Below are 282215 nucleotides of genomic sequence, written 5' to 3'. Positions count from 1 at the left end.
CACGTAGTATCTTCAGGATCTCGATTAGGGTCTCCGTGGGCTGAAATTGAAGCTCCCTGGGAGAGTAAATAAATAATTTACTTCCATAGTAGTCACATTTTGAAGATTTCATTTGCAACAGCAGCATCATACATTTGCTTCCATAGTAAATAAATAATTTACAGCAACCGTTGTTAGAAATTTTATTCAAAAGTTCACAAAAGAAGATCACCTCAATGTAATGTAATTATTTGATTGTTCACTAAATTCAACAAAAAAGGAAAATCATGGTCACTTGTTTTCAGATCGTGTTTTCAATGTTTTCAACTACCAAATGCTACAGGCCAATGCTCAAGGAAGAAGATTAAAATTTCCACACGTATGGAGAAGATTAGGGATTAGGGAAAGAGACAGGATTTGAGGGACTTACTTGATTACTTGATGAGGGGCCGATGCCTGCTCCGGTGGCGGCTCCGAGTGAGAGTCCGACGGATCTCCGGCAGACTTCCGGCAGAGCTCCGGCGAGGGGAGGAGGAGGCGCGAGCGAAGAGACCGGTCGCATCGGTGGGGATGGGGAGAAGAAGGACCCGGCGGTGGGGAAGAAGAAAGACCCGGCGGGGAAGAGGAGGAGCGAGCGAGGAGTCGAGGAGAAGCGCGGTGTTCGGGGATGAGGAGCGAAGTCTTCGCGCTAGCAATCATCGGGTGCCAACAAATCGTGCGGTGGGAAAAAAGTTGCGCGCGGATGGGCGGCTCAGATTAATCCGAATGATTTGGCCTGTAGCATTGGAGAGAGGCAACTCCTCCTTTTTAATATTAGTATAGATTTCAATTAGCAAATCAGCAGCGGAATAACAATAAACACATGCACACAAGACACGATGATTTACGTGGAAAACCTCATTGATGTGAGGAGTAAAAAACCATGGAACCAACGGTCTACTCTAAACTTCCACTATAATCAACAAATAGGTACAAATGGAGTCTTCTCTAGAACATCTAGAGGCACATCACAACATCAGCTATAACATCAAGTTACACACTTGGTATCACAACATCAACCATCAAAACTAACAAGAGGTATATCAATAAACAATTAGAGAAATAGTATATTTTTGTCCTCTTTGGTTCTCAGACGAGATATCCCAAACCATGTATGCAAATTGTATGAGGCAGAAATGATGGTCTATGAGTCCCTTCCAAGCTGTCCAAAAACAGCCCATTTGGACACCGTTTGACCCCTCGAACTGACATTCTACCAAATGTTGTACAAACTGTAACTGCAGTAACTCGACCTGATAAACTACTATTCAAATCCGGTGCTCTTCTCAACCAATCCTCACACAAACTAACTAGATTGAAGTGCTCAAAGTGAGGAACCAATCCAACCACATATGAACCTCCAATCGCTAACTTAATGAAGATTGGGTAAGAGCCACCAAGCTTAACAAACTGCAAATCTTCTTCTCCACTCTCCTCTCATTTCTCTTCTGTTTTTCTAGTTTCTTCTCCTCCTCAATAGCCGCTACTCTCTACTCTTTCAATGGAGGCTCACATTTGTTGGACTTTTGGGTTGCAATGGGCTGAGAGCAAAAGCTCCATGTGGAGAAAAATTTAGCCCAATAGTTCATTCGTTTGAGAGAGGACGCATCAACTAGATTATTTTTTCCCGTATGGACGAAAATCCGACGGAATTTATTTTGTTGGTAATTTTGGTAACCGAAAAATACGGTTTGCTTGCTTTTAGACACTAAATTTCGCTGTAATTTTGGTAACCGAAAAATAAGGTTTGCTTGCTTTTAGACACTACGTGATATCTCATCTCCTCTTGGACACTAAAATCGTACCATTATTCATGTTCTAGTTAGCAGCAAATCAACATGCTTACTCAATCTGGCACTAATTCCGAGATTATGGAAAAAAAGTTTTATCCTCTGCCAGCAATCAGCAATTCAAGAGGTTCATCCTTGCTCAAATACAAGGTTCATCTTGCTCGGTTGCACGGGTAAAGGTTGAGCAGTTGCACGTGTAAAGGATTTTGGCCTGGTTTAGTCCCTAATTTTTTTTTCAAAAACATCACATCGAATCTTTAAACATATTCATGGAGCATTAAATATAGATTAAAAAAACTAATTGTACAGTTAAAGGGGAAATCGCGAGATGAATCTTTTGAGTATAATTAGTCCATAATTAGACATAAATGCTATAGTAACCCGCATATATTAATAACGGATTAATTATAATCAAAAGATTCATCTCGTGGTTTACATAGCTATAATGATCGAATATGCTAGTAAGAAATTCGAAGAGGATGGAGGGGATATCCCAATTAAGCTAACGCTGGATTCTACTCCCATACTGACAGGTGGACCCCCACAGGGGCTAATTTGGTAGGCGTCTACCTACCATTAACGGCGGGAAGTCAAACCTACGCCATCACGTAGCTGACCGCCCCGACCACATGCTCACTGACAGGTGGGCCCGGATCGGTACAGGATTGCGCAAACACACCGGGAAACAGCACACCCCCGTGAGGGACACCGTGGGCCCACCCTGTCCCTCCCCTGTCTCGTGCGCGTCTCTCGGCGGTCAAAGCGCACGTCAGGGCAACCCAGGCACACGACGAGCGAGCTGTACCAATCCTACCCACCCAATGACATGTGGGGCCCCAGTAAAATCGTTCCCACATGTCTGTGACGCCACGGAAAATAAATCGAAGCAACGCGCACCGACCTGACGCGCGCAACATCTCTAACGCCGCTGACAGATGGACCCCACGCCGTCTCGCCGACCCCCCTGGCCCTCTCATCCCGTGGGCCCGCGAACAGCACGGCCCCTCCTGTCATTGGCCGCGGGTACTCGAAGAGTCACGTAGAAACGGGACGAGATGAGCAAATGCAGTGCACCCACGAGAACCCCGCCACGTATCACTGATACGTGGGCCCAGTAACCGGATGGCCCCACCTGTCGGCGGTCAGATCCGCCCGCGATACAAAAGGGCCGCGCCTTCCCATTTCCACGGCCCGAACAGTCTCTCTCTTCTCTCTCTCTCTCTCTCTCTTCTCCCCGAGAGCTCGCGAGGCGAAGCCGCGGCCACCGGCGCTCGCGCAGCGCGCAGATCCGCGCAGCCCGCGCGGCCGTTGGCGAGAGCGGCTGTACGGACGCGGAGAGCCTCCCCGCGCCTCGCGCGCTGAGCCGGAGGCGGGCGCCCTCCACCCCCACGCGCGCGCGGAGCCGCCCCGATTCGGACAAATCCGGTGGAAATTCGGCGGCAATCGGGGGATTTCCGGTCGGTGGTGAGTGGCGGCGTGGTGTGGTGGGGTGGGGTGGGGTGGGGTGTTCGGACTCGTTCGGTGGTGGCCCGAGGAGACGCGGAGGGTGTGGGGGGCATGGCGGCGGAGGTGCTACTAGGGTTAGGTTTCCTCGCGGTGGTGTAGTGGCGACGATGGCGGACCGGGGGAGGATGAAGGGGGTGGAGGGTGGCGAGGGAGGGAGTGGTGCCGGGGAAGGGGCGGAGGAGAGGGACGGGGAGGCACGGGAGGAGCTGGAGCTCGCGCTGTCGCTGGGGCGGCGAGGGTGGCATTTGCCGGCAGCGCGGCGCGAGCCGCCGCCCCCGCCCGCGGCTATGAGGTGGACGATGCCTCCTCATTCATGGGACCACGACGCAGCCGGGAGCTCGCGGGCTGCGACACACGTCCCTCCGCTTAGGTGTCGCGACATTTGGCACGGAGACAATGATGCAGGGGGCGCTATAGAGGGCGCGGAGGAGGGAGACGAGGAGGACGAGGAGGGAGATGAGGATGGAGACAGGGATCTGCAGAGTAAACGGCCCAAAGTGCGCGGCTTCGGCGAGTAAGTTGCTTCGACCGTTACCTTTCCTATTTTGCTGTTTTGCATGCTTGTTTGTTGTGTTCAGAGTTTTAGTGGAGTTTTATTGCTGATCTCATGTAAACTAGTAGTTTGTAGTTAAACCCTATCACGTCGATATTGTAATTTGGAGCAACTCATGGATGCCATAAGTAAGTTTTTTGTTCTGTTCAGTGTTTTAGCAGAGTTTTATTGTTGATCTCATGTAAACTAGTAGTTTGTAGTTAAACCCTGTCATGTTTATATTGTAACTTGGAACAACTCATGGATGCCATAAGTAGTTTGAAGTCGCGTTGGGAGTTTTTTATCAAACACGCTTATTAGAATGAAAATAGGATAAATCCAATTTACTCCCCAGAACTATAAGATTGGATAATTAACCCCCTGAACTATTAAAAATGGTTCACTTTACTGGTTATTTACATTTCTTTTCTTTGTTTCTCTCTATATCAGTCGTATTTTAAGCTTAAATTTTGTAGAGCCATAGATGACACCTTTATCAAAGTTTTAAAATTGTCCCAAAATTTTTCTTGACTATCTGCTTGAAATTTAAAACCTCTATGTTTAAATTAGTCTCAGTGCTTCCAACCTATGTAAACAGTGATTAAAAAATTGAAAAAATGTTGAGAGATAAGTTATAATGCATATATCAATCCCACCAAATTTTATTGCAAAAATGACCTATATAGAGAGAAATGAAAAAGAGAAATGTCGTTACGGAGTAAGGTGAACCATTTTCAATCGTTAGGGGGTGGGGGGGGGGGTGTAAAATGAGCCGAAAATTTGTTTATGGGGTTAGATGCTCAGGTGAAAGTTTGGGGGGAGTTAAATGGACTTTTTTCATGAAAATAATGAGGGAAACAGTATATAATTGCACTTGTAGATGTTTTATTCTGGTTATTGGAAATACTGATACCCCTTGGATTGGTAATTGACTGCTCTGCCTGTGGTTGATGCACTTGTTCCCTATTCCCTTAAATTCATGTTAGTACGTATTTTCTGCTGCAGAGACAGCCTACATAAACTTACTTGCCTAAGTATCCTTCTGGAAGTTTTGTAAGATTAATGTGGACATCTAGTATTCCTTCTTTTCACCATTCTTCCTTTCTGAACTATGACTTGCATCCCATTTACGTCCTTCAGATAATAATACAGTAGATCAATATTGATTGCAGCCATGCTGCCAGAATGATTGGCAATCAATTTTTTGTATTACTGTTTTACAATTGTGAAAGAAGCAAGATGTTTGCCTCCCCCCTCTCTCTTTTGTGAAAGAAGCAAGAAGAGGTGCTACCTCATAAGTAAACCTTGCATAGATTATCTGATATTTTAGTATTCACATTATGTAGATTATTCCAGGTAGTTATATCCTACATGATTTTCATACTGTTGTAGGTTAGGGCTTATCTTTCTCTGTGGTTGGCAATGGGTATTGATAACCTTGTTTTGCTGAACAGTAGTGGTATTTTCTTTTTATGTGGACTTGGTCATGAAGTACTTCTTTTTGCTTACCACTCTTCATGTACATAGTGAGTAAACATATTCTTCCTTTTTGCAGAGAAAGCCCACAACATTCTGGTGTAAATGCTTCCTTCTTTGGCTTGGAATCAACACATTTCCCTGGTTCTGATGAACATGGCCATTTCAAGCTCTCACACTGTCCAGAAAATGAATTAGATTTTGGTTTGTCGCTTTTCCCAAATGATGGTGTTAATGAGAACCCAGGGGATGGCAATGTTGGTGATGTAGAAATCTCAGGTGGAGAAAATTCTGAAGATGTTGAAATAAGAATGGATCTATCTGATGATCTATTGCACCTGGTGTGGCGCTTGTTTCTTTTGCACTTCCTCTATATGCAAAATGCTTGGTTGAAGTATACTAATTTGTTAAATATGCTATTACAGATATTCTCTTTCTTGGGTCAGAGGGATCTATGCAAAGCAGGTGCCTCCTGTAAACAGTGGCGCTCTGCTAGTATGCATGAGGACTTCTGGAAATGCTTGAAGTTTGAGAATACTAGGATATCTCTGCAAAACTGTATGTCATTTGGTTGGCTCTTTTTTATTCTTTTTAAATACTATAATTCATATGTGAAATTATTTAAATGTTGTATGGATTTCAATGGCATTTAGGCGTGAGACAGCCAGATAGGGATTGTTGACAGAGATTTTTCAAACTATTACCCAATTATCGTATTCTTTTATTACTTGCTTCTTTGGTTACAAGGAACACAACTTCTTTACCTAATGCTACAGAGGCTTGGATGGATCTAAGAGCTTTGGGATCACATTATCTAGCTCTCCGAATGGACTTCCATCTATGTTATACTTACATGATGTTAATGATTAGACATACTTTAACTTTGCTGATAAAAGTACAAATATAGAGGTGATGATGGAGTCTGGTATCAACTGCTAGAAATTTGCATTTGGCTGTAGTGAAAACCATCAAACAAATACAATTTTATTTGGATTGAATAAAACATGTTGATTGAAACCCATTATTTGTGATTTATAACTTCTATTTACTAAAATGGAATTGTTCTCTGCTGTTAAGCTACACTAAGCATATGTTCTTTTTCTAGCTTATACACTACAACTGTTTAGTCATATCCATTTCATGTCTGATTGTATCCCTCTGAATTATTACTCGATATTGCTGACATGCTTTATCACCCTGTTGTTGACATTTGCAGTTGTTGACATTTGCCATCGTTACCAAAATGTGACATACCTAAATCTGTCTGGTGTCCCACATGCAGAATTACTGGTGATGGAAGCGATAACATGCTTAAGGTTTTCTTCCGATTCTATTTCATTAACCTTTGATGTGATAATTTTGTCCTCGTATTTATCAAAAATGGCACTTTTCTAGGCATCTCAAGACACTAATAATGGGCAAAGGGCAGCTGGGAGAAGCATTTTTTCAGTTGTTGTCTGAGTGCCCATTACTGACTACTCTGACAGTTAGTGATGCATCCCTCGGGAGTGGCATTCAAGAAGTAACCGTTAATCACGATGGATTACATGAACTTCAAATTTTGAAGTGTCGTGCACTCAGAATATCTGTCAGGTAACAAGCTTGTTGCAAATACTTCATATATATAATATGTTCATGTGTCTTTTGATCTTTTCAATATATGTTGTTTTATCATCCAGATGTTCCCAGCTTCAAATACTCTCATTGAGGCGAACTGGCATGGCTCATGTATCACTCAACTGTCCCCAGTTGGTTGAATTGGATTTTCAGTCCTGCCATAAACTTTCTGATAATGCCATTCGCCAAGCTGCTACAGCTTGTCCGCTGTTAGCATCACTAGATATGTCATCTTGCTCATGTGTTACTGATGAGACACTGCGTGAGATAGCTAATTCATGTCCGAATCTCTCTGTTCTTGATGCATCTAACTGCCCAAACATTTCATTTGAGGTTTGTTTCTCTTTATCCTGTGTTCATTTTGTGTTTGATGGATCTTGTCTGCCACAGTATGTGAATTTGAAGCATGTGTCTGACTTTTATTCTGTTTATTTGCCTCCATAATTAGTCGGTAAGGCTTCCTATGTTGGTAGACCTGAGACTACTAAGTTGTGAGGGGATCACGTCTGCTTCCATGGCTGCAATAGCTTACAGTCGTCTGCTTGAGGTAATTATTTAGTTCTCCTTGTAATGGTTTTCTACCTTTTGTCGTAAGTACTAATGCAGCTTCTTTTGGAACTGTTTCAGGCATTACAACTTGATAACTGCAGTTTGTTGACATCTGTGTCTTTGGATCTGCCACATCTCAAGAACATAAGTCTTGTTCACCTGCGCAAGTGAGTAGGGATTGCTTTTGCTTTGTCTCTTTTAGTTATTGCTGTTTATTTTTATGATTGTTCCCCATTCTGTAATATGGTTGTTGTAAATGCCATGTTAGGTTTGCTGAGTTGACTTTGCGAAGTCCTGTTCTTTCTTACATTAAAGTTTCCAGATGCTCAGTACTTCATCGTGTTAGCATAACATCAAATGCTCTTCAGGTCAGCTCTTATGTTTGTTAAAAGGCTGAATTTTTTTACTCTGTCTATTGCTTTCTGCGCTGACCTCTTAAACAGACATTACTGATCAGAGACTTTGTGGCTGCAGAAATTGGTGTTGCAAAAGCAAGAGAGCCTATCAAGTTTGTCATTGTTATGCAACAACTTGATCGATGTCGATCTTAGTGACTGCGAATCATTAACAAATGCAGTTTGCGAAGTTTTCAGTGATGGAGGTGGTTGCCCATTGCTCAGATCATTGATTCTTGACAACTGTGAGGTATGCCACTTCAAATTTGCATCCTCTTTACTTTGGACAGCCAATACTCAGTCATACACAATAATGATTCTGGCTATCCAGCTTTTCTTGACTCATTATATATATATATATATATATATATATATATATATATATAAACATGGCTGTTGATATACATAAAGCATTAAAGCAATTTGTCAGCCTATGCATGCCTACTGTTTTTGTGTATTCAGATAATAAGAGTTATGGTAGTGAATTGTTGTTCTTATTAAGTTGAGTTATGCTGATTTTCCCTCTTGTACCAGAGTCTGAGCACTGTTGAACTGAATAGTAGTTCCATGGTCAATCTCTCTCTTGCTGGTTGCCGCTCCATGACATTACTAAAACTTTCATGCCCAAATCTGCAAAATGTGAATCTTGATGGCTGTGATCACCTCGAAAGGGCGTCATTTTGTCCAGTAAGTGTACCATTCTTTTTTATCTGTTTAGAAGGTGCAAATATATTTTCTTTGGAACTAGTTTTGAACATTCAGCTTATATGAACAGTTGTTTTTTATTTGATGTTGATTGTGTTGATTCCTTAGAAAGAATAGTGGGGTTTGTGATATTCATTCATCTATCCATATAATAAGAGCATATCTTGTAATTTGCACTTCTGTCACAAATTACAATTATTTACCGATTAATTAATACAGGAATGGTCAAATGGGATATCAAACAAATGTTTGTTGTTCATTACTGTGCTGCTTTGTTAATTTACACCTTTTTAATATATCTTTTCCTTCCTTCCATCACATGTATTCATTGTGCTTGATTGTACATGAATTGTAAGGCTCCCATCGGATGGCCTAATAAGCCAAAGAAAAAGCCAAATTTTGAATTTTCAAACTTAATTTTGATATTGATTTTGAGATATTTTCAACGTAGTTTCTTTTTCAGCATTGGCTTTTAAGTCACTAAGAACACATATATAAAAGTTTTACCTACAAATTCATTTTTATTCCCTAATAAGCCGTTTTGGCTTATTAAAAAAAAGCGAAACGATGGGTGCCTAAAATAATAGCTAGTAGTTTATTTTTGGGCTAGCAATTTGATTTGTTCAGGAACCCTCGTTTGTAACTTTTAGGAACTCTGATTTGTCAGATAACCCTCCTTACAAACATCTATGAACTGTTTTATTGTGGTCGTCCCGTAAGATAGGGTGAGTGATTTTGCAAAATGGATTGTGGATAAAACGAATGAAAGTAATTTTTTTCTGTTTATCTATCAATTCCTTCTGACACTGGCATCTTTTAGGTTGGTCTTGAATCCCTAAACCTTGGAATATGTCCAAAATTAAGTGATCTTCACATTGAGGCCCCAAAGATGTCTCTATTGGAGCTGAAGGGTTGTGGTGTTCTTTCCCAGGCATCAATAAATTGCCCTCGCTTGACATCCTTAGATGCCTCATTCTGCAGGTTGTGTCATCCTTCATATTTTTCTTCTAAACATCACTGACTGGTGCTAACTAGCTATTTTGTGTCTTCAGGAAACTAATGGATGATTCACTGTCTCAAACAGCAGAGGCGTGCCCGCTAATTGAAAATCTTATCCTGTCATCATGTCTATCAATTGACCTCAATGGATTGTCCTCTTTGCATTGCCTTCATAAGCTGGCCTTGCTTGACCTGTCATACACATTTTTGACCAACTTGAAGCCTGTTTTTGACAGTTGCCCACAGTTAAAGGTGTGTGTGGTTAGTTTGTTGTACTATTTAAATCATTTTTTTAGTACATGTCACATAGCAAATGAAAAACCTTGGCCCAGTATGTTTACTATGTGATTTTAACATATCACTGCTGGTCTGCTGCATATTTTAGAATTATTGTGTTCTGTAATACTGTTTGAAAATACTTGCGATGAACTTATACAATGTATTGCATTTATTTATTGGGGTGTCTGTAGCAGTTCATTTTCATGCTATCTTTCAAAAATTCTTTATTTTGAGGTTTATTCTACGAGAACCATTGGAAATACATATTTTAATGAATCATTGAAATGGCTATTTTCTGACCTTATGCACTCCTATTGGCAGATCTTAAAACTTTCGGCTTGCAAGTATCTCAGTGATTCATCATTAGATGCCCTATACAGAGAGGGTGCACTTCCTATGTTGGTTGAGCTAGATCTGTCCTACTCATCCATTGGGCAGACTGCAATCGAGGAGCTTCTTTCATGTTGTACAAATTTGGTTAATGTGAATCTGAATGGATGCACAAACCTGCATCAGTTGGTGTGTGGGTCAGATGACTGCAGTTCTGGTGACATGCCTGTTGATGTTTGTCCACCTGATTCAGCACCAGTGAGGAGTGAAGAGATCAGTGAAAGGTCTGATCGTCTGCTTGAAGTTCTGAATTGTACTGGTTGTCCAAATATTAAGAAAGTCATCATCCCTTCAATGACAACCTATCTACGCCTGTCTAAAATCAATCTTAATCTGTCCACAAATTTAAAGGAAGTGGATTTGACATGCTCCAATCTTTATACTTTGAACCTGAGGTATTATCATTGTGCATTTCTGTACCGCCCAAGGTTTTATGATGTATTATTTACTTACAGCATATACCTGTATCTTTCCCAGCAATTGTAGCTCCCTGGAGGTTCTGAAGCTTGATTGCCCAAGACTGACAAATCTCCAACTTCTGGTAGAGTATTCTTTGGGCATCCTTTATTTGAACTCTTGCTTCTGCTTCTGCTTCCACCCTTACAAGCAGCTTGCTTTTTCACTGTCCTTCAGAGCCATATCTCCTCTGACACTGGCATAATTCAACTTATACAGTTTGATGGCTTGGCTACTTTGCTTATGGGAGCTTGATTTAAATTTTTTCATTGTGGATTGTGCTTCCATGATACACAATTTTATGATGACTAGTGCTTTGCCCGTATGTATCGACATCTAAAAGAATACAGAATAATGATTTTATATGGTTTAGTTTTTTCTATCCAGGCTTATTAGTCGGTTAATTTTGGGAGGGGGCTGTAGGTGGGAGTGGTGGGCCTGGTTTGGTTTTATGGAGGGTTTTTTTTTTTTGCGCTGCACTCGTAGGAGAGGGTGGGAGGACGAAGACTCCGCTTCTAAGGTAGTAGAGATATGAGGCAATGTACTAATTGGTTAGTACCTTGGGATGCTTTTAATGTTCAAGATGACTTGTGCTCAAAGTACATTGGTAGATAGTACAAAACCTTGGTTAAAGTCTGGTTGATTTTCTGTTATTGAACTTATGCTGCTTGGGATGATTGACAAGTGTTTGCTTCAGTGCTTAATATTGATACTTTTTCCCTGATCTCAAATGTTTTTTTAACTAATTCGCTAAAGGCACATAATACTAAGATATTCAGTAGATTTTTCGTCTAACATAGGAGTATATGAACTGTGCGCAGACTTATACAGTGTTGGGAATTTTCTTCATGTCTCACTTGAATTACTAACTTCTACTCCCTCCATTTCATATTATTTATGTCGCTTTGACTTTTTTTCCTAGTTGCACTTCTTTAGGTTTAACCAAGTTTATAGAAAAAAAATAGCAACACTAAATTAGTTTAATGAAATGTAATATTGAATATATTTTGATAATATGTTTGTTTGTGTTGGAAATGTTACCATATTTTTCTATAAATTTGGTCAAACTTAAAAAGGTTTGATTAGGAAAAAAGTCAAAACAAATTATATTATGAAACAGAGGGAATAATATATGCTCCATATTGTGGTCTTTATTTATGTATCAGCTTAGTCATTGTTTTGTATGGTGCTCTATTATAACAGACTGTTGTTTTTTTTCCAATATCAATCCCCTGCAGGCATGCACCATGTTGCAAGATGAGGAACTAGAATCTGCAATATCGCGCTGCAGTGCATTGGAGATTCTCAATGTGCACTCTTGTCCAAAGGTAAGCATTAACATTTCGAGTGTGTCCTAATCCAATCTTGTGTGCCTGTAGTGTTTAAATTTCTTCTAATCGGTTTATTTTTATTACGAACAGATAAATGTGCTGGACTTTAGCAGACTGCGTGTGGTTTGTCCAAGCCTCAAGCGCATCCAAAGCAGCCTTATCACATAATTTGAGGCTGCGATTATTTCGAGGAGAGTTATTGAGGCAATAGTTTGCATCCGTGCGGCCCCTTCCATGGACGCGGGTGATTCTAGCTTAGATTCAGAAACAACAACAAAAAAGAAGCCCTTCATGGCACTCTTGTACATACTAGTGGCGGCAGCATCACCATTATATTTAATGGCAACGTATATTAGGCGCCAGGGGGTGACGCGAGCCGCTTCTCAGTTGATTCTCGTGCGGTAATAAGTAGTACCATCTAGCTGAATCCTGGTGGGTGTTCGAACTTGTAATTGTTTCTTTTTCCTTTTCTTTCCTCCTGTATTCCGCTCCTATGGAGCGATCAGATCTGTATTCCGGTTTACATATGCGTTAATAATCATCTTGGTTGGATCTGAACTAAAAAATGCAATGCTTGATTAAATAGTACATACATGATGTCCAGCTCTGACTGAAACAGATTTGGTCTTCACAGTCAAACTCAAAATGGAAATGATGCTGTTTCCTATCCCTCTGCTTGTGCTTGTGCAGCAGCGGGAATGGCACAAGATGTTGACTTTGATCGGTGCTCTGCTCTGAGCTGTTGCTACGCTGGCTGATGAAGAGAAACTTGTATGATATACAGTATCATCTGTGCACTCCTGTCACGCAAGCGCGCACGAGTGCTTTAACATGATTGTTGCGAGTTGTTCGACGATGCGTGCTCGATGCTAAACCAAACGGGAAGACGACGGCGGCCGTCGCCATCGCTCTACCCTGTAACGATGAACCTGATTTTTGGGGGGCCAGTCTGCTATCGCTGCGACCGTGATGCTTTTGGTGATAGAAACTATGAATCTGACATCGAGCTAATCTACTGTCTCTCCGCTGCGCTACGCTGTTATCAACTGATTACTAGTACACTTTTCGAGTGCGGAAAAAAAAAAATGCTCGCATGCACTTCTGAGCGTTTGTCGTATAAGATATGCTCAAGGAGACTTACATATGATTAACATCACAAAAATCTTATTGAAAGTTTGTATTGAGTATGTATTAGTATCGAATCCAAGAAAAAATATTGGATCCTCCCATACTAATAGTCTAATTATTAAGTAATATAGCGATTAATATGAACTAAAGCAGGCTAGAAATAGACAAACTATCCGGTATCCGATGTATACCAGGTAAGGTACATGTAGGAGTACCCCTGTATCTATATATGATTGTAAGTACGAGAATTTAAATCCTAATCCGTGGAGTGATGTTTCCACCTTTCACACCTTCAGTATTATCCTTGTTTTGATGTACAACTGCTTAGATAGGGAAACATTCAGCCTATTTGGATAAATGGGGACTAATTTAATCCAAAACCCTGTTCAGACGTCATGTGTTTGGAGCCGTGTCAAAAGAGGAAAAAGGGATCACAGATCATTTGATGATCTAAACAAGAACTTCCCTCAGCAAATCGCGCTGGTTGGAGGAAGTAACTGGCTGCCACCGATAGTTTGGACCGTACTTATCATTGACAAGAAAGAAAGAAAGGGGAAAATGACTAATGAACTACCGTGTTTGTGCTTTACAGCTAAAAGGAAATTATGCGCCCCCTGTATATCGTTTCGCCGATGAAGTTTGGCAAAGTTGGCGTCCGATTGGTGGCGTCAGATTTGATGCCTAAGGTTGAATAAGATGACGGTTGATTTATCTTTTAACATTCTATTCGGTCCCTTTCATGGTGCCAGCCTGTTAGTATGTACTACTAGTGATTTCCCGTCTCATGAATACTTTTAGAAGTTAGTACATCACTTTTTTACATATTAAAAAAACTTTGTTACAAAATAATAATACAAGAAATGAAATAACAATTTCATAGTTTCACTTAAATAAAAAAAAAGCAACACAAGTACGACAATATTATGAGATGTTCTTTTTTTTGTTAAGAATAATTTGGCTATACTTATTTTTATATGCACAAAACATCTACTGTAGATTTATGTTGATTGTTCATATTCTAAAACGACAATGGAAGCTCCTTAGTAAGGGGAGAAACAATTGCAATGACAGTACCACGAGAAGGCATAAGGCAACTAGGAGATCCATACTAGAAATAGAACAGCATGATGGAGGAATTATGGCATAACTATGCAATTGTGTTGTGTTGAAGTCGGATTTGCTGTATCGGACATGGCGAGCTTAGCAGTGATAATACCCCACTCCTTTTGTTTTAGCTATGTAGAGGTAGTGCTCGTGTAGGTCATGGTTAGTAGGATGTGGGATGCTTGGGTGTAAGCCTTGCCCCGGTCTTTGCCTAGTGTTCGTGACGTCAACATTTTTAGGTGTTTCCCTCTCCGGAGGCGTTATCGTGGTGCTGCTTATATTTCCTTCACTGAAAACATAACAGTAGTATCTCGAACATACGTTGATATTTTGACATTTTAAGCTCCTTGGAGACATCGCCTGAAAGATACCTCACATTTGGGGGGAGGGGGGTCATCGGTGTGCTTTTATCAACAATGTCGTATGTTCAAGCCACTAATCGTCGTAGGAAGTCGAAGTTGTTCGGTTGTTTTTTTCTGATGAACTTGATAACAATAACTTGTGACAGGTCTTAGTTGTTGTAGGCCATTGGTTTATGGTGTTGTACCGCCTTCTACTATTGTTTTAGTTCTCTATATAGGTTTTTATAGTTTTGCTTTAATTAACCGTGTAGTTGTAAGGTTTTAATGTGTGAGTTTCTTATAAGCTGCGTCAACTCTCTTCTTCTCTAATAAATCGCATGAACTCCCAACCCTCATTGAAGGTTTCTTTAGAAAAGAGAAAAAAACTTATATCCAAATAAAAGTTAATGACATGTAAGATGATCACCAAATGTTTTGACTTCTTGTAGCCCCCCCTTTGTTAATGTAAACAATAGTTAATCCAAATCATGGTCTCCCTAAATATAATAGCAAGACTGCAAGAGAGAGAAAGGAGAGAGAGAGAGAGAGAGAGAGAGAGATGTTGTGGGGTCCAAAGGAGAGAAAAAGGAGGCATTAGCCAGGCTGGCCAAAGGAGGAGTGGAGGTTGAGATTAACCTCTCTCCTCTCCCTAAGACCCCGCCATGCTCATCTAAAATAAACACCTCCCTCCTCTCCATCGCAACCAACAGCTTGGAGCCAAAGAGAAACAATAGCCAAAAAAAAAAAAAAAAGCAGCCAGAGCAAAAGGGCAGGACAGACAGGCAGACCGAATAAAATCTCTCCACGACGATCCTCTCCTCCCCCTCCTGCCTATTTCTCTCTCTCTCATACCTTCCGCTACAGAGGTATTTATAGGGAGAGATCGGCGCCAGCATCCCTGATCATATTCAGTTCTGAGTTTTTCTTTTGGCAGGGAGAGGGACAAAGATGAGTCTTTTCGGCCTCGGAAGCAAGTATGATCGATCAACCTTGTCTCTGGTTCTCTGGATTCTGATTAGCTTAATCTGTTCTTGCGTTGTTCTTGGCCATGTCCTGTTTCTTGTTCTGCATCGGTTTCTGTTCCTACCAATATATATTTTTTTTTTGCATGTCATGTTTTCTTGTTTGTTTTGTTGAGATGGTTTGCATGTTTGTTATGTGGCGATTTGATTAAGATGAGAGTGCTCTTCTTTTTTGTTTTTGAATTCGTGATCACCTTGATTTACAAAAGCAGGGTGGAATAAACAAACGGTTCTGATCGGAAGAACAATCAGGCTTGCATGTTCTGCCCGCTATTATTTGCTAGTTTTTTTTTTTAAAAAAGGTGTTCGTGCTTCGACTGAATTCATTGTGGCAATCAATTCTGGATTGGTCTACGGCCATTGCATTTTACAGACTTTTTCTTCCTTTCTTCAACGGCCTTAGCAAATGCTTAATTTGCCTTCGTATCTGATCTTTTTTTTCAACTTCTAGTTTTTCTGAAATAAATTTCTTATTATTATATTTTGACTGGGAAGCAGGAACCAGAAGACATTCAGGCCAAAGAAGAATGCACCATCTGGCAATAAGGTCGGCGGTTTTTCTGTCAATGATTAGATTGTTATCATTCCATCCTGTCAAAATGTAATTATTTTCATATTTTGCACCAACCATCAGGTGATCACGAACTCTGGAAATCTTTTCAAATGCAACATACCACAACAAACAATTATGCAAAGAAAACTGCTGTGCTCAAGAATTTTATATCAATTAGAATATTTCATACAAACACTATACAGATACACTGTCATATATATGACACAGATTCTTGCAGAGTGAAGATAAAGTTTTCTTAGTGCTGATCTTTTGTGGTGGATGTGATGCAGGGTGTGCAGCTGAAGAAGCACATTGATGCAACCTTAGGAAGTGGTAATTTGAGGGATGCGGTCAGGCTGCCTCCTGGAGAGGATCTCAATGAATGGCTAGCTGTTAACAGTAAGCCTCATACAGCTTATTCCTTGTTAGAAAATGTCAAATTGTTTTTCCTTCTATGCACTAACGAATTAATCAATGCTTTCTTGTTCAAAGCTGTTGATTTCTTCAACCAGGTGAACATCCTTTACGGCACTCTGATGGAGTTCTGCACGCCTACTACATGTCCAACAATGTCAGCTGGACCTAAGTAAGATATTTGCCTCTTTGGGAGATAAATTTGTTTTGTAGAACTTTGTAAATTTACTGATGAGAACAACTTTTTGCCAGGTTTGAGTACAGATGGGCTGATGGAATTCAGATCAAGAAACCCATCGAGGTTTCGGCACCGAAATATGTCGAGTATCTGATGGACTGGATTGAGGTCCAGCTTGACGATGAATCCATTTTTCCTCAGAAACTTGGTACTTAACTGTTCGTAATATTTCACCTGATTCAGAGGCCACATTTGTCTGATTAACTTGTTGTTAGGATTATTACTTCTTTATCTGATAGATTTGTTTGCTTTTAACTACTTATTATGCAGGAACCCCCTTCCCACAAAATTTTCGGGAAGTCGTGAAGACGATATTCAAGCGCCTTTTCCGTGTTTATGCTCATATTTACCACACACATTTTCAGAAGATTGTGAGCCTCAAGGAAGAAGCCCACCTTAACACCTGCTTCAAGCATTTCACATTGTTCACCTGGGTTAGTTGCCTCTTGATCTCCCCCTACTCTTACATCGCATTTAATCAATTAGAAGGCTTATTCTTATTAGTTTGTACAATCTTTGAGTATTTTTTGATTGAAAAACTGTAATCAATTTAGATGGAGAAGATAGATAAAATTTTATGTTGACGGTATTTTGAGCTGCTTGATTTGTTTGGCAGATATGCACTTTCTGATTAGCCATTGTAACTGAATATTTGTTTTCCAAGTAAAAAAATGTGAGATAAATTCAATGCAAAGCTATTTTTTATTTGTATAAATTTAACTATAATGTTCTTTGTGTAGGAGTTCAAATTGATCGATAAGGCTGAGCTTGCTCCACTTATCGACCTAATTGAGTCCATTGTTTCCGTTTGCTGAGATGCCATCGACAAGTGTGAAGACCTTTTTTTTCCTTTTCTTTTAATTTATTTTTCGGGTACAGCAAAGTGTGCAGAAAGAGCGAGTTCATGGCTAAAAGAAATGGCCAAATAAGTCAATTTTTTTCTTCTGATTTTGTGTTCCTTCTCCCTTCTATTCTCTGAATTTAACATATGCTTTGTCTCATGAACACTGGGATAAATTCAATGGGGGAATAGAGGAGATTGTTGTTGTTCTATGCTATTTCTTGCATATAGTTATTAATTAAATTCTTGTTACCATGAAAATTCTACTATTGTAATTTAACATAATCAAACAATTTTGTTAGGGTGAATTTTCATTGAACTTAAAAGTATTTCCACACTAATCAGCACTATCTACACCTCTTGCCCGTCAAATAAATTTCATGAAACTATCACACATTTTCATTGAAAATCATGAAAAGTACGGTTAAATCACATGAAACTTTAAGATATGAAACTTCATGAACTTGAAACTAGAAAACCACAACCACATAACTAATGGTTTATTGTATCCATACCATTACTAATTTATCCATTTTGAAAAACAATATTTGGACCCATATCATTGCAATTTTATAGCTATTGGAGGTTTGCTACTACTTATCCCTTTGGTGTATCCCTTCTTTCTATAAAACTAATGTCCACTAAACATCTAAAGCTCAACATGCAAGCATAATATTTATTAGCATTCATAAAACCTACATGCAAGCATACCACATCAACTCATTAAGCATACAAAGCTAAACATGTAAGCATATAGTAATTATATCTACAATTTATTTCATTCCAAAACTAAACATACACATGCTAAATCATCATTCCCAATATTTCAATTGACTATATTTAATGAAAAAGCACAATCTCATGTTGGCTCTGTTCAAAAAACATTTCAATCCAAATCATTTCATCATTTCTCCAATATCTAATGTATATCTCGCAGCAAAGCGCGAGGCATCATCTAGTTCATAAAAAAATTGGACCTGTTTGCCCTTTTTCCTTTCTCCTCTCTTTCCCACCGGTGGAGTGGTGGGTGGTGGGTGGTGCTGCTCACTATGGCAGGTGCCCCCTACTTACTATGGTCATGCATGTATGGTGAGGTTGGGTCCTGCGGTTCCTTTCTTTTCCTGTCCCCCCTTTGCTCACTCCGGTGGTGGAACATGGCAAGGTTGGGGCTAGAAGTTTTGTCTCATCCTGTATCTCATCTATCTCTTCCTCCTCTCCACTCCGGGCAAGCTAAATCAACAACCTTGCCACTGCTTTTGACCTCCTTTGTCTCCATTCCCCACCTCTCCATTGTCGGATCTACATCACCTTCCCTGACGGGCGCAGTAGCCACGGCCGCGGGGGCTCGCCTACCTACACCCGCTCGGTAGTGGCGGCGTCTCGCACCAATGCCTGGAGTCAAGAAAAGGTCGGTGTTAGGCTAGAGGGAAATGGGGGAGGTGGTCGAACGAGGTTGATATCGAGCTTTTCCCCTTTCCACAGTGCATGCGCTATAGGAGGAGGAGTGGGGGAAGCACGCGATGGCACTGAGGAGAAAGAGGGAGGTGACCGGCGGAGATGCGAAGGTAGAGATGGTGGATGGGTTCATTGGAAATGGACGAGCGAAGGGAGGGGAAGGAGAAGGAAGAAGGGCAAAATGATCCAAAAAATTTTAGAGTTAATTGGATCCATACCATTGCAAATATGTCGATTCAGATAAATGGCACTATAATTCATCTATTTGTATCCATGCCATTCGAATACACTCAAAATTAGAACCATGCCATCGCCGTCATGTTTTCCGCCATCATATAGACCAAAATACCCCTAGATGTGAGACCCATATGTGTTCCATCTTCTTCCTTCATTCTTCCCTCTTCTTACTCTTCCCCATCTCTCCTAAGCCAAATGTGGTAGGCGGCGAGGACCACTCAGCTGCATCCACATTGTGGCTAGCTCAGTATAGCTGAGACCGATCTTCTCCCTGTCCTCCTTGTCAAGCTTCCAACCCACCGCCGGTCTCTTCGAGTTTTTGCCTTGTTGGGTTCCTGCCCTACCACTGCTATCCCATCGTCCTAATTGACCTCCTGACCAATCGTCGTTGCCGTCCCATCCTCGTCAAGCTCCCGTCCCATCGCCACCATCTCGTCCTCTTTGATCTCCTGACTTGCTGCTGCTAGCCTTTTCGAGTTCCCACACCATGCCTCATCGAGATCCCCCCTCCACACCCACCACCGGCCTCGTTGAGTTAGATTCAAGCCACCTCCCAGCGCTGCTGCCCGACTGACCTTGCCTTCAGCTCCTTCTCTGGCGGGCTGCTCATGCCGGACCTCTTCCCCAGCGCCCGCTCTCTCACAACGAGGCCGCCACCACCTCCACCGTCGAGCCCCACACTGCAGACGTAGCTGCTATTGGGAAGAGGGAAGAGAGAGGTGGTGAGAGATGGGGAAGAGATTGGAGAGGGGAGGATGGTGTCTGGGCAATGGTTTTGGCGTCGGCGCCGTTGCTGTGGCTGGCCAGCAAGAGGGTAAAGGAGAGAGAGAGAGGAGAAGAAGAAATTAGGGGAAGAAGATGGAAAATGTGACGGTAGTGGCACGGATCGATTTTTGTGCGAATTCGAATGTCATGGATATGAATAGAGAATATTAGTGACACTTATTGAAAATGACATATTTGTAAGGAAAAAGTATGAATTACCCCCCTCCCCCGCACGAACTATCGTGGTCGACCGAATTACCCCCCTAAACCCAAAAACCAGACATCACTCACCCTAAACTTTTAATACCAGATGAATTACCCACTCGACCCAATCCAGAGTGGTTTTGTCTTACGTGGTATACGCGTCGCAATCCAGTCACCATTTTTCTTTTTTTATGATGGGGCCCACCTGTCATATATACTCTCTCACCTCCTCTTTCCCCTCTTCCCCTCTTCCTCCCTCTTTCTCGGCCCGCACGGCGGCGTGTGGCGGCGGTCGATCAGCATGCACAGTGGCGCGCTGGGGCGGGTGGTGGGCAGCAGTACGCAGCCCACTGCGGCGACACGCGGCGCAGGTCAAGCGACGGCAGGTGGTCAGGAAGGGACACGACAGTCGGGAAGACGGTAATGTCGGAGGGGCCGAGGGCGCGGGAGACGGTACACCAGATGTGGGCAGTGAGCGACTGGAAGGAGGAGAAGGGCTTGGCGCCCGGGAGGAGGGCGTCATTGGCGGCGGCCTTGGCGCGACGACGCGGAGGGCGGGATGGAGAAGACGCTATTTCTTTTGGCGGGGTGTCCTATTTCTTGGCGCTGACGGATCTCGACGCCACTGGGAGGGGACCCCTGCGGCACCATGGCCGCTGCCGCAGTGGGCCGCGCACCGCTGCCCACCACCTGCCCCAGCGCGTCGCCATGCATGCCGAGAGAGGGAGGAGAAGAGGGGAAAGAGGAGGTGAGAGAATATATATGACAGATGGGCCCACCATTTAAAAAAGAAAATGCTGGCTGGATTGCCACGTGTATATCACGTAGGATAAAACCGCTCTGGATGGGTCAGGGGGGTAATTCGTCCAATATTGAAAGTTTAGGGTGAGATGTTTGGTTTTGGGTTTAGAGGGTAATTTGGTCGACCACGATAGTTCGGGGGGATAATTCATACATTTTCCTATTTGTAATGACATGGATTTAATTAACCTTAAAAAATTAACGAATGCACTGAACGAGTAAGTATTGACATATCTCAAAATAGCCCTAAAATTGTAATGATACATAGAGCGTTGAATAGTAATGATATTTTTTAAGACGGACAAACTAATAATGGCATGGATCCACTAACCAAAAATTCGATCGGGTTACAAACTCGGAGCCTGTTCCGACTAGAAGACGGAACGCTTGTTTTTCCCACTTATCTTAACAAAAATGATTTACATTATTGTTCGAAACAATAACATGTAAATCCAAATTTTATTCAAATTTGGGTTTCTTGGAAGGAAAAAGTATACCGAAGGTCCCTCGACTTGTCATCGAGTTACGAAATCATCTCCTAACCGCAAAACCGGATGTCCTATATCTGGTTTTACGGTTGGGGGATGATTTTGTTACTCGATGACAAATTGAGGGACCTTGCCTGTACTTTTTCCTTCTTGGAACTCCAGGTTAGCCTAGGCCCAAATTCAGGGCCCATCAGGCCCACGTGTCTGGCCATTAAAAAGAAGAAACGAAAGAAAGAAAGAAAAATGAAAATAAAAAGAAGAGGAAAGCTCTCTACCCGCACGCCTTAGTCCCCTTCGCCGGCGGCGAGCGCGGCGGCGGCCTGCGTCCACCACCGCCATCGCCATGGAACCAGGAGCTGCGTCGCGCGCTTACCTCCCGGACGATCTCGTCGCCGACATCCTCACCCGTCTCCCCGCCCGCTCCGTCTGCCGGTTCCGCGCCGTGTGCAGGTCATGGCGCGCCCTCGCCACGGAGCGGCAGTTCGTCCTCGCCCACGCCGCCCGCGACCGCGCCGCCGCGGTCCCCATGAATCACCACCACCGCGACGGCATCGTGGTGGTCAACCCAATCTCCATGGCTTACGCCAACTTGGTTGACGAACATGGTTTATGCGCCGCTAATCTAGCGGCTTGTCGAGGTTGTCCGCAGCCCGATGCCCGATGGCGGCGAGTTCATCGCCGGGTACGCCCATCCGGACACCTTCGCCTTCCACCTCATGTATTGCTGCCACAATCAGGGTAAGGTGATCTTCCAGGTCATCAAGGCTGGAGACTCGCAATGGCGTGAGATTGCTGCAGATCGCCTCGCGATATCTGGGATCGATTTTGATAAGCAAGGTATCAGCTCTGTCGCGCTGCACGGGGGATTGCATTGGCAGCTGCGAACAAATTCAGGACAATGGGTGATGCTGGTGTATGATATGGTCACAGAGAAGTTCAGATCAATGGCCGCGCCGCAATGCGCGACTACTTGGGTAAGAGGACTCTCTGTGTTGTCCGGCAGACTGTGCAGCATTGTCATCCCCGAGTCCATGACCGCGGAGATCTGGGTTCTTGAGGACTATCATGAGCACCGGAGTTGGCATTGCATTAGGGAAATTGACATGGCTGCTTCTGCCGAGCGAATAAATTTAGAGAATTTTTGGGATTCAGACTTGAGGATGTTCCTCAAGGTGGACGTGAAGCAGGGTATTGAGCATGAGGTTCAAGAGATCATAATTCACCATGGGAACAAGATCATCTCGCAGCCCTGCTCTGTTTATGAATTGCGGCGCAATGAGGCTGTCTACAATGTTAGGCACAACGTCTGGCACAAGAGTACGATGTGCTTTAATGGAGAGTCCATCATGTACAAGGAGAGCATTGTGCCATACCAGATGAGCTTTGGCATGAAGTCACAGTTTTGTGAAAGGAAACGTGGTACCTCGCAGTTTTCTGAAGGGCAACATGTTTACCATCTTCCTCTTTGAGTAGCTGAGAATGAACTTACCTATTAGCTATATATCTCTTCTTCCTAAGAACATTATCATGTTATTTTACTGATTACATTGATCCATCGAACACTATTTCTTACTGGCCCTCATAATGTTTTCTCATGGGCCTCGTGCCCTCGTAAGGTTTTACCATCAACTCCATGGCGCAAGCGCCTTGTGTCACCTGAAGTTTAAGTAATTCTCTCGTATGTTTGTTTCTTGCTGGATGATGCTAATAGAGGATAAAATAATGTATGTTCAAGCTTTCTGTCTTTTCAAATTCGGGTCACATTGATAAACTTCATAGGCCTGTTCTGCACTATTTTTTTCATGACTATATACATACTCCTTTTGTGTTTAAGAAAGAAATATGATCATATACTCGACTGTTCATCCATCGTCATCGTGAAAGTTTGATCCACCCTCCCTGCAAGCTTACAGATAATTTAGTTCTGTATTCAGTTGGTATTGATTCTTCCTGAACTTGATGTATTTGATCTCTCTTTCATATAACACATTTCTGTTTCTTTTTGGGGATCAAATATTTACCCCAGGTTATTCTGCTTTCTGTAATTTATTGTTCTGTTCAGCAACTAAGATTACAATACTTGATCATTGGGATGTTTGGTTACATATATAGATTAATAGATGTTCTAGTTTTTACTTCATATAAGTTTCAGCATTGTAATGTATGCACCGTTATGATTATTTTCCTTGTGTTGGCATCATACTTGAGATTGATATGATCAAAGAGTACCAGACAGCTGAACATGTTTATCATGTCCTCCTTTTGCATTCTCCTTGCTCGTTCAGACGTTCGCCAGTTGCTGTGGCAGCTTCGTTTGTTGCTTTGTGTGTAACTAAACCTCAGGTTAGGAGGTACCAGGAACAGTGAAGAAAGAGTGTATTATCCAGTAGTGGCTAATTTCTTCGGTGTAATGGAAATTATATAAGCCTAGGATGCATATAGTTAAATGAAAGTAAATGAATTAGCCAATCTTGGAGTGATATTCTTCATTTCGCACCGGTCCTCAAATTTATAGAGACGGATTTATAGCCAATAAATATAATGATTAATACCGGTATTTTATCTTAAAGAATAAGTATGTCCTCCCGATAATAGCTTTGATAGTGGCAACTATCCACCTTGAATAACTCCCCGTGTCGCTCTCATGCGGGTGGCTCGGGGGGGGGGGGGGGGGGGGCACCCTAGCCGCCCGCGCCACCACTCCTTCCGGCCGGTGAGCAGGGAAGGCGGCGGCGAGGCATTTCTTCTTCGTGGCGTCTCCCTCCTCGGCGCGACGTGGATGGGGCGCCATTCCCTCACCAGCACGGTCCGAGGTGGCCACGACAGCGAGGTGTGGGGAGGCGGCGGATCCGGTGCCCCAAAGGCTGGATCCGGCCATCCCTTGCTTGGATCTGGCGCAGCGGCAGGTGGCTGCGGCTCGGCTGGCCCCGCTCGGGCACGGAGGCGGCGGACTGCTGCGGCTCGGCGTGGAGGCTGCAGGCGCCTAGGGCGGCGGTGGCATGGCTGGCCCATGCAAGGAGGCGGCAGGCAGCGCAGCCTGCCAGGGGCGGCAGCGGCGCCCCCGCTCACCTGCTCGGCCCGGTCGCCTGGTGGCAGCCCAAGACGCGGCCAGCGTGGTTCGCCGGTGCGCGAGCAGCCCCTTGCACGCGGTGGGTTGTCTTCCTCGGCGGCCAGGCCTCGGTGGCGGCTCGGCGTCAGTGGCCGGGCAGCCGGGATGCCACCGCGGTGGCCAGGTGAGGCGTGGCAGCCGGACAACGGGGGCACCAGCGAGTGGCGCCGGTCTGGAGCGGCAGCGCCACTGGCGGCTAGATGGCAGTGCAAAGGGAGCTGGCAGTGGTGGGTCGTCTTCCTCGTTGCCGGTCGGCATCCTCGCTCTTCCTTGAGCTCCTCCCCTTCTTTGCGGGGAGTTTCTAGATTGGATTGAGGCAGCACTCATCAGCGGGGGAAGCTTAGGCTGTCGAAGCAATGCCACCCAGTCCCGGGTTCTCCTTCGGCCAAAACTGGCGAGGTGGCCGGCGGGTGGTGGAACGAAGCGGTCCTGGGCCAGCTCTCAGGGACGGTGGTTTGATGGAGTCGGCTGACGGAGGGACGTCAGTGCGGTGTGGTGGAAGCTGCGTGCTACCATCTGTCTGTGTGGTGGTTTTGAGTTGGTGGACGGTGATCTGCTGGTAAGGTTGTAGGGTCCCAGGCAAAAGCCTAGTCCGGTGGTTCATCGGACTGACAGCGGCTACGCCTTCAGGCATCGTAACCTCCTTGGGGCGTTGTCAAGGGTTACCCTCTCCCTTTCTTGACGAGTATGTTTGGGTGAAAACCGCATCTTTTTAGATGGGCGATGGTGACATTCTGGATGTCGTGACCACTGTGGTGACATCGTTTTCCGGAATCTCGTCTATGTGGTGTCGCCGTAGGCCTAGCGGCGTTCGGCTACGCTTAGCGGGGGTCGTTTGGTGCTAGGCTTCACCCTTAGTGGTTTGTGCTTGGGTAGTAGCGCGCGGTGTATGGCAATGCACCCATTGTGTTGTTTTTTCTTGTAACTTTTACTCTTCTTAATAATACATTCGGATGGCCTACTTCAGCCTTCCCGGTGAAAAAATAATAGCTTTGATCAAACTTAACAAGCAGCCATATCTGCCGCTGCTGCCTCTTTGTCGTTGTCGGCCTCCTCCCCTCCAGCTAGATCTAGAGAGGCATTTTTTCTTAAAAAAAGAACTGTTGCGAGACACTCGTGCTGTGTCGATTCGGTTTCAATAGCATCTTTTCTTTTTTTTTTTTTCAAGCAGACATTTTGGTCTCGGCTCTAAAAAAAAAATTTACATCTAAAAAATCGGAGTATTTTTGCAAATGAATATCTTTTAGTCCCATATGTAAAACTCAATTTTTACAGGCGAGGCTAGGTCTATTTAATTCTTCCCGTTGTTTTTATGAGCATGACTTTTCTAGTTCGTCCGGAAAAGTAAAACGGAGGTGTTGAGAAAAACCTTTTTTAAGTGTTCCCAGCCGCTTACCGAGGCCATCCGCTCGTCACCGTTTTAACAGCTAGCCATATGCCACTTTCTTGGCTAGAGACGATGCAGAACAACAAAAAAAAAAGTGATCAAAACATAATCGAAAATGATGGAAACGGTCTAGGGAGTAGGGACACGACTGTTTTTTTTTTTAACGACTGGGACACGACTGTTTTGATCGTAACATGGAATGCAACATGGGCTTCTGATTCTGCTTTGATCGTTTCCATCGTATTTTGGCTGCAACACACACACGTTCAAAACGATATGCTCCCTCCGTTTCAGGTCATAAGACGTTTTAAATTCGATCAAAATCAAAATGCTTTAAATTTTACTAATATTGTAGAAAATAATAATAATATTTTCAACCCAAGACAAATTTATTATGAAAATATATTCAATTATTGATTTAATGAAACTAATTTTATATTACAAATATTACAATATTTGGCTATAAACTTATTCAAACTTGAATTAGTTTGATTTTGATCAAATTTAAAACGTTTTATAACCTAAAATGGAGGGAGTAGATCGTATTGGCTGGAACTGGGGCTTGGGCTTCCTTAGGAAAGGTTGGAAATAAACACACATGGTCAAAACGATCGTTTCCAATATCGTACGTATTGGCTGCTACACTCCTGAACAGACTCGGAGACGGAGCAACGGCTACCGTTGAAACAGACCCGGGAACAACGTACGAAGACCCCTACGAGGAATTTTTGTAATCTAGCTACTAATGGTAAGCAGTAAAAAAAAAAAAATCAAAAACGGCTTAGAGTCGGCCGACGGACAACTAAAACCAAACTAAACTAGGACAAGGGCATATTCCTACTCCTACTCCCCTTCAATTTCCCCCAAATTGAATTCGAATCAAACGACCGCCTCGCTCCCACCAAAAAAAAGACAACATCTCATGCCACCCCAAAAATACACAGCCCTCACCACGCCACGCGTGAGCACCACGACCGATCACGACTCAGCTAACTCTATCTCTCTCTCTCTCTCTCAACCTAACTAATCCTCTCTCTATCCCTCTCCCGATTGACTACAACTCCGACCAACTAGTTATCATTAGCCATGGGCAGAACGGCCGCCGGTGCATGGGGACAGCGGCGGCAGCGGTGGAAGCAACAGCAACGATGGAAGTGGAAGGGGAAGGAGAAGGTGGTGCCGGAGTACGGCAAGAACCGGCACGGCATGCCTATCGGCTTCTACTTCATCCCCAAGGACCTGGAGCTCCTCACCATCCTCATGTGCAAGCTCGTCCGAGGCAAGGTCCCCGGCGCCCTCAACAACGTCTTCAAGCATATCAGGATACTTGAATTCCACCCCGCCCTCCTCCATGGTACGCCCACTTCGCTGCCACCTTCTCTCTACTTTTCTCTTGTTGTTTCCTTCATCATCAATATTTTAAATAGTGAGCTAAGACATTTAGCGGTTGGGTTTCTTAAACAACTATATCTATAGTGGGTTAAATGGAGCTATTATAGTTAAATTGTATATGAAAGCAAATAGTTGGACCCTTCTTAAACATTTATAACCGAAGAATAGCAACAGCTATAGCTGAGGATTTAAAACCATGTTCATCAACATCTTCTTCTTCTCTGGCAATGGCGTGTGCAGAGACGTATATCGAGACTATGGAGGACGGGTACATCTACTTCTTTAGCAAGAGGCAATTCGCAACGAAGGCTAGGAACAAGAGGCAGCCGATGAGGGTGGCAGACGACGGGACGTGGAAGGCATCCGGTGGGAGCAAGACGGTGAGGAGCAAGAAGGTCGGCGGTATCGATGTCGGTCAGAAGTTCACCATGGTGTTCTACGAGCGTAGGTTTGAGGGCGACCGAAATCCCGTCAAGACCAATTGGGGCATACACGAGTTCACCAAGATCATTCCTGGCACCAAAAACCAGGTAGCACTTGTTAATTTATATTTAAATTCAAAACAGTATGCATATATACATTACATTATGATCTATATCTAAACATTGTATTTTGTCTTGTAATTAACATTCCATTATACTCCCTCCATTATATAGGTCGATTTAACTTTTCCATAGTTAAACTTTTTAAAGTTTGACCAAGTTTATAGAAAAATTTAGTAGCATCTAAAACACCAAACCAGTTTCATTAAATCTAACATTGAATATATTTTGATAATATATATTTTTTTATAAATTTCTTTAGTCAAACATTAAACTGAAAAAAGTTAAAACGAGTTATAGCATTAAACCAATAAAATGGAGGCAGTATTCATGTTCAAGCGGATTGATCGAATTCCATTCTTTGAATTTGAATTTTGGATGCAATTTGTGCTAATTTGGCTTGATAACTTAATTATGTGGATTTTGGCCAAGCTTGAGGACCTTGCCGTGTACCGCGTGTACAAGATCAGAAGGAAGGAGGACACAGAGCCGGTGAACGCCGCCGCCGCGGTGTCGAGCACGGACGAGCCCTCCACGCCGGCGGCACTGCCACTGCCTACGCCACCGCCACGGCCATTGCCGGACATGGCCGGATCGTCATCGGCAACGTCGCTACTGCCACTGCAATTGCCAGGCCTGGCTGGGTCGTCGTCGACGATGCCGCTGGCACTGCCACTGCAGCTGCCTGGTCTGCCCAGGTCGTCGTCGGTGATGTCGCTGCCGGGCTTGGCTGGAGAGATGACGTCCATGGGCCATGGCGAAACAGGCGAACATGGCCTCGACGTCACAGGCATCAACACCGTCGTCGGAGCTCCCACAAGACTGGTACGACGAGTACGAGGTCGCGTACGGTGCCGTGGCGCCGCCGGCTCCTAGCACGATCAGCTGGGCGGCGCTGCCGAGCTCGCCGACGGCGTGGTGGCCGCCATCGAACGGCGGGCCGATGCAGCACGACGGCTACCTCGGGATGGCGGATCCTGCGTCGTACACGTTGGAACACCTGTTGCCCACCGCGGCGATCCCGCCAGAGCCGATGGCGCCGCCGAAGAGCTCGCCGGCGCCACCACCAGCCGTCGGCCACCACCGGCTCTCGCCTCCGCATGACGCCGCCGGCAACTACGACCACCTGGAGCTCGCCAACTACGGCGGCGTCCGGGCGCAGCACGAGCATCATCATCATCATCCACAGGAGCTTACGGATGGCACGGACGGCGACGGTGCCATGGCCGACGGCGACACACAGCTAGACGCCGCCGCCGCCGCCGCGGAGTTTGATTCCGAACGAGTAGCCGAAATAGTATCCCAAATAATGGACGGTGAATTCGAGTTTAAATTCGACGACGACACCATTGTTAGCTTCAACGAGGTGGTGGCGGCGCCGATGTTGATCGACGGCGATGGGGACGGCGACGGCGATGGTGCAGATGGAGGTGTTGGAGATGATCCATTCGAGAATTAGGCCCTGCGTTTGGAAACCGCTGGAATTTTCAGTTTTTCTGAATATAGAATTATGCCTTCAAATTTACTCGTTTTTTGTAAGTTAATGTTCATATTTATTATGGCTGCATGTTTTTTAGTTTGTTCAGACCTTGTGTAATTGTACTTTACTATGCAAGCGAGGATGCAATTGTCATAACTAATCGAGATCTACTGTTGATTATTCTGAATTGCTCGAGCATGATTGCATTTTGGACAAAATGAATTGCCTCTCCGCGTCAGTCGAGTTAGAATAAATACTCGATAGATGAATAATCCATTTATGGGCCATAGACAAAGGGGTTCATAGCTATTATTTTACTATTCAGGGAGAATTCATATCTGGAAAATAGCAACATGTTCTCTGCTATGTGTAGGCATGCATAAGGGGGACTAACAAGAAAAAAAAAAACTTGCCCAAGCTCCAAATTAGCCTATAGCGACCATATGAAGTCATGTGTTGCTTTAGAGAGTGTATATAGGATATTAAAAAGGAAAAAATACGAATTACCCCCACCCCACCCGAACTATCGTGGTCGGCCGAATTACCCCATGAACCCAAAAACCAGACATCACTCACCCTGAACTTTCAAGACCGGACGAATTACCCCCCTCAACCCAAACTAGAGCGGTTTTGTACTAGTGGCAGATCTAATCAACATTTTCTTTTTTAAATGGTGGGGGCCCACCTGTCATTCTCTCTCACCTCCTCTTTGTCCTCTCCCCCCTTTTCTCTCTCTCTCTCTCTCTCTCTCTCTCGGGCGTCGTCGGGCACGGGCGCGAGTTGAGCGGTGGTAGGCAGTCGACGTGCAGGGGCGGGTGGTGGGCGATGACGCGGGACGTGGAGGCGGGATCCCTCTTTGTCCTCTTCCCCTCTCTCTCTCACACACACACACTCTCTCTCTCTCTCTCTCTCTCAGGTGTCTTCTTGCGCAGGCGTAGGTCGAGTGACGGCAGGCTGTTGGCACGCGGGGACAGGTGGTGGGCAACGACGGGGAAGTAGAGGCGGGAGCGGAGAACTCCAGGAGGGAGCCAGAGTGGTGGCCCCTGCCTCCATCTCCTCCCATCCTCCTCCCCCTTTGTGACGCTAGCGGCCACCGCGGTGGTCAGCATCCTGGAGGGCACTGCCGGCGGGGTGTGCCAAGTGGGATGCTGAGGGTTAGCGGCTGCATGTGTCAAATTTCTTCGGTGCCGGCGTGTCCGAGCTTCGCGCGCGTCGGGACGGCGGGGAAGGAGAAGGAGGAGCGGGTTGTATCCGGCATGTCTGAGTTCCAACGCTGCTAGGAGGGTCGCACTACGACTCACCATCGACGCGCCGAGCAGGTGGCTGGTCGTCGTCTATGCCGACCGGATGCCGTGGTTCGGGTACTCCGCTGTGGCCGCCCACAACCCTGGCTCCCTCCCGGAGTTCGCCGCTCCCGCCTCCATTTTCCACTCTGGCACCGACCGCCCGCCCTCGCTTGCCACCGCGCGCGCTGAACGCTCGCCGTCGTGCGGCCTGTGCCCACGCCCGAGAGAGAGGGAGAGAGATAGAAAAGGACAAAGAGGAGGCGAGACAGTATGACAAGTGGGCCCCACTATTAAAAAAGAGAAAATGTTGATTGGACCTGCCACGTGTACGCCACGTAGGACAAAATCACTCCGTATTGGATGGAGAGGGGTAATTCGTCCAGTATTGAAAGTTTAGAGTGAGCGATGTCTGGTTTTCGGGTTCACGGGGTAATTCGGTCGACCGCAATAGTTCGCGGGATACTTCGTACTTTTTCCTATTAAAAAATATTCCATTCAAAAAGAAGTGACCTTGAAATATCAAATAAATATGGTCCTGTGAAGTGATTTGCTTTCAACAATTTTAGGCAACAAATTATAGCAACGTAACATAAGTACAACCATTAGCATTCACAAGCTCATATATGAACTTCAAAACTAGCAGCGCTAGAACACTGGCTAAAATCTGAATTTTGTGATTCATGGATCGGTCTGGTGAGGAGAGGAGGGATGAGTCGCCGGTTACTTGATTGGCGCCCTGCTGGCTGCTGGCGCGTGAGAAATTAACTGAGAATGAGATCGAGGCGGATCGGAGGTGCCGACGTTGGGAAGATTGCGATCGAGCGCCAAAGTAATACTCCCTCCGTTCTTATTGATGCCATTGATTTTTTAAGTATATATTTAACTGTTTGTTTTATTCAAAAACTTTTATAAAATATGTAAAACTATATGTGTAAATAAAAGTATATTTAACAATAAATCAAATGATAAAAAAGAATTAATAATTACTAAATAAGATAAACGGTCAAACATGTTTAAAAAAATCAACTACGTCGAATATTTAGAAACAGTAACAAACAGATAAAGAAACAGGAAGCTGCATGCATATGCTCTCGAAAGGAAAGCGTACGAGCGATCGGAGAGCCGGATAGGTAGGGGACGTACGGACTCAAGAAACTCCCAGGAGAAAGTGTGTGGGAATCGGAAGCGGAAGTGGAGGAGATCAACGTGCGCCGGGTGGCGCCAAGGGAGAGTTTTTCTTAATAGTACTATAAAAATGCCCCTGCATTGCAGTGGGTAAACTAAAATTATACCAAATATATATAAAAATATTAGATGATTAGAGGTTTAGTTTATATGATATGAGCTCTTTAGGAAAATCTATTCCTAATGAAAATAAAAAAGTTCAACTTAAGGCACCTCAAGTGAACTTATTTCGTGCGGAGCATACACGTAGCCCATGAGACGGCCAATAGTGTGAGCGGCCTGGGAACAGATTAGGGGACAACTTTAGGGATATAAAGTGAACTTATTCTGTGAGGAAATTACACATGGCCCAATAATGTAGGCGGCCTGGGAACGGCGCCCAGCCCGACATGGGAGAAGCTAGCCGTCCAATTTGATGGACGGTCCTGATTGATTCCGACCTATATAAAAGTTCAATTATTGTCCAAACCCTAACCCTAAAACATTTCCCCTCCCCTGCTATCTCTCTCTATATCAAAATGGCAGCGCCTCTTCCCCTCCGCCGCTCCTCCTCCCCCTACCCAGGGGCGGCTCTCCCCCTCCCCGGCAGCGCCGCTCCATCTCCCCCTCTTCCTCCTGACCGTCCTTCCCCTCCCCCTCTCTCTCGCCTCCCTCGAGCGACGCTCTCTCGCCTCCCTCGCACGACGGATCCGACGACGCAACGGCGGCGCCGGCGGCGACCGCGGGTGGATCTGGCCACGGTGGTGGCAGCCAAGGACAGATCCGGCGGTGGCGGCGGCTCCCTCCAACCCCTCTCGTCTCCCGCGGCGGATCAGACGGTGGTGGTGGTGGCGGCGTCGGCGGCGATCGTATGTGCATCTGGCGGTGGTCCGGCGCAGCAGCGGATTCGGCGGCTGCTGCTCCCCCTCCCTGGTGTGGCAATGCGGCCGGGAGCGGCGGCGGGCTTAGGAGCCGGCGTGACGGAAGGCGGCGATGTCGACGACAGCAACAGCAACGACGACGACGACCATGAGGAGGGCGGCTGCGGGAGGTGGCTAGGGTTAGGGTTTGGATTTTATTTTTGATTTGGGATATTGATTTTATGGGGATTCTTGATTTTGATTTGGGATTGCAATTGAGTGATTTCGATTGGGGGCAAAGGGGTTGGGAGCAATCGGCTGATTTGCTCAGGGATATATTTTAAAGATAGACTCGGACTCAAACGATGACGACGGACGAAGCGGACGATTGGAAGCCTTACGTATTTTCTTACCTATTTTTTAAGTAGGTATAGATTTATCGCCCTTTTTACAGACTTTTTTTTCTCCGCGTCAAATTAAATCGGACTTTTTTAAAAAAATTGCCTTTTTTGTTATTACGGATGACAAAACGTTTTCATTTTTTTTATGGAATCGGACATCCATTTTTTTAATGTTGCGCGGACCTTTTTTTTTCACTAACCCCTTTTTTTATACCGGTTTATACGGACTTATTAGAATCGGACAGAAACCTTTTTGTTGGCACTATTTGTTTCCTTTTTTCTGGGAAGACGGAAACTATTTTTTCGCGCGTGTTTTTCCTTTTTCCGTTACGGACGACGGAACCTTTTCCCACTAACTTTTTTTGAACGACCGGTTTATACGGGCGTTTTTTTAATCGGTCATAAACTTTATTTCGCACTTTTTTTTGTTTTTTTTACGGAAGACGGAAACTTTTTTTCGTGAGTTTTTTTAGGGACGATGGAAATTTCTTTTATATTTTTTAAGTATATAAGTAGAGACAGAGAGGTATTGATTTTGAAGCGCTCTTTTTCTCTTTTTAGTTAGCACATTTTTTAAATTGTTAAATGAAACGGTTTTTTTAAAGATCTATACAGAAGTTGTTTAAAAATTTCAAATAAATCCATTTTTTAAGGTTATAATTATTCATGCTAACTTAATTAATCATGTGCTAATTACGTGCCTTAAAAATCTGACTTCAAGACTGCCAATCGAAGGCAACCTGAGTCGGATGTTTTTTCCTTTCTTTTTACGGATGAGAAGTTAGTCGGACGTTTTTTTTCTTTTTTTAGGAGTCGGTCTTTTTTTTCATTTTTTTATGACATAAGTTTCTTTCTCGCTCTTTTTTCTTTTAGTTTTCACGGACCAGAAACGGGTATTAATTTTTCAGTAGTAGCAGTAGATTAACATACGCGTAAAACATTATACACCAATTAGTATGTTCGCCTGGCTGTCATGTTCAACGCCACAATTGGAAATTGCAGCCGGTCTCTTACATCATATTTACATCGTATTCCTACTCTTACTCCCATAAATTTCCTCCAAATTGAATTCGAATCAAACAGCCGTCTCATGCCCTCCCCTCAAATATGCCGCCCTCACCACACCACGCGCGAGCACCGCCGCGACTGATCACGACTCGGCTAGCTCTCTCTATCTCGCTGACTAATTAATCCTCTCTCCTTCTCCTGATTAACTACAACTCTGACCAACTAATTCCCCCGCCATGGCAGAACAACCACCAGAAGGCAGCGGCGGCGGTGGCAACAACAATGGGAAGTGGAAGGGGAAGGAAAAGGTGGTGCCCGAGTACGGCAAGAACCGGCACGGCATGCCCGTCGGCTGGTACTTCGTCCCCAAGGATCTGGAGCTCTTTGCCATCCTCAGGTGCAAGCTCGTCCGCGGCCAGCTCCCCAGCGCCCTCAACAACGTCTTCGAGCATATCAGGATCCTCGAATTCCACCCCGCCCTCCTGCATGGTATGCCCGCTTCACCGCCGCCCATCTACCTCTCTCTTTCTATCCCCTTCATCAATAACCGTCCTCTTCTTCTTCTTCTTCTCTGGCGACGACGTGTGTAGAGACGTACAGTGGGAACGAAGAGGATGGGTACATCTACTTCTTCAGCAAGAGGCAGTTCACGACGAAAGCAGGGAACAAGAGGCGGCCGACGCGGGTGGCAAAGGGTGGGACGTGGAAGGCGTCTGGCGGGAGCAAGACAGTGAGGAGCAAGAAGGTCGGTGGCATCGACATTGGCCAGAAGCTCACCATGGTGTTCTACGAGCGCAGGTTCGAGGATGACCGGAACCCCATCAAGACCAATTGGGGCATGCATGAGTTCACCAAGATCATTGATGGCACCAAAAACCAGGTAGTCCTTGTTGATTTACTTCAAATTTAAATTTAAATCAATCTGCATTACATTGCAATATACTCCCTCCATATTATAAGTCATTTTAAACTTTTTTTTTAAGTTGAACTCTCCAAGTTTAACCAAATTTATATAAAAAAATTAACATCTACAATATAAAAAAACCAGTTTCATTAAATATAAACATTGGATATATATTTTGATAATATGTTTGTTTTATGTTAAAATTATTGTTATATTTTGGTTAAACTTAAAAAGTTTTACTTAAAAGAAGTCGAAATCGACTTGTATATAATATAAAACAGAGCGAGTATATTTAAACATTATGTTTTGTTCGTCTTGTAATTAACTGATTGATGCTCAAGTGGATTGATAGATTTTTTGTTGTTTGAATTTGAATTTTGGATGCAATTTGTGCTAATTTGGGCTGATCAATTTCTGTGGATTTTGCCAAGCTTGAGGACCTTGCCGTGTACCGCCTGTACAAGATCAAAAGGAAGGAGGACGAAGAACCGTCGAACACTGCCGCCGCGGCGTCGAGCACCGACGAGCCCTCCACGTCGTCGGCATTGCCACCTCCTACGCCACCGCGGCCATTGCCGGACATGGCCGGACCGTCGTCAGCAACGCCGCTACTGCCACTGCAATTGCCGGGCCTGGCCGGGTCGTCGTCTGCGATGTCGCTGCCTGCACTGCAGCTGTCGGGCATGGCCGGGTCGTCGTCGGCGATGCCGCTACCGCCACTATCGTTGCCGGGCCTGGCTGGAGGGATGATGTCCATGGCGGACCAGGCGAACATGGCCTCGACGTCGCAGGCGTCCACACCGTCGTCGGATCTCCTGCAAGACTGGTACGACGAGTTCGAGATCACGTACGGCGCCGTGGCTCCGCCGTCTCCTAGCACGATCAGCTGGGTGGCGCCGCAGAGCTCGCCGACGGGGTGGTGGCCGTCGCCGAACGGCGGGCCGGTGCAGCACGACGGCTACCTCGGGATGGCAGCGGATCCAACGTCGTACATGCTGGAAAACCTGTTGCCCACCGCGGCGATCCCGCCGGAGCCGATGATGCCGCCGACGAGCTCGCCGGCGCCACCACCAGCCGTCGACCACCACCACCGGCTCTCGCCTCCGCATGACGCCGCCGGCAGCAACTACAACCACCCGGAGCTCGCCGACTACAACGGCGGCGTCCAGGCGCAGCACGAGCATCAGTATCACCCACAGGAGCCGCAGGCATCGCTGGTGGATGCCGAGGACGGCTACAGCGCCATGGCCGGTGGCGACGACGCGCAGCTGGGCGGCGCGGAGCTTGACACCGAACGAATCGCCGAAATGGTAAACCATATAATGGATGGCGAATTCGAGTTCAAATTCGAGGACAACACCGTCCTTAAGTACAACGAAGTCTTTCCTGACAATGATGAGGTGGTGGCGGCGCCGATGATGATCGACGGTGGTAGGGATGGCGATGGCGCAGATGGAGGTGATGGAGACGACCCATTCGACAATTAGGGCCCTGTTTGGAAAACCGTTGGAATTTCCAGTTTCCCAGGCTGTAAATTCTTTATCTTCAAATTTTACTCGATTTTGTAAGTTAATGTTTATATTTACTTTGCTCTATGTTTTTAGTTTCGTTTATACTTTGGTAATTTTACTACTTCAAAATAATAGGCGGTACGAGGTTCACATAGAATTTTTTTACTGAGTCGGAAAAGAGAGGGGAAGAGAGAGAACGGGAGGACGACTAATTAACTGCCCAGCTATACATGCAGTCCGAGGTGTGGGCCCGTAGCAATGGTAGCTCTAGCAGCGCTTGTTCCTCCGAGCGTCCTTCCGCGTCGCCTTCGACACCGTCTTCCGTGGCCGCCGTCGTCGCTGTCTTCAGCGGCCGCCGCTATCCTGCCACCCTCGTCCCCGGTAGTGGCGGCCGCCGTCCTCATCCTCGGCAACAGTCGCCGTCGCCGTCTTCAACGGTTGTCCTCGTCCTAGGCGGTCGCCACCGTCACCCGTGGCCATCCCACCACCCTCGCCCCATGGTCGCCGTCCATGTCCGTGGCCATCGCTCTCGTCCGTCCAGCGGTCCTGCCGTTTTCATCCTCTGCGTGGCGGCCTACGTCTGTCTCGCCATCCACCCTCGCGTCCACCGCGGCCGTTGTCCTCGTCCACTACGACTGCTACCGTCGCACGCGGTTGTCGCACCATCCTCGCCCACGGTCACCGTCCCTCGTCCCTCACGTCCGTCCCGCCATCCTCGCTTGCATCCGCCATCGTCGCTCGCGTCCGTCCCGTTGTCCTCATCCTCCTTGGCGGCGGCCCACGTCTGTCCCGCCGTCCTCGTCCACTGCGGTCGTCGTCTTCGTCTGCGTTCGCCGTGGCTGCCGACGCTGTCACCCTTGTCTATCACCACCATTCGCGTCCAATGCGGCCATCACCGATCCCTTGTCCACAGCGGCCGCCGCCTTCGTCTACATCTACCGCGCCCACAGACGCCACCGCCGCTGCCGCCCTCATCCCGCATCCACAGCCGTTGCCCGTGTCCACCGCAGTTGCCACCCTCGCCATTGCCCGTGTCCACCCGTGTCCGCGCAGGAAGAAAAAAGAGAAGAGAAGATGATGGGCCCATAAAAACAATAAAATATTTATGTTACAGGAAATAACGCTTACTACAGGTACGTGTTCACCTATTGCAGATCAACGAGCTTCCTTATTAGTCAATGCATTGTTATGAGTCAATTCATTGTTATGAGGATACTCCATGCCTCTGCACCACAACCGTGCAAGTTATGTGTTGCTCTAGAGAGGGTATATTTAGATTATTCACAAAATTCAATCCAAAAAGAAGCGACCTTGAAATACCAAATAAATATGCTCCAGAAAAGTGCTTTGCTTTCACCAATTTTGGGCCCCAAATTAACCCAATTAGCAAAGCAACAGGAATACAACCATTAGCATTCAGAAGCTCGTAGATGAAATACTCATCAAAGCTAGTAGTGCAATTCTCGCTATAACTTTGGTTATATAACTACTTTGTGATACATCGACTCCAAAGAAATCATAGTTACAAAATTCTAGATTGGTGAGTGTTAATTGCTCAGCACTAATCATGTCAACATCTATGTTGATGAAGTGAATATATATGTGCCCAGCCATTCCAATCCCAGCTCGGTATGCAAAACTATTACCATAGGCGGTTCTCAATTATGGTGGAAACAATATATTTCATTGTTGCCTGCAGAAGTAACAAAATTGTTTCAGATACATACACGAGATGACGAGAATACTATTGATTCCAATGCAAAATAATGGGGTCTAATCTCAGAACACACTAATATGCACAGTACAGTCGACCATGCTTGCTGATTTGGCAAGATTCAGGAGAAAAACACGGAGAATTGCAGTCATATGAAGGGAAGTTCAAATAATACCTGGGAATGATCCTTCAGACCAAGAGATATCATCAATGACCGTGCTGAGCCACTACCACTGCAACAAAGAATATTCCTTTAGTATGTGTCTGTAAGAAAATGGAGTGTGGTACAAGTGCCAAAGGACAGTTTACAAATCAGAGCTGGACAAATTATGTAACTAACTTTAGCAACCGAAGCCGAAGTGTCACAATAATTGCGTGAGACAAAAAAAAATCACTGACCACAATTAAAAGGGTCATTGCTGGAGACATTTGCATCTAAATAATCAAATCCAAGAGCAGCTTAAAAGAAGAGGAGCTTATTGGTGAAAATTACATTCAAAATTGAATGGAATCATAGATAGAAGCAGACACAGTTTCAATTATATTTCTTATCCACGAAATTGGCATGAAGTTTAATTTTTAGTTGCATGAGAAGCAAGTAGATATCACACAAGAAGTTCTTCGAATAATGGTTGGGGTGGGGGATCAAACCTTATGTGTTCAATAAGTTGGCGTGCACAAGCTAGTAGTAATGGCTGCGGTCAAAACAATATGCACATTCATTAGATCTATCCATGGTCTGACCTTACATTGAACAGTATAATAACCTTACCTCATCTCTCTTTCCAAAAAGAACAGATACATTGTAGGTTGGATCAGAAAAAACACTTTCATCTTTCCTATTAATGAGGAAGAAAACATGATCAGAAATACTAAAGTGGCAGGAAAAACAGAACATAGTAACAACTACAATGGTATATCATCAATAAAGTGCTAGCTGTCAACTATCATCTATCGTGTTTAAGAAATAACAGAAGCATTATCCTGTATAAACTGTAACATCATGAGGTCATGAGTTATGACCTGACATGCACTCCAAAATCTATGTTGACAGTTTCCTAGCCTTTTTGCAACTAGCGGATAAACGCACCAACATATGTATGCGGAATTGTGGATGGATCCTCACTGTTCTTTCAGAAACATCAGCTAAAAGCTGAGAGCTAAAGGTTTAAAATTTGGATAGGACTAATAGCATGGAAAGAATTGTCTATCCTGAACTGGCAATGCCCAGAATAAACCATGCTATATGTGAGAATAAACAACATACCTGGCAGCTAGTATGGTTCCCATGCATCCTATTTGTGTCACCATCACCTGTATATTTTATTATTAGGTGAGCATATTTTATATGTGAAAACTTGTCATCCAATCAAATAAATATCACTTGCAAGGTGTAACTAACCATAAAGTTATCCTCATACTTGCTGATAACAATATCTGTCTTATTGCCCTAGAAAACCAAGAAGGAAAATAAGTTAGCTGCACGCAAAGAACTGAAATAACTAACACCAAGCAATGCAAATGTGGTTTTTGCAAGGACTAGACAATTACAATTTGCCAAAGTGATAACAATTGACTAAAGTATGATAGCCAATGCAGATCATGTCGCGTCCAACGACAGAACAAACTTGTTCTTACGGGCAATGGCTAACGATATGCGATGACATGTTGAATTGAGTTCTAATCCAGGAACAGTTTTAACAAACTGTTTTTCTAAAAGGTGTTTTTATCGCAGTCATATGCAATGCACTGATATATGCTTAACAGTTACTGGAGCAAAGGCTCTCACATTGATATCCAAAGAGAGGGACTTGTGCGGCACAGTAAACTGAGCATTCGGCTGCACAGAATTCATCCCCATCTCCATCTGCGAAACAAGCATACTGCGAGTAATCAGAGAGACCACAAAGAAGGTCATCGATACACCAACACATAAGAGAACCCAAATAAACTTCTATTCACTAAGCAGAAGTTACAGAACAGCCACGCAGCTTCTGAATCCCTAAATCACAGCGTTCGCTTCGAGAAATCCCCGCATAATTGGCTAAATGGCTGGTGCGTAAAAGATATTGCCCCAAACCTTTATAAACTGGCAATAAGGAAAAATAGAACGGTGTCAACCGAACTTCAAGACAACACATGGATTACCTCCTTCCGACAAATCACAGAGATTGAAACCATCAATGAACTAGTTCAACTAGGTGGACTCATATCTCAAATTCAATTGCAATTGGGCACTGAGGATGACATAATTTGGACAAGAAATGAAACTGGAACCTGCATATCCAAAAGTGCCTACCTTGCGCAATTCATTGGATCATGCTCTAAACAAGAATTCAGTCATCTTTGGGGCTCTCAAGCACAGCCAAAACAATAATTTTAGGATGGTTGATTCTACACCAAAAAACCCTAACGGCTGAAAACCTGCTAATTAGACATTGGCCTTGCCACTGGATTTGCTCGCATTGCAGCGAAGATTTTGAAGACACCGATCATCTCTTCAGAGACTGCCCCTTCACGAGGCAAGTATGGAACAGAGTTTCGACAATGAGAGGGTCTGATCCAAAGCCGCCGTCACAAAACCTCAAAATTTGGGTGGATGATATCACGGCCAATGGAAGTAAAAAAAAACACAAGCGAGAACAGCTTGATCTCCTCGTGATGACTTGGTGGCACATCTGGCTACAACGAAACACAAGAATTTTTCAGCAGCAACCAAGCACGACAGCACAAGTCGTAAACCTAATTATACAAGACATAGACCTACGCGAATTAGCTCTCAAACCGCCTTGATTTTCTCTCCCATCCTTCTTCCCCCGAAGTTGTAATCTCTTCAACCTGTATTCGTCTAAACCACCCTATTCTTCTTTTATTTACTTCTTCTAATATAATCGGCAGAGCTCCTGCCGCCTTATTCTTCAAAAAAAGAAATCCCCGCGGAAATCCCAAATCAACAAAGGAGTTAGGGGGCAAAGTACCGGGGGGGGGGGGGGGGGGGGGGGGGAAAGAGGAGGGTTATGGCCGTCGGGAGCTGTGAGGTTGGCGGCGCACTCGACCAATCCCCCTCCTGCGCGGCGGCGGCCGAGGAGGGGAAGTTGTCGGCGGTTCACGGCGGCGAAGCCGTCGCTAGAAAGAGGGGGCTGAGCAGGTGGTCGAATCAGGGAGTTCTCCGAGTAAATCAGGAAGAAGAAGAGGTCATACCGGCGCAATCAGACGGCGAGCTCTCCGGGCCTTCGCCGCCGCCGCCGCCGTCGTCGTCTCCGGCGGCGACTCGAGAGAGAGAGCGGGGGTGGAGCGGAGGAGAGGCGGCGGCGCAACTCAACCAATGAGCGGAGGACACGTATCCCCCTCCCGCGCCCGTCCGATCAGTAGCAACCCCCCGCGCCAAGATTCGTGCAGACCACGCGCGTGCAGGTAGCAACGGCTCACGCACGCGCCGCAGCTACCCAGCCACTCCTCGATCGTCTCGTCCCCATTATAAGCAGCAGCAAGCAAGCAAACCAAAGCAAAGCATCGATCTCCCATGGCGGCGGCGGCGGAGGAGGGGGAGGGGGTGCGGCTGCTGGGGGGGAGGATGAGCCCGTTCACGATGCGGGCGCGGATGGCGCTGGCGCTGCGCGGGGTGGAGTACGAGCTGGTGGAGGAGGCGCTCCACCCGCGGAAGAGCGGCCGCCTCCTCGCCGCCAACCCGGCGTACGGGAGGATCCCCGTGCTCCTCCTGCCCGGCGGCCGCGCCGTCTGCGAGTCCGCCGTCATCGCGCAGTACGTCGACGACGCGTGGGGCGGCGCCGGCGCCGGCGCCGCCATACTGCCGGTGGACCCGTACGAGCGTGCGATGCATCGGTTTTGGACCGCCTACATAGATGACAAGGTTGGTGATTGCTGATTGGTGATGTTAATTAATACTAGAACTTCCTTGATACAAATATGTACTCCCTCCGTCCAAAATGTTTGACACCGTTGACTTTTTTAAATATGTTTGACCGTTCATTTTATTAAAAAAATTTAAGTAATTATTAATTCTTTTGTTATCATTTGATTTATTGTTAAATATACTTTTATATATACATATAGTTTTACATATTTCACAAAAGTTTTTAATAAGACGAACGGTCAAACATATTTAAAAAAGTCAATAGCGTTAAATATTTAGGGAAGTAGGTAGTACTACTTTCAAAGAATGTTAGGAAATACTCTCTCCGTCCTTAAATATTTAACGTTGTAAGCTTTTTTTAAACATATTTGACCATTCATCTTATTCAAAAAAATTTAAGTAATTATTAATTTTTTTTCCTATCATTTGATTCTTTGTTAAATATACTACTACTAATGTTTTTAATAACATTTAAAAAAATTAAATAAGACAAACGATTAAACATGTTTAAAAAAGTTAACGGCGTTAAATATTTAGGGACGGAAGGAGTATATTCTTACTATCAAAACTCCCAATTATTTGAATCGATTAGTTAAAAGTTATATAAAATCAACGGAAAATCATAACTTGTCAAAAGTTTATGGTCACAGCTTCATCATTTCCGATGTACACCTATTTATTTATAAGCCATGACGATTTATCAGCGATTAAAAAAACAATTTGTATATTTTCTAAACAAATTAAATACAAGTACCGAAAAATAAATGATGATAAAAAAAATCTTAAAATCAACTTTTAGAATATAAAATTTTGCAGCGGCATATATGCTGAAAATTCAAAGTCCTTTTTCCATCTCATTATGTTGCTCAACACTATCCAAATCGACAAAATTTCCACTGTTAATAGCAATGAGTAAGCACTAAACAGTACTGATTTTTCCCATTATGGCAGTTCTGGCCAGCGTTGGACGCCATCTCACTGGCGCCAACGCCGGAAGCGCGGGCCACCGCGACGGCGAGCACCCGCGCGGCCCTGAAGCTCCTGGAGGAGGCCTTCGCCGCCCGCAGCAACGGCGGGGCCTTCTTCTCCGGCGGCGGCGGCGCCGCCTCGCCGGGCCTCCTCGACGTCGCGCTCGGCTGCTTCCTGCCGGCGCTCTGGGCCTGCGAGAGCCTCAACGGGCTCCGCCTCCTGGACGACGACGCGACGCCGCTCCTCCGCGCGTGGAGCGCGCGGCTCGCCGCCACCCCCGCCGCCATGGCCGTCATGCCGGAGACGGAGGAGGTGGTCGCGTTCACGAGGTTCCTCCAAACCAAGTTTGGCGTCGCAGGATCGAAATAATTAAGACAATATTATGTAATTTAAGTTAATTTTTGTTGCTGTATTTGTATCGTCCCAAAGTTCGATCGCTCCGGGGTTTATGGTTTAGTTTATTCCTTCCTTTGTTTTATTGGTGAACATGCATGCAAGGTTGGGTTTGGCATAAACTCAAACCATGATGGAATTAATAAAAGTCCGCGAGAATTTGATCATTTTACATCCTCGCGAAGGTACCACATTTAGCGCATGATTTTTTTTTTTGAAATTTATCGGTAGGAGGCGTGTCGAGGGGTTTTTAGCCAATAATTTACCACACTTCCATGGGTCTATGGACCAGCAAATCTCTATCATTACTCGCTCAGCTCACTGACCTGTGGGGCTCACCGTAATTACAATTGTTTTTTTAATTGGAGTGCCATGTAAGCACCATATAGGTGCCACATTAGCCAAAGCTGGTTCCAATATTGTCTCTGTGATATTGTTAACACTGGCATTACAATATGAGGGATGCATTGTATCTGATTTTATGGTTGATGGAGGCAAATGAAACTCAACAATAAAATTAAGGAAGTAATGTGAACTCTTTCCTGGTTTACCAGTTTGAGTACCACGGGCCAGTCGCTGCCTGTCCGATCCAGATTGCCTCTTGACCCCTGCCACTGTTTTGTTTTTGCCCATCAAGCTATAAAAGAAAGGCCCATCTCAAAGAAAAGAAAAACAAGTTATTTTAAGGACTACCTATAAATTTGTTGATAATTTTGTAATATAAATATAGTACAATCATAATGTATTTCCGTAATTACATTGTAACTGATACTATAGAATAATTTGTATGTAATTGTCAAAAATCCCACCATAACACGCTATTTTCGTGAAGCGGAGGTCGGGGGACAAAATCCCCTCAGGCATGTTTGCTCTGTGATTTTTTTCTTCCCCGCTCGCACGAATTTTGAAGTAAATCTAACAATTCAAAATTATATGAAAGTTACATACATGTTATATTGTAATTAAATATAAGTTACAATATAATTACACTATAATTATAATGTATTTATATTTGATAAATGTTTAGAAGGTAATTTGTCGATAAATATATAGCAGAACCGGTAAAGAAAAGGACATAGAGGGAACTTGGTCGCGATCCCCCCAACCCACCCCGAGACGCTGAGTCAGTGTGCCGCTAGTGTGCACTGGTTCTATGAGCCGGAGCACCACATGAGCGGCGATCCATCGTGCGAGGAGCTAGAGATGGAGAGGTCGCAAATCCTCGAGTCGATCCACCGCTCATATGAAGTCGCTCTAGGGAGGCTAGCCTTCGTGAGAGGCCCTTCGTGCTTTCGTGCTTCCTTGATGCCACGCCCCTTAATTTGTCTTCGGCCTCCTTGATTCGGTCCCCGTCATCATCACGAAAATCCCCACATGTGCTAACTATCCTAAAGCCTCCCATGCAGTCCCTAACGGAAATAAACAAGGTCAGAAGATGTTTCCTATATGGGCTGGCCATGAAGAGCTCCCTAGGGGAAATGCAAGGTGGAATGGACAAAGGTTTGTTCCCCGCTAAAATTTGGAGGCTTAACGGTTCTAAATTCAAAAAAGTTTGCTATAGCTCTCTAGCAAAGATGGATTTGGTATGAGCGGAAAGCGCCAAACAAACCATGGTTGGAAAACCAGTACCTTGTGATGATATTGATAGGGCACAATTCTCAGCATCCACTAAAGTCACACTTGGAAATGGTCATAAGGTGAGTTTCTAGGAGTCCAGCTATATCTAGGGGTAGACTTTACGAAGCATTGAGCTGAACCTGTACAATATCACTCTCGGAGGGAAGAAGAGAACACTGCAGGAGGCCCTAAGTAATCAGCAATGAGTAGAACGCATATGGCACAACATCACGTCGGTTTTGTTTGAGGAATAATCTACAATATGGTGCATGTTGGTGCGAACCAACCCTCAGCTATGTGAAGGAATAGAAGATATGATAAAGTGGAAATGGACAGCTACCGGAGAATATAGTGCAAAATCGGTATATCAAACCAATTCAAAAGAATGATCGAAGCGACATCATGTAGCTAAATTTGGAGAGCTTGGACCCCTGCCAAATGTAACATTTTCACATGGCTGCTGCTGCAAGATCAACTTTGGACTGTTGACATAATGAAGTGACAGGGTGGACAAACAACTATTTCGATCAGCTATGCATGCATATAGAATTTGGAAACAACTCACCATCTAATCTTGGAATGCCTATGTTGTCCATGCTGTGTGGAATGAAACCTTCACCAAGCTACACCAGCCCTAACTAACCAATATTCATTACCAAAGCAACCTCCCCGATTGGTGGATAGGTAGAACGGACAATACTGATCGCTCCTAAGCACAAGCCTCAAATATGCCCTAATCTTAGTAGCATGGGAACTTTGAAAGGAAAGAAACAAAAGACTATTCTAAGGCGACAAATCATTCGTACCACAAGTATGCAACCGTATTTTAGATGAGATAAAGGTGTGACCCATGGGAGGCGCCAAGGATTTAGTGAGAATATCGTCTTAGAGTAACTTGTACAATAGCGACAAGTATGTTTGTTGTCATGGATGTAAATCATTTTCCTTTTTCATACCGTCTTTTGGCAATTTGTATTTGTTCCTTCTAAGTAGAAGATAAATAGAACGCCAGCCGCCTAAGCTGGTCTTTCGAGAGAAAAATAAAGTGTCTCTGAAGAGTAGTCCATTCGAAGCCTAGATTAAATGGAATTGATGAACCACTAGTAGTTTTTTGATTGTTTAATTAGCAAGCTATTTATACAATGGCATTTGACCTTGTGATATATGATTTCCCTGCATTTTTTGGCAGCAGTTTATTTAGTTTTTCCTAAACTACATCAGTCATCCGAGAACATGTCCCGGCAACTTCTTACCTTGAAAATTTTGCCTTCTTAGAGCTAGTGCATTTTCTGGTAATTTTAGGCTAAACGAATTATTACTATCAGTTTTCGTTATTACAAGAACATGTTTGTTATGATCCCGATTCCCATCAATTGAACTGCCAGTCTGCAATTCTCCATGCTGAATAAAAAAAAAAGAAACGAGATTTGGAGAGAGAGACACCCTCCAAACATTTTTTTAAGAAAAAAATTACGAGCAAGTTGAGAATTGAACACTGGACCATGGAGTTGAAACCACGTACACTCTTTGCCAACTGCACTATCAAGTGCTCTCTCCGTGCTGAATTAAGGAGGTTAATCGCATTTGCTACAACCTGCTGCTCCAATTTCAGTCCTTCAGCGTTGTTCAGAGTTCAGAGTTGAGGCCACGGAAAGAGTTTAAGAGTAGCATCAATCTGGGCCGTTTATTCTCTGATCCAACGGTCACGCTTAGACCCGGATCAGGCCACTGAAACTGACCGAGTTCGCTACCCGCGGATAAGAATCAAGAAGCTCCTCTTCCCCTTCCCCTTCCCCTGCTCCTGTCTCCAGTCTCCACTCCTGCATCACCTCACCACCATGGCTCAGCTCCTCTCCTCCTCCGCTCCTCCCCGCCTCCATCTCGCCGCCACGCCAGGTAAACCTATTTCCCTCTGCATCATCCTCCGGTGATTCTTCCATGGCTCACCTGATGATTTCTTCTAGTGCTGGTTTTTGCTCTTGCTCTTTTTTTTTTTGTTTTCCTCTATCTGTATATCCGTTTTTATGACTGCGAAATTTGATGCCTTCTGATGATGCTACGTACCGTCCTACTAGCTTGCTTCTCCTCCTCTTCAGGCCATGGCGTCTCCCGCTTGTCCGTGACGTCAGCATGCTCTGCCGCTCCCGGTAGCAGATTTCTTCTCGATTTTTCTCTTTCTTTCGTGATTCCGTCCCCATTTCTGGGCATCTTGAGAGCTTAATTCTATTGTTTCGAACGGGCAGGGTCGCTGGTGAGCATGAGGAGGCAGAAGGCGAGGTCCCTGACCGTCCGGTGCGAGCAGGGAGCCAAGGGCGGCGGCGGCGGCGGTGGGCTGGACGTGTGGCTCAGCCGCGGCGCCATGATCGGCTTCGTCGCCGCCATCACCGTCGAGCTGACCACCGGCAAAGGCGTGCTCCAGGTTTAGCTCCTCTGCAAAATTCATTCTAACCTGTGAAAAAAATTCTCTTAAGAATTTCGCCGTTGAATGTTTGGTCTCTCCGATCCTGCGCCGCAGAACGTGGGGCTGACGTCACCGGTGCCGACGGTGGCGCTGGCGCTCACCGGGGTGGTCGGCGTCGCCACCGCGTTCCTCATCTTCCAGTCGGCGTCGAAGGACTGATCGGACGATCGCCGCCGACGACGCAGCTTCTTGCTGCTTACCAATGGGCCAATGGCGTCACTCCATTGGTCTCCGTGTTCTTGGTGCGTTTTGCGTGATGCGTGTGTGTGTGGGGAGATGTGTTTCATAGTGAGGAGTCAAACTGTACCGGTGTTAAAATTATAGAGATCTTTCTTGTTCAGAAATTACTATTATTATAGTACTACCTCTGTTTTCGTTTCCAAATAAATGACGTTGTTTAGTGTAATTTTGAACTAACTTGCGTAAAAAAAACGGAGAGATATCTTTTTTTTTTTTGGCAAACCTTTGCTTCTAGTTTCCTCCCTATTCCTTCTGATTGCTGTTGCTTGTATGTTCTGTTGCGTAAAAAGGAAAAACTAAATCCTTCACGTCTTAAGACCAACACTACATGTTTAATGGGATATTTGATAATGGGGAATATGGGATGTAATATGAGAGACATACAATTTGTCAATTTGGTTTTGTTATTATACTCAGTGGTTTTCAGATGACCCACATGTTAGTGAGAGGGAATTGTACACTTCTAACACAATGGTAAATTGTCAAATATATCCTGTTTAAAATGCAAGAAATTCCAATTTCATATTAATTTTGAAGTGTTTCATGCAAATTTCTATTAGGACTGAACCAAACACCTTTGATGTACAAATAGCAATTTACCAACCGACAAACACATTCCACACAATCAACCTCTCACCTTGTTATGAACTTTGAGAATGATTTCAACTAACAAAACATATGTGGAATAATAACATTTACATGCACATAAATGATGATAACACATTTTGTCTCCTTCAACTCTCAACTCAGATCTCCTGAGCCATAGAATTAAATTGCATGAAACTTGATGAAAATGATGATCTATGAGCACCTTTTGACCCCTCAAACTGAAATTCTACCATAGACAACATATGTTGAAACTATGTAGTTACTCAAGCGGATGAACCCTCACTTAAATCTAGTACTCTAGTCAACCAGGCAATAAACCATTTGACCAAATTGAAGTACTCAAAGTGTAGAAAAAATTCACCAAGTTTTGTGAAATCTAACTACATTTGAACCTCCAATCGCCGATTTTATGAAGATCGGGTAAGAGCAACCGGACCGAACGAACTACACTTGTTTTTCTCCACTCCTTCCCTGAACAAGGCAATCTCCACCATTTATCAAGAAATAAAATCAATCACTCATAAATATTGGACTTTTGGATTGTATTGGGTTACAAATAAAGATCCACGTGAAGATAATTTAGCCTCTCAATTTTTCCCAGAGACAAATAAAGAGTAAAATGCATGAAGGGTCAATAAACTTGTTTAGTTGTGTCATACATGTCATTCTACTTTTAAAATGCACATTTGGATCACTATTGTGAGTTAAGTGAGTCATTTGGATCTAACTACCTACACGAGTACACCTTGTACACATGGCATGTCACATAGGATTGGAAAAATTGCATATCAGAAAACTTCCTATGCATTGTGATTAAATTGACTCATACCAATTCCCTCAAAATTGCATAGTAGTTATCTGGAATGGTTAGTACGGATTGGTACATATCATGAGAGGAAACAGATTGCGCAGAGTGAGAGAAGACGTGATTTGCATCCTTGGCAAAGAGGTAATACACACTAGATACCTCTGTGTCAGTATATGTCCTGCCTCTCCGGCAAGGATGTAAATATGCAGATAATTTATCCGTATCTTAGCCTTGATGATTGCCTCTTGCGAATGTGCCGTGTGCTGATTCCGGGATCTACTTATTGCATATGGTATGAGTCAATTTTTTTTCATTTTTACGAATTGGTATGAGTTGATTTAATCACAATGCATAGGGACGAAACATGATTTTCGTCCCCTGTGGTGCATGACGTCCGATGCCCGTTAAGATTCGTGCCCAAAAGTTACCAAACTGTGTATCCCGTTGTATTCAATTCTTTAGTTTCTTTTCTGAGTGCACCGTATTTTCGATAGGATCATTTCAAGGTGGGTGTCAAGTGTACTCTACACTAGTACATAGTCATAATGTGAAGTACAACTGCTGCTGCCGCGGGAGTATTATTGATCCTGCTCAAAGTGAGCTGCTAGTATCATTCTATCTCTTCATCCCTCCTCCAAATCCATGGTGTCACCCCATTCTTCCTCCAGCGCCCATTATCCTCTAGACGGCTCCGGCGACCGGACTTTAGTCCCATGGCTGAAGTGTGGTGTTCCCTGCATTCTTCCTCGAGGCCTCTCCCAAGATCCGTGAAGGATCCAAGCTCACCGACATATCTCCCGGTAGCCTGAATGGCGAGGATAGGTCTAAAGAGGAAGAACATAACAAGATTAAAGGAAATAAAAAAGGGCACCTGATGGCAATATCGGTAGAATGAGAGGCATCGAGCACCTACGGGTGATGGAAATCGAATCTAGGGCATGCAATATACTGGACAAAAGCTCCATGAAGGTGGATGAACTCTCCATTTCTCCGAATGGAGTGGAGAAATTTTTGCCCCTAATGGAGAGTGAAGGGATGCTTCTGAGCTGGGCATTAGGAGTGGGGTGCTTTTCTATACTCTGCTACATGGCACGGCACGAGCCCGCTGCGTTCGAGGTGGTCCAGGGACTGTACCACACCATACAGTACACACTATAGCATTCCATGTATACCAGAAATACCAATCCCGGTATTCCATTAAAGCAGGACAGATTGGACAATACAACTCGAATCTCCGTGAATGATCCAACGGTGATGCCTGTAGGGGGATGTCCCCTTAGGGGATGATAACACTTTCGCCATAGGGAGTTCTCCGCATATTTTTAGATGCAACCTTTTCAATCCTTAATGACATATATACTATGTGTACAAGATATCTCGCGTGAATAGTTAGTAGTCATATTAATAAGTTAAATGTATATTTTAAGGACGTGACTACACAGCTAATGGTAGCTGATTTAGACAAACCAGCTACCACTTCATCTATGAGAGACACTGTCCACCTATATTTCAAATACAATTTTCTCTTAAACTACTCATCCGATCTACGATCCGATTATACCGTTGTGTTCGTAAGAATTAAATCTTTATAACAAGATCTTGCAAATATAATCATGTAAGATCTTGTTGTAAAGATTTAATTGTAACGAACACAATAGTGTAATCGGATGGTAGATCGGATAAGTAATTTAAAAGAAAACTTTATAAAAAGTAAGAAAAAGACATGCATGTCTAAGAGGAAAAAAAGCATGGGCATGCACATGTGGTAGTACTTCTTTTCATAATTGGATGGTCGTTGGTTAACACTTAACCGAGAGGCTTATCGGTTTAGATTTTATGATATTTTAAAAGTAAAGTGAAAAACAAATTTAATAACCCTCCATGCATTTTAATTTTTTTTCTTAAAAAATGCGCCTGCGAAATTGCAAGGACTCCAATCCTCAACGGTCGGGCAGATCGCCACGCGTTGCGTTGCAGTGCGATTCCTCCCTCCCGCCATTTCCGTTGCTCCTTGCCCCCTTCCCTCCATCTCCACCGCTCCAGCGCTCCTCCCTCCAAATGAGCATCTCCATTCTACCACCCATTCGCGCCACCACCACCACCACGTCGTGGCTCCTCCTCCTCCTCCTCGCCGCCGCCGCGGCCCGCCGCGATGCTCTTCCGCCCCGGCACCGCTGTGTGGGTGGAGCACCCGGACCATGCGTGGGCCGAGGCCGTGGTCGCATCCCCCGCCTCCTCCTCGCCGTCCTCCGTTACTGTCACCCTCGCCGGCGGCGCCAAGGTAGCTAAAACATTGGCCTGGAGCGTGCCCCTGCATGCATGCTTGCTCTGATCGGCGTGAGCGGCGAGCCGCGGCCGTGTGCAGTCTATGTGTTTGATGATATGTCTGGCCGGGGCTGTGTGGTTTCTGGTATTGTTATTGTTGTTGTTGTTGTTGTTGTCAGGCTGTGGTCGATGGGAAGAAAGTCCTGCCGAGGGACACGGAGGCCGACCTCGGGGGCGTCGACGACATGACCAAGCTGGTCTACCTCCACGAGCCTGGGGTGCTCTGCAATCTCGCTCGGCGGTATGGGTTCAATGAAATCTATGTAAGTATTGCCCTTTATACTCTCACTTTGCATGAAAACCATCATCACGTCTTAGTAATCCTCTGTATCAGTAGCATGCGTGCGTGTTTGTGTGTGTGGGACAAGGATATTGTTCCTTTATTTTTTCAATAATGGAAGCTTCATTAAAAACTCAGTCAAATACACCAAGATGATACATTTCAACTGAGCCCACTCCCAGCCTCTGCATAAAATTCACATAGCCACACACAAAGAAAGACTTATGAAGACCCCTCTCACAAAACAGAAATATTAGTGGCTATCAATCCGTAGACTAGATTGCCAACCATGCTCCTGGGTAAAAAACTCCTGTGCCACTTGGTCCAAACGTCACGATACCACCACAATAGTATCCTGAAGACCCGGTTTGTGGAGGATAGCCTAGGTGCGAAGCCACCGGGTGACTAAAGTAATAACCTGCAAAGGAGAAGACTCCATCTTGTTATAAAAAATAACCCCATTTCTGCTTAGCCAAATAGACCAACAAAGAGCTGTTGCGCCCATCAAAACTAGATTTCTCATGTCTTTAGGAACACATGTAAACCAACGCCCAAACATATGAGTCATATTTTGAGGAGGTTGTAAGTTATAGGCCAAATGAATAACAGACCAAACCAAGCGAGTAAGATGACATTGGAAGAGCAAATGTTGAATGGTTTCGTTCTTATGACAGAAGCAACATTTCTTGCTACCTTTCCACTTTCGCTTAACTAGGTTATCCTTGGTTAGAGTTACGCCCCGTCGTAGGTACCATAGAAAAATCTTCACTTTGAGCGGTACCTTAATCTTCCAAATGCGTCTATTGATATTTGGGATACCCGTATGGACAAGAGCTAAATAAAGAGAATTGACTGAAAAGACCCCATTAGGAGTGAGATTCCAGCGAAATTCATCTTGCTCTTGTGTCAAAACCAAATCAGCTATGCGAGGCCATAAATTATGCCAAGCAGCTAATTTTGCTCCGGTTAAATCTCGTCTCCATGAAAAGCTTGGAGGATTGTTTTGAAAGATTTGTGAGATAGTCGAATGTTTGTGCCTAACAATGTTATAGAGACAAGGAAATTGATCTCTTAACGAGGCATTACCCAACCATTTATCCTCCCAAAATCTTATTTGAGAGCCGTCTCTAATACGAAAGGACCCAAACCTAAGAAAATCTTGTTTGACTTTCATAAGACTAGTCCAAAAATGAGAATCTCCCGCTTTCCAAAAGGTTGTGTTCCCAAATATTTATTACGTAGCATCTGTTGCCACATTCCGTCTGTGGTGAGCAATTTGTATAGCCGCTTGCTAAGTAAAACTATGTTCTTTACCTCTAGATCGTGAATTCCAAGCCCACCTTGATCTTTGGGACGACGAATAATGTCCCACTTAGCGAGCCGATATTTTTTCTTATGTCCATCCCCTTGCCAATAGAACCTAGATTGAAAGTAGTCAAGTTTCTTACGTACCCCGCTAGGTATTGCAAGGAAAGACATCATATACATTGGGAGACTGCTGAGTACTGAGTTGATCAGAGTAAGCCGCCCTCCCAACGAGAGAAGTTTTCCTTTCCAACTACTCAATTTCTTTTCAAATCTTTCAACCACTTCTCTCCATTCCGCATTTCTTAACTTCCTGTAATGGATCGGGATGCCAAGATATTGGAAAGGGAAGTTGCCCACCTGCCAACCGAAGAGTTGGTTATATTGATCTCTATATTCAAGTGCTTCACCAAAGCAATACAGTTCGCTTTTATGAAAGTTAATCTTCAAGTCTAACAATTGCTCAAAAGCAAGAAGCACAAACATCATATTTTGAGCTTTTTGTAGGTCATGATTCATAAAAAGCACCGTGTCATCGGCATATTGTAATATGGATAGCCCCCCATTAATCAAACGCGGTACAAGACCATCTACTTGCCCTTGTGCTTTGGCCCTATTTATCAAGGTGGCTAGCATGTCAGCAAGAAAGTTGAAAAGGATTGCAGAGAGAGGATCTCCTTGCCGAAGGCCTTTTTTAGTTTGGAAAAAAGGCCCGACATCATCATTGACTTTAACCGCCACGCTTCCCCCAGATATGAAAGATTCGATCCAAGAAATCCACTTGGGCAAAAAGCCTTTCATCCGTAGAGTTTGTAGCAAAAAGGGCCATTTGACCTTGTCATAGGCCTTTTCAAAGTCAATTTTGAATATCACCCTGTTCAACTTTTTCCTGTGTAACTCATGTAGTGCTTCATGTATGATGACGACTCCATCTAGGATATTTCGCCCACGCATGAAGGCAGTTTGGGTTGGATTCACTAAATGGTCTGCATCGAGCTAATTCGGTTTGTGGCGACCTTAGTGAATAATTTATAACTGACATTCAACAAACATATAGGTCTATACTGTTGGATTCGATTTGCTTCTTCAACTTTCGGAATAAGAGTAATCACACCAAAATTTAGCTCAAAAATTGGAAGACCGCCAGCATGGAATTCATTAAATAAATTCAGCAAATCTTGCTTGATGACTTCCCAAAATTTTTGGTAGAATTCAACTGGGAAACCATCTGTACCAGGAGCTTTATTATGCTCCATTGCAAAGATTGCTTCCGTTATTTCTTTTTCTGAGAAAGGGGCAGTAAGAAAGTCATTTTCAGCTTGTGTAACTTGAGCCATATCATCAGTTATGCTCTCATCAAGCGAAACCGAATTTTCCTCAGGTGGTCAAAAGAGTTTTTTTTGTAAAAATTCATAATGTACGTTTTCAAAGCATCAACCCCCTCAATTTTTCCTTCATCTTGGTCTAGAAAGAAGATCCTCTTCTTCCTATGTTTGCCGTTGGAAATCATGTTAAAATACTTCGTATTAATGTCCCCTAGGAGTACATCCGACACTTTTGAGCATTGGTACCATTTAATTTCCTCTTGGTGAAGTAGGCTTGCAAGATTATCCCACGATTGATCAAGAAGATTTCTTTCTTGATCCGAAAGGAGACGAACCTCTGCAGCGATGTCTAGTGAGTCAATGGTCTGTTGTAAATGGGCTTTTTCCTATTTAAAAATTCCATTGGTATGAGCTAACCAACCTCGGCGTAAAGCGCTCGTCTTATTATTCCATCTTTGGACTGCATTCTGGCCCTTGACTGGCCTATTCCAAACTTCGGTAACACGTTCATGAAAATTGTCTTGCAGAAACCAGCTGAGTTCCAACTTGAACTGCTTAAGGTTTCCAGCGAAGGCCGCTTCCCCTGTGTCAAGCAATAGAGGCGTGTAATCTGACACCCCTCTATCTAGTGCATGGACCGAAACCAGGGGGTATTTAGATTCCCAATCTGTGGAAGTGAGAATCCTATCTAGCTTCTCATACGTCGGCGTAGGAAACGAGTTTGCCCAAGTGAATTGCCTACCCGTTAGAGCGATTTCTCTTAAGTCAAAGCTATCAATCACAACATTGAAAAGAAAAGGCCAACGAGCGTCAAATCGGTCATTGTTTTTTTTCCGCACTACTTCTTAGAATGTTGAAATCCCGCCCTATTAGAGTGGGTAGATGATTTTGTTGGCATGTACGAACTAGCTCCGCCAAGAAACTGGATTTAAATCCATCTTGGGCCGGGCCATACACAGCCATCAAAATCCATTTAAAATTATCCTCCCTATTGTTGAGATGAAATTTAACAAAAAATTCCCCTTCAACAATTAAAGATAGATCCAAGACAGTCGCATTAATTCCAAGAAGTATACCTTTTTATCTTCCCTTAGGCGGGAGACAATGCCAGACAAAATCAGCACCTCCAGAGAGGTGATCTAAATTTGTCTTTGACATTTCACCCTTTCTTGTCTCAAGCAACGCAATAAAGTCTAGCTTTTTTCTTTTAACAATCTCTGCCACATACCTATATTTAGCCAAGTCTGTAAGACCTCTACTATTCCAAAAAATACCCTTCACGAGGAAACCATTTTAGAGTTTTTTGGATTTTTGGGACGAGACTTCCACGATTTCCTTTTTGAAGATGATTTAGATTTTCTAGTGGAAACCAACAAGTCACAAATTTTGTTACATTGGTCCACATCATCCATATCAATCTCCGAAATATCTTTTACTAAGTGAGCGAGTAGGGTGCTGTCTATATCGTCGCCCTCGTCATCACTTGACATAAAAGGGTCCACATCATCCACAATATATCGTCGCCCTCGCAGTCTATATTGTTCCTTTATTGATCTGGCTAATCGTGTTATAATTTATATGTGGGTGCAAACAGCAAAGAATGAGTAGAGACCATCACAGTTCTAATTGTTATGGTGTGCCTTACCTGCTTCTGTGTAGGTTGTGTTGTGGCACACTTGATTCCATGGTTTTTACTCTAGTGAATAACATATTGAAATTGTTTCTTGGATTGCATGGGCATCTTACTCCTGTTGAAACCAGATTGATGCCTGCAATCACATAAGTGGAATTTCTGATGTGGAATCTTGTTTATGTTACTTGTTATATTCTACTTTGGATAATTACAGTGGTGGATTCAAAAAATTTTATGAGCTCGGGCAAACCTAACAAACAAATGAAGAATATACAAGTCTATATAGTACATATATCATTTTAACATGAGCAATTGCTTTATAACTTTGTGTTAAGCACATCTGTTGATGTGGTGTTGCTTCATATGGCCTAGCAGTGAACTAAGCAATGTAATTAGCAAGCTAATTAAGTGTTAATCTATGGATGCATAGCTGCATGTGACAGGCGGAGCCCGGGCCATTGCCCGTGGTAGCCAGGCCCTGGCTCCGCCACTGGATAATTATACTGATGATTCTTTGTTATTTGGTAGACATACACGGGGCGTATTTTAATCGCAGTAAACCCCTTTGCGAAGCTACCTCATCTTTATGATATGCACATGATGGAGCAGTACAAAGGCGTGCAGTTTGGTGAATTGAGTCCACATGTTTTCGCTGTTACAGATGCATCATACAGGTATACATGGAAAGCCTGCATTGGGAATTTATGCTATAGAGTATGGAGTAACACTGTCTCCATTTTGTAGAGCTATGGTTAGTGAGGACCGCAGCCAGTCCATATTAGTCAGTGGAGAAAGTGGTGCTGGAAAAACAGAGACCACAAAGCTTATTATGCGATATCTTACTTTTGTTGGGGGCCGTTCAACAGGTGATATAAGATCTGTGGAGCAACAAGTTCTAGAAGTAAGTATTTCAGATCTGTCATGAAAAGCAATTCTGGAGACAATATAGCAGGGTTTTGGAAAACTAAGCGCTTTTGTGTAGTTAAAACTTTTGAACTCTGGAACATGTCTTAGAATCAGTGATACTGATACACCTTTTAGAATGCAATAAGGTGTCAAAAGTGGGGTGGGGATGAACTAATTTAAATTTCTGAAAAGCAGAGCCAGCCAACCAGGCTATAGGTGGTTTATCAAAACTAGTTTCCATCTGTATTTTTGTTCTAAACCAGTTATTACATTTCCATCTGTTTTTTTGTTATTCTACTGCAGTCAAATCCACTGTTGGAGGCATTTGGTAATGCACGGACGGTGAGGAATGATAACTCCAGGTGAGCTTTATTTAAGAATTTTCCCATTGTTAACAAATTTGTTTGACTGAGGTGTGCACCACAACTAAATATATGTACCCTCTTGTTTGGCTTGGAAAACTGAGATAACATTAGTTCTTAGTTGGGAAAAGTGCAATCAATACAGATGTATTATCCCCCAGTAAAACAGAATGAAGAAATATAAGAGTGCTTATCACTAAACTTCACAGGGAGAAAGCTTTCTGTTGTATCATATCCAAAGGGATGAGGGGAAGGGTTGTAGACTTGCAGATTGGCATTGTGCCACTTGGTTCTGTACTATTTCGTTGTGTATACCCTCATGTTATCCTTATTTATTTATTTGATTTGATCGCAGTCGCTTTGGGAAATTTGTTGAGATTCAATTTGACAAATCAGGTAGAATATCGGGAGCTGCAGTTCGAACTTATCTTCTGGAAAGGTCTCGTGTTGTACAGATATCTGAGTCTGAAAGGAATTACCACTGTTTTTATCAACTTTGTGCATCTGAGCAGGTTTGTTTATACACTTGGAGTTTATTTTGGTGTTTTTTTATATACTGTATTAATGTTGCCCATAATATGAAGCTGCAAATGTTGTTCTACAAATTCCATACCAGTACAATGAAATGCCAGAATTTTCCATAGCAGTTTTGTTCTTTTTTAATTGCCAATGTTTCCTGCACGTTATTAGTGTTGTACGCTGATGATTATACCATCATAGTTCATCTAAACCTCTTAAGGGGAATGAGAAAGGACATTGATGGCAAACTCAAAAGTCAAAACAAATTACGAAATAAAACTATGGTTGATGAATCACTTGAAAATAATGTGGTAATGCTGCCATTTTAATCTCAGTAGTTCCTAAAACCATATTACACTCTGTAAACTTTGGATGCAATACTGTAAATAAAATTCCCTGGATTATCTCCTGATCAGTATATGTTGTAAACCGCATAGTGATAGCATGAGAATGGTTTGTTCTACATAATCATTCTGTGTCCACACTTCAGTGAAGTTTGGTATTACCATCAGTTAGAAAGATTGAGACTATGCTGTTCCTTTCAGAAGTAATAGAATCTTCTATTCAGTTTAACATTCTTCCAGCACAAGCCTTTCTTGTATCAGTCCTCATCTCCACCTGTAATATATCACGCTGGAGAGTTATCTCATAAATGATGGCTTATGATTTGTGAATATTTGTCTCCAGGATGCAGATAAATACAAACTTGCTCACCCTAGGAACTTTAACTACCTAAATCAAAGCCATACATATGAGTTAGAAGGTGTCAATGAAGCAGAGGAATATTTGAAAACACGGAGAGCAATGGATATTGTTGGTATAAGTTTTTCTCACCAGGTTATTATTAATCTTATTCCTACTTGGCCAAGAAAGTTCAATTAGTTCTTTTTTTTTAACAAATACCTTGGACTCACAGCTTGCTTGCATTAACAGGAAGCCATATTCCGAACTGTTGCTGCTATCCTTCATCTAGGAAATATTGAATTTTCTCCTGGGAAAGAGTTTGATTCATCTGCTATCAAGGATGAAAAGTCTAAATTCCATCTCCAAATGGCTGCTGATTTGCTCATGTGAGTGTTTTGATCAGATCTATTCTGTCTTCTGGACCGACCGATGATGCCCATTCTTAGGCCAACTTGTGTAGTATTTGTTCCTTCAGTTCTTAATAGCTTTTGATATACCATTTGATAACCTGCTAAAAGACGTTTCCTGACCATGGCCTCTTTGAATCATAACCTGTATTTTCCTAGAATAGCCAAGATTCCAAGAATCAGTCCAGTTACCCTCACAAAAGATGACCTTTTCTACAAGTAGCAATCTTAATTGGTCTGTTTCAGTAATCGTCGCCATAGTTCAAGAAGATGAAGAAATACCTGAAACTTCTGTTTTCTTCATAGTTATCATTTGTTTTATTGTGTTCATCAAAAATTTCTTGTGCATTTGACCAATTCTGATAAGTAGTTCCTTACCAATATTTGCCCATGGATCTACAAATAGTGTTAAAGCTCCAACTCTGTATGTACAGTATTGCTTCCCTATTCACTGCTTGACTCATCTGTACAGTAATGGATAGTCATGCTTAAAGTTTTAGCAGCTTGATTTTAATAATTTTTCATGAGGATTGCCTACAAATCTATTGAGAATTAGACATTACCAACAAAAGATGCGATGTACAGGAACCATTGTATTAATTGATTTTTTTGTAGGGTTGATGGAAGCCTTTTGCTTTCAACTCTATGCTATCGCACAATTAAAACTCCTGAAGGAAACATCGTCAAGGCAGTTGACAGTTCTGCTGCTGCAATTAGTCGTGATGCTTTGGCAAAGACTGTATATGCTCAATTGTTTGATTGGTATATCCTTCTCTTGTCATATCCTGTTTTAGAATTTTGAATGATGCTTATATCTTTCTTATTGCAGGCTTGTTGACAATATTAATATGTCCATTGGACAAGACATGGAGTCGAGGGCACTAATTGGGGTATTAGATATCTATGGTTTTGAGTGTTTTAAATATAATAGGTCAGCTTTTAATTAATTCTTTGAAGCTAACAAAGTTATGTGTTATACTCATATTTGTGCCAACTAGACTTGAGGCAGATTAAACTGATTTTGAAGTTTTATATTTGTATTCATTTTCCTTTCCTTAAAGATCTGCGGGATTCAAAATAATACCATGTGCAAGCATATATGGCACACTTTTTTATAATATTATCTACCAACACGAGCAGAGCCAAATTGAACTACTAAATAAGCAGTGTACAAAACAAAACTGTAATGTGAGGATAAATTGTTAGAGGAATTCTAATGGAACCTTGATTAATATTATGAAATAGGACACATCTTATTGGTCCATTTTATTGGCTCTTTGTAGATTTAGTATTATTGGTAAAAATTGTATTTGTTGATAATGTTTTTATTTTCTATTTATTGTCTTTGTGGAACCGCTGATGACCTTTCTTCTATGTAGCTTTGAGCAGCTGTGCATCAACTTTGCGAATGAAAAACTTCAACAGCACTTTAATAAGGTATGCTATGACCTCTCTCTCTCTCTCTCTCTCATGTGTGTGTGCGCGCGCACACATGATTTGAACTATTTTGTCTCCCTATTCAGCATGTTTTCAAGATGGAGCAAGAGGAATACAAAACAGAAGAAATCAATTGGAGCTACATTGAATTCGTTGATAATCAAGACATATTGGATCTCATTGAAAAGGTATAAACATTTGACAGACATGTGTGACATGTCTGTCAAATATGTTGCTTTGCAGAAGTGATAATTTGATATGCCATTATCAACTTGATTACATTCTAGAGTTATTTAATGGTTCGATAATACCTATATTGATGACAACACATGCCAGACGTAAAATAACTTGTTTATAATCTTGCAACATCATTGATGTACTGAATGATCTAGTAACTGCAACAGAGCATTGAAGTTGACCTTATGCACACTACACTCATTTCATGTATTTGATTGCACAACAATTTCTCTAATATTTTTTATGACCCATAATTATGACTATATTAACACTTTGTTCTTTATACAATTATACTCTTCATTGAACTAAACTTTGAAAAGAAGGTTGGAAAATATATACGATATTTCAGTTTTACTGTGTATGTAGCTGTGTGGTTGTGGAATGCAGTACCATGCCCTATTTATGTTTCTTTGTTGATGTGATCTTCCCTCAATTTGTTTCTAATGCTGTAACAACAAGAATACCATCGTATCTACAACAAATGACAGCAGTTACTTTTATCCATATAAACTAACCCTAAACATATTCTCAACTAATATTTCATGTGTCTATGAAGTGCATATTTAATTGTACTCTGATTTTGTTCTCTCATCAAATTTGCAGAAAATCTTTGTTGCTTATATCCTGTTTATTTCTGTTTGAATAATTTGGTTGTGCTAATGCTGTTCTACTGTGCAGAAACCAATTGGGATTGTTTCACTTCTGGATGAAGCATGGTGAGATGCCCACTTTAAATATTGTGCACTTATGAGTTCTACATTTTGATTTCTTTGTAGTCTTGTTACACAGCATGCTTGGAAAATCAACACATGAGACCTTTGCAATGAAGCTATTTCAGAATTTTAAAGCTCATCCGCGTCTGGAAAAGCCAAAGCTCTCAAAGACAGATTTTGCCCTCTCGCATTTTGCTGGAAAGGCATGTTCCATGACCAGCATTTCTTGTAAGACATGCTTGGAGTTCCATTGCTTTTGAATGGGTTAGAACATGTGGGATTGACTTCCATATTGTTCCAGGTGATATACCAAACTGAGTTATTTTTGGAGAAGAACCGAGATTATGTAAATTTGGAGCATCAGAATCTTCTTTGTTCTTCCAAATGCTCATTCCTTTCTGGGCTCTTTGCTTTGCAACAAGATGACCCATCAAAATCATCTTATAAGTTTTCTTCTATAGCTTCTCGGTTTAAGGTACATTTTCCACTTTATGGTTTTTCTACTCTAACTTGATTACTTAAATTTGTTGTTATTTTCAATTTGTTCCTTTCTGTCTATTAGTGATCAACATCATAACAGGACAAGTGATGGCCTTATATCTTGTTATCATTCCTTATGGTTCTTTGTCCTTGACTTTATCATATATTTATTTACATCTTTGGCCAAATATAGATAATCCACTTCAAAATTCTTGTATAATTTATTCACATCATAATTTGAAAAGTTTAATTTTCTAACACACTCATGATTATTCTCTAACTTTCATGGTAATAAGGTGATTAATAAAGGGCCAGTATTGAAAAAAAAACACAAAAGAAATCATATTTCAAAACAAATATTCCTTTTCAAATTCTGTAATCCAGGAAATATTTTTTTATGGCAACATTTCTTTGTGTGTGCATTAATGCACATGTGTGCTCAAGTGGAACTGACACTTAGATCATTGAATGTTTTAAATTAATAGATATATATTTATCTGCGAATTTCATTTTATTTTTTTTTCGCCGGGCCGGCAAAGATAACTGGCCAAGTTTTGCATTAAGAAGGAGAGAGTTTTACAGCAGCCCCTAAACCAGAAAAGGCTTAGGTTACAGAAAAAACTTCACAACAATAAAGACAACAAACAAGCACAGCTGCTAAAACCTCAGCAAATTAACCGCCAGCGATTGCGCTCAGCAGCCCAGCAGCCTTCCATGTTTCCCATTCGTCGACAATTGTGGCACGAAGGTGAACCGCTGAAGTAGCTCGTCCATCAAACACACGTGCATTCCTTTCCTTCCAGACTATCCATGTTACCAATTTCATTTTATTTGGTTTACTTATGATGTGGTCAGTTGTCTAATCTTCACAGCAACAACTCCAAGCGCTTATGGAAACACTCAGCTCAACAGAACCTCACTACATTCGTTGTGTAAAACCAAATTCTATGAACTATCCTCAGAAATTCGAGAATGGAAGTGTACTACAGCAACTACGTAGTGGGGTTAGTACCATTAAACTTTACTCACATGTACTACTATGTCATGGTTTACGATTCAATTTAGTTACTTCCTTGGATTTTTTTTTCTAGGGTGTGCTTGAGGCTATTAGAATAAGTCTTGCTGGTTATCCAACAAGGAGGACATATACCGAATTCATTGATCGCTTTGGACTTCTTCTTCCAGAACATATGGATGAAAGGTAATTTACTGGCTTTCTTAAGACTGAAGAGTACTTCTGAACTTCTTGACACTTCCCATCTTATCGCATAGTGTAATTTGCTTTCTTTGCAACGATTACATGAAATTCCCGGAATTGAGGGCACTAGATGTAGCCAAATCATTTCAACATCCCAGTTATAAATGAAGGAGCAAAAACCAGATAGTGATCTTTCATCAGGGAGAAATTGATTGCATTATTCAGTTTACATATCTACTCTGTTTATGTTGCATACCTAAATTTAGGTATTTGGATGAGCATCATGGTTAGGGAAGTTACGTGACTTATATGTGGCATGCTACTAGAATTCAAGATCGTTGTGATATTGTGCTAACTTTATGGCTAGTATGTTAGTGACAGTTAGATGGAAGCTTTTGTTTATGCTAAACGGTATATGCATTTTTTGTGGCTCATAATGTCTGCAACCCTCATTTATTAAGCCTTTTGCCTATATGTACAATATGTTGCACTTTGATCTTGATTGTTACATGAGAGCTGTTGACTTGCACATCCAGTTTCATACATTCATGCTAGATATTCAGAAAATATGAGAAATCAAAATGTTTTTGTTGGGGAATCTATCTGGAGGCAGTTCTTTTTGTGGAATTAGTCTAAACAAGATTTATATGTTGCATATTTAGTCCTTCTAGGCTGAAAAGGTGAGTTGTCAGTTGCCCTTGCATGCTGATGCCTGTACTTAGTTCTGCTGTAATTTTTTTTATAGGAACAATGCTTAGTAACTCCATTTTTATGAGAAAGTCTATGCAATGTCTCTCCAGGTGGCTTAACAAAGCTGACTTCACATCATGCATAGAAAAAGATGTTATTCTAATTAAACTCCCTTAGCTTGTATTCTTGCAAACCTTAGCCACATTCAAGTACTTGATTTTTGTGTCTAGTGTTTAATTAGACAATGGATGTGGTGGGCAAAATATTCTTTGGCCCCTGTGCCTCCTGTCATATGCAATGGCTTGCCGCACTTTTGGCACAAATATTGTGGCATGCAACCACATATATATGCAATGTGCTGTAACCTTTTGCTCTACCTGCACAAGAGGTGTCCCATACTTTAATTATGTCTGGGCTCGTGGGAAGATTTGTTTGTGCTTTATTATAGGTTGATGAACACAATGTTGTTTTTACCTGTTACAGGTTTGATGAGAAATCGCTGACAGAAAAAATACTAAGGCAATTACATCTTGAGAACTTTCAAGTACAGTATCCTAATTTTATTGAGGCTTTTAATATGGAAATTTCATTTGCGGATAAGTTCCTTTTTGCCTTAACTTTGCTTTGGTTGAGTATCCTCTGAGCATTCATATTGAACTAATCAGTCTTCCAGCTACCATTCTGAGGCAGCTATTATTTTTTCATTATTTTATTATTGCTTTGCCTGTTTTAGTTTTGGCTTTTATTGAAGAATTTAAGGATTTAGAGTTATATGTATGTGACTTTAATGCTCAAATCATTAGTTGGAACTGATTATGAAGTTTAAAAACCATCAAGTACATTGCTCTTATAATGTACATCACTGGCAGAACCAGTCATAACAGTCGAAGAGGCGATTGTTTCATGCGCTGCATATAGATAATTTAATATAGTTATCAGTATTGAATTTGTAATCGACCTTTTTGCAAGACTGACTATATTCTTCAGCTTGGCAGAACAAAAGTTTTTCTCAGGGCTGGCCAGATTGCTGTTTTGGACTCCAAACGTACCGAGATTCTGGAAAAGGCTGCTAGGATAGTTCAGGGTCGCTTTCGAACCTTTGTTGCTTGCAAGGAGTTTCATTCTACTAAGAAAGCTTCTGTTTCTCTCCAAGCATATTGCCGAGGTAAAATATGATACACGGTTCGAGAAAAAAAATGATATACGGAATCTTCTGTTTCCCTTGATTTTTTCACTGATGTGTTTTCTTATGTCATAACCTTTTCTTATGTCATAACCACTTACCTTCTTCATGAAAATTTTGTGGAGTTGGTGACTAGTGATTTCCTTTACACTTATATGGTCAGTCGTCCATAAATCAAATTCACATGATGCCTTATGTTTCCCTGAGGCAACTTGAATATTTTGACAAACATTTCTTGGGCTTCCAATGTTGTTTCCTGTGGAGTAAATATTAGGGTTCCATCACATAATAAATTCCTTAATTAGAAGTCTTACAGAACCATATTTAAAACATTTTTCCTCTCCAAAAAAGACCGATTTCCTTTTTTCTTATGTAAATGCCTAATCAACCAATCTTTGAAGTATCCTGACAGATCTTTTTTCAATCATACTAACAGGGTTTGTGCACTATGAAAATCATCTACGATGCTTAAATAATGGCCTTTGACTTCAACTGTTGTTTCGCAGGGTGTTTGGCACGAAATTTGCTTGATGCTAAGAGACAGATAGCAGCAGCTGTTTCAGTAGAAAAGTATGCTCGGAGATGGTTCTGTCGGTGTGAATATTTGCATCTCCGTTCTTCAGCTCTTGTTATCCAGTCCGGTGTTCGCTATATGCTAGCAATCCAGAAATTGCTGCAATTGAAGAATAATAAAGCTGCTACCATTATCCAGGTCAGCATGATCTTTGAGCCTGTTTAACCAGATGAATCAAAGTACACTCACCTACTCAAAACCTATTTCTGTTTCTCTCGCACACTCACCTACTCAAAACCTATCTCTGTTTCTCTCGCACGCACGGAAATATCATTCACAATTAATTGATGTTCAGTGAGTATAAACAACTATGCTCGGTTTCTAAGTTTCTGAAGCCTTCAAAATTTTGTGGACACTGCATGTGCAGTATTTTTCCATATCACTAAAAAAGAATGACAATCACCTCAGGTGCACCACCTCAGGTGCACAAAGCATGTCAATACTGTCATAGTTTAGTATCTTCCGTCTAATCTTAACTTTATATTAACACCTAGGAGAAAATTAGCTTCATCTTCCGTTAGATTACATTTGCTTTGTTTTCTCTCGAACACACAGAGGAACTGTGTATCATTACATTAATACAAGAAAAGGTCGTACAAAACACCATTAGATCACATTTGCTACAACTGTAAATTCATGAAAATCTATTGTAGTTCTTATTATTGTTCATTCTATTTCTGCTTCAACACCTTGTATGTTATCTGCTCTATTTTTTTCTTTGAAACAGGAAGTACGTTGATGATTAAGCCTTGAAATTACTTAGTTTTGAGATAAATGAATTTCAATAGTTCTGCAAATAATAATTTTGGGATTAAAATTCTTCTTTGTTTATTGAACTCTTTATAAACCAAGGTTTTGAACATTTGATGATTGATTTTAACTTTCAGGTTACATAAGTTTCTCATTGCATTGAGAATGTTGCCCTTTCCCCTTTGAAGATCTCCATGATTATGCTATTGTTCTCTCTTCCTCTATTGCTTGTCTATGTATTTGATGTGTACTAACAATCCTGCCCATTTAACACATAGGCCTTGTGGAGAATGAAGAAGCTCTATGATTTCCATCGGCAATACCGACATGCAACAATTCTGATCCAGTGTTGTTGGAGACAGAAGCTTGCTAAAAGGGCATTTCGGAACCTTAAACAAGTATGAATTTTGATTGTTATCTAATCTCACATAAACCTTTGGTTATGTGGTTGGAAGTAGACCCCAACTTCAAATGATATCTGGAAGCTTGTTAAATTTCTTACACATATAAGATGTCCCAATTTTTTTTTGATAATTGGCTCATTAAGTAATGTTACTCATCAACAAAACCTGTTTTGCTAATTAATACCATCACTTATCATACCAAAGCAAACACATCCATAAAATTGTCACATTGGTAAATATGCTTATGGTTATGATTCATTGGTTAGTATGGCGATTTTTTCTTTTGATAATGGGTAAGCTCGCATTTAAATAGTATGAAGGTTTCTGATGGAAAATCATAACTGCATCTTCAGTGAGTGGGTCGCTAGAATATCCACAATTACTATAGTTGCTGTGAGCAAGTTTGTCTAGATAATAGATCTTGGCTGGACCTGACTTCTGATTTTCGATTTCTTTATGAGTTGGCTTCAGTTTGTTCATGCTTTTTGTTGACTCTTTTTTATAAAAAAGGTTCAGAGTATGCACCAGAATATTTATTCACATGTAGCATATACTGTTAAAACTATGTTCTACATTGGTGCTCTTAGTCCATATTGCCTAGTGGAAAATTTTTCAAGGACTGAACTTATTTTCAAGGCTGCATATGAGACTGGAGCTTTGCGTGAAGCAAAAGGGAAACTTGAGAGGAGCTTGGAAGATCTTACTTTGCGATTCACCCTAGAAAGGAGGCAGAGGGTATGCTTCTTTGTGAGACATATTTTTGTTAATTTATTCTCACTTAACACTTGGTGATTCCTGAAAAAATGTGGTAGCCTCTTTCTTAAAAAAAAATTTGGTAGCTTGACAAGAAAAAAAAAACACAATTGGTGATTGCTTATTACAAATTATTATTTTTTGATGATTGACAATTTTATTGTCATGTGTATGTCCAGGTAGCTGCAGAAGAGTCGAAGGCGCTAGAAGTCTCTAAGCTTCTCAAAATCGTGGAATCATTAAAATGTGAGTTGGAGGCAGCCAATGAAGAAAAAATTAATGGTTGCAAGGAAGTTGCATCAATGCAACAACAGTTAGAGTTATCAATCAAGGATCAAGAACTTCTTCACAGCAATCTTGCTCAGATAGAAGAACTAAAGAGGGAAAATACTTTACTAAAGGTGTTTCCACCTCCTAGAACAGTTAAATTTATTTTATGTCCTTGTTTCAAGTTTTGAGCTCTAGTTACATTTTCAGTCCACTACTTCCAATTTTGAAGAATATACAATTTTCCTTTTAGATCCCAACAATTTCAGACCCATGACCTATGAATTTTACTTATCAATATTTCAATACGATGTTATTTAATTATTGTATATATATTTAGTGTTCAACTCATTGTCTCTGCTAGCTGAACAATGATATAACATAAGCATTCCTATTTACAATTCCAGGACTATTATTTTTCCCTTTCATATGTTGACTGAAATGTGATAGTTTTAACGGCGTTAAATCGTACATTTTATGCAGGGGAAGAATGCAGAAATGGAACAAGAGCTCTTGAAAGCCCAAAAATGCAGCCATGATAATATGGACAAGCTTCATGGCGTGGAAAGAAATTATCTGCATCTTCGGGACAACTTGAAAAAGTAAATTTCCCTCTTACAATAGTATATATATCCTAGGCTTCAGTGTTATTCGCAGGAGGTATTTTGCAAAAGTTCTGTTATTTTTTTATAGTCTGATAGTTACATGTTTTTCCTCAACGAGTATACAAAAGGATTTTTTTTCTTATTTTGACCATACTGTCATGCACAACTCTCATTTACTAAATAATTCACTTTTTGTTATGATAGCTTGGAGGATAAGATCTCAAATTTAGAAGATGAGAACCATTTATTGAGGCAGAAGGCCTTAAGCTTATCTCCTAGGCATAGCCGCACCATGGTACATGGACCTTATATTCTATTCAATTGAGGTATACTATATTCTGAGTCAAAAACTACAGTACTAATGAAGGTATTTATTTTTGTTGGTAGAGCCATCCTATTGGGTCTTCCCCATGCAGCCCAAAGTCATTGATTGTAAGATGCTCAAAACCTAACTCTCGTTAAAGATGTAGGGTCATCTCAGTTACTCTTATACAAATCTCCTTTCAGGAATCTTCACCTGTAAAGATCGTGCCTCTCCCGCACAACCCGACAGAGTTAAGAAGATCAAGAATGAACTCAGAAAGACATGAGGTAGACTCTGTTTTTCTCTCTGTTACGTCCCGAGGTCATGATGGGACAACCGCCGCCGGGAGGATAGGTAGTCGGTGTCGACTCCTGGAAAAGGGATGTAGACTTAGGTAGGGGAGAAGAACATTGGAGGGAGAGATTGGACTAATTGATATTTATTGCTTAATTCTAAATGAATACAATCCCATCCCTTATATATTGAAGCATGTTGTCACGACCTGAGGCCATGATGGGATAACCACCGCCGGGAGATAGCCAGGCAGCGTCGGCTCCTGTAGAAGGAATGTAGACTTAGGTTGGGGAGAGGAACATTGGAGAAAGAGATTAGACTAATTGATATTCATTGCTTAATTCTAAATGAACTAGGAAGGTAGCCCACGCATTCGCGTGGGCATGCATCATAGACTGTGTTTGAGAAACTTATAAAGGTGAAATATTAACCGAAACATATAAGTAAACGGATGTGTAGCTTATGAAAAATTATAGCTGTTTCAACATTGATTGTTTCTCATCTATTTTAGTAGCTAAAAAATAAGGATGGATTCTAAATAATTTAAGCGAAAATGTATTATAAGATGTTTTGTTTTATCTTAGAATTTCGTTTGATGTTTTTATATCTTTTAAGACATAAGATGTTTTGTTTTATCTCAGAATTTATTTTGTTGTTTTTATATTTTTTAAAACATGACATGTCTCGACTTAAGGTTTTATTAAAATAGATCTAGTTGATGAAAATAATGAATCCATCAAGTTAAGTTGAATTGTTTTCTAATTTTTAAGACATGGTACATGGTTACTTAAAAGTGCTATATGGATGTTTAATCAATTTTTGTTATGTAGATTGATTTAATATGATATAGTGCATATAGTCAAGTTTTTTGAAATATCGCATTCTTATATTGAGGTTTTTCAATTTCTTATTTTTCATGCTGTTTTATACTTATACTTTTTAATTTAAATAAAGTCATTAGGATGCAATTCTTATTTTATTTCATGAGATTGTACAACTAATTTAGTTATTTGTGTTTATTAACTGCTATGAGGTGATATGTCATATAATCAATATTGCCAGTTTGCGTCCTTCTTTACAACTTGATAGCATAGGTGTTTATCAGATCTTGGATAGTCAATTTCTTAAACAATGACCTTGCCAATAATCTTGGCTCAGCGATTGGTGACTAATAGTTTATAAGTATAATTAATACGTAGATTTGAATGTGAAATACAATTGATCCATAAGGTAAGCCCTATATGGGTCTATATGGGTCAAGTACGCTACATCCATATGTCTATATTCATAGTCCTAGGTGGTGTCAAATCTCTATCTAGATTGCCTATTTTTGGGACGATGGGAGTATTTAGTTACTTGTAAAGGATTGGTGTATATGTTCAAATGAAAACTTTTATTTTAATACATAAAATATGGGTAATATAAATCTTGAATTATATATTTAATTATAAATAAAAGAAATTCAAGTAAACTAAAAGTAGGTCGGATATAACTTAAAAAATTTAATTATTTAGTTTTCTAATTATTAATTATTTTGATAAATGAGTTAAAATTTAGAATACCAAAGAATTGAATAAGAGACAGAGAGGAAGAGAGAGCCGAAGGGGAGAGTACGTATGCATATAATTATAATAATTTTTTATCAGTTATAGTGTTTTAGCTGCTATTACTTTATTAACTAAAAATAAAATAAAAGTTTTAATGATCTATTAAAATCTATCTTTTTTTAACTCATCTATACCTACAATATATTCATAGTTGATATTAAAAATATGAACACTACAAATCATTTTTTTGTAAGTAGCACACTACAAATCTAAAAATCTAATAATGTTATTTTGACTTTTTGTTGTGTTAGAATGGGGGTCTAATTTTTTTAATATTACTCAATGTCATGTTCATTTTACTTTTATTATATCTATTTTTTTATCAAGTTTTGTACGGTGATAAAATATATATCACTATTTTTTATAATTCTATAATTTTTTAAGTGACGCGAAAAAGTCGGATGATGTAGCCTTAATTAATGTGACATATTTCTTCTCAAAGTTGAATTAAAGTGGATATGAGTTTTTAAATGTAAAATAGTCAATGAGCGGATCAAATATTAGTTTTATGATTTAGATGTTATATTTGTTTAATTGTTTAACAATAGCATTTTTGTTTTTTCTAAAAGCGTGAAAATAGGAAAAGAGATAGGTAATAAAGTGGGGGACATAATTGAGAGGGGAAGTAGACGTAAGAAACGTACGTATATACGTACGTCATGCCAACAGGCCCAGGTGGGCCCAGATATGAGAAGACGATTTTTTTTCAAAGATAAATCTAATGGCTACAAATAATGGGTCCACCAAATTTAATGAAAATTAACGGTTAGCTTTATTTTTAAGATTTTCTTTAGTGCCACGTGGCGGCTTAGGAGTGTTTATAGGATGCCACATGGCGGTTTAGGAACGTTTGTAAGAAGTTTAATGGACTTTTAGTATATAATAGATAGATAGATAGAAGATAATAGATAGAAGATAGATAGATACAGTCCCATCCCCTATATAGAGATGGTAGGACTTTGACCCGAAGTAACTAACTTGATACGATCTATCTTATCTCATAATCCTATCTTATCACATAACCTGATGCTACAGTACCTGTGGTACTGTTCACTCGCCAGGAATCAGGTCCATGGGCCTTGGCCTCTCGGCCCAATGCCTATGACACTCTCTCTCCCTAAAGAAAACTGACAGCATGTGTTCTTATCTTCAGAAAATTATATACAACTTCTGTGTAGCTTCAGCGATGGATTATTTTTGTACCAAGTCGGTAATCACGTTGAGTGATTCCTTTCAGGAGTACCATGAACTTCTACAGCGGTGCATCAAGGATGATATGGGATTCAAGAAGGGAAAACCAGTCGCTGCATGTGTCATTTACAAATGTCTTCTCCATTGGGGAGTATTCGAGGCTGAAAGAACAACTATTTTCGACTTCATAATTCAGAACATCAATACAGTTCTGAAGGTTGGCATCCTATTTTATACCCTTAACTGCTTACATTACATGACCATGGTTTACTGGCCTTAACGTTTTGTTCTTCAGACAGAAAATGAGAATGATATTCTGCCTTACTGGCTAGCCAATGCATCTGCCCTTTTATGTCTGTTGCAAAGAAACTTACGGTCAAAAGGATTCATCGCGGCGCCTTCTAGATCTTCTTCAGATCCTCACTTATGTGAAAAGGCAAATGATGTCAGTTCCAACCCTCAAGCTTAATTATCAGCTTTTCAGTTTATACATATTTTCCGTTGTTCATGATAAGATTTTCATTATCTAAAACAAATTTTCGCAACTGCATTATTTCCTGTATTGCGCAAGTATTTTTCCAAAATATATATCTGTCCCTGCTGTTATATATCAGAGCTCATTGAGTGGCTAGCAGGTAGCTGTTTACCCATTAAATTAATTCTGACCAATAGTAACTATGAGGCATTTAATCCTCGTATAAAAGTATATATAAAACTATAAAATTACGGAAATACAATAGCATGTTAAATAAGAAAAATGTAAAGACAAGATAGTTGAAACCAGATGGTTTCCGGAATACATGGAACTGGTATTTCTAAAAAGAAAATTTATTTACCAGATAAATTGCTACCCATATATCTGAAATTATTGTTTATCATGTCTAAACTTTTTTTACAGGCTCTCAGACCACCTTTGAAAGCTTTTGGACAACGGAATAGCATGTCGCATATAGATGCTAAATACCCAGCTATGTTGTTTAAGCAACAACTAACTGCTTCCTTGGAGAAGATATTTGGCTTAATCCGTGACAATCTTAAGAAAGAGATATCACCTCTTTTGAGCCTCTGCATTCAAGTAATAAGCATTTTTTTAGCTAATATTTTCTTTAGCAAAGTCATTGATGGCATATGTACATTCAACCTATTCATATTCAAAACTAAGTTCAACTGTTGTATGACACTGATAAAATAAAGGCACCAAAACTTGCTCGAGGAGGCAGTGGAAGGAGGTCGAGATCGCCTGATGTGACCTTGCAGCAACCAATAAGTGCTCACTGGGATCGGATTATAAAATTTTTGGACTCATTGATGGACAGGCTGCATAAAAACTTTGTGAGTTTTTCATGCACCGTTTGATGTTCTTACTCCAAATACGCAGTACATTTTTTTAAATCAAATTCCATCCTGATTAACTAGCATTTTATCTGTAGAAAAGTCATGCAGATGTACCTCTGAACTCTCTTATCCTTTCTGTAGAAGTGTGCCCTTGCATTTGATGACTAGTTTTAGGTGAATGATAATGGGGTCATATATGTTTTTTATATACTACCCAGACCATTCAGTTTTTCGGAATCATGTTATGTAGTTTGGTATGTTATGCCATTCACTGGTACAACAGCTGGAGGATGCTCTGGTGAAATTCTTTGTTTCTACTTATGGCAAGTACTATGGGCATCAAAGCACAATCTACTAGGTACCACATAAGCTTAAATAGTGAGGTGGAGGAGAGATGAGATGAGAGAGATAAGGAGCCACCTCTTATGCAAGAGGCAACCACTACACAAAATTCAAGACAAAAGGAGAGAGAGGAAGAGTAGATTGGGCAAACAAACATTGGGGCTAGTGTATTAGAATTAGTATAGATGTGATATATTGTACATGTTACCTCTACATTTATTAGTTGATGATATGGTTAAGATTAGATGCAACATTCACCTCTTTTATAAAACATGCCCTTATCAGCTTATTTTACTTCTGTCCATTGTTCCTAGTTTTTAGTAATTTTTGGTGGGGTCCTTGTAGTTGTTTGTCTTTATGACATTAGAGCCCTTAAAAATCTTATATATCAATGTTCCATTGTTCAGGTGCCTTCTTTTTTCATTCGCAAGCTAGTAACTCAAGTTTTCTCCTTCATAAATGTACAATTGTTCAATAGGTCAGTCTGATTAATGCATGCCAACTACTATTTCAGTAAGGCTGCTGGTCAATAAAATATTGATTTAGTTTCCTCCTTTTCATGTCTAAGCTTGCTCCTACGACGGGAGTGTTGCACATTTTCAAATGGAGAATATGTGAAAACTGGGCTCTGTGTACTGGAGAAATGGATTCTGGATGCTACAGAAGAGGTTTGTTGCAGCTGTAGCTCTTGTTTCGTTGCTGATGATGAATATAGCATCTAATCTTTTCTACTTTGTAGCATGCAGGTGCAGCTTGGGATGAGCTAAAGTACATCAGAGAGGCGGTTGAATTTCTGGTAATATCTAGTATATATCATGTTTACGTAGCTAGAGGTTGCCATTAATTATTACCACGCCACCTTACCTTCTGTTAATAATATTTACTGGAAATTGCAGATTATTGCACAGAAAAGCAAAAGGACTCTTGAGCAGATTAAGAAAAATATTTGTCCGGTATAGACAACCTACAATAGCAGAATTTTCTCTACTATACAATTTATACTTCACATAGAATTTATTTTCCTCACACGGCGCACTTATTTTGTTTTACGGATATCTGTCAGGCGTTAAGTGTGAGGCAGATATATCGTCTATGTACGATGTACTGGGATGACAAATATGGTACCCACAGTGTATCAGCCGAGGCATGTTCTCATCTCCTCTTGAGCTGTGAACTGTGATCTATGGCCATGTTCTTTCTTTCGGCTAACTTGTGGATTTCTTTAATTGCAGGTTGTTGCCAAAATGAGGGACATGGTGAGCAGCGATGCACAAAATCCAGTGTCAAATTCATTTCTCTTGGATGACGACTTGAGGTTAGTGCCCCCAAAATGTCCATGAGCTTTGATTGCATACGTTTATCTGACCTGTACATTCATCATCCTTCCTAGCTAACCTCTGCAAATTGCAGCATTCCTTTCACGACAGAGGAGATAGCAGAGGAAGTACCGGACATAGACATGTCAAACATCGAGATGCCCTCATCACTTCGTCATGTACACTCTGCTCAGTTCCTGATGCAGCACCTTCAGACAACGTACCCGCTAAGATGAATTTGCCTAGGCGTGTTATCTGATAGGCGATAAGGATGATCCAATTGCTTACTTAGAGAGGAATTTTAAGTCAGTAATCATCATGTGGTTTGCCTAGATTTTTCTCAGTATGACTCGGTGATCCACTTAAAATGGCGCATTGCTTTGTTGCCATGCCTAGCACAAACCTAAAATTGCAGAATCTAAGGATAAAAATGTGAAGTCTTTAACATGGTGACATTTTTCGTACCAATCCATACTCATGCGCAAGTTCTTAACTTCTCTAGTTACTAACAAATCATTATTGTAAGTGTTCAATTATTGTTTAGTTGCTGCAATCAAGGACTAATTTGTAAACTGAAGACTTTACATGTTTGACTCGTTGACCTGTACGTCTTCATCCCAATTCCAGTTGGAATGGATCGTTTTTGTAGTGTTTTCTTGTCTGTCTCTCAGAAAGCATGATACCAAAACAGTGCAATTGACTTGGTTACCTGCTGTCTATATATTATCGTGCACTTTATCCTTGACATGGACATGGCATTCGTTTGGTAGGTCTGACAAGGATTCAAAGTTTAGACTAGAGAAAGATGACAAAATTACAGATGATGATAGTCACATTAAGCCCAAATTGTGTCAGAGAAACTTCTTTTTTATGAGATGGTTGTCTTAGACAAACTAGGAAGGTCACAAATATCGGCAGCGTAAACGCGTTGATGTGGGTCACACGTTCAAGAGTCGGATAAAAACCAACGGGTTTTCGATTGACTATTGTAGATGGAGAGCCCACAAATAATCATCTCGACTTATTTATATGTTTGTCTGAACAATTGACCTAGTGATTTCATGAGTTTTCACAGCTTGAGATCGATGAGCGAAGATGTGGATGAAACGTTTATCAATATCTCGATATCAAGTTGCATTCACTAACCAGTTTATGAGCTCTCCGCAATGAGTGGATGAAATTCAATTGTGCTTTAGACATGTTATAAGAGCAAGTATAATAGGATAGCCCACTACTAGCTCTAATTTATCTGTAGCCGATCTAATAGCTAATTCATCCAATAGATACTTACTATATTATTAATATATGGTCTCATCTATCATACGCACATTATTCTTCTCTTTTATTTTTTATCTCATTAAAACATATTTATAAATGGCTAATAATCTGCTATTGTACCTGCTCGAAGGTGGTTGTTACTTATCTAACCTGATCCTTGGGATTCTCTTTATGCTACAAATTGAAGTTTTGATAACAGTTTGTTCCGTGACAGAGACAAAGACTGCGTAGGCACTTCACATACAAGTCTAACTTGTTCCACATGCTGACAAAAGAGTAATCAAACAACGCTGAACCAAGTGTTCCCTAGCTATCATTGGTCAGACACAGCGACTAGTAAATGGATCAAATGCAACCTAATAGACACCAGATATTCCATTTTAAATGTTTAGTTGGTTACTACATTCTGGGTTTCTACCTATCATATATTAGTCGTTCAATTATTTAAATTGCTTTTAAGTGAATGATCTACTCCTAACTTTCTTGTACTGTGCTTTGTCCTTGTCTTCCATCTGACAAAGCTTTTCTAGATTACCTTATAACATATATATTCTAGCGAAGAATACAAAAGCCACAGCTGTAGTTAATTAATAAATACATGTTCTTAGGTGTAATAAACCAACCAATCAATCGTCTCATCAAGAACAAAACCACATTTACTAACTAATGAAAACACCACTATAAGATGGCGAATGGATGTTAAGGAGTACTTCAGTGTGATTTGTTACGAGAAGTCTCGTATTCCCTCCGTCCTAAAACATAGCTATTTTTGTTATAGATAGAATAACTCATAAGCTAGACGTGAACTCGTTGAAGAGAAGGAGACAAGCAGAAATAGACGCTTTTTTTGAACCATTTGAGAGGGCGCAGCGTATCCGTTTCAATAACTGGCAGAACGGAATAGAGTTGTTAGATGGGGCTGAATGGAGGAACGGCGATATAGTTATCCCTGGACTCCAAAAACCCGTCCTCAGTTCGGATTGCAGGCTACAACTCGCCTGCATGAAGCAGGAATCACTAGTAATCACCGGTCAGCCACGTCTTAACAAATTTTGCACTATAGCACACAATGTTAGATTTATTAATTGATGGACTTTTTGTATTTTTTGCCTAATATTTAATACGAGTTGTAATAATAAAACATTACATAGATTCCCCGTAAAAAAAATAAAACATTACATAGATAATAAATAAAATCCTACAACCTCCATAACTAATTATTAACTATATGATCTAAATATATTACTACCTCCAACCCATATATGAGATTTTTCTATGTAACTATATGGACCAACTAGAAACCCTTCCGCTCCTCCGGAAAGATATAATCCTTTTTATCAAGAGACGAAGGTAGTACCACCTTTATTTTTATTATATTGACAATCTCTCGTTCTAAAATTAATCTGTAGTACAGTATGTTAATGCCATCTCCTCTGTTTTAGATTGTACGTGAGGTGTTCTGATTTTCTCCTAAGTCAATTTTTTTCATGGTTGACTAATTAAGTATATAGAAAGATATAGCAACATTTACAACATTAAACTAATTTCATTAAATCCACGTTGAATATATATTTTTCTAATATATTTGTTTGGCGTTGAAAATGTTGCTTCGTTTTCTTGTAAACTTTGTTAAACTTAAAAAGTTTGACTTAAAGACAAAACCAAAACACTTTATAATACACTCCGTTAATGCTACCACCTCCATTCAGAATGTACGTAAGGTGTTTTGATATTTCCCAAGTCAAAACTTTTCATGTTTGACTGAGTAAACATAAAAATATAGCAATATCTATAATACCAAATTAATTTCATTAAGTCCACCATTGAATATATTTTTATAATATATTTGTTTGGCATTATAAATGTTGCTTCATTTTCCCGTAAACTTTGTCAAACTTTCGAAAAAAAAGTTTGACTTTTGTCAACACTTTACATTCTGATATGGAAGGAGTAAATTAGTTATATTATGAGATGGGGAGAGTAAAGTAGTTATATTTTGAGACATATGTGAGAGTAAACAAAACACATCTCCACAACCCGCAAACTAAGTCCAGGTATCGATCCTCCGTGAGTCAAAATACCACCTCACCCTAGCTCCCAACCGAGACAATAAACGAAATTAAGACAGTCTAGTTTTTTTTACATCTCTCCTTAACTCCATGAAAAACTAGACATATATTTATACTAGCAGAGTGCCCATGTGTTACAATAATGGCGAACAATTTAGGAAACTTCATTTTATCTAAAAGAGAAAACTCATTCACTCTTTAGAGACGTCATTCGTTATAGATGGATGATACTTGATATACCGGAGAACCTCGTAAAATTAGGAAGTCATGGAGAAGTATATTGGGTGTACAATTTGGGAATCATGGAGAAGTATGTTGTAAAATTACAGAGGGTATAGTCTTTTAAGATTGTATGTATAGATATTGAGAAGGATAAAGTAAAATAGTTATATTTTGAGATAGAGGCCGAGAGTAAATAAATGAAATTGCTGGAAAGCTTCTGCAAGTGTTTGCCCCCCAAAACTTTCAGATTTGCAATCATCGGATTGCCTTGGGATTTGAGCATGAAGAGAAAAAAATTGCTATAGGAAGAAATATTTACACATGTCACGCGTAAGATCCTAGTGCTAATCAGCCAAACCATAGTTAAATATAAGTTTTATATAACTTATATTGTAGTTATAATATAGTTACAATGCAATTACAGTATAGTTATAATGGCTTCAATTATACTATAATTATATCTAGAAGTTTTTCACTAAAAAACTTGTAGCAGTTTTTTAAAATATCTATATACCTAGCTAAAAAATACATAAGGATTCCGGTATTTTTTGTCCATCACTTTTTTAAGGTTATTTTCGCCCTTTTTTTTCCTTTTGACCGTTCCTCCACTTTTTTTCCTTTTTCCACCCACCTTTCTTTTCTCCTTTTCCGTTTTCTTTTCTTTTTTTCATCTGTTTTTTTATTTTTTTAGGGGTGTTTTTTCCTTTTTCTCCATTCCGTCTTGATCTATTGTTTCTTTTTTTTTTATCAAAATCTAAGCGAATCCATAAAGCTCGATATAAACGGTGACTTTTAAGTAGAGATTAGATCCTATAAATTAAAGCAGAATTGAAAGGAAAAAAAACATGGGAAAAATCATGGAGTAGTAGTGAGGAATCTATTTTTGCAATCAATTGAAGGAGGGAACGCATTAGGAGGCAGATCGAACATGACAACCAAAAAACGGAGAGAAAAAAGACCGAAGAAAAAAAAGAAAAAATGGCGAAAAAAAAGAAAATACACTCTTCTGGGGTTTGAAGACGGCAATCAGCTAGCTATACGAGTTGAGCCTATAGTTCCCATTGTGCGCTATGTCAAAGAGAGGTAGGCTAAGCACAGAGATGACGTACTAGGCTGGGATTGAAAAGGAAGGAATAAATGAGTTTTTCTGTTCGAACCTTCAAAATTGGTTGAGGGTTTTTGATACACTTGATCTACTGTTTCCTTTTCATCAAAATTTAAGCAACTCCATAAAACTCGGGATATAAACGGTCACTTCTAAATAGAGATTAGATCCCATAAATTAAAGTGGAATTGGAAAGAAAAATCATGGGGAAAAATGATGGAGTAGTAGTGGGGAATTGATTTTTGCAATAAGGACGGAACACATTAGAGGCAGATCGAACGTGACGGCGAAAAAAAGAAAAAAAAAGAGAGAGAAAAGACCGATGAGAAAAAAAAGGAAGAACGACAAAAAAATAGAAAAGACACTCTTACGGGGATTGAAGATTGAAGACGGCAGTCAGCTAGCTATGTGAGTTGAGCCTATAGCTCCTATTGTGGGCTATGTCAAAGAAAGGTAGGCCAAGCAAAGAGATAAGGCATTGGGTTGGGTTAGAAAAGGATGGAATAAATGAGGTTTTGACCAAAAACCAAGGAGTATAATGAAGAGTATAATGTATAGTTATCCAAAAATATTTTTATCCATTGTTGAAGACAGTTGTGGGCTATGCTAGCTGGGTCTACAGCTTCACCTGTGGGCTAGATCAAAGAGAGGTAGCGGGTTGGGCTAGGACTTGAATGGAACGAATAAATGAGCTTTTGGTCCAAAGCAAATAGTATAATGTATACGATCCAAAAATATTTTTACCTGTTGCAACGCACGGGTATTTTTTTTAAGTATCTAATAAAATAAATAAAACACTATCTCGGCAACGGAAAACTAAGCCCAGGTATCGATCTTCCATGAGTCAAAAGGCCACCTTACCTCCCTAGCTAGGTACTATACTAGTCTACCCTTCTCAACCAAACCAAACTTAACCAAACCTCCCTCGATAGACCATGACAACAACCACTCCTACAAACAAAACCCACCCCACCCACAAATTAAACACACCACCCTCAATATATATCATCATCATCATCCCCCAATTCCCAACACCGCGACGTGCTCCCTATAAATTAACTCCCTACGATCCTCCTCCCAACCATTCCACACCTTGGCAATCATGGGGAAGAAGACGACGACGTCGTCGTCGCCGTCGTGGAGCTCGCTGTTCGGGCTCGGCTGCTTCACCTCCTCCCACAGCGACGGCGGCAGCCACCACTACCACGGCGGCTCGGCGGCGGCCAAGAACCCGGGGACGCCGCTGCCGGCGCGGCCGTCGTCGTGCAACAGCAACGACGGGGTGGCGGCGGCGGTGATGCCGTCGCCGGAGGACCTGTCGCAGTCGCTGGCGGGGAGCGGGGTGGAGGCGTTCACGGTGGAGGAGCTGAGGAGGGCGACGCGGGACTTCTCGGTGAGCAACTTCGTGGGCGAGGGGGGGTTCGGGCCGGTGTACAAGGGGTACGTCGACGAGCGGCTCAAGCCCGGCGTGCGCGCGCAGGCCGTCGCCGTCAAGCTGCTCGACCTCGAGGGCTCCCAGGGCCACAAGGAATGGCTGGTAATTAGTTTAACTCCTCCTCTCTCACTAATTAATCTCATTTCTCATCCAGTTATTAATTACCCGGTGATTAATTGATTATAACGGCGAATTAGTTAGATTGATTGATTACTATACGGCCATTCTCAATCCAATGATGGATGGTATCCATAATATTAAATAAGCTGCCACCTAAAATAAGAAATAATGTGACAAGTGAATAAATGAGAAAAGAGAAGAAAACCAAGACATCATGTGAGATAAGTAGCATTAAATTTAAGTATGGAAAAGTGATGTTTACATTAAAAGAGTAGTGTCTAGTACTAGTTTATTAATGATGTGGAGCTTATGAAAACTATATCTAGTGTCTTAGGTGGGGACTGACCTACTAATCAAAGCCTCACTGAGATTATCTTATCAATGCAATTAATTAAGTCTTCTTGTGAGAAATGAAGTATAAAGTTTCACTGAGAAAGATTATCTCATCAAAGTAATGATCAAGTCTTTTGTTACTATAAATGAAGTAAATTAAGCAAGTCTCACTGAGACTATCTCATCATATATATAGTACTAATTAAGATCACTGAGATTATCAGTACGATTTCAAGTCAAGTAATTAATTAATTAGTAGTCATAGTATTGTAGTTAATTGTCCCTAGAACTAAGATTAGAACTCCCTAATTACTGATCAGTGGGTGTTGTTCTTGAGGACGTGCTTCTATTTGCACTAATTTTAAAGCAAATTTTAGTTGACGGTGAGAGCAAAGAATGACTAAAGAGTGAGATAATGACTGACGCACAACAAAATGAAATTCAATCGATTAGTATGTATATTTTATCTGTGACTGATAGGTAAATATTTTCATATCATTTCCATATTGTGTGCAAAGTCAATACGGAATTCTATGGTTGGAAGGACAATTTTGTGGGAATTGCACCTTTTTCTACAAAATTTCTTAATTTGGAAATTGTCCACTCTACACATGTCGTTTAATTTGCCTTTGAACGCATGACTTTGGTAACGATAGTTTACTAATCAACACGCAGTATTTGAGTTAGCATATATAGCCCCATTACTATAGTTAGTCGTTAATGTTTCACCGAAATTAATAGGGGTAACGTTTGTGATAATTAGTTGGGACTAATTATCAAGCTGTGTTAAGCCCGTGCATACCGTACAGTATGACACTTCAGTTTCTTTCGTAAACCGGATTTCAAGGGCCATGATGTTGACTGTGCTATTAACCCTGACTTCATATTTAAGCATATTTTAATTTAACTTCGGGAAACTGCATTAATTGAAAAGAAAAGGCCAAACTGCAAAAGTCCAAATTAAGCAGTAGTCAATCTCTTTTCATATTATTGAAGGCCAGTTTATCTAGCATGCATTTACTGGCTCCAGTCAAAACAGAAAAAAGAAATACGAGAAAATAATGATATTTTGGATAGCGACACTGTCGAATACACTAGTTTGATTATTGATAACTAGTAAATTTGTTTAGCAAAGTTATAATATCATGAAACTAATTTAATTTGAAGATAAATCTAGCTATATACCATTTCTTAAAATTAAGTTGAACCAAAATATTCAAATATAAGTTGTTGGTCGAAAGTTTAAATGTGTTAACTACGTACGTACGTACGTTATGAAACTTCACACTCATTGGAGGGAATATATATGATTTAGTGCAATGATTTTATTTTGTCTTTAAAGAAGTCGTTTGTATATTTTTAACAAGGCTCCCTTTTAAGAAAACACATAATAGAATTAATTCGTCTTGAACTTTTATAGACGATGATTTCGATCAGTTCAGTACAAATTGAGCACACACACAAACAGTTGCAACGTCCATTTTAGTACTTCATTTGACAACAAACAAGATCGGATCACACATAAGAATCCTGTCAATGCTGTGGTAAACCCTACTCCAAAGCAAATTGAATAATTATTAGTGCATGCCAGCTACTTAGTTAGCTGTGATCCCTTCAGAAAGTCGCCACGTCTTCCTCTCATGATCATTAGTTCATACTTAATCTCCTATTAAAATCCTTTAGTACCCGGAGGCAAGGATAATGTCGATCAGCCACCTAACTAACTATATATACTGCAATATGCTATTTGTTTGGTCAAACAATTAGTATTTTTAAGAGTGGTTACAGGTTTTGGTCAAATTCTGACATAACTTAATTATACTGATGGAATATGGGCATGTGTTGAACTAATTAATGGATTATATTATGTAAAATTTGGGCAGGCTGAAGTCATATTTCTTGGGCAATTGAGACATCATCACCTCGTCAAGCTGATCGGATACTGCTACGAGGATGAGCACAGACTTCTCGTCTACGAGTTCATGGCTAGGGGCAGCTTGGAGAAGCACCTCTTCAAAAGTACGGCAAATTCCATCTTATGCTTCCTTTTTTTCTTTCAACCAAAATCCCAGAAATAAACAAAGAAATTTTAATTCAAGACATGTTTTAGGCATTTAATTGTTTAAACCAAAATTAAGCATTCTATTATTTCATCTTCAGCTTATTATCAACCATGTCACAAGTTTAAATTTTAAAACTTAATTTTAGAATTGATTTACTATTTTTTATCCTATTTTATTTTTCAGTATTGATTTTAAGTCGCTAAGAACATATATAAAAGTTATCCCTCCAAATCATTTGTTATCACTAATAAACGTTACGACTTATAACAAAATGATGGCACACTTATAAATAGCCACATTCAACATCCCTCTCTATTAACTACCCAACCACATCTCTAATGAGAGGGCATGATATTATTCTTTTAAATATTTTTTATTGTTCTGATAAATATGAACTGGTTAATGGAACTACGAAAAATTAGTATGAGAGAGCATACAACACATCACAAAAGAAATTGTAGATTTGTTTTACAGGAATGATGAATCAAACTTTTTCTACTTTAGCATAAAAATATTTGTGTATATACATATTGGATGAACTCCCAAGGCATACCAGATCATAATCAAACCGTAGGTAATTAGCTCTTCATTTGCCAGTACATATAGTTGAAGTAAGCAAATGATTACAAGTCATCCAAATTTTAGATTGTGTTAATTTGGCCATTTCCATTTCCAATTAGAAATTTATATGTACTGGCGAATTTCCGTTGAAGTAATCATTTCTGTTTGAAGTATTGTTAATTTGACCATTCCCGTTTACATTGTGCTTAGAAGTATTCCAACTTAGACCCTCAAAATAACACCCCAACTCCAGCCGTGCATGCAACTTATTAATCAAGAGAAGTCATCCTTTTGCATTATTCCACCACACTGTGGCTCCAATTTTTCCATGGTTCATACTGCTTTTGAGAGGGTTTTACACATGTTAGTGTCAAATCTGTTACATGTTTACATCAACGTTCTCACGAGCATGTACACATGGTAAAATAATATCATGGCCTCGTTTATGTGATGCAAGCATGACACAATTTAATTTCTTAATTTCTTATCGTTTAATTTGGTGTGTGGCCTAAAATTCGTTTTGGTCATCAGCTCAAATTAAAGTGACAACACACATTCCCATTGTTAGTTGATAAAGGGATCGAATTGAAGCGTGGAAAAATAAGCATAAATTTCTAATTGCTTTGATAGTTTATCAAATTGGAGAATCCAAGTAGGCCACAATGATTACAAGTCATGTAATTTGGATAAGGCACTTATATAGGCCACACAAGTCAAAAGTAGCCAATCATGCATGTGACAACAAACAAAATGTTCATCTCATCATAAAAGATAAAAAAAGTGCAGATAGGGAAAGCAAAATGCTGGTGTGGAGTGAAGGCTTTATGGCTGTATAACTCCATCTACCAGAGTTTAAATTTCGATAACGATAATAGTATAAGCGAATTTACTCTTGGTCTTTATCTCTTGACCATGTGTTAAGAGCTGCATTCATATAGGTGCTTTTGTGTGCTTGTGTATTTTCTACATAATAAAAAAAATAGTGCATCATCTGCATTACCATGGAAGCCTATATATATCATTCTAATGTGGTAATCAATGTTGTCAACTTCACAAGATAGAATGGAAGACAATTCATGCTCTCAGTTATTTCTGGTAGCTAGCAATTAATCTTCTTTAATGTTGGTATCAAGACAACAAAAAATATTCAAAGCTTGCATTGAATTAATTTCAGTGGAGATGCACATACTTACTACTTAATTGGCTGCTCCTAACAATTTGCATTGCCGCCTTTTGCTTTCATCATCTGATTTGTCGATGGGTCATAGTTAGTTGTAGATGAAATAATGCATGAACTGATCGATTGTGCAAATTGAAACTGCAGAGTACTCTGCGTCGCTGCCGTGGTCAACACGCTTGAAGATCGCCATTGGAGCGGCCAGAGGTTTGGCCTTCCTCCATGAAGCTGCCAAGCCCGTCATCTATCGCGACTTCAAGACCTCCAACATCCTACTCAACTCGGTATACATATCTATCTATATGAGCTTATTTATACATTGGTTTTTATCCAACATCCTTTTAATATTTCAAAATAGTACTTATATATATTGTTTTTATCTATCTTATTTCATCCATAAAAACAAGTTTATCATGCAAAAATACCAATAAGGATGCATTGTTCTAAAGAAAACCTTATAACTAATTTGTTCTAAACAATATATATCCGTAGCAGAGGATGTGTATTAAGCTAGTAACAATTTGTCTTTATCTGTATATATGAATTATAAATGAGTGGAGCACACATTAAAACGCTGCAATTTATCAAATGGAAAGGAAATATTGGAGAGCTTCTCCCATCCTGGTAGCTGTTGTCATATGACATTTTGTGACTGACATTGTTTAATTATTGGTAGGACTACGAAGCAAAACTTTCGGATTTCGGACTGGCCAAAGATGGGCCTCAAGAAGACGAGACACATGTCTCCACTAGAGTGATGGGCACACAGGGCTATGCCGCACCAGAATACATCATGACTGGTACTAAAATTGTCACACATATAGTCTACCTAGCTAGCTAGTTTTGTAAATGAGTAGTGGCGAAGTTTTACATAATATACCTTTCATGTACCCTAAAGAAATAAAAAATATATACCTTTCATGTTTCAACTAATTGGCTATTAATATTACTTCATGTTATTGCAGGTCATCTAACGACAAAGAGCGATGTGTATAGCTATGGTGTGGTGCTGCTGGAGCTACTAACCGGACGGAAAGCCGTGGATAAGAAGAGACCGCCGCGAGAGCAAAACCTAGTGGAATGGGCTCGGCCATGCCTACATGACTCTCGCCGGCTCAACCGTGTCATCGACAAAAGCTTGAACGGGCAGTACTCGACTCGAGCCGTACAAAAGGCTGCGGCCATAGCGTATCAGTGCTTGAGTGTTAGCCCTAAGTCTCGACCCCGGATGTCAGCGGTTGTGGAGGCCCTGGAACCACTTCTGGCCATGGATGATGGCATTGTAGAGCCATTTGTGTACATGGCACCACCCGAGAGTAAATAAATGAATCAATAATTTGTGTAGAGCATATGTACAAACATGCCATTCTCCAATCCTTGCAATCAATTTAAAATATAGAAAATTCTCCATTTGCATTTAGAAATTTCAGCATATCCCTATATGCCTCTGAGTTTTTCTTAAGAGTAAATTATATTGGTGATACACAAACTTGTTAGGTGGGTTTAATTTAGTACATAAACTTATAAAATACTTGTTTTGGTGCACGAACTTGTCTAATTCCTATTTCACACCTTATGCATGTTTAGCACCTTTAGGCATGATTTTTTTACATATTACACCAACTTATGCCAAGTTCGGCTAATTTTAATGAAACTTTCTGTTGATACTATTGTCTACTTAAATTGCCAAACTTTATACTCAAAAGCTTTCTTAAAAAAACTTTACGCGGGCAAACTTTATGCCCAAAATCAAACTTTTTATTGATAAACTTTACGCACATATAAACTTTACAAATCTAAATAAACATTCGGTGTAAGTATTGTATACATAGAAATTGAAATATAGGGTATAGAAACTCTATACATATAAATTTTTGATATAGAAAATTTATACATAGAAACATTCAAAACTAAAAAAGCAAACTTTTTACTCATTAACTTAATACACAAAATCGGACTAAATTTTCTACTTGAAACATTTCTCTTACCATTAAATAATAAATAGATGAAATACTAATAGAAGTTCGGCTTAGAAAAATCAAAATTAGAAGTCATCTGTCCTACTCACATCTAGCGATCTAGCACTTATGAATTAGTCACATATGCAATTTTGACCAGATACATGTGTGTATCGTACATACAGAGTCGCATTGAAGTAGGAGGATGCGCATGTTAGCGAGGAGCTGTGGACGCAAATGTTCGCACAAGACTTACCGGCCATGCTAGCCTGATTATTTTTGGGCCATGGTGAAGCGGGGATCAAAGGGTAGGCTCTTGATAGCGGGAAAATATACGGTGGAAACTTGAAAACTACTGTTTGGATCGAAAAATAGACATTCGAGATTCGTCCATGTCATCACGAGTAAAAATTTTACTCTCACATCGTGATTAAAATTTTTACTCATGATGAAGTGGACGAATCTCATATGTCTATTTTTCGATCCAACATTAGTTTTTAAGTTTCCACCACATGGTTTCCACCGCATATTTTTCCCTTGATAGCTAGGCCAGCAGCTTGCACACTTCGCTATATATGGCCATGGTAGCTCTCATATCACCCCGCCAATCCACCATTGCATATCGAACTACGGAGGACATCACCAGATAGTAATACCAAAGATCTCAATTAAAAGGAGAAAGCCATCCACTGGGAATGTACAGAATAATTGTCCAGATACAGTGCAATTGATGGTTATAATATTAATGGGGCATCTAACTGCAACTTGGTACTCCCTCCGTTACAAATTGGTGCTTTTTCACACTTAGCTTAGCAGATCCAATTTTCTTACATTATTATTGAAAACGAAAATAAAATGACTCTCGTTAGATTCTCGTGGTGGAACTAACCGAGACCCAGGTTCATACATACATCTGCCGGCCCATTAGCCCACGACAGAAAGTTTGATGCGATGAGACGAGCGTGAGGTCCAATGGCAATCGCATGCCGTAGATAAGAGAAGACATATCAAATGTTAGGACTACAGTAGAAGATATCATCAACAAGGTAGTCGCGTTATTTCATATCTGCCATTCTTTGGTCTATTGCTGTGGCAATGTAAGTGACTTTTTAGGGGTATTGAAAAGACTTTCTCCTCCAAAATTTTCTATTGGAATTTAATGGGAATAGCTCAAACATATTTATTAACAAATATATGCGTGCCCTGATCTAGAGATAAATAATTGTGTGTGTGTGTGAGAGAGAGAAGATTCTCAAGATGTGATCACGGTGGTGGCTAACAGAATATACGGGTCTATGGATGTGATATATCCCAGTGGTGGCCAACTGGCCATTGGAAATATCTTAGTGTGTTTTTACTTTGGAGAGGTGGTCAGGTGGAATGGGTGAGGCCCATCCTTTTTTAGATAGTCACAGGCTCACAGCTATATGTTTGGCATGAGGGTTTTTAAGGGATGATCGAAAGTAGGTGACCCGTATGTTGCCAGCGAGAGAAAAAATGGGTTGAATTGGTTCACCAGTTTTTTAAATATAAACTTATGCTAGATTTTAACTAGGGGTATATTCTCCTTAAAAATGATCATGTTCCACCACCTATCCTGAATCAAACGTTCTCAAAAGTAGGCTCGTCCCATCCTGTGCCACCTCATCCCATAACCAGATACACACTTAAGGAATTGCATGGGCAATACAGGGTGAGCTAGAATTTTTGTAGAGTTATGAGCAGTAGCACCCAATGTTGACACTCATAGACGTACGTTACTATACAATTGATTTTTCTGGACTACAGGCAGACCATAACTGCTCCCACCTACAAAAATCACTCCCCCAGGGTCGGTTCAAAGGGTTCCATGAGAAAATGCATTTTCGCATGCAGCCTCTTAAGAGGCCTGCGAAAATAGACTTATTTTTTCAGGTGAGCCTCTTAAGCGGTCGCATGTAAAAATTAGATTTCCGCAGACTTCTCCAGGCCCGCTTGCGAAAATCACTGCAAACTAAATATAAAAACTAAATCCTCTCCGCTCCTTCAGCTCTCCTCTCTTATGCTATCCTTCCTCTTTCTCTCTCTCACTCTCCCTCTCCATCTCGTGCGCACGGCTGGAGCGTTGGGCAGGAGCGGCTGATGTCGGGCTTGAGCGGCGAGAAGCTCAGCGATTGGGGATCCATCACGAAGGACGGCGGGAGCGGCGGTGGTGGTGTCCTCGGACACCTTGTGGGGCTTGGTGTGGTGAATGCGAGATCCAACCAGAGCGATGAGGCAGCGAATCCGGTGGCGCAGCCCTCGGGAGGGGTGGATCTGCCACTCTCGGCCCCGGGAGGGGTAATGACGATAGCGGGCGATGATGGTGGAGCTTGAGGGTGGTAGATCCGGAGGCGCCGCCATCAGAAGGGGTGGATCCGCTAGCCCCTGGCCCTTATTGACGGCTGCTACAGTGACGATGACGGCAGTGGGCTACGGTGAGGAGGAGGACGACTGGTGATATTTCTTAACTACGTTATTAGAAATATAATTCCCAGCAATGGCGCCAAAATATTCTTGTTATATTATGGTCACAGATATGATCCGCGAGCGCATGGATATACTATTGTAGTTGTAGCATTTCACCCGGATGTATTCCAAGATATTGTATTTATTTAATCCCATGTGAAGATTGATAAGAGAGAACTATGGTAATAATTTATATATTACTTGTATACATCAAAGTCTATGTAGGGGTTAATTCATTTCAAGGGGAGGTGAAACGAAGAAGGAAGAACCAAGTTACTCTCACTAAATAAATTCTAGGCTAAGTAGAGAAAGAATAAGAAACTAAATCATTCCCATACTTCTAGTATACAGTTATCTTTAGTTTACACTCGCTAGTATACAATCATGCAGCCAATACCCCCTAACTATGCCCTCCCGGTGTTTTGAGAGACCACTCCTGATTGCCGAGTTCCTTACGACAATCCGTCATGGCCATCCAACCGGAAATGAATATGAAGGAGTACCCATACCAGGAAAGTGTCTTAGTACTATATACTAATGTGGAGAAAAACCCGTACTGAGCTGTCATCATCAGTGGCCCACCTCTACTGTCCCGTAGTATATAACCCCAAATAATGATATTTAATAATCTAAGCACCACACTTACATTATTAAATACTACTCTATATCCCCTAGAAAGATATAGAGCAATCATTCGCATAAACATTAAACCCACATCAATGCATATCTCTAGTAGCTAGCTACACAATTATATCGACACAAGTATAAAGTAAAGTCGGTATTCAGATAATAAGAATTAAATAAAAAAGGAAACTGAATAAAGAAGAATATTTCATTAATTCTATAAGTCTTACAAAAGATAGAAGGGCTGCTAGAGCCATATCCGAAATCTCCTGAAAACTCGAGGACTAGGAAAACTATTCTAATTCTACTCCACTAGCACTAGAACAATAAACTAAACTTTGGAGAGAGCTTGATCGAGTGTGTGAAGGAAGTGAGGAGGTGAGGTCCTTTTATAGCTGCCAATGACGGTTACAGCGGTTGGAATAGTCAAAAATACCCCACAATCATCATTGGGGAGCAATCTGGAGCGTCCACGCGAATGCTGAGCATCAACGCTGGAGCTTAGGGTTCGGTCGAACCCTTGGCTGGCCCATTTGGCCCACTTTTTGGCAAGTGTATCTCCTGGTGGATCCTCAGCCCAGTAGTATGGTAGTTGGGCCCAATTGATGTTATTTCATTGGATTTGTGAGCCCTTCCAACCATAAGTTTACCTCTCGACGGATTTTGAGTGATCGTTCGGTTGTTTTCCGTCGATTCTCCTTCATTTATGTTGGCAATCCCTGCAAACAAATAAAATCCAAGTACAAGTGGAGATAGATTATTCTAAAAAAAATATGCATTGCAAGCATAGCTAGTTCTCCTTTATTCCGGTTATATTGACGGTCGAAATCGGTCTAAAACGACCGTCAACAATGACGACGACGCCTTGGGGAGTTAAGGTTTCGACCAATTTTTCGTTTTGGAATTTTTGTTTTGCCGAAATTATTTTTCCATGTGATCGGTATAGGTGACCACATGCGAAAAATGAGATTTTCACATGTGGTTGCGTTGGCCGCATAGAAAAATGTGATTTTCACAGACACCTGAATGCGTGCAAGCAGCTCAACCGTCTGTGCAAATCGATTTTGTAGTAGTGATAAAATGCTATTTATGCCGTCCTCCTTTCTCTTTTCTTTTTCTCGGTTTCCCACTTTGTTTCTTTCATGCTTTCAACAGTTGGATCACCAAGGTGAATATTTTATTAGATATCATTGGATGCTAGCTTGGGCTAAGACTAGTTATTCTCTTCATACTAGATCTAAAATATAATATAATATAATATAAGTACTTTTGAAACTGGGTATGGGTATTAAAAAGTGGGTAAAAAAGATTAGAGTGAAGTTGTGATTGGTTGAGAAGAGAAAGTAGGTAAATAATTTAAATGGAGAATGGTTTTGATTGATTGAGATAATGGGGTTGGTGAAGAAATAGGCTAGAGACTAGAGTGGTAGAAATAGCTTCATTAGGAACGAACAGAGTTTCCTTGCAGTGTTTAAGGCTAATACCATCTCTTTCCTCCCTGTCTTTCCTCCTGGGCCAGTTCAAACTACACGTTGTGTAATATAAGCTCTCATTCATGGTTGCAGTTGGTGATTTTTTTTTCACCTTGCATCTATTACATGTTTTTTTTTTGCGGGGATGCATCTATTACATGTTGGTTTAGAACTTGCATATAATGAGACATAAAGATGTAAACAGTAAAAAATTCAAGTTACAATAATGAAAGTAAAAAAAAAATCAACAATCGTCCGATCCACACAAGCCGTGAAAACTTTCCATTTCCATGAAAAGCTCCCTTTCATTTTGACTCCACCATTTCTCTCATGCACTATACTGCGACCTCCTATGCCTCTCGTCACCTCTTCCCACATGTCGCCCCCCCTGCCTTCGCCCATGACCACCTCCTCCCCCACTACCACCATCACCGCTGCCTCTTCCTCCCAATTGCCACCACTGCACCTTCTCCCTAGCACTGTCCATGGCCCTCTCCTCCCCGCGCTCCTTAGCCTTTCTTATCCCAGTAACCTATGTGGCTCGCTAGCAAGTAGAGGGTGCCAAATTAGGCCTCTCCAAGGTCGAGGCCTGGAGGGCGTGTGCTTCTGACGACCCTTGGTTTCAGTAAAACCTCCCATCACCGCCACTGTCGAGGGAAGACCCTCGATAGCGGGGAGTCGTGAGACCCCCCTTTCGTAAGTTTGGCTGGGGGCAGAAGCTCGCCTCTTGGACGCGTTCGCCCCTAAAACTGCCGGCTAGCTTGCGCACAATCGGATTATACAGGTTCGGGCCGCTATGGAGCGTAACACCCTACTCTTGTGTTTGGGATTATGTATGAGTTTTACAAGGGTTCCTCTACTCCGGAGAGCGCTATCTCCTAGAGTTCAGGTTTTCTAAGAGTTGTCCCCTTGTCTCGGTGGGCAAGGTCCTCCTTTTATAGCTCAAGGGGATACCACATGCGCCGCCTCTACCTACTCCCCCCATGGGAGGGGGACCCCACTCCACTTTGACTGGGTCTCGATCCATGCCTTCTCCTGGAAGCTAAGCAGCAACCGGTCCTTGAGTGGGACCCGGCGTCGTCCTGACACGGGGGACAACCCTGTCATTCGCTCATAAATGAGTGAAGACTTGTGGCAGCCCTTCTTCGAGTGATGCTCCGATGTGACGGGTTACACCTACCCCCACTCCGCCGGATACAGAGGCGACGTGGGAGCACGGCCGCCCGTTCAATCGGACGTGACCGGCAACAGGCCGGTCACAGACTGGTCACATCCGATTGATAGGGGTCAGTTAGGCGCGCCGCACGTCTGCCCTCACCGCATTACACGCAGTGAGGGACAGTTGGGGCGCCGTGTATTTATGGTTGTCTAGCCTGGGTCCCCCTCTCGCTCTCTCCCCCCACCACGCGGCAGCTGGGCGAGGGCCTCGGGGCGAAGCAGCGGGAGAGCCCGAGGGGGGATGCCGCACCCCGAGGCCCTCCTCCCGGCGCTTTCACGACCCGCGAGGTGCGTGAGTGGGGCCAGCTTGCAGTGCCACGTGGCTAGACGGGAAGGTGACTCCCCTTTACTTCACATACCCCCGGGCCCATATCTCCGACAGTAGCCCCCGGCACCATATCAGACATTGGCTTCCTAAGATCGGTCTGACATGGTGCCTCACGACTTCTCAAGCTGGGGTTGTGGGCCCGGTGGGGAATCGAAAGGAATATTGCCGAGCGGCCAGGTTGGCGTGCCGACCATAGCAGCGGTTTGACCGCCACCGACCGCGCTAATGATGAGGATGCTTGAGGCGCGATAACCGGGGGGTCGGTCAGACCACGCCTCGATTCCCTCGCCCGCTTCTCCTGCGGCGGTTGTGGTGACGGTTCGCTCAGCTTGCGCTCATAGCCGTTGCGCACTCCACCTCGAGTGTGCCACTGACAGGCGCACTAAAGGCGGGACGCGGATACAACGGGTGACGTGATGAGTGGGCGCGGGAAACGAAGAGACAACTACGGGCGCGAGGATCGTGGGGGCAATTATGAGGGCGTGAAACGAGGAGGTGAGCGTGCATGAGGCGAGGATAAAAGGGGGCGGAGGCAGGGACTTTGCCTCCTTCCTTTCGCCAACCGCCCGCTCGTCCTTTCGCTCCTCGAATCCTAACATTCTCGCCACTTCACAATGTTCCGCGCGCCACGCTCTCCGCCACTGCTCCGCTGGCCACCATGGCTCAAGACGCTGGCGACACAGTGCTCCCTTCTTCCTGCATTACGGCAGACAGGCACCTTAGCCTCCCCCACAAGATCATGCCGGATGGCGCCGTCGTGAGGGCGGGGGAGTCGCGGCCGCGGCCGCGATATCCGTAGCGGTCCGTGCACCTCTTGTCCTTTGCCATGGCCGACTTAATTCCACCGTTCTCCAGATTTTTCCATGAGGTTCTGGATTTCTACGAAATCCATGCCTTGCATCTCGCACCCAATGCCGTGATGACGCTGGCCATCTTTGCGCATCTGTGCGAGATGTTCATCGGGGTGTGGCCGACGATGCGGCTGTTCCAAGCCTTCTTCATCCCGCAGCAGCTACAAGGTGCGGTGGTGGGGGATGCTACTTCCAGCCCCGGCCAGGCACGGCGGGATAGTACATCGAGAGTCATCTCCGCAAGAAATGGGAGGACTGGAAGAAGGACTGGTTCTACACCGCGTTGCCGGACCATCCGCGACTACGGGTTCCCGCTGGTCCTCCTGAAAGATCCGCCGCATGGCTGGCGGTTTCGGAGCTAGGCGAGGAAAACGACGTGGTGTGGGATCGCCTCAGGGGTCTCCGAAGCCTGGGCCTCACGGAGGCAATGATCTTTGGTGATTACTTCCGCCGTCGTATCGCACCTCTCTAGGAACGATCCCGTGGCGCGTGGGAATACACTGGTCCCAACGACCCCATGCGCACGCATGTGGGCGAGCGCTGGGACTGGGGGGAGGAGGACGCGAAGATAGTGATCCGGCGGGTGCTGGGCCTGGACTCCGCCGGGCGACCGCGACCGGGAGAGCATCCTAGCCGTGATGTCAGTTGTTGGCGCCGGTAGGAGCCGGTCCAGTGGAGGCGGCGCCAGCGGTAGCGCCGTCGGCGCGGGTAGCGGCGGCGCGACCGCGGGCGGGAGCCAGACAAGCGGTCCAGGCGGTGGTGGCTCAAGGGCGCCCGACTCGAGCCGTGGACACAGAGACGACTTGGCCGGCGACCTAAAGGGGAAGCGGAAGGTGCCCGAATCCCGGCCGCCCTCTCCCCCGCGTGGAGGGGGCACCGAGCGCGTGGCAGATCGTCCGCCAGCGGGCCACAAGCGCCCTGCCGAGCCCGAGGTCGGACGGAAGAAGAAACGGCTCCGAAAGATAGGGCAAACGGAGCCGTGCCGAGGGAGCTTCATCGAGCCCCCGAAGTGGACTTTCAACTGCCCTCTCCGTTGGTACGATTGCTGGCACCCACTTCTGTGCTCTTACCCAGCTCGGCCTCTTGTTCCCTCCTTTTCTTTTTCTTTGTTAACACGATCCGGGTTCTCTTGTAGCGAGATTCCTTCTCAGGGGGTCTCAGGGTCGGAGCCTTCGCGGGGGACGAAATCCGAACGATCGGAGCGGTCCGGGCCCGGCCAATCCAAGGCCGCGGGGTCTTCGCAGCCTCGCGGTGGGACCCACAGGCCACATACCGGGCCTAGTCCCGAGCGACCCTCAGCCGGGACTTGACCTGCTGCGGGCGACGGTAGCGGCGACGTTCTTTCCCGGGGCGGCTGCGAGACCAGGGTCCATGCGGAGCGCCACCCGGGATCGGGGGTGAGGCAGGTCGCAGCTCGGGAGCCGAGGTCGGAGGTGATCTTGAGCCCGAGGTCGAAGTCGAGGCTGGGGGCAGTCCCGAGTCCGAGGTCGAGGTTGAGACTAGGGGCGGTCCCGAGCTCGAGGTCGAGGTCGAGGATGGGGGCGGTCCCGATCCCGAGGCCGAGGCCGAATCTACTCGAGAACCTGAAGTGGGGGGCGAGAGGGACAGCCGCTCCCCCTTGCACCTGGGGCGCCCTCGGGGTTGGTCTCATAGAAGGGGGGCCGAGACCAGCCCCCAATCTCACGGGGGATCCAGCAGTACCCCGTCGTCCCGGGGGCGGACCGCGGCTTTTTCTTCCCCGACTCCGGCGAGTATGGAGCCACTTCTGCAGGTGCTCGCCGCCGCCGACTCCACTGTCCGAGAGGGGCTCAACGCCCAAGTTCAAGCCCTAGCGGAAGAGCGAACGGCTCTGGACGCAGAGTGGGCACAGCTCGCTGCGGACCACGCGCGAGTTGACGAGGGGTGCCGCGTTGTGGACGACAAGGTGAGGGTAAGGCGCAAAATGTGCCAGACCCAACTAGCCGAAATCCAAGCGCACGAGGAGGCGCTGGACTCCATCATGCGGGAGACGGAGGAGGAGCGGCAGGCGACGCTGATCGCCTCGAGCGTCCTGGATGAAGCGCTGGGCGACATCCGCCTTCAGTACGAGGCCCATGCCGAGGACTTGGCAAAGAGGATCAGGGACACCCGCGGCATCCTCGACGCAGCCGCTGCCCATGAGCGGCGGGCATCGGAGGCCGACGCCTCGCTGCGGGCCCAGACGGCGGCACTCGAGGCTGAACGCAGGGCCTTGGATGATCGTGCCTGCTCCGCTGGAGGAGCGGGAGCGCCTGTTAGATCAGCGGGAGTCCACCTTGGCCGCCCACGAGAGAACGGCGGCGGAGGTGGAGACCTCCCTTCGCCTTCGTGAAGAGGCCGCAGCCGAGCGTGACCGGATCACCCTCGCTGCGAAAACTTTCGCGGACCGCTGCACGGAAGAGCTACGGTTGCGGGAAGAGGCATGCCAGGAACGGGACGCCGCACTCGCCGAGCGCGAAGCCGAGGTGAACCGCCGCGAGGTAGCCTTGCGCCGGCTGGGTGAGCAACTCGCGAAACGCGAGGAGGCTGTTGCTGGGCGCAAGGCCCGACATTTGGAGAGCGCTCGCGTCGAGTGTGCGGCAATAGCGGCGAAGGCTTCCGAGCTGGAGGCCCGGGAGAAGGACTTGGCAGGGGACGGGCCGCTCGGCGGCGCGTGGTTGGCGAGCCAGCTCACCATGGCTCAGAATACCCTCGCCGACCTGGAGCGCCTGGTGCAAGATCAGGCTGGGGAGATCGCGGCCCTCCGCCTCACCAACGAGATCGGACCCGGGCAGCTCTCCGACGCCGTCAACCGGCTAGAGCGCGCGGGGCGCCGAGTCGGCATCGCTGTGCGCCGGGATAGCAAACTTCCGCCCACACAGCCAGCACTCGTGCTCCGGCTGGACGGGCTGGCGGCGGATCTGGAGAGGCTAGAGGAGGAGGTCGGCGAGACCATAAAGTCGTCGTCGGCTTCTTTGGCACGGGCCGCTGGAGCTGGTCCTCACGAGCCACCAAGCGCGCGACCCCGACTTCGTCTCATGGTGCGCGCTCGAAGATTTCCCCCTGGGGACCGAGGCAAGGGCCCGGGAGCAAGTCCGGGAGGCGGCCGACGCGATTGTCTCGAACTTCGAGGGGTTGGCCCCCCGGTTCACCTTTGGGCTCGCCTCGGACGAGGAGAGCGGAAGTGGGGGTGACGATGACGACAACGTGGGCGACGAAGACTGGGACGACGTCGTCAGTGGCGCCGGCCTCAGGGGCCTGGGCACCCCGTGACTATTCGCGCTTTCAATTCCCTTTTGTTGTGTGCCCGTGGCGGGCACTTCTTGTATTTAGGCCATCGTGCCGTCCTGTCTTGTTCTGCAACTGAAACTTCCTTAGCCCCTTTTACTCTTTTGCTTTTTCCATTGGATGTCTGTGACGTAGAGAGAAGAAACAACCAGAGCAAAAAGGGTATAATTAATCTGCCTGTGATCAAAATGCCGTTTTGACCCCATCCTCCCCCTCTCTCGGGCTTGTTCTAGCGAGAAGGTAAATCCGTGCTCGGTCCATGGTACCTAAGTGGTGATAGGCAAGACCGTCGCCCCGAGGGAGCCGCCCATCGGGACTGGCCAGACCGAGGCTGCGATAACCGGGGGTCGGGGACGGCCGTGTGTAGGCCCTTCCGATCCCCCGGGGTTCGGCGCAACCCGGGGCGCGGCCCGCGTTCATGCTCCCTTTCGGCGGTTTTCAGGCCGCCCTACGGCACTTAGGTTTCAGAGTAAACGCGGATTATCCCTTAAACCAGGTCAAGCCAGAGGAAGGGAATAGACGGTCTTCACAAAAAGTAGAAAAATTCACTACTTGCAAAAGGAAAAAAGGATACACAGTGGTAGCCCCCGGCCAAGCCCGCACAAACCGAGGGGTTGTGCGGGGGTTGGCCCAAGCTCCTGGAAAGCAAAAAATCTCGATGCTATGGATAGAAACGACGGAGGTGTTCGATATTCCAGGGGTTAGGCAACTCTGTGCCGTCCTCCGTGGTTAACCGAACGGAGCCTGGAGTGGTCCGATTTGCCCACAACACGGCGGGCAACTCCTCGAGCCATGAATCCCCGTGCTTCTTTAGGACGTTGTACGTCTTGGTCTTGAGGCCTTTGAGGATTTCGGCGTTGGCTCGCTCGACTTGGTCGTTGCTCTTAGGGTGGGCGGGCGAGGCAAAGCACAATTGGATGCCCATGTCATCACAGTAATCGGCAAACAGCTCACTGGTGAACTAGGTGCCGTTGTCTGTAATGATGCGGTTGGGCACTCCGAATCGAGACGTGATGCCCCTGATGAATTTGAGGGCAGAATGCTTGTCGATCTTGGAGGCGCGGGACGCGGAGGCATCTGGGGCCTGCGGCTCTGTGGTCACCGCTAGGTTGTCGGCGCGCTGCTCCGCGCAGGCAAGGGCGACTTTGACATCACCAAAGACGGTGATGGGACCAGCAGGACCCGGCATCTTCATCTGGAGGTATGCATAGTGGGTGGCGGCCATGAACTTCACCAACGCGGGTCTGCCCAGGACCGCGTTGTAGGGCAGATTGAGGTCCGCCACATCGCAGTCGATCCGCTCGGTGCGGAAGTTGGTGGAATCACCAAAGGTTATCGGGAGCTCGACGTGGCCAAGCGGCCACGTGTGTCCCGGAGTCACGCCGATGATCGGCAGCGACGGCTGGAGCTTCATCCCCGGGGCCTTGAGCGCATCAAAGGCTGCCGGGGAGATGATGCACAGACCGGCCCCCCTGTCCACCAGCACACGCTTTATCTTGATGTTGTGGATGGTCAGGGAGACCACCAGGGCCAACTTCCCTCCCCGAGCGAGCACCGTCGGATGGTCGCTCTGGTCGAGAGTGAGCTTCACCTCTGACCAGCGCGCCTTCCGGGCCGCCTCGTGCGTGGGAACAGCGGCCAGAAGCTCTCGCCTCATGACCTTGAAGCCCCGACGAGAGGTGTGAGCGCAAGCCCCCCCGTTGAGCGTGGCGACGGTCCCCTGAGGTATCTGGAAATCCAGATCCTCACTGTCACCGCCATCATCGGCGGGGGCCTTGTTCTTGGCCTCCTCTCGCCGGTCACCGGTTGAGGTCGCGGGAGCTTTGCTCTCCCGTCGACCCTGCCGCTTCTCATCGGCCTTTCGGAACCGCTCGGCCAAATTTTTGACTGAGCGGCAGTCGGCGAGACTGTGGCGGTAAGTGTTTTGCACCGAGCACCACTTGTCTGCTGACCAGCCCTCGCCGGAGGGAGCGGTGGAGCTCGGCTTATTGCCGGTGGCCTTTCCTTTGCGCGGGGCCCGTGCGGGCCCATCTGCCGTAAGGACATGGCCCTCGTCATTGGAGCAGGCCGGTTTCCTTTTGCCTCTCTTATCTCACCGCTTAGAGCGGGGGGCAGACTCGGGGGTAGCCGCGGCCGCCGCACCGGTGCCGGGAGAGTTCCAGGCCCACGCCTCCTCCTTCCGGGCCACCTTGTCCGCCAGCTTGAAGAGCTCGGCGGTGGTCTTGGGCTCCTTGGAGGCGATCTTCTCCAGCATGCGATTGTGCCGCACGCCGTTTCGGAATGCATACACAACCGCGTGGGCCGGAATGCACGGAATAGTGTTGTGGACTTGACAGAAGCGTTGTATGTACGAGCGGAGGGACTCGTCGTCCTTCCGCCGTACAGTGTGTAGGTCCGCCTCTTCTCCCGGGCGGGCATATGTGCCCTGGAAGTTCGTAACGAACTGCTGGCACAGATCCTCCCAGGAGTGAATGGAGTCGGGGGGCTGGATCATCAACCAGCCACGCGCCTGACCCTTGAGGGCCATGGGAAAGTAATTCGCCATGACCCGGTTGTCTCCCCCTACCGCCACGATAATCGTGGTGTATCTGGAGAAACTCGGAGGGATTGATGCTACCATCATACTTCTCCGTGAGGTTGGGGCGAAACTTCGGGGGCCACCGGACATTCCGGAGACTCGCCACAAAGGCCCTACAACCTGTCCCCCCAGGGGTGAGCGTGGGGGGAGGGCCGCCTCGTGAGGAGGAGTGTGGCACTCCAGATGAGGAGGCGCCTTCCCCCATGCGGGCAGCTCGGCGCTCGTCACGGCGTCGCTCGATGTTGATCCGAGCGTCCTGCTCCCCGTAGAGATCGTCATGACGCCTCTGGCTTCCCAAGGCCCCCGACGATGTTGGAGCTGTGGACCGCCTTGAGGTCGTGGCCGACCGACGGGCCCTCCTCCTTGCCGACGAGGAGAGGGTAACCGGGGTACGCGACGTACCAGTGGCGGCGGATCGGCCACCCGTGGCCAACTTCCGTTGGGCAGCGGTGACCAAGTTGGCCACGTTGTCCAACCAGAGCTGAACGGGAGTCTCCGGCTCCGGGTTTACGGGGGGATGCCGCAGAAGGGTGCCCGCCGCCTGAAGCGCGCCTTGGGGTGAACTGCCGTCGCCGTAAACGAGACGGCGCCGTGCCCCGACGCGTCGTGGCCTCCCTCCGCCAGAGAGCGGGGAGAGGGCCGAACCACCCGAACGGGTGGGATCCTCCCTCCGCGAGGGTTCGCGGCAGGGAGGAGTTGGAGAATCACGGCGGTGGTGACGAGGGCCACGGCTTTCGCCGAAATCCCCACACCCGGACAGGGTGGGGGTAAACGCCACCTCCAGGACCTCGACCATGATCGTCTAGGGCCCAGAGAAACTTGAGGCGGAAGAAAACGACTTCTTCTCGAAACGCGCAACTGCCCCCTACCTGGCGCGCCAGCTGTCGAGGGAAGACCCTCGATAGCAGGGAGTCGTGAGACCCCCCTTTCGTGAGTTCGGCCGGGGGCAGAAGCTCGCCTCTTGGGAATCACGCGTTTGCCCCTGAAACTGCCGGCTAGCTTGCGCACAATCGGATTATACAGGTTCGGGCCGCTATGGAGCGTAACACCCTACTCCTGTGTTTGGGATTATGTATGAGTTTTACAAGGGTTCCTCTACTCCGGAGAGCGCTATCGCCTTCCTTCTCCTAGAGTTCAGGTTTTCTAAGAGTCGTCCCCTTGTCTCGGTGGGCAAGGTCCTCCTTTTATAGCTCAAGGAGATACCACATGCGTCGCCTCTACCTACTCCCCCCATGGGAGGGGGACCCTACTCCACTTTGACTGGGTCTCGATCCATGCCTTCTCCCGGAAGCTAAGCAGCAACCGGTCCTTGAGTGGGACCCGGCGTCGTTCCCCGCCTGACACGGGGGACAGCCCTGTCATTCGCTCATAAATGAGTGAAGACTTGTGGCAGCCCTTCTTCGAGTGATGCTCCGATGTGACGGGTCACACCTACCCCCACTCCGCCGGATACAGAGGCGACGTGGGAGCACGGCCGCCCGTTCAATCGGATGTGACCAGCAATAGGCCGGTCACAGACTGGTCACATCCGATTGATAGGGGTCAGTTAGGCGCGCCGCACGTCTGCCCTCACCGCATTCACGCAGTGAGGGACAGTTGGGGCGCCATGTATTTATGGTTGTCCAGGCTGGGTCCCCCTCTCGCTCTCTCCCCCCACCACGCGGCAGCTAGGCGAGGGCCTCGGGGCGAAGCAGCGGGAGAGCCCGAGGGGGGGATGCCGCACCCCGAGGCCGCCCCCCCCCCCCCCCCCCCCCCCCCCCCCGCCACTTTCGCGACCCACGAGGTGCGTGAGTGGGGCCAGCTTGCAGTGCCACTTGGCTGGACGGGAAGGTGACTCCCCTTTACTTCACATACCCCGGGTCCATATCTCCGACAGCCACCTCTTCTTTCTATTCCTACTTTCTCTTACTCAGTATGAGTCGCCACCGACACTACTATGGCAGAAACGGAAGCAGAAGAGGAAGTTCTCAATCATAGAGTAGTTAGAACTCGAGAGATAAAAGACAGAAACTGTAGCATTTCCCTCTTCGAGGAAAGCCCATAAGTTTGGGTGTTACCAGTATTGAAAGTTAGATGGTGTCAAATACCCGATTTTAGAGTCAAGATGTGTCTTCATGTGTTTTCGACAAAGGAAAGAGTATAGGGATCAAATGGACTTATCCATGATCGTATACATGTATGCTGGCAGAGGCCTATGCAGCTTGAGATCGGAGGGGGCAAATACATCAAATACTTATTGCTCATATACATCAAATGGACTTATCCATTAGAAGAAAAAATACTTATTGCGCGTTATTAAAAAAAATTACAGCGAGCAAACCTAAACATCAAATTAGACGAGGGAGATGCAATTGATTGCATTAAAACTAACGGTCATGCAGTCAAAAGTTCACCTCATATATATAATCATCAATAAAGAATTAAAATTATACCTACAAGTAGGGGGTGAAAACGGTACGGAAACGGATGGAAACCATCTTTATCGTTTTCATTTTCATATCTTTTTCGGAATCGAAAACCCCGGATACGAAAACGGAATTGAATATTATTGAAACCGAGAACGGAGCGAAAACGAATCGGCGAAAATACGGTAACGAAAATTTATCGGAATAAAAAACCCCTTAAATTGATAAATCCAATTCTCAAGTCTCAATGGTTAATAATCAATCATAAAATACAATCATATAAGTCCAATTGTTAAGTATCAACATTATATAACAAAACACAATCTATGGATAAATTATCTATGTTTAAGAGAGTAATGATGTTGATAAATTCCAATACAGGAAAAAAAATATTCTTATGTAATTTTAGATTTGCATAACAAATATTTTTTAAAATATAACAGACAAATACTATAGTATTCACTATTCAGTGTTTAAAAAAAGAATCCAAACTATTTCAGTCACAAAATTCTGGAAATTCCAAGAAAATTTCCGAAAAGTTTCCGACCAATTCCGAGTTCCGACAGAAAATGCCCTTATCATTTTCGATTCCATTTCCGAGAAAATATTTCCGAATTCGTTTCCCTTTCCGAAAAATTCCGACCGATACATTTCTTTTTCGAAAATAGATTCAGAATCTAGAAAGTTTCCGTACCATTTTCACCCCTACCTACAAGAAAGTGATTGACCAGCCGGTCATATTAGTTTGTGAGAAATTTTACGGTCATTAACAAAAAAGTTTGAGGTAACTAAATTTTACATAAAAAATTAATACCTCAAGATACTTGTATTATAAAATATGGTATCTTTCGACATATTTTTAAGGATGGGAAAATTACCTTAACTTAGTACGCTAGTCAAGTCAATGTGAACAGATTTATTCTGCGCCGAATAATTTTGATCCTTTGATTAGTATTTAAAGTGGGTTAGAACCACTCCTCCCACAGACAGGCACACAAAACACAAACACTAGTATACCGGTCATATGTAGGCCGTGTTTAGTCACCCAAATTCCCAACTTTTCATCACATCACATCACATCGAAAACTTTCCTACACACATAAACTATTAACTTTTTCTCCAAACTATCAATTTTCTCCCAACTTCTTAACTTTTCCACCATCTAAACACAGCCATAGGCATATATCATCTGTATACTAGTATCGTCGATCTATTAGTAATTAATGGGCAACCTATGGTTCAAGCCAGGAAAACCTACTTTCCCTGTTCCTCGTCATCCTTCCGATCTCCATAGCATTCATCAACCTCCAGTTGATGATCCTCCAAGTTTTATGAATGAGCCGAAGCCACTTCTCCGAGCATTCAATTTCCTAACGAAGGGTGTCAAGAGCTGGTGAAGAAGCAAGCAAGCTGCCTAGGATTATTAATTATTGCCCCAAAATGGAGATCAAAAGAAGGCCCAGGATTATGGACATTGAATTCAAGATATGATCAAGAAGGGCCACCAGGGTTAATAATGAATAAATTTCCCATTTCTCTCATGTTTCTTCAAGAGCTTTCACTATCCTTGTTTCAGTGATATATACTCACTTGTGATTAGTGGTTAGTTGCTGAGTGATGTCTGATGCACCCATACATCAAGCATATGTGTGTATAATATATATTTCAGTCAAATATAGCCTTTCTAACACAAGCAAATTAAGAAAATTAAGGAAGATCACCAAAAGCTAAACAGGATGTTCCCTATAACAAAACTAACTAGTGTGACACTGATGCCATCTCCACACAGGCAACCTCTAATGTTGCCCCAAAATGGACCAAGCAAGTGGAGACTAGAGAGAAGTGCACTTGGTTCAATTGAGAACTGGAACACTACTCAAACGATGGTAGAAACAGAGATCAAACACTTCCTCCATGGAAACAGAGGATTTTTGCAGGAATTTCACGAAAATTGAACTGTTCATGTGAAAATCCTACAAAATTGCTGTGCCTCAAAGGTGCCCTTACACTACAACTATGGAAGGCTCCAAGGAGGCAACCAAACACTGCCTTGGCGAGGAAGGCATAGCGCAGCAGAGGCCTACTTCCTCCGTCAAAAAAAACTTAATTCAGTATGGGATGAGACATAATCTAGTACAACGAATCTGGTTAGACTTTTATCTAGATTCGTTATACTAGATTGTGTCTCATCCCATATTAGGTTGAGTTTTTTTGGGACAGAGGGAGTAGACAATAAAGTTTAACTTGGAGGGGATTTTTATGAAGTTCAGTTTGTAAGGTGGAGTGTGGAAATGTAAGTTTGACTTCTAGGGGATATTTTTATCGTCCAAATTTTACTTTTGGAATTTAATGGCAATAATATCAAAGCAAACTAATTGGTGTTTTAATGGCAATAATATCGAAGCCTCTAAAAGATAATCAGCTCTAAATACTATAAGAAAGATATGATATTTGCTGTAAGAAGCAGATTATTGCCATCCAACTAAAAATCTATTATTTGGCATGACAAATTTCATGGTTCACAGGCTAGAACCATAAGTGAGCTAGGTCAATGTGCAAACACAGAGAGGGAGAGAGGGAGAGTTTTGATTCTCAAGATGTGATGATGGCAGTGGTGGCCAACAGAATATATGGATGTGATCAAACTGTGGTCACTGGAATATATGCTTAGGGCATCAATAGTGTTAAGCACTTGCTTGAGAGTTAGCCAGAATTTTCGCAGAGTACAACCACCAATAGCACTCAAGGTTGGACACATAGACATAAACAGATGTGTATGCAAAATGTCCTTTCTCTTTTAATTTTTTTCTCTTTTTCCCACTATGTTCCTTTTGATGCTTTCGACAAGTGGACCAAATGTGGATATTTTATTCGATTTAATCGCTCGTTAGAAGGAGATGTAATCTAGATTTCATAGCCTATGATCAGGAAATTACAAATTAATTTGGTACCTACGAGAAGCTAATAACACTACACCGTGACTAAAAGTTGCGATAGCTCATCTGCCATCAAAAGCACTATAGTGTTATCCTATAGTATGTCGTTAAAGGGTTTTTTTTTTCCGACAGACAACGTGTCTCAAGAGAAAGCTTGTCAGCAAATACCTTATAAGGTCGACTGCCTAGTCGAAATCCATACATCAATGCAAACCGTGCAAACATTTTTATTCTGCACCAGCGAATAATATTTTGGCTATTTCCTTGAAAAGGAAGAAGAGAAAAAAAAAGATCCTTTGGCTAGTATTTAAAGGGCTAGCACCACAACTACACCCACAGACAACAGGTACACAAAATACAAACACTGAGAAAGAAAGAAAGAAAGAAAGAAAAGACAACTGTCGTGCATAGAGAATATCTATTGTCGATCTCTATTAATGGGCAACGTGTTCTTCATCCCCAAACATCCTCCTCCTCCGCCTCCTTCGCATGTCCATAGCATTCATCACCCTCTCTCTAATGCTCCATCTTTCATGAATAGTCCGAATGGATTCACGGTGGCACACACATTTTGCATAGAGACGAGGCTACCTCTTGATGAGGAACAGATGCGGGAGCTGATGAAGACGATCGAGAAAAAGAAGAGCGAGCAGTGATACTAAGGTAGTGGCTCAGTGTTAAGTGTTACTCCCTCCGTTTCATAATGTAAGTCATTCTAGTATTTCTCATATTCATATTGATATTAATGAATCTAACAATATATATCTAACATCAATATGAATGTGGGAAATACTAGAATGACTTACATTGTGAAACGGAGAAAGTAACGAAAAGGGAAGACAGGTCGGCCGTACATAATCTGCCGCTAGCTTACCGAAGAATTAATTATAAAATGATCAATCAACTCTGCAGTCTAGCTAGTTGGAGAGAAGAGATTATACTACTTTGTATCGTTAGAAATAAACAAAAGAAAACTACAAATTATATCTTTGACATGATATGGTTTGTCTCTGAGGTTCATAGCTACCACTCGTTGTAAAGTGTCATCTAATTTAAGCTAATTTATGTTTAGCTAGTATACAAACACTGATCCCACTGTCGTTTCCAAACTGACCATGGTATGCTCAATCTTGCGGGTAGCGGAGAAAATCGACCTCAAAATCACATCTGCAGACATCAGCTCGTGGTACTACGTCGGATCAGGTTATTTCTGATGGGTCCAAACCCTCACCTTTGATGAGTTTAGCCCTAGTCAGAGATTTCTGGTCACTGATGATTCCACTCATCTTTGACGGGGATAGCCTATCAGAGGTGATAGTCACATCTGACAGGCCAGTATTTTCCGGCCATCAGAGGTGAGGGTCTCCGCAAGCCCAGGGGTGGTTACAACCCGTTAGAGGTGAGACGCATGTGACGGGTCCAAAGGTGACATCCCGTGTACCCATTCTATGACGTATCTACCTTGATGCCCGTCACAGATGACTCACCTATGACGGGTTGAAGTAGCACAGATGAGGTCACCTGTGACGGCCTTTATTTATAACCCGTCAGTGATGAGGAACCGCATCGTCTTGGAGCTCATCGGAGACACTTCTCTCTTCTCCGATCTCCTTCAAAGTTGCTAGCATCCTCTTGCAGTTGCATTGTGTCTCCATCACTTGGTTCCATTTTTTTGGGTGCAAATCTTCTTCTAATGCAACTACAGGTTCCTATTTTTGTAGGTGCCATATAGATTATTCTCATAAATCTTCTCCTCAATCTGAATTTTCCTGTTCCTATTCGATATTCTGCTCTAATTTGTTTTGAAAAATGATGTCTGAATCTGAATTGACTATTGGTTTATCCAGTTTTGTAGCTTCAGATTGAGATTTGGATCTGAAATTTCCATGTATTATTCAGTGTTCATGCTAACTTTTTTATGAGAAAGAAAGCTTTCACTTCTGCACAGTGCTGGAAAAGTTTTTGTTTCCTCTCCCGAACAGCTCAGCCAGAGGATTTTCCTTTCATACGTATTTTTGGGTAACCAAAGTTACCCATGATTGTGACATCCCAGCAGGCTATAAGCGATACAAACTGTGACATACTAACTTATATGCACGTATAATCGTGGGTCTGATACTATTTGTAACACCTACCATTGTGACATACCAAAGTCTAAGGCTTAAAATAGTCACACACGTGTAACCATACCATACTAGATACAAGTAATACCACCAACGCCTAGGATATAAAATAGTCACACGCATATAACCATGCTATGATACCATTTGAAACACCTAGGGTATAAACCTAAGCCCATATCAATTTATTGGGTCATACCTTTATTGTAAATTTTTACGTTTTTACCCTCACTTCGTGCAAAAGCAGTTCAAACCGGTGTTATTAGAGCTTGGAATTCAAGTCTTGGTAGAAAATTGAGCACGCTTATTGGCGTGCTTATTTTATAGCCCATGCATTTGTTTTCGTGTTATTAAAAAAAGTATTATGTTTGTTAAAAAAACGACTTCCTCAAATTTTGACATCTTAAATTATTAAATTGTAAATATCTTTTTAATATATTTTTATGAAAACTCTCCTATATAGCTGTATTTTAATTTTTATAGACATATAGTTCGGGAAAACAATGATAAAACATATGCAATGGAGTATGTGTTGATTTTTAAAATGACATTATTTTAAATACAGAGGTAATATAAATTTTGCATAGTTTTATAAGAATTAGTGCAGTTTTATTGAACCTTGAGAAAAAAAAAAGCACATTCGAATAAAATTTTCAATCGATTTTTAATTTAAAATTTAATGTACCAAATCACATTATTATGAAAATCCTTAAATTTCTTCTTTTATTCTATCCACACTATTTAGGGTTTCTTTGTTTTTGTAAAATTATAGTTGAGTTTTCTATTAAATGATAAAATTAGTCATGATATTTTTGTAAAGGTGTTCTAAAGGAGCTACCATCCTCATCATTTTTTCTAGTACCACATGAAAAATTACACTTGTATAGATTTTGTGCCATAAATTGTACACACTTATTTACCATGATGCAAACGGGAGGGTTGCCTTTTCCATCTTCTTCAGGAGGGCCAGGCAGTATATTGAGTTTTCTATAGATTTCTGATAGGCGTATGTACACAGGAGACATATACTTTCCAACACACATATACTGCACGCTCTTTAGCTTTAAATGGACACATGGCAGTTTTCTAAAGATGCCTTACTAAATGTTTAGTGTGCCACGTGGCCCAATAGGAGGCCAGACCCTGAAATTGGTTATAGAGATAAACTACTCGAGCTTCCCTCAAACTTCCTAGGTGCTATTATTATTGCCAGCCATGGAATAAGTCCACTTTCCCTCCCTTAACTCATGGCCGCGTGTGAATAGCATCCCTCAACTGCAAAACCAGGGCTATTCCCCCGTGCGCGAATGTCCGGCGAGCTCCTCCCCCGCGCGCGGACGTCCGACGATGCCCCAGCGCCCTCCCGCCTCCTCTGCGTGCTCGAGCCGGGCCGCTCCCCCGCGCGCGGCGTGGCCAATCGACGAGCTCGTCCCCCATGCGCCCGTAGTCGCCGCCTTGCCGATAGAAGGTAAGAAAAGAGGAAGATACGAAAGAGGGAAGGGATGTGGGAGAAGATGAGATGAGGGATGGGTTATACCCAGTTTTCTGGTTGTGGGATGCTATTCATACACGGCCATGAGTTGAGGGATGGAAAGTGGACTTATTCCTATTGCCATTGCTATATGCTTTGCTACCATAGAACACTCGGAAATAGGCCAAGGCCCAAGGCCTCTATCCAAATGGGCCGCTAGCTAGCAAGCCACTTCATTCCGGGATGACGCCGGATGTCACACTGCATTGTTGCCAGTCATGGTGAAGGGCAGTGTAAAACAGTAAAAGTGCCCTAAATTTTGTGACATAAATTACTTCTGCTGATAATATATATAGTTTCTGTTTGCATATGAACACAACTGTTCTTATTTACAGTGTTTTCTTTTGTAAGTAGTACTTTCGCTATGTAGTAGGAGTATAAAAACTGAGAAATTTGGCACTTCCTGGGCCAATGATATATTTTTAAGTGTGATAGAATTCATGGCCTCAATCCTCCTGCCTCCCATGCCAATTCTTCCATCACCTTCTTGTGCACAAGAATAAGAGAAATCCTCAACGAGCTGAGTTAGCAGGCATCATCTTGGCCGAATCAGGCATTTCATGATTAATTTACCTGTTGATCCTTCCCATCACGATCGCGTTCTTCCCTCAACTTCGCATTTTATTCTGATGCACCTTCTGAACACATACGGATAGAACAGATAGAGAATAAATTTACAGTTCGCTTAGTTTCTGGATTGATATAATGAGAATGCCATATGTATTGCATGGCAAAGGGGAGTTAATTTACTCGTAATGAACAAAACCATGCATGTACCTGGTGGTGTGGAGCTATCTGCTTGTAAGTTTGTCTCCAGGTTGTATGGATCTCTTGTGTAGGACATGTACCATCTCAAGATGCCGTCGCCGTTATCGCTAGCGAATCCCTCCACATGCATGATATGGCTGATCTTCTCCCACTCTGACCTGCTTGCATCATGCTTGGTCGACATCAACCTGAGCAGATTCAAGCTGCAAACAATCTTCAAATGTCGTAACGTCAGATGTCGCAGGTACTCGGGGAGCGTTTCCATCCCGTGGTCCCCAAGTTCCATGATCTGAACTGATGCAACACCATCCAACAACATCAGCTTTGGACAGTTCACAATGGTTAGGTTTTGCAGGCTTGGAAGATCAACAATCCTCTCGAGATTAGGGTCGCCATAGACTTCAAGCTTGACAACCGAGCTGAAACCCTCCACGGAGTTTAGGTTCCGAGCATTTATTACTCATAATCTCTTCAAAGCCCTTGCCTGGTAAGGAAGTCCAGGAGGAAGATGGCTCAAGTTGCAGTCTTTGACATGAAGCACGCTTAGAACAGGCATGGCCTCCACATGCTTCTCCCATGTCCACTCATTCCATTCCATCATCCCCTTAAGATGCAACTCATGTAACTTTGGAAATGCAACATGCCTTGAACTCTTCTTGTTGTCCATATTTCTTTGTCCTTGTTCAAAGAGCAAGCAATGTCCAATTTGCTTGATGCAGGGTGCATCATCGACTACGAAAAAGTCCAAATTGGGGAGCTGACCTAAACCATCTGGGAGTTGAATACAAGAAACCAAGTTTTGTAGGTTTAGCCGTCTCAAATCCTTAAAAATGGCTGCCTCTGGCATAATCCAATCTGGGACCGTGTCACCATAATAGCCTCCAATAGTTAGCTCCTCTAAGCATTCTGCAGGGCGAAGTAGATCAAACAACTCCTTAATTTGTTCCTGCGCAACCGTGACGATGGCATCTTTGGTCTCATCATTTGAGCACCATAACTCCAGGCATGTCAGCCTACTCTTGGTTCCAAGTTCCGCTAGTGCAGCCGATTTAGAAGGTGCATTCTCCAGACCTTTTAATTTAAGCTTCCTAAGCTGCGAAAGAGGGCCAACATCTTCCAATGTACAGTAATGCTTTGCAGTGCCCTGAGCAACACCATGAACCGGAAACCCCCATAGCACATCCAAATTTAATAGTCTGCTAAAACCCCTTGGAATAGCTCTTATTTTTGTCTCATCAATACTGAGGTGTCTCAAATTATCTAGCTTTATGATACTGCTGGGAAGTTTTGACAACCGGTGACAGCCACGAACACCAATGTGCTCTAAAAACTTCATCCTACCAATGTTGCGGGGCAGTGCAGATATATCTGTGTACCTTAGCTCCAAGTATCTCAAATGTTTAAGGTGACACAAGGAGTCCTGCAATATAGAAAAATTGGAACTCCTTACATGTATTGTCCGTAGAGATGGAAGAATTCTCAAGGAATCGCCAGGTTTCAACTTGATGTTTCCGAACAATATCAATGTTCTTAGACAATGCTGATTCTGTAAATTGCTCCACTCTATTTGCTCTGTTGATATAGATAACCGACGAAATTTTGATGAAGAGAGAATTCCATTGTTTTGTGGGTCCCGAAGCACCAGTGCTTCATCCCTGGCAACATGCTGAGCAAAGGAGTGTACAACATCATGCATGATACAATGTTCTTCATTGTAGTAGTCATTCTGAGGTTCTAAAAGATTCCTCTTGATTAACTCCTTGTAGTAATCTAGACCAGCTGACTGTGCGGAATATCCATCTTTACCAATGAATCCTTCAGCTATCCACATGGAAACAATTTTGTCAATACCAATGATTTCATCTTTAGGAAATAGTGAGTAATACACAAAGCACTGTTTCAAGTTATGGCTCAGATCTTCATAGCTCAGGTATATTGCCTTGTTTAGTTCTTCAGGAAGTCCCATTTTTGACCATATCTGATTGCGTAAAACCTCTTCCCAAGCATTTTTTGTTGCATTTTTCTTGCATAAGACAACTCCTATTACTTTAATTGCCAGTGGTAAACCATCACATTTTTCTGCAATTTTCATCCCACATTCTTGTACTATCTCGATCTCTGATACACTCAAGGCAGCCTAGACAAACAAAAACGTATAATATGAGCAAAATAGAACCATAACTTGAAACATTATTGTGTAAAATAATTGTGCTTATTTCCTTGTCTACATTATTGTGTAAAATTTGAGTTACAGAGAGCCTTATTGTGCTTACTCACTTTTCTCATGATGAGAAACAGTTATAGAAATTCCTTAATTAATCAACAATTCCACATTCTAGAGTAAAATAAAAGGCACAATTTGTTAAAAGAAATATAAGCCAGACTTGTAACAGTGCCGTGGTGACTTTTGATTTTTGATAATTTGCCAAGGGGAAACTACTTTATTTCATAGGTGCTGCTGAAATCACATATCTGAGATGTTCAACAAGCCACCAATCAAGGATATATGCATCGAAGGCACCATTCAGTCAACTATTTTGGCCATCCAAAAGAACACTATATACTTATGTACCTTGTGTAACCATGCCACCACCTATCCTGCCGGCCATGTTGGCGATATGCCCATAGAGGCAGTCAATCTATCACGAATCATATTTATGAATCTCTTCCAATTATTTATACTGATCTGTGAGTATGACTTATTTGTAAACTATTTATATATCAAGATGCTATTTCTAAATCATCTCTGATGATCGTGTTTCATGGAAGATAGATATGGATATATCATATCAATCAGACAATAATATAAGCATGCTTCGAGAACATAAGTTAGATCGATCCACCATGACTCCATGAGATATTTACCGAGATTAATTTAGTTGTAAGTGTTATTAATTTGAATCTAGTTTCTATGGTTAACATTTAGGATAAATTCCAAATTACCTCCAAACTATTGTGGTAGTCCGATTTATTCAGTCCAGACACACTACAGCAGCTAGATCACAAGTAACCCCTTCTCAGGATGTGTATGGTTTTGGAGACGTCAGGTGCAATTTTGGGCTACAACAATAATTGCTATTCATTCGATTCTATACCCTTGGCAAAACTGACTGACATATAGAACTCAATGTTATATCAGAGCTAAAAGGTCAATAGTTCGAATCTAACCTGCAACAGCATTACAGAAAGTGTTGAAGTGCTCATAATATGTTAAGAATTTCAATGGTTACTCTCATTGAGAAGAGGATGGCACTCGAGATGGGGCAATTTTCTGGTTTTCTTCATTCACAAAACACAAAGCCATATCCTCCCAAAGAGGATTGGGTACATATTTATAGCTGCTTGTAGCAGCCATGCTAGGGCAATAGGGTGCTGTCCTAGAGCATCCCAACAAACTGTCCTAGAGCATCCCAACAAAATGTCCTAGAGCATCTCAACAAACTGCTGTCCTAGTTGTCCTAGAGCATCCAAACTGAAAGTAGAGATGCTGTCCTAGAAAGCTAAAAAGCAAGAAAAAGCACCACAAGACCAAGACCAACCAGCCAAGACTTATTCCTACACTCTCCCCCTAAGTCTTGTGCGTCGTCTTGTGGGAAAGTTGAGCCATCCCGATCCGGGAGCAAAGCTCAAGGAACTTGATCCTCCCAAGGGGCTTGGTGAGCAAATCCGCAAGCTGGTCCTTGGTGTTGATATAGCTCGCCTTGATGCTCCATTCCTCCAAGTAGCTTCGGATGAAGTGGTACCTCACCCGGATGTGCTTGCTCCGTTCGTGAAAAAGGGGGTTCTTTGCCAGGGCCAGAGCGGACTTGCTATCCACCCTAAGCTCCACCGCTCCAGTATCTCTGCCGAGGAGATCACTAAGCAGTCGAGCAAGCCAGAGCGCCTAGGTCGAAGCGGCGGAGGCCGCCATGTACTCGGCCTCGCAACTAGACAGGGCCACCACCTGCTGCTTGACTGACTGCCAGCTAACAAGGCACTCGCCAAGGAAGAAGAGAATCCCGCTCGTGCTCTTGCTGGTGTCGATGTCACCGGCGTGGTCGCTGTCGCTATACCCGACGAAGTGTGCCTTGCCAGGACACCTCGGGTAGTAGAGACCATGGTCGAGAGTCCCCGCAACGTAGCAGATGATCCTCTTCACAGCCTGCTGGTGCTCCGTTGTCGGTCGCTGCATGAACCGACTGACGTAGCCGACGGAGAAGGCCAAGTCCGGCCGTGTGTGGGTGAGGTAGCGAAGGCTCCCCACAAGACGCCGGTACTGTGTAGCATCCACTTCCTCCGTCGTGCTATCACGGCTCAGCTTCAGTCTCTCCTCTATCGGAGTGAGAGCTGGGTTGCAATCGGTGAGCCCAACCAGCTCAACAACGCGCTTGGCGTATGCGGTCTGTCGAAGCGTGATCCCGGAATCATCCTGATGCACCTCAATCCCCAGGTAGAAAGAGAGAGGCCCCAGATCACTCATCTGGAAGGTGGCCTTCATCTCCTCCTTGAACGCCGCGACCTCCGCATTCTTGGTGCCGGTGATCAAGTCGTCGACGTAGACACCCACCAGCAAGGCATTTCCTCCATTGCCCCGCTGGTAGATGGCCGCCTCGTGCGGGCTTTGCTCGAAGCCCATCCCCTTGAGCGTGGAATCCAACTTGGCATTCCACGCCCTCGGTGCCTGCCGCAAGCGTAGCACATTGCCCTCCTTGCTGGGGATCACAAATCCCGGTGGTTGGTGTACGTAGACCTCCTCCTTCAAGTCGCCGTTCAGAAACGCCGATTTGACGTCCATGTGATGGACACCCCAGCCTTCCTGAGCAGCCAGCGCAAGGAGTCGCACGGACTCCATCCGTGCCACGGGAGCAAAGGCATCGTCGTAGTCGATCCCCTCCTGCTGCACGAAACCGCGTGCCACCAAGCGAGCCTTGTGCTTGACGATGGCTCCGGCTTCATCCCTCTTCAGCTTGAACACCCATTTAAGGGTGATCGCGCGGTGACCACGAGGGAGGTCAGCAAGCTCCCAGGTGCGGTTCTCCTGAACCGCGTCCATCTCCGACTGCATCGCGGCAAGCCACGCTGCGTGTTTCTCGGCCTCTGCAAAAGACCGAGGCTCACCGTCGTCGCACGCAAGGTGCAACTGCGCCTCCAGGTCGCGGGGCACCAGTCCCGGCACCGGCTGGTCGCCGAGAAGGTCCTCCATCGTACGGTACCGGAGCTGCTCGCCGTCGTGGTACGCGTCGATGCGCTCCCCGTCATCGAGAGCGGAGTAGCTAACTCCACCGGGCTGCGCTCAACACGAGCTGGCGTCGGAGTAGACATGCCCAGGGGAGTGGCTGTTGGTGCTGGAGTGCGTGGGGTCGCCGGCTGTGGTGGTGCTGGCGAAGAAGTCGTCGCAGCCAAAGTCGAAGCTCGAGAATGTGTCGCTGCCGGAGTTGGTGGAGGCTCGGGGACTGGGGTAGGCACGCTCGGTGAGGAAGAGCTGCCTACTCCCCCAGCTCCCTCGAAGTGGACTACTCGACAGTGAAGTCGTACGTCAGAGTCGAACCATCGTCCACCGCCTTGTCCCATACCCACCCTCGCCCTTCGTCGAACACTACGTCGCGCGCCGTGCGCACACGCTGTGTCTCCGGGTCGAGAATGCGGTAGGTCTTCGAGCCCTCCGCGTAGCCGATGAACACTCCTGGGGTGCTCCTGTCGTCGAGCTTGCCGATGTGGCCAAGCTTGCGCCCATGCCAGGCCTCGTACGGTGTCCTGCCGTCGAGGGCCTTCGTGGGCGAGCGGTTGAGGATGTAGACGGCCGTCACCACCGCCTCTCCCCAGAAGATGGCCGGCATCCCCCTCTACTTGAGGAGAGCCCGAGCCATCCCCACAACCGTCTGGTTGCGCCGCTCGACGACGCCGTTCTGCTGCGAGCTGTACGGTGCGGTGTAGTGGCACTGAATGCCCTCATCAGCGCAGTACGACACGAATTCAGCTGCCATGAATTCGCCGCCGTTGTCGGTGCACAGCACGCGCAGCTTGCGGCCGCACTTCGCCTCTGCAGCAGCCTACGCGCGCCTGATGGCGTCCGCAGCTTCTCCCTTGCTGCCGAGGACCATCACCCACATGTAGCGGGAGAGGTCGTCGACGAGCAGCAGGAAGTAACGTCGTCCTCCTGGTGTGGCCGGTGTCACTAGGCCACACAAGTCCCCGTGCACGAGCTCGAGCCGCTCCTTGGCTCGGAAGCTCGTCTGCTGGGGCAAGGAGAGCCGTCTCTGCTTCGTCACCACGCAGACGTCGCAGAGCTGCTCCACGTGGTCAAGGCATGGCAGGCCTCGCACCATCTCCTTGGCGCTGAGCCGCTTCAGGGCCTCAAAGTGGAGGTGCCCGAAACACTCGTGCCACTGCCACGCCTCGTCGTCTCGACGAGCGACGAGCAAACTGGTTGTGCGACCTGCGCGCTGAGGATGTAGAGTCGATTAGTGCTTCTGGTTACCTTGGCAAGAAGGCGACGGCGGCGATCCCAAATCCTCATGACTCCGTGCTTGACCAACACGTGTGAGCCGTTCTCATCCAGCTGCCCCACGCTGATGATAGAGTTCCTTAACGCGGGGATGTAGTAGACTCCGGTGAGCAGCCTGTGCTTACCGGATTTGGCGATGAAGGTGACGGAGCCGACGCCCTTGATCTCCACGCCGGAGGCGTCCCCAAACTTGACGGAGCCTCGGACGCTGGGGTCAAGCTCGGTGAAGAACTCCCGTCGGCCGGTCATGTGATGGGTGGCACCGGTGTCGAGGTACCACCCATCAGCCTTGTCATTGCTGGAGCTGTTGCAGAGGGAGACGAGCACCTTCGGCTCATCAAGGTGGAGGAAAGCCGCTGTGGCCGGTGTCGCTGGGGGTAGCTCGATGCTTGCGTGTGCCAGGAGCAGAGCCGGCTCTTCCTCCTCTACCTGTGCGACGTGGGCCTGGCCACGTCGTGGCTGTCGACAGTCTTTGGCCCAATGGCCAAGCTTGCCACAGTTGCGGCAGGTGTTGTCTCGTGCCGGCTTGTGGTTGCCGGCGGCGCCACCCTGGGCGCCTCTGCGAGCGCCACCCTCGGCGCGTCTTCGCGCCCACCGCAGCTGGACACCTCCACGCGCCTTGCGCGGCTTGCGGCCGCCTATCGAGGGAGAAGACTCCCCCTTCATCCCGTCACCCTGAGAGGCCTCCCACTGCTCCCGAGTGAGATGGAGCTTCCCGCCAATGGTGATAGGCCCCGAGAGGGGCTGTGGCTCATCACCATCGACGACCTTGAGGCGACCTAACGCCTCCTCGATCGACATCGTGGAGAGGTCCAGCAGAGACTCGATCGAGCGAGCGATCTGCCTGTACTTCTCTGGGACGCAGCGGAAGAGCATCTCGACAGCTCTCTCCTCGTCGTAGGTGTCGTCACCGTACTGCACCATCTTCTGCAAAAGAGTGTTGAGACGGAGGGCAAAGTCATCAACATCCTCACCTGGCTTGAAGGCCAGGTTCTCCCACTCCTTGCGGAGTGCCTGCAGTGTGGACTTGCGGGCGCGGTCGCTGCCGATGCGTGCCGCAACGATGGCGTCCCAGACCTCCTTGGCAGTCCGCTTCTGGGAAAGCGAGAACTGCATCTCGGGCAAGACTGCAGCGATGAGGGCATCCAGTGCCTGCCGATCCTCGTCGTAGTCGACGTCGCCGTACCGGACTGCCTCCCACATGTGCTGCACCTCGAGCCTCACCCTCATCACCGCGGCCAACTCAATGTAGTTGGTTTTGGTGAGGGTAGGCCACCCACAGCCGGGACCAAAGTCCCTGACCACCGTCTGGACGCCGTGGTGGCCATGGAGTCGGTCAGGGGAGGGAGAGCCGCGCTGCCTGCGAAGGCCGCGCGCGGGCTCCGGGCTGCCGCCGGCACGCCCGCGCCCGTCTGGGTTCCCATCGGCGAGCGCGCGGTCCCTTGGGCCGCCGCCGTGGAGGTGGGCTGCTGCCCACCGCTCTGCCCGCTCCCGTGCCCTTCCTCTTGCCAGCTCCTCAAGCTCCCTGTCGGCGGTGCTGTCGCCGGCGATGGAGCCGTTGATGCTACTGCGCAAGGTTTCAACCTCTACCTCCGCCACACGTGCCGCATCTTCCGCCGCCTCTGCTTCCGCCTCCGCCCCGGCTGCTGCCAACTCCGTTGCCGCCAGTCTGGCCGCCCTCGCTGCTGCTGCAGCGGTCTAAGCCGTTGCTCGCCTGCGCTCTTCTGCTGCGGCGAGCTCGGCGTCCTGCTGACGCCGAGTGCTCGAGGCGACCGAACGCCGAGACCGAACGTCGGACATGGCGCACCTCCAGGGGGCTGCTGCCTGGAGAGGGGGAAGGGAACGGGGAAGGAGGAGCAGCCGGTGCTGCTGCTGCTGCTGGCTTAGAGCTCAACCGAGCTTGGGAAGGGGTGGAACAAGAGATGTTTAGCTTACAGGAAAGTGTGGCTCTGATACCAGATGTTAGAATTTCAATGGTTACTCTCATTGAGAAGAGGATGGCACTCGAGATGGGGCAATTTTCTGGTTTTCTTCATTCACAAAACACAAAGCCATATCCTCCCAAAGAGGATTGGGTACATATTTATAGCTGCTTGTAGTAGCCATGCTAGGGCAATAGGGTGCTGTCCTAGAGCATCCCAACAAACTGTCCTAGAGCATCCCAACAAACTGTCCTAGAGCATCTCAACAAACTGCTGTCCTAGCTGTCCTAGAGCATCCAAACTGAAAGTAGAGATGCTGTCCTAGAAAGCTAAAAAGCAAGAAAAAGCACCACAAGACCAAGACCAACCAGCCAAGACTTATTCCTACATAATAGGAAAGCATTCAAGTGTGAGTTTTTTTCCTCGAAAACAGCATTGAAATATGAGGAAAATTGAGTTTTTGGTGAACTGACTTGTGTATATAATTCAATAAAAATTTTCCTCATGGAAATTGAATCCCAAATTAAGAGAAACCTAAAGAGTGAAACCTGTGCAGTACTATTAATCTGCCCCGTGGTAGTAAATATAGTGTAAGTATTATCTATATATTAATATAGCACAGTAAGAGGCTCTCCTGCTGTTTTAAGTAAAAAAATGGATTACACGATTCTTTCTGTGCGTTGAAGACAAAAATTGGGACGAATTTTTCAGAAGTTCTCATGGAACCACCTTTACCACCTATGTCCGGTAATATCTGTAAAACGTGCAGAGGTAATCTTACTAGTTTTATTGATTACGTACACTGCTTGACTTTGATGAAGCCGGATTGACTACAAAAGGAATGTGACACAGAAACATTTATAAAACAGGAGTCATACTGACCAAGCTTGATTAGAAAAGAAGTACCTAGCTAACCATGATATTCTTTTCTTGTGTGTGCAGAGCTAACCATGATATTGAATGAGCTAGCTATCAAGCAGAGTCATATAATTAATAGATCTGCTGCCCTAACCTGTTTCTGGAGCAATGTCCAGGAATCATCGAGTCTTAGTTTGGTGACTTGGTGCGTGTGAGCAGCTTTCATCACTTATAGCAACATCTTCATTTCTTGTGGTTACAAGGACACAAGTCCCTGGAGCACAGGCTTTGGTGATTGGGACTCTGAGCCCATTGTCCCATGCCTTCTCAGTCCACATGTCGTCCATTACCAGCAACAGCATCTTACCTCTCAGGGCTTCCACCAGGGCATCCTCAAGCAGGGCCATGTCTTCAACGGCAGGGATTTGTTGCTTATCTGACTTTCCCATGGCAATGGTGGTTTTGAGAAGATGAGCCTCATTGAAGTCCTGAGTGACACTCAACCATATCTTTACATCAAAGGTGTCTTGAATCGCCTGATCATCGAAGATCTTCTTGGCAAGGGTGGTCTTGCCGATCCCACCGACGCCTTGGATGGCAACCACCAGATACTTCTTGTCATGGTTGATGAGCCAGTCCACCAGCATCCTCTTATCTTCTTCAATCTTGTCACCAACGATGTCTTCGTGGATGATCCCGGGGGCTGTCCTCCTAGGGTTGCCACTATGAGGGTTGCCAGGGGTTGAGCTGGATTTGAGTCGGTCAGTGTCAGCCTGCTTGAAGAGGCCATCCATCCTCTCATTGAGCTCCTTCACTCGGCTTCCGATCCTGTGGGCGAAGAGGGGATCCTGCAAGCACCAGAGCAAGGAGGAGTTGGAGCAGCTGCCTGGATACGGAGACGCATACCGCTCGCGCCGCTGCTCCGACTTGAGATGAACGTCATCGACGATGTCGGTGGCGTCGTACATGGCATCCTTGAGCTTCCTCACCCACTCATGCACATATTCTCCTTCCTTGGCATCGGTGATGTGCCGCCTCTCCGCGTTGGCCAGGAACTTCTTGAGCCTGCTCAGCGTGCCTGTCAGCTTCTCGACCTCGCCAGAAGCGCCAAGCAGCATCCCTGCCTCGTCTTTCACCATCTTGGCGAACTGCTCGCCGAGGTAGGATGCAAGGGCATCCAGGATCATCTCCATGATGTATGTCAGCTTGCTCTTCTCTCAGATTTTTTCTTGCTTTCAGCTTTTCAGGGTGGCTCTGCTGGTAACTAGCAGTGTTTAATGTTGGCTTCTTACATCGGTCGGCTCCGTTGATGTATGTTATGGGATTATCGCAGCAAAAGCAGCCACCGTGCACTTGGAGCAATGTCTTCCTTGAAACTAGAGCATGGAACCGATGCCTGTCCTGCCCAGCTACCTTGCCACAACATCAATCCTCAGGAATATAGGCACACACTCTCTCCGACATGCACTCAACCACTCTTCTTTTGCTTTGGTTATTCTGTACAAAAAGAAAAGGTTATCTTCGTGTGAAAAGCATCAAAAACAAGAATAACATAAAGATTCACTAATCAAAGGGAAAAGGTGGAAAAGGGTTATTGTGCTTATCTTCGTGCGATCACACATCGGTTTCTCGTCTGTAAACGGGTTATACCATAGTAGAAAGTTGTATCTGTAGTATTATTTTCCTTTAGTACACTGATACTAGATTATGGGGATTTCATTTAGAAAATGAAAGCATCCGGCTTCTACACCAAAGCACACACGACCAAAAAAACAATCACACAGTAGAAGAAGGAAAATGTAGTAGTAGGGTAACTTCTTTTAATTGCACTGGATTAAAACTACTAAATAACTGGCCTGCTTGGGATAAACTGGAAAATTTTAACCCTTAATAAACTTACCACTGCAATTGTTGGTTACCAAAGGTGACAGTGAAATGAAAATCAAACCCCCTTGTATACATGCTGTTTGGGAGAAGAACATCAACAAAGGTCTTAATAACTCTGTGGTTGCATCAAGCCATGAACATTGCATTATCCATCATAAATATGCAGTGCACATTAAGTTGAAACTATACAGCTATAAATAAATATACTAGCATCAAGAATCAGAGGAACAATCTAATAGTTCAAGACCGAAAAAACAAATGGAACAGGACTATTGATTTGGGGGAAGGGGATCATCAGAAGGTGGATCGAATCTGAGCGACGCCAGCGACGAGGGCGAGGTGAGGTGATGCGAGCGAAGCCAAGCCACCACACCGACGGTGAATGGAGGCTGAGAAGACGCGGATCGGGGGCGGGCAACCCGGGAGGATCAGTTCGCCGGAGTTGCGCATCGCGGCCGGCGATGGCGAGGGGGAGAGAAGGCCGGAGAGCGAGGTCGCCGCCGACTCGCCGGTGGCTGCGCACGTGGCAGGGCTGGTCTTGGGCAATGCGGCGAGACGAGGAGGCGAAGAGGCTTTTACGGCCCATCCAAGCGCAGATCTTTTTTAACCGGATAAAGTTTATTTTACCTCCCTCAACTATAACTGGAGTTTGATTTTGCTCTCCCTGACCATGGACCTGTTTGGGGAGCTTTAAATTCTAAGAAGCAGTTGTTTGATAACCAGCTTCTGAGAATTTGGAAAAGCTCTGAAACCCAGCCTGTAACTACAGATTCTCAGAAGCTGTGGACTGTTTGGGGCAGCTTCTAGCAGAAGCAGCTTTTGGAAAAAGCTACAGCTGGGAAAAGCTCCCCAAACAGGGCCCATATATACCTTAGCTATTAAAATCAGCGTAAATCAACTTCTCAAATATTTTCAGAATGGTTTTTGGCTGAAGTGATGCGTTGACCAGGTCCACAGTGTTGGCTTATCGATCTACGTGGCATTTAGCTAGCAAAAGAAAAAAAAACTTGTGGGGCTCACGTGTCATGCACCACCACTTTCTCCCCCAACTGCTTGACTGCTTGCGCACGGTGCTAAATCTAGAGTGAAGTTTGAGGAATTGGTGTGCTCAATCAGAGTTAGGGCATCGCCAGCGCCATAGAAGAAAAGGAGTAGCCTCACTAGAATTGGAGGAGAAGGCACTACTAGAAACCATATTAGTTCTGATGATCAAAACCTATCAGGATACAAAAGTAAAACCCGTTAGGAAAATTGTTCCTTATATGTCAATGTCATGGAAATTCCATCAGGACTATCTTGTCAAAGAAAAACGAAGTTGTGTGGACTGAGACAAGGCAAGGATGGGCTGCAGCTCAAGATCTGGACGTAGATCATGTCCATAGGGGCTGCAGCTACAGATCGATGCATGGACGACCTCTAATCCACCATTAAGAGTAATCCCTACTTAGTGGAGGGCTACAGAATACAGGAGATTCGAGGGAAAAGACGATTCGAAGGAATTGTAATATGGGAAAGGGGAAGAGGAAGAAGCTAAAGGGGATGAGAAGAGAAGCTAGCTTGGTGACAGGTTTTGTGTCCATCCATTTTTCTCATGATGTTATATAAGCTCGTCATGGAAAATTGAATTTTGCTGATAGGAAACTATGTACATGTAAAATTAATGGTTGTTGGGGTTAGTCCCTTTTTTTGTTAATTTTGTTGGTTGCAACGTTATCATTGCTAAATGTCAAGAAAATAATTTTCCTTGAAATCCATCTGATTGACAGAATTAATTAGGAGATGTGGCTTCTTCTCAGCCGTAGAAAAAAATATATAGTAGAGATTTAGCTAAATCTACCGCTTCAACTCCACTGGATCCAAACCCATTACGGTCTTACGGAGCTCTTCTCTCTCTACTTTCTCACATACTAAAAACTAACTTTTGACAAACTTGAAACAATTTCTTCTGCTAAATTACTTATCCAATCCACCAACCAATTACACTATTATATTCTTTGCATTAAATATCTATAACAAGATCTCACTCGAATATATTTTGCTGAAAAAATATGTCCGTTGTTTCATCAGTTGAAAAAAAATTATTTCAGATCACTACATAAAATAATTAAGAGAGAAGTAACATATAAAGTATACTTACTGTAACATCAGCACCATTGTTTCTAACATTGAATCTCAGTTGGTGAAACATATGAAAAAATAATACGAATAATACAATATATTTGCAAAAATGTAATATTGTTGAAACATTTTTTATCACATATAAACTTTAAATTGTAACTGTTGAAACATCATAAAATACCTTATGAAACATTCAAAGAACACCATGTGAAATATTTGCGAATTAAGTAGTGAAACATCATATGAATACTTGTTGAAACATTAAATAACTCCTCTCCTCCTCCCGTTCCCGTCCCCCTCGCACATTCCGCGGCCACCATCCGATCCCCTGCCGCCACCGCGCCGCAGTCCACCCCCCCTCCCCCGGCTGGCCCCCTCCCCCTCCCATTCCTCTTCTTTCCTCAAGTCGATGGCGGCGAGCTGTCCCGGCGCCGCCATCTTCCCCGTCTTGGGTAACGGGGTGATACTACTGGCCACTTCCTCGGTTTCTCCTAACATCCTTTCCTCTTAACCCCTGCCGCCTACACCAGCCTACCGCCAGCTTCCGATCCCGCGGCTTCAGCAGCGGCGCCGCCGCCTTGCCGCCCGCCCGATCGGCCGCCCACCGCTGGGCTGTCGCCTCCCATATACAGCCATCTAAAGCTGGCGAACTCCCCCCTCTTCCCCCTTCCCCTCCCACCCCATCCCAACCTGAGACTCTAACTCGTAGGGTCCTCTGCAGGAGTCTACGGTGTCACCGGCACCGGAGAAGAAAAGGAGATCATCGGAGTTGGAGAAGACCTGGAGCACGAATCATGAAACTCATCCGGTGGTATAAGATCTGCAAGATTTGAAGATGGTTTTATGTGGGCAGAAGATTAGCTATTCCCTTTTTTATTCCTAAGATTACATATGGATTCGTGCCTAAAAACAACAACTTTATCCTTTCCCTTTCTTCTTCTCATCCTGCGATCTAGACGCGTGAATGAGTTTAGCTGGACCCTGAGATTATTGTCTTAAGAATAACTGTTCACATGTTAACTTTATGTTTACTTTATACTTAGACTAGAAAAAATACCCATGCATTGCAATGGGTGAAGGCTATTGTAATAGTATTATTGTTAGATTTTTTATATGGGATTTTTATTTTGATAGTATTGATATCTAATTCGGAATCCTTATTGAGATGACGATCACATCTTGTACATTGCTTTCTTATGGCCTGGCGAGAATTCTGAAGTAATTAGGAGTCCGACTATTAAAATAAGTTAGCATGCGAGATTTTTAAGATGATTTCTTATACGACTCCTTATGTATTTTTCAAAAGCGAACGAACTTAAAAACTGACTCAAATACGGACGATGTACCAAAGTAAGTATCAATGGAAACATCTTTAATTTTTATAATAGTAGAAATAGAGATACCAATACCAAAAGTGAAAAGGAGGCAAAAAGAAAGGAGATTGGAAGGAGAGGGTAAGGATTAGAACGACCGAGAGAAAAGAAAAGGAGAAAAAGAAAAAAGAGCAAAAAAAAGTGGGGAGAGGCACGTGCGCTTTGAGTGGAGGCGCGCACGATGGTGTGAGCCGATTAGGTTGGGTTGGGTTGGGAGGGAGGTGTATAATAGTTATTTTAGACTCATGTCGAATTGGGTACGGGAGACGTAAAACCAACTAAAAACCACTCAAACACGAATGACGTACCAAAATTTTAGCGAAAACATTTTTTATTTTTATAATAGTAGAGATACAAACATTTAAATCCTAATCAAAATCTTAATACGAATCATAATCAAATGCATAAACTTTCGGTGGGTTAAATTAACAGAAAACTAAAAGTGTGTGGTGAAAATAAAAGGAGCACGACGAGCGTGTTACAAATAAAATCCGAAAATCCTTCTATCCAGGCGACCGATCGAGTGAGAAAAAATCGGGCGCTTCTCCTCTCTCTCTCTCATCTCTGACGCGCCTCCTCTCCCCGTGCTCTCTCTCGCCCCTCCTCTCTCTCTGGTGGAGCGGCGGCGGCCAACAGAGGCCTCTCCTCACCGGTGGTGGTGGCGGCAGCGGTGGAGGGGTTAGGCGGCAGCTTCCGTCTGGCTTCGTCCCCCCGCACGGCGTCCATCTGTTGCAGCCGGCTCCGGAGGCAATAGCCACCTCATCGCTGGCCACTCTAGGGTTTCGAGGAGGCTGTTTCCGCTTCGATTTCGCCCTGCGTGTGACGCCCCTCTGGTGCAGTCGACGGCGAAGGCAGTGGCGGCACCAGCAAACCGAGGAGACTTCGCGCAGCGTCGACGACGGCGACCGAGCTCTGTGCGGCGTCGATGCGGATGTGGTTGCTAATCACCAGAGTGGAGAAAGAGGTAGATCTAGGTTTTAATGTTTCAGTCCATATACCGTGATGTTTCATTGGTTAGATTTGAAATGTTGTAGTGGGTTTTCGATGGTGTTTCATCCTTTTCTTGGATATACTTGGATTTTTTCATATTTCAGTACATTCGGAACCGTTGTTTCATACGTTGTAGTAAAATGTTTCATTGTGTGATTTGATTGTGTTTCACCATTTTCAGCACTAAACATTTTCAATTCGATGGAGTTTCATTCTTTTCCTCAATGTACTCGGATTTGTTTCATGTTTTAATATATTCGAAACTGTTGTTTCATACATTGTAGCAAAATGTTTCATGATGTGATTTGATTGTGTTTCAGCTTTTTAAAAGATTGAAACATTTTTTATCTACTTGGTAAAACATTTTCGATCTACTTAGTAAAATAGCACCCGATTTTTGAAAAACAATCGGGCGCCCGATTTATAGGTGCTTCCAATAAAATCAGATAATAATAATCAACTAGCACGTGTTTATTATGGTTGTTCACGGAAAGACGTGTTTTCGTTATATCCTGAATTGTGTTCACGGCATGTTCCCAGATAATCCTGAAAAAGTAGGGATAGAATTAGAATCATGGTTACTATTCAAATTACGGTTCAGAATGTTATTGCCACGTTGGTGTAGAAGCCGGATTTTATAAATTCTTATTATCTTAAAAAAATAAAAATAGCCTAATTAAGTTCTCCGATATATACGTGGATTCGTGAAATTCGTTAAACTATAGAGCTTTCTAAAATTACCTCAACCACGCGTCAGCCCAACAGGAGCATACGTCACTTGCTTTGATGCCAGACACTACAAAAATAGTAGTAATGTTTAGATGCAAGACACTTCATAGTTCACACTGGTTGGGTTTGCTTAAGAATAGGGAAAAAGTTAACTTTAGATCCCTCATAAACAGGTCGAGTTTCATTCGTGTCCTTCGCAAATTCGGGTATAGAACTTTCCCCAACTATAAAAATTATAAAAATTAGTGTAAATCCCCCTAGCAATTTTGCTGGCAATTTTGTCATATTGACTTGGTCTACTGGTGTTGACATGTCTTTTGCTTGGCAATTTTATTAGAAGATTTTTTTTTAAGAAATTATGAGGCCCAAATGTCAGTGAGGGTAATTCCTTACCCTTCATCTCTCGAGCAACTCCTCGCCACAGCATTTGAACGATGACGGTGACAACCTCCTTAGTGTATGTGGCGCCGTCACACTGGCTCCCGTGAGTGCACGGCGGCACCGTGCGCTCGCGGAAGCTAGGGTGGACTCTAAAAAAGGGGGGGGAGGGGGGAGGTGAAGGAGGTAAAGCACGATGGCAAGCACAGCTGCCTCCTCCAGTCTGTGGCGTTGGATGACGAGGGGAGGAGGCAGAAGAGAAGGATTCCGCGAAGTCCAACTGTCAAGAGCAACTACAGGGAAATGGAGGGAGAGGAGGATGCCGCATTCACCCACTTTGGTGAGCTTGAGTTGCCCAGTAAAGGCGGCAGTGAGGAGGCAGAGGGAGAGGAGATGATGAAGGGGACAAAGCTGAGGCTAGGGCCTCTATCTGTCCCCCCGCCATCCTAGCGTTGGACCCCTCTTCATCCCCTGTGGCCAAGTGCTCATAAAGAGCATGAAGGATGCAAGAATGCGATGATGTGGTGGGCCAGCGGACAAGACTACTCCCTGCCTCCTAAGCTCCTCCTTCTCCTCCCCGACGCGGGTGTATGACCTCTTGGTCCCCGGGGGCAGCAATTGACCTTCTGCTGCTCTGTCAGCGATGGAGAAGGACATGGTTGCTCTGGCCTTTTGACACGGTGGCGGCAAGCACCAGGCCAACTCCATCTCCTCGCCTGAGCTCCATGTCAACCTCACCCAGGAGCTCGAGGAGCGGCTCGAGGTCGTCCCGTGAGGGTAGAAGCGCTAAGCGCTTTGGGAGCCCATATCGCGTGGATAACTACTGTGAGCACCACACCACCGCCTTCCGCCTTAGCCGGCACTCCCGCCCTCGATGCTACCATGGTCGTTAGATCCTAATGGAGAACCACCGCACTTCCCGTGTGTTCCATACCACGCTGCCCTCCCCACCATCCCTCATTGCCAACCCCCGCGGCTGCAAGCTTTAGCAAGGTGCTGGTGGTGGGCACCTTCAAATCGAACCCCCTCCATCTCGCCGCTAGCCACCAGATGAGATGAAGAGGGTTGATCGGCCTGCATCTTGCCACCAGCCATCTAACAAGAGACTAAAAGTAGAGGGGAAGAGAGGAAGAAAAGAGTGAACACTTATACATGGGTCCCATCGTTTTTTTTTTCTGATTGTTATGCCACGTAGATGCCACATCAGATGAAGACCAAGTCAAACAAGTCACTTAGGCTCAACATCATCTGAAACCATTTCTAATACTACCCAAGAACTCGATTTGCACCGGTTTTAGAAATTGGACTAGCCATACCCGATTTTGCGGTCAAGTAACCTGAATAAAACTCAACCCCTGGATGAGGGACCTAAAAAGTGAACCTTTTCCTTTTATTAGCAGGTGGCCTTGGTTTCATGCTTGGAATAAGTTCACTTTGACTCCCTTAAAAGTGATCCGAATCTAATCCGTAACCCTCAACCGTAAAACAGATATCTTGACCCCTAAACTGTTAAAACCAGTGCAATTTCACTCCCGCGACGGTTTTGAAGGGCGATTTCACTAACGTGGCAACTACGTGGCGGTGTTGACCTAGCCTTCATCCTATGTGGCGCTTTTGAATCCACGTAAGAGCAGGTCAACACCGCCACGTAGTCGCCACGTTAGTGAAACCGCCCTTCATTACCGCCAAGAGAGTCAAATTGCACCAGTTTTAACAGTTTAAGGGTCAAGATATCTGGTTTTGCGGTTGAGGGATACAAATTAGATTTGGGTCACTTTTAGGGGAGTGAAAGTGAACTTATTCTTTTCATGCTTCGGCTGAACTGGGCCAAAACTTGGGCCAGTCTCTCGTGGGTGTCATGTAAAGTCCTCCAGTACTACCCTACTACTAGTAAACACTAAACAGGCAGGGCGACCAATCATGTACACAGGCGCCAGCGCGTGAAAGCGAACGCGCGTGCGTTACGGATGCACACGCACGGTCGGCGGAAAGAATTCAGATCATTTGATTTCTTTTTGGCCATCACTTTACAGTTCATTGTCTGTGAGACTCAGCTTCACCAGATCCCTGAACTGATCTCTGTTCCCCTTTCCTTTCCTGCTGAAATTGGTTCCTACTTATGCACAAAGCTAAAATTTCTGGATACATGTAAAAGAAGAGAACACATTGCCAATGAAACAGCCATTTCAATTCTTCAGTTAACTCAGGAGGATCAGAATCAGAACATTGATAAAACAATAGCTGATGTGAGCTGATCATTGCCATAAAACAACCGATTCATTTCAGGGTTATTTCATGTCTGAGAACATGAAACTAGAGAAAGAAAAAGAAAAGGAAATCTCACATGTTAATAGCACATAAGTTTCTTGACGGGCAACCGCACTGACAACTACAAGGGGGGAAAAAGAAGTTCGGCGAGTAACCGACACTGCGAAGAAAGAACTCCAGGTTTGCAGTAGAGAGAGCTTCACGCCGATTCTCTTTGTGAAGCAATCAGCAAACTACATCATCAAGCTATCTATCTTTCATCTGCTCCAGGGAATAATTCAACATCTCCAATATAATTTACTTACTGTCCTCACCCCTCAGATCTTCCATGTATACGCGATCGGACTCCGAACAACATGCTGGCTGCTCATCCAGGATATCCAACCGAAATCTGGTTTCGCGTTGCTTGCGTCAACCGTAGACGCGAATGTGACATAGTATCTCTGCTTCTGCCCTACCTTGTTGAACACAAGCTTTGCTGGTGTCACCTTCACACTGACTGATGCAGGGCCACTGACCTTCACATTGTAAACAGACATTGCTGGGCCGACATTGGTTACCTCCCTTCTGAACCGCATAACATGCTTTGATTTCTTCTTGAACACAACCGAAAACGAGGGATAGTTGAGGTCGCCGGGCCGGAATTTTCTTGGGCAGGTGATGTTGGACATCTTAGTGATCACTTGGATATGTGGTGTGGTGTAGTTCAGGGAGCAGAGGAAGGAAACATAGTCCTTAGTCGAGATGTCGTATAGAAGGCCTGGAGATAGCGCCTTCTGCGGGTCGACATGGCCTGCGCCGAAGGCGAATGGGGTTGCAAGCAAGCCTCCAGCAGCATCTCGGAGAGAAGAGTTTGTGTTGTCGACGGTGTAAGCAGTGGTCATCAGAGCAGACTTGATCGCGGCAGGGCTCCATTCGGGGTGTGCGGCCTTCAGGAGTGCCGCAACTCCACTGATGTGAGGGCACGACATCGATGTCCCTGAATGGATCAAATAGAAGTCAGCATTGTTACGTGCAAAACATTGAGAAAAATGTAGCATTTCATCTTGGCTGATGATAACATGCAAATCAACAATATTACATGCTTACTTATCTCATAGCCATAGGACACAACCACTATTTAAGCATTGAAAGGCACAAACAAGATAAGCCTCATATATCAAAATGTTCCCATTTGCTGTCTACTGAAATTTATCCCCACAGAGCTCAACAGTGTATTCCTGATTTGCTAGCCATAATATATATAAGCAAACATTAGGACTAACAAACATGCACAAGAATTGCAATGGTATATGGTACTATGCAACACTCTCGTTTCAAGCTAGTAATGAAAATGCAACTATACATCTTTAATAAGATCCAGCTTAGTATAAAGTTAGAAACCAGTGATGTACTATTGTCTCCCCATCTCATGCTAGTTTATCACTTTCAGAACGGGCAATCAAAAGAAACAAAAGTAAAAGGGTAACTTGTCTCAGCTGCTGTTCCCTTGTTTCACATCTGCAAGAGCATCACATGTGCATCCCCTGACAAAGGGAGGCAGTGAATGAAAGCAAATGCCATTTCATCCAACCAACAAGAAAGTTGAAATGAAAATTGCCTTTCTGCAAAAAGGGTCCATCCATGGCTGAATCTAAATCCAAAGAGGCTCTGTTTGCTTGCTCTTTTTCTTTTGTCCCACTGGATTGTCTATACTGTGATGGCAGTAAATGAGTAAAATAACTCCAAAAACTTGATAGCAACATGACATGGTGGTCAGAACCATTTGAATCTGAGCAGTGTGAGAGAGCTACTCCTAGCTTGGCATGGAGTGTGGAATGGAATGGAATGGAATGCTCACCGGAGATGATGTTGAAGTGTGTCCGGCGGCCGTCTTTGACGAGCCCCGTCGGCCCGGCGACGCCGGACCAGCCGGCGAGGATGTTCACCCCGGGGCCAATCATGTCCGGCTTCAAGATCTCCGGCACGACGGTGTTCGGGCCGCGCGAGCTGAACGCCGCCACGACGGGAGATGGCTGGACGCCAAGAACCGTGCCGCCGAAGCTCAGCATTGCCATCGGCGCGCCGGCGCCGCCGGCGGCGCGGCGCGAGGCGTACTCGCGTATCTTGTCGCCGGCGAGCTTCCCCACCGCGACGGCGGGGAGGAGGTGGCTGTCCGCCACGAGCTCCTCCCCGCTGGCGGCGGTGTTGGCCAGCACCATCCCGGCGCCGCCCGCGGCCTTGACGACGGCGCCCTTCTCCACGCGCGCGTTGACGCCGCGGTCGCAGAGCACGATCTTGCCGCGCACGGCGGCCGGGTCGAGCGTTCCGGACAGGCAGAGCCTGCTGGCGTTGTCGCCGCCGCCGCCGTAGACGAGGGGGAGCATGGCGGGGCGGGGAGACGGTGAGGGCCCAGCGTAGAGGGACACGCCGGCGAGGCGCGCCCCGGTGGGGAGCGTGACGTAGGCTGGGAAGTCGCGGTCGAGCGTGCCGGCGCCAACGGTGGCGACCCACGGCGCGGAGTTCGCGACCGTGGCGCCCGACGGGCCGGAGTTGCCGGCCGAGCACGCGACGAACACGCCGGCCGCCGCGGCGCCGAACGCACCCACCGCGACGGTGTCCCGGAAGTACGGCGCCGAGCCGCCGCCGAGGGACAGGGAGAGCACGCCGACCCCGTCGGCCACGGCAGCGTCAATGCCGGCGAGAATGTCGGAGCCGAGGCACCCCTCCGGCCAGCACACCTTGTACGCGGCGACGCGCGCCCCGGGCGCCATCCCGCGCGCCGTGCCAGTGGCATACCCGAGCAAGCTCGCGTTCGCCACCACCGCGCCCGCCGCCGTCGTCGCCGTGTGCGTCCCGTGCCCATCCCTATCCCGCGCCGAGACGAACCCCTTCCTCCCCACGCCGGCCCTTGCACCACCACCACCACCGCCGTTCGCCGCACGGAGCCCGCGCGAGAAGCTCCGCGCGCCGACGAGCTTCCTCCCGCACACGCTCGGCGAGAAATCGACGCCCGCCTCACACACCCCCTTCCACCTCGCGGGAGGCGGCGGCAGGTCGCCACCGGCAAAGCTCGGCGACTCGGGCCAAACACCAGTATCAAGAACCCCAATGACCACGTCATGCGTGGCGGCCTCGAAGCCATGGATGGCAGGCTGGTACGCCGGGGAGAGCAGCCCCAAGAACTCCGGGGTGCGGGTGGTGTGCAGGTCGAACACCTCGTCGGGCACCACCTGGAGCACGCCGGGGCTGGCCCGGAGCAGCGGCAGGTGGTGCGGGAGCAGCGCCGCCGCGAAGCCGTGCGCGGCGGCGGAGTAGGAGTAGAGCAGGTGCCTGTCCGGGTCGATGGCGAGCGACTGGAGGTGCGCCGCGTGCCCCGCCGCCGGCAAGCGCGCCGGGTCCATGAACACGATGTAGGTGGTCGTCGTCGCATTGCCGGCTGCTCCCGCGTTGGCGAAGGCGATTGGGTGCGCCGCCGCGGCGAGGAGGAGGAGGAGGACGAGGACGAGGTGGAGCTCCATTGGAGAGGAAGCTAGTGAGGAGTGGGGGGAGTGAGGTGGTGGTGGTGGTGATAAATGGTGGGAATGGAAAGGGCACGCACTAGTCGGGATTGGGATTCGGATTGGGAATGGGAGGTGGGGCCCACTCGCAGGGGGCTTTGGAAGAGGGTTTTGGGGCTTTTTTGGGTGGAGATGGGATGAGAATGTTTCCGGGGTTTTTTTATTTTTTATTATATATGGGCTTTTTGTCCCATCATTTTAGGCTTTTTTTAATATATGATTAGTGGGTAATGCAGCATCATCTCCAGGATCAGTGGATTATTAGCGAGAGATAAATCATTTATTACTCACTAACCGTCAACCGTCCCGTTGGGCCCACCCGCAGTGACACGAGGTGCAAGAGGATTGGCAAGGTGGGGCCACGCAGAGGGCAGTGCAAGAATTTGAATTTTGTATCTGTACAGTATACACACACCCGGTCTGTCTCTGTGGCTGGCTCTGCTCCCAAGTCAGCGAGTCCCAACGGCCGGGTAGAGAGAGAGAGACGAGAAGAGCAGGGCAGGAGACGTTGGTGGATTCATGTCGCGTGCACACTGCACAAATGCACAAGATCTATCGGGGACAGAGCTCGCGCCTGGGGATATGGTTGCGTTTTTGCCTGCGCACGCTCTCTATCAGCTGGAAATTTAACTGTTTGTCACTATACCTCTATTAGATCAAGTTCAATAGTATAACTCACTACTAGCTCCAATTTATTTATAACAGATCTAATGGTCCCACCTGTTATACACATATTGCGTCTTGTAGTCCGTGCTGCAGCTGGCTACAAATCTGTAGCCCGCTATTGTTATCTCTCATCTTTTATCTCATTAAAATATGTTTATAGCTGTCTAGTAGCCCGCTATTGTACCTGCTCTTAGGGTTGTGTTTAGTTCCACACTAAAATTGAAAGTTTGAATTAAATAGAACAATGTGACAAAAAAGTTAGAAGTTTGTGTGTGTAAGAAAGTTCGATGTGACAGAAAAAATGAAAGTTTGAAAAAAAAAATGGAATCTAAACAGGGCCTAGATTTGCCTCTCTTTTTTTTCCTTCTAAAGTGGTGGCTTCTTTTAACTATTTGAGTTTGCAACTTTTGTCCACACGGCATGCTGACGTGGTAACCCTGTGTAAAAATCGATGCGGACCTACCTATCAGTCTCACAACTCTCCCCTTCCTCTTTTTCTCTAGTTCGACCAGCCTCGCTGACTGTCGGCACTGCTCCTCGAGATGGAGGCAGGCGCGGAGGACGCCCTCAATCCCCTTGGCACCAAAGATGCATGAGCTGGCGGAGAGCTTGTGGAGGCTGGTGCCGAGCGCGGCAACGAGACAGAGGGAGCAAAGCTTGAGTCGTCGAAGGGCCGAGCCGAGAGGGTCGGCGACGCTCTCGGGACGGCGGTCGCACTTGAGGATGAGCTTGGAGACGGCCGGGAAGCAGGCGAGGATCCCTGAGAGTGCAGTGTGGAGCGGGGCCCTCCAAGCATCCCCGTCGCTATCCCACGGTCCTGTAGTTCAACAGCTGTTAACCGTCGAGGATCGATGAAGGGGAGGATAGCGGGGCAGGCTGGAGTAGTGCAGACAGTTGGTGAGGTTGGCTAGACCGGAGGGAGAGAGGAAAAGGAGAGGTTTTAGACTAACAAGTGGGTCCAACATCAATTTTTACGCTGGATACCCACATTGGTAAAAGTGGCGAATAGTTAAGAAGCCACCACCTTAGAAGGGAAAAAAATTAAGGCAAATCTAATAGGGGTATTTGAATAATTGATAAACCTAATAGTATGAAATAGTTAAATTTCCCATTATCAGCAGGTAATGCTTTTTTTTAAGCAAGGATAATAGTAGGTTATACTATAAAGGTTCTATATATGTACAAACCCCAAAGTATCATATATGTTTATACGATGATATGGAGGATAGAAGAGAGAGAAGAGAAGAGAGAGGAAGAGGAGTCACCCATCGTGCAAGAGGTAACCTCCACACGAACTCTAAGAAACAAGAGAAAAAGTGAGGGGTTGATTAGTGGTAAGTGTATTGGGACTAGTGTATTAGATTCAATGCATTATATAAGTTAATTTTAATTTTATGGACGTATAATGTGGATAAAATTGGAGGTGGCCATCACCTCTATTATAAACATGCTTTAAGCCAACTATGGCCCTATTTGGGGGAGCTTGTTCCAGCTGCAGCTTTTCTTAAAAGCTGCTTCTGCTAGAAGCTGTCCCAAACAATACACAGCTTCTGAGAATCTGTTGTTACAGATTTTGAAGAATGAACTAAGAAGCTAGAAGCTGGAGAAGCTGGGTTTCAGAGCTTTTCTAGATTCTCAGAAGCTGGCTACCAAACAACTGCTTCTCAGAATCTAAAGCTCCCCCAAACGGGCCCTATAAATTCATGTGGAGGAGAAGATAACAAAAATGAAGGGCATTGGCTCTTTCTTATGCAAGAGTTAGCTCTACACATGCTACAAAACAAATACATTAAATACATAAGTTAGAAAAAGAGAGAGGAGAAGAGAAATTAAAGGTAACCTTATAGTTAATCTATTATATATGTTATGATAAGATGGACTAATAGCTGGTAATAAGCTCTACTATTAAACTTGCTCTTAGAGTGTAATACATCTCAGTGCTTGAGCACGGGTTCGTTTAATTCTGTAAACTTAAAAATTACACATTTAGATTTACAATCTTGGTTTAGTGAACCATATTAGTATAGAATTACACTTAGCCTGTTCTAGCTACAATTCTATTCCAAAATCACCCAAATCCATCCTCACTTACATTTCTAACCCCTAACATTTGATAACTGACTAGTTTCAATATCCCTTACCTTATCATTTCAATGTCATACTAGTACTTTTATATTATTGACTAGTTTCTTATTAACAAATGGCACTTTTGCCCCCTTTTTTTCCCTCCATACTAATTTGAATCACAAGTCCTCTGTTTCTAAATATAATTAACTTTAGGATTAAATTTTGTACGTACAATATAAATATTTATAGTACACCGGTATCAATACACTGAAATCTAAGCATCGCCAGCCAATCATGTGCTTAAGAGGGGATCCAATGAATTTAAAATACAAAATTTGATCAACGAGATGACTTAAAATAAATATTTTGCCTTAACTTTAATCTTTACTTAAAAAAAACATCTCATTACTTAAAAAAAAGATTGGCTCAAATATAATAACATGATCAGTTTCAAACCCAAGCATCTGCATGTCCAAAACGGTCTTTGCGTGAGCAGTGATATTTCGATGGGGTCACACACACAACTCACAACATTTGGCGATGCTAATCATAGATCTCTCTCATGCCTTGTCCGGGCTTTGCTGCCGTGGTTGATCCGTACGCCCCCAAAAGCGCGGCGATCGCGGGGAACTGAACGCGGGAATCGATCTCAAGACTCTGATGGAATCTTGGAGGGATGCAATATTGCAACCGGTAATGGTTCCGGTCTTGGCGGACCGGCCGCGGGCCATGCCCAAACGGGCGCTCCCTTTTGTCTTTATATCGTCTCCTCTCCTTTTGCAAAGTGATGAGATGGGCATTAGCACTGCCGTTTCTTTTATGCTCATAATTATTCGTACAACTTACTTACTATATTTTTATTTCAAAATTATTGTATTTCTATCATTTAAAATTCCATCTTAAAAAGTTACATTTTTATTAAGTTATGCGACCTAACAAATTACTGAGACGAAGATATATATAGTCTCAAATCCTTTCATCCCCATCTCATAACCTTTCTTTTAATCAAGGCTACAAATCAATGTGTTCATGCCATGTGATCATTAACTAAAGTTATTATGATTATTTGTGTATGCTGACAACATGTCTTTAATCTTCTATAATTATAATTTTATTATGGGACGAAGGTAGTACTAATTAAAAACTAATTTGTAAGAAAAAAAAATTATACATATCCTAAGTGATTCAAAAGAAAATGTAAAATAAATTATAATGAAAAAAATAAAATTAACTTCAAAATTAAGTTTTAAAGTTTAAATTTGGGTGAATAGATAATATGGTCCCTAAGTTTCGTTTCGGGTTCAGCTTGGTCATTGAGGTTTCAAATCATCCAAACAAGTCCCCCAAATTAATCATTTGGGTTAATATAGTCCTTGGACCCATAAAAATGCCAAGTCATCCTCGCATGCAGCAGTATGAATAAAATGACAATTTTACCCTTATATACCATCTAGAAAAGAAACAAAAAACACAAAAAAAATAACAGGCCAACCCAGACCCAACATTGTTGCGGAGGGTGGCCGACAAAAGAATTTATGCGATCAATGCTTGGCTGCAGCAATCATAAGCGATAATTTCTAAAACGATCATACATGTGTGAAACATTTGTTTTCTTTTTTATATGGTATATAAGGGTAGAATGGTCATTTCATTTATACCGCTGCATGCAATGATGACTTGACATGCTCACCTGGCACTTTTTGTGGGTCCAAGGACTATATTAACCCAAATAATTAATTTGAAGGACTTGTTTGGACGATTTAAAATCTTAAGGACTAAACTGAGCCTGAAGCGAAACTTCAAGGACCATATTAGCTATTTACCCTTTAAGAGCGCCTTTAAATCATAGGAATGAAAAAAACAGAGGAATAGGAAAAATATAGGATTCTGACAGAAATACAAATGTAAAACAGAGGATTACAAAAAACAGGAAAAATATACGAATGACTGTTTAATTGGGCCACAGGAAAAACACAGGAATTTAAAGAGAGATAAAGACTCAAATGATTCTTTCCATGAGGTAGTTCTACCTCATGTTAAATTTTCTCCAAAACTTACATGGGAAGAATCATTTCATAGGAATTTCATAGGATTCATTCCTTTGATTCAAAGGGCTATATAGAAAAAATTTCTATAGGAATGAAATCCTCTAAAATTCATACGAATTTCCTTTGAATCAAAGGAGCCCTAAATTTTGATTTGTGAGCATAGATATAAATTTAAATTAGCTGTAGCAACGTCAGGTCAACCGGATCGACGTGGTCCGCGTAAGCATGCATGTTGCTTAGAAACAAAAATCCAAAAATTACGTGCTCACATTCCCAATTAAGGTTGCATGTGCTTAGATACCAAAAAGAAAATGGGCAAATCCGATCTTACCTAACTGCAACCCAGCTAGGCTCCTGCTAATCACCCACGTATCCGTGATAGTCAACGGCGCCATGCATTGCAGGCACTAGTGATTAGTGAAGCGATGCTCCACTCCACAGTAGCTAGCTGGCCTGTAAAGCCAAAGCGTACGTAGGATCCCATTTGCACAGCCGATTCGATCGATCGATGGATAGCCCATTTCGCATGCGTGCATGGACGTAACTGAACAAGCACACCTACCAATGATTACACAACTTTGTTAGAGAAGTTCATTTCTATCCTACTATTTAAAAGAAAAAATTGCTATGCATCCGACCCAAATATACAACCTGCATACGACTAAGTATACACGGTCACAGCTGTTGTTTGTCGAGCCAGCATAATTAAAAAAAATAAACACGGTGGGTCGGTGGATGTGGCAGAGTTGGATGCAGATTGTATGCTTCAGTGCTTCACTGGTATGTATAGAAGTATTTGTTTTTAAAAGCACAATCGTTCTTCTTTCGTGCCCTTCTCACAGTAAATTGGAGGTCGACATCCGCTTCTTCGTATGTGCCTGTAATATTTATTAATTTATTTTCATTCCATACATATCAATTTTTAATTATACGAGCCTAACATGTTACTACTACTAAGCATGGATATATATTATTAGTCACATGGAAGTCCCCTATTTCTGGTCTTCTCCGAGACGGGTGATTGCGTCATGGTGACCGACGCGACACGCAAGTGGCGTACATCATTATGGGCCGGGCCGGGCCTGATTTGGGCCGGTAACACCGCTGTTTTCTGGGCCGGCCCTTCTCCTATCGTACGTGGCTGGGCGGCACGGCGCCGCGAAACTCCATCCACAAAACGGTTGGCTGAGACGCCACCCCCGCGCGCTCGAGACTCGAGGCTCGACCCTTTCACTGCCTCCACTCCAGTTACAGCGTGGTTTCACCACCACGTCTCGTAGAGGATTAGACGAGTAAAACAGCGTGCGTACGGACGGCCAGCGATGGCGGTGCTCCCGCCGCCGGTGAGGGTTGCGGCTGCGGCTGCCGCCACCACGTTCGGGCTCTCGACGTCGCCGGCGGCGGCGACGCCAGCTGGTTGCCGTCGTTGTGGTCCTAGAGGCCGCGCTGCCGTGCACGTGGCCATCAGCGCGAGCGGGCGGGCTTCTTTCTCGCGCGGTGCGGCTGGTGATGGCGGCGGCGGCCGACCGGCCATCACCGTCGCCGGTGACCCGCCCACGTTCGTCACCGCGCCCGGCCGCCGCATCGTCGCCGGTATGCTATATATACGTGCTCGCCGAACACTTGTTCCAGTATAGATAAAAACTAGTTTATTGTCCATGTTTATACGTGCTACATCAGTTCATTTTTCTATTTGCATTGGGAATCATCTTTAGAAAAAAAATACTCTCTCCCTTTCAGGTTACAAGTTACAAGACGTTTTGACTTTGTCAAAAGTCGAACTACTTCAACTTTGATTAAGCTTATAGACAAATATAGTAATATTTATAATACCAAATTAGTTTCATTAAATCAATAATTGAATATATTTTTATAATAAATTTGTCTTGGGTTAAAAATGTTATTATTTGTTTTTCTTCAAATTTAGTCAAACTTAAAGCATTTTGACTTTGACCAAAGTCAAAATATCTTATAACCTGAAACGAAGGAAGTAGAAACTAATTGTTTGTAAGTTCATTTCCAAACTATTTGGGAGGAAAAGGTGTTCATAGGGGTATGGTAGGGTGTGCGCGCTTGTGTTCATAGAGGCGTACGTTGTGAGTGTCTGCGTTTGTACTGTGTTTCTAAAAAACACATGAATTTATTTACTGACAAAAAATACATTAAACAAAAAAAAACAGAATTTGATGTTAGTGCTAAGTACACATTACCAAATTTATTTGCTACGTCTAGGTAAACTGAATAATAGAAATTAATAAACCTGTGTGTGCACCCCCCATAATTCCAAGTTAAGCTTATTTTCACAAAATTTGGAGATTTTAACAACATGCGATTTCTGCCTTTAAAAGTTACTACCTTCATCTCAAAGTCTTTTTTTTTTGGGACGAAGGTAGTAACATTTGAACTCCGATGGTAGTTTAATTGCTTCATAATAGTGAGTCAACTTGAAATTCGCAGTCGGTGACCTCCACGGTGATCTAAACCAAACGAGGGCGGCGCTAGTGATGGCTGGTCTCCTGAGCTCGGAATCGGATGGCCATGTATGGACAGGAGGGCAGACGGTATAGAACCATTTCTGTCCTATGTTTGTTGCATTTAGTTCATTGAATTTTGTTTAAAAGTTCTTTTTCACAGAAATATACTCAAATTTATAACAAAATTAGTAATTGCATTTGCATGCCAGCCAAAACTCAAAATGTGTAAGTTTGTACTATACTTAATTTGCATGGATCACACACAGTACATTGTGCTTCCTTCCTTTTAGCATAGATGTAACTGTGGTATCTTCTGCTAGATCTCAGGTGCAGCTACTCTTCTGTTCTGCAGTATCCTCATCTCTCCACAGAGAAGAAGAATGTGAAATGTTTTCATTTTTGTACAGGTGCTGGTTCAAGTTGGAGATATCCTTGACCGTGGCGAAGATGAAATCGCGATACTATCTCTCTTAAGTTCACTGAATATGCAGGCGAAATCTCAAGGGGGTGCTGTGTTTCAGGTATTACCTTTACTTCCTGTACCTTTAAATGCTCTATGGTTTTGTTGTTACTTATTCATGTCCTGGTTTGGAACTTAATCCCATCCGGTAGGTTAATGGAAATCACGAAACCATAAATGTGGAAGGCGATTATCGGTATGTAGATCCAGGAGCATTTGACGAGTGCATACGCTTCATGGAGTATTTGGATGAATGTGATGGCAACTGGGATGATGCTTTTCTCAACTGGGTTAATGTTTGTGAAAGATGGAAGGAAGAATATCCAATGTCACCTAATGGTGACTGGCGTCCTTGGAACTTTGTCAAGGTAAGAAAGCCATTGAATGGTTTCTGCCTCAAGTACTGTCCAACATGTTCAGTTAGTCAGTTTTGGACAAAATTACCTTTTGGATTATCTATAATAAAATGAAACCAAAATCAAAACTCAAGGTCAATAAAATTTCCTTTAACAAATAACCTTGGAAAAGATGGTATTATCATAATTTCTGATGCTTCAGAAATATTTTCCTTGAAATGTGTTGAGGCAGAAGCAGAAAGGTATTGCTGCTAGATCATCACTTTTCAAGCGAGGTGGCCCGTTAGCTTGTGAATTGGCGCGACATCCTGTTGTGCTAAGTGTTAATGACTGGATCTTTTGCCACGGCGGCCTTCTTCCTCATCATGGTGAGCCCTCTCATCTTGTAGTCACCCAGGCATGTGCATTTTGCTGATTTGATATTCCTCTGAAGTCTGAACCCTTCTGCTCAATATAATGCCAAGCAAAATGCCATGATATTTCGATATTACTGTGAACTTTAGTCACTCTAGCATGTATCTCTTCTGCTATAGGTCTTACTATATTACACTCTGTACTGACCAGAATACTAGGTACACAAAAAATTAAATTCCAGAACATACAATAGTTTGAGATCAGCATGAACTAGCGCGGTTCCTGTACTCTAACCAAATTTCACACATAATATCTTATTTGATCACAAGGATTGCATCAAGTGATTCATAATATTTTCAGTTCATCTTCATTCTACCTGCAGTCGAATATGGTATCGAGCGTATGAACAGAGAAGTTTCGGTTTGGATGAAAAGTTCAAGTGGAGACAGTGATGATGAATTAGATATCCCCTTCATAGCAACTAGAGGTTATGACAGTGTAGTATGGAGTCGTTTGTACTCACAAGGCCCTACGGAAATGACGCGTCATTCCTGGAAGGTGAGAAAATTTTATCGATAAAACGTATGCTTATTTTGCACTATGGTCTATGGAAAATATATCAATAGCACTATTGATAAGATTATCACAGACTTGTCAAATTATTTTTGTTGGTTTCAGCTATCTTCTGTGGTTGCTGAACGAACACTGAAATCTGTGGGAGCAAAAGGGATGGTCGTAGGGCACACACCCCAGACTCGTGGAGTGAATTGGTATCTGTTGTTCTCACTTGGGTAATTTACAACTGAAAAAACATCAAGAGAAGTAATAGGTGATTATTTCTTTTTCCCAGCAAATGCGATGGCAAGGTTTGGTGTGTTGATGTGGGCATGTCTTATGGTGTTCTCTATTCAAGGCCAGAGGTAAACTTTCGTTTTGCCTGGAAATTTGGTATGCCTTGGTTCTTCATAGACATTTAGCAGTTCATTTTCTTTCTCTGTTAATAGCTGTGTTGTCATGAAACAGTTACTGATTTGGTTGGTAGTGTGTTGTTCAGTTTTTCTGATCCTCTGCGGAACATGTATACTAACTTATTTGCAGTAACCTACATATTAAAGCCATGAAATTTTTCTAGGAATATTAATGCAGACATATTAATTGGGTATATGCTGAATCTCTTGTTTGAAATTCTATCCTCCTTGGCATATTTATCAAGTAGCAGCATAGCAGGCAATATGTTGATGCCCATAATTTTTTTCCCCGGAGTTTGATGTGCAACTCTATTGAATTAGGTCCTAGAAATAATCAATGACAGACCAAGGGTTTTGAAGAATCGGAGGGACTCATACGACGAGATGGAAGTTTTAGACTTCATATAAAACCTTAAGAAACCTGCGTAAGCACTCTAAATTCATCTCAATCTCTTGTTCATCTCTGAAAAGTGAAGACAGTTAAATTATGTTAACTTTTTACCTGGCGAAGTTGCATTATTTTTACCCTGATGGCTGATAGCCATTTTGTTATCAGTAAACCACCAATGTAATTTCTTCATACATATTGATGACTTGCTGTTCATTGGAAAATCATAGATGTGCAGGCATGTATAGGAAAAATTCTTTTTCTGGAAAGCTACTGTACTGGACAATTTTGGATGGACATACAGGAGTGGAAGTACTAGAGGGACAGATGACTTGTATACACAAATGGGAATTGATCTGCCTTCCTCCATGGTATGTACATTCTTTTTATTTTATTAAGGAAACTGTATTCACTAACTGTTGTTTGAACAAAATTGCATAGCCATCAATCTTGTATTTGGAGATCATGAACAGTTTGAAAGATATAGATAAATCACTTCACTCAATAATATAAGCATTCATAACCTTCCAAATAAAAATAATCTAAGCGTACATGTTTTACCATATTCACTAATTTGTATGTATAAATTTTTAACTGAAGCTTCATTAAATTTGATTGTTTGTTCTACCAATTAAGGGATTATTATTTAAGTAAAAGAAATAAGGGATTATTATGTTAGGATATAATTGTGAATGGCATATCTTAAAGCACAGTGAAGACATGCTAAAACCTCAAGTACTCAAGAGTATGTCTGCTGCACATAAGAGTATGCTTGTACTTGATTGAATCAAATCACAGATTTTAGATTATGTTAAAAGTTTTAGACCACTAAACCTCCTGAACCGTATAACATTTTGATAAGTAATTGTGCTACAGTTATTTTCTGACAGAACATCCAGAAAGAAATACCCATGCTAGCTTCTGTAGACTGTAGAAAACTGCCATTGAGTACTTGCACGCAAGGAAGCTGAAGGTCAGAAGCTTATCTCAACAAATTGGTGGTGCTTGTCTATACCAGCATACAAATTTCCCCATAAGGAATTTCTCATGGCCCTCGTCAAGTCTAACTCAAGAGTCCAGACATGGCAGGAATTATTAAAGCAGTGTAATTAACTGGGGAAGGCATGTATAACTGATTAATTGTATATTCATAGCATTCTCATACATCTGTAGAAAACATGTGCTATTTCCTTTATGGTGGCCATAGCACACCCAGACTTGTAGCATTCAACAAACAGACCTTGTGAAGCATCGGTAGCATTATTTCATCTCTAGCATACAGCACAAAAATTCAACAGAGATACATTTGACAAATGAATACACTTTGAAACCACCTTTGTCTCTGTCAGTGCTTTTTTAATGCCGGCTTTGACCATGCGGATCAAGAGATTCTCCCTGAGAAACTTCCGATGGCACTATCATAACTACAACTACACAAGACTGCGCACGAATTATTTAAAAGCTGTACAATTAACTGGACAAGGCATGCAATTATTGTAGGAGTACATCAAAACCTTGAGACAACAAGCAAACTGGTGCTGCATTCTTTATTGTGGTTATGGTTGGTCTGTTGCTTGCATAATTTTTTTTTTCAATTGTCCATTCGGAACAGAGTGACTAAGAGAACAGAGTAAATGCTGCCCCTTCGTTTCATATTACAAGTCATTTCGAGTTTATTTTAAATCAAACTTTTAACTACACCTACAACACCATATTAGTTCATTAAATCCATTATTGAATATAATACTATCTTTTTTATATAAACTTGATTAAACCTTGAATAATCTGACGAACCCATCCAAAATCTATTATATACTAAAAATCCATTAAACTCCCTACAAACGCTCCAAAGCCACCATGTGGCACTCCTACAAACGCTCTCAAGCCGCCACATGGTACTGTAAAATCAAAGGTGTTTTTGATTATTATTATGTGATGAACAATTGGCATTGGAGGTTATTGGTTTTGTTATTTGGAATTTATTCACGAAGTGGTTTTGGAGATGATTGAATTTACAGGTGAATCGCAGGTACTTTTATTTCATGTGACCGGTCAGACCGGACAGGTGTTGCCGGTCAGACCGGCAGTATGCGTGCGGTCAGACCGGCCAGCCTGCGGTCTGACCGGCCGACTCTGTGTCGGTTTCGGTTTCGGGTTGTTTGTTTGGATATTCGTATGTAATACTGTTGTTTGCTACTAATGAGTCAAGTTGGAGATAACTTGGTCTCGGAATATGGTTTCTTTGTTTATTTCATGTGTAGGTGACTCGATGCCTCGGGAGAGTATTTGCAGTGATGGACCGAGAGTTGGCTTGGGGATAAGACGACGTCCGTGGTGGTCAGTGATCATGCGGGATACTTAGGCTAGAGTTGATGCACGTGGTTGATGGAGATTCCATATGGCATACGATGGAGGTATTGTGTGCGTATGGGATGCTGAGTCGAATTTGGAAGGAGTCCAAATTTGGTATGATTGGTTATGTAAAGTTTGTTTATTGTACTAGAGGGTTTCCTAAGGTGTTTAGGACTCCTAGTATGAGTTTGGTTCGTGGCTTTAGGCTGTCTACCTCGGGTATAAATAGAGGGGGAGCGTGAGGCTTCCCGGTATCGCTTTTGAGAGCAATTGAGTTGAGTTTTGAGTTAGGGTTTCGAGTTTAGTCGAAATTTTTGCAAGGAGTGCTGTTGGTGCACTTTGTAAACACAGAGAGAATCAATAAAGTCGTCATCTACTTTAAGAGTTCTTCGATTTGTGTTTACTGGATTTCGGCGGTCTAACCGGTGATATACCGGCGGTCAGACTGGCGGCAAGCGGTGGTTAGACCGACGACATACGGCCGGTCAGACCGGCGGCGGCGACAGGCACGACAGGCGACTTCGGCGGTTCGACCGATCGATCTACATCGGTCAGACCGACGTTCATCAGGCGGTTAGACCGGCGCAACACCTTCAGTCAGACCGCGAACCGTCGATTTCGAGGGTAACTTTTATTTCCGCTAAAAGTTTTAGGTTTTTGGGTATACCAACCATTCACCCCCTCTGGTTGGCTTAGTTATTGTGATTCGATCCTACAGGCACAGTTTAATCTCACCGTCGATTTTCACTTAAATTGGTGGACCCGTTATTTTACATAATTAGATTAGATTTATTATTAAAATAATAGCTTCCTCCTGCATATACAATATAAACAGTACTACCGTTACCGTTCGTACTTACGATTGATTTACCGGAAGGAAAGCACTATGCGTCTATGGTACCGTAGGGAAAACAATGACGGTTTTTAGAATAGCTTTTTCTACAAAATATAAAGATCTATATTACTTCCTCCGTCCCATAAGAGTAGTTGTGGGTTTTAGTGTTTAACTTTGACAATCCGTCTTATTTGAAATATTTTTATGATTAGTATTTTTGTTGTTATTAGATAATAAAATATGAATAGTACTTTACGTGTGACTTAACTTTTAAAATTTTTTCATAAATTTTTCAAATAAGACGGACGGTCAAACGTTAGGCACGAAAACTTTAGCTGCACTTATAATGGGACAGAGGGAGTACTTCACAAATATAAATATGTAGCTAACCTATGATCTATAATAAAAATGTATAATATCCAATCAACATTCTTTAAACCATCTTTTAAATTACTTTTAGATTTAAAAAACATGCGACCATGAAACCATCGGGGAAAAAATTGACGGTCTTTAAAATATTGTTTTCCTACAATATAATATAATGACCTTACCTACTGTTGACGGAAGGGAAGAAAAGCACGTAGATAAAAAAGGACAAAGCCAAAAAAAAAAACATACGTATGTGATATTGTTGGGAAAAAAATTAACCTTCTTTAAAATAGGATTTTTTCTACAATATAAAGATAAAATATATTACTTCAGAAATATAAAATATGTAGTTAAACTAAGATCTATAATAAAATATAAAAAATATCCAATCAACGTTCTTTAAACTGTATTTTAAATTATTTTAGATCAGATATCTAATTTGTGATCCTGATGTATTATTTAAACTAAATTATAAAATTTATATTGTGATCTTAAATACATCACGACACATTGGACCGACATATAATAGTTAGTTGTATGATAATTTTTCAAAACAAATTCACATCATATTTTAGGGTGTGAAATATCACTACACAAATATACAATCTAATTTAAATCTACATATTAAAAAAAATGAAAACATCACAATTTAGTTATGTTTTTTAAAGTATGTCTGAGATTTAATTGTAATTTGTTTGAGATTAAGATTCTCAAAGTATTTTTTTTTGGATATTTTCAGAACTATTTAATTGGTATTTGAGAAGTGGGTAGCATACATGCTGCATAGATATAAAAAAAACTATCAACAATATTTCCTGCCAAAGATCTTGCTATAATCCATTATGAGACCTATGGGCACATATTTTTTTTGCCAAATATTTTTAACACAAATGAAGAGTGAAACAACATGTATAATAAACTACTCATAATATATTTTCTTATACTTAAGAAATTTCAATATTTCAGGCATAATTAATGGATATATGCCATAAACTTCACTGACGTGACTATGAGGTTAAAACATAGACACTAAACTATAGATATTTGTTAAAATATAATCAATAATATGGTGCTCTGGATATTATCGTGGTGTTATGCATATTTAATTTTAATTTTTTAAAATATCATCGAATGATTAACCTCACTCGTTTTCAATAGTGAGTATTTTATCCATATGATAAAAATTTGTGTTATAATGATGAATACCAAAAACAAACTGTGTCTACACTAAACCACAAATACACTGAAAACAATAAAAAGAACTATCTTGATCACCTCCATCTTCTCTTTGTCCTTTCCTAAAGGGCACCAAGCATGAACAACAGAGTTCGCTATATAGGTATATAGCATGGAACATACGACTAAGTTAAGGTGGCCGTGATAGCTAATAGTGCTTAGCTTCGTACTTATCAATGTAATAATTTATGAGCATGCAATCATGAATTAGATATTAAAATTGTGATCCAAGCTGATCTTGAGGAACACAACTATATTGATGCAGGACCATATTTCAAGGCAATAAAGAAAGAAAGTCTTGGCGGCTACGATCGGTTTTATCTATTAGAGTAGCATTCATGTTTAACTTTAATGGTGCTATCCCATTAATGGGTAGAAGTAACGGTATTTTTACCATATTTATGTATTGATTTACAAATAAGTGAGACATGAAAACCAAGTAGTGGATATTTGTAATTTATTAATGATGTATTGTGATCATTTTATTGGCGCATATGCAACTTCATCTTTCTCAGCTTTAAAAAACAAAATAAGTAGTACTACCTCTGTCCCATGATAATTGTATTTCTAGGATTTGAATTTGTCCCAAAATAATTATCACAGTAGAGTACTAATGATACCCATTGACACATCTCATCCAAATTTATTCTTATTTTACCCTCAACTACTATTTCATTCTTACATATGAACCGTTTAATAAGGGGTACCATAGTTTTTATTCTCAAACCTTAATATATGCTAAATAACTTAGAATTACAATTAATTTAGGATGGAGATAGTAGTGATTTATATGTTACTCGGTAAAAGTGTTTTTATTTAAATTTGAGAAATATTCCTATCATTTAATATCAATATGATTTTTTTTCACATTCTTTTTATAAAAACAATCAACAAGATTCCCGCGCATCCGCGCGGGCTGCCTTCCTAGTTACTTATAATACGGAACGAGGGAGTACATTTTATACAAAGGAAACAAAAACATTGCCATCAGCCCATCACACAACAATGTTCTTTTCCCCTTTGCATTGACATCATCATCACACCCATAATTGACTAATCGATGCACAATCATTAATTATTCCCTTAGAGCCGTACGCTCGTACCTTCGTGGCACTTTTTTAAAAAACCCGTAAAATCCCTCCAAATTTCGGGCATGTTTTTTTCAATCGCTCGAAGATACGGACAAGGATATCGGTGGCACGGTGTACCGCCCTTCCACGATGCCACGCGCGATCACCCTGTTGGCCGCCTCCGTGTAGTGTATCCCGTCCCACGAAACGTATTCCGACGGCTCGCCGCACGCCGCCGTCCCCTCGTCGCCGCACCTCGCCGCCAGCCTCACGTTGTACGGCCCCCCGCCGCCGCCGCAGCACGCGAACAGCGGCTCGCCGCCGAACCCTGCAGCATACGCCGCCATGAACACGAAGCAAGAAGGAGACTCTACTAGAAAAATGATTTTAGCATACGAGACTCATTTCACTTTATAGGCGGATCGAATTTTGGCCTCCAAATTACCGTATGCATTGTCGTAGGTTGTATGCATTGTCGTGGTGGGGGATGGGGTGGCCCTTTTTAGTAGGCGAACAGCTCAAGACATTACTTACGAAGACATGTACCCCCTCCATCCCAAAAAGAATTTAATCCTAGCTATGAACTTGGACATATGCGTGTCCAGATTCGTAGTTAGGATTTGCTTTTTTACGGGACAGAGTAGTATTATCGTAGGCTGAGAGTGCGAAGGTGCAGTGGCGAACCTACATAGTGTTTACCGGGTCCTTGACCCCGGGTAAATTACTCAATGCTAGCTAATTTATAATTAGTATATTAACTAATAATTAGATAATTGATATGTATAGACTCCCTGGTAATTTTTGCTCCAAGTTCGCCACTGCGAAGTTGTATGTAGCTGTGGGAGGAGATCGAGGAATCAATGCACGTTACCGTATCTGCGCGGCGAGACGGCGATGTCGGTGACGGCGCGGTAGAGGTCGGCGTAGACGATGGCGGTGCCGGGGTGGGCACGGCGGAGCTCGTCCAGGGCGGCGGTGAGCACGCGGTTGTGCTGCTCGGCGAGCTCGTTGAAGCTCGTCAGGCAGCCAGTGTCGGCGTCGTAGTCGCCGTCGCCGCCGGTGGAGCGTCCGTGCTTGAGCTTGAAGAGCTCGAGCACCCGCGGCTCGCAGCCGATCGGCAGCATCCCCTGGACCAACACCGTCTTCGCTCCAACCCCGACCAACTCCTGCATAATCATCATCGATCACAAATTAAATGGTAATCAAGGTGAAATGTGTTGGTGATCGATCATGGTGTGTGTGTGCGTGTGTGTGCGTACCGTGAGAGATGAACGGATGGCATCGATGATGCCAGGGACGAAGGTCTTGGCCTCGTCGAGAGTACGGTTCTGGAAGATGGCGTTGAGGTAGTCGTTGCCGCCCATCTCGCCGACGAAGAACAGCGAGCTCGCCGTGATCTTCCGTTGCTCTACGTGGAGAAAGATCAGGTAATATTGCATTGCTGATGCATTAGTAAAATTCAGTACTAATATTCAGTGTTCGTCGTCGAACACCTTGAGGACAGGAGGAGGCAAGAAGCGGCAGGAGTTCCTTGAACCAGCCCATCTCGGTGGCGAGGGAGACCGGCACGGACCTGAGCCCCCGGCGCTGGAAGAACCCGGCGTCCCGCGCCGTCGCGCCGCCCACGGCGAAGTTCGCGCCGTGGCGGAAGCCGTCGGCGCCCTCGCCGGCGAGGTACGGCTTCAGGCGCGGCAGCTCCAGCGCCTCCGCTGCACAGTTACGTTAGTTTATCAAATGATTGACCGAGTTGCAAGAAGAAACAGTAGAGAGAGAGAGAGAGAGAGAGATTGGCGGGCGGCACCGATGAAGTCGATGGCGATCCTGCCGTCGGAGGCGCGGCCGGTGGCGCGGTGGAAGAAGGTCTGGCCGTACGGGAGGCGGCGCTCCGGGACATCGCGGCCGGCGGGGAGGAGCGCCAGGTTGCCGGTGTCGGTGAGCGAGTCCCCGAAGCTGAACACGCGGGAGAACCTTGCCGCGGTCGCCGTCGCCGTCGCGGCGCCGGCGACGAGGAGGATGAAGCGGAGAAGCGCCGTCACTCGGAGAATGACCGCAGGCGCCATGCTAGTGTGTTTGCGCGGCATTTGGGTGACTTGTCATGGTAGTACACTATCGGCGGCCATCGAGTCATCGACCAACGCGTTTAGTTAATTTGTCACTTGTCAACCACTCCTGTCCTGCGATAGCTACTTTGAGACCCTATTTGATTCAAAGGAAGCTTATGGAATTTTAGAGAATCATTCTATAGTAATTTTTCATATATATAGCCTTTGAATCAAATGAATGAATCATACATAGTCCTATAAAATTCCTATAAAATATCTCTTTCCATGTAAAGGTTTGAAGGAAATTTAACATGAGCTAGAACTTCATGGAAAGAATCTTTTAAGTCTTTATCTTTTCTCAAATTCATGTATTTTTCTTACGGCTCAATCAAACGGTCATTCCTATATTTTTCTTGTGTTTTGCAATCGGGGCGGAGCTAGAGCGAAATGAAGGGTGGTGCCAGTTGCTTAATTTACTCTACTTAGATCTAGTTTAAGCTAATACAGGTGTCTAAATTTGTATTGAGAGGGTGCATACATGGTGAAAATAGATAAGGTATAGCTAAAAAATTTTCTTGACCGGGTTTCTGGGCACCCCTAATATATACTAGCTCCGCCCCTGTTTACAATCCTCTGTTTTATACTCACATTTCTATCAGAATTATACGTTTTTCCTATTCCTTCGAAAGTTTGAAATTTTGTTTTTCGCTGTATGTCAACACGCTGCACAACTTGTACTTACTCTTTTTTCACACGCATATGCTACTAGAACAATTAACAATATATTTTTTTAATATATATATATATAAATAAATTTATTTTAAAACTTTTAAGCTAATATTTAATTAAATATGTGCTAACAAATCGTTTTGTTTTACGTGCTGAGAAGAAAAAGTTCCCAACAATTACCTTCGTCACGTTCACAGCTTGCAAAGTGCAAACTACTCGCCCAAGTTCATTAGGGCGTTTAGTACAGTAGACTCTTATGCCCAAAGTGTGCTATACCAAAGGCCACAGGCATCTTTGCAAGTTTAGCCCTTACAAATTTTCGTTTTAACCCTTGTATTATGCTCTATTACCAAAGTTGATTACAACTTTTACATGAGGAACCCTCTCAACAAAATTGAATCACACATATACCCCTTTTAGACCTGTGCCCCATTTGTCATTGGCGTAACACCTTTTTTTTTCTCTTTCCACCCTCCCCTTCCTCTTTCTCTACCCTCCGAACTTGTCTTTCTCGCACTCGCTGCCTTGCGTCTGTCGACTCCCTGCACCACGACAGACGCAAGGCAGATCCGCTCCTACTAATCGTGTGCTCAACAGATCAGGCCAGATCCGCTCGTCCTCAGACCTGTCGTCGGAGTAGTCATCGCGCAGGTCATTGGAGTCATCTTTATAGGTGGGCGTATGTGGTGGATCATCGCCCTCGGCTTCCCTTCTTCTTCTATTGGCTTGCTAATCGCTCTTCCCATGCAGATGACCGAGGTGCACACCTTATTCCCTTTTCACTGGCTGGACTACACTTCTTTCAGTAAGCCACCAAACCTTCTGCAAGGCACATCAATACTCTGCGAGGCCATTCCGGCTATCAGAGCCTACATGGTCAGTGAGGCCACTGGGCGATGCACTGCGTTGTAAATGTTCTCATTGGGTGAAGTAGTACTAGTGGCAAATCAAACCGGTGAAAAAACTGGAGTTGATGCCCAAGGTGATTTCTTAGCGCCCAGCCTACAAAAGCAGCCCAGGCAGCTTTGCCAACAGCACAGGCAAGCGACCGGCCCAGTACAATACAACGCACGGGGCTCAGCCTACAACGTGTTGATCTATCCAGCAAGGAATAAGTTCGCTTTAAGTCCTTTAGATTCCTCATCTTTGTTACCGAGTTTGAATTTCATCCTCAAATCGTAATACGACATGTAATGAGTCCCTCAACATGTACCGAGGTCCCGAGCAGTATAGGGCTCGGGTTTGGCTGATGTGGCGAGTGGAACCCACAAAGGCCCCACATTTTAGGCCTATTTCTTCTTCCTCTAACCTTCTCTCTCCATCTCCTATTCCCATATCCCCTCTCTCTCCTCCGTTCCCCATCGACTGCAGGGAAGGGGCGGAGGCGGCCGGCGGTAGCTGGTAGGCCGCCATCGTCCCTGACACCACCATATGTGTCGCTTTGGCTCCATCAGGCTCCTTTGGCAAGAATATGCCCTCATCATCATCGTATCGCCCCGTGATGTAGAAGTCCTAGTGCGTGTTGAACTCGTTGAGCTTGAGCACGTGCATCACACCGGACCCGTTCATCGATTTGTCGAGGCTGTCTGAGCTATGCCTCGCCACCGGGAAGAAGTCTGAGCACTCCAAGACGGGGACGACCACCGACGAGTGCATCGGCACGACATTTCATTCCCAGCGGAGGAATTAAGTCAGCACTCTGGTACACCAGAGCGGAGCCGGCGGTGATGACCACGGTAGTCGTTCTCTGATCCGCCCCATTGACCCCAAATTGTGCTGCGTTGGGCTGGCGTCATCACGAAGATCTCCGACGTCATCAGACCTAGGGCCGTGGCCGTGCACTCGAGGCTGCAGGGGGCGTGGGTGCGGGTGACAAAGAGGTAGAAGAACACGGCGGACAAGGTCGTGCAGGCATAGTCGACCGTCGGTGGCCCAAGCGGAGACACCCCAGATGTTCGAATGCTCGATGCCACCAGACTTTCCTCGCCTCATCCCCGTCTGCCTCCCCTTCCCCACCATGCCCGCTCGTTTCCAGCGTGCACTCTACTGCGCTCTCTCCTCCCTATTCCATTACCACACCGCCACCACCAACCACACCTCGATCACACACCACACTACGTTGTAGCCATGATGGCCGCTGCTCACGACCGTCTGCGCCACCCTCCACCCCGCTATCACTTGCTTTGCCTCCAAGAACAACCACCCCAGGAAGCAGCAAACGACGACACATGACTTGTATGTTGCACTGTCGTCAATACTAAGGACGACAATGGCGGTGGTAGTGACAGCGGCGCTACCGTTGCCAGACGTGTTGGACGCGGGGGATGAGTTCGGGATCCTCAAGGGCCGGAGTGTTGCGTTGCTGCACCCGCTTGTCATGGGCGGCCTCTTTGCCTACACGCTCTGGGCAGGATACCTCGGATGGCAGTGGCGCAAGGTGCGCACCATCTAGGACGAGATCAACAAGCTCAAGAAGTAGCTCAAGCCTGCTGCCGCCCATTCCTACGCCATCGCCTAGACCCTTGCTGCCGCCTTCTTCTATGCTCCTCCCCGAGCAGGCGATGGCGAACGAAGGAGAGAGAGGGGAGATTGGAGGAAGAAGAAATAGGCCTGACATGTGGAACCCACGTAGGTCCCACTTTCCACGTCAGCCAAAACTAGACGCTATACTACTTGGGATCTTGGATACACCGGTTTAAAAGTTGATGGACACGTTATATCTGGTGCTGTGGTTAAGGACGAAATTCAGCTCGATGTTGAGATGAGGGACCTAGAATGAACATATTTCATCCAGCTAGGAAAGCAGCCTGACCCTCGATCCAACAACTTTGCAAACCCTTCAACTTTCAAACGGTCCAATTCGGCCCAGAGAAAGACGGCCGCGGTGGCATGCGACCGCGCGCATGCGTGACCGGCGCGCGCTCACCCGCGCGTACGGCGCACCACGCAGGCGCAGCAGCGGTCGAGCCGGCCGGCGGCACACGCGGGGCCAATTAGGCCTTGTTCAAATAGAGAGACCAAAATTAAGTCCCTAAATCTAAACACTACCTTAGTTCCAAACTATTTATTTAAACTTATAACTTTTTTATCACATTAAAACTCTGCTACACACATAAACTTTCAACTTTTTCGTCACATCGTTACAATTTCAATCAAATTTTTTTTGATGTGAACTAAGCACACATCAGTCGCCAGTCGGCAAGCGTCCGCGCGTCTCGCCTCGCCGCCGTTGCCGCGTGCGTGTAATGTATGGAGTACATCGGCCGGCTGTTTAATTTGCTTTTCCGCCTTGGCCCTTGCAGCACAAACTTTCCAGCCGCCCCCCGCCCATGCCCACGCATGCGTTGCTTTATTAATTCTTGGCGTGTATATATAGTGCGGTGCTACCATACCAGACGACTACACGAGTGACGGGGACGCCGCCACACGCCGGGAGGGACGGCGGGCATATATCAGAATCAACAGCCACACACCGTCCATGGCGAAGGGGGTGAAAACCATACGAAACGGTTGGAATCAGTAGCATATCTTCGGAAACGATGTTCGATCGCCCGGTAATTAACCACATTTATCATTTAAACTACTAAGTTTCGACATTAATACGATACAGAAAGAAATTAGAGAAAATAAAATTTAAAAATAGCTAAAAACGGTACGGTCGAAAACGGTACCCCTTAAACGGAAATGGCGTCCGGTCGATCAGGAATTTCCGTGACCGTTTTCACCCCTAATTGCGATGCGCCAACATATCTGCCGTCTGCCACGCATTAACAACGCCCCCATCATTTCCTCTATATAAAATCAGCTAATGCCAAATTTTAAATTTTAAAACTTAATTTTGAAGTTTTTCATCCGAAGTTTATTTTTTACATTAACATTTAAATCACTGGGAGAATATTTTATTAATATGACTATTATCAACATCTGACTAGAAGATGGGAGCCTAATCCACCATCTTTTCTCCCTGCCGAGGAGCTTTTCTCCGGGCAGCCCATGTTTTAATTCCCTTCTTCTCCGGTTCTCAACCGGGGCACGCACGTTTCACTGTCAAAACTGAACATCGTGCTACAAAAGAAGTACTACTACAGATTTTTCGCTCGATTGCTATCAAAAACTGAACATCGTGCTACAAAAGAAGTACCGATTTTCCGTTCGAGATTGCTGTCAAAACCACATCGTGCTACAAGAGAAGTACAGTGCCGATTTTCCGCCGGACATTAATTCGCAGCGTGTTGTGCGTCAGTTTGTTGGCAAGACCTGTTTGTTTTCGTCTGATTGTGAACATGACATATATCTACTGCATTCCAACTCGTTAGGTGACCCCAACAATCGAATCATTTCCCCCCTCCGTACAAAAACCACTGGGTTTATTAGATAGAGATATGATGTTACACACTCTACAAACACAGGTGTACAAGTGGCAGCAATCCTGGAGATCTCAAGCATTCATACTGAAAAGAAGTGTACCGGAGAAGAAAAGCTTACTCCCTCAGTAAAAAAAAGTCAAACCCTGGGTTTCCGTGCCAATATTTGATTGTCCATCTTATATGAATTTTTTTATAATTAGTATTTTCATTGTTGTTAGATGATAAAACATGATTAATGTTTTATGCGTGATTTATCTTTTTAATTTTTTATAACTTTTTTAAATAAGACGGACGGTCAAACGTTGGACACGGAAACCAGGGTTTGTCTTTTTTTTAAGGACGGAGGGGTATGTGTATTTAGCTTTGGTCAGCTTTTCCCTACAATTAATAGCTCATGTTATGTCATTTTCCAATAATTTGAGCTCCAATCTAGAACGCTTTGCTTTACAATTGCGTGTTTAGATAGTGTGCGGCTCCCTGTGGATATGATGGGTATGGGCTAATCTGCGAGCACGTAGTACTCCTTAGTACTGCTTTGCTTTGCTTTTAGTTTTTGATTGAACTTCATGTTGTGTCTAAAGATTTGTTCGGATTTTTACTGTTATTAATTAGTATAAACCTGATTATGATTAATATGTCGAGAACTTTGGTCAGAGCTGGTACGGTATGTCATTTTCATTAGAAATTTTGATTTGAATTTAAATTCTGGTGTTTAAAATTACAAATTTAAATATGATTGAATTCTATGTGTTAGAAATATTTATGTTTGAATTATTGTAGTGTTAAACTAGTCATAAAGATAGTGTATATCTCTACTATTATAAAAATTGAAGATGTTTTTGTGGGTATTTTGGTACGTCATCCGTGTATGAGTTGGTTTTTAAGTTCAATTGCTTTTGGAAATACATATCCGTATTTGAGTCGGTTTCTAAGATCGTTCACTTTTGTTAATACAGAAAGAATCATATAATAAATCTGTTTAAAAAAAATTTGTATGCTAACTTGAGATGATCGGACTTCTAACTGCACCTCATGATTTTCTAAAAAAAATATATCCAAGCGAACTCACACAGTGAATTTTATCTTAACTAAACCATATAACAATGATAAGATTAAAATAGACTTCACCCGTTACAACGCACATGCATTTTTCTCTAGTTGAAATAAAAGAGAATAAATAGAGGTTGAGAAATGAAGACTAGGTCTTAAAAGAATAGGGGCAATCGCAGTCCCCATTAAACTCTAGGGGCTTTGAAAATGGGGATGTTTTTGAAGATGCTTGAGTTGGCTTCTATCCACCCTTAAGTTTTTTTAAACAAAGGAAAGGGATATATGTAGCTTATACCTATAATTCATGTTTGTAATATGAATCGTGTTGTGGAACGAGATCTTTTTACCTTAATTCCTATACTGATTGCCACATTATGGGTCCATACTATCTTCAAAATGTCCATAGTAATATAGCCCTTTTGCTTCTTCATAGATCAGTACCTTTGATTATTTGCTCCATGCTTCTAAAAATACAATTTATCAAAAATAAAAATCTTCTTGAGCATTACCTAGGCCACTTGTTCTAATATATTTTCCACTTGTTCTAATATATTTTTTATGTTTACTTTTTAAATATTAATTCAACCTTACAATATGAAAACGTACTGAAGCACAACATTCCAGCAATAAGAAAAGCTGAAAGTTTTCAACAACATGAGTTTTATCTATCTTTCAACTTTTTTTTTGTTATTCCAATGCATGGTTTAGATTGTCATATCCTAATTGTGTTCTTTTTATGAGCTCTCGTTTTATTTTCTCTAACTTTTTAAGCTTATGGTACATAATCTTTTCATATGTTGAGTTGCTATATAGCTGTTACATTTCCCCACATGTTTTGTGTATGCTACTTGACTACTTCATGGATGAAAAAGGATAAGAGGAATGCTTTTAACTTTTGACGTGATCATGGCTTTTACATGGGTTTAGAATTTTCCTTTTTGCTAACAAAAAGCCATTCACTTTCTCACTACATTTATTTTTCATCACACACTTCCAATTCTAATATTCATACGTACTAGATGGTCAAGAGAATAATGCTCATACAGCACACACAAACAACTTCATCCATCGTAATAAATACTCCCTCCGTTTCAAAATGTTTGATACCGTTGACTTTTTAGCACATGTTTGACCGTTCGTCTTATTAAAAAAAATTGTGAAATATGTAAAACTATATGTGTACATGAAAGTATATTTAACAACAAATCAAATGATATGAAAAGAATAAATAGTTACTTAAATTTTTTTGAATAAGACGAATGGTCAAACACATTCTAAAAAGTCAACGGTGTCAAACATTTTGAAATGGAGGGAGTAATAACTTTTATACATTTAATTGCATTTTATACCCTCTCACTGTCACGCGATGCTTGCCCTATAAGGCAAATTGCTGTTTCACGCATATATATCTGCCGAACTTTTTGTTGTAGAGAAACACATTGCACCGATAAGGTAGGGAGTTGGCACTAAACATTCTTTTTGGTTGTGAAAGTTGTTTGTGCCATGGACGTCGTGATGTAAACTTTCTGCAAAACACGATTTTAAAGAGCTCATGTGATCCAAAAGTTCCTCAAGATCGATCAGTGGTCCACTGGTCACAGAGAGTTTGCACTTTAACCTATCCTCTATAAGCTGCCTAAAAATTTTAAATACGTTTTCTTCCACTAATTAAGCTGGATGCATGCACATGTGCATAAAAAGCAACATGCCGAACTCATCGCTTAATTAATTGGTGACAGAATTCTTCTCCAAGCTAGTATGGAGATATATGTAGTGTGCACACTCGAAGCCAATATTTGGGCCCAACTATAAAGTGTGAGAAAAATGGAGAATTACTATCTGTTGCATGTCGTAACCTTGAGTCAACGGTTATGCAACTTTTTACTAACCATAGGAGATTCACCAATAGACTGGAATAATGTTTTTCTTGTCATGTTAGGATTTCTTTTATTTTTGGTTGGTGTGCTTATTTAATTTTGGACTGCGCCTTTTTAGTGTGCTACTTCTTGTAACAAATGGCTATAACTCTCATGAGCAAAGGCCAGGATGTTTCATTCTATTATTAAAAAAAAATGTAGTGTGCACTTTTGGTCGATCAATTTATTGGCATGTGTAGCTTTAGGCTTTATCATGAGGTTGGTAGCTAGCCGTGGTTGATTTAGACACGATCGATACTCATGCAAACTGATTAACTGAACGTGACAAATCAATAAAAGAAAATGAGGTTCCTCCTCTCTTTTTGACCGCGGCATAGTGCCCGTGTGCTTTTACAGAGGCCAAATAAACAAAATATATTTCTAAACATGTACTACGTACTAAATGTTTTTTTTTCTAAATGGCATAAATACAAAAAAAAAATATAAATATATCTCAAGGTCTCTTATGATTACAACGTGAAATAAAAAAAAGAAGGAACATATGCTCTATACGATTGTGCTGGATTTAGATTATAACGGTATACATTGCTCGATATGGTTATATACAAACTACAATTGCATTTATAAAAACATAAATTGGTCAATATAATTGTGTACAAGGTTCTGTTTATAAAAGTGAAAACAAGAATTGGATGTCAAATCCAATTATACTTTTAAAATCCAGATTCGCACAAAACTAACACACAAATTTGGACCTAACCGCCTAGATAGTTGTCGTAACACTGCCAAAACACCGATTTCAAAGCATGTAGTAAACTGTTGTCGTTTTAGTTTTTCTACATATAGCAATACTTCTTTTGTTGATAATTTTTTAATTAACTTGATACGCCCATGGTTAAAGTACTGGTCCCGGCCATCTCCCAACAAGAAGAGAAGCCTTTGATTGTGCCATAAGAAAACATTGAACCAAAAAATGTTTCCAAGAAGACCAACGTTTCTCTGGTTTTCATTGGAATTTGAATATATATAGAAATGCTATCGAATAATATCAATCTTTTTCCCATGAAATAAAGTGGTCTATATGAAAAAAGTCATTAAAAATTGAATCTTCCAAAGATTGTTTGTCAATTCTCCATTTTCTACAATGCTTAAAAAAGAAAAACACACAAAACTTCAAAAGAATGTCTGAATTCAATGCGACATTGCAAGAAACAAAGGAAAGAAACCGTTAGTTATGACCTCATGGAAAACTTCCTCCAAAGTCATAGGATTATCATTCTATAGAAATTTCAAAGAAAAATATAGAATTGAATTCTCCTTAGGAATTTTCGTTATGAATCCACCAAACCTAAGGGGTCTAGGCTCATTTGGGTTGTAGGATTTTTGAACGTAGAAATAGTATGAAAATACATGTGCAAACTTAAGAATTAAAAAACATAGAAAACTACCCTACGATTGTTTAGCAAGCCAAAAAAGGATTGAAAACATTGTGTTGGAGTAGATTATTTTTTCCGTGTATTTCACTGCTACAAAAACAGATTTTTCCGTGCGGCCCAAAAGGGGTTTTCGCATGCGGAAGGGCTATCCGCACACGCCCAAGGGCATAGAAAAAATTGATTTTCGCGTGCTGGTGCTTATGTCACCCGCACGCAAAACTAAAAAACCAAAAAAATAAAAATCCAAAATATCCGAACCCTAACCCTAGAAGCCACCGCCGCCGCCCTCCTCGTCCTCGCCGTCGTCGCCGTCGTCATCGCCGGAGCCGGGTCCGCCACCCCCATGTCTCCCCACCGCCGGATCCGCCGCCGCCGCACGGGGGGAGGGCGGCCGTCGTAGGATCCGCGTGGGCGACGGCAACTGTGCCTCACCATCGCCAGATTCGTCGCCGCCCGCATCCCCCACCACCAGATCCACCACCGCCGCTCGTGAGGAGGGCGGCGCTGCTCCCGGCCGCGTCCTCCTCGTCGTCAAAGTCGTCGGCGGGGGCAGCGCCGCTCCCGGCCACTTCCTCATCGTCGTTGTCATTGGAGGTGGCTGCATGGATCCAGCTGTCGCGCGTGCATGGCAGCGGAGGCGGCGGATCCAGCCGTCGCGGCGGTGGCAGATAGGACCGTCACGGGGCCACTCCCGACTATTTCCTCCTCCTCCTCGTCGACAGCGGCGGGGACGGCGTGGATCCGGCCGTAGCGTGCGCTCCCGAGCTGCCCGAAGCCGAGCCGTCGGCCGCTAGTCGCCGTGCCACCTCCAGCCTGCTCCTGGCCGTCGCCTCGTCGGCGGTGCCAAGCCAGCCGCCTCCAGCGTGCCGTGCACTCGGAGGGGAGGAGAAGGAGAAGGAGAGGAGAGGAAGAGAGAGAGAGAGAGGAGTGAATGAAATGGAAAGGAGGAATGCAGTGAAAAATTTGAAGTGAGTGAGAGGAAAAAGAGAGAGGAAGGGATAAAAAATTTGTGTGCGGTCCACTTAAGAGGTCCGCCTGTGAAAATAGGCTCATGTTTGCGTGCGGTCCACTTAATAGGCATATTTGCGAAATTTGATTATTTTCGTGCGGTCCTCTTAAGGACCCGAACAGGAAAATGGATGACGATTTTTGCAGACGCGACCAGCTACGATCTGTCTGTAATCTAAAGAGGTATGTGTACATGAAAATCATTTTTTAATAGTGTTTCCCCCCTAAAAGTGGAGGAATATAATGTTTTTTTCTTTGCTAGATTCCTTTGAAACGAATGGATATTCTTATACTTTTCCTTTATTGAAATGAATGAGTCCTAAATGTTTAGAGATTTTTTACTGTCATTGAGCCAGCGCGGTACCGAATCGTGGCCGTCCATCTAGCCGCATTGAACGGCTGGTACAGCTTCTGTATCGCGTGGTACCGCAAGGATCAATAGATGCGGTACCATGGTGGGAGGGTAATTATGTAATTTCTCGTTCTCTTCCGCATCCCGCACGTATCGTTTTCGCTCTTCTCCCCGCACGCGGCATCGCAGGCAGGCATCGAAGGTCCTGGATGCGACGGCGGCCATGGTGGTGGATGCAACGGCGGTTGCTGTAGGGTGGATGCGACGGTGGCCGGTGGTCGCGGCAGGATCGATGCGACGGCGGCTGCGGCGGGATCAATGCGACGGTGGCTGCGGCAGGATCGATGCGACGATAGCTGCGGTGGGATCGATGCGACGGCGGCCGCGGTGGGATCGATGCGACGGCGGGATGGCACTATCGTTGATGCAATAGCGACACGACGACGCCTTGGATGCGAACCACCCCGACGGCATCAGGTTGTAGCCTCCGTACGGCGGCGGCGGACAGTTGTGTGCGGCGGGGATGGCGGAGTGTAGTACACGGGTGGCAACGGCGGCGGGTAGTAGTCCAGAGTTGGCATGTCCGGCGGCGGTGAGCTGGCGTACGTGCGCATCGTGCAGTCGTGAACTCCTTGTGGTCGTGGACGACGAGCCACGAAGTCCTTGTCGTCGTGGACGGCGACGGCGGCATAGAGGCATCCCCGGCACGAGCTCATTGTGGGTGGTGCTGACCCCATTACCCTCATGTCATTCTTCATTGATAGATTTTTTTGTCCAATCATACCCCTCCTAAACCAACGGTTAGATTAGATTGATACCTCATGATACCTCGTACCCTCATGGTACCTTTTTAAGAATGGAAAAAATACTCAAATGTTTATGTAAGGTATGCTATACGTCGGTCAAATCACTTTAATTCAGAGTAGTTCTTTCTTAGACAACTAATATGTTTTACCCAACTGGCTATCTACAATAGGGCACAACTAACGAATTTTTAATTAATTTTGAGGGAGTCTTTATCAGTTGATTTTGTAATATTGTGACAAAGTAATTTCGAATAAATCAGTATGATATCACTGGATACATCTTTTGCTCAGATGTCTGACGGCAACAGCCAACAGTAGTCTGCTTCACTAGTCAACAAAACAGAAAGGTGATGGATCAATTCATCCACATGTTCAGCAAGAGGGCGTAGGGCCACGGGCTCACCGTGGGCCTCCACGTGGAAGCTATCCCAGCCATCCACGTATACTCAGTCTATGAGCACCCTATCCTACTACGTCCAGCCTCCGCCGCCGCCGGCCACGTCATCGGCGCCGTTGACACCGCCGGCGGTGCGCCGGCCTCCAGCACGGCGCAGGCGATGTGCCTGTTGGCCGCCTCGGTGAAGTGTACGCCGTCCCACGACACGTACGTCGACGGGTCCGCGCACGCCGTCGACCCCGCCGCGCCGCAGAACGCCGCCATGTCGAAGTTGTACGCGCCGGCGCCGGCGCCGCAGCACGCGGCGAGCGGCGCGCCCCCGAACCCGTGCCTCCCCGGCGAGGCGACGATGTCGGCGACGGCGCGGTAGAGGTCGGCGTAGGCCACGACGACGGACGCGCCCGGGTGCGCGCCGCGGAGCTCGGCGACGGCGCGGCGCAGCTCGCGGTTGTGGTGCTCGGCGAGGCCGTTCAGCCGCGTCATGCAGCCGGACTCCGGGTCGTAGTCGTCGCCGGCGACGCCGCCGCCGCCGCCGCCCTGGTAGAGCGCGAGCAGCTGCGGCTCGCAGCCGAGAGGTATCATCCCCGGCACCACCACCGTCGTCGCTCCGGCGGCGATCACCTCCTGCAACACATACACACACACATGAGATCGATCGAAAACCTACGTGTCGTGACACTGGTCGATGTGTCATTACTGATCAAGATGATCTGCTCTTTTTCGTGAACACGCAAAAAGATTACACGTCAGAGAGTTGATGTACACAACGCAATGATCGTACCAATTAAACTTACGTACGTTCACGGTGGAGCGGATGGCAGCGACGATGTGCGGCACGACGGAGGTCTCGACCTCGCCGACGGTGAGGTTGCCGACGAGGGAGACGAGGTAGTCGTTCACGCCGATCTCCCCGACGATGAACAGCGAGCTCGCCATGATCTTCCTCCTCCCTATCAAAAGTGAACCAACACGCATTTTTCCGGCACGTGCGTTTATTAATGATGTCAGAGAAAGATAAAAAGCACTCGATGATACACTGATCGAACATTTCGGCCGGTAGATGGCACGTCGCGATCCGCTTTATTTCTAGTGTTTTTTACCGTGATCTGAAGATCCAAGAATCTGCAAGACTTTGTCGAACCAGGCGGTCTGGTTCGCGAGAGAGACCGGCACGAACGGCTTGAGACCACGGCCCTCGTAGAACTCCGGCGGCAGCGCCGTCGACCCGCCGACGGCGAAGTTCACGCCGTGCCGGAACTCCGCCGCCGTCTCGCCGCCGGCGGCGAGGTACGGCGCCGGGTGCCGCAGCCGCAGCGCCTCCACTGCACGTCGTCACGTCGTGATCAGAAGTTTGCCATTTTGGTTTGAGAATGAATGTGTGGTGGTGGTGGTTGGCTACCGATGAAGTCGACGGCGAGGCGGCCGTCGGAGGCGCGGCCGGTGGGGCGGCGGAAGAAGGTCTCGCCGTAGGGAGGGCGGCTGGCCGGGCCGCCGCCGCCGCCGGTGGACGGGAGGTGCAGCGCATTGCCGGTGTCGGTGAGCGAGTCGCCGAAGCTGAACACGCGGGTGTAGGCGCCCGTCCCGCCTCCGGCGACGGCGGTGGCGAGGAGGCCGAGGAGCGCGGCGGCGGCGGCGACGAGATGCGGGGAAAATGGCGTCATCGATATGCTTCCCGTGGTTACCGGCTCGGCGAGGGTTCTATCTATTTGTAATTGGCGTCCAGTAGGAAAGTCTTTTTTTTCTCTCTCTTTTATGTATATATTTTAGCTGTCCATTCTAAGTCATAATTTTTTTGACAAATTCAGAATCGAAAAACAAATGAGATTGTCTATACTCTATAGTTCATGCCCAACCATATTTTGTTATTCTTTTTGTTTAAGTTGAATTTAAAATTACATGATTGTAAAGCAACACATCACACATATTGATCTATCTCACCATGGTTTTTTAAAGTTTTAAATAAATTTTACAAAACTACAGGACTTTGATTAGCCTAACATAAAACTACAGATTTAAAAATGTGTACCACAAAATAATATAATAGATTTAACATTATATTTTCAGTAAACTACATATTTAAAGATATCGTATTATAAAACTACAAATTTAACATCAGTTTTGTAAAGAAAACTAAAACTTTTGTAATCTTAATAGTTACTTGAATATCGCTAAGTCTAATTTTATAATACGATTTCTAGAATATGTAGTTTTGGAAATAATTTACCGCTAAATTATAGTTTAGGATACAATTATTTAAATCTGTAATTTTACAATAGTTTCATCAAAATTCATGTAGTGTTATAAAAACATACTCTAAAATGTTCAATCGTGTTTAAGCGAGGGGTACAAAATGAGGTAACGTTCATTCAAAGGGAAAAAAAATTCAAAACAAAACAAAACACCTCCGGCGTGGTGTGGACACCGAAGGGATTGCGACGAGAGACGTGACGGATACCGACTAACTGATCGAGATCTCAATGAATTGACGATTTCACACTTCCAAAATTAAAATGGCACACGTCCAACACAAGAATGCAAGACGCAGGATCAACGACGTCGTCGACGACAAGGAGGAAGAGTCATGTAATAATCGTGTTTATTTCGCGAACACTGCAAACCAAATTTAATTTCCCTGACATTTTGTTCCCTTTGATGCCGTGTTAGAATTAATGAAGCTAGGAGGGTTGGGCTAGCCTGGGTTTGGCCCACAACCAATAAAGCCGACGCGGTCCAGAAGGGACACGGCCATCACTTTTTTTTTTTTACGGTACGACCATGTGACCTTATTTTTATTTTAGCAAAAGTATGAATTACCCCCTAACTATCGCGGTCGACCTAATTACCCCTGAACTTAAAAACCATACATTACTCACCCTAAACTTTTAATACCAGACAAATTACCCCCCTTAACCCAATTCAGAGCGGTTTTGTTCTACGTGGCGTACGTGTGACAATTCAGTTAGCATTTTATTTATTAATTAAAGAAAGGTGGGACCCACATGTCATACTCATCTTCCCTACTTCCTCTCTTTCTTCTCTCTCGCACGACTCTTCTCCTCTCTCTCTCTCGTACGGCGGCACAACGGCGCGGGGATGGGTGGTGGGCGGGGACGGTCGGCGCGGGCGCAGGTGGGTGGGGGCAGTCGGCGCGGGTGCAGGTGCGCACGGCGGCGTGGAGGGGCGGGCGGCGGACTGTGGCGCGCTGGGGCGAACGACGGACGGCGGTGAGGGACGCGGAAGCGAGAGTGGCGAACACTCGAGTGGGAGCGCCTCCGACACGACTGCCTTCCTCACCTCATGGGGGTGACGCGGCGCCCGTGACGCCGGCGGCAGGCTCGGGCGGGATGGGAGGGGGAACCGGTCAACCGGGCGGCAGTCGGCTATGTGGATCCAGTCGGCGGCGGCAGCCAGCGCCACGACGCTGAGTGCCGTCCCTGCAGAGACGTTGCTTCCTGCCGCCGCCTCCATGTCCCGCGCCGCCGCCCACCGTGTCCTGCGCCGCCGCCGCCGCCTGCCGAACGCCTGCCGCGGTGCCGCCAGGGAAGGGCGCGCAGCGAGATCGGGGAGGGCGCAGCGCCATCCGCTGTCTCCAACACCCTCCTCGGCGCCACCCGCCGCGCCCTCCCCGCGTTTCACTGCCGCCCCCACGCACCGACCACCCATCTGGCATCGCGTGCCGCCGCCTACCGCCCGTCCGCCCCTGCGCGCCGCTCGCCGCTCGTGCTGCCGCCCACATCTCGCCGCGCCCGCCGCTGCCGCTTGCGCCGCTGCCCTCCTCTCGCCCTTGCACTGCCCGTGACCGTGAGAGAGAGAAGAGTGAAGATAGAGAGAGGAAGAGAGGAAGGAGAGGTATGACAGGTGGGTCCCATAATTTTTTAATAAAGCAAATGCTGACTAGATTGCCATGTGTACGTTAAGTAGGACAAAACCGTTCTGGATTAGGTCGAGGAGGGTAATTCGTCCGGTATTAAAAGTTCAGGATGAGTAATGTCTGGTTTTCGGGTTCGGAGGTAATTCGGTCAACCGTGATATTTCAGAGGTAATTCGTACTTTTTCCTTTTATTTTTTATTTAAACGCTATATACTCACTACGCACGTAAAATCATCCTTATAAACTTTATTTACGAGAGCTTATTATACATAAGACTCTCAGATTCTAAATTTCGAAAATATGTAGCTGTAAAATCTGAAACGTGAACTTTAAAACCAGAAGCTAAAATAGACTAACCTTTTTCAAATTCTCACCGACTCTTTCTTATGATATGATTTTCAGCTACCCAAATAAGGCATGTATATACTTGTTTTGTTGACTTCATTCAAGAAAACATACTCCCTCATTTCATATTATTTCATATTATAAATTGCTTGACTTTTTCTTAGTCAAACTTATTTAAGTGTGATCAAGTTTGTAGAAAAATATAGTAATATTTTTAATAAAAGAACATATAATTAAAATATATTCAATGCTAATTTGGTGTTGTAAATGTTGCTAATTTTTTCTATTAACTTAATTAAAACTAAAGAACTTTTTTTTAAAAAAAGTCAAATGACTTCAAAGAGAGTAGCTTTTAGCTAAATCCTGACATTAATATAGATGTGGAAAGACAAATATGCCGTTAGGACTATGTGATTTTCCTCCTATTATATTGTATTTTTTCTAGACTTTTGGCATGCCCAAACTTTAATAAATGATTGTTTACATCTGACGATTAGAACACCCGCAATGGTAAAGTAAGGTGCTATCTATAAAGCATGTACATCTCAACAATAGACTAGATTAATAGTAAACCACTTCAATGGTATGTCTACATGGATATCTATAGCTCTCTAATCCATTGCCTCGTTTTTCTCTATAGACTATCTGCAAGTTAGTAGATAGCTTTGCTCTCTCTCTTCATTTAATCTCTTCCAAATAGGAAAATATGCTGACATGGATCTCTTGTAGAGAGCCTATAGATAACTATTGCGGGTGCCCTTAGAGGCTGGGTGGTGGTCTCCAACCAACCAAGGAAGGAAAAAAATGAGGATAATAAAAAGTTCCAATAAATCCTGAATTTAAAAATTATGTATTTATGCTATAAATACTTCAGTAATAAATAAGGTTTTTTTGAGCGAGATAATACGTGACAACAACATAACAAGATCTATATTCATCCTTAAAAAAGTATAGTTTTAGCTTTAAAAAAATGTCGCATAAATAGTGTCTTTTTAGAGTGGAATCATTAGACCTCCTTATTATCCCTTGGTCTTTCTCATCTCATTCCACCTGTACTCTTTCCTTCTCATTCTTTTTCCTTCTTATTTCCTCTCTTCATATTAATGCAGAGCATATTAACAAAATGCATGTTTAATATGTCTGGACTAACTAAAACAACGGTCTTTTTAAGACGGAGGAATTATACAGTAGTTAATGATTTCACGGTCGTGTTAGGATGGCACGGGCGACGAGCTTGTTGGTGGCCTCCGTATAGTGGATTCCGTCCCATGACACCGACGATGATGGGCCGTCCGCGCACACCGTCGACCCTGGTGTGGCGCAGAATCCCGTGAAGTTGGCGTTGAAGTTGTACGGCTCACCACCGCTACCGCAGCATGCCGCCAACGGCGAGCTCCCAAACCCTGCCAAAAACAACATCCACCCATATCAGCAGCGAGACGATGACGATGATGGATTCGTCTCGCATGCGGAGATGCAATTTTTTTATTTTTATTTCATTTTTTTGATATTTTTTTCACACTTAGGAGAACATAGGAACCAACCGTATAAAAAATAAACTCAAACAGACAAAATATGTGACATGTAGAATTTTTCAAAACTCTACCGAAACGGACAAAATATGTCATCTATTAAAATAGGCGTAACTTTCTCATACGGACTCGGAATCAGGCAAATAATATATGCACGGACATCTACAGAAAAAGTTACATCCGATTCTCCCCTGCTTTGCCGGGTTCAGCGATATTAAAACCTCCAAATTCCGCTTGCAAGATTGTATTTTCGAGGAGAGAAGTTTTTCGGTAGAGCTTTGGAAAATTCCACATGCCACATATTTCGTCCATTTGAGTTTATTTTTTATATGGTTGGTTCCTGTGAGTTCCTAAGTGTGAAAAAATATCAAAAAAATAAAATAAAAATAAAAAGTTGCGCATCTCTCTCCTCTGCACTGTTCGGAGAGAGAGGAGAGGAGAGGAAAAATTCTACATGTAACATATTACGTCCATTTGAGTTCAATTTTTCTATGGTTGGTTCTAGTGTGTCCCTAAGCGTGAAAAAATATCAAACAAATAAAACAAAAATAAAAAATTTTGGGGGGGGAGGGTCGCCAGCCACTGTGGCGCACTCCCCGTAGCCACCTCAGCATCGCCCCGCCACGTCGGTAGGGGGACGGCGCCAGAGAGGTTGGCACCGTCCTGTTGGACGACGGCGCCAGCCACTCTGGCGCCCCAAAAAGGACCATTTTTAGATAAGTTTTTCTAGAGGTCTATTTGCGAAATAAGTTTTTCAAAAGGACCAAAATGTGAAAAATCTAGGCAAGACGATGACGATGATGGATTCGTCTCGCGTGCGGACATCGTTCTGTCGCCGATTGAAAAAAAAATAAAATATATTTTTTGACCTGTTTTATGGAAATATACACGTTTAAAAAAATGATAAAAATATACCGTTGTCATTGAGCAAGAATGCTGAATTAGTTGTTTTCCATTGCTAATGCTGAATTAGATGTGAATTAATTGGTGATAACGCTAATTTAAAAAATAACACGGTCAATTAGTTAATTGCTCCTAAATGTATATATTCCTGTAAAACCCAATGAAAAAAATATTCTTTCAATTCTTTTCATGTCGTTAATTCTCTGTGGGTGGTCGAGGACGCAGTTATACGTTACTCTATCCATTCCATATCATAACTCATTTGATGTCTTATCTAGTGAAATTTTGCAACATATAAATATCAAATTATTTTCGTTAATTCTAACTTTAAATATATTTTGATAATATTTTTTTTGAAAATACTATATTTTCTCTATAAATTTAAACATATTTAAAAAGTTTAAATAATAAAAAAGTCAAACGACTTGTTATATGAAACGGAGGGAGTACCGTATTCTCCAGGCGAAGCGATGGCTGCGGCGACGGGACCGTACAGGTCGGCGTACCGCACTATGGCCGCGGCGGCACCAGGGTGGGCTCGCCGGAGCTCGTGGAGCGCCCGCTGCAGCTCGCGGTTGTGCAGCTCGGCGAGGCGGTTGAACCGCGCGATGCAGCCGGACGCCGGGTCGTAGTAGTCACCTGCGTCGCTGGGGAAGAGGGCGAGCATCTCCGGCTCGCAGCCGATCGGTATCATCCCGGCGACAACCACTGTCCTTGCTCCGGCGGCCATCACAGCCTGCAGATACATATACAGCTCAATTGCAAGACAAGACATGTAAGCAAAGCAACCGGCCGAGAATCAAATCGAACGGAGTCCATGCGCTGCTCTCACTAGTAAAAAACAGTTTTTGAAGACGGCCCAAAAGGAGTTTTCGCGTGCGGTAAGTCTAGCCGCATGCACCAAATGGTTTGCAAAAATCGCTATGTCTGCGTGCAGGTGGCGCAGCCGCACGCAAAAATCGGACTTATGTGTACGGGTGTTATGTCGTCCACGGGCAAAAATAAAAATCTGGAAAAAGAAAATAAGAAACCAAAATAACAAAACCCTAACACTAGAAGCCGTCGCTGCCGTCCTCGTCGTCGCCATTGATACTGCCGTCGTAGTCCTTATCCTCCTCCTCCTCATCGTCATCGGGTACAGGGGCGGCGTAATTCGTTGCAACCACCGCACCATAGGGGCTGGATCTGCTGCCACGAAGCCTCCCCACCGCTGGATCGACCACCGCTAAGCCTCCCCACCACTGCCGCCAAGTGTCTTAACGTTCCACCGCCAGATCCGCTCCTCTCGAGGCTAGCCGGCTACGGATCCGCAAGAGAGACGGCGAGGTTGCTTCGCCGTCACCATTGCTGACCTCCTCTGCCGTCGCCGTTGTGCCCTCGACCGCCACAGTGTGCGCTGGTTGGGCGCAATCCGCCGCCACCAAGCTTTCCCACCACCGGCTCCGCCTCCTCCAAGCCTCTCCACCACCGCCGCCGTGCTTCCCGCCCACCATCGTCCGATCCGCCTCCCTAGCACTACCGCCGGAGGATTCGTCCCTCTTGAGACCAGTCGATTGTGGATCCGCGAGGGAGGCGGAGAGGCCCCTCTGCCGTCGCCATCGCTGACCTCCTCCGCCTTCGTCGTGCCTCCGGCCACCACCACCGGCGAGAGAAAGAGAGAGGGCTGAGAGAGAGGAGAGGATTGGGAGATCGAAGGAGAGGAGTGGGGGAGAGAAATGGAGGAGAGGAAAGGAGTGGGGCTGTGGGGGGCCGGCCGGTAAAATATTAAGTTGGAGGGTGGCCGAGTGGACTTTTCGCAAGCGGGCCTCTTAACAGGTCCGCATGTGAAAATAACCTATTTTCGCTTGCAGGCCTGTTAAGAGGCCTGCTTGAGAAAATCAATTTTTGCATACGGGTCTCTCAAGGAGCCGTATGCAAAAATGTTGGTCGATTTTACAAACGCGATAAGTTACGGTCAGTCTACAAACTAAAGGGGTCTAGTCGAGAAAAATCTTTTTTTTAAGTAGTGTCTAGAGTCTTACGGCGACGGCTGAACGGATGACGGCGATGATTTCAGGCACCAAGCTCGCCGCGGCTTCGACGGTGCCGTTGCCGGCGGAGAGGGCGAAGGAGTAGTCGTTGAATCCGATCTCACCGAAGTAGAAGACTGAGCTTGCCGCGATCATGCGCTTCTCTGAAGTAGTAGAAAATATTGGTGGTCAAAACAAGTTTATTGGTGGTAAAAACAAGTTATAAGATGGGTGCGATCAAATTAATTAAGTTTCGCCGTTCAAAATTTATTCAAGCAAAGCCACTTGTATTGTTTTGTTGGTGTAAATTAAACTTCAGTCAAACCTGTACCGCCTAGTGCACATGCGAATCAATTCTTAGACCGGATTGTTTAGTCAAAACTCAGAACTCTATTATTGTCCATTCGTTCGAATAGAAAACACAATATCATTTGATTAAAAAAAGTTTTCAGCAGGTCAACTTCTTCCGGACCAGGATCAATCCGTCGGTGATCTTGGTCCAATGCAATGTGTAATGTAACTTCTCTTGAGTAATTTTTGTAATTTAGTCCTTTCTACATATTATAAGTCAGTTAACTTTTTCTTAGTTAATAAAGTTCTTTGGATTTAACCAAATCTCTACAATTATATTAAAGATGTTTTTCTGCTATTTTGATACATCATTCATGTTTGAATCCGTATTTAAGTTCGTTCGCTTCTAGAAATACAAATCCATATTTGAGTTGGATTTTAAGCCCATTTGCTTTTGAAAATACAAAAGGAGTTATAAAAGAAATCTCTTTTAAAAAAACTAGCATGCTAATTTGAGATAAAATATGGACTCCTAATTGCAGCTTATGATTTTCTAAAAAAGTATCTAAGCAAATTCCCGCAGTGAATTTTACCCTAGCTAAACCATATAACAACAATAAAATTAAAATATCATTACCCGTCGCAACGCCCGGATATTTTTTTCTAGTTTATTAAAAAATAGTAACATCTCTAATACCAAATGAGTTTCATTAAATTTTTTCATGAAATATATTTTGATAATATGTTTGTTTTATATTGAAAATATTAATATTTTTTTATAAATTCAATGTAACTTTTTTTAATTTACAAAGTGCAACGCAGATACTCACAAGTTTTAAAAAAAAAGATCAAGCGAATTATAACATGAAACGGATGTAGTGTCATGCGAATAGGTTAAAAATAGTTGTGGCTTAACTAGTCCTCGCGTATCCGTATTTTTCCACCAAAGATAACACAATTTCTTACAGTACTCTAATCAATCAAATAGTACTAAGTAACATAAGAAGCGCGTTGAATTAACGCTAAGCAATGCTACGCTTACGGTGGGCTGAGGCGCCGGCGAGCAGATGCAAGACATCCTCGAACCACCTCGTCTCGTTGCCGAGAGACACCGGCACGAACGACGTTATCCCTCTGCTCTTCAAGAACGCCGGGTCGAGCGCCGTCGCGCCGCCCACCGCGAAGTTCGCCCCTCGCCGGAATTCCGCCGCCGCCTTTCCGGCGAGGTACGGCGTCGGCTCCGGCAACCCCAAAGCCTCCACTGTGCACTCCACACAACAAGCAATCGTTCAGCGACGACGATGTAATTAAGTTAAAACAGTTTCAAATATTACTACTTTTTTCTATAAATTTAATAAAACTTAAAACAGTTTAACTTTAATCAAAGTCTAAAACGTTCTATAACTTAAAATGGAGAGAGTATATTAACTAGTGCGTGATCTGTTTAAGTAAGTTAACTATTCAGTTGCATACATCAACCAGTTTAAATAAACGATCAATGTTTACCGAGGAAGTCGATGACGAGGCGGCCGTCGGAGGCGCGGCCGGCGGGGTGGTGGAAGAATGTCATCCCGTAGGGAGGCCGCGTGAAGGGCCCGCCGGCGGTGACCGGGAGGATGGCCGCGTTGCCGGTGTCGGTGAGCGAGTCGCCGAAGCTGAACATGCGTGAGTAGCGTGGCAGCGGCGGATGCCGGCCACCGCCGGCCGACTCGACGACGACAAGGGCTATGCCGAGGAAGGAGAGCACCACGAGAAGACGTGAAAATGGCGGCGCCATGGAGAAATTAATCAAGCTCTTGCTTAGCAATAAGTGCGCAGCTAGTCAATGCAATGTGGGTTGCAAATTAAGCTCCACTGATCGATCGATCTTATATATATAGAGACTAGAGAGGGAGATTAAAGTCGTTTAATTAGTTGCAGCTATGTGGTGAGTGGCGGCATTATGCGTCGTCAACGTGTGATCAATGCCGTGAGAGAGCCGTGACAGCAATATTTCTTCAGCCGCCGCTGCACGCTGACTTTCCCTAAATAATTTAAGGGATAATTTCGTTTTTGCCTCCACTTTGATCTCTAATATTGTCGCTACTTTCTCTTACTATCCTAAACTGAGGAGATTTTGCCCCTATTTTTTAGGGTTTCGTTTTTGCCTTCACTTTTTAGAACTGAAAGAGGCGTTTACCTCTGGTTTGGATAGAAGTTAGCGGGACTAGGTTTATGGCAGAAAATACAGATTTTTCGAATTAGTGATTTACCTTTTTGCCCGTTGAAGGAGTTAACCACTCTCTCTCATCTCCTCTCGCTGCAGTCAATCCTGAGACCTAGTGCGGCGGCGAGCGAGCGGGTGGCGGCGGCGGCGAAGAAGGAGAGCAGGCGTCGGGCCAGGCGCCGCTCCTCCTGGCGCGTGCAGGAGGAGAGGGCGGCGCGGCGGCGAGCGGCCAAGCGGCAGCAAGGAGAGGGCGGCACGGCGACGGCTTCGTGGACCGCACGGACTGCTCCGTCTGCCTCGGCGAGTTCCGCGACGGCGAGAGCCTCCGGCTGCTGCCCAAGTGCAGCCACGCCTTCCACGTCCCGTGCATCGACACCTGGCTCAGGTCCCACTCCAACTGCCCCCTCTGCCGCTACAACATCGCGTTCGTCACCGTCGGGATGGTCTCGCCGGAGCCGGAGGCCCGCCCTCCACGGGAGGACATGGAGAGACAACCACAAGCTGGTCCTGACAATTGGCAACCCGGAGCATGTGCGCGAAGAGCCACAGAACGTGGTGACCGGTGTCGGCAACGGCGGCCGCAACCAAGAGGCGAAGGATGGTCCGGGGAGGTCGGAAGATGCAAATGGCATAGCTGAGATCAGAGTAGATGGTGCCTTGATGCCGCCCACAAGGGCGCCGTCGTCGTTGTCAAGACACGCACCGTGAAGGCCGGATGTCCATTGCCGACGTCCTGCAGGCGGCCTCCTGGCAGGCTCTTCGGGGTCCTCAAGACGGTGTCATGGGGAGCACAGCAAGGACAGCGGCGGCCGGGCATTGCCGGACGGCGCGGATATGAAGAGATTGGCGCCGGCCGGGGAGATCATGCTTCAGCAGCAGGAGTGGCAGAGGAAAGGACTCCGTTCTTCCAATGTGAGGCAACCAAGGTGGTTCTTTTGACAGGGAAATTTTGTCAAAATTTTTATTCAACTTCTATCAAAATGCTGCCGAAATTATGTGAAAATTCCATCAAATACAAATTTTGTCCAATTTGTAATGTCAAAATCTGTCCAAATCAATCATTTAATTTTAAACATATTTAAAAAATAAATTTCCAAAGCCATTGTATAATGGGGGTAAAAACACAATTAATGAATAGATATGTGAAGGCATAAATATCCTATTTAACACTGTTAACTCCTCTATCCAAAACAGGAGAAAAGTATCTTTCGGTTAAAAAAAAGTGGGGAAAAAACACAAACACTAAAAAGTATGGGTAAAATCAATATTAGAGATTAAAGTGGAGGCAAAATATAAGAAACGGATGCCGTGGAGAGAAAGAAAAAATCAGAAAAAAAAAACACGGTTGGTACTCTCCCGTTCTTTTTTTCCACCTATTTTGTCTTATAATACAGTGTAAGATCTGGATCTTATATGCTGATTTTCTTTTCATTTCAGAAAACGTCTTGATTAATTAATTGTCTTTTCAACTGGGTTGTGGAGTGAGCCAACAGCCAAGGAAGAGTGGGTTGTGAAACGTGTGCTGCACCAGCTTGGGATAGAGATCGACTGTCCTATATACTACTCTCTCAATTTTAAAATGCTTGACACCGTTGACTTTTTAGCACATGTTTGACCGTTTGTCTTATTCAAAAACTTTTGTGAAATATATAAAATTATATGCCTATATAAAAATATATTTAACAATGAATTAAATGATAGGAAAAAAATTAATAATTACTTAAATTTTTTGAATGAGACGAACGGTCAAATATGTGCTAAAAAGTCAACGGCGTCAAACATTTTGAAACGGAGAGAGAGTATCAAATAGGAATCTGGGGATCACATAAACGGTTCTTAACTTTCATATTCGAATTTGTACTTGTATTCACATATTTATGTTATTAAGCAAAACCAAATCAGTTTTTGACAGGTGTGGTATTTATTTTATGGTGTAAGTTGGTTTCAGTGAACGTCAAATTTAGTGACTAAACTATTCGCTGCAACATGACTACGATTGAGATTATCATAAAACTTAACTGTACTCTTTCCTTCTCATTATTTTTCCTTCTTGTTTTCTCTCCTTATATTAATGAATACATATTAATCTTTTAACAACATGTTTAACATGTTTGGACTAACTAAAATAAAGATCTTTTTAAGATAGAGGGAACAATTCTTTTTAAGACGGAGGAATTATACAGTAGTTAATGATTTCACGGTCGTGTTAGGATGGCACGGGCGACGAGCTTGTTGGTGGCCTCCGTGTAGTGGATTCCGTCCCATGACACCGACGATGATGGGCCGTCCGCGCACACCGTCGACCCTGGTGTGGCGCAGAATCCCGTGAAGTTGGCGTTGAAGTTGTACGGCTCACCACCGCTACCGCAGCATGCCGCCAACGGCGAGCTCCCAAACCCTGCCAAATCAACATCCACCCATATCAGCAGCGAGAGGATGACAACGATGGATGCGTCGCGTGCGGAGATCAATCTATCACCGATTGAAAAAAATATATAAAATATATATCTTTTTCTACTGGTTTTACAGAAATATATATACACGTCTGGACAAAGGATAAAAAGATATCGTTGTCATGGAGCATGAATGTGAACTCAACGCGCGTTCGCTCGATAGGACGACGTGAACTCGCTGCCGCGCGCGCCAGTTCGCATGGATGGTCAGCGAAGTGGCTATTGCTGAATGCTGAATTAGTTGTTTTCAATCGGAAATCTTAATCGGCGATCGATCGCCTGGAGACGGGGGTAGCGATCAATCCCCCTCCCCCTCCCTCCCTCCACCTGGTTTCCCATTTTGGCACCGCATTACTTTCTTGGTTTAGTAAATTTATACACCTCAACTTTACATATCTAAAGACCCAAAGTTTACACATCTAAAGTTTAGAGACCAAAAGTTTATAAGTCAAAAGTTTATATATCCGATTCAAATTTGAATTTGAATTCAATTTTTTATATATATAGTATTTCTATACATCTAAAGTTTATAGACCCAAAGTTTATAAGTCAAAAGTTTATATACCCGATTCAAATTTGAATTTGAATTATATCTAATTCAAATTTAAATTTGAATTCAAATATTTTCTATATATAGTATTTTTATGCATTTAAAGTTTATACACCTAAAATTTATAGACCTAAAGTTTATAAGTCAAAAGTTTACATACCCGATTCAAATTTGAATTTGAATTATATCCGATTCAAATTTAAATTTGAATTCAAATATTTTCTATATATATCATTTCTATACATCTAAAGTTTATACATCTAAAGTTTATAGACCCAAAGTTTATAAGTCAAAAGTTTATATACCCGATTCAAATTTTTTATATATTGTATTTCTATATATAAATTTTTCTAACTTTTTATTTTTTTAAAAAAATTTATATGGTGTACTGTAGTAGGAAGAGAAGAAGGAGAGGAGGCAGATGGAGAGGAGGGAGGAGTGTATAGGGGGGGGGGGGGGTTTCGCCTGGGCGATAGCCAGTGATCGCCCGTCCATTAGGCTCCCCCGTTTTCAATTGCTAATGCCGAATGAGATGTGAACTAATTGGTAATGACGTTAATTTAAGAAATACCACTAACAGTAAACAGTACAGTAGTAGGACTCTTAATTAATTGCTGACAGCTTTAATTAATTAATTAATAGCTCGAGTTCGTATTTATATATTAATGTAAAACCGATGAGAAAAAAATATATGTTTAATTTTTTTCTTGCCGTTCGTGGGAGATCAATATGTTACTCCCTCAGTCTTAATTAAACTTCTTTAAGTTTGGCCAAGTTTGTAAAATAATATAGTAAAATTTTCATTACTAAACAAATATATTATCAAGATATAAATTTAATGGAACTAGTAATTTAATGGAACTAGTTTGATGTTATAAATATTGCTATTTCTTTTAATAAACTTAATCAAATTAATATAATTTTAACTAAGAAAAAAGTCAAACGACTTATAGTATAAAACGGGGAGAGTACCGTATTCTTTGGGCGAAGCGACAGCTGCGGCGACTGGACCGTAAAGGTCGGCATAGCGGACGGCGGTGGCGCCGGGGTGGGCTCGGCGGAGCTCGTGGAGCGCCCGCTGCAACTCACGGTTGTGCAGCTCGGCGAGGTCGTTGAACCGCGTGATGCAGCCAGACGCCGGGTCGTAGTAGTTGCCTGCGCCACCGGGGAAGAGGGCAAGCATCTCCGGCTCGCATCCAATTGGTATCATGCCGGCGACCACCACCGTCCTTGCTCCGGCGGCGATCACGGCCTGCATATATATATACAACTCAATTGCAAGACATGTAAGCAAAGCAACCGGCCACGAATCAAATCGAGCGGCGTGCATGCCACTACTACAAAACATATTTTTTTCAAACTGTCGAAATAGTTTTTTGCGTGCGCACTACTAGAAAAAGCATTTTTACAGACGGCCAAAAGCAATTTTTGCAGGCAGAGGGGAGGACCGCCTGCAACCAACGATTGTGAAAATCATCCATTGTCGCAGTCGGGATATCGCAGTCGGGGCAATGGCCCGCCTGCGAAAATCCAATTAAAAAACAAAAAAAAATTGCCTCGCCGCCGCCTCCGCAGCAGCACCGGGAGCCGCCGCCGTTGGGGAGGGGAGCCACCCACGTTGCCTCATTGCCGCCGCCGCCGCAGCACCAGGAGCCACCATCGCCCTCCCCCGGCCTCCCTCCGGCCTGATCTAGGAGGGGAGGGGAGGGGAGCCGCCCATGTCGCCGCCGCCATCGCCACTCCGGGAGCCGCCGCCGCCCTCCCCCGGCCTCCCTCCGGCCGGATCTGGGAGGGGAGCCGCCCACGTCGCCGCCGCTGCCGCCGCCGCTGCCCTTCCTCGGCTTCCCTCCGGTCGGATCTTGGAAGGGAGGGGAGGGGAGCCGCCGCCGCCGCACCGGGAGAGACCGCCACCGGAGGGGATCCGCCCACGTTGCCGCCGTCGCCGCCGCCCCCTCCACCGACCGCGCCACCGCCCGCGCCGCCGCCGGCCCCCTCCGCCTGCGCCCTCCGCCCGTGACGCCGCCGACGCCCTCCGCCGGCCTGCGGAAGGAAGGAAGGGGATGGGAGGGAGCAGAGGATAAGAGAGAGAGAGAGAGGAGGAGGGAACAAGTGGTGGAGAGGAGAGGATAAGGATGGGTAGGTAGGATTTTATTTGGGTAGATAGGAATTTTGCAGGCGGACCATACAAGGTGCGCCTGCAAAAACAGGCGCCGCTTAAGTGGTCCGCCTGCGAAAATCTATTTTCGCAGGCGGACAGCGAACTTTACCCCGATTTATATTTTTGTAGGCGGTTATTTGGCTCCAAAAGTTATATCCGCCTGCGAAAAAAAGATCCCTACGTTGGAAAAAATGCTTTTTCTAGTAGTGGCGGTTGTACCAATCGCCTGCCCAATAGGGTTTATAAAAATGACAATTTTTCCATGCGGGTGGTGCACCGCATGCGAAATGCAGGCGCTTAAGCCGTGTGCAAGCGAAAAAAGAAAAATCGCAGCAAAAAAAATCCAAAACACAAAAACCTAACCCTAACCCTAGCCAATCGCCGTCGCTGCCGTCGCTGGCGGATCCGCCTCTCCCATCTCCACCGCTGGCGGATCCGCACCTCCCATTGTCGCCGACAGTGGATCCGCGCCTGCCGCCGAAGTCCGCACATGCCGCTACCATGCCGCCTACCGCTGGATCCGCGCGGAGGAGCGCGGGGAGAGCCGCCACTGGCCTCCCGCTCGAGTCCGTCGCCGCATTCGCACGGGGGAGGGCCGAGGGGGCTGCTGCCGTCGCTGCAGTCGACGGATCCACCACCCTCGCCGCCAGACCTCGCAATCGCTGTCCTCGTCGCATTAGTCGCTCCCGAGGGTGGCGCTGTCGGATCCACCGCCCACAGTCGCCGCACCCACAGCCGCTCCCGAGTGCGGCGGCTCCTGTGCTCTTGAGGACGGCGCCACCGAATCCGCTGCTTTTTTTATGCGGAGCATTTAAGAGGTCTACATGCGAAAATATAATCATTTTCGCAAACGGCCTCTTAAGAGGCCCGTCTACGAAAATAAATTTTTGTATGCGCTCCTCTTATGGAGTCGTCCGTGATGTAGGTCGATTTTTAGACGAGACAGTTACAAGTCCGTTATACCATCTATAACCTATTGGGATTCTTGTAAGAAAAAAAATATTTTTATGGTAGTATGCGCTGCTCTTACGGTGACGGCGGAACGGATGACGGCGATGATGTCGGGCACCAAGCTCGCCGCAACGTCGACGGTGCCGTTGCCGGCGGAGAGGGCGAAAGAGTAGTCGTTGAATCCGATCTCGCCGAAGTAGAAGATTGAGCTTGCCGCGATTGTGTGCTTCTCTGAAGTAGTAGAAAATATTGGTGGTAAAAACATGTTATGGTGGGGACGTACGGTGCGATCAAATTAAGTTACGCCGCTTAAAAAATTATTCAAGCAATACATTTGTATTTCTTCGTGTTAAACTTCACTCAAAACTGTACAATTTGACAACCCAAATCGATCATAAGCCACATGTGAATTAATTCACCGACCCAATTGTTCAGTCAAAATTCAAAACTGTGTTTTCCATTGGTTCAAATAGACAATCCAATTGTTCATTTTGTGTTTAAGATATACTCCCTCCTTTTCGTACTGTAAAATGTAAAATGTTTTGTTCTCTCCATCGCTTATCTAAATTTATTAATATTCATTTGAATTCGAACACATATATAAAGGGCATATAGATAGATCAATTAATGTATGAATCTATTCGATACTCAAAAAATCTTACAATATGAGTATTAAACTTTCATGATTAACAGTGAGAGTTTCCAAAAATCTTTAAATGGCAGAGCTCCTGTGTCCTATCCGATCTCTCAAAAAAGAAAGAGTTTCCAAAAATGTCTCTCTCTATCAGGGAATAACCTACCAAAGCCTGATTGAGTAATTTTGTTAATGCCCTATTTAGATTCCATCTTTTCTCTTCAAATTTTCAACTTTTCCGTCATATCGTTCTAATTTCTTCAAACTTTCAATTTTAGCGTGGAACTAAACACGGCCTAATTACTTTCAATCTATCAATCAACTAGGTAACTATTAACATCAGAAGCATGAAATTAATGTTGTGCAATGCTAGCTTAATTACCGTGCGCTGATGCGCCGAGCAGCTGCAGGACATCCTGGAACCACCTCGTCTCGTTGCTGAGAGACACCGGCACGGAGGAGGTCATTCCCCTGCTCTTCAAGAACGCCGGGTCAAGCGCCGTCGCGCCGCCCACCGCGAAGTTCACCCCTCGCCGGAAGTCCGCCGCCGTCTTTCCGGCGAGGTACGGCGTCGGCTCCGGCAGCCCCAGCGCCTTCACTGTATGCATGCGCTCCACAGTCCACACAAACAAGCGATCGATGAAGACGACGTCACATGAATTACATACATGATAACAATAAACTAATTAATCCATGGTTTTGTTTAAGTAAAACTGCATGCACGTTCAATCAGAAAACTAAGATTGCGGGGCTAGCTATATATTTGTTAACTAAAAAATTTGACAGATGTAAATGTAGTACAATCGTGATGTGAATATATTATAGTTTGCACGTAACTATAGTATAACTTGTATATAATTTTCAAAAATCTCTAGGTGACATGCTATTTATGTGAAAACAGGGGTAACGGTACCGAATCCTCCCACATGTGTGTGGGTTGTGATTTTTTTCCTACCGTCCTTGCACGAATTTTAAAGCAAATATAACGGTTTAAAATTACATCGTAGTTAAATGGTAGTTACATGCAAATTACTGGATTTAGGTGGTGTTTGGATCGGGGACTAAATTTTAGTCTCTATCAAATCGGATGTTTGGACACTAATTAGACGTATTAAATGTAGACCAATAATAAAACTAATTGCATAAATGAGAACTGATTCGCTGACAAATTTTTTAAGTCTAATTAATACATAATTAGCACATGTTTACTGTAGCATCACATAGGCTAATCATGGATTAATTAGGGTCAATAGATTTGTCTCGCGAATTAGTTAAGGGTTATGGAATGAGTTTTATCATTAGTCTACGTTTAATACTTATAATTAGTGTCCAAATATCAGATGTGACAGGGATTAAAATTTAGTTCATGTATCAAACACCACCTTAGTTACACTAAGATTGTATTATATTTACATCTGTTAAATTTTAAGGAAAAAATTTGTGGACAAGTATATAGCAAAATTGACGAGGAAAAGCAGACAATTCACTTGTTCTCCATCATAGATGTTTGGGACCTTTCTTTTTTTTCCTTTTTAAGAAAAAAATAATCGGGATCATATCGTTGATGTTTACCGAGGAAGTCGATGACGAGGCGGCCGTCGGAGGCGCGGCCGGTGGGGTGGTGGTAGAAGGTCATCCCGTACGGAGGCCGCGTGAAGGGCCCGCCGGCGGTGGCCGGGAGGATGGCCGCGTTGCCGGTGTCGGTGAGCGAGTCGCCGAAGCTGAACACGCGGGAGTAGCGCGTCCGCCGCGGCGAATGCCGGCGGCCACCGCCGCCGCCGGCCGACGACTCGACGTCGGCCGCCGCGACGACGGCGACGACGAGCACGCCGAGGAGGAGCGAGAGTAGAAGACGACGTGGAAATGGCGCCGCCGGCGCCATGGAAATCATGTATGCTCGCTCTTACGTAGGCAATGCAATGTTGGTTAATTTGCAAATTAAGCTCCACTGATCAATCTTGTTTATAGAGACTAGAGAGAGAGAGAGAGAGAAATTCGAATGTGGTTAATTTGCAAATTAAGCTCCACTGATCGATATTGTATATAGAGACTAGAGAGAGAGAGTCGATTATTTGCAGCAGTGTGGTGATCGATCGAGTGGTGGCATTATGGGTTTGGGAAGATCAATGCCGTGAGAGAGCCGTGACAGCGAAATTTCTTGAGCCGCCGCTGCACGCGCGCTGACTTTCCATAATTTATTTGATCTACACAAATATACTACTCTACTAACATGAAGATGCTGTGGAGAATTAGAGAAAATCAGAAAAAAGTTATTTTAAAAATTCATATTAATCTAATTTTTAAGTTTTTAGCCAGATAAATTATACTGAGAGGTAAGAAAAATTTTACCATAAATTTCCATACCTCCTAACACCGGAGGTACCAGATTTCACTGTAGAAAATATGGTGCCTCCGATACCTTCTCAAGAACCGATAAAATTACTCTTTTAGCTAATACATAATTAATTATACGAAAATGAGTTAACTCTTTTCCGTGCTGAAAGTTACTAGCAGGCAGTGCCGAACACATCTCGTCGTCCTTCCCGTTGATTAATGGGTAAATTAGAACCATGCCATTGTAATTTTACAATGTTTGAGATATGCTATCGGTATTTCAATGACATGAGGACCCACATAAGTCAATGACATGTGGGTCAGGATGTTATATCTCAAATTTTATAAAATTATAATGATATGGTTCCAATTTTCCCTTGATTAATTGTCTTTTCAACTGGACTACGGAGTCAGAGAGGAGTGGGGTGCATGAGTTTTGGCTGATATTGTGATATGTGTGGTGCACCAGCTTGGGATAGAGATGGACCTACTGTCCTATCATATAATAGGAATCTGGGGATCACATAAACAGTTCTTGATTTGCTTGCGTACATGACTTTCCGATTCGAATCCGTATTTCTATGCGCATATCTATATTATGTTATTAAATAAAACCAAATCAGTTCTCATAGGTGTGGCATTTATTTTATTGTAAGTAAATTTTAGAGGATGACAAGTTTAAGAGTGAATTGCACTTCGTACCATGTTTTATCGTCGAAGTTTAACTCATGATCATTCTATATCCAATCTTTTCACTTTGAATTATGTAACTTTACATTTGTTGCATAATTAATGGACTATTCTAGCTCTCTTCGCAAACCATGTCTAACGTCTCCTTGATAAAGGTATGGCATGAGCATGTCATTAATGTTTTGCTCAAAGTCATTGAAGTGCTAAAGATGTGATTTGAGGTAGTCTATTGTACAACAAATTAAGATAAAGTTACCTAGCCTAAAGTAAAAAAAAATGGACAAAGGGTGGTCCAAAGTAAAACTTTTACGATAAAACATAGCCCAAAGTGATATTAACTCAACGACTACGGATAGAGGCCTCTATTAATTGTTTGCTCTATATGGAACCAACCAAAGCAAAAAAAAAATTAAATTTAAAACTTATTTCAGTTAGCCTTGTGATCAATTATGAGACCACACTGTTGTCTATCCGATATACAATCAGATGATGTAAAGGGAAAAGGTGTTATGTACGTATAATGAGGTGAAGGAGGAGGCAGAACAAGCTATTACTATACCAAGAGTCAGGAAGAGAAGCTATGCAAAGATTAATGTACGTTGATGCAAGTTCAGAGAGGAAACTGGAGTAACAAGTGTAGGTATAATTGCTAAAGATTGTAGAGGACTTGTGCTGTTGGCATCACATAAAAATCTACACCTGCGTGGCTTGTCTGTTCAGGCTGAAGCGTCAGCTTGCCTTAGGACTTCGGATGGATTCACATGCTTATAATCTTGGAGACGGATAATTTAGAGGTCTCTCAAGCATTAGCAAAGGAAGCTCAATTGAGATCTTTGTGGGTGGGAACAATTGCAGAAGCAAAAGGGTTGATGCAATGTCTTCAGAGTGTGCAAAACACATTATAAGGAGATTTTTCAGAGTATACCATCGAATACGCACTACTTTCAGGATATACCATCCAATTCGTGCTACTTTCAGAATACACCATCAGAGCATGAATTTTCTTCGTTCCATGCCACTCTGTCTCTTGGGTCATAGCGCCGTCATCCTCCGTCCGACCGGCGCCGCCGTCGTCAGTCCACCATCGCCTGTGCCGGCGCCCATGTCAGCCGCGCTGGCGTCCGTCCTTCGCCAGCATCATCGTCGTCCACCGGCCACGCCGGCACCCATGTCAGCCACGGCGTCGTCCGTTTGCCGTCGCCGCCATCGTCGTCGTCCACCGGCCGCGCCGGCCCCCGTGTCAGCCACGGCGTCGTCCGTTTGCCGTCGCCACCATCGTCGTCGTCCACCGGCCGCGCCGCGCGCGGCCATGTCAGCCGACGTCCGCCGCCGCCATCGTCGTCCTCCTCCGCCACGGCTTGGCGAGTGTGCTCGGGTAGAAACTCCGCGGGGGGGGGGCGCGGCGGTTCTCCAGGGCTGTGCCCGGGGCTCGGGTGTTGGACGCACGCGAGCGCAGGCGGCGGACGGATGACGGCGCGAACATTTCCTTTTTGCTGCTTATCCTGGGATTTTTCCTTGAAGGAAGTGATCTAATCTCTCTATATTCCAGTTCTTCAGTCCCCCAATCTGCAATCTTCAGTTAAACCACAAAAGAATCCCAGCATGTGCGGCAATCATTTTCTTGTTAGAAGAGACTTTAGTTATCTTTTAGTATACACTTCTTCAATTGGACAGAACAAGGATCATTAGCATAATCGACATAGTTACAGCTAACAACAAAGAGAGCTGAAATGAACATGCCATTGTACTTGTAGTTTGATATTCAGTAGAGGATAACATGCTTCCAATTCCAAAGTACTACTCGATTTTGGAATATATAGATCGATGGAGTAATATGCTTCTAGATTTACATTGATGGGACGATAAATATCGTCTCAGGCTATACAACACAACTCTTGGAACAGAGAAATTACCAATCTGCCTAATGCAGAGATATTTAGGTAAACAGAGAAACAAAATACAGCTTTTGGCCGGTTCATCAGCCGGTTGCTCCTAGCTCCGGGCACCCAAGCTTGTCATCCTCCTGCTGTGTGGGCGGAGCGCGGCGGCAGAGAGGGCAGATGCAGCCGAGACGGAGCCAGTCGAAGATGCAGCGCTGGTGGAAGGTGTGGGAGCACGGCATCATCCTGAGCTTATCCTCCGCCACGAAATCCTGCAGGCAAACGGCGCACTCCTCCCTCGCGCCGGCCGCCGTCACCAACTCACCATCGTGTGGACGACGACTACGACGACGGCGACGACGGACGGACGCGGCTGACATGGGTGCGAGCGCGGCCAGTGGACAACGGACGCCAGCGCGGGCGGTGGTGGACTGACGACGGCGGCGCCGGGCGGATGGAAGACTACGGCGTTACTGACCCAAGAGACGGAGTGGCACGGAACGAAGAAAATCCGTGCTTCGATGGCGTATTCTGAAAATAGCACGAATTGGATGGCGTATTCTGAAAGCGGTGCGTATTCGATGGCATATTCTGAAAAATCTCCATTATAAGAGAGAAACGAATAGGGTAGCTCATGCTCTTACTTAACTGGGCATAAGTTTAAGATCACGCCAAAAGTGGAGATTGTGAGCACCTCCATGTATCCAAGACTTGTTGAACTAGGAATGAAATCCCTATTTTGATCAGTAATCCACTAATACATATAGATCTCTATTAGTACCGGTTGGGAACCGCCTATAGGTGCCGGTTTCCTAGCCGAAACCAATTTGACGTCACCAATACCCAAACACGTATGTACCAGTTTTAGAACTGGCAACTATAGAGAGATTATAGGTGCTAGTTTTTACCCCCCACAACCGGTACCTATAGTTTTCAACGAATTAAAAACAAAAAGAACCCCCAAAAGAATATAGGCTATTGCCGCTGCCACCTTCTTTCCAGCCACTGCGCGTCGTCGCCACTTCACCACCTTCTCCACCACCACCACCACAACCGCCACCACTGCTACCACTGGCCTTCTCCACCACCGGCATCGTCGCCTGATGGAGAGGAGAGGTCGTCGCTAGATCCGGCCGCCGCCTCGCCCTCTACCGTCGGTCTTCTTCACCAGCGGTGGATCTGGAGGAGGAGAAGGCGGGGGAGGGGGGGAGGCGGATGCAGCAGAGAATGGCCGTCCGCGCTGGTCTTCTCTATCGCTGCCGCTGGATGTAGCCTTCCGCAGGCGGCCGCCACAGTCCTCCTCCACCTCCGCCAAGGGAGTGGGGGCCGGAGGTGGAGGTAAGCAACCGGAGGGGAGGGCAGCAGACGTGGAGGCAACACCGCAACCACCTCCACTGACTCCGGCCACCACCTCATAACAGAGATGAGGAGGAGGGAGGGAAGAATGGAGGAGTGGAGTATGGCCAGATGGATAAGGACTAAGAATGGAGTATAGGTGCTCGGTTCAGCTCGGCTCGGGTGCTCGTTCCCATAGTTTATTATAGGTGCCCTTTTTTAAAAAAATAAGTACAAATACTATAGGTCCCGATTTAATTTTATATAGATCCAGCACCTATAATATAAGTATAGATCCTAGTTTTTCTAAAGTATAAGTGCCGGTTTTAAATAAACCAACACATATAAGCCGGTACCTATTATTCTGCTAATATGCCGTATAATGTATTACGCGTACATATGCCCAATTGATGGGGCCGAAATTATTGTAAAACTATAGGCCTGTTATAACTCTCACCTTATTGATGCATCGAGCCCACATGTCATACAATGTTCTCACTTCTCAGTGTGGCGAAATGGCGAGTCTTACAACCACTCCACATCATTGTATATAGGAAAAAGTACGAATTACCCGCCTGAAGTATTACGGTCGTCCGATTTATCACCCTAAACTATAAAACCAGACATTTAACATCCTTAATTCTTCAAACTGGACAAACAACCCCCTATCTTAATATCATCTGTTTTTGATCCTACTTGGCGTCCAACGTGGCAATGAAATTTTGTTTTAATCCTACCTGGCAGTAGGGCCCACCTGACACCCTCTATGGCCCTCTCTTCTTCTCTACAACACACCCGCCATAACCAGAGAGAGAAAGAGAGAGAGAGGTAGTAGAGGGTGGGGGTGGGGCTAGGAGCAGGAGGGAGGGGCAACCTCGCTGCCCATCCATGCCCATCCACGCCCTCTGTGAGTTCTCCTCGCCACCGGCCGACCTCGCAGGAAGGGGACCAGCAAGTCAACAATGATGGCAGTGAGGAGAAGGATGCGGCGACTTGGCTGCACCGATGGCTCTGGTGACGGCGCCCTCCCCGTCACACCCGCCGGCCGTCGATTGCTCTCTCGCCATGCCCGGCCGTCGGCCGCCCTCTAGCCATGCCCGGGCCCGGGGTAGCCGACCAACTCCTCCACTCCGGTCAAGGACAGCCGCCCGAGTTCCGCCGGCATGGCCCCGTCTCCACCACCGCCACCTCACCCTGCTTCGCCGTCGTCGGAGGACAGATGCCACTTCATCGCCTCGATCTACTCCGCTGACCCCGTTGTCAGGAGGCCAACACTGGCCGTCGTCTCCTCGTCGTGGGATCCCTCGTCGGCTGGCCCTGGCCTCTGGCGCGTCGGCGTCGCTCTAGTGGAACATGTCTCTGCCGCCAGACTTCCCGGCTCCGGTTGGCACCTTCTCCTGCGACCACCGCCGACCGGTTCCCCCTCCCCACCGCTCCCGTCGTGACCTGGAGAGCACTCCTAGCCGTGCCCCCTCCCTGCCGCTCTCGCCGCCGCCTGGTGCGCCCTCCCATCCGTCGACCGGTTCTCCTTCCCCGCCGCGCCCACTGCCGGCCGGAACCGTGCCCGCCGTTGCTCGCCCAGCTAGGCTCGTAGCCGCTCGCCTCCAACGATAAGAGCACACACAGAAAAAGTATTAATATGAGATGTGGGCCCTACATTATTTTATTTTATTTTTTGTTGATGGGATTTCCACGTCGGCGCCACGTGTATGCCACGTAGAACTAAAACCGCTCCGGATTGAGTCGGGTGGGGGGGGGGGTAATTCGTCCGGTTTCAATAGTTTGAAGTTTAATATCTCTGGTTTTGTAGTTTCGGGGGGTAATTCGTACTGTCGCAATAGTTTAGGGGGTAATTCATATTTTTTCCTTGTATATACTAAAGCGGACCCATGGAAATGCCATGTCATCTGCCATCGGTCCGGTTGCACCACACGACGCGGTTACTGCACCCAGGAAGAATAAATCGAGCACCATTACTTGGGGAAAATTTACCTACTTTCAACATATACCCTATTTTAGAGAAAACTATGCAGCGGAGACCATATATTTGGTGACAACTTAAAAACGATTGCATAAAAGTTGTCAAAAGATCTAAAAGAAATTCACACATACAGGTAAGATGATTCGAGAGAACCATACGAAATTGCACAACCTAATTCAACCTAGTTCGTGAGATACAAAATTAACAAATGGCTATGGAAAAACAATATTGCTGATTTGCATCTTTTTCTTTACTAGTAATTGTATTTTTTTTTATCTCACGGACGAAGTCAAGTTTGGTCATACCGGTAGTTCTCTAATATCACCTTTTTTGACATTTTTTAAAAGAACTTTTAGGATGTTGTTTGCATGCCCTCCATCAAAGTTGTGGCTTCCGACATATAGTTACCACTGTTTTGATGAATTAAAAATTAAAAATTTAATCTAAAATGAAATAAGATAATTTATCCGAATGTTATTAACATAATCACATATATATATATATATATATATATATATATATATATATATATATATAAAGATCATGGATTTGTAGATTTAGGAATACCCAGCTTAAAAAAATTTAGATCTAGAGTTGTGCCAAGAAGACCTAACATGTCTCTTCTGTACTACTTGATATGTGAAACTTGACTCCATCATCCGTTAATCCGATCACAAGATGTGCCTCGCTTCACGTACGTGAGCCTCTTTGACCGTTTGCAGCCTAAACTTGTGTTGCATCATAGGCCCATGACTATCATATCTTCTATCGTCACGCCACTCAGATCATTCCTCTCTTGATCGATTTCTCGCAAAATTGAGCACACCGCCGAGCCCTAGCCTCCATGATGTTAACCGTTGATACTTCCCCACTGCTTGCACTACTAAAATCTTCTATTACCAGTGAGATTTTATGTTATGTAATCATTTAGATGGGTAATGTAAATGAACCATAATAACCATGTAAACCTATTCCTAATAGATTGATACCAAAGAGTTTCCCTCTGCTTCTTCTCCATGAATATAACAACGCACCACCGACACCGAGCTCTTGTGTGCCTCACTGTCTCCATGGCCGACACCATCATCAGCACATCCAACACATTTCCTTTCAATGGCTAAAAAAGGGAATCCCCATGCCTGAGAATGTGCTTTGTTCCCATCCGTTTCCATACCGTAGTCATCAATCTCATGTTTGATGTCATTGTGGTTCTACATCCAGGATCCACGTTCCAACCAAAGCAAATGTCCTTTTTGGATACTAACAATACCATCATATTCATAACTCTCGGTTCCCTATAAAATATATATATTCATGACTCTCGGAAATGTGTTTCACTACTCAAGGTGTTCTCGTCTATATCCCACCACAACCCACACCATATCTCTTCATCTCCTCTCTCTCTCTCTCTCAGCTCCCTCTCTCCCTCTCTCTCCATATTCGTATTACATGATAAGAATAAGATAAGTAACATCTGGTATGGTACAATCGTGGTTGAGTCAAACCTACTCAATTAAGCCAAGGTCACACCGGTTTATTGAACCTAACCTTGTATAAGAACGTAACCCATGCGCGAGCCTAAGCAGAATCAACTTGTTTGAGTGGTTCAGCAGGTCCGTTAGGACCAATTCCATTAGAGTTTACATTGGTTTACCATTTTCTTTTGTTCATAAAAATTGATGGGTCATCTGCTTTCTTTCATTCCTGTTATTTTACCATTTATTTATTTTCTTACTTGATGTTGTTGTCCTGAACTAGGTTGTGATTAAGGCCCCTTCGGACCCATAGAGCTAATTTTGGATTTCAGTATAAAAATTAAACCGTGATCAAATCATATAGCACTCTAATTTATATCATCACCTTTTGTTTTTTCAGTTGCTATATTGGTAAAGTTGGAACCAGGCTTCCCATCATTGGCTGCTCGGGGAACCCAATGAACACCATCGGATCAGGCAGCCCACACAACTATCAACTAGCCCATGCAATGGTCGAGATGCACTTGAGGAGAAACACAACAAGAACCTAGGACCGCCCCTGGTAGGGGTGACCTCGTGTTCATCCCTATGGCCGCTAGCTGGAACCCAAGCTTGGGACCTCGCCTCTCGGGGGCATGGTTGCTGCTTGCCCTCGAGATCGGCCCTTGCAAGGCTGAGCTTGGGGTAGCGCCAGCGCATTAACCGTGATGGGACGCGGGGTGCTATAGCTACCGTCAACAAAGTAAGCCTTGCATAAAATGCCAGGCGATGCTTACCAACTCAGGGTGTAACAGAGGCGACATGTGATGCTTACCAACTCACGTGCACCATCATCACCCCTGCGGGGAAAGAGTGTGGGCTATTAGGCAACATGGTTATTTGCCGGTGCCACTCTATCGGGCACAACCTTTTCACACTTTCTTCTACCTGAGACTAATTAACAGAAGGTTCCTGCTGGCGTCAACAATGCTCTAGGCTTCTACTCCAAACCTTGCATGCACACTCAGAACGCGCAGCCAGGTGGCAAGGCCTATACCCTAGTTGGGCACAACAGTCAGGCCCATTTGTCAGTAAGTAACATGACCTTCAATAGCTAACCCCTATACTGGGGTCCACTAGTGATGGACCAACCACTGTGCTGTTCTCGCGTGGACTATAAGGAGAGAGCTAGAGCTGCTTAGAGAGGACAAACACACATAAAAAAAAAGGATATTACGCTCCACGTAGTTTTAGCTAGCAATAGCTAGCAAAGTTTCACCCCTTGTAATTAAGAGTTGGAATAAGAGATCCAAACCCACTGTCTCACATGTCTTAGACTTAGCAGCTGCACACATGTTCCCTAACTGAATCTAAAATGGAGTTCCACTAGTTTTCGTTATTAGAGCTTGGGCTCCGACAGCAACGCATAGGAAATGGTACTCCCTCTGTCCAAAAATAGCTGCAGGGATGAAGGGAGTAATTCTATACCTAATAAAAAATACATAAGGATTCTTATTTCTTTTCTTTGTACATTGTCCATACGTCGCTCGATAGGCACATGCCTTCAGTCTCCGCCGCCGCCACCATATCGATCTGTCTCCGCATGTGTTTTCTCTTCAATTGATTGCAAAAATTGATTTCCCACTCCTCCGTCATCATTTTCCCCTTTCAATTTGACTTTAATTCACCGGATTTAATCTCTAGCCGCCGCCCAGGCCGAACCCTAGCGCCGCCGCCACATCGATCTACCTACCCATGCGTTTCCTCCTCCAATTGATTGCAAAAATTGATTTCCTTATCCTCCCTCGTCATTTTCCCCATGATTTCTCCTTTAAATTCGGCTTTAATTCGCCAAATTTAATGTCTGTTGAACGGTCACCAATGATGGCCGGTCGACGAGCTTCTCCTGGCTTTTTTATCTGAGTTTTGTGGATTCGCTCCGATTTTGGGGAAACCAGAAAGAGGAGATCGAGTGGATCAAAAGTCCTCAATCAATTTTAGGTGATCGAGAAAGACTTGCCGGATTTGATGAGGGAGGACTGGCTCCAGCATCGTGCAGGCACACGGGATTATCTTCCAGAGGTTGAAGACGCTACAGAAGCGCGTGGGCAGCCGACTGTGCTAGCAGGGCCCACGGCTCCACTTGTGGGAGAAAAGAGAGGTAGGTCGAGTGGAGAAAGGTTGGAGATAACCGACAGTGTTAGGGCTAAAAAGGAAAAAAATAATGAGCTTTTGGGCAAAAGCTCATTATTTTTTTCCTTTTTAGCCCTAACACTGTCGGTTATCTCTAGGGGTGAAAACGGAGCGAATACGGACGGATAATGCTCTTACCGTATCCGTTTTCATATTGTTAGGCGGATACGGAAACGAATACGAATAAGTCGGATACGGAAACAAATAAGAATTATCATGGATACGAATAAGGATCGAATATGATCGGACACGAATACGAAAACGAATATTTCTCGGAATATAGAGACCACTCAAACTGCTCGTAGATACAAATGCACCACATATATTTATCTAATTTAATATAAATATCATCGTTGTAGGACGCATCACAGATTAAACAAAGTGTATCGTGTTCAAATCGAAACACGTTGAAAAGTTCAACACATATTGAGTTCGAGTTCTATAGGTAACACAGATAAGATCAAAATAGTAATTAGCCCAAAAGCAATTTTCATTACACTTGCAGTCCGATGCATGAAAGCTGCAACATCATTATTCATCCATTTCATCCATCAGAACATCATCCTGTTCCATGTCATCATTATTCTCCTCTTTTTCCTACAGGAGTCGAATAATATTGTTGTTATATTAAGAAAAATATTCATAGAGGTAAAATAAGAAAATAGCTCACCACTATCAATAAGTTTGCCAGATGCCTCTCTACGCTTTCAATGTCCAACTCATTGATGATAGCCTGAGTCTTATAACCTAAGAATGATGCCAGATCAGATCATGGATCAGCTATACATATATTGATATATACAAGAAGGAATGGCCAAATAAGCAATGAACACAGACACAAAGTGTACCATTGTTAGCTGCTTTAATCCAATCTTTGGTGCAAACTAAAGCTTGCACAGCCTCTGGATCAAGACGGGTGCGAAATGGATCAACAACACGGCCACCAGCACTAAATGCCGACTCAGAAGCAACAGTTGACACTTGAATACATAAGAAATCACGAGCAAGTTTGCAGAGGATAGGAAATTTTGCTTGTTTGAGCTTCCACCAAGACAAAATATCAAATGGATCTTTGGAAGTCCATAGTAACAGTGGTTGTTCCATGTAAATTTGTAACTCGGTTTTATCACTACAAATTGGCTGACTTCTCTCAAGCAAAAATCTTTGAAAATGTTGCTCATGATCATGGCTACTGTCATTCTCATTAAAGATATCATCAAACTCATCAGTATTATGAACAGGATCAGATTGAATTTGAAGTTGATGCACATGCATTTCAGCACCTTTCTTCTTTGATGTTGCACACGCACTAGTAGCATAAACATCAAACAATTTTTTGATAACCCCATTGAACTCATCAAATTTTTCTGCAGCTTCTAAACCATAAATCTTCATACCATAGTACTCTATTGAACTTGTTTTGTAACGTGGATCAAGGAAGCATGCAACAGCAAGAGCCATATTCGACTTCTCCCAGTACTTATCATATTTAGTTTGCATGGCGTTTGCCATGGTTTTTATTGTTCCATCTGTACTGTTACACCAATCAGCAATAGAAAGCTTGATGGAACAAAACTTACCGAAAAAATGATTGGCTGTTGGATATGTAGTACCAGAGAATAGTTCAGTTGCTTCATGAAATGGCTTCAAGCACTTGCATAGTGCTATTGCCATAGACCAGTCTACCTTAGTTGGAGCACACTTTGCATACTTTCTACCATGCCGAAGAAACAACCTATCAAAAGCATTTCTGTAGTAGATAGCATTCTTCAACATGAGAAATGTGGAGTTCCATCTTGTAGGAGTATCCATGGAAAGGCCCTTTGTGTTATCCAAACTAACTTCCAAGGCACACTTCTGAAATGCCTCAAACTGCAGTGGCGAGTGCTTTAGAATTGAAATAGTATTTCTGATCTTTGATACAGCTCCTGTGATTTGTTTCAGACCATCTTGTGCAACAAGGTTCAAGATATGATTGAAACATCTCACATGAAAGAAGATGCCATCGCAAATTAAAGGAGAGATTTTACGGAGTTTTAAAATAACACCCTTAACACAAACATTATTAGACGATGCATTGTCCAAAGTAAGTCCAACAAGCCTTCTATCAAGATTCCAATCAACTATGCTGTCATAAAACTCTTTGCACATATTACTTCCTGAATGATGTCCTTTTACATGCATAAACTTAATGATCCTCTTTTGCATGTTCCAAGTGTCATCTATCCAATGAACTGTGATGCACATATAACTTTTATTTTGGTTAGATGTCCACATGTCCATGGTTGTGCTAAAACGGCATGAGAGTGTAAGCAAATGCTGCCACAATTTCTTCTTTTCCTCTTCATATATGTTTAGAATATCCTTTCTCACAGTAATGCGACTCTTAATTGGAAAAGTAGGGTGTAAAGACTTAATAAAATCCACAAAGTAATCATGCTCAACAATGTTAAAGGGATACTCATGCATGATGATTGCCATATAGAACTTTTTCAGGCTAACCGCCTCATCATACCTGTATGTCTCAATAGCTCCTTCAGTATCATCTTCACTCTTTTTCATCTGTAGTTGTTGTTGACCTGACTTGATGTTGTGCTTGTTATTCAAGTGATTCCAGAAAACAGAACTGCCACAATTACTCTCACACCGACGTTTATATGAGCACTTGTTGCATTTAGCATACTCCTCTACAATCACAGTGTCATCTGACCTTTTCTTGCTTACCTTATATTTAGTGTAGTGCTGCCAAACTTCTGAACTACACTTCTTTTGCTTCTTAACAGGAGGAGGTAAAACCTCAGAATCATCATTGGTTGTCAAATCAATTGCATCATTGTGTGCCAAGGCACCAGCAGCAGGAGAAGTGTCCTGCGTAGCTGCCGTAGCATGGCTTGGAGGTGCTGGGAGTTGCAAAACTAGAGATGATGCAGTGGTACTTGCAGCTGCACTTGCACTACTTGCACTACCAGACTCCATCACCAATCTAGACACAAAGTAAAAAAAAAGCACATCCAAGATCTACATCAGTTTATCGATCTCATGAAAGGCACAAAACAAAGGTTACAGGAGAAGAACAAATCAATGGATTACCTAAGAGATTAGTGCATGCAAGAGGCCTTGCCACCGGCGGTGGTGACGGCTCCTAGCCTCCCACTGTCCCACGATTTAGGGAGATAGGAAGCACAAACAAGCACTAGGGGGATTGAAGTCCAATGCCCAGCAACTCCAGCAAGGAGCCAAGGAGATCTAAGACAGCCGCCACCACCATCGCCGGCTTGCCGCTGCCGTCGTCACCGCCGCCGCCGCCGCCGTCGCCCATCTGGCAGCTAGGGTTTAGATAGCTGAGAGAAAACTATGTGCTGAAATTGAAGGGATGGGCTGGAGGCTGGAGAGACATCAAGCGTTACGCGGATATCCGCGCATCTTAATCTCCGGATATTCGGCTCCGTATTCGTATTCGCCGGAAACTGCGTTACCATATTCGTATCCGTATCCGGAGAAAAAATATCCGTATTCGTATCCGTATTCGAACTATCCGAAAAAAATCTGCTCCGAACACTATCCGTATCCGTTTTTGACCGGAGCGGACGGAAACTATCCGCTCCTTTTTCATCCCTACTCAAAGCTAAGAAAAGATTTTGATTAACTTTTTTTAATTATACTGTACGGAAATACTAATGTTTCAAGTTATTTCCCAACTCCCAATAACACACGGACATTTTTTTTCGAGTATAATACAAAAAATTACTTGAAAAAAGAAATAAAAATCAATACCAAAAAGTTAGGAAAGATACCAAATATCTCATACTCCCGGGCATCCCTACGTAAATTGTGCCAAACAAGGCAGAGGAAAGCGTCGTGCGGCTGGAGGATATTTCTCTTTCCCCTCGGCCGCCTGCGCCGATCCCCATCCCTCCCGCGGCCGCGAGCGACCAGGGGAGGGCCGCCGCCGCCGCCCCCGCCGCCGTTCGTCCCGCTTCTTCCGCCGCATCGCATACTGGTGAGAGCATCCACCCATCCTCTCTCTCATCCTCTCGAATTTCACGGGCGTAAACCCTAGCTTCAGTTCTAGATCTAGAAGCTATGTTCTCTCAATTTACCTTAAACCTTGATACTAATAGCAGTTCGTTCGTTCACCCAGAAAAAAAAATTGTGCCATGTTATAGAGACTGCTAAAAACATCACATGGAATCGCTGTGGAAGCTGAGCTACTTGCTCGAGCCAGCGTCGCTTGCCCTCATCTTGACCGCCGTCTCCGTCGCCTACGCGTCGGCGTCGCGCGCGCTGGACCATGGCAGGGAGATGGAGAGGAACCTCGACTTCTCCGAGGCCTCCATCACGCTCGACCGGTCGCAGGCGCTCATGATCCCGCTCGCGAGCTCCTGCAGCCTGCTGCTGATGTTCTACCTGTTCTCGTCGGTGTCGCACCTGGTCACCGCCTTCACCGCCGTGGCGTCGGCGATGGCGCTCTTCTTCTGCCTGTCGCCGTACGTAAACTGCGTCAGGTCGCGCCTCGGCGTCGGGGACCCGTTCGTGTCGAGGTGCTGCTCGAAGCCGTTTACCCGGTTGCAGGGGTTGCTGGTTGCGATCTGCGTCGGCACGGTGGTTGCCTGGTTGGTATCGGGGCACTGGTTGTTGAATAACCTGCTGGGGATATCCATATGCATAGCGTTCGTCAGCCATGTGAGGCTTCCCAACATAAAGATCTGCGCGTTGCTGCTCGTCTGCCTGTTTGTGTACGACGTTTTCTGGGTATTCTTCTCGGAGAGGTTTTTCGGAGCAAATGTTATGGTGTCCGTTGCCACTCAGAAGGCATCTAACCCGGTTCACACGGTAGCAAACAAGCTCAGTCTGCCTGGATTGCAGCTGATTACAAAGAAGCTAGAACTTCCAGTCAAGCTTGTCTTCCCCAGGAGTTTGATGGGTGGGCTTGCTCCAGGAAGCAGTCCTGGGGACTATATGATGCTCGGCCTTGGAGACATGGTAAGTTAATTTATATTTCAGTTTTTATTTATGTACTGCATTGGTAAGAATGAGATCGAGGTCACTCAATGTTTAAGACAAAAAGATCCTTGTAATAATTTTTTCACTGTAATTTGAGATTACTCTTTTTTTTATTTGACAGCAAGCTATGTCTGCCATTTCAGCTACTTCTGTTAGCATATATGCACCGTTCACATCCTATAACTACCAGGAAAACCTGCTCTGCAACAAAATGTTTGTTTACTCTGTTAAAAACCAGGCAGATCAACTTTTTTGAATTCTTCAGATGTTGCACGATTAGGTAAACAATGATTGTTCAAACAGATTGAAGTCTTGAAATGTCTGGAAACTCTTCACTGTGGCACTAAAAACTAATGTATGTCACTGCATTGTTGTTGGTTTGCTTTATCACACACTGTTTTGTAGACATAATATTCACTGATATTATTGATCTATTTGCATATCAACCTTGGTATTTGACATGAAGTAGTTGCATGACTTGAATTATACAACGACATGACTTTCAAGGAACAATGCACAATACTGTGTATGAATTACTGCATCGCTCATCTGACTTTGCTCATGCTTTTACTGTGTCAACAGTCAACTGTAATCAGTTCTTCACTTGTGTGTGTAGGCCATTCCAGGGATGCTTCTAGCTCTTGTACTCTCATTTGATCACCGGAAGATCAAAGACATGAGTGTTTCACAAGACATGCCTCCCTCGAAACAGCGGAAATATGTATGGTATGCGCTGACAGGTTATGGTGTTGGCTTGGTAACGGCTTTGGCTGCTGGGATCTTATCCCAGTCTCCCCAGCCTGCTTTACTGTACCTGGTAGGTGTTCTCTTGTGATAGAATCAACTTTTCAAACATCATTTCTGTATGATCCTTGTACTACTGAGTTATATTTTCCTGACTTTGCACATTGGTGTGGTTTGATCAGCTTTTATAAAGCTATGACGCCACGCTTATGGTGTTGACTATATGTGTTTCTGACAAGAGTTTGTGACTTCAGGTACCATCAACGCTTGGGCCTGTTATGTATATGTCATGGTTGAGGAACGAGCTATGGGAGCTATGGGAAGGATCCAGGCCAATTATAAACGACAAAGCTCATTTGTTGGAGGTTTAAAATTCAACAGGACGTGAAAAATGGTCTCGACGTCCTTGATGTAATCTGATTACAATTTATTTCAGCCATAGTCTAAAGGAGAATATTTATAAGGTAGAATGCAGTGATGTAAGGTTATACCCTATTGTTCTCGCAAGAGGGAACAAGATGTATCACTTATTAGCAATAATATAAAGGTGTCTTTCATCTCATGGCTTCGATGTTTCAGTTCAGTCATGGTCAATTACTTGAATGCTGAGGCACTGCAATAGCTCATGCCACCAGTAATTGACTTAGTGTTCATGTGCTAGACCCTCAATGCAACTGATTTATTTTTTACATATCTGAGTTATTTTACAGAGCTTATTTTACAAATGCATCCTTGGGAAATCTTATTCTAGTAATGAACCCTTTGGATTAGTCTTCTTCTGAAGACTACAATAAACTGACGAAGCTCAATTGGTTTGATTTGTATAGCTACATCAAGAGTTCAGAAGGGCTTCTTATGATTTCATTTTGTTAACTGAAAAGAATAGTTAAATTTTCTTAAGGAAAGAGTGTAATAAAGATCAATCGGCTTTAAGTATCCTGCCTTCAGCGTTACTCCCTCCGTCTATAAAAAATTAACCTAATACTAGATGTGACACGTACTAGTACTACTAATCTGAATATATCTCTGTTCAAATTCGTTATTCTAAAATATGTTATATTGAGTTTCAGGTTTATTTTTTTAGGACGGAGGGGTACATATTTGTATGCTGATGCTAATTTGTCTGTCCATTCACCATCACAGTATACTCTGAACAAATTGATCGTACCGATACATCACCGTTCTTTTCACCTTGCATTGTCATCCATGCTTTGTTCTCTTATATTAAAAAAAATAAAAATTCTAGTGGTTTCCACATGTTACATTCCAATATTTCACGTGGTAACACAAAGGAATAAGTTCACCGGAGGTCCCTCAACTTAACAGCGAGATTTTTTGAGGTCCCTTAACCACAAAACCAGAAATGTCTACCACTAAACTTATTCAAACCGTTCACCGGAGGTCCCTCGGCAGTATTTTTGCCCTATTTTGCTGACGTGGCATCCTAGTCAGCAGAAAAAATTAAAAAGGTACATGGGGCCTACATGTCAGCTGCACATATTTTTTTCTTCTCTTTTCTTCTCCTTCTCCTTCTCTTTTCTCTTCTCTCCTCTCTCTTCTCCTTCAGGCTGGTGGCGGGCGCAGCCGCGATGGCCAAGCGCGGCAGCAGAGCAGTGGCGGGCTGTGGGCGGAGCGGACGATGAGCGGAGGCAGCGGAGCACGGCGGTGGAGCGGAGGCTACGGGCGGAGCAGCCGCGCGCTGTGGCCGCCGTCGTCGTCGGCTCTCCACCGTCGTCGTCGCCGTGGGCGAGGCTACACGGCGCGGCCGTTCGGCGGCATCGGCCAGGCGTCGCAGTGGCCATGCATAGGTGGCTCGAAGTGCCGGCTAACGATGCACCCTAGTCGCTCATGCTCCTCCTATGCCGCGGCAGCGGCAGTGGTGGTGGCGGCAGCGTCGCCGACCTGATCGCATGGTCCTCCCGGACGCCCAGCTCGCGCAGCTGCAGCAGGAGAGTGTCCACGCTCGGCGTGCCATCGGCGTCGTGGACGGTGGTCGGCGCAGGCGCGGTGACCCTCATCGTCTTCGCCGACGTCGTGGTAGCACTTGACGTCGTAGCTCATACGCATATACGCCGGGTACAGATGGCCGCATGTACATGCGTCTTCGTACAAGCATATATATGCATGCATGGAGACGACCAGCTATAGCCTAGCTAGCTTCTTGTTGATTTGCCGCCAGATAACATGCAGACGTATATATTAGCCAAGCATGTGTATATGGCTGAGCACACTCACATGTATATATGCCATTATGTGCAACGGAGGAGCGCGGATGCAGGGGGTGCAGCGGAAGGCGAGCGCGGCGGAGGAGCGGCGACGGGCGAGCGTAGCGGTGGGCAAAGCAGTGGAAGGCAAGCTAGGCGAAGCGGAAGACAGTGGATGGGACGAGGAGCTCCCCCGTGCTCGGCCGCCACCACCGCCGTGCCCCCGCGGGTGGCCGACGATGCTAGGAGAGGCACCACCGGCGGGAGAAGGGGAAGAGGCAGAGGAAGCGATTGTTTCTTGGTCGCCGGCCGCCTCCCCCTCCCTCCCAAACTCGCTGGCCGCCGCGCTCGTGCTCCGCTACTCTGTCCGCGGCCTGCTCGCGCTCCACTGCTCGGCCCGCCGCCGCGCTCACACCTTCCGCTGCTCTGTTGCCGCGCTCGCCCTCCGCTGCGCCGCCCGCATCCGTGCTCGCCGCTCCGCCCGCTGCCTCTGCTCCGCTGCCGGACGGCCGCACCGAGTAGCCTCGCCCACGGCGACGACGACGGTGGAGAGCCGGCGACAACGGCGGCCACGGCGCGCGGCTGCTCTGCCTGCAGCCTGAAGGAGAAGAGAAGAGAGAGAAACGAAAAGAGAAGAGGAGAGAAGGAGAAGAAAAGAGGAGAAAAAAGATGTGAAGCTGACATGTGGGCCCCACGTGTTTTTTTTTTGCTGATTAGGATGCCATGTCAGCAAAACCGGGCAGAAATACTGCCGAGGGACCTCCGGTGAACGGTTTGAGTGAATTTAGGGGTACACATTTCTGGTTTTGTGGTTAAGGGACCTAAAAAATCTCGCGGTTAAGTTGAGGGACCTCAGGTGAACTTATCCTAACCCAAATCAGCACAGCCCATGAATAAGACGAACAAACTCCCACGTGTCCAAAAGAGGGTGACAACAAGCCCAAGTTAGCCCAGTCCTGATACAAGTTGGGCCGCACCAAATTCAAATTCTTGGAAGAGTCTCAAGTAAAAAAAGAGGGATTTTCAAGACGGTTTGAAAGTTTAGAAAAGTATATTTTTCCGTTTAATATTATAAGACGCTTTGTTTTCTCTTTTAAAATCAAACTTCTTTAAGTTTAGCTAAATTTATAGAAAAACATAACAATATTTTCACAACAAACGTACCATCAAAATATTTAATGAAATTAATTTGGTAGATGTTGCTATGTTTTTATAAATTTGATCAAATTTAAATTTTTGTTTTAGCAGCTTATAATTAATATGAAACTTTATTTAAATCAAACTTCTTTAAGTTCAGCTAAATTTACAGAAAAAAGTAACAATATTTTCAACATAAAACAAACATACTATCAAAATATTTAATGAAATTAATTTGGTATTGTAGATGTTGCTATGTTTCTATAAACTTGATCGAATTTAAAAATTTTGACTTAGAAAATTAAAATGACTTATAATATGAAACGAATTAGAGAGAGATGTTCAAAATCATCGTTTCATCAACTTCTGTCCGAAAATATCAAGCAAGATTCCAAACCGGCCGGCATTGCAAGATTCAAGAAACTGCGCTCACCATGCATGCTCCATATGGACCATATTGCAATCCCATTTGCCTTGGCGAGTTTATTTTAGGCGCCATGCATATGGCGTGTGTATTAATTTTGTCGATTAAGTGACTAGTGAGGGTGGTTGGATGGAGAGTAGTAATGTACGAAAACTATTTCAACTACTAGTGGCAGACACTATTGATGACATATGGAGTTATAGTACAGAACTAATTACTATAATTATAGTCATTTACACCGAGTTACAAACTAATTATAATTACAATATGCAGAACTGTAAAAACTTACATGCAAAATCTGTATATATCTTATACAACCAATTTTATACTATTAGATAATAACGGCATTTATTCCCTCCTTTGCTTTAAAGAAACTAAAGCTAATTCTCCCTATGTCCCTAAATATTTGACGTCGTTAGCTTTTTTAAATATGTTTGACCGTTCGTCTTATTCAAAAAATTTAAATAATTATTAATTGGTTCCATTTCATTTGATTCATTGTTAAATATACTTTTATGCATACATATAGTTCTACATATTTCACAATTTTTTTTAAATAAGACGAACGGTCAAACATGTTTAAAAAAGTTAACGACGTCAAATATTTAGGGACAGAGAGAGTACTATACAATTTTTTGTTCAATGACTATGAATTACAAATGGTAACTTGATGGATAACAAGAAATTTAAGTGGAATACAAGCCTAAAGACAGTTATAACATTATCGTACCACACACGCCCATAAATCTTGTATGATAATTTTTACGCAGTGTCTATATATATAGAGAGAGAGTTTCGTGAAATTTACTCTCTTTATTATCAAAGCATGGAAAATCCGTGCTACACATGTTTGTATGCCATACAAATAGTTCATTATGTAGCGAGCTGCTTGGTTTCTGTCATACAAAAGTTCATAATGTAGCGAGCTCCCGGCTGGTTTCTTGTCCTGTATGTTCGCGTGAACTTGATAACGGCATAGACAAGGACGGATTGGGTTTGGGCATCGGTATTAGGGCTCTCCTTAGCATGGAACGAGCCACGAACTTGTTCACCGCTTCCGTGTAATGGATCCCGTCCCAGGAGACGTACTTGGATGGATCGGCGCACAGCGTCGACGCCCGCAAGGTGCAGAACGCCGCGAAGTCGAAGTTGTAGGGGTTGCCGCCGCCGCCACAGCACGCCGCCAACGGCGTGTCGCCGAAACCTGCATGCATATAAGCCACCGTACCACATGATTATATGTCAATAGTATAGAGATATCCAAATAGGTTACGTCTTATATGTACCGGTTCTTAATTATAATCTCGACGCATGAGATATTTTTGGCCCACCCAACCCTTCACTACACCATGACACAAAATCTCTAACAGATGATCTCGGTTGGTAAAGACCACATTTAGAGGCATGCGGTTGATCGACAAAAAAAATTGTTGACCAACTTGAAATGTCCAAAGAAGTCTGGTCAGTAAAGAGATTTCCTGACTGACATATTTAGAGCCGGCGGCACGTATAAAACATCATATATGCCCGTTCTATAACACCTCATGTGTGCATGAGTCAATAGCGTGACAGCCTGCATCTATGCAGGGACGGATCTAGTGTGGGTACTAGGGGAATTCACGAGTTCCCCCTACCCCGCTGGATCCCATTGATAAAAGGAGAGAAAGAAGGAAGAAGAGAAGGGAGAAGAGGAATAAAAGGGGGTTGAAATCCGCCCCTACATCCATTGACCGTACCGTATTTGGCCGGAGAGGCGATGATGGCGGTGACGGGGCGGTAGAAGTCGGCGTAGTGGACGGCGGCGGCGGGGAACGCGCGCCGGAGCTGCCGGAGCATCCGGGTCAGCTCGCGGTTGTGCACCTCGGCGAGCTTGTTGAACCGCGCATCGCAGCCGGTGTCCGGGTCGTAGTCGGCGGCGGAGCCCGCGGGGAACAGGGCGAGCAGCTGCGGCTCGCAGCCCAGCGGTATCATCCCGGTGACCACCACCGTTCTTGCTCCGGCGACGATGGCGTCCTACGAGCGATTAGATATATAGTCAACTGACGATTTCCGGCGATCTTAGGATGCAAGTTAGGGAGAAGAGTGTGTTTCAATCTTACGATCACGGCTGATCGAATGACGCCGACGATGTCTGGGACCAAGGTCGCCGCCGCCTGTTCGACGGTGTGGTTGCTAGCCAAGGCGAGGAAGTAGTCGTTGACTCCGATCTCTCCGAAGAAGAAGAGCGACGTCTCGGCGATCCTGCGCCTCGCTGTAGGGTGCATATGCATCACAATTATTTTTGAGAGGAATATGCATCACAATTATTGACAAGATCGATCAGGCAGTTACAAAAGAATGGATTACAAAGGATTCAGAAATATTTTAGCTGTCTAGGGGTTTAGTTTATTTGTGATTTACCCTCTAAATTGTTAATTTTTACAGAGCATATTCATTTCGGTTGCGAAACAAGGTAGGCTATACTTATCCGCGAAAATGGTTTTTCGCAAACGGTTATGGCGCCCGCACTTGAAATGCCGATTTTTGCATACCTAACTCCAAGCGGGTGCTCCACCCAAATGCAAAAACTAGTTTTGGCCTCGTGTGAAGATCATTTTTATAGTAGCACGTTGTTGTTGTGTGCTAAATACATTTTTTTTCTAAAGTAAAGGTAAATTTTGTAAAACTAATATATTTTTAAATTTTTGGTCAATCCCAAAACTTTTGTTTGGTAATGATTTTACAAATCTTTCCCAAATTAAATGAGGCAATGTGCCGTTTTAGAATAAGTATTCCCTCCATCTAATTTTGATAGTCATATTTCATCTTGGCACAGTGAGCAAGGATAAGTAATTCTACTTATCATCTATTTAAATATGTTATTAGTTATTCCTCGTAAACAAACAATTCATTAATATTTACGTTTTTCGATGCCCATGTAACCAATCTTGTGTGGAAGAATGGAGAGTCACGCATTAAATCCGAGAAAATCATTAAGAGGATATGCTGTTGGATTGAAATATGCCTATTAAAGTATTTTTTTTCAGATTTAGAAATATGCCTATCAAAAATAGATGGAGGGAGTATTGTTTTAACAGGTGCGAATATATAGTGTAAGGACTGATGTCAGACAACACAAACAACTTTTGGCAAAATCTATAGCGAAACTGCTTATTTATATATTATAACACCATAATTTAAATATAGTTAGCATACTATGACACTCATAAACACGTTATGACACCAACAAATTGATTTTTTGATTCATGTATGGTTTTACCGTTCGTTAAAATAGGTGTGTCATAATGAGTCATGCCTCTTTGTTACGGTACCGTGGTAAAGTTGTGGGGTACGGCCGTACGGTACACTATTACATCCATCAATTCAAATCTCCACTCTTTGATATGTACTTGCTTGCTTTTCTGCTCGTTGACTTGTAAGCCGTAGACAAATTTGATTTTTACTACTACATACCTTAAGAGTTGATTTGGGTTTTCTTTAATTAATTGGTTTAAAATTTTCGACCGGCATACCTTTTGGTCGGTTAAAATAGGAGCATAAAATTTTTACCTTAAATTTGTTTAGCTAGGTCACCTATAACAGCAAGAAGAAAAGTCACTGCCAAGCAAACACATCATTTTTTTTTTTTAAAAAAAAAGAACAGCTTCTTCTTCCGTCGCTCTTACCGTTGATGGAGGAAGCAAGAAGCTGCAAGGCATCCTGGAACCAGCGCGTCTCGTTGCTGAGAGACACCGGCACCGCCGACACGATGCCCATTCTCGCGAGCACCGCCGGCTCGAGCGCCGTCGCGCCGCCCACCGCGAAGTTCGTCCCGGCCAGCAAATCCGCCGCCGTCTTGCCGGCGAGGTACGGCGTCGGCTGCGGCGCCCTCAGCGCCTTCACTGAAAAACAACCAGCGACGCCATGGATCACACATAACATACTCCCTCTCTTCTAAACTACTATATTTTTTTTACATGTTCTAAGTGACATGTTTCGACCATTAATTTATTACGTGTTATGTTCTTAACGAATATAGAATTAGCATTACATGAATGTACTTTAAAATATAAAACTAGTGATATATCATAAATAATACTTAGTATAGATATGATTAGTTGAAGGTTATCTAGTTCGATTTTCTTTATAAAAAGTACATATTTAGGACGAGGGGGTATATAGCTAGATTTAGATTACATCCTGTGATTTAGGACGAAGGGGTATATAGCTAGATTTAGATTATATGTATGCTTTGCTAGCTAGCTGGTTTGATTTCTTTGATGAAACGATACCGATGAAGTCGATGAGGAGGCGGCCGTCGGAGGAGCGGCCGGTGGGGCGGTGGAAGAAGGTCATCCCGTACGGCGGGCTGGTGGACGGCCCGCCGGCGGTGGCCGGGAGGAGGGGGTTGTTGCCGGTGTCGGTGAGCGAGTTGCCGAAGCAGAACACGCGCGCGTACCGCGCTTCAACATTAACGGCGGCGCCACCGCCGCCGGACGCCGGCGACGGCATGGCGTCGCCGGCGGCGTGCTCTCCGGCGACGAGGACGCGGAGGAGCGCGACGAGGAGGCGTTGGAGCAGCGCCATGGCCGGAGATATTGCCCCGTATACGTGTGCAAAGCTCCGGTGCGCGCGTTGGTACGTATTTGTAGAGCTTTGAGCGGGGCCAGGAGGATGATACTACATCAGTCTGATTAGTCTACTATCGCACTCACAAAAGATATCATCCGATTTGCATTAATCACGTGCAAGGTTAATTTAGAAGGGCAGGTGCATGATGCATCGCGACTGTTGCAGGGATGGCGAGTTTCCAGTGAATAGTCTACTCTGTTCTAACATAGCGACATGTAAAGCTTTTACGCGTTTTTTAAAAAATCACGGATACACTACGTCAGGTTAGAGCTTTTGTAAGGGTGTGTTTGGTTCCCGGTCAAGCTTGGATGGGATATGGCGGTCCAGTTTTTTTTTGATTGTGTGAATATGGCGATCTAGTTTTTTTTAAGTTGTAGGGACAAAGGTGGATTTGGCGGTCCAACTTTTTATTTGGTTAGAGGAAGTATGGTGGATATGTAGGTGTGGTCACCTCTCACTTGAGATGGTGAATATACCCCCATCAAATTAATACATAATACAATTTTACACCACTACCTCCATTATAAATACACATAGAAAAAAGAAAAAAAGAAAAAGAAAAAAAACAGAGCCAGATCTGGGCTCGCCGCCGCCGCCGGCCACCTCGTCCCACCGCCGCTTCCTCCCGCCGGCTGCCTTTCTCTCTCGTCACCCGCGCCGGCTGCCGAGCTCGCCTCCTCTCTCGCCGGCCGCCCTATCTGCCGCCTCGCTCGCGTCGTCGTGGTGAGGGGTGACGCGAGTCACGCGACTCGCTCGCCCGGCTCGCCCGAGCCTCGGGCGGTTTCATCCGGCCAAATCGGCTGGATCCCTCTATCCAGCATCTGGGGTGGGACATTCTCCTTTGGGCCGCCCTATCCCAGTTTCGCCCAGCAAGCAAACACCCTTCAAAAAGCGGCGGCCATGTCCTATCCAGGTATATCCCACTAACCAAACACACCCTAACACAGCTATGTGCTACACCAAAAAACGTGTTACTAAGTGTGGAGATTATGAGTACTACATACCCACACGGCTGGGCCATCCGATTGGTTACAGGGGATAAATCATGTATATATAATATGTATAAGACTAGGATCCATGTATTACATTTACTTGTGTATTAAGGAATGGCATGTAGTTCTGATTTATTAAGATTGTAGATTAGATATATGAAACTTAAACCGTATGGGGATAAGTTTCTACCTTGTAAACCCTGCCCCAACCTATATAAGGTGGGCAGGGAGCCCCCACTAAGGGGCATGAGCATATAGAATTACACCTCAGATCGTTAGATCAATACACAACCCGGCGGATTCAAATCCCCAAACAAGATTAGGGTATTGTCTCTCATTGAGAGGGTCTGAAGTGTCTAAATTCATTGTCTCCGCATCCATCCACTTTTAGATCTCGTGCGCTACCCCATTTATATTATCGAAATTCTAGTTTCGACAGTTGGCGCGCTAGGTAGGGTTGCGTCGAATTACCCGCCAAGAAGTGCGATAGAATCAATTTCTGAAGATGTGCTGAGATCGATCTCAATGAGTTGGACAGTTACAATCTTCCACTCGGGTTTGTCGTTCCAGTCTAATATGTTACTGACGGATTGTAGAGGATCTACGATCACGATTAATTCCCTGTTGTTTTCTTGTTTTGATCTACTGTGCTTTGCATGTATCGTAGTTTGACTGGTTTGCCGGATACCGTCGCCCGTCATCCAGAAAACATCTATATACAGAATATTTATTTCTCACATGCGCGCAGAGCAGCAGCTAGTCCTGCCGGTCGATCGCCAGAACCGACGACGCCCGGCGAAGCTGCAGCCTAGACTATCCAATCTTCGCCATTCATGCTGCACAACCGACGCATGCATGCCAGGAAACATGAGCATGACGTGGTTAATCCAATCGGCAGGCCTGAATTAACTAACAATCATGCCATGCATCTTTTGTCCATCAGAATATTTATTTCTCTGTTTATTACTAACAAATTGGTCGAGCTTTATTATTCTTTACTTTGCATGCTGACACCAAATATTAGTCCCGTATGCATAAGCATGTCAAGCACAAACCAACGTGCATGCAGAAGCATCATCTGTATATGAATGTCTATACGCCTTGTTGCAACTAATCACATTATTTTATGTGTTCACATGCATGTAACGCCGGAACTACCACGTGACGAGTTGGCATGTCGCCGTCCAGGAAATGTCATCATTTTTGTGCTACTGCCCATGACGACCTCGTCTTCACCGTCTGCCTTCTTCATCGCTGTGGATTGGTGTACTCACTTCTACGGTTGGCCTATTATACCGCTGTTGTTGGACGTGTACGTCTTCACCACCGGTTTGCTTTCATCTGCAAATGACTGGTGTCTTTGCCATAGTTGTTGGCCGCCTTATCGGATGCCGATTGGTTTCTTCGTCTCCACAGTTGGTGTACTCTGCCACCGTTGCTGATGGCGACATCGTCTTCACCACCGGCCGCCTTCGCCGCTGCCAACTAGTGTTTTCGCCTATACAGTTGGTGACTCCGCCGCCGTTGATGGACATCTTCCCTTTCACCGTCGACCGCCTTCGTCGCCATCGGCTGGTATTTTTGTCTATACGGTTTGGGTCTATGCCACCACCGCTGATGGGCCTTGTCATCTTCACCACCGGCTTGCTTCCATCGCCGCCGACTGATATCTTTGTTGCTATTAATGAATGATTTTGTTCCCACATCGGCCACCTCTGCTATCACCAAGGGAAATACCAAAAAGTTAAGTCATCATTAATTTTCTTCCTTATATGATATTTTTCTTTTCCACTGCCTCACTACATCAATCGGTTGTCCATTGAGTAGTGAGTTGGGGGCTACAAATGTTATATCATATTTTTTAAACAATTTTCATAATATTTATCTATATTGCTTGTGAAATAATTCGAGTACAAAAGCGTTGATCGAGTTATGGAGCTTATTTCCCTATGCTTGCCGTTGGTTTGTCGATGGATAGTTGCCTTTGGGCCAATTCCTAGCACCGGGGCTCGCTGGATGGAGTTAATGACCCAAGGTGCTAAGTATTACTCGGAAGAAATTAAAAGCATAGATATAAGTAATTTATTTTCTACTCTTAACAATTGTAAAAGTACCCGAGTAGTAAATTCTGATCCGTGAAACTTTGTTTTATTAATGACAAACTCATGTCACTCATATGCATGTTTGGAAAGTGCATTGGCCGACTCCCGGTGTTTGTGTGCTTTTACTACTCGAGTAGAGTGTTTAAACGTAAGGAGTCATCTGCTTGAGGAAACTGAAATCGAGAAGAGTAGAAATACATATTTATAAACATTTTAAAATACTTGAATTTTTTTCAAGTACTGTATTTACGTTAGATACTACTCATCCTACATGTTTATTCTGCAGGATCCAAATCCAGATATACATAGTAGGGATTCATGGCTATAAGCTTATCTCCTACGATTCGGGAATGGATAAGTCAGAACATCGCCACCGGCTTGCCTTCGCCGCCGCCGACTGGTGTCTCCTCGCCTTCATGGTTGGTTGGTCACACTACCGTTGTTGGGTGTCTACGTCTTCACCGCCGGCTAACTTCGTCTGCCACCGACTGGTGTCCTCGTCTACACGGTTGGTTGGTCACACCACCATTGATGGGCGTCCACGTCTTCACCACCGGCCGCCTTGTCTGCCGCCGACTGGTTTCATCGCCACTACGGCCTTCTCGTCTGTCGCTGACTGGTATCTTCGTGCATCGGTTTGCCTCTGTGCCGCCAACTCGTGTTAACGTCATCATGGCTATGCAACTCTGTCACCATTGTGAGGTGACTTCATCTTCATTATCTTCAGCACCGGCAAACTCTATTGCCTATATTTCACCAACCACGACATCTCGGCATGTGCCACCATATTCGACTCCGCACTAAACTACTACAGGTGGTGCTCCAATATTCAAGATTTTTACTCGGACATCTTCAACACATATCTTCACTCAAGCAATGACTACTCGATGAAAAGAAGCTACAGTTCTCAACTTTATGTTCAGTGAGTCGGGGGCTACACAAATACAAGGCTCAAAAATAGACAAGCTTCATGTCAAGATGAAACAATCATTTAATTAGCCAACGAGTCAACTCCGGGAGTTATTATCTTCGTTCTTCGCTTCAGAACAAGCATTTTACTTCAACAACTCCAATTATTTCACTGGGAATTTTGGCTTCCAGATGCTGCCATAGTCTACTCCAAATTTCTCAAATATCATATTCAAGATTTAATCTACATGTCCTGGTCAGACTCAGCTTTGCACTGGATATGGCTTTGTGCTTCCCAAGTTCGGGCATAAGGAGTTTGGAGTTATCAAACAATCAACATAGATTCGACTATTAGTTATGAATTTCAGAATTATGAAATCATGAAAAGGCTATGTTAAGACTCTAACCAAGTACAACTCAATACTTATTAATTACAAAATCTAAAAATATGACTAAAATGTTATTGTCAAGAATCCAAACCTACTTCAATAATATGTATTAATTTCTAATTTCTCTGTTAAATCATTGCAAATAATAAATTGTGACTCCAACACAAGTAAGAATTGGTACGTAGGATGTGTTACATATAAACTTTGGATTGTTTTCATTTTTGAACCAAACAATTTTGGTTGTTTGAAATAAAATAAGTAGTTTTCTCTAGAACTGTAAAGCAAAGTTTACATATACATTTCAGCAAAATCTTATATGATTTAAATTTTAATATTTATAATACAAAATATTGGAGAAAATGGAAATTGGAGATCAGTTTCTCTGTTTATAATGCTCTCTGTTTCTAAAAAAAAAGTATCACTTCTCTGTCTATAAAAATAAAAGAAAATCACGTGCATGATTGCTGACAGCTCCATGGATGCATGCTCAGACCAGTGGGTAGCCATACCCATCAGCCTGGTGAGATATGAAATTGATTGCTACAAATATATGTAGGTCTGGCACCTGCAAGATCAAACGGTTGCCATGCCGGTTTGTATCCAAATAAATAAGCCTGAACAAAATTATCAAAGCATCCATCGGATCGGGCACCCGATCAAAGACCAAATATGGGACACGGGGGTTCCTAAGGGGCGTGTGCGCGCCCGCTGCTTAACTAGCGCAGCCGCGCACCGGCGCGCGTCCCACTGACGACTTGTCCACGTGCTGCCACCGCTAATTATGGCAATTAGTGTTAATTACATTATTTTTAAAACAGTAACAATATAAATAATTCAGTTACCATTTTTTTTAGAAAAGTAATTGAATGTTTTAAATTTGTAGTCAAAAGATTTTGAAATTTGAGTTGAAAGTTTTAAATTTTCATTTCAACTTTTTAAATTTTGACATAGTAGTTTTCAAGTTGAGTTGAAAGTTTTCGAAATTGAAGTTGAAAATTTTCAAATTTGAGTCGAAAGCTTCAAAAATTGAGTTGAAAGTTTTTAAAATTTGACTTCAAATTTTGTAATTTGATTTGAAAGTTTCGAATTTTTAGTTGAAAGTTTTTGAATTTTGAGATGAAAATTGTAAAATTGTGAGTTGAAAAGGTTTTCAAATGCTGAGTGGAAAGTTTTCAAATTCTGAGTTGAAAGTTTTTAAAACTTTCAATTTTAAAATTAAATCTTCTGTTAAATAGTTTAGTTAAATGTTCTAATCACTGCATGCATGTATGTACATGGGTTGTCCAATTATAATTAGGAGATACTACTACTAATTGAGTGTATATGACTGAATCATCGTTGAAAAGTCACTAGGCCCAGCAGGCCCATGTCAGACGCGAAGATGAGGCGCTGCCGTCGCGAAACGCTCGCGACTTGTTGATCTCGCGCATGTGCGCGAATTAGCAATCTCGATGGGACACTCCCCTAGACATGTCTATTATAATATATATACCTATAATAAAGCTAATAAAAAAACTACATCAAAGTTTCTGGTTTTTCTTTGGTCCGTCTCCGTCCAGTTTTTTGTTTTGTTGCCTTTTTTAAATAATTTTATTTTCACGCGGAAGGGTTTTTTAAGACCGCCTTAGGGCATCCATCTTTTTTTTTTTACCGTCCAACAATTTTTTTAGCTGTTTTTTTCTTCAATCTCTAGCGGCCACGTTGATTTGCCTCTCCGTGTGTTTCCTCCAATTAATTACAAAAATCTATTCCAAATTCCTTCCTTGTTACTTTCGCCATGATTTTCCCTATCAATCCGGCTTTGATAGCCGAATTCAATCACTATTTAACAGCCCCGCTGGGCCCAACCCTAGCCGCCACGTCGATCTACCTCCTCGTGCATTTCCTCCAACAATTAATTGCAAAAATCGATTCCTTGCTCATTTCTCCTTGCTGATGATGGCGAGCAGGCGAGCTTCCTAGCCGTTTTTATCCCAAGTTTTAAGGATTCACTTCTCCAAGTACTTTGATTTTGGAAAAAGGGAAAAAGGAGATCGAGTGGATCAATAACCGTCAACCAATTTTGAGAGATCGAGGAGTAGGTTTGAGAATGCTAAGTGTAGTTGATATTCTTTTCATTTCTATTATATAAACGAATGATTAAACATGTGTCGAAAAGTAAACAAAGTCATTAATAAGTTATATCTCCTTAGTTATCATTTTTAGATTTTGGATAACTGATTTTATTGGTGCAAATTATTTCATTTCTCTTGCGTAAAGTCAAGTTGCCTCAATTATTTCTAGGGTTATTTTTGTTTCTGCCCCTGCTTTAACAACCAATATTTGATTTTACCCTAACTTTTGAGGGTTTTCGTTTTTTAACCCACTTCCTTGAACCGAATGAGGCATTTACTCCTGTTTTTAGCGGAAGTGAGTGGGACCGGACCTATTACGGTAAAAAAATAGAGGAAAAAAAAGAAACAATGATTTTTCAAATTATTGATGGACTTTTTATTCTGGAGAAATATCCCCATCACAAAGAGCGGCAGCGGCAACGATCGTGGGCTGGCCAGGCTTTGGGGAGCAGCAACCAGCCGGTCGACGGGGGCGACCCGGTCGAGCACAAGCCACCCGACCCCAGCTGCGGCGGCGAGTAGAAGGCCTACGCAGTGCGTGGGAGGCCGTGGCGGGTGACGGCAATGGCCCAGCCAAGCAGCGGCGGCACGGCGCGGAGAGGGGGCAACTGCAGCGACAGTTGAAATCTAAAGGAATAATACGAGGTTTCTTGACTTGTCGAGGAATCTGATTTTCGTCTCTCAACTAGAAAATCAGATATAATAGGTCCCTTAACTGCTAAAACTGGTGCAAAATAAGTCCTAAGATGGTTTGGACGGCGGTTTCAGCTGACGTGACATCTACATGGCTAATTTGACTCGACCCTCGTATAACGTGTTGCTTACGTGGCAAATTGGTTTGGAAAATAATAAAAACTATGGACCCATATGGCAGTTACAAAAAAAATAATTAAAAAATGGTGGCCCATGTGAGCCCAACATGTCATTCTCACCCCCTCTTTTCTTCTTCCTCTCTCTCCCCTTCTCCCCTCTCCTCTCTTCTCTCTACAGATACCATCGCCACCGATTAATTACTTTTTTTATAACTAACATGTGGGTCCACAATTTTTATTATTTTCCAAATCAATTTGTCACGTAAGCACCACATCAATGCCACGTCAATTAGACCGAGTCAAATTAGCCACGTAGGTGTCAAGTTAGCTGAAATCGTTGTCCAAACCGTCTTGGGACTTATTTTGCATCGGTTTGAACAGTTAAGAAACCCGTTGTATCTGGTTTTTCGGTTGAAGGATGAAAATCGGATTCGTTGATAAGTTAAGAGACCTCATATAATAATGGAAGGATTCAAATTGGACTTTTTCTTTCCCTTTACTACTCAAAACTGCTCGGGACTTCCAGGGCCTATTGGGCTTCGCCAGAGATCAGTGTCATCCTTTCTTCATTTTCCTCTCTCTCTTTCTAGAAAAAAAAAAGAGAGAGAATTGCGAATATGCGATGCAGCAGCAGAGGACCAAATTGTAAAATTTCCGCACTGTTGTAGACAGCATCTCTCTCGTTCCCCTTTTGCTCTCCGAAAACCCTAACCCCTCGCCGCCGATCCGGCCCTCCTCCGCCGCTGGCCGCCATGCCGGACGTGCAGCCGCTCGTCAGCGAGTTCGTCCTCAAGCTCAAGCGCCGGTAAGCAGAGCTCCCCCCCTGTCTCTCCCTCCGTTTTTCGTTTGCCTCGATTGGCCTTTTCGCATGTTGACGCGCTCGTGGGGGTGTGGGGGTGGTGCGGGGCAGCAAGGTGGAGGGGTCCCATGCCGTGGCGCGGCAGACGGCGGAGCTGCTGCGGTCGGTGGTGTCGCAGCACCGGATGGGCAGCACCAACCAGGCGGCGGCGCTCGCGGACGCCGTCCGCGGCGTCGGGGAGCAGCTCATCGCCGCCAACCCCATCGGTGCGCCCAAAAGAAAATTCCACCCTGTTTGAGGACTTGTGATTGACTCCTGTGCTTATTATAATATTTCTGTTTCTGATATATCTGTTGGCGTGGTTTACCTTAATTCTGTAGAATTATTGATGCTTGTTTTTGCTAGATAATGTATGGTTCTAGTTAACTGAGGGCTTGCAGAATAGATGAATTTCCTCGGAAATAGAGTGCTTGAGCTTGAATTTGAGAGGTTTTCTTTTATTGTCTATGTTTGGTCTCTCAAACAGAAGTGGCAGTCAAAATACTACTAGACAAGAACCATGTATTGGAATTGTACAACATTGATCTTGCAATATATCTTAAATTTTTAGTTTACTAGCGCACTGTATTTCTTTTCTACATGTGAAATGTCTAGTCTGTCACTACCAATACCATGCACTGACTGTATCTGAATGTTATAGAATATAAATTTGATCAAACATGTGTTCAGTTTTATGACTATCACATTAGATATATGAGATACAAATGGAGAGATCCTAGACCTAGCATTCCTGGGAAATTTCAAGTCCTTCCACGGGAGCATGTATATTCATAAGCTCCACCTGGCTTTTTTTTTTCCAGAAGAGAGAATATTTGTTCTTGGTATGTCAGTCTCATGAATCTAACTTATTCATTTTAATGACATGTTAATGAAATCCATATCTCCTCTTTATCTGTCAATACGTAGGTCTAGTACTGTAATACGTTGGATTTTTGTCAGCTAATACAGTTAAATGTTCCTTGCTATAAAATCATCTATAGATAGAAAATTATTTATAGATGGATGTCAGCCATCAAGATTTATGAGTTATCCAGTTGCTTAATGGATCTTTGGATGTCAGAAATAATGTCTTTTCCCAGACCAAACTGTATAGTGACTAATGAGTACAGGGTGATAACTCCTATTCCGTTTCAATTTAGTGTATAGCAGATTAGCAGGCACTATGCAAGTGGCTAATAGCTAGATCTACTGCTTAAACTTTTGGTAACATAAGATACACCACTCATCCTTTTAATCCTAAGCCCAATGCAAGCTGTTAATCAATCGGGATAAACTCCCTTTTGCAGAACTTGCTGTTGGAAACATTGTGAGACGTGTTTTGCATATAATAAAAGAAGAGGATATATCTTCTACAGCAGTTGGTATTGAAGGCCTTTCTGTCACCGCTGAGAGCGATGATGAATATGACAGTGGAAATGATGATCACCCTACCTTATCTGCTGCTGTCCTTGCTGCCCATGCTAGAAATGCCCTTCGGGCACCTTCATTGCAGACACTTCTGGAAGATATTCCTGTGAGCACTGCGCTTTCACGTTCTGCATCGTCGGCTGGGGACTCTGATGGAAAATGTAATTTTTTTCTCACAAATTCTCTTTCACTATTCATGTTGAACCTGAACAAGTGATTCATGACTTTCTAAAATTATTTTTGAGTCATGTAGTCTTTAAGAAAAAAAAATAAATTTCCAATTTATTGTTCAGTTTGTGTTTCCTTGTTAGGGCCTGTGCATTCATTTATGTTACTGTTGGCACTGAAATTCTACATGTTCCACTTAAGCAGCTGGAGATAAGAGCTCAAAATCTCGGAAACTCAAGCATGATGTTATTGCAGCCATTGGTGATCTAATTGATGAAATTGATACGTGCTATGACCAGATCTCTGAGCAAGCTGTGGAACATATTCACCAGAAGTATGATTTCGTTCACAACAGTACAGTGTTATTGCTATTAATCTAAATTAATGTCATCTACGCTTCTTGCATGAGGTATTTGCATGATGAAAATTGCTTTTAAGCTGTTTCATAGGATAGGGATCCTTGGCATATTTGTTCAGGAAAGCATTCATCGAATTGTGAATGGTTATTGGCTTTCCATCCTCTAAAACTAACAATCTCTCATCTTTACCATTTGTTGTTTACTCTATCTTCATCTCTCACTAGAATTTATCAAACAAGCAAAGCCTAATTGTATTCTGTAGTTGTTTGTATCTAAACATATAGTCCCTCTTGTCCCATAAACATGTTTTGGGCTGGTCCTGAAAATGCAGCTTTGGCCACTAATTTCTATTGCAAAATATTTGAAAAAACTGATAATATTATGCAAGTACCTATTGAGACAAATATATACGCTATTTTCTTGATCCTATCTAAATATTAAACAACTATATATATTTTGAGAAATCTAGTTTATTAAGATCTTGATGTTCACTGTTTTAAAGTTTGACTTGAAACATGTCCAAAATTACATGTTATGACTTGAGGGTATAGTTAAGAAAGCAGTCTGCGCCTATGGCACAGCGGAAATTATTACTACATGATATTAACCCAAGTAATATTTTTGAACGTAGCTCAGTTGGTACGTTCTCAGTGGAGAGAACGACCGGCCACGGGTTCAATCCCTGATTGACTCACGGGCCTCACAGGGGTTTCTCCCCGTTTCCTGGGATCAACTTCAGTTGGTCCCTATTAGGTAATAGGGTGCACACACGTGTGCGCGTTCAGTGGTACTGCATGTTTCCCGTGCACTGAGGCTTAGGACCTCAAATCTCTTTCCTAGCGTGTGTTAGGGACGCGCTCGCTTGTGTGCGTGTGTGTTGTGGTGTGAGTGTGATGTGTGTTCTCGTGTGCATCCTGAGTTGTACCCTCTAAAAAAAGTAATATTTCTGAAGGACTTCTCTGTATTATTTTGTTTAAATAAGAGTCTGACAGTTATTATGCATGTGTATTTATTAAGATAACAATTTGATCCTATGATCCTTTTAACACCTAAGGACCCTCTGAATATATATAGCTTGCTTATTCAAATGCTAATGTAGCTGACTACTGCTTTTCTTTGCTACAGTGAAGTAATTCTAACTCTAGGCCGCTCTAGAACGGTGAAAGAGTTTCTGTATGCTGCCAAAGAGAAAAAGCGATCTTTTCGTGTATTTGTTGCTGAAGGTGCTCCCAGGTATCTGCTCTTTGCCAACTTTGATATGGACTGAATAGTTCTTACGGATAGGAATTAGGATCTCCTTTTGCTTCATATTTTGTCATTTCAATGTTTGGATCAGATATAAGGGTCATGTTCTTGCAAAAGAGCTGGTTGAGAAGGGTGTACAAACTACTGTTATAACAGACTCTGCAGTTTTTGCTATGATCTCCCGTGTTAACATGGTATGTCTGCAGGGTGATTATTATTGTTCAGATGTCCTTGTATTTATTAGAAATATATTAACACTCCCGATTTATCTTACAGGTCATAGTTGGAGCCCATGCAATTATGGCAAATGGTGGAGTTATTGCACCAGTAGGAATGAACATGGTTGCTCTTGCTGCTCAAAGGCATGCTGTTCCCTTTGTTGTGGTTGCTGGCAGTCACAAGGTTGATTTCTGTATACTGTGCATTTAATTATGACATCGATAACCAGAGGTTGCTTTCTGAGCAATTAAATACAACATATGTTCTATTTCTTGAAGGCATAGATTATGTCATGCTGTCATTAGCCTGATATTATCATTCTGTGCATCTTATGTTATTAACCCAAAATCATTTTTCTTTAGCTACTATTATTCCCACTTTATTATTTTTAGTACTTCTTGTTTTGGCTCACATGGTTCGATTTCGGTTCATCTCCAGCCCACCCCAACTTACTTGGGACTAAAGGCTTAAGTTGTTATTGCTGTTGTTGTCATGTTATTACACTTGTCCCTATGTAGTATTAGCTGGACAAAGTAGGCTCAATTGGTCATGATATAATGCAATCATTATACGATAGGATACCAATTATGCTTTAACCAGATATTTCTACTTTATTAAATTCAACGCAAAACATTTGTTATCACCTGCTGCTCCTCACAAATCCCCTAGTCACCTCTGCCTTAGACTCAAAGTATATGCTACCAAGTCATTCATTCTTGTTGTTTATTTTAGTTCCGTGACAAGATACCTTGTCCTTGTGAGGATTAGCCCTGTGGCCTCTGAGTTGAAAATAGTGACCAGCATTTGACTGAGATCCCACTTATATGCTCAAGAGAAGTCATTTCTGCCTTCGAAGCTATAGATATTTTCTTAAGCGATTATTCATTCATAACAAGAGCTGTTATTTGATGTTTGAACATTTGGGTCACCTGGTATCACTAATAATGATTTGAAACACTATATCTTTGGGTAGAAACTTAATAATATTTCTTCATTCACATCGCAGCTATGTCCTTTGTATCCACACAACCCAGAGGTTTTACTGAATGAACTTAAATCACCATCTGATCTGCTCGACTTTGGTGAGTTCTCAAGTTGCATGAACTTCAGTACTCAGGATGGCACTCCTCTTCTGAATGTTGTCAATCCAACGTTTGACTATGTGCCACCAAAGCTTGTGAGCCTTTTCATCACTGATACGTAAGTTATCTACACTGTTTCTTCTTATCCATTAACAATGCTTGATTTTGCTTGCATTAACAATTGGGTATGGTAGAGCACATACACCATTAACTAAACTGGATGATATATCTGCCTCATAAGCTATGTTTGTGTGATGAAATCATAATTCTCACATAGTACATCTTGTACTTAGTGCAAGCATTAAACTTCAGTTATATTGCATGGTCCTGATGTGTAAGAAAATTCCACTGACAATTGATTCTTCGAACTTATTGCTGAACTAATTTATGCATGTGCCAATCATTGTTATATTGTCTGTATATAATCATTACCCTTGTATTAAATCATTGCTGTGCTAACATAGTAATCTACCTTTATGTTACAGGGGAGGGCACAGTCCATCATACATGTACCGCCTTATCGCTGAGTATTACTCAGCTGATGATTTGGTAGTGCGGCGGAAGTCGACATCTTCATAGAACAAAAAAGGCGCACTAGAGTACTTTAGTATGTTGGCATTCTGAAGGTACAATCTAGGATGTACACAAATGCTGTTAGAGAGGTTGCTGTCCTCAATGGAATCAGCTGTTTTGATCTGGAAGTTGAATTCTGTAATTATTACCACCGAACCGCAACCAAGCATTTTGAGTGTAGACTGTTTGAGGCTATGGGCGTGACGGATGCCTGATTGGAACATGAATTGTATAAACTAGAGAAGGAAGCTACATATGTGATGCAGGGTGTAAAGTGTGGATGTTTTCGAGTCCGTGCATCCTGTGATCTGCCGAGTCCAAATTTTGTCTGTTCTTGAGTCCCAAATGTTTCATGCCAGTGTTAAAAGCCAAACATTGATGGACTTCGCTAAAGAATTTTCCTTATATATGTGTATGTATGTTCTCTACCACGGCTTATGTGAGTTTACAAGTACAGAAAACTTTAGCTTGCACATTGCTAATCTCTCAATGACTCGTTTCGTAATCATACAATCTAGTACCGGCAATTAGGCATAAAAAAACTGTAAACTTGGAATTCTTCCATTCTCTTTCAGATGGGGATCGGATCGGCGATCTGGATGGACTGCAGCACGTCGGACTCCGGCGAGGCCGGCGCCGCCATCGGCGGCAGCGAGAACCGCCCGTACGTCGAGCTCCCGCTCCGGAGCTCCTCCATCGTCGCCAGCGCGGCGACGGTGTTCCGGAAGATGCCCTGCTGGTCTGCCATCGGAGCCATCCCGGCGTCGCCGGAGCATCCTTTCCAAGTCCGGCGATCGCCGGCCATCGCCGTCGTCGCCACGGAGGAGGTGAAGATGGCCTCCATGGTGGCCTCGCAGTCGCGGACAAGCCTCGAGATGAGCTCCGTCGTGAAGAACGGCTGCCGGAGCACCTTCTCGATGAACGGCAGCCGGAGGAGGCGGCCGGTGCGCTTGTCGTATTTCTTCAGGATCTTGGCCAGCCCTGCAATTTCACATATCATCATCAATAATTCATCACCATGTTCAGCCTCTCTGGCTGCGTTCGTTTCAGCATGTTCCCAACCCTTATCCCTTGTTGTTGGCGCTGCTAAACGGTGTGATTTTTTTTTAGAAGTTTTTATACGAAAGTTGCTTTAAAAAAATTAAATTAATCTATTTTTTAAAAAAGCTAATACTTAATTAATAATGTGCTAATAAACTGTTCAGTTTTTCGCGCGGAGGAAGTGGGTTCCAACCCAGTACGGAACACAGCCTAGTCACTTACCGATCGATAGGGAAGACGATTAGTCTATAATATTTGTGGATAAACAGATCATCATCGTGTCTAACTATAATCTATATGGATAAACAGATTGTCTTTAGGTTGCAGTTACTGTTCTGTGCAAATGCACTGAATGAATTTTGTTGTGTAGAGAAAATTTTGGCTGTAATGTGCAGCCTGAAGATACTGTTGACTCACATGGGGACGGCTACGACAAGTCTCAAGTTGAACAGTGATCAAATCATAAGAAAATTTTCAAGTCAAAAAATCACTGTTAGTACTGCCTCCGTCCCAAAATGATATCCGTGCCTAACGTTTGACCGTCCGTCTTATTTGAAAAATTTATAAAAAATTTAAAAATATTTAGTCACACATAAAGTACTATTCATGTTTTATCATATAATAGTAACTAGCATGGTGGCCCACGCAGATTGCGCGGTTAACATCATTATATTCTCTCATATAGTAGCATATATGTTTTCTCATTATATTACTAAAATATATTAAATTGACAACATAACTTTAAATTTCGCAATAACTTTACAAAACTACCAATGTGTAATATTCATATTATATTTTATATACGTGTTAGTTATTAATTATTTTTAATATCAAATTTTAGTTATTTGTAAATTATATATATTCCTATATGGACTCTAGACTCGTCTTTAATTTTTTTTAATTTCGAATTTTCTGTAAATTGTATTTCTATATAGACTCTAGGCTCTTTTTTCAATATTATTTATTTTTATTTCTGAATTTTTATTATTTCTAATTATATTTCTATGTGGACTCTAAACTCATCTTTCAATATTCTTTAATTTTTAATTTCGAATTTCAGTTACTTCTAAATTGTATTCCTATATTGACTTTAAACTCTTCTTCCCATGTTTTTCTTAATTTCGAATTTTAGTTATTTGTAAATTGTATTTTTATACGGACTCTAAACTCTACTTTTAATTTTATTATGTTTATTCCGAATTTTAGTTAGTTTTAAATTCCTATATGGACTCTATACTCTACTCCTAATATTCCTTATTTTTAATTCCGAATTTCAACTATTTCCTAATTATATTTCTATATAGACTCTATACTCTACTTCTAATATTTCTTATTTTTAATTCTAAATTTCTATTATTTCCAAATTGTATTTCTATATGGACTCTATACTCTACTTCTAATATTCCTTATTTTTAATTCCGAATTTCAGTTATTTCCTGATTGTATTTCTATATGGACTCTAATCTCCTCTTCTAATATTCCTTATTTTTAATTCCGAATTTCAACTATTTCTAAATTATATTTCTATATGGACTCTAGTCTCCTCTTCTAATATTCCTTATTTTTAATTCCAAATTTCTATTATTTCCTAATTGTATTTCTATATGAACTCTATACTCTACTTCTAATATTCCTTATTTTTATACTCTACTTCTAATATTCTTTATTTTTAATTCTGAATTTCAGTTATTTTCTAATTGTATTTCTATATGGACTCTAGTCTCCTATTCTAATATTCCTTATTTTTTAATTCCGAATTTCAACTATTTCTAAATTGTATTTCTATATGGACTCTAGTCTCCTCTTCTAATATTCCTTATTTTTTAATTCCGAATTTAGCTATTTCTAAATTGTATTTCTATATGGACTCTGTTTTTCTTTTTCTCCGATTAATGTGAGAATTTCTAGGCCATGGGAGCGAACGTGGAGACTCCTTTTTCTATTCCTTTAATAATATAATAGATAAAAATACTAATCATAAAAAAAGTTTAAATAAGACGAACGGTTAAACATTGAATGTAAATAGTGTAAAACTGTATTTATTTTGGGACGGAGGGAGCACTATTGTATCAGAAGTTGTTGAGCACACAGCTACTACAAATGATGCTCACCTGTTTGCGCCAAAAAAAAAAAGATTTTAAAAAGAAAAAACTATTCCCCCTGGTATGGTGCTCTACCCGGGCCCATCGAAATATTTGAAATTTGGGAATTGAGATCTCTTTGGGAATACCAGTTCGTAATTACTCCGTACGAACCTTGTCACGGGTCCTATACGAAAATTCTGAAAGTTTTCACCTCCTAAGTTTGAATTTGAAATTTGAAACCAAACTCAAACCTGTGTAGTTGACGGCGCTGTAGTTAAGCAGCAGCACCATCTCCCCGTGCAGGTCCACGATCTCCTTCCTCACCCTCCTCATCTCCGCCGCCGCCGGCCGCCGCCCTCCACCGCCGCTGCCGGCCACCTTCTCCACTGTCTCCTGCAGCTCCTGCGACGAACAATGCACGCAGGCTCACAATCATCATCTCAACTTCCCAAAACCAAAAATCTTTGCTGCAGAAATAGCTAATGCAGAGACCCTCTGCCGTATGACGAACTCCTCCTCCTGCTCGAGGAAGAAGGCGTTGATCCTGTCGACCTCGCCGTCGAGCAGCCGCACGAATTCGGCCTCGCCGCCGCCGCCGCCGCCGCCGACATCGCCGGAGGAGGAGGAGACGAGCCTGACGAGCTTCTTGAGGCGCTTGTACGCCAAGAACTTGTCCCTCCACTCCGGGAGGCTCTCCTCCACCTGCTTCTTCAGCCTCTTCCCAAACTTCATCCTCCCCAAACTGATTAATCAAGAACAAATCCCTAATTTACATGTAATTAGCTAGCTACTCTCTACAACTTCCATAAAAAAAGAAGGTATGATCCACAAATGCATTGTAGTGGGCATGTTTGATTTTATGGAGGGAAGGGAAGAAGTGAGAGAGGCATGCATTTGTCATATGGAGTGCAAGAAGGGGTTTAGTTTGGAATATTTGGAGCATATGCCAATATGCCATGGTTGCAACTTAGGCATGGAGAGAATTTAGGGTGTGCCACATTGATGGTGTACTACTACATGACTCCACAATTCCTTGGCAATTAATCCAAAGAGGCAGTACCACCACTGTTATCCATGTGAGCTACTACCACTGTTATTATCAATAGTCTCTTTGTCTCATTCTAATTGTAATTGTGGGTTTTCGTGCCTAACGTTTGACCGTCAATTTTATTTAAAAAATATAAATTTTTTTTTTAAAAAAGTCAAACATAAAGTACTAATTTTTTAAAAAATTTAAATAAGACGGACGGTCAAACGTTGGACACAGAAACCCATAAGGGGGGGGGAGTACTTAGGATATTGTCACCAAAACATGTGTCATTTATTTGATTTCTGATCGCAACTGTGACGTGCCATACTTTCTTAGCTCTGCCTCGCTTTATATCTAATGGCACACATATCTCCCAGTTTTGTGTATGCGAGGCTTTCCATACTTTGCTAAGTGTAACCATCGCAACAGAAACCTTGTCCATCTGATCGTCAGCATGATTTTTTGGAAATAGAATAACCAAAGAAAATGCCATTTCAGCAGCAAAACAGATTGTGCTTTTCCCATTGCTGAAGAGTAAAACGCACTCAGCCCAATTATATGACCAATTAAGCAATGAGATAGCCAGAGAAGTCTTGAGACAAGAGTAAAGCGTCAAAGAGAGGACTACTGAAACAGAAAGGCAACAACATATACTAGGGCATATTCCATGTCAGGTCAGGGTCCAGAAGCTCTGAACATCCAGAGAGTTTTTCTCAATGACCCCCCTTGATCCACATTAACTATCCACTGTTCATGCAAGGCATGATTCCATGAGAATATTGGATCTCTTGAAGTGATATTAGCTGACATTGCCCATAGTTTGACATGGGCAGTAGAACTTTCTCACTGAATTCTTTTCATGTACCTTTCTCATCGAAGTGATTTTTCACCATCCTACCTAGGTACTACCGGATAGTGATTAATGGTCCTTGGATTCATTCATATCTTCATTAACTTTTTGTTAAAGAATTTTGATGACACAATGGCACGAGATATCTTTATTCTCTGAACTTTTGGAACAGAGTCCGGTTCTAGCTAGGTTGTCATCTTGTAACTCTTCGTCTAGAGAAATTAAGGAACCAAAGCATCTTCCAAGGTTAGGTGCTTGCAAGAAAACAAGAAACAAAAGGAACTCGGTGTGTTAAATTGCATGTCGTGTGTTTGTTGGAATTTCTTTTGAACCAACGCGCTAGTATGGGGCTGTTTGGTACAGCTTCAACTTCTAAATATTACTCCAGGAGTTATGTCTAGAGTGGAGTTGTGGAGCTGCCTAAACCCACTCCACAACTCTAGTACATTTTATGAGAGAGCTTCACCCAACTCCACTTCCAGTTTTAGTGAAGCTGAAACTGTTTGGCTAAGCTTCAGCTCCAGGAGGAGCTGCCAAACAGGCCCTATACAAAAGTAGAGAACGCTTAAAAATACTCCGTATTATACTAGAAATCAATGGTCAACTTTGCTTTTAAAGACTTTTTCTTCAAACAAAATACGCCTTGTAAAAATCTACAGTGGTACGTAGCAATAATAACATATATAAGCTTGATACAGCTCTACTAAGGGCATCTCCTCAGAAATGATTTTGTCATTTCTACATGATGACATTTATCATCACAAGTAACAATTAATAAATTATAAAAAAATGTTGGGGAAAATTAAAGAAAAAAAATCGATGCCTGCAGTTAGAGTAAGGATCTATTGCCTTCTGAATATGAGTACATTTTTCCCCTCTTGAGAGGAAATTAATTGAAAACTAGCTAGGCAAGCACCAGGCCATTCTAGATGGGTGTTGGCCCAAGCCCAATAAGTTTGAGCCCTTATTGCCAAGGACTTGATCAATATTTGAACTGGGCCGCGCTCTACGCTGAGAAAAGAAAAAGGGACGTACGTCTTACTATTTCTCCCTCCGGGTTAATAATACTTGTCGTTTTGAACAAGGGCACGGTCTCTAAAAAGTAAGTTTTATAACTATTTTTTATTATAATATATATAGAAATTTCAACATATATATATGATTTTATTTAAGTACTTTTTAAGACTAATCTATACATGGTTTTCATATTTTTAAGATAAATATTTTAGAAATTATTTGTAGTCAAAGATTTTAAAGTTTGACTTTACAGTTGTCTAAAATGACTAATATTATCAGCCCGGAGGGAGTACTCTACTAGCTGCATTAGTGACAGATGAATGATACTGAAATTTCAAATAATTGGGGGAATTGATGGACAAATACAAAGTACTCGAGCCTATGCAATATATACTGTGACTAATTTGTCATGCTGTATGTGGACTCTTCTGACTACTTCTGTGATTACTACAGATATATGTAGATTGTATATTTTCCTTCAGCACTATATAAACGAGAGTGCAACAGGATAGCTCATGAGAAACTTGCTCAACTTAGCAAACCGATCAGGTCAGAATGCGGTTTGACGTGAGACTGCTACGGCTAGTGTTTTGCAATACCTGCCGTATGATTGTAATTCTGTTACTTAATTAAAAGCTCTCGGTTCCCCCAAAAAATATATATATTCCTTCTGATTATAGGAGTCGAACACTCCTTTTAAAATTTGATATATTGTCCAAGTTGTAAACTATAAACGAGCGTAAATTGAGGTGAATGATCAATAATAAAGTTGCTCTAATTCTGTCCCTCTCCAAGCCTCACAAAAGCCCTATTGAGACATATTGCCGGCCTGTGGGACAGCTTGTGTACATGTTGAGCACCCGATCTCATGCCCGCGGTGATCGTGGACGTCCCTTTTGTCCCTAATCCCTACACGTGAACAAAAAGATGGAGATATGACATAATATAGATTGCTTAAGAATCGACACAAATATGAAAAGAAAATGATGAAAATGAGAAGTGTAAGAATATTTAATGACGGATATTTAACCATTTAGGTCGTCATTTCTATTCCCTACAAAGTGCTAGATAGACACTTAAAATGGGACAAAGGTAGTATCCTATCTTACTATGAAGTTATCCCTAACTAACTCCTTAAGTTTAACATGCAAAGATGCCACATTATCATCCACTAACAAGATGCCACATCACCATCCACTAATTAATAAGATGCCACATCATCATCCACTAACAATCATCACATTTAAACATCATGCAAACATGCTATATCTTTATATTTTTTATAATTTAAGAGCTTTTCAAATACAAACATGTTAAATTATCATCCAACATAATTCACAAAATGTGTCAATGTATATCTTTATTATGTTTTATGATATCCTATATACTTATATAGTTCATCCTCACTTAGTTAGTGCTTAAATGATTAATCTATGGTCCAAATTATCTTTCTCCTTTTTTCCTCTAATTAAGTCATATCACATCAATTATTTTTAGCCTTCAGATGATTAATCTACGGTCCAAACTATCTCCCTACTTTTCTTCTTCCATAAAATCATACCACCTTACTTTTTACGTTTGAATCACCATTATACATACTATTTAAATTTAAATTATCATAAACCACATTAATTTACTTAATCTTATATTATCTAGTTATCTTACATGTTATTTTTTTATTGTTATCATACTAAATTCCCGTAGCAATGCGCGGGGTTTCACCTAGTTAACTAGATGATGATGATCCATGCTTGGTAGCGGATTATATAAATAAATATATGTTAAATATTGTATAAATGAGTGATGGATTTGGTTGAAATATTGTGAAAGTAATATCACTAATGATAATTTAACATGCTTGTATGTTGAGTTTTTTTAATATAACTCATAGATGTAATTACTATGCTTGTATATGTTAAGCTTTATATGTTTATTGGGTGGATATGGCATGCTTGCATGCTAGCTAGGATTTAAAACGTACTAATAGTTGCTATATATGCTTAAATGTGAAACTTTAGCTATTCAGTGAGTTATAACTATATATCCAGAAGATAAAGATTAAGATGATAGACTCACAGTGTGTGTATACTACTACTCCTTCCTCTCAACAAGGAATACAACCATAGTATTTGTATATCAAATTAGTAGAGCAAAATGATCTAAATGTTTCTACTTAAATAAGGGGTGGTTAGGATTAGGAGGATCGTTGAAGTAAGATGAGAAATTTAAATAAACGTTAATTGTTTGGATAAATAGCACAATAGGATTTTATTCTTTTAAGCCAAAGTTTAACTTTAGGATTATATATATTTGTAGTTGGATGGAGGCAGTACCATATGTGAATACTAGATATCTTAAAAGATATCTTAAAGGTGCTAGATTAGCCGGCCTCCCAGCCATTTGGCTACTGTTGACCAATCGTCTTGCGACACGTTACTGTTGGCTGGGCGTCTTGCGGGCCGTCCGATTCTGCGTCTGAGCCTCATCCATCCGTCCGTGCCTCCCTGTTGGTCGTCCTTGTCGAGGCGTCGATTTGGTGGCCGTTGAGCCTCCCACGTCGGCCGTTCTTCCTCTCTCGTCGTCTCGCGCAATCGCGCTCGCACGCACGCGCCGCCTCACCTCCACCCTCGCGCGCACCGCCTCGCCCTTCTCCTCTCCTCGCATGTGCCGTCATCGCCACCGCCGCTCCACGCTCTTCTAGCCATCTTCGCCGCGCCGGAAGATCCAGCCACCCGGACAAGAGTGGTGCTGGCCGTCGCTTCCCTCTTCTCCCCTTTCATCTTCACGCGCCCACCGCTTCCCTCTCCTTCACGCTCTCCACTCCGCTCGGGTGCCCGATCTGGTTCGAGGGTGGCCGGAGCTTATGGTCTAGGCCTCCCCACCGGTGGATCTGGCTGCCCTCGCTCCGGGCTCTGGCGCCGGGGATGGTGCTCGTGCTCCCTCGACTTGTCCGTACACCCTTTACCCCTATCCTCTGCACGATACGGTGGCGGCGGGAGGGCGGAGAGAAGCAGCTGTGCCGCATTAGCTCTTCGCTGGTTTTAGAAACTCAACTTGTTCCAGGTATAGTTCCAGGTGCTCCGTGCTCGTCAGGACTGAAAGAGATTACAGATCTTATTTGGTGATTCGCAGGTATGATAGTCTTTCTCCCACTTTTGTTTTCCTGTCATGACATAGAATTAGTGAAGAGCAAAATACTGCATGGCGGATAAATGATTGCAACTTGTAAGGCAGCATGTTAAACATGCACAGCTCTCTCTTGCCTAGGAAATTCTTGGACTAGGAGATGTGTTTACGTTGCAGTTGGCACATGCGTTCAGTTGTCAACGCTCCTAAACTCTTCACCTTTCGTCTGGATCAAATGAAGGATTGAAAATATGTGACTCTTCCTATCTTAATTCCATCGGTTGGCTAGCTAGCTCCTTCTAGCCAACACATTTTTTTTTAAAAAAAAATTCTTGGACTGGCGTTCCCAGCCTTGAGTACACTGAATCGCATAGAAAGTACTCATCTCATATTTTCATGTCATGTACCATCAAATCCTCTCTATGACTTTATGGATCTACGGTTTTTGTTTAGGCTTCCTGTTGGTACTTAATTAGAGTTGTTTCTTGCATATTTTACTTCAGATTCAGTCAGGATAGGAAGAGATCTTATGTGATAATTAACAGGTCTGATGACCTTGCTCCCAGTTTTGTTTTTGTGTAATCCGTTTACTGAAAAGTAATGCATGGTGGATGAATTGTTGCAAGAAAGCATGCTAAACACGCACTGTACTGTGCAGAAGTTCTGCAGTGCAGGACATTCCTGCCGCTGGTCGTGTCTTGGACAGCCAGAGCTCTCGAATTCTCAGCCTTAAGTACATTGGATCACATACAAGGTACTCACCTCATGTCATGTATCATCAATCCTCTTTATGGACCTGGAGTTAGGTGCACCTCATCAGCTTAAGCTCTCAAGGTTGGCCTGCTCCTCATCAGCTTTCTATCTTCTATATATGTTGTGCATGTTAATTTCGATGGTTTGTCTCGTGCAGGTCTGGCTTCTTGGAGTCTATATGGGCCTCGTGCCATTCTATCTTTGCACTGAGGCCTGCTGAGCGCCTGGATGCTTATAACATACTCTCTCTCTCTCTCTACTTGTCAACACTGAAATATGTTTTCTCGGGACCTGACGAGCCCCAAGACTATGATCTTAGGAATTCCAATGAATCTTGGGATGAAATTCGCAGGGGACTGGTGGGCCTTTCTGCCCCGACTCAGTTTCTGTTAGCCTTTTACTCTTTATACTCATCCTGTTGATTGTGCTGACATGCTTAGCCTCTTCACACCAGGTTGACAAGGATTCTTTACTGAGGAAGTAGGCTTTGTACATCTTGAGAATATCACTAGACATATTTCCCTCATCTGAGAATGATGTCGCTCAGCAATGCTCCAGGAGGAGGTCCGCCGCTCTGCCTGCTCAAGACAAACCAAACACTGCAATGACAAAAAGAGAGAGGTGGGCTCAGAAAGAGGCTAGATCCCTTGGCATCGGAGAAACGAGCCAATCAGATGAAAACTGCTCAAGTCGTAAAGACTGGTCAAAAGTTTTCCTGTTACTCTATGAGATGCTTCGGGAGTATGGAACACATTTAGTTGAGGCGGCCTAGACGCACCAGGTCAGTTGGTTCCTATGTGCTCTTTTTTTAAGACCTGTGTACCTGTGTATCTAAGTGTCAACGCAATATATACCAGGAACAGCATTCATGCACGCAATGAAGTAACCACATGCACGTTCGATTAGATGGGTAGATAAATTTAACTATTATTCCAAGGTAATGCTGCTTTTTGAGTCCAAACCGATAAATGACTGAAGAATCCTATTCGTTGATGTTAGCCATTCTCAGCTCATATGTTGTGTTATCCTACTTTATTAGTACATTATTTGTTCCCTTTTGGTTCATGCGTTTTGCCTTGGGTTTGATGTTTAGCTACCCCAGCTTGCTTTTGACTAAAGGCTGATGCAAATTTTTGTCCGTGATTATTACCTCCTATCAAGTTTTATCCTTGGGCAGGCGTTTCACTGTTTATGTTTGCGTCTTCTGAAACATTGAATTTGAAGTTGAAATTCTAAAGGATGCTAGACTGCCACATCAAAAATATTTAGCAATTTTTCGTGCTGATTCTGTGCCCAAATCAAAAGTTGATCATGAGTGTGCTACAAAGGGTGATTATACTTGATTTGCTACCTTGTTCAATACACCTGAGTTGCTCTTTCTTCTTTGAAAAGGAAAAAGTGAGATACTAAGAAGAAACTTAGCATCATGAGATTCTTATTCTTGTTTGCACCGTTCTCTTCTAAGTTCTAATTCTTTGATACTACTCCTAGGAGTTACATTGAACTTCTCATCCTTACCCTGCTCTAGGGTTTGATGTGTGCTCACATATGACATTTATGAGTATCATTGCTAAACAATACCCATACGATGATGTAATTTCAAAGGTTTGATATAAATCTTGGTTGCCCACTAAATAACTAATATGATTTCTTTATAAAACATTAACAAATCACAACGGCCTTGGTCTTGTGTTATTCTAGAGCACAAACATTTTTTTTAGGGTTTAGTATGCCACAGGAGCATGGCAAAACGATGGTGATGCGTACCAATAATCATTCCTGTTCTTACAAATTTCCATATATTCTTCTTTTATGTTCATTCTATTTGGTTTGATGTTCTGACTGTTCGATCAAGACTGCTTTGTAAAGAAATTATTATGTGAGTTATATTTTCCAACGTAGGTACAGCCCTTCCATGTTTGCACAACCAGGCAGCCATTCATGCTATTGTGCATCTTTTGTGGATTGGAATAGGATAAGAAGCTTGCACATGGACTTATAGTGGGTCTGCACTGTCTGAATGAGTTCTTAGTTTCTTACTACAATTATTTTACCATGTAATCGATAAATCATAATTGACATATCAAAGTGCACCTATGTATGCGCTATATTTCTCTAATCTTTCCTGTAATATTTATTGTTCTCTCTAATATATTTTTTTTGCCGCGCAGCGTAGCGCGCGAACCCATTCTAGTATGTATAATTAAAGACAATATGTAAGACCACCGAGTTTGCGAGGAGCGACAGCAGTGACACACACGAGATAAAAAGAAAGTCAACCAGATGTGCACCATCATATATGCACGCTATCACACAATTGAGAGAAACCGCGTGAATCATGAGTTGGTGATCTCGTGATCGGCAAACGGATCACAGGAATTTCACTATACGACATCATATCACGTACAGTAGTCAATTACATATATACTCCCACCGTCAAAAAAAAAAAAAAAAACAAGCCTCGTACTAGGATGGGATACATCCTAGTATAGTGAATCTGTACATAGAGTATATCCAGATTTATTGTACTAGGATGTGTCCATCGTAGTACGAGGTTAGGTTTTTTTGGATGGAGGGAGTATAGCTTAGGGTCTATTTAGTTCACGAAAAGAAAATTTTTGGGTGTCACATCGGATGTTTGACTGGATGTCGGAAGGGGTTTTCGGACATGAATGAAAAAACTAATTTCATAATTCGCCTGGAAATCGCGAGACGAATCTTTTGAGCCTAATTAATCCGTTATAAGCACATGCGAGTTACTGTAGCACTTATGGCTAATCATGGACTAATTAGGCTCAAAAGATTCGTCTCGCGATTTTCCCTCTAACTGTGCAATTACTTTTTAATATATATTTAATGCTCCATGCATATATTCAAAGATTCGATGTGATATTCTTAGAAAAAAAATTTGGGGCCTAAACCAGGCCTTAGTAGCTGCAACCAATGCGAGAAAAAGATCGGTCGACAAAGCGAATTCTCTCCAAGCAAGTTAACTAGCTACTATACGTTAAGGTTGTGTTTAGTTCAGCGCAAAGTTTGGATTTTGGTTGAAATTAAAGATGATGTGACTGAAAAGTTTTGTGTGTATGACAGGTTGATGTGATGGAAAAGGACTGAAGTTTGCATCCAAACTTTGATCTAAACACAGCCTAAATGTCTCGTGAAGCCACCACCGAGCACCGGCTCACGAGCTTATTTGACGTGTTCTTCGATAATAGTTACACCCTGTTTAGATGGGACTAAAACTTTAACTCCTTATCACATCAGATGTTTAGACACTAATTATAAATATTAAACGTAGGCTATTAATAAAACCCATCCATAATCTTGGACTAATTCGCGAGACGAATCTATTGAGCCTAATTAATCCATGATTAGCCTATGTGATGCTACAGTAAACATTTTCTAATTATGGATTAATTAGTCTTAAAAAATTTATCTCGCAAATTAGCTTTTATTTATGTAATTAGATTTGTATGTAGTCTATATTTAATACTCTAAAATTGTGTCTAAATACAGAGACTAAAGTTAAGTGCCTGGATCCAAACACCACCTTACTCCCTCTGTTTTAAAATAATTTTAAAATAAGTTTACTCTTGACCTCTTCAGTTTGTTCCAACTTAAGTTTATTTTTAAATAATCATTCTATCAAAGTTTATAAAGTGAAGAATAAATGTATTAGGAATACATAAAGTGAAAAATAATTATATTAATATTTGAGAAAGTGAGAATATTCTAGTCTTTTTTTATTTGAGTGGGTGAAATAGATGAGATGAATAGCTAATTTAGTCATTCAAGTTTTAAGCAAGGTTCAGTTTGGTCGTTGAAGTTTGTATTTTGTTCTTATGGATCCTCCAAATATTCGTTTTAGATAGATGAAATAAACATGTTTTATGGAATATGACTTTCACAAATTTAAAAAAATCTGTGCATATATGAACTATTAAAAATCTATTGTGTCCTAGGATTACGAATTTTCATCCTATATTTATCCTTCTTATCTACGTATATTTAATTTAATTAATTATAATTTTCTATTTTCTATACATAAAGCAAACTGTGTAGAAAATCATGGTCATATATATAAATAAAATAACTGGCTAGCTTTTTCATATGTTACTAATCGCCGTTCTTCACATATTTGAAAGAGTAGATCATTTTAGTATATTCAAAGAAATATTTTAGCAACATAGTCTGTCATATTAAAAAGACAAGCATGAGCTACAGTTACAAGGAAGTAATTCCTATTGATTGCAAAGAGGGTAACTGATCAATCGGAAGCTTCTAGAATCAGGAATCTGGTGTTGTTTCTATTTTGATATTAGTGGACCGGAGTCATCTTTTGGCTTATTTAGGGACCTAAACAAACCAAATGACATATTTGTGAACGAAAAATAATTTGTGAATAAAATTTATATATATATATATATATATATATATATATATATATATATATATATATATATATATATATATATATATATATATATATGTTCTTAGCGATCGAAAAACAAAGACTGAAAAACAAACTACGATAAAAAAAAGACCTCAAAATCAACTCTAAATTAAGATTGAAAATTCAAATTTTGGATTATAAGCATGAGTATATGAAAAAAAAAATGAGGCTGACGTGTAGATGGTGATTAGTTTTGTTTACAAATTTCTATAGCACCAGGTGGCCCTGTCGGGATGTTGCATTACTAAAAAAAAAAACATTTTTTTCCCAACGTCACGATTTATTTTTCTAGGCAGATTTTAAAATCAATGTTTATAAATGTAGCTAAATATATCATAAATTTAGTCTCGTCTGTGAAAAGGCGTGGTCTTAAGAGGTCCTCTTACAAAAATAAGGGTTATTTTTGCAGGCAGACTTCTTAATACCACGCCTGTGAAAATCGATTTTCACAGGCGAGACCTTAAGATGTCCGCCTGCAAAAAGGTTATACCTCATAAAAATCGCCACCTATCCAGCCAAATTCCATTTCCACCAAGTCCTCTCCCCTCCCACCCCTCCTTCCCTCTCCCTGACCTCACCCTCCACCCCTCTCAGCTCCCTCCCAGATCTGAACAGAGGAGGGGAACGACGGTGGTAGCGTCGTCGTGGTGGCGCTCCCCTCCTCTATCTCCGTCCTGACCTTTTAGATCCGACCAGTCGTGGCACTTTCCTCTCCTCCCTCCCTCCCATATCTGACCGAAAGGAGGAGGATGGTGGCGGCCCGCAGCGATGCGGCTCCCCTCTCCTCCCTCTCCTTGCCAAAACCCTAACCATAGATCCGGAGGGGGAGGGCGGCGATAGGTAGGGGTGGTGGCGATGGATTTTTTTTTTTCGCCGAGAGTATTTTCGCAGGCGGGTGTATCTAGCACCTGCAAAGATGGAGAAATCGCCTGCGAAAATGATTATCACAAGCAGGATCGAAGACCGCATGTGAAAATGGCTATTTTCGCAGGTCTTGAAGTGCAGGCGGGGTCCAATGGCCACCACCTGGAAAAATATATTTTGACCGCCTGTAAAAATATGTTTTGCAGTATAGCAATCCTGCCAGTTGAGAATTAGTGATTCGTAGTTGGACGGAGGCAGTACTATATTTTTGAATATGTATAGTTAAAGAGAAACACACGAGAAGTATCTTATTTTGTAAATTGTTGTATGCAGCAATCTTGTATGTATGAACTCTGTTAAGCACTTGATCAATCTGTTGGACATGAATGGTTTTAATTAGCCATATGCATCATCCTCGTTAATTATCCCGTTTGTGTTGCTCTCTTTTGGCCAATTTTGTTGATGCGTGTATATATAATATACATGCATACATCCAATACTACACGCTACTGATCGCACATGCATGCATCTAGCTAGTACAGTCTCAGTGTGTTACAAGAATGAGATCTTGCATTTCCAGCACCTAATTAACCCAGCTACATGGATTTCTCATATGCATGGCTCAGAAGGAGACCAAGCTAGACCCAACCATACATGTGTGTGCAACTTGCAACAGTAGCGTGTTTAATTTTGCCTAGCATGTAATTAAGGTCTGGTTTAGTTCCCAACTTTTTCATCACATCAAAACTTTTCTACACACATAAACTTTTAACTTTTTCGTCACATCATTTCAATTTCAATCAAACTTTTAGTTTTAGCATGAAATAAACACACCCTAACAAACATAAAATTTGGTCGGGCTTTCTGTATTTGTGCAGAAGTTTATGCCTAACTGTATTGGCCAGTGGCTCATATTTACTTCAAAACTGGGTCTTCCTTGAGAGGTGGTTGGAGTACTTAATTAACGAACTGTACATATTATTGCGTGCAAGAGTGGAAAAGCTCTTTTAGCTATACTATGTCGTTTGTCCCCATAATTATGTGTCCGTGTACAAGGTTAATTAAGAGATACTCCATCAAGTAGTCGCACTAATAATACTTTTGGAGCATATTTGAGAGCAAATGTAAACGGGCATGTGCGCCATGGGTATCATGTGATAGCTCAGTGCCTATTTATGATTGCCCTTGACTAGCAATCTAACCAATATGGCCATATAGGGGTATCTCTCTCTTAATATATCTTCTAATTAATAAAATTGAGGTGTGCTGGATAATAATTATGCAATATTGGTCCCTAATTATATCATGTTCTTTTTTTGAGCGTACGACTAAGGGACGCACACCCCCACCTTATATATTACACACATGTTTAGAGAGATTCAGAGAGAATTAATATACTGTGGAGTCGTAAATAGCAGAGAGCATCTCACTAGAACAGAAACGCTACTCTTTTTTGTCGGTTCATAACCGGTATATATAACTCGTACAGGTTTGTAACGCTTATTATCAACCAAAATAAATTTCGGGTAAAATTTTATATATGTATTCTTAGCGACTTTAATGATTAATGTAAAAAATCAATTGTAAACATCATGTTGTTTGGATGCTTCAGATAGACAACAGTATAGGAAGACACAGATGAATTTTAGGAGGTTTAATCGCATGCTAGATTTCCTCCAAGATTCATATAAATTATGTGAATCCATAGGAATTTAAAAGGTGCGCTAGCTCATTCCTGTGTTCCAAAGGATTTCTTTCAAAGGATTCATACCCGACAAAATTCCTTCAAATATCCTTTGGAATCCTCCAAGATTCATATAAATTATGTGAATCCATAGGAATTTAAAAGGTGCGCTAGCTCATTCCTTTGTTCCAAAGGATTTCTTTCAAAGGATTCATACACTACAAAATTCCTTCAAATATCCTTTGTTCTAAAGAAACCCTCAGAATGTTATGCTTTTCCTCTTAAATTCATCTATATACCAATAAGGGCCTATTTAGTTCGCGAACGAAAATTTTTGGCGTGCCACATTGGATATACGGACACATATTTGAAGTATTAAACATAGACTAATAACAAAACAAATTATATATTTCACCTGGAAACTGCGAGACGAATTTATTAAGCCTAATTAATCCATCATTAGAACATATTTACTGTAGCACCATATTATCAAATCATGGCGCAATTAGGCTTAAAAGATTTGTCTCGCAATTTACACGTGATTTGTGTAATTAGTTTTTTTTTCCATATTCAATACTCCATGCATGTATCTAAAACATTCGATGTGACAGGGTGAATAATTTTTATTTGGGAACTGTCCCCTAAGTCCAGCCCTCATAATGTACATGAAACAATTTAATGACTCTCATGCATATGGCCATGACCAGATCAAAAATAATAAATCTCTGCATGTGCAGCCAACAGTGACCAGTACTGCCATTCCACCAATAGCATATATATCTTCAGGTCAATCGCCCGGTGGTTGATAATTGCACATCAATTATTATTCAGCTCAAGTAGTGCGTGGCACAGGGCGAAAGATCACACGCGTTTTAATTTGACGGACAGGACATGGAGAAAAACACCGACGAGACTATACGACGGCGACGACCACTTCACTGCTGATGATCGATCAACATTGGCCGGCTGGTTCTGAAAACGCAGGGCAGGCAGGCAAGCATACAGATCAAGCACTGTTGCAGCTGAAAGAAACTGACCAGATCAGAGCACGTTTTCTGTGTATACATATCTCCAACGACGAACTGTTCATGTTGTTTTTTTATTAATGTAACGACATACTGAGTATTATGCCTTAATTTTAAGATACCCTTGATAACGAGTGTGTCGTTAGTTAACAGGCCTCCAATCGAACAATTTTCTTAGTTTTCTGAATATACGGTGTGTTCGGCGGTACTCTTCCTAAACTCCTAAATGTTACGTTTTTTCTGAAAAATCTGGTTAAAAAAATCATATTAACCTATTTTCAAAATTTTAAGCTAATACTTAATTAATCGTACGCTAATCTGTCATTTTGATTTACAGTGATTGGGGAGAGGCACCCACCCCCACCCCGAATGAACACATCCATAGGCTGTATTCGGCTATAGAAGATGGGAACTTCTGTCTTGCGTATGCAAAATGAAGTGACTTTTAGCACATGATTAATTAAGTATTAGTAAAAAAATATGAAAAGTGAATTGATATGATATTTTAAGTAAGTTTTATATAGAAAGTTTTTGAAAAACATATTATTTAGCAATTTGAAAAGTGTGCTCATGAAAATCTAGGAGAAAAAGATGAGAAGAGAGAGTACCGAACACATCTTTAGGCGCAAATCAACTTTAGGTTCCAAGTACTTACTCATACCTAAGTTTAATTTGAAATGACCAACATAGCCTTTTTTACATTTTTACTATTTCATAGGTTCCCATCGTTTGAGCTGCAGTTGATACGCGCGCCACAGTAAAATGAATGAAGCTGTAAAACTTCTACAAACTAATGTTTTATTAGTGCTTTAAAAATTAAGGTTAAATGAAACAACCTTAAAATTAAATTTTAGAATTCAACTCTAAAATTTTGGCAATTCTACCATTCCTTATTTGTCAGTTATTTAAACTGTGCAAATTAACACAAATCAGTTTAAGTACGACTAGCTCCATCGTCTGTCCACAAAACTTTGGGAATTTCTGGGACAAATTAGGGGAAATGAAAAACACTACAATGGTTGGGGGATGATGACGATTGTGTGATCAGTATTTAGAAGTTTCTATATTTGTGGACACAATTTTTAAAAGAATATCAGGTGAAAACTATTAAATAAAACTATTAAATAAGTTAAACAGGAACTAAAAGTTTTCTAAACTCAGCTCAAATTTGTCTCTCTTTTTTTTCCTTCTCCTCCCAAATAAATAAAGCAGCTGAGTTTAGATTTAAGATTGGATAGTATTGTAATTGGATAGTATATTTTTTTCCTTTTTCCTAGGTACGATCCTTTAGGTTGTAATCTTGTAATTTTTTCCTGCTCTATCAATAGAATTTCGCACCGTCTCGTATGAGTCGTTTAAAAAAAAGGCCTATACCTATTCCTAATATTGTTTTTAATGAATTTAGATGTGTTATTACAGGTTTAATTAATGGTTTTCGCCACATATTTCCTCTAATTTTGAGTACCAGAAATTGTATACTTTCTCTAATTAATTAGTGATATCCCCCACATGTCCCGGGCAGCAGGTTGAACAGCTGATCTAGCACATGGATTATTCTCTTTGCGTTTGGCGATCGACGACCTAGCAAGCACTCTAGTAGCTAGCATATCGTCTAGATCGATCGGATTCTAATCATTCGTAGTAGTCGGAACGACGGACACTGTTTTGGCGAGGATGGCGACGCACAACAGCTTGCTTGCTTGCATTGTTTGTTGCTTCATTCGCTCCATCCATCCATGTCGTCGTCGATCGATCGCTGCCTGTATATCCTACATTGGCTAGACTTGTCAACAGCTAGTATGCTAAGCAATCGCAGATCGATCTACTTCCTCCGGTTCCATATTAATTAACGTTTTAGACAAGGTTGGGGTTAAACTTTTATAACTTTGACCATCAATAACTTTAAAAATATTTAGTTTAAAGTAACTAGAACAACATATATAGATTTGTCTTTCAAAGCATTATAATAAAAGTAAACATGCATTTATTTATTATATATATTATAATAGAAAAATAGGGTCAAAAATATATTTTGTAGACCGTGTCGTCGTCCAAAACATCAATTAAAATAAAACTGGAGGGTATCGTCCATTGAATTGGCTTGTTCCATACTACTACCTCCGTCCCATATAAATTACAATTCTGGGTCTCAGGCTTTGTCCAAAAGAAAAACTGTAATTCTAATCACTTGGGACCCAGCAAATTGATTAATTAATCTAAATATGTTTCCTTATGGTCTCCCAGGCTTCCATCCCATATCTTCCTTTTAATCTAAAAATGTTTTCTTAATTGTCTCAAACTTCCTTTTAATCAATTTTATATATGAAATGTATATATCTATTGTGTTCATTAAATAAGGTAATTGTGGTCATTTTCCAATCCTATTATTATGTCCTAAAGTTAGAAATGCAATTTATATGGGACGGAGGTAGTACCTATGTAGCACTAGTGTTTGTTTCTAATAAAGGATACAAAGAAAAAAAACATTATTGTATCATTAATTAAGGTTTATTTGATATTTTAAAGATAGTTTTCATATGAAATGCACGTTTTTAGTAGTTTAAAAATATTCTAACGAAAACCAAAGTATAACGTGTGTATCTTAATCAGAAACGTACGGGATGTATCTCTCTCTTTGCCGTTTTATATTGATTTAATACGATTTTGGTTGGATCTCGTGGGATCTCTCGCGCATGTGTTGTCGCAGACTACTATTGCACACACCACGACGACATTTCATCTAATCGCAGCTGTGCATGCATCACGGATACGGATAGGATCGAATGAAGCGCGGAGAGAGAGCATGTGATGAGTTGCAACGGTATTTTCTAGGAAAATTTCCCTTTCAATTTGGCATGGGAAAATTTGCACTTCTCTTTTTTACTCCCTCGTTCCCAAATTAATCATCATATAAATTTATACATCAAAACCAACGATAATTTAAATCACAACAATCAAGACACTATACACATATTCTATCACAATGCACGCATCGATTAAACACACCATACCAGTTATATCTTAGGGTGCACACATTCTCCCTTGCTGCATTAATTGTATTATGATAAAATCAGTGTCCATACGGTTATATGATGATCAATTTGAGAAATTTTGAATTCCACTATATGATGATCAATTTAGGAATGAGAGAGTACTATTTTATCTGGGGTAAATATGCGCTATTTTTTAAATTTGTTTCTTCATGAGTTATTTACATTGCTTTGTTAGTGTTACATTCAAGATGTTTTTTGCTTTGTTAGTGTTACATTCAAGATGTTTTCTGCATGCTCTTCATCAGTTAATTATTGCATTCAGAATTCTAACCCTTTCTTTGAATTCAGAACAAGGTACGAATTGTGCTAGATTTATATCAGTTCGTAGATATTAAAATTAGGAAGACAATAAAAGTGTTAAAAATAATATACGTCAAGAAAAAATGTGTGCAATACCAATTTGAGCTTGTAAAAATAGTAACTGACTAACTTTTATTATATTTATTGGTATTTTGGTCGTTTGGATAAAAATGTACAGTACTAGGCGGAGGTTAACAGGACGGTGGTGGTAAATGTAGAAGTTAAGCAAAAATCGATGACATATTGTAAAAAATGACAAAGTCAGTGACAAATCATAGACCTGTAACAAACTCAACTCAACGGTCAGCTGGTGGTTCTACTCAAGGTGCGGGACACGAGAGCACAGTGTGAGGCATGACGGAGGCACGGACTCATGAAGATGAAGTGGAGGCACAGATGGTGTAAACACAAAGTATACCATACCTGGGACAGAATATCGTGCCCTAGCAATCCTATGCATAGTATCCCACAACCAAAAAAAATCAATAAAGAAAAGATATTTTTTTCTCTTGCAAATTAAGCAAAAATAATAAAATAGAAAAAAGGATCCAGAGAGAGAGAGAGAGAGAGAGAGAGAGAGAGAGAGAGAGAGGCCTAGACGAATTTTAGAAACCACAGGAAGATAAACCAAAGGAGCTAATGGCGTGTTTTAGTCCCTCTAAAAATAGATAGATAGATAAACCAGTCGACGAGGTTCCAAGGAGAGAAGCGACAATTGTACTACTCCTCCCTCGCCCTCGCCGCCGCGCGTCGCTCTCCCTTCCCGCGCTCGCATTTCACGTGCTCCTTTTCCAACCCAAAGCCAAAGGAAGCCCATCAGCTTAGCTATATAGCGCGCACCACCACTCGGCGTGTACACACACACACACACACACATCCCACCTCCCCACACGCAAGCTTCGCAGCGCAGCTTCGCGGAGACAACGTGAGAAAGAAAGAAACGAGACGAACGCGAGGTGGACGCCATGGCCGCCGCCGGCAGCAGCAGCAGGTTCGCCGTCACGTGCGGCCTCCTCAGCCAGTACATGCGGGAGCGCCAGCAGCCGCAGCCGCCGGTGACGGTTCTTGAGGCGGTGGCGGAGGAGGAGGAGGAGGACGCGCGGACTATGCAGCTCTTCCCCCCGCGCGCCGCCGCCACCGACGGCGTCGCGACGCCGTCGGCGGGGACGGCGCCGCTGACCATCTTCTACGACGGGAGGATGGTCGTGGTCGACGACGTCCCGGCCGACAAGGCCGCGGAGCTCATGAGGCTGGCCGGCTCCGCGTGCTCGCCGCCGCCGCCACCGCCGCAGCCGGCGCACGCCGCCGCGCTCCCGGAGATGCCGATCGCGAGGAAGGCGTCGCTGCAGCGTTTCCTCCAGAAGAGGAAGCACAGGTGAGAACATCACTACAAACATCAAATTCGTTCCGAATATTTAGAATTCAAACAAAAATTCGACGAATCCATAACTAAATCTTTCTCCCAAGTAGAGCAGAGCAGTTTTCTGACTGAATTTTTATTATCTTGTCTGTTAATTTAACCCCTAGTAATTTCTTAAATCATTGGATTTTAACATGCGTGCATATCAATTTGCAGGATCACGACAACGAGCGAACCATACAAGAAGGCGGCGGTGGCGTCGCCGGCGCCGGAGAAAAGCTTCGCCGTCGCGCCGGTGAAAGATGAGCCGGCGACATGGCTCGGGCTCTGAAGATTTATCTGCCCGGTTTAGAGGAGGAGAATATCACAAAGGGAGAAAAAAAATTAAGTACTGACTAAATTGTTGTTTTCCATGATTTAAGTTCGTCTCTGTTTGAGATTTCTTTGGCCCAAACCCAAAGAGTTCTTTCACTGATTTAAGTGATTATTTCCTCCACTAGAGCATATACAGTGTTCTGAAAAATAATGGTAGATTTATCCATTTTTGTTGATGTACAAGTACAACTATCTCCATTTCTATGCATAGTATGTAATTAATAATTATTACTCAAAAGACTGGAAAGACTGTTGTCATGTGTACTGGCTTTTATATGTTGTTAGTACACCTTTTCTCTGCTTTCTGATTAAACATGTAGTAGTAGGAAACGATCTTTGAATTTCTGCGCATTCCTGGTCAAATTTGCATACTCTCCCTCTAGTTTAGTCCATGTTCCAGAGCACATGTTTCAACATTTTTCATGTATTGCAGAGGTCAAAACAACATTTTTTTTTTTTGCAAATTTTCTACACCGTACTCTTAAATTATTTTTTTTGACCAAAACTACATACCCTTAATTGAATGATGCATGGGAAGAGTTAGAATGGTTATGTTGTGCTTATATTGGGTGTACTGATATCTAGAGCCTATTTAGAGAGCTTAAAATTCTGAGAAATGCTGGTTGGTAGCCGGTTTCTGAGAATATGGGAAAGCTAGGTTTCCTGCCTTCTGACTTCTATTTCATTTTCTAACTACATAGCTTCTTAGAATATGTAAAATAGCTGTACTTTTTTGAGAGAGCTAGAAGCTCCACCAAACAAACCCCTAATCTATGAGAAAACATGTCGTTATTGACTTGTTGTTCGTATCATTTAACTTTTTTTTAAAAAAAGAATATATTTGAAGATTTTTAGATTGGATACCTAAAGATCATATAAGCAGTAGATCAATTTCAAAAATTATTGTAATAATTATGAATTTATTTTTGGATTTTAAATACTTTACCTATTTAATCAGAATTACGTAAATACCGTATCCGTGTCCAAAACGTCATGTTTTTCTTCTCGTCGGGAGCGGTGTGGTTATAATTGGTTAACAAATTGGCGTGGTTAACATAGTAGTAGTACAGCGACATGTTGGAAAAAGTAAAGAAAAAAAAACTAGTATAAAAGAGGCAGGTGCAGAAGCAGCAGCCCAGCGAGCATGTGCGCTATGAGAGCCTATGACCTTTTCTTGGGTGGTTGGTTGGCACACCGCGCACGTCTGCAGGCCAATTTCTTGGGTGGCCAACAGAGTCCATTAATCCGATCGATCCCCTGTGCTTACCGCTTCAAAGCACACGCCACACGCCAGCTAACCACCGATCGCGATTGGCGTCTCTTCTTCTTCTTCGAAGCACAGGTGTTCTCCTACGTCGTTGACGTTTTGGACCACTGTCACTAATTTCCGAGTCAACAAAAGGGAAGAAACGTGATGAGATGGTTCGATTAGTTTTAATCTAATTTTCGTCGATCATGCAAGCGTGTGTTTTGATTCCAGAATTCGTCAACGCGAGGAATTTGAGCGACGTATGATTGTTTTGTTTCCCTTCCCTCTCCACTATACGTTTCGATATTATTCTTATGTTCTCAAATGTATCACACAGCCTGTTCGATGCAGGGTGTTCTAACCCCTCTTCCTAGTATTCCGCGCACACGCTTTTTAAACTGTTAAACGGTGTATTTTTTTCAAAAAGTTTCTACATGAAAATTCCTTAAAAAATCATATTTATCCATTTTTTTAAAAAAAAATAGCTAATAGCCTAATACTTAATTAATCACACGCTAATAGACGGCTCTGTTTTCCATGCGCAGAAGATTTGTTCCCAACCCCCACAACGAACATAGCCTTAATTGATTATTAAAATAACTCTTTAAATACGTTGTTTCAGTTTTGCTGTTTTTACAAGCATTACAGGCAATACATACAAGAGACAAGTTGTATTGGAAACAGTATAGATATAATTTTATCTAGATGAAACTCATTTTATCTCCCACGTTATTAATTCATTTCCACATCATAGAAAATATTGATATGACACCTTATTTAATGGAAATGAAACTCTCATTCAAAGTGGTCTAAGAAAACATGTGTATTTAAGCACAGGGAAGTACAAAGTACTGGTAGGATTTTCGTAGAGATCAATTAATTGCATGATTTAATCGGAAAAGATTTCCCATGTTTTAAACAAGGTGTTAGGTTGTTTTTGTGATAACAAGGATCTCAAAAAAAAAAAAAGTTGCCAGTTGTAGTATGGAAGAAGAGAGTACTACCTCTCTGGTCACAATAGTGAGTGATTGATGCCCCGAAAACCTTGCTGCTCGTTTCAATTTTCATCAAAATAATAATGTATTTTTTGTTTTGGTTATTCATGCGAATGATAGGTTTGATTTTGTCAAGAATATAGTGTTATATTTTGTACACATTCATATGTCATAGTAAAAATATAGCGGCAAAATACAATATTGTTGGTTTTTGAGAATATATATTTGTATGTCAACACGTTATCATGAAGATAAGTTAGAGCTATCCTAGACCCATTGACTCACCTTAGGGTAGAGCCCATATAATTTATTGATATACCATATAGAAAAAATACTAAGACCAAGTTTAATAATATAACCAGCTATTAGCTCCAAATCATATATAGTCGATTTAATAGCCAATTCATACAATAGTTATTTTTAAACATATACTACACTATTAATATATGGTCCCACCTGTCATACATACACTGTGTCTTGAAGTTTATGTTGCAGCTGGCTACTCCCTCCGTCTCAAAAAAAAAAGACAAACCCTAGGTTTCCGTGTCCTATTTGACCGCCCGTCTTATATGAAATTTTTTTATAATTAGTATTTTTATTGTTCTTAGATGATAAAACATGATTAATACTTTATGTGTGACTTGTCTTTTTAATTTTTTTCATAATTTTTTCAAATAAGACGGACGGTCAAATGTTAGACATGGAAACCTAGGGTTTGTCTTTTTTTTGTGACGCTGCTCTTCTCTATCCTCTTTTATCTTCTCAATATGTGTTTATAGCTGACTTATAGTATACTATTGTACCTGCTCTAATGTTCACTTGAGTTATAATGAGAAGAGCGAAGATATGAGCCACGTGTAAACTAGCTAGCTCAGACGACACCATTACTCTCCCGCAGAGGAAATAGAGTGACTCATTAGCATATGATTAATTAAATATTATCTAATAAAAACTTGTAAAATAGATTAATATGATTTTAAAGTAACTTTTATATAGAAATTTAAAAAGACACATCGTTTAACAGCTTAGAAACATGAGCATGAAAAAGAGATATTTTAGATTGGGAACTTGCCCATCCGAACACAGCCCAAATCTAAAATGGTTCGAACCAGCCAAAAGTACAAGGGGAATGACTATAGTTCCTCGTTACAGGAAAAGGCTACAACCAAGGGTTCAAACCGAGAAAACTCGATATTTATTAATTACGAATTTCAGAGCTATGAAAACATAAAAGTTCTCTTTTAATTAAATGTCAATAGTAATAACCGCGGGACTTATGGATTGGTGATCAGTGAAAAATAATATAAAACGGAGGGAGCATGCATTGTGAAAGATATTTTTTGGGACTACCTATTACCTATTGATCTTTCCCAAATTTGAAGCTAATCTTATAGAATTTTCAACCAATTAATGGATATAGCTAGCCTGTTTGGAATGAAATAATAAAAAGGGGATAAACATGTTAAAAATCGGAAATCTAGAGACAAGCTAATTTGTAAAACCTGATATTTTTTTTTACTGTAACTGAATGTCATTGTAACAGACTATAAGTGATATGTAGCCGAGTGTAATCTAAATATGTGTTTAATTCTGTCCCCTTTAAACACTATCAAGATATCATACCCGTTCATTTCCACTACAAAGAGTGGATAAAGTTTTGGATATTTGTGGCACGTCTTTCAAACTGCTAAACGATGCGTTTCGTGTGAAAACTGTCTATATGAAAGTTGTTCTAAAATATCAAATTAATTTATTGTTTAAGTTTGTAATAATTAAAACTCAATTAATCACATGTTATTACCACCTCGTTTTACATGAAACACTTAATCTTTATCTTCATTTTTAGGAGATTCAAACACCACGTATATATATTGTCCATTTGGATTGATTTTTAGAGATAGCTTCAAGGGGGACAAAACAGGGCCACACCCATACTAAGGCACCGCACCAGCGCCCAGAAATCATGGAACTTTCACGCGAGTAACATTCCAGTCAGCTGGCATGCAGCACATTTTGACTCTGTGTTTCCACCTCACGCCGGCAGCTAGCTAGCCATGGCCCATGGCTACCCCTCACGTAGTTTTCCTTTCCCATTCGGAATGGGGACGCCAGAGGCCGGATGCCTATCGCCCGGTTGCCACGAAGACCGGCCAGTAGCCACATGTGTAACAGTGTAAGCCAGTGATAAAGAAATAGCCCACCTTCTCGTTTATCTTTATGCTTATCGGTCAAAATTTAAATTTTTAACTTTAAATTTGGGTTTGATTTTGAGGTTTTCTTATCAAATTTTATTTATTTAGCCCTTGATTTTAAATCATTAAGAACACGTGTATAAAAATTTTATTTATAAATTATTTTTCGTTTACAAATATGCTGTTTGGGAGCTAAAGAAAGCGATCGAGGCGGCCAAACCCAAACTCAAACCCAAAACCCCAAAGGCACGCGCGTTACGGACGTCGTACGTACTGCGCTGGTCGTCGATCGCAGCTGCTGCCGTAGTGGAGGAAAAGGAATTCCAAAGGGCACGGATAGAGCTGATCGATCGATCGATCATCCAAGGATCAGGATCAGACCAGATCCCCGTCGCGGCCGCTCGAGAGCGACGTGCCCTCTCTCTCTTTATTTCCTGTCTCCACGTTTTCCTTAATTCTGTTCCACTTGGTTATCAGGATAGCGAGCTGGCTGTACAGTGATACACGTACGTACTACGAACGGTAAAGCATTTTTAGTTTAGCCGAATAAACTTAAATACGTACTTCCTCGGTTTTTAATGTACAATAACTGAATAACACTGTGTTGACTTTAATTAGAATGTTTGAGCATTGTCTCATTAAAAAAATATACTAGTAGTGCAAATATACAAATATATATAAGTCAACCTAAATATAACAACTTTTAGCTTTGAATATGGACACACAGTTGTCTAGATTCATAGCTAAAAATACTTATATTTTAGAGCGGAGGGAGTACCAACAAAACGAATGACATTTACATATATATTTTTGAGAATGAATCAGACATATAATTAATGTGTTATATATTATAAAACGAACAAAGCAATATATAATAAAATTTTATATTCAGATGATTTGTACTGGCCGCTCCATGCTATGGATGCTATGGCTAGTCCACATATCAGCGGTTCTGCTGCGGGTTTCCTTGCCTCCTCAATTTGGTGCAACCCAGTAACCCACGTTTGTCTAGGACAATATTTTGTGAAAACTCCCTGACATTTTTGTTTCTCTCTCTTTTAGGGTAGTGTGGTTCTTCTAGTATGCTTACATTTTACTTGATTGGTAATCTGATCACATTCTATTTGCATTTTACATAAATACAAGGTTTGTTTATCCGGATATGCATGAGTATTGTGTTATATAGCCCAAGATTTATCTATCGACCTCTTCTACGGTCTTCTCCAATTAATTTTTAGCGTAAGCATGCACGTGTGGGTGTTCTCATTTATCACATATATAGTTTTATTTTGTCTTCTAATTTTTGCCACCATGTTACTTATAACCACTTGTCAGGATTATGGATACCACATACCTAATAGTAATTGACTAAATCTCGGCAGGATTCACCACATACTATGTCTTATACGGAAACTGACCTCGAGGGAGTTCCGGATAAGGAAAAACAACCAGAGTTCTACATGGAAACGATAAGGACTACTCGGATTGTATCCATATTGGTTTCCCTAGTTCTGCTTGAACAAGGGGACACCTATGGGTATAAATATAAGCCTCCCTAGGAGGACAGGGGGACACCCACCATGAGGATCAACACCCAACACAATTGACATAGAAACCACAACATAGAAGCCGACATACGCCAAGACACGCCGCCGGATATCGACTTCAGGGATAAGCACGGCTAGTACCCTACGGTGTCTCCGGATACTGTCAGGAGAGACGAAAGTGCTATCTCTGATCTCGCCGGGCACGGATTCGAGGAGGAATGCTACCCTGTTGTCGACTATGAGTCAGATCGTCAGACCGCCATGTCGACAACAGTTAGGCTACTCCAAATATTGTACTGGTGTGATTATCATGAATAAGATCAACGACCGGCTTCGGCCAACAGGATGTAGGGTTATTACCTGACAATTCAGGGGCAAATCCCTGTCTCCGTCTCTTTTACCTCAGTCTCGCGTATACCATAGCACCGACGATCCCCATACCATGCAAATACCAGATTGCGACATCAAACGTCGACAGTGGCGCGCCAGGTAGGGGGACTTGGTGCTCAAGGTTCTACTACTATGTCATCCAGCTTCGTCGACAACAACGTCAACACCAACCTCAACCAGGGATTTCATGCTTCGACAATGCTGGTGTGGACTCAAGTCGGCGAAATCGTCTTCCCGGTTTACACCACGATGCCGATCTCAGCCGGTTCATCAATGACCGGAAACGAGAACGCAGTGGTTACAACCCAGGACGACTCCATGTCGAAGGATCCTGCCGCCGAAGCGGAGAACGGAACATCAACGACATCCGAGCTCGAGAAGGATTCTAATGCGGCCAAACCTTGTCGTTCCGACAAGGACCACGAGCCGACGAGGATGACTTCTGAAGCGACAAGGTCCTGGTGTCCTATTCACAAAACCAGGAAACACACTTTGCAAGCCTGCTGGGTTTTCTCAACATCCGTGCCGAAATTCGCGCCTAAAAAAGAGCGTGGAATTCAGCGCATTTCTCCAACTCGTGATGTCTATTGTCCTATTCACAAGACAAAGAATCACGACCTCTCAAGCTGCAAGGTCTTTCTCAGCGCCATGAAGACGCCATCTCCTAAGGTCCAGCAGCCACACATCCCCATCAGGGATAAAGACAAGGAACAAGGAGCGACGCCAATTTCAGATCGATTTGTTGGGGTAATCGACATTGATCCCCACGAACCATCAGTCTTGCACCTCCTCGAAGACTATGGATCATCGACAACGAGCGCGCCGCAGGAGGTATTGGCTATCGACGATGTCGGCACGTCAGCACGCACCAATGCGGAAGCGGAGAATCAAGTGACCACTCCGGCCCAACACATCAGAGCCGTCAACGCAATACTGAGGGAAATCCCCTACAATCCCGTTCTGAACAATGATCTCGCACGTTGGATAGAACGACTACGGGAATCAGTGGCCAACCTCGGTAACGCATTCGAAGAGGCCGCTGCTGTAGCGCGTCCGGAACAACCACCAACTGGTGATGCTAATGGTGAAAACCCTAAACAGCGGGAATCGCCTCATCGAGCCACCCCCCCACCTCGCGGCACCGGTGATCTCCGCGATCACCTAAATGTCTGCCGAGAGGCGCGACGCACACGAGATAACGAGAACCGTTCCCGACATCGCGTCTCTTCACGGCGTCACAATAACGAAGAACGAGGAGGCCATTCGAGCGAAGACTGAGACCGTGATAGCCGCCACATCCAACCACGATCACGACGATCGTGAACAGCGGGCGCCGGGCGATACTGGTCGAGGACGTCGCTATAATGACGACGATGGTGGAGATCGGCGCCGAGACAACAGTGGGAGACAGCGACAGGATTCTCGAGAACCCGGCCGACGTCCTCGTACTTGTGCGCCGGAACCAAGCGACCCATCGTCATCGTCATCATCCTCGTCATCTTCATCAGATAGACATCCACGAAGGACGTATGATCGCCGACAACCCACCGCCCCCAGCGCTGGGTGTAGAGCTTTCGTTCGTTCACTTCGGGATGTCCGATGGCCTGAAAGATTCCGACCTAGAGCAATAGAGAAATACGATGGGAGCACCGACCCGGAAGAATTCCTTCAGGTTTACTCCACGGTACTCTACGCCGCCGGAGCGGACGACAAGGCGTTGGCAAATTACTTGCCAACCGCATTGAAAGGCTCTGCACGTTCATGGCTGATGCATCTCCCCCCTACTCGATCTCTTCGTGGGCAGATCTGTGGCAGAAATTCGTAGCCAATTTCCAAGGAACTTACAAGCGCCACGCGATCGAAGAGTGCAGAAACACAATCCCCGAGATCACCGATGCTTCTGTAATTCGCGCTTTCAAATCCGGTGTCAGAGATCGCTACACTACTCAGGAGTTGGCAACGAGGCGCATCACGACTACTCGGAGGTTATTCGAATTTGTCGATCGATGCGCTCATGCGGATGACGCACTGAGACACAAGAACGACAAACCGAAGACTGGAGGAGAGAAGAAACCAGCCAAGGACGCACCTGAGTCAAGCAAGAAGAAAAATCGCAAAAGTGGGAAAAGGAAAGCTCAAGCGGAAGTTCTCGCAGCAGAATACGCGAACCCTCCCAAGCGCCCAGACCCACAAGGTAGCGATGCGAAGAAAGCATGGTGCCCCATACACAAGACGGATAGACATTCTTTGGAAGACTACCTTGTTTTCAAAAAGTCGCTCGAGAAGCACATGGCATTTGAAAAAGGCAAGCGAGTACGCGTGGTCGAGAAGGATGCAGAGGCGGCTGCTCAGGAATCGGACTCAGCATATCCAGACTCTGACCTCCACGTTTCACACATTTTCGGAGGCTCCACAGCGTACTCCTCAAAGCGAGAATACAAGAAAGTGGAACGTGAAGTCTGTTCGACATGGCAAGGGGCTGCACCCAAGATGAAGTGGTCTGAACATAAAATAGAATTTTCGGAAGAAGACCATCCCAAGACTGCCGTCATCCCAGGACGCTATCCGATCGTGGTCGAACCCACTATTCGGAACATCAAGGTCGCACGGGTTCTCATCGACGGTGGCAGCTCAATCAACCTTCTCTTCGCCAGCGCTTTGGACGCGATGGGAATTCCACGAAGCGAGTTGACACCCACCGATCAACCCTTCCATGGAATTACTCCCCAGTCCTCATCCAAACCATTGGGCAAAATTACGTTGCCTGTGACTTTCAGCCAAGCAAACAACTTCCGAACGGAGCAGATCACCTTTGATGTCGCTGAATTCGATACATCGTAAAACGCCATCATCGGGAAAACTGCACTTGCGAAGTTCATGGCCGCATCTCACTACGCGTATTAAGTGCTCAAGATGCCGGGACCGAAGGGAACAATCACTATTCAAGGGAACGCAAAACTTTTGGTACAATGCGACAAGCGGAGCCTCGACATGGTCGAGCAAACGCCCAGCCCACCCGCCACAACTGAGCCACCCAAGAAAGTGAGCAAGACAAACAAGACGCCAAAACCGGACGGCGCGATCAAGATCGTTCCACTCTCTAGTGCCAACCCCGACAAGACCGTCAAGATCGGGGCATCACTAAGCGAGAAATAGGAACTCGCGCTCATCACCTTCCTCCGCGACAATGCTGACGTGTTCGCTTGGCAGCCGTCCGACATGCCGGGGGTCCCCAGGGAGGTGATTGAGCATAAACTCATGGTGCGATTCGATGCCAAGCCAGTAAAGCAAAAACTGCGGAGATTTGCACCAGACCGAAAATAAGCCATACGAGAAGAGCTCGACAAACTTCTCAAAGCTGGCTTTATCAGAGAGGTACTTCATTTAGAGTGGCTAGCCAACCCAGTCATGGTGCGGAAGGCCAACAGGAAATGGAGAATGTGCGTCGATTTCACCGACCTCAACAAGGCATGTCCCAAGGATCACTTCCCTCTTCCTCGAATAGACCAACTGGTGGACTCAACAGCCGGCTGTGAGCTTTTGAGTTTCCTCGACGCTTACTCTGGCTACCACCAAATCAGCATGGCGAAAGAGGACGAAGAGAAGACAGCATTCATCACGCCATTCGGGGTATTTTGCTATGTTAAGATGCCATTCGGACTGATAACCATAGGGAATACTTTCCAGCGCACGATCCAGGGCGCACTTAGCGACCAGCTCGGCAACAATGTCGAGGCATACGTCGACGACATCGTTGTCAAGACTAAGACAAGCGACTCATTGATTGGCGATCTGCGGGAAACGTTCGACAACCACCGACGATATCGCCTCATGCTCAATCCAGAGAAGTGCACGTTCGGAGTACCGTCGGGCAAGCTACTCGGTTTCCTCGTCTCTGGCAGAGGAATAGAGGCAAATCCCGAGAAGATCAAGGCAATCGAGAACATGAATAGTTTGGGTTCTAGGGTCGATTTTTATACATATTCTTTCTTAAAGAAACACATCAAGGGAGGCCCCGGCCCGCTATTGATTTCAATTTATTAATAAAAGAAAGAAAAGAGATTACAATCTAGAATTGCCACAACATAATCCAATGTTTCACTTCATCCTTATCTCTGTTATTCAACCTAAACAATAAAAGGAGGCATCCTTTAAAAAGTTGCCTCCGAGAGGATAAAGAAGGTGGCTTATGATCAAAGATGAAGCCATTCCTTTGTGTCCAAATATTCCAAGCCTTTAAAGGAACTAATTGTTGTCCAGATTCAAAGTAGACTGTTTTTCTTAGATTTTCTTGTAGTTCAAAATAGAAACAGGCTTTTTTTAACCTTCTCAACAAATTATCAAATCAAGAAATAATTGGCAAGTTGCTTTGTGCTATTTGTCCACAATATTTATAGTTTGTAGTTTTATTGTTTACATGGTTCTACATCATATCGTTTCATGTAGTAAGACATGAACATTGTGGAACAAATAATTGCTTAAAAAAACATTGTCTTACTCTGGTTTTATAATTTTCTTTGCTTAGAATACCAGCTGTTTTTAACAAAACCGTCTTTTAGAGGAAGAAAAACCATCCATCTCTTTTATATGAGAAAGCCCACCGTTTACCATTCGATACTCCTGAAGGAAAAAGATCATCAAAATCATTTTGATGGTAGCTTCCGCTCAATACAAACATCTCATAATCCAACGGCTGAAAATTTAAAAGGTTTTCCTCCACTTTTCTTACAGCAAGTAACTATAAAAAATCTATGAGACATTATACATGGCTAAGTAATATGCGGACCAATAGGCACAATAATTTCATAGTGTCTAAAACAATCCATGAGCTAGTATTATCTTTTAACCATAATAGATCAAACTAACATTAAAGTTTTGTCGAGGCCTTATCTTTTAACCAGATCCGTCTCTATCATGATCAATCAGTGTAAACATCCGTAAAAATTAGCTAGCGGCAAAAAAAAAAAACTCTCTTGATAGGCTCACAATGGACTCCTTAACAGTTCACACTATGATAGATCCATCCATCTTTGTATTTCTCTTTATATGTCGTTTGTGATATCCAGAGGCTGCAGAAATGCAAAACATGCTTCCTCCATAAAAGAAATTCAATGGAAAAAAAAAAGTAAACTTTCTAGACAAAATTGATTTTTCCTCGGAGACGAACAAAAGTTTATTTTTCTTCTTAGATGGATAAAGGTTGTTTTTATCGGACATCATCTTTTCACTTATACTTATGCTTATCAATTTAAATTTGATTTTTCAAAATTTGGAGTTGATTTTAGGTGGGGTTCATTGCATTATACTTTTTAGCCTTTGTTTTTAAACCACTAAAAATATAAATATAAAAGTTTTATTCACAAACTATTTTTCGTTTGTAAACAGGTTGTTTGGCTTATTTTCCAAATAAGTGAAATGACGGGGCCGGAACCGAGTGGTGGTTGATCGGTTGACTAGCGAGCTGATGCCTGATGATACGCAGACACCAACTTCGGCCACTGCAGGGCCTTTGCCGCTACAGTCTCGTCACGCGTACGGAGCGATCGACAAGTGGCCGCGCCTCGATCGGCCAGTCAGCGAGGAGCTTTGCCCTGCAGCTGTCCTGCTACGACTGTAGCCGCGCGTGGTGGCGAAACGTGCCGCGGTCCAAGCGTACGACTGTACACTGCCATCATCCGACCGATGCATGCAAGTACTCATCTACCCACATCGATGGTGGTCCAGCTAGCGCGTACGTACAGTTGGGTTGGGCCCCGCGATGTGCATGCACGCACTGTGCTCGCGTGTTTCACGTGCTGCTGCCTGCGCTGCGTGCCGCCGCACCGCTGAATCTGAACGGCCGCGGCAGCCGGAAAAACCTGTGGCGGCCGGATCGCACCGCATGATTGGGCGCGGGGCGCTTCATTCGATCTAGTCGTGTTTACACATACTTCACTCTCTGCACTGCTAGATTTTAGGCAGGGAGACGAGGGAACGCGTACAAATTCTTCGTGGCACACAACTAGCAAATGTCACGAAAAGTTCTATAGAAAAATTGGACATGTATTCCTAATAGTATTGCTCGTATATGCAAAGTCTTATATTTAAATTCATGTAAAAATCTGTAAGAATTTTGTGTTTTTTTCATGGTTAAAATATAATGAATTTTAATATGAGACTTTATAGATACGTGTAATGCTATTAGGAGTATAAGTTTAATTATTTCTAGAATTTTTGTGACATTTGTTAGTTGGTATGAACGAAAATCTTGTGCACTCATTTGCAATCATAAATCAAAATCAAGAATCCCCACAAAATCAATATTCTAAATCAAACCATCGTCATATGGTGGTTACTAGATCAACATCCCAAATTCTAAACTTCCCACAAAATATTCACAAATCAAACTGCCACCACACCGGGGAGGTGAGCAGCAGCCGCCGCCGCCACGTCGGGGATGGGAGCGGCAGCAGCCGTTGCCACACCGAGGAGGAGGTCACGCAGGGAGCAGCAGCCGCCACCGCAGCCACGTCGAGGATGGGAGCAGCCGTAGCCATCGCCATGCTAAGGAGGGAGGGCAGGGAGCGGCAACCGCTATCGCCACGCCGTGGAGGAGGGAGATGGGAGAGGAGGAGAAAAAAAAAGAGGGCGAAAACAAAGAGGTGTGCGGGCGGAGAAAAAGAGGAGAGGGCGAAAAAAAAAAGTAAGGGTAGAGAAAAAAAGAGGTTTGCTCAGCTCGATTGGATAAGACCGGCTCAATCCGCATAAAAGTGTTGGTTTATTAACTGGAACCAACACCTATGATTGACCATCATATAGTTGCTTGTTTTAACGTGGGTATCGCAATCAATAACTCTAATGAGATAGAAATAAAAGGTGTCAGTTTTTAGCTGGAATTGGCACCTTTTTCTAACAGAAAATATTGGTTTCAGTTCCAATTAAAAAACGACACCTAGTTGTACACAAAGGTGCTAGTTCTTGCCATTGGTATCCACGCGGGCGTGTGTTTAGGACTGAAAAGCACTGTAGGTGTCAATTATAATATTTCCAATACCTTTAGTGCCAATCCGTATGTCCCTTTTTATATTAGCGAGCAATCTGCAGGGTCAAACAGATTAAACAGTTAAGAATGTCGACGGAGGGAAGAAAAAAAATGGATACATATTCTTACGCCAAAATTTGGCACCTATAGTCGAAATAGGGAAATATTGCAAAATTTTGGAAGGTGCTGGGTTTTCTTCACTGGGCCAGTATGACCGGTGTGTGGGGCCAGTTTGACCGGCAACATGTGGCCGGTCAGATCGGTAGAGTCCAAGCCTATGTTTATTGGGCCTCGAGTTTTCTTGCTTGCGAAGGTATTTTTCGAGTTTCCATTTGTTTCCGTCCCGAGTTGGAGATAAAGGAGAGGTTACAGAAGGCAAAACCATCCCCTTTATAAGGGCTAAGGCCGGTTCGATTCAAAACCACACAATATCTCAATCCCTACACAATCGAATTATTTTTTACCTTTACTTTTCAGCCATGTCTTATATTTTACCCTAGTTTCGTCCATCGTTGTCGATTTGCATCATAAATCGTTCGTCTTCGTCGTGAGAGTGCGATTATCCCTTAATAGGTTTCCTCGTAAACCTTCCGTTCGCCCACGAGACGCGTGATTATCTTCAAATCATCTAAATCGGCATCGGTGCCTGTTTTGATCTTTAAATTGACTCCGCTAGCCAATTTAATCTTCAAAACCCATCTTGATTTAGAGTTGTCTAGATCGATGTGGTTAGCGACCCCGTTAACACCGTAAATTTTTAGGTAAGTCTCGTGTTAGGATCGAAAAAGGCGCCAACAACAGAAGGAGACAATTGGGATTTAACATCTTGCAGTGGTTTCGTTGCTAAGTACTCCCTCCGTCCAATATAAAGGATTTTGAGTTTTTGTTTACACTGTTTGACTACTCGTCTTATTCAAAAAATTTTAGAATTATTATTTATTTTTTTACTTACTTTATTATCCAAAGTACTTTAAGTACAACTTGTTCTTTTTTTATATTTGCACAAATTTTTTAATAAGACGAGTGGTCAAACAGTGCAAACAAAAACTCAAAATCCCTTATATTATGTGACGGAGGGAGCAGTATGTCGTATCTTATGTCTTTCCGTTTTCGTTCCACGTGTCCTTGCACACTACCGTGGTTGGGTGTACTGCAGACGAATTTTTTTCATTTTAAATTTTTTTTATTTTAATATTTACAGAAATAATACATCGGCGCAAAAAATTACAAAAATAGACCCTGCCGCTCTCCACTAGGGTGGCAAGCTGACGTGGCAAACGGGGAAGGGACGGGCGGTGACGGCAGACGGGAGAGGGAGGGTTTTTTTGCACGAAAACCCTATTAGGGCGGCAAGGGGCCCCATGAAAAAAGCCAGCCCGGGCCTAGTACTTTTTGGCTGGTACTTTTTGCATCTGGGTCCCTTGCCGCCTAGGGTGGCAAGGGGCTCAGATGCAAAAAAGTACGAGCCAAATGCTCTTTAGGGCTGCGAAAAATGCATTTAGCCCCAGAGGGCGGCAAGGGGCTAAATGCAATTTTTGCAGACAGTGGCAGACGGCGTCGTCGAGCCGCCGTCTGCCACGTCAGCTTGCCGCCCAAGGCGGCAGGGTCTATTTTTGTAATTTTTTACGCCGATAGATTATTTCTGTAAATATTAAAAGAAAAAAATTCTACTGCAGACTGTCTGCTGCCTTGATTCTTCGCAGCCATGACCCGCACATACAACACAAAGGCTCCAAAGAACATTAAAGAAAAGCCCAGAAGGCCGAGAGTATGGTTATACGCTAGCACAGTGACATCCACACAAAGGAATAAGTTCATCTGAGGTCCCTTAACTTGTCAATGAATCCGATTTTCGTCCCTCAACCAAAACCAGACACAACGGGTCTCTCAACTATCAAAACCGGTGCAGATGAGGTCCCTCGATGATTTTAAGGGCGGTTTTGGCTGACGTGACGCCTACGTGGCTAATTTGACTCGGTCTCATCTGATGTGGCATTGACGTGGCGCTTACGTGACAATTCGAGTCGAAAAAATAATAAAACCCGTGGGACCCACGTGTCAGTTCACACACAAAATAATAAAAAATGGTGGGACCCACATGGCCCCACGTGTCATCCTCCCTCCTCTCTCTCTATCCTCTCTCTCCCCTGCACCTACAGAAGGGCGGAGCAGCGGCGGGCGGTGCTTAGGAGCTGAGGCCGGACCTTCGCTTGAGCCGGAATCACCGTCGGCGACGCCCACACCGCCTCATCCACCCTCTCTGTCAGCTTGAGCTGCTGAGGTTGGATTGCTTGGATGGACGGTGAGGCCGATGGCGTGCGTGGCGGTCGGTGAGGAGGAAGGGGAAGAAGGGGAGGTGGTGGTGGCGGCGAGGCGGGTGTTGGTGAAGCGGGCGACGCGTGTGGCTCGGCACCTTCGACACGCCGCCGCTGCTACCTCCAAAGAAACCGATTCCGCCGCCGTCGGTGACGATGGCAGTAAAGGAGGAGGCCATCGAGCTCGCGGCGGCAGCGCCGCCGCCTTTCGTGCCCCGGCCGATGTGGCCCCTGCTGGCCGACGGCGGGAAGCGCAAGAAGCAGTCGGGCTGCGGTGGCCGCATCCCCGCCCTCAATACTTTGACGCCACTCGAACTCCGTCTCCTTCTCGAGCGCGGTGGCAATGGTGGACAACGGCTTCTTGGCGTGCGCCGTGGCGATGGCGCCGGAGTCGTTGCCCTCGTCGTTGGAGCCCGCAGTCGGGCGCTCCGACTCCTCCTGTGGCCAGCCGCGTGAGCAGCCATGCGCGGTCACCACCACGGAGGCCGCTGAAGACGATGGCCCGCCGGAGAGGGAAGGCGACGGCAAGGGTGGAGGAGCAGGGCGGCAATGAACTCGTTTCTTGCGCTAATGCATGATGTGAAACTTGCAGGCGTACTCTATGTGTGTGTGCAACAATGGCGTTGATGCGGCGGAGAGTTGGGAGCTACATTTGCTTGGAGCTGTGTGGCTCGGTTATGAATCAGAGGCTGTACTCTTCTTGGACTGGAAGCAGCTTCGGCCTATGATCCAATCAAGCGCATGATTCCAGTAGCAGAGGAGGTAGTCAAGACTAGAGAGATTGTAACCAAAGGTGGGGCCGCCGGGAGTCGACCGTGCCCTCCAATCCCGGTAATCCCCAGCGAGGCCAACAGAGGAGGTCGCGGACGCGGTGGGGACGCGGAGGACGGCGCAGTGGCCCTCGGTGCGGCGGCACGGGGGGAGTCGTCGAGCCGGCGGCGACGGAGGAGCAGGGCGGCGCGCCGCCCATGGCGAGGACGCTGTCGAGGTCATCTCTGCCGTCCCCACGGCGCCCAGAAGAGACGGGAGATAGGGGTGAGAATGACATTTGGGCCCCACCATTTTTATTAATTTTGTACACTCCTGTGTGGCTGTGTCCTCCAATATAAACGTTCCAATCATTTAAATTGTGTCCATAAACATAAACCTGGTTTAATAATTTTGTTTTAGAAAAGTAACCTAAAAAAATTGTTTAGAAAAGCATGGTTTAGTGATTAGTTATGTTATTAGTTTTGTTAATTTATAGTAAAATGCAACATATGTTTTTATTGGTTTGTGTAGTGTCCTATAATAAACACGATGTGAATAAAAAAAATACAATAATAAAAAATGTGTTAAAATTCTTGAGAACATAATAATTATATGATGCATCATTACCTATTTAGTTACCATGCATGTCTACTAAAATATCAAACTTAATTTTAGGTGGCAACAACTCTTTTCTGGGGTGACAGATCCTATTAACCATGGGAAAAATGATCTTTCGATGGACCATTAGATAAATAGGGAAGAAAAGTTGAAAATAAAAGGCAACATAAGAAGAGGTGGTTTCACGAGGGTAAATAATGGTACGATCAACTTCCATGCGTAATAAATAAATAATTTATTAAAAAAACATGATGCTTTTATTAGGTGGTGCAATTTAAGTACACAATGCTCATTATGATATACGAAGTGGTCTAGTGCATGCAAACTAGTCAGAAACTGACTAATTATGTTGAGTTAGTCTGAATAGAATGTCTCGCACACATATGAGGGCATGGCATATTTTATATATATAAACAACTATCCTTTATATATATTGTTGTATCACATACTATGTTTACATATTTATTCGACTTGTTCCTTGAAATAGATAACTCATTATTGGTTAATGAATATGTGATTCTTTTATGAGACTCTTTATGTTGTTTGTTACTATTTCTAAAGGATCCCCGATCAAATATCACATGTGAAACAAATATATTTAAATGATCAGCACATGTATTAATTGATGATTATGTCTCATGGATTATGGTATAGAAATATCAAATTAATAATGTGGACACATGTTGGGGAACATGTTGTTGGATAGACCCAACATGAGACACTGCAATAGCCATATGTGTTGTGTCATCAGTAATCTCATTTAGTGTTGGTGTTGAATCCTTAGACCTGACATTATCATGGTTTCCAACATGTGTAGTAGCTTACTTAGTGACTGCTAAACGCTACTCTGTAATTGGGTAATTACAAAAGTAGTTTTCGGGTATGCTATGAAACATGTAGTGGGATATGAATAATCAAGATGAGATTTGCCCCTCCTATGGAGAGATATCTCTGTGCCCCTCGATGTTATTGATTATGGAAGTGCATGGCCATGCCAAAGATGATTAAGGAGCCTATCACAAGTTATATAATCTATCGCAGGTTTGAGTGAATGATTGAGCTATTAGAGGATGGCACATCTAGCCTTGAGTTTAATCGATATCGTAAGGCAAAGGGGTTCATACAAGTATACGCTAGATGTTCAGGTGATATGATCTTTATGTATGCCCGGCGGGTCAATACGTTCTGCTAGGGACCGCTGTTGACACGTAGACCGAAAAGGAGTTTTCGGGTTACAGCCGAGTGTGCATGAACCTATAGGGTCGCATGCTTAATGGGCCGGAATAAGGGGATTGGATGGAGATCTAATATGAGCTTAATTCGGATAGAGATCCGAATAGGAGTCCTACGGGCCTTGGAGGCTCGAGTCATGGATCCTATATATTCGTGAGGGGTGTGACCGGCGGATTGTATTGCATAACGTGAGAAACCCTAGCCGCCACTCCCCTCCACGAGCAAAACCCTAGCCGCGCGCTGGTGCTAGCACATCTGCGTGTGGCGTTCCATCCCTGTACGTGTGGATACCGGTAGAGGCGCCGTTACTTTGCGGTGCTGATCGGCGTGGGAGTATGGCGAGGAGAACGCACGAAGAGGAGAAGGTCGAGCTGGTGCGATCGACTACTTCCTCTACATTGACGTGCGCTACATCGCGAGGGTTTCTTCGCCTTCTTAGCGCTTTCTTCCGCTGCGCAGCGCGTCGAGTGGTAACGATCTATAATCTAATACTTGCATGGTACCTGTGTTATGCGCTAGAAAATTTTGATTTATGCTATCTTAGCCTGCGCGTAACCCAACAGTTATTTTGTTCTTCTATTATTTGTATCATTGCATAGTCCCTTCATATACATTTTTAATATGTATAATTAACATGACTTATTTAGGTAACATCATTTTGACATGTAAACCTACATAACATCCCAATCAACGTCCAACTTAGTGAAGTTAGTTACGACATGCTATTTTGGCTTTTGCTTGCAAACACTTGACAAGTTTATGCACCGAAATAAGCGATTTACAATTTGATATGCTAAATCACACCCACTTTGAAAGTTCTTGTATCTATGGTACAATTTACTCATTAACAAACATTTTTTTCATAAAACTGTAAAACATAGGATTACTGAATTGAATCAAATTGTATTAACTTGGGTTTTGTGTTGCAAATTCTTCAAAACTACTGTTTATTCACTTTGAAAAACCATAAATTTGCAATGCAGTTGCGTGTGTATAGAAAATCATACCCTTAGGTCCCCTTTGAATCAAACGAAAAATATAGAAATACTAGAGGATTTGTATTCTATATGAGAAAATTATTCTATCAATCTTTTGAAACAAATGATTGATTTTCTTAAAATTCCTATGGAAGGGGCTTTCCTAGAAGAATTTTGAAGGAAAAATAAGCATAATGTGAGACCTCTTGTTTTCTTCTTCTCATGTTTTCTGTTTCATACGTGCCAATCAATTAAAACTTTTCACACTTCCCAGTGTTTTCAAATCCTATAAAAATCTAATAAACATGACATCCTATTTCTACATCGTCTACTATCGAATGATCAATTATCCATAAATGTGAGAATCCGTATAAAGAGCTACTCTCATTTCGCAGCTGTTTGAACTATCATCCGTGTCAAGGACATTACCTGATGTTTTTTTCTTTCAGGTTAAAATCAGGAGATCGCACGCTATCATCCACTTCCTGCGAGTGTATTTGTTCAACAAGTGCATGGTGCAAGCGCCGCGCGCGCGCCCGAAACGGATCGTAGCGTAGGCCGTTTCCGCATGCGGCGCCCCGCTCAATATTTTACCAGAGAGATTAATTGGGAAATCGTCTTGTTATGTTGTTTTGGAAGAAGTGCAGTTTGCATTTCAAATCACCAAAGAGAGCAAAACTAAATCATGTAAGTTTCTATGCAAATTTTTGATACAGTCCTACCATTTTGAAAAAAATCGTTGGAGTGTACCGAGTTGTTTCCACGAGGGTGAATATGACTGAAGAGGGGCCTTCTCCATTGAACCTTCGTCCATAGGGAATAAAACAACCGGAAACGGTCATGAAAAGTGCTTAAACCATTCCCGTTACCATTTCTTTTTCACGGAGATGGTATTGCAACGGTAGAGTTGGAAACTATAACGATACAATACAACCGGAACAACAAAAAATATGAAAAGGGGGATTAACGGAATAGAGCATTGGAAATAACGTATCATAGAGGTAACCAAATCATAGTAATGTTTGCACAATGAATTAATTTTATAGACGTACTAGTAAAGATTCAAAGAAGTAACGAATGTGAATAATAATTTGTAACAATATTATAATGACAAAAATTCTCGTATAATTTAATAAAAAATACAATGTAAATATTAAACCTTAGTGTAGTTACAGTTATCGTCGACATAAATCTGCAATAGTAATAACTTGTACGTCTTCCGTTTCATATTATAAGAATTTATAGCATTGTCTATATTTATATAGATGTTAATGAATCTATACATACATGTGTATACATTAACATATATATATATATATATATATATATGTGGGCAATGCTAAAAAGTCTTATAATATGAAACGGATGGAGTATAAATCTTCCACGTAAGGCCTTTCTCCATCGCCACCAGCACAGTGGCAAACGCAGACAATGCATGCAGATCGCCCACGCACGGCGGCCTGCATGCACGTTATTCTTCTTTCCATCCATCACTCCTTTGTGACTGTGAACACCGACATTTATAAACGTTCCAACCATGCATTTAAATTGTGTGCATAATATAAACATGGTTTAATAATTTTGTTTAGAAAAGCCTGGTCTAGTGATTAATTATGTTATTTGTTTTGTTAATTTATTGTCTTGTGTAGTGTCATGCAACACGATGGGAGTAAATTACTTATTCATGGAAGTTGAAGCAAATTGTAAAACATATGACTACTTGAAGCAAATTGTATTAACTTGGGTTTTGTGTTGCGTATTCTCCAAAACCTACTGTTTTCTTCATGTTTAAAAAAGAAAAATCTTAGTATAATCCATTGAGCTAAGGTCACTTCGCAGCCGTTTGAACTATCATTCTTGTCAAGGATATTAACCTTAATTTCTTTCTTCAACTGCCAAGGATATTAACCTTAATTTCTACTTCCTCCGTATTTTAATGTATGACGCCGTTTACTTTTTAGCCAACGTTTGACCATTCGTCTTATTCAAATTTTTTATGCAAATACAAAAATACTTATATAATGTTTAAAGAACATTTGATGATAAATCAAGTCACAATAAAATAAATGATAATTACATAAATTTTTTGAATAAGACGAAAGGTCAAACGTTTGTTAAAAAGTCAACGGCGTCATATATTAAAATACGGAGGGAGTATTTTTCAAGTTAAAATCAGGGGAGCACGATTCCTAATGCTGATGGAATCGAGCTAGGTCGCACGAAATCGTCCGCATTTTGCGAGTGTAGTTTACACCCCCCGGGCCGTGCATGGTGTCTCGTGGGCCACTTGTTGGGTTGCATCCATCCATCCAACCAAACCAGGCGCCGGCCCAACCACCCGCTCTCTTCAAACATCCACCGCGCCACGCGTATACGTACCCATGGTCATGCGATCCCCTGTTCTCTCGCGCCCGCGCGCCCCTCGCGAATCCCCATGTTTCCCCCACAACGTCGCGCTCGCGCCACCACCACTCGTGCTACTTATATCCGTACTCCCACCCAGTAGCCCACCCCGGCCTAATGCGTCGCGTGCTCAGAGTCATCACGTACCGAGGCCGGGTAGATCGATATATCAATGGCAGTGTCGGATCATCATTGCGGCGGCGGCGGCCGGAGCTGGCGGTTCGCGGTGGCGTGCGGCGTGCTCAGCCGGTGCGTCAAGGCCGAGGCGGCGGCGGCGGCGAACGGTCGCCACCGCCACCACCCCACGATGCTCCTCATGCCGGGAGCCGACGTCGAGCCGGACGTGAGGGAGGAGGCGGCGGCGGTGGCGCAGCTGAAGATCATGTACGGCGGGCGGATGCTGGTGTTCGACGACTTCTTCCCCGCGGGGGGCGCGGTCGTCGAGCTGGTGCGCGCCGCGGCGCGCGCCGGGCAGGACGTACGACGCGCGGGCGCGGCACGGCGGCGAGTCGGCGACAGCCGTGGGCTCGACGCTGGCCTGCCGGTGGTGAGGAAGGTGTCGCTACAGCGATTCGTGGAGAAGAGGCGTCGCATGCGGCTCGGGGCGACGGCGCCGAACCTACTCGCCATTCGCCGCCAATGCTGCCGGCAAGGACGCCGGGATCAGGCCGCACTGACGACGCCGCGTTCCACTGAATTCGAGCTCCCTTCCTTTTCTTTCGTGTGACCAAGATTCGTTTGGCTTTTGATTCGAATCGTACGATTCAAGGCCAATTTACTGGCTTGTCTAGAAGTATAGATGGCTTAGATTGCAATAATTTAGGATTGAGATTGGTGAAATCATCTTGTTATGTTGTCTTGGAATAATACTTTTGTTTTTTTTTTACCTTGGGAAGAATAGTTTTGTTGGCATTTCAAATTACCAACGAGGAGTAAAACTAAACCATGCAATTTTCTACGCAAAATTTGATACAGACCATAGAATTAAATCGTCGGAGTTGATACAGCGCTCTAGTTCTTCCCACAAGGGTGAAAAAGCCTGAAGAGGGGCCATCTCCATTGGACCTTCGTCCATAGGGATTAAAACGGTAGGAAAAATGCTTAAACCATTTCTGTTACCATTTTTTTTTCTCGGAAATGATATTGGAACGCAAGAGTTAGAAACGATGACAATATCGATCCAACCGGAACATCAGAAAATATTGATTTAGAGTTACTTGTCCTTCGCCCCTTTCACGGGGTTATATATTTATACTCATAGGTCCTTCATTTTCATAAGGGACTCATGGAGATAATCTTAGAAATCTTCGGTATAGTACTGGGGCAAGTCTGAATAGAACTCTATGGCCTTCGTATTTGTCGACGTTTAATAGCCCTACATCCTGTTGGCCAAAACCGGTGTTGCTCTTTATTCATCTAGATCACACAAGTACAATATTTGGGATAACCTATCTAACTGTCGTCAACTTGGCAGCATGGATAACCAGCTCGTAGTCGACGACATGGTAGTCTTCCTCCTCGAATATAAACCTGTCGAGATCAGAGATGGCGCTAGATCTCTCTTACCGATCTCCGTAGACACCAGATGGGGTATGTCTAGACTAATCTCTAATGTCGATATTTGGCCACGTATTGGCTTGTGTGTATGTTGTGTCTTGTGGCTTGTCCCCTCTCCTTCTAAGGGGCTTGTATTTATACCCATAGATGTCCCCTTGTCCAAATAGAACTAGGGAGACTAATATGGATACAATCCGTGTAATCATTGCCGTTTCCATATAGAACTCTATTAGTCCTTCCTTATCCGGAACTCCTTCTATATACGAGGTTTGTTTCCGTATAAGACTTGGTATATGATGGGCCCTACCGAGTTTAGTCGATTACTATTGGATATGTGGTATCCATAACCCTGACAGTATTCTTTATTTATTTGGGATGCTATATCTATAATTTGGTGTGGGAGGGGGTCCATTCTATAGAAGTGAGGTATTCTATACATGAATTATATTTTTCTGTTGTTGCTAGGGTATACCATATTTTGTACACCGACAAGAGTGTAAGTTTCTAAATTTACAATGTAAATGGATTGCAAATGTAGGTAAATAATTTATATAGTGTAAAAACGATTTAACGATTTTTAATGGAAAATATAGTGCCATAAATATAACTATTCCCAAAGAAAAATACGGAGAACATATATATTTCATTTGAACTAGCTTTCATATTAGCTTTTCAAGTCCTACACTGTCCTAAAATATAGTGTGGTCATGTGCTCTCCATGCATGGCTATGATTGGCACGAGCTTGTGTGTGCTTCTTCTTCTTCTACCAGTCATTTATGGTTGTCCAGCCATGCTAACTCCACCAGGCACGATGTTCACAAGAACAATATGTAGGCACAATGTTCACAAGAATAGTAGGAGAGAGAAGGAGAGGAGACACAATCACTCAGTGAAAACACGAGTTGTTTGCACCAGTTATGTGGTTAGCCGTTTTATTGCATTTGCATGGCTGTTGAAATATGAATTCATGTTGTTACATGCATCCTCTTTTTTAAAACATTGCACATGTGATCGATAGCTCGCCGCGAGACACAAACGCATGCAGTTACCTCTTGGGAGGCAACGGCCTCTGCTTTTTGTACTCTAATGCAGAGGATCCCAATCCGCATGCGAGAGTATGGTGGCCGGCCGACGGTGTAGCGGCTTGGGAAGGCAATGGCACATGTAGAACATGTCAAATCCAGGGTTCGAGAACATCAAGGACACACATTCCACGTGTATGTTAATGTGAGTACGGTGTTACGCGTATAGTGGTGTGTGCGCCCGTCTTCTGGCCTGCCGCGTGTAATCGAGAATAAAATAAAATTAAAAACAAATGAAAAGAAAGAAAGAAAAATGTATTCATATATCTATCGTTCAATGATCCACCTCCACCACCAGTGACACACCACAGATCAGCCGCGCGCGCGCCAGAGCGAGCTGTCATGTCAGCGGCGGATTATAGCGCGGGGGGGCGGCGGCGGCGGCGGTTCGCGGCGGCGTGCGGCGTGCTCAGCCGGTGCGTCAAGGCCGAGTCGGCGGCGGCGGCGGGGAAGATGCTGGCGGTGATGGCGCCGTCGGCGGCGAATTACGGTCACCCCGCGGCGTCGGCGTCCACGATGCTGCTCATGCCCGGGGCCGACGTCGCGCCGGACGTGAGGGAGGAGGGGGATGAGGCGGCAGCGGCGGCGGCTGGCGGCGGGAGCGGGAGCGGGACTAGCGCGCGGCTGACGATCATGTACGGCGGGCGGGCGGTGGTGTTCGACGACTACCCGGCGGAGAGCGCGGCCGAGGTGATGCGCGTCGCGGCGCGCGCGGCGACGAAGGAGCAGCATCAGGAGGACGACGCGTACGACGCCGCGAACCACGGCGGCGGCGGTGGGCTCGCCGCGGACCTGGCGGTGGCGAGGAAGGACTCGGGCTCGCCGCAGCGGTCGTTTGTGGTGGAGAAGAGGCGGCGTGCAGCCAGGATCTCGGCGACGGCGCCGTACTCGCCACGGCGGCCGCCGTTGGCGGCCAATGCCGTCGTCAAGGACGACGACGGAGACGCCGGCGGGCGCTGGCTCGCGCTGGCGCTGGGCGCGCCGGGATCATATCAGGAGGCGCGGCGCGGCGGCGAGACATCTTGCCGTCCGGACGACGCCGACGCCGCCGCGCTCCACTAGACTTCACGTACGTTTTTCCTTCGTTTCCTTTCACGTGATGATCAACGCAGCGAATCGTTTGCCTTTTAATTCGGATAGTACTTTTCAAGGTTCATTTAGTTACTGACGTGTACAGAAATATAGTCGGCTGAGGTTGCAACATTTTACTAGAGAGAATTCTAGTTGGTATTTTCTTTAAGTAAATTGTATTAGCAGTACATGTGGGTGTAATGTAGTATACAGTCTTGTACTCCCTCTGTATTTTAATGTATGATATCGTTGATTTCTTTTTACCATCGTTTGACCATTCGTCTTATTCAAATTTTTTATGCAAATATAAAAATATTTATGTCATGCTTAAAGAACATTTGATGATAAAATCAAGTTACAATAAAATAAATGATATTACATAATTTTTTTAATAAGATGAATGGTCAAACGTTGGTAAAAAAAATTTAATGGTGTTATATGTTAAAAATACAGAGGGAGTAATGAATTTGTCTAGTACCTACGATAGAAGGCCAAATCAGCAGACTGTGACTAATAATACTGAGTTAGAGCATATTTAGAATGTAATCCGCACAAACAGCAAGTGGTAACGAGGCATGCTACATGTGCGAATAACCTCTATTTGGATATATATTTTTGTTCATTCACTATTTTCTATTCATTGCATACTTCATCTATATTTTATATTATTTGTGTGTATAATCACCATCATTTATTATACATTTGATTGCGCTCATACATATCTAGGTGACATCATTCAAATATGTGTGCTTGTTCCTAATAAATATCCAACTAAGTAGGATTAACTATGTATTTCCTCCGTTTCACAATGTAAGACTTTTTAGCATTGCCTATATTCACATATATGCTAATGAATCTAATGTCTAGATTCATTAGCATCTATATAAATACATATTCACATATATGCTAATGAATCTAATGTCTAGATTCATTAGCATCTATATAAATATGGGTAATGCTAGAAAGTTAATGTCTAGATTCATTAGTATCTATATGAATATGGGCAATGCTAGAAAGTCTTATATTGTGAAACGGAGGGAGTAATGTTCAATTTCTCATTTGGCCTCAGGTTTGCACGCGTTATATAAATTCGTGCACCAAAACAATTATTTTGCAAGTTTATGTATCATACTGTACCCATATCGCAAGTTTATATATCATCGATGTAATTTACCTTTTTTTCGAAACACTAACGTAGGTGTTCGTATACACGTGCGCACATTCACATGTATGAACATACACGCACACACCAACAAAAAGAAAACTAAACCATGCAATTTCCTGCGCAAAAATTGATACAGGGCCACTCTAAAAAGATCTCTCCGCGCACTATAGTTGTTTCCACAGGGGTGAAGAGTGAAGAGGGGTCTTCTCCGTTCGACCTTTGGTCCATCGTGCGCTGCTACAGGTTTACAAAGGCCTTTTTAAGATCTTTTGAGTGGTTTAGAAAGATAAATTCGAAGTACATATGTACTACGTAGGAACTAGCTTTCAGAGTAGTAGAGTAGTGGTTTTCTAAGGAGTACCTCCGTTTTAAAATAGTTAGTTATGATTATGCACGTGTAGCTATATTTTAGGATGAAGATAGTATAGGTATATATTTCGAGTGGTTTACCTCTGTTTTAAAATTGTTAAACGTTTTAAAATAGTTAGTTATGGTTATGCACGTGTAGCTATATTTTAGGACGAAGATAGAAGAAGTATATGTTTTGAGTGGCTTATATTAAATTAACTAATTTAGCATGGAGCGTGCATGCATGCAAACAATGCAATAAATCGATGGCTCATCGTTTTCATAACTATAGCGTTTATCCATGGTTGGATATGCATAGCGCAGACCAAAGAAAGACTAGCAACTTTATCAGCACAATTCTCATTCCAAACAGAAGTAAGGCTTTTTTTCACGTTCACGTTTACATGTCTCTTTAATTTGGTCATTTTACAGGTCCACAAATATTTGTCACGCTACATTATATTACCCAATACACGTTTTCTATCTTTTTTTAAACCAATAGTAATAATTTTCTTCAGCCTATTCCCTCGTATATATATATATATTTGGTGGTTTTCAGAATGTTCTTAGTTAGCGTTGGTAGACCACCGCTTATTATACTTATTATAAGCGATGGCTTATTAACGATTTAACATATAGAATTTATATATACACATGTTTTTGAAGATTTAAAAGCATGCAAATGCCGAAATTAAACTACAATGAAAGTCCTAAAATCACTTTTAAAATTGAAATTATGGCTTATTCTATTAAGCTGCAGGCTAAACGTGACAAGCAAACGTGCAATTATTACTTGTTCTGGTCAATAGTGGCAATTAAGGTGAAAGAAAGGATTTACCTAAGGAAAACGTGAAAGAAAGGAGGAAGTAATGTTCAGCGCAATCCTTGTTCCAACTTGTCAGTCTCGCGCGGTCTGCATGTACGGGACAATTTAACTATTTATCACTTTAAAATGTGGCAATTAAAAATTTGTCACTCGCTATCTATGACATATAGACCCTCATGTGTCTATAACATGAGATGCAGTGGCAAATCCTTTATCATTACTCGTAAGAGTGATAAAATAGTTAATTATTCCTGCATGCGCAACCAAGAAATTTCTCGTCCATGTAGAGTACTGCTAGTAACGACCCATGTTTTTTATAGATTCAGGATGAAATAAAAGATTAAGGTAGTATGAATACGTAAAACAAAAAAGTTATTATTTAATGATTAATTGAGTTTTAATTGTTTTAAATTATAAAAATAGATTTATTTGATATTGTAAAACAACTTCTATACATAAAGTTTTCACACGAAATATACTATGTAGCAGTTCGAAAAATTTGTTAATGCACACCGAGGTAAAATATGTACAAATTTAATCGAAAAGAATGGGGTATATGGATGTGACATAACCTAGTGCTAGGTTTGAATCATGAGACACTTCATAGTACCACAAATACGGACATGCTTCATATTCAGATTTTTGTATTATGAAGATTCTAGGTTGTTTCATTTTTAGCTCATTTAATTTGTTTCAAAATAAGTTCAATTTTTTAAAGTAATCTTGCATTGGAGTTTGTGAAATTAGGGAATAATTGTATTGGGAATAGATAAAGTGATAAATAATTGATTTATGATTTAATAAAATAAAGATATTCTAGTATTTTTCTTTTGTATGTTTATGTGTGTGTTGTGTGAAAAATAACTTATATTAAGGCCCCGTTTAGTTCCCCAAAAGTTTTTCCCAATAATATCACATCGAATCTTTAGACGCATACATGGAGCATTAAATATAGATTAAAAGAAAAACTAATTACACAGTTAAGAGGGAAATCACGAGACGAATCTCTTAAGCCTAATTAGTCCATGATTAGTCATAAGTGTTACAGTAACTCATGTGTGCTAATGACGGATTAATTAGGCTCAAGATTCGTCTCGTGGTTTCAATGCGAGTTATGAAATTAGTTTTTTTATTTGTGTCCGAAAACTTCTTTCAACATCCAGTCAAACATCCGATGTGATAAAAAAAATTTCATTTCGTAGACTAAAAAGGCCCTAAGATGGGGGTAGTATTTTGTAACGTTGGGACTTGGGAGTTCATGCATATGAGGCAGAGGCGTTACAGGCTGACAGCTACAAGCCGGCTCGGCCGGTACCTACCCGGAGGTACCCGGAGTAGGTACCCAGAGTTTGGACCGGCTTTACAAGGCTCAGGTCAGCAAATGGGCCCTACCCAAAGCCCAAAAGCACAAAACTCCAAAATATTTTACTATGCAAAATGTATCTAATCTTCTGAAGCCGACGCCTTGACCTCAATATGATTGGATCACATGGCATACTTAAACTCTGGGAATAAATCCAGGATTTTAATAAGGTAAAAAAAAGAGATAAAAGTTGCAGAACCATCGAAAAAAAATCATAGTTATATGAAGTTGAATTCAAATGTTAACGTGAAATATGGAGTAATACTCCAATATTCAGCACAGTTCTCGTTCCAACTAGAAAGTAACCGCAGCTTCGCGCGGAAGTATACATAGGCCAGGCCAATAGGATGCGGTGTGTTCCCTATTAATTATCATACCTTGTCATCAGCTAAATAAGGCATTAATCATATTTTGATTGGCATGCTCATATTGCAAAGCCCCAAAATCCCTCAGTTCCCTTCGAGAAAAAGAAAACTATCGGTTCCATGTTTTACCATCGTGTTGTTCTGCAGAAATGATTATTTTCTGTTTGATGGCCATTTTGAATAGATAGAAATTTACCAAAAGTTATAAATAGATAGAAATGCATATATTATAAATATACCATAAGTTAGTGTTGTGCATAATCCATATAGCAAAAGTATGCGGTCTTTATCAGATAGGTTATCAAGCAGAGCGACTATTTTGACTCTGTGTTTGAATCAAACGATAATCAGTGTTTTCTTCACTACTACTTCTCTACGATAATAATATTATAAATATTTATGTATTATATTGAATAATTATATGGTCGTCGTGGAACATCTAAAGTAAAACCCTAGAGAATTAAGACACTTAAGAATCAGTGAATCAATAACATCCTTTATAATAGTAAATATTGACAGAAGCAATTATATAAATAATGAGTAAATAGTATCATAAAGCATTTTATTAGATGGATTAGATTTTCTCCGATGTTTCAGAAAACTAATATATGATTCCAAAGTATATGAATTGTACTGTATATTAAAGTTCTTCAGCATAATATATTTGAGCTATGGACTCGAGAACAACAAGGTCCTGTCAAACATTTAAGTTTCATAATAGTAAAATTATATAAATAATTATCACAGCTTGCTTAAGCTTCAAATTTGCTTTTAACTACAAAATCATTCCAATGAACATGGCAGGCAAACCCCAAACATCTTCTCTAGTTTGTTACTGTCATATAATTATAGAGAGCATCCAAAGCACACTTGTGGTAAAAAAAAAACTTAACATCATTGATTCAAAGTACAAAGAACTTGTCGAATGAAAATTTTTCTTTAGACCAACAATGCAATTTTTACTCTAGGATATACTTGTATACTCCATCTCGAATAAATGCAATTCTTACTCTAGGCAGTCTATACATTACCCTGCTCAGTCATGACTCAAAATTAGTTCCAAGAATATGTAATTAACGCAGCAATTAATCATGTTTGAGGTGACTCCATTTGTGAAGATGAGCTCTGCATTAAAAAAGGAAAGTTTTACATATTATGCAATACTAACAGATATATAGGCACTATTCTTCTCATCGCGAAATCTGATGAACTTGTAGATATGATTGCTGCACTGGAGACGGTAATAATTTTTTCAATAACATTTGGAAAAAGAAATCAATAGAACAAGACAATGATGTGAACAAATATTATCGAGAAGCAAGAAAGGGCAAAACTTAAGGAGTGCAGTAAATAATTCATCTACAGAAATCATGACCATATCCATATGGTAATCGAATGATCTTGGATGGGAACACTTTCACTTTCTGCATTGGACACTGAAAGATCATTATCTCGTGGTAGTCCTGGATGAGTTATACAAATCCTTGTAGCAAAATCAGAGCAGCTTTTAAAAGCTTATCGATCTCAGTTTGAGCAGCCAACAGATCAAGCTTTCTCAAGGTTACTTCTCAACCTAGGATCAATCAGCAAAGAACAATTCTAATTATAGGATCAGCTATGGACATCAAACAATAATTGCTTACAACAATTTCACATTTTTCTAGAACCATACAAAATATGCATTGTGTTCATGTCCACTCGCCTGCAGTCCGCTCCCCATCCATCTATGCACTGTCAGGGGAAGGGGAAGGGGAAGTGGACTCACGAGCTGGCGAGGATGACGACCGAGAGAGGGGCAAGAGATTAGAGAGGTAGCGGCAGCGGCTATGTTGACGGCTAGGCGGATTGAGCGCCTTAACATCGAAGTCCAGCCCCGGCGCCCGGCCATCGATCCCACTCGATTGCTGCGCCAAGCTCGACCACTGGCCTGTCGGGTCAAGCACATCAGCAAGGAAGAAAGGGGGCGAGGAGGAGGCGGCGGCGCTCGGCTCGCGAGATGCGAATGCGCGGGAGAGGTAAAGTGAGGGAGGCGCTGTGGGATAGGGTTTCTAGGGGCGACGCTTGACGAATCGGCGAGGTCCGGCACTGATGTGGAGCGGCGGTTGCCCGGCTCGCGACTTGCCGAAGGAGCCGAGGAGGAAGAAGCGAGGCCGCGAGAGGAGACGATTTCTCTGGAAGGGATGTCACCTTTTCCGTTTAACCCCCTGAGAAATCTAAAATTTACAGTTAGATCCTTTGTTCATTCTATGCCGTTGTTTTGTTATCCAACGGATGCAGGGTGAGAGCCAATTCCATCAATTGCGTGATGCCACGTGGCGGGGCTGTCCGGCCGAGAACGTGCCCGGAATTCGGTATAAGAGATTTGTCACGTCTCGATCCTGACCTCCGCAACGAAGAAGCTTCTCGTTGTTAGTACTTCCAGAGAACTCCTGTACTACAGAGTACTCCTACACATAGTTATTAAAACCGGACCGGACCAGCGGTCGGACCGGAAAAAACCGAAACCAGCGCCTCCGCCGGTTCGGTCCAGTTAAAAGACCGGACATGCAATCAAACCGGTATAAACCGGTTAGGCCGGCCGGTTTGTATGAAAAACCGCTATAAACCGGAGAGTAAACCGCTGTTGAACCGGCCTCAGGCAGCATGTGCGTGGGAGTAGGTGCATGCAAGGGAGCGGTGGGGGGAAAAATGAATGAAAAATATGCTTTTGGGGGGACTCGAACACAGGACCACGTGGGAGGGAGGAAACTAAGCAACCACTGGGCTAGCATCCTTGTTGTGTTAGAAAGGAATAAGTAACATATTTAGTAACTATTGAACAGGGTTAAACCACCGGTTCGACCGGTTGAACCAATAAACCATCGAACCAAGAGCCTCACCGGTTCAATTACCGGTCCAGTCTCAATAACTATGCTCCTACACCGCGGTACGTACGTCCGTACGTGCCAGCACGACACGCGAAGGAAGCATGCGGCGGTCAGCCGGTGCGTGACCGCCTGCATGGGCCGACGGGGAAGGAGATCCTCAGACGGACATCTATCAGTGACCACGTCAGAGGATCCTTTTCTGTGCCGATAGGCTATCGACTCAGTCGAGCTGGACCGGTGTTTTTAATAGCTCCGCTCGGGTCAGGGAATGGGCCCTACCCAAAGCCCAAAAGCACAGAAACTCCAGTGCGTACACCCTGAAACAATTATTCATCACTTTATCTAGTCCCAATACAATTATTCTATAATTTCACAAACTCCGATACAGTTATTATTTTAGAAAAAAAGTTATTTTGAAACAAATTAAATGAGATAAAAAAATAAATTTAATATGGAACAGAAAAAGTAATCTAGTACTCCCTCCGACCTCCGTCCCATAATATAACAACCTAGTGATGGATGGCCACTTCATAGTACAGCGAATCCGAAAATGCTTCTTATCCAGATATATTGTACTATAAAGTGTCACATTCAATTCTAGATTGCTATAAAGTGTCATATCCTATAACACCCGCCTCACCTCGCCGGCCGGCCTACAGAGAAGATTGAGAGGAGAAACCGAGGAAGCAAGAGAAGAGGGGGAAGAGAGGGTGCTGACGCGTACACCCTGACATGTGGGGCCCACGCTGACTCAGCCGCCACGTCGGACAAAACCGGAGTCAAAACTATCGAAGGATCTAAATGAACGGTTTTGTAAAATGAAGGATGTCCTATATCTGGTTTTACGGTTGAGGGACGATTTTGTAGCTCGATGACAAGTTGAGGGACCTTCGGTGTACTTTTTCCTTTTATTATGTGATGTTATACTCATAATCATATTTCATATAATAATAATTCCTAAATAAAAGAACACAGGAGAACGTACATATTATTTTTATTCAAGTTGTAGCAATTAGTGGTACTGTATACTACAATAATAACAGGAGCATTCGGGTTGTTGTTTATTGCAAGCCAAATCATTATTTATTACTATCACGTTTTTTTTATCCATAATACAGGAGTGGAATCCACCCTAAACATGTGCCAATGATGATTACAAAATAAACAATCCAAACAAAGAAAGAAATAGGGGAGCCAAATAAATAAATCGGCTAATTTTGTGACGGTGAGCAACCCACCGTGTCGGAAGGCTGCACGCACGCGACGAGTTGACCACCCCGACCCAGTCGGCGTGGCGCGCGACGTGGGCCCCACCCCGTCAGCCTCCCACCCACCCTCCCAACGCCACGTCGAACTGCGGCGCCGTCGCCCTCACACCCCACGAGTCCACCACCCGACGCGATGCGATGCGATGCGGCGTCGTATGCTTCCTCCTCACCTTTCACGTGTTCTTCGTGCACAGCCCAGCCCGGCGCAGCCCACGCGACCCCACCACCTCCCTCGCGCGCGCGCCTACAAAAGCGAGGCCCCCGAGCCACCTCGCCAAGAAGAAACAAACCCGAGATTTTCTCCGAACACCTCGACCCCATCGAGAGCAAGCAACGGCTGGTTGATTGATCGATCGATCAATCACCGGTGATGGCGGCGGAGGCAGCGGCGGCGGCGGCGACGAGCCGGTTCGCGGCGGCGTGCGGCGCGCTGAGCCAGTACGTGAGGGCGGCGGACAGCGTCCACAGGGCGCGGACGGCGGCTGCGGCGGCGGCGGCGGTGCGGCCACTCCCGCTCATGCCGGGGGCCGACGTCGCCGGAGACGAGCGGGAGGAGGAAGGAGGCGGCGCCGCGGCGTCGTCGGCGGCCGCGCAGATGACCATCTTCTACGGCGGGCGGGTGCTGGTGCTCGACGAGTGCCCCGCGGACAGGGCGGCGGCGCTGCTGCGGCTCGCCGCCTCGTCCAGGGGCGTGCCCCGCGACGATCTCGCCAGCACTGCCGCCGCCGGCGGCGAGTCGGCGGACCTGCCGGTGGCGAGGAAGGCGTCGCTGCAGCGGTTCATGGAGAAGAGGAAGGGCAGGCTCGCCGCCCGCGGCCAGCCGTACCGGCGCCACGACGCCGCGGCGGCGGCGCGCGGCGACCACCTCGCGCTCGCGCTCTGATCAGTACACGTCAGCTTTAATCCCATAATTAACGAGGCCGTGAGGATGTTTATGCTTGCAGCATTTGTACAGTGCACGATTATTCCTATCAGTCACAAGTAGTAGTAGTAGTTTTAGTAGAAGTACATATGCTAGGGATCATATAATTTTATTGGAAAAAGTTGAAATGTACAGAAAAAAAAACTGAAAGAACGATGATGGAATTCAAACATCTCTATGTTAAATTTGGTCTCTTTTTCATGGTGGGTGGATGATATTACGAAGGACCGGTGATCATCTTGGCAAAAAGACCGAATTCTTCGGTTTTCGTATCCAACGTTTGACCGTCCGTCTTATATGAATTTTTTTATGAATAGTATTTTCATTATTGTTGGATGATAAAACATGAATAATACTTTATGCATGGCTTACCTTTTTAAATTTTTTTATATTTTTTTCAAAAAAGACGAACAGTCAAACGTTAGACACAGAAATCTAGGAATTAAGTTTTTTTTTTGACAGAGGGAGTAGTAATTTGGAATAATTAAACATTCCTATAAAGGAGAACATGGAGTAGTCCAATCTGTTTCTTGAATTGTATCGATGCGCATGTGCATCCGACCGGCTGTTGGGTAACTTCTCTTTCAGATTTGAAAGAAGACAGTGACCAATCCATCTTCCAAGTTGGAACAGAGTACTTAAAGAATTAAAATATCTATATTACCATGAACTTTTTGAGTTTTGACCAATAATGAACTGCAACCTCGTATCCGCTTTTAAGCACGTGAATGAATTCTACTAGTAGTAGTACCATGTTACTATAATAGTACTCCTAAAGCACAAGAAGTCAATAACAAAAAAAGACTATGGCTAGAGCCATTTCAACTCTTCCTTCCATAGACCCCATAGTTACATGTGACACAAAACATGGAAAATAACAAAATTAATTAGCCAGAAGTGGTCCAAGGAGGCTGTGATAGCTTATTAATCAAGCTGCCTCGAGATGTTGGTCCATGATGAAGTGGACCTACAACCAACCAGGGCCTCGTAATTTTAAAATGCAAAGAGGTTTTAGGGGACTAGGATGTACCACTGATTTCCGTTTTAGAGCATATTTTGTAGGAATCGTATTTATGGATATGTGAATATGGTGTTGCGTGTGTAGTGGTGTGTATGTATGTGCGTCTACCATGTGATCGAAAAAAAAAATCTAAGATTTCCATCCGAATGTTGATGCAAGTTTTGAAATTTGGGACAGTTAATTGTATTCGATCTGTTTTAGATTTTTTTAAAACAAATCGAACAGTTTTCTTTATCCATAAAATTTTATATAGTTTAACATTAGAAAACTTTTGTTGTGAGATGCATAGTGAGAGATACTTTCGTAACATAAAATTGGCATGTTAAACTACATAGATTTTAAAAAACATTGATGGTTAAAGTCAGGATTGGTTGGTTTAGGACAAAATTAAATTGTCAAGTGTTTTAAGCTGGATTCGAATTCATAAACTTTTGTTATGCTCAAAATATAATATACTAAGTCTTTTCTCTCCGAGCTTCGTTTCGAAAATGTGTAAACCCTGCCATCCTGATCTCCTCGCACAACACGACACGCCTCTCTCCGGCCTCTTTGATTCCCCTGATCCTTATTGAGACCGACATTTCGGTTGGGAATTTTGGCGAATTAAGCAACGAAGGCCTCCAGCTAAAGGGCGAGAGAGCATATCGCGTCGCTTTTGGCCGCTAGGCCGACCTGCTCGCCCTGCTTCGACTTTTCGAGCGATATACACTGCACGCGCCGTGTGCCCCCGATCGGGTTTGCGTTCACGGCGATATCCCAAGCGATCGTACGCTGCCTGGCTCGTTGCCGGCTAGCAGTTGCAGCTCATATGTGGCCACACTCCTTTTTCCCTCTGGTCGATCGCGCCTGATCTCTTCCCTTCCTCAGACGTATCGAAAAAAACGGTAGCTATCTTCATGCCGTTCTGTGTTCATATGAAGAAAAAACGCGGAAAAAGATAAAACGAGCGGTTCACATTGCACCGTCATGATGACCAGTTAGAAAAAATAAGACAGAATTACATGAATCACCTCATTTATCATATTTGTTTTGAGATCCCACCTTCATAATCAATTTTATTGCAAAAACCCACTCAACCAAGAAGTTCTCCACTTCTTCCTCCCTGTTTGTACACATGAGTAGTTGATTTGGTTTTCTTTTTTTACTTGATTCTGTGCCTGGCCATATCAGCCAAAACTTGTCCAGTATGACTATATGATTAGTCGGACTCATGGTCGTTCTCAGCCAAAGAATAATGGAGTATTGCTTCTAGCTCACAGCAAACAAAACTGTCATCCGACCTAGCTGATATGCTCCGTTGCAAATCCATACCGAAAGAAATTGGTTGAATTCTGCAGAGGGGGTAATTTCGGACCGACAATATTTGGGTGGATAGGTTTTTTTGAACAAAATAAGTTAATTATGGATTAAAATCTCAAAAGAAAAAGGATACATAATTAGGGTGGTTTATGTAATTTTGTCTAGAAATAAAGAAACTTCGGGGAAAAAACCAGCAACATGCATGGATATATACCTTCCACTTGGATTATTTGCGATAACGTTTTCGTGGCGAAAAGGAATTTTGGCGTGTGTTTGATTTGGTTTCAGCATGAGCTGCCGCTGCCTGTGGGTGTGCGGGTTTAGCTAGCTAGCAGCCTCGCTTTTTGTGTGCTCTCCCACAACGTGACGTGCTTGGACTGTCGATCGGTCGTCCGTCCAAGCGAAACAACCCCAGCGGAAAACATGCGTGCCGTTGCCCGTTGCTTTGCTCCGTCCCGGGTTTCTTTTGTTATGGAATATTATCTCCCGGAGAGATCAGGTTTTTTTCTTGTGAATCAATTTGAATTGGAGTAGAGATTAGAGATTTTTTTTAGATAATAAATAATATTTTGGCGTTTGCTCAACGAGTTACAATCAATTATTATAAAATCCACACGTAAACAAACTCAGCACACACTGGCATATAATAATGTAAAAAAAACACAAACTAATAGATACTAACACAAAATAAAAGAACCCTTAATCGGGCGTCGGCCCGGCTAGCTAGCACACACCTTCTCTCTCTCGTGCCATTGGGATGCTAGCAAGCTGGAGGTACGTTATATAGATCAGTATGATTTTGAAAATATATATGACGGGAACGGCTTGATATGATTATCGGCCTTAATCGGATAGGCTAAAATTAAAAGCTTTACAAAAATTAGACTTTTCAAATGTTGTACATATGGATTCTGTGGATCCACGTCAATACCCACTTTGGTTATCATAACTTTTTGACAAAACCACTGGAGAGGTACTCGTCAAAACCCAATGCATTTAATTGTACGTTCTGGTTGAATCCGTATACAGAGTGCTATATAGAGTGCAATGTGTTTAGTTCGGGTGAGGCTATTGGGCGAACGTTTGTTTTCCGTCGAGCCGCGTCAAACACGTGTTCACATTTAAACAAAATTTTCTATGCATAACTTTTACGTATAAATGGAACGGTGTATACATACATTTTTGTTGTACAAACTTTAATTTGATGCTTTCGCTGTATAAACTTCACAATTATTATGAAGTACTATCTCTGTCCCAAAATATAAGTATTTTTAGCTATGAGATCGACGGTTGGACGAACACGGAAGGATAACGGTTGGACAGACATAGGAGGACGGCGATTGGACTGACGCGATAGGATAACGATCGATTTGGCGGATGCGGGTTGTCGGCATCGGCTGGGCAGAATAAGGGTGGCGGTCCGGTGGCCGTGGTGGACAAGGGCGCCCAGCAGGTGGTGTTTTACTACGATTAATATTTTACCTCAATTTTTATTAGCACGTTTTTCAAAATGCTAAACGATGTGTTTCATACGAAAACATTCTATACAAGAACTTGCTTTAGAATATCAAATAAATCTATTTTTAAAATTTTAATAATTAGAGCTTAATTAATCATGCGTTAGCTTTCTTTCTTTTGCGTGCTATAAAACTTATCTTCATCGTCATTAGAAAAAAAAAACACTACCTTAAAAAAAATGGCACGTTTGTGCACGCGAGCGTTCACTAGCTTTTTTTTAGCTTTGATACCCCCACTTCTCAGCCTACGGCTGGCCATGAACACACACAAGTTCACTGGGGCAACGTAGGTGGTTGGGCCTCCTGTCCTGTCTCTGCTGGCCCTAACCTTAGCCCCTTCAAGTTGGTGTCGGGCATATGCAAACAGGTTTCGGCAGCAGGGCTTTGCTGTGGGATAACATAAGGAATAAGTTCACTTTAGGTCCTTCAATTTGTCACTGAGTTTGAAATTCGTCCCTGCACCACAAAACAGAATACAACGCATCCCCAACTTACAAAACCATGCAAACGAGGTTCCTCGGCAGTATTGCATTTCTTTAACTAGGTTTTCATCCCACGTGATATTGACGTGGCGCTTACGCTGTAATTCGATTCGAAAAAATAATAAAACTTGTAGAACCCACATGTCAGTTACACACTCAAATAATAAAAAAAATAATGGGACCCCACATGTCATCCTCACTACTACCCTCTTCCTTCTATCCTCTTCCCTCTAAAGTGAACTTATTCCGTCACTGCATGGGAACGTGATGTTCTGGGCTGTGCCTCGGCCGACGCCAAAGCTTGTTGTGGCCTTGTGGGCTTGGACGGACACGACTCCTCTAGCAGTTTTGCTATATTTAAATTTTTTTTCATAGCCCTTTTCATTGCTAGCACGAGACATCACACCTTCTAGGCCGTGGATTCGGCACGTGGGTTGGCACGACACAGCTCGCTACAATGTTAGCCTTTAAATCTTTGTACAGATTAGCTTTACTGCAAGAGAAGTTGCGAGTTGGGCGAGAGACAGAGAAACTGAGATTCATGTCAAATAAGAATGTGTCCAAGGCATGGAAGAACGTTACTATGCCTGATGCTCTCTACCAAAAACAAAAAGAAGGAAAAGAGAGAGAGAGAGAGAGAGCGCATGCATATAGATTCTGTTTGGAATGAGATAATTTTTTCCCCTAGTGAATCCTAAGAAAAATTGAGTGAATATATTTTTATAATTCTAGTTCACCTGGCTAATATAAGGTAATTGCGTCTATATATGCGCCGTCGTCAGGTATGGAGATCCCTCCCGCTCCTAGCACGCTAATGGGCTCTAGATTTTACTAGTATAACGCCGTTGAAGCAGAGAAGAGAATCAAAAGTATAATTTGCGCCCTACGGCAATACACCACTAGCCAGATCGAAGGGGATCAAAGATGTAGAGCTACTCCTCTTCAAATCTTCCTCAATTCTCTTTAGTAGGAACTTCTGTGTGTGTCTTTGCTTCAATGCTCCCAACCCATCTCTCTCGTGTTCCGCACGCACGCTTTTTAAACTGCGAAACTGTATGTTTTTTGTAAAAAGTTTTTATACGAAAGTTGTTTAAAAAAGTTATATTGATCCATTTTCTTTTAAAAAAAAGCTAATACTATCTCCGCCCTAAAATATAACAACTTTTAGCCCTCAAAATTTATCCCAAATATAACAATTTCTCCACCAACATTCTCTTCCCAACCAATCACAACTCTCCACCATTCACTTTTCCCACCTACCAC

At 43.3% G+C, this 282215-nt stretch overlaps 24 protein-coding genes, 2 long non-coding RNA genes and 4 pseudogenes across 35 annotated transcripts in view; 19 read left to right on the top strand and 11 right to left on the bottom strand.

The window, feature by feature from the left end:
• Window positions 1-637, bottom strand: part of LOC127753532 (uncharacterized) — a 4582-nt gene extending 3945 nt beyond the window's left edge. For all 4 annotated transcript variants that reach the window (XR_008012592.1, XR_008012591.1, XR_008012594.1 and 1 more), the window contains exons 1-2: window positions 410-637; window positions 1-56 (exon numbers count right to left, since the gene is read on the bottom strand). The exon at window positions 1-56 is cut by the window's left edge. This is a non-coding gene — a long non-coding RNA (uncharacterized LOC127753532). The remainder of the gene's footprint in view (window positions 57-409) is intronic.
• A 2374-nt stretch (window positions 638-3011) lies between these two features.
• Window positions 3012-12631, top strand: LOC127786383 (F-box/LRR-repeat protein 15). The gene is made up of 17 exons (XM_052313781.1): window positions 3012-3828; window positions 5402-5663; window positions 5748-5880; window positions 6539-6638; window positions 6718-6915; window positions 7002-7272; window positions 7388-7486; window positions 7567-7655; window positions 7757-7856; window positions 7963-8133; window positions 8418-8570; window positions 9409-9569; window positions 9641-9839; window positions 10188-10651; window positions 10734-10797; window positions 11951-12040; window positions 12134-12631. The coding sequence occupies exons 1-17, from the start codon at window positions 3422-3424 to the stop codon at window positions 12209-12211; spliced, it is 3039 nt and encodes a 1012-aa protein (XP_052169741.1). The 5' UTR covers window positions 3012-3421; the 3' UTR covers window positions 12212-12631.
• A 2629-nt stretch (window positions 12632-15260) lies between these two features.
• LOC127786077 (MOB kinase activator-like 1A) lies at window positions 15261-17896 on the top strand. The gene is made up of 8 exons (XM_052313404.1): window positions 15261-15482; window positions 15551-15590; window positions 16137-16185; window positions 16482-16590; window positions 16684-16777; window positions 16858-16991; window positions 17114-17277; window positions 17584-17896. Exons 2-8 carry the CDS (start codon window positions 15565-15567, stop codon window positions 17656-17658), a joined length of 651 nt encoding a protein of 216 aa, XP_052169364.1. The 5' UTR covers window positions 15261-15482; window positions 15551-15564; the 3' UTR covers window positions 17659-17896.
• A 4003-nt stretch (window positions 17897-21899) lies between these two features.
• Window positions 21900-23659, top strand: LOC127753190 (putative F-box/LRR-repeat/kelch-repeat protein At1g11620; annotated as a pseudogene).
• A 985-nt stretch (window positions 23660-24644) lies between these two features.
• LOC127785855 (NAC transcription factor NAM-B2-like) lies at window positions 24645-29523 on the top strand (annotated as a pseudogene).
• Window positions 29524-34499: 4976 nt separating this feature from the next.
• On the top strand, window positions 34500-36654 carry LOC127753502 (NAC domain-containing protein 71-like). Its single transcript, XM_052278988.1, has 3 exons — window positions 34500-34752; window positions 34854-35143; window positions 35599-36654. The coding sequence occupies exons 1-3, from the start codon at window positions 34500-34502 to the stop codon at window positions 36652-36654; spliced, it is 1599 nt and encodes a 532-aa protein (XP_052134948.1).
• A 1331-nt stretch (window positions 36655-37985) lies between these two features.
• On the bottom strand, window positions 37986-41752 carry LOC127753506 (uncharacterized). 2 transcript variants are annotated; one of them, XM_052278992.1, is made up of 8 exons: window positions 41594-41752; window positions 40182-40275; window positions 39795-39842; window positions 39660-39706; window positions 39165-39231; window positions 39044-39087; window positions 38568-38625; window positions 37986-38371 (listed from the first exon to the last, which is right to left on the bottom strand). In XM_052278992.1, exons 2-8 carry the CDS (start codon window positions 40272-40274, stop codon window positions 38321-38323), a joined length of 408 nt encoding a protein of 135 aa, XP_052134952.1. In that variant the 5' UTR covers window position 40275; window positions 41594-41752; the 3' UTR covers window positions 37986-38320. The 2 variants fall into 2 exon arrangements, with proteins under 2 accessions (XP_052134952.1, XP_052134953.1); XM_052278993.1 differs by having other exon boundaries at window positions 40182-40259; window positions 41594-41741.
• A 140-nt stretch (window positions 41753-41892) lies between these two features.
• Window positions 41893-43800, top strand: LOC127753505 (probable glutathione S-transferase BZ2). The gene is made up of 2 exons (XM_052278991.1): window positions 41893-42263; window positions 43218-43800. Exons 1-2 carry the CDS (start codon window positions 41916-41918, stop codon window positions 43602-43604), a joined length of 735 nt encoding a protein of 244 aa, XP_052134951.1. The 5' UTR covers window positions 41893-41915; the 3' UTR covers window positions 43605-43800.
• Window positions 43801-47012: 3212 nt separating this feature from the next.
• On the top strand, window positions 47013-48088 carry LOC127786180 (stress enhanced protein 1, chloroplastic-like). Of its 2 annotated transcripts, none has more exons than XM_052313515.1 (4): window positions 47013-47141; window positions 47342-47392; window positions 47489-47664; window positions 47761-48088. In XM_052313515.1, exons 1-4 carry the CDS (start codon window positions 47084-47086, stop codon window positions 47863-47865), a joined length of 390 nt encoding a protein of 129 aa, XP_052169475.1. In that variant the 5' UTR covers window positions 47013-47083; the 3' UTR covers window positions 47866-48088. The 2 variants fall into 2 exon arrangements, with proteins under 2 accessions (XP_052169475.1, XP_052169473.1); XM_052313513.1 differs by having other exon boundaries at window positions 47321-47392.
• Window positions 48089-51319: 3231 nt separating this feature from the next.
• On the top strand, window positions 51320-75479 carry LOC127752433 (protein OPAQUE1-like). Its single transcript, XM_052277775.1, has 38 exons — window positions 51320-51644; window positions 51808-51951; window positions 56760-56905; window positions 56976-57132; window positions 57441-57499; window positions 57855-58011; window positions 58706-58855; window positions 58952-59088; window positions 59725-59871; window positions 59939-60040; window positions 60489-60546; window positions 60633-60734; window positions 61462-61499; window positions 61573-61699; window positions 61798-61971; window positions 62849-62980; window positions 63068-63177; window positions 64348-64408; window positions 64852-65029; window positions 65554-65759; window positions 66650-66769; window positions 67412-67510; window positions 67708-67929; window positions 68279-68397; window positions 68605-68695; window positions 68788-68832; window positions 68908-68991; window positions 71843-72013; window positions 72092-72241; window positions 72695-72871; window positions 72991-73128; window positions 73881-73951; window positions 74042-74141; window positions 74213-74269; window positions 74370-74426; window positions 74537-74617; window positions 74706-74788; window positions 74884-75479. Exons 1-38 carry the CDS (start codon window positions 51516-51518, stop codon window positions 75023-75025), a joined length of 4521 nt encoding a protein of 1506 aa, XP_052133735.1. The 5' UTR covers window positions 51320-51515; the 3' UTR covers window positions 75026-75479.
• A 4937-nt stretch (window positions 75480-80416) lies between these two features.
• Window positions 80417-86513, top strand: LOC127785964 (serine/threonine-protein kinase RIPK-like). The gene is made up of 5 exons (XM_052313290.1): window positions 80417-81000; window positions 83235-83370; window positions 85300-85436; window positions 85829-85952; window positions 86118-86513. The coding sequence occupies exons 1-5, from the start codon at window positions 80566-80568 to the stop codon at window positions 86474-86476; spliced, it is 1191 nt and encodes a 396-aa protein (XP_052169250.1). The 5' UTR covers window positions 80417-80565; the 3' UTR covers window positions 86477-86513.
• Window positions 86514-98336: 11823 nt separating this feature from the next.
• LOC127785854 (uncharacterized) lies at window positions 98337-99920 on the bottom strand. The gene is made up of 2 exons (XM_052313221.1): window positions 99472-99920; window positions 98337-99282 (listed from the first exon to the last, which is right to left on the bottom strand). The coding sequence occupies exons 1-2, from the start codon at window positions 99918-99920 to the stop codon at window positions 98337-98339; spliced, it is 1395 nt and encodes a 464-aa protein (XP_052169181.1).
• Window positions 99921-105634: 5714 nt separating this feature from the next.
• LOC127786306 (uncharacterized) lies at window positions 105635-106292 on the top strand. Its single transcript, XR_008019945.1, has 2 exons — window positions 105635-105999; window positions 106091-106292. It is a non-coding gene; the product is annotated as an uncharacterized LOC127786306 (long non-coding RNA).
• Window positions 106293-109177: 2885 nt separating this feature from the next.
• On the bottom strand, window positions 109178-121412 carry LOC127786304 (putative disease resistance protein RGA4). The gene is made up of 3 exons (XM_052313661.1): window positions 119132-121412; window positions 109723-111850; window positions 109178-109583 (listed from the first exon to the last, which is right to left on the bottom strand). Exon 1 carries the CDS (start codon window positions 120168-120170, stop codon window positions 119157-119159), a length of 1014 nt encoding a protein of 337 aa, XP_052169621.1. The 5' UTR covers window positions 120171-121412; the 3' UTR covers window positions 109178-109583; window positions 109723-111850; window positions 119132-119156.
• Window positions 121413-128442: 7030 nt separating this feature from the next.
• On the bottom strand, window positions 128443-132262 carry LOC127752942 (subtilisin-like protease SBT1.8). The gene is made up of 2 exons (XM_052278391.1): window positions 130561-132262; window positions 128443-129699 (listed from the first exon to the last, which is right to left on the bottom strand). Exons 1-2 carry the CDS (start codon window positions 132218-132220, stop codon window positions 129038-129040), a joined length of 2322 nt encoding a protein of 773 aa, XP_052134351.1. The 5' UTR covers window positions 132221-132262; the 3' UTR covers window positions 128443-129037.
• Window positions 132263-138254: 5992 nt separating this feature from the next.
• Window positions 138255-143771, top strand: LOC127785995 (shewanella-like protein phosphatase 1). Of its 3 annotated transcripts, none has more exons than XM_052313317.1 (11): window positions 138255-138633; window positions 139498-139601; window positions 139922-140035; window positions 140127-140342; window positions 140563-140698; window positions 141067-141242; window positions 141363-141454; window positions 141535-141604; window positions 141974-142077; window positions 142279-142411; window positions 142917-143771. In XM_052313317.1, the coding sequence occupies exons 1-9, from the start codon at window positions 138363-138365 to the stop codon at window positions 142058-142060; spliced, it is 1266 nt and encodes a 421-aa protein (XP_052169277.1). In that variant the 5' UTR covers window positions 138255-138362; the 3' UTR covers window positions 142061-142077; window positions 142279-142411; window positions 142917-143771. The 3 variants fall into 3 exon arrangements, with proteins under 3 accessions (XP_052169277.1, XP_052169274.1, XP_052169275.1); XM_052313314.1 differs by having other exon boundaries at window positions 142271-142411; window positions 142917-143764; XM_052313315.1 differs by having other exon boundaries at window positions 142271-142411; window positions 142931-143763.
• A 3925-nt stretch (window positions 143772-147696) lies between these two features.
• Window positions 147697-150060, bottom strand: LOC127752924 (GDSL esterase/lipase At5g45910-like). The gene is made up of 5 exons (XM_052278371.1): window positions 149704-150060; window positions 149396-149611; window positions 149162-149310; window positions 148774-149068; window positions 147697-148230 (listed from the first exon to the last, which is right to left on the bottom strand). The coding sequence occupies exons 1-5, from the start codon at window positions 149981-149983 to the stop codon at window positions 147995-147997; spliced, it is 1176 nt and encodes a 391-aa protein (XP_052134331.1). The 5' UTR covers window positions 149984-150060; the 3' UTR covers window positions 147697-147994.
• An 11751-nt stretch (window positions 150061-161811) lies between these two features.
• Window positions 161812-163693, bottom strand: LOC127786209 (GDSL esterase/lipase At5g45910-like). Of its 2 annotated transcripts, none has more exons than XM_052313552.1 (4): window positions 163366-163693; window positions 163067-163288; window positions 162761-162916; window positions 161812-162590 (listed from the first exon to the last, which is right to left on the bottom strand). In XM_052313552.1, exons 1-4 carry the CDS (start codon window positions 163625-163627, stop codon window positions 162040-162042), a joined length of 1191 nt encoding a protein of 396 aa, XP_052169512.1. In that variant the 5' UTR covers window positions 163628-163693; the 3' UTR covers window positions 161812-162039. The 2 variants fall into 2 exon arrangements, with proteins under 2 accessions (XP_052169512.1, XP_052169511.1); XM_052313551.1 differs by having other exon boundaries at window positions 162765-162916; window positions 163366-163690.
• Window positions 163694-167143: 3450 nt separating this feature from the next.
• Window positions 167144-172736, bottom strand: LOC127752989 (GDSL esterase/lipase At1g28600-like). Its single transcript, XM_052278443.1, has 5 exons — window positions 172424-172736; window positions 171960-172178; window positions 170639-170790; window positions 169068-169353; window positions 167144-167585 (listed from the first exon to the last, which is right to left on the bottom strand). The coding sequence occupies exons 1-5, from the start codon at window positions 172692-172694 to the stop codon at window positions 167383-167385; spliced, it is 1131 nt and encodes a 376-aa protein (XP_052134403.1). The 5' UTR covers window positions 172695-172736; the 3' UTR covers window positions 167144-167382.
• Window positions 172737-172859: 123 nt separating this feature from the next.
• On the top strand, window positions 172860-174039 carry LOC127785853 (E3 ubiquitin-protein ligase Os04g0590900-like; annotated as a pseudogene).
• Window positions 174040-175238: 1199 nt separating this feature from the next.
• On the bottom strand, window positions 175239-181760 carry LOC127752990 (GDSL esterase/lipase At1g28590-like). The gene is made up of 5 exons (XM_052278444.1): window positions 181442-181760; window positions 180252-180467; window positions 179315-179466; window positions 177099-177378; window positions 175239-175521 (listed from the first exon to the last, which is right to left on the bottom strand). The coding sequence occupies exons 1-5, from the start codon at window positions 181758-181760 to the stop codon at window positions 175319-175321; spliced, it is 1170 nt and encodes a 389-aa protein (XP_052134404.1). The 3' UTR covers window positions 175239-175318.
• Window positions 181761-195921: 14161 nt separating this feature from the next.
• LOC127753397 (signal peptide peptidase-like 1) lies at window positions 195922-198046 on the top strand. The gene is made up of 3 exons (XM_052278881.1): window positions 195922-196719; window positions 197357-197557; window positions 197739-198046. Exons 1-3 carry the CDS (start codon window positions 195922-195924, stop codon window positions 197853-197855), a joined length of 1116 nt encoding a protein of 371 aa, XP_052134841.1. The 3' UTR covers window positions 197856-198046.
• Window positions 198047-201911: 3865 nt separating this feature from the next.
• On the bottom strand, window positions 201912-205824 carry LOC127753104 (GDSL esterase/lipase At2g27360-like). The gene is made up of 5 exons (XM_052278570.1): window positions 205521-205824; window positions 204915-205130; window positions 203349-203500; window positions 202986-203262; window positions 201912-202453 (listed from the first exon to the last, which is right to left on the bottom strand). The coding sequence occupies exons 1-5, from the start codon at window positions 205813-205815 to the stop codon at window positions 202161-202163; spliced, it is 1233 nt and encodes a 410-aa protein (XP_052134530.1). The 5' UTR covers window positions 205816-205824; the 3' UTR covers window positions 201912-202160.
• Window positions 205825-213812: 7988 nt separating this feature from the next.
• On the top strand, window positions 213813-219521 carry LOC127752755 (uncharacterized). 2 transcript variants are annotated; one of them, XM_052278164.1, is made up of 9 exons: window positions 213813-213983; window positions 214089-214243; window positions 215324-215605; window positions 215817-215946; window positions 217097-217204; window positions 217308-217410; window positions 217493-217618; window positions 218442-218635; window positions 219003-219521. In XM_052278164.1, the coding sequence occupies exons 1-9, from the start codon at window positions 213931-213933 to the stop codon at window positions 219094-219096; spliced, it is 1245 nt and encodes a 414-aa protein (XP_052134124.1). In that variant the 5' UTR covers window positions 213813-213930; the 3' UTR covers window positions 219097-219521. The 2 variants fall into 2 exon arrangements, with proteins under 2 accessions (XP_052134124.1, XP_052134123.1); XM_052278163.1 differs by having other exon boundaries at window positions 215814-215946.
• Window positions 219389-223135, bottom strand: LOC127752756 (SPX domain-containing protein 3). The gene is made up of 3 exons (XM_052278165.1): window positions 222708-223135; window positions 222467-222617; window positions 219389-220071 (listed from the first exon to the last, which is right to left on the bottom strand). The coding sequence occupies exons 1-3, from the start codon at window positions 222945-222947 to the stop codon at window positions 219662-219664; spliced, it is 801 nt and encodes a 266-aa protein (XP_052134125.1). The 5' UTR covers window positions 222948-223135; the 3' UTR covers window positions 219389-219661.
• Window positions 223136-227699: 4564 nt separating this feature from the next.
• LOC127786166 (uncharacterized) lies at window positions 227700-230881 on the top strand (annotated as a pseudogene).
• A 10326-nt stretch (window positions 230882-241207) lies between these two features.
• Window positions 241208-242372, top strand: LOC127786137 (protein TIFY 11d). Its single transcript, XM_052313465.1, has 2 exons — window positions 241208-241748; window positions 241950-242372. The coding sequence occupies exons 1-2, from the start codon at window positions 241339-241341 to the stop codon at window positions 242062-242064; spliced, it is 525 nt and encodes a 174-aa protein (XP_052169425.1). The 5' UTR covers window positions 241208-241338; the 3' UTR covers window positions 242065-242372.
• Window positions 242373-263922: 21550 nt separating this feature from the next.
• LOC127753346 (protein TIFY 11f-like) lies at window positions 263923-264725 on the top strand. Its single transcript, XM_052278825.1, has one exon. It carries the CDS (start codon window positions 263971-263973, stop codon window positions 264523-264525), a length of 555 nt encoding a protein of 184 aa, XP_052134785.1. The 5' UTR covers window positions 263923-263970; the 3' UTR covers window positions 264526-264725.
• Window positions 264726-266780: 2055 nt separating this feature from the next.
• LOC127785852 (protein TIFY 11b-like) lies at window positions 266781-267500 on the top strand. The gene has a single exon (XM_052313220.1). The coding sequence runs from the start codon at window positions 266781-266783 to the stop codon at window positions 267498-267500; it is 720 nt and encodes a 239-aa protein (XP_052169180.1).
• Window positions 267501-276008: 8508 nt separating this feature from the next.
• LOC127752848 (protein TIFY 11e) lies at window positions 276009-276805 on the top strand. The gene has a single exon (XM_052278282.1). The coding sequence runs from the start codon at window positions 276082-276084 to the stop codon at window positions 276592-276594; it is 513 nt and encodes a 170-aa protein (XP_052134242.1). The 5' UTR covers window positions 276009-276081; the 3' UTR covers window positions 276595-276805.
• The last annotated feature ends 5410 nt before the right edge of the window (window positions 276806-282215 follow it).

Source organism: Oryza glaberrima, chromosome 10 (genome assembly GCF_000147395.1).
Source record: "Oryza glaberrima chromosome 10, OglaRS2, whole genome shotgun sequence".
Taxonomy (NCBI): domain Eukaryota; kingdom Viridiplantae; phylum Streptophyta; class Magnoliopsida; order Poales; family Poaceae; genus Oryza; species Oryza glaberrima.
Note: the sequence above shows the minus strand (reverse complement) of the source record. Positions and strands in the feature narration are given on the sequence as shown.

Excerpts from the sequence above, each read along its gene's own strand:
- LOC127753397 (XM_052278881.1), top strand. The coding sequence starts at position 195,922 with ATGGAATCGCTGTGGAAGCTGAGCTACTTGCTCGAGCCAGCGTCGCTT. Across the intron at positions 196,720-197,356 it reads TGCTCGGCCTTGGAGACATG|GCCATTCCAGGGATGCTTCT; the intron begins GTAAGTTAATTT and ends TTGTGTGTGTAG. Across the intron at positions 197,558-197,738 it reads AGCCTGCTTTACTGTACCTG|GTACCATCAACGCTTGGGCC; the intron begins GTAGGTGTTCTC and ends TTGTGACTTCAG.
- LOC127786137 (XM_052313465.1), top strand. The coding sequence starts at position 241,339 with ATGGCCGCCGCCGGCAGCAGCAGCAGGTTCGCCGTCACGTGCGGCCTC. Across the intron at positions 241,749-241,949 it reads CTCCAGAAGAGGAAGCACAG|GATCACGACAACGAGCGAAC; the intron begins GTGAGAACATCA and ends ATCAATTTGCAG.
- LOC127752989 (XM_052278443.1), bottom strand. The coding sequence starts at position 172,694 with ATGGCGCCGCCATTTTCACGTCTTCTCGTGGTGCTCTCCTTCCTCGGC. Across the intron at positions 172,179-172,423 it reads CCTCGTCATCGACTTCCTCG|TGGAGGCTTTGGGGTTGCCG; the intron begins GTAAACATTGAT and ends TGGAGTGCACAG. Across the intron at positions 170,791-171,959 it reads CGCCGGCGCCTCAGCCCACC|AGAAGCGCATGATCGCGGCA; the intron begins GTAAGCGTAGCA and ends CTACTACTTCAG.
- LOC127785995 (XM_052313317.1), top strand. The coding sequence starts at position 138,363 with ATGGCGGTGCTCCCGCCGCCGGTGAGGGTTGCGGCTGCGGCTGCCGCC. Across the intron at positions 140,699-141,066 it reads CGGCCTTCTTCCTCATCATG|TCGAATATGGTATCGAGCGT; the intron begins GTGAGCCCTCTC and ends TTCTACCTGCAG. Across the intron at positions 141,605-141,973 it reads TTCTCTATTCAAGGCCAGAG|GTCCTAGAAATAATCAATGA; the intron begins GTAAACTTTCGT and ends CTATTGAATTAG.
- LOC127786180 (XM_052313513.1), top strand. The coding sequence starts at position 47,084 with ATGGCTCAGCTCCTCTCCTCCTCCGCTCCTCCCCGCCTCCATCTCGCC. Across the intron at positions 47,142-47,320 it reads CCATCTCGCCGCCACGCCAG|CTTGCTTCTCCTCCTCTTCA; the intron begins GTAAACCTATTT and ends CCGTCCTACTAG. Across the intron at positions 47,665-47,760 it reads CCGGCAAAGGCGTGCTCCAG|AACGTGGGGCTGACGTCACC; the intron begins GTTTAGCTCCTC and ends CCTGCGCCGCAG.
- LOC127786209 (XM_052313551.1), bottom strand. The coding sequence starts at position 163,627 with ATGACGCCATTTTCCCCGCATCTCGTCGCCGCCGCCGCCGCGCTCCTC. Across the intron at positions 163,289-163,365 it reads CCTCGCCGTCGACTTCATCG|TGGAGGCGCTGCGGCTGCGG; the intron begins GTAGCCAACCAC and ends GACGACGTGCAG. Across the intron at positions 162,591-162,764 it reads CCATCCGCTCCACCGTGAAC|GAGGTGATCGCCGCCGGAGC; the intron begins GTACGTAAGTTT and ends TATGTGTTGCAG.
- LOC127752942 (XM_052278391.1), bottom strand. The coding sequence starts at position 132,220 with ATGGAGCTCCACCTCGTCCTCGTCCTCCTCCTCCTCCTCGCCGCGGCG. Across the intron at positions 129,700-130,560 it reads ACACTTCAACATCATCTCCG|GGACATCGATGTCGTGCCCT; the intron begins GTGAGCATTCCA and ends TGATCCATTCAG.
- LOC127753346 (XM_052278825.1), top strand. The coding sequence starts at position 263,971 with ATGGCAGTGTCGGATCATCATTGCGGCGGCGGCGGCCGGAGCTGGCGG.
- LOC127785852 (XM_052313220.1), top strand. The coding sequence starts at position 266,781 with ATGTCAGCGGCGGATTATAGCGCGGGGGGGCGGCGGCGGCGGCGGTTC.
- LOC127786077 (XM_052313404.1), top strand. The coding sequence starts at position 15,565 with ATGAGTCTTTTCGGCCTCGGAAGCAA. Across the intron at positions 16,591-16,683 it reads TGAATGGCTAGCTGTTAACA|CTGTTGATTTCTTCAACCAG; the intron begins GTAAGCCTCATA and ends TCTTGTTCAAAG. Across the intron at positions 16,992-17,113 it reads CATTTTTCCTCAGAAACTTG|GAACCCCCTTCCCACAAAAT; the intron begins GTACTTAACTGT and ends CTTATTATGCAG.
- LOC127786304 (XM_052313661.1), bottom strand. The coding sequence starts at position 120,170 with ATGGAGATGATCCTGGATGCCCTTGCATCCTACCTCGGCGAGCAGTTC.
- LOC127753104 (XM_052278570.1), bottom strand. The coding sequence starts at position 205,815 with ATGGCGCTGCTCCAACGCCTCCTCGTCGCGCTCCTCCGCGTCCTCGTC. Across the intron at positions 205,131-205,520 it reads CCTCCTCATCGACTTCATCG|TGAAGGCGCTGAGGGCGCCG; the intron begins GTATCGTTTCAT and ends GTTGTTTTTCAG. Across the intron at positions 203,263-203,348 it reads TCATTCGATCAGCCGTGATC|GACGCCATCGTCGCCGGAGC; the intron begins GTAAGATTGAAA and ends AATCGCTCGTAG.
- LOC127785964 (XM_052313290.1), top strand. The coding sequence starts at position 80,566 with ATGGGGAAGAAGACGACGACGTCGTCGTCGCCGTCGTGGAGCTCGCTG. Across the intron at positions 81,001-83,234 it reads AGGGCCACAAGGAATGGCTG|GCTGAAGTCATATTTCTTGG; the intron begins GTAATTAGTTTA and ends AAATTTGGGCAG. Across the intron at positions 83,371-85,299 it reads GGAGAAGCACCTCTTCAAAA|AGTACTCTGCGTCGCTGCCG; the intron begins GTACGGCAAATT and ends TTGAAACTGCAG.
- LOC127785854 (XM_052313221.1), bottom strand. The coding sequence starts at position 99,920 with ATGGCGAATTACTTTCCCATGGCCCTCAAGGGTCAGGCGCGTGGCTGG. Across the intron at positions 99,283-99,471 it reads TCTGCCCCCCGCTCTAAGCG|TCTCGCCGACTGCCGCTCAG; the intron begins GTGAGATAAGAG and ends TTACCGCCACAG.
- LOC127752433 (XM_052277775.1), top strand. The coding sequence starts at position 51,516 with ATGCTCTTCCGCCCCGGCACCGCTGTGTGGGTGGAGCACCCGGACCAT. Across the intron at positions 59,089-59,724 it reads ATGGCTGCTGATTTGCTCAT|GGTTGATGGAAGCCTTTTGC; the intron begins GTGAGTGTTTTG and ends ATTTTTTTGTAG. Across the intron at positions 68,696-68,787 it reads CTAGGCATAGCCGCACCATG|AGCCATCCTATTGGGTCTTC; the intron begins GTACATGGACCT and ends TTTTGTTGGTAG.
- LOC127753505 (XM_052278991.1), top strand. The coding sequence starts at position 41,916 with ATGGCGGCGGCGGCGGAGGAGGGGGAGGGGGTGCGGCTGCTGGGGGGG. Across the intron at positions 42,264-43,217 it reads CCGCCTACATAGATGACAAG|TTCTGGCCAGCGTTGGACGC; the intron begins GTTGGTGATTGC and ends CCATTATGGCAG.
- LOC127786383 (XM_052313781.1), top strand. The coding sequence starts at position 3,422 with ATGGCGGACCGGGGGAGGATGAAGGGGGTGGAGGGTGGCGAGGGAGGG. Across the intron at positions 6,916-7,001 it reads GCACTCAGAATATCTGTCAG|ATGTTCCCAGCTTCAAATAC; the intron begins GTAACAAGCTTG and ends TTTATCATCCAG. Across the intron at positions 7,273-7,387 it reads GCCCAAACATTTCATTTGAG|TCGGTAAGGCTTCCTATGTT; the intron begins GTTTGTTTCTCT and ends CTCCATAATTAG.
- LOC127752756 (XM_052278165.1), bottom strand. The coding sequence starts at position 222,947 with ATGAAGTTTGGGAAGAGGCTGAAGAAGCAGGTGGAGGAGAGCCTCCCG. Across the intron at positions 222,618-222,707 it reads AGTTCGTCATACGGCAGAGG|GAGCTGCAGGAGACAGTGGA; the intron begins GTCTCTGCATTA and ends TGTTCGTCGCAG. Across the intron at positions 220,072-222,466 it reads CAGCGCCGTCAACTACACAG|GGCTGGCCAAGATCCTGAAG; the intron begins GTTTGAGTTTGG and ends GTGAAATTGCAG.
- LOC127753502 (XM_052278988.1), top strand. The coding sequence starts at position 34,500 with ATGGCAGAACAACCACCAGAAGGCAGCGGCGGCGGTGGCAACAACAAT. Across the intron at positions 34,753-34,853 it reads CCACCCCGCCCTCCTGCATG|AGACGTACAGTGGGAACGAA; the intron begins GTATGCCCGCTT and ends CGACGTGTGTAG. Across the intron at positions 35,144-35,598 it reads TTGATGGCACCAAAAACCAG|CTTGAGGACCTTGCCGTGTA; the intron begins GTAGTCCTTGTT and ends GATTTTGCCAAG.
- LOC127752755 (XM_052278163.1), top strand. The coding sequence starts at position 213,931 with ATGCCGGACGTGCAGCCGCTCGTCAGCGAGTTCGTCCTCAAGCTCAAG. Across the intron at positions 217,411-217,492 it reads TGATCTCCCGTGTTAACATG|GTCATAGTTGGAGCCCATGC; the intron begins GTATGTCTGCAG and ends TTTATCTTACAG. Across the intron at positions 217,619-218,441 it reads TGGTTGCTGGCAGTCACAAG|CTATGTCCTTTGTATCCACA; the intron begins GTTGATTTCTGT and ends TTCACATCGCAG.
- LOC127752990 (XM_052278444.1), bottom strand. The coding sequence starts at position 181,760 with ATGATTTCCATGGCGCCGGCGGCGCCATTTCCACGTCGTCTTCTACTC. Across the intron at positions 177,379-179,314 it reads TCATCCGTTCCGCCGTCACC|GCCGTGATCGCCGCCGGAGC; the intron begins GTAAGAGCAGCG and ends ATATATATGCAG. Across the intron at positions 175,522-177,098 it reads CGCTTCGCCCAAAGAATACG|GGTTTGGGAGCTCGCCGTTG; the intron begins GTACTCTCCCCG and ends TTGATTTGGCAG.
- LOC127752924 (XM_052278371.1), bottom strand. The coding sequence starts at position 149,983 with ATGCCGCGCAAACACACTAGCATGGCGCCTGCGGTCATTCTCCGAGTG. Across the intron at positions 149,612-149,703 it reads GATCGCCATCGACTTCATCG|CGGAGGCGCTGGAGCTGCCG; the intron begins GTGCCGCCCGCC and ends GTAACTGTGCAG. Across the intron at positions 149,311-149,395 it reads TGCCTCCTCCTGTCCTCAAG|AGCAACGGAAGATCACGGCG; the intron begins GTGTTCGACGAC and ends TTCTCCACGTAG.
- LOC127752848 (XM_052278282.1), top strand. The coding sequence starts at position 276,082 with ATGGCGGCGGAGGCAGCGGCGGCGGCGGCGACGAGCCGGTTCGCGGCG.
- LOC127753506 (XM_052278992.1), bottom strand. The coding sequence starts at position 40,274 with ATGCTTGTTTCGCAGATGGAGATGGGGATGAATTCTGTGCAGCCGAAT. Across the intron at positions 39,232-39,659 it reads GGAACCATACTAGCTGCCAG|GAAAGATGAAAGTGTTTTTT; the intron begins GTATGTTGTTTA and ends CCTCATTAATAG. Across the intron at positions 38,626-39,043 it reads CAACTTATTGAACACATAAG|TGGTAGTGGCTCAGCACGGT; the intron begins GTTTGATCCCCC and ends TCTTTGTTGCAG.